The sequence below is a fragment of the Triticum aestivum genome, chromosome 2B (assembly GCF_018294505.1).
Source record: "Triticum aestivum cultivar Chinese Spring chromosome 2B, IWGSC CS RefSeq v2.1, whole genome shotgun sequence".
NCBI classification, from domain to species: Eukaryota; Viridiplantae; Streptophyta; class Magnoliopsida; order Poales; family Poaceae; genus Triticum; species Triticum aestivum.
The window spans coordinates 191,441,380-191,729,737 of record NC_057798.1 but is presented as its reverse complement, the minus strand read 5'-3'; the positions used below and the strand labels follow the sequence as shown (position 1 = coordinate 191,729,737).

The 288,358-nt window shown below is 43.7% G+C and overlaps 1 protein-coding gene and 1 non-coding gene across 2 annotated transcripts; one reads left to right on the top strand and one right to left on the bottom strand.

Annotated features, from left to right (window-relative positions):
* Positions 1–6,727: 6,727 nt before the first annotated feature.
* Positions 6,728–15,594, top strand: LOC123044286 (histone deacetylase 5). The gene is made up of 13 exons (XM_044466991.1): positions 6,728–7,061; positions 7,666–7,867; positions 7,980–8,126; positions 8,444–8,556; positions 9,910–10,121; positions 10,473–10,537; positions 10,865–11,035; positions 11,147–11,236; positions 11,874–12,203; positions 13,527–13,720; positions 13,832–13,988; positions 15,010–15,074; positions 15,194–15,594. The coding sequence occupies exons 1-13, from the start codon at positions 6,892–6,894 to the stop codon at positions 15,357–15,359; spliced, it is 2,082 nt and encodes a 693-aa protein (XP_044322926.1). The 5' UTR covers positions 6,728–6,891; the 3' UTR covers positions 15,360–15,594.
* A 2,124-nt stretch (positions 15,595–17,718) lies between these two features.
* TRNAN-GUU (transfer RNA asparagine (anticodon GUU)) lies at positions 17,719–17,792 on the bottom strand. The gene has a single exon. It is a non-coding gene; the product is annotated as a tRNA-Asn (tRNA).
* Positions 17,793–288,358: the final 270,566 nt, after the last annotated feature.

Genomic DNA, 288,358 nt, shown 5'->3' with positions numbered 1-288,358 from the left:
TGAAGAATCCGCTGCTGCGTGTGAAGAATCTGAACCTGCCAGGACAATTGAAACAGTTGTGCCTGAAGAAACTGTGCCTCTTTCATCTTCTCCCCCCTGCAAAATCCTCACAGATGAAAAGCACTCACCTTCCTTCTGCATCAGAAGCGAAGAAACCAAGGCTGCCGAAAGGGCAGGAGCTAAGAAGAGGAAAGCATCAGGCGCCTCAGAGTCTTCAGCTCCAAAGAAAGTGAAGACTTTGACGAGCTCTTTCGAGAATCCCATTGATGTTGTTCCACTAAATGTCATGCCATCAAAGGAAATTGTTCCTTTTGGTGAAGAATATGTCATCGCCGATGACATTGATGAAGAAGATCCATCTGCTGCTACGTCAGAGCAGTTGGATGAAGAAATTGAAGTGGATAATATCCCTTCACCGCTACAGGTATCATCGCCGCTGCCTTAGTTCACTGCTGAAGAGGCCGGTGTTGAAGAAGTTGAAGCTGAACAAGAGGATGTGGACACCGGGTCTACGACTCCAGTAATGAATGACGATTTTTGGAAAAGTCATCATCCCAATTCTCCTCTGTTCACTCCTTTGCAGCAAATTCCTCAGTCCCCTGTGCACACTGAAGTACTTCACTCGGGTTCTGATCAAGATCAAGCTTCACTTCACTCCATCCCCGAAGAAATTCTAGCCACTAGTGCTGATGAAATTGAAAAGAAGACAACAAAAGAAACTGCTCCTGAGATTCCTCAGCCTAAGACTCCAGAGGTTGTGCTTGAAATGGCTGTGGAGACTTCCACTGCAAATCTTCATCCCAAGCCATAGAATCCTCACTCCAAGAAGCAGAAGTTCAAGGCTGATGACTTCTTTGCTGAGCATCATTTCTTCTCATATTTCAATCCATATGACTCTGCTCGCCTTCGCCGCAAGCGCTTCTGGACTGCTTCTCAGATGAACTTTTATTCCTCGCTGTTGTTTGATAAGGACAAAGTGTTTGACCATGAGCATCTTCCTCATGTGGATATGGAGTCACTTCCGTGCTTTACCCCAATCCTCAGTGTTCTTCATGACGCTAGTCTGCTAAACTTCTGCATTGACATCTGCGATTGGAATGAAGAATTAATTCTTCAGTTCTATACCACTCTGCATCTGACAGGCAATGTTGATGATGTGAATTCATGGGTTTTGGACTAGATGACTGAAAATACTCATCACAAAGCTCCGGCCTCTGAATTGCTTCATGTCGTCCCAGTCAGTCCGCCCACTGAAGGAGCACTGAAGCTATATGAGGAACCTGAACTGTCAAATCATCTGACGCAAGTGCTAATGAAGCCTTTGAAGGTTGGCCAAGCTCCAAGGACAAATTTCCTCATTAAGGATTTGATGTATGTGCCAAGGACTATCTATCGCATTCTGGCCAAAACCCTCAGTCCCATTAAGGGCCACAACTCTAAAGAAGAAGAGGTTGTTGGCATCATTAAGAACTTGCTTTTCAACATCATGCATGGTATTCCAATCAACTATCATCAGGACTTTGGCCAATGCTGCTTTGTCACCTTTTGAGTTGGAGCCTTATGCTCCCTGGATCATGAAATTCATCAGATCAAGGACTTCAATTCACTACAAGGCTGACTTTCAGAACCGTCTCAGCTATTTGCCCCCGATTGAAGTCCTCAAACGCATTATTTCCTTAGTTGATGAGAAGGGCAAGGCTGCAGTTATTGATGAAGGCACTCGTCCTTTGGATGGACAATTTCGAAAGGCAGCATCCTACTCCACTAATGATGACTCTGTCACACATGACTCTGCTGCAAATGTTTTAAAGCAAAATCCTCATGCAACAGCTCTGCATGTGATGATTGATTGTGAGCTACTCCTAAGTCTTCATCAGAAGGTGGACAGAAATCACAAGTGGGTCAAGCGTCAGTTTGGTGCAATTCTTCACAACACGACAATCACTCAAAATGCTGTGAAGAAGAACCACTATTATCTGCATCAAGTCTTCGACCACACCTGTGCTATTCTCTCACATGTCTACACCGATGATGAACTCAAGAAGATGGACTTCCAACAGGACTTTGACTGGTCTCAGCCACCCTCGAAGAAATTCAAGAAGGTCAAAGTTCCTCTGTTGGTCGTCAGTTCATATTCTTCATCGCGCGAGATGGACGAAGCTGAAGATTTAGACGACACTACAGCAGGCCCTACTACAATGGACGACCCCAACAACACTGGCGCTCCTCCATCGACATCATGATGATATTCTTCAGGGGCGTTAGTCCTCACTTTTCGTCCCTTTTGGTCATTTGATGACAAAGGGGGGGAAATTTGAGTTAGTCTTCAAGCGGGTCTTTATATGGGCATTTTTTTGCTAAGTTTCAACTCTCGTTCTTCTAAAGTATTTGTTGGATCGAGTTGTAAACTTAAGTCCGATGGTGGCCTGATACTTTTGCTCTATTCTTTTGCATGTTATTTCCTTATATATGTTAATGCATGCATGCTGAATTACATCAGTCACCATATTTCATCATGTATTTCAAATTCTTCATTCGATATGTTAAATGCGTGTATGAATTACAAGATATAGGGGGAGATCTCCATGATATTACTCTACAATGTGCATTGCTTTTTGAAAGCGAATTCCTCACATATGCACATCTTCAGGGGGAGTTCTTCTATATCTTGCAATCAAATTCCTCAATTCTGAGCACTTTCAATTGATATGTTTATCCCCGTTGAAAACTTAACCTATTTGTCATCAATCACCAAAAAGGGGCAGATTGTAAGTGCATCTAGTGCCCCTTAGTGATTTTGGTGTATTGAAGACTTATAGGTTAAGGGACTAATATGTTTGTGAGTGTACACAGGCTCTATAAGTCGATGAGGAGTTTGATATTTATGATGAAAGTAAACCCCTAAAAATGTATGTCTTCAGCTAAAGACTTTGGTTCTCCTGAAGATTTTGAAAGTGAAGAAATTGGTGTGACCTTGAAGACTTCGATATTCATTTGAGGATTATGAAGCGTGAATACTTTTGTTTTCGTAGTTTCATTTTCTCTTTCTTGAGTCATAGGAAACACCATACTGTTAAAGGGGGTCGAGTTAATACTAAGGAAACTGATTTCCAAGTGATGCTCATCTCAAAATCCTACACCTACCCAATCCTTTCGAGTGAAGCCATTGGAAATCTCATATCAGTTCAGTCAATTTTTTCAGTGACAGAGACGAAGATCTTCTGGTCTCTAAGGAATTTGTTCTGACTGAGGAGTTAGGAATTCGCCATCGTGGATTGCCTACACAGTGAGGAACATGCTAGCCCTAAGGAATTTGAACCTAAAATATCCGACCATTGTTGTGCTATGCGCCAGCTCTCCCAAAATATCTACCCACCTAACGGTCATATCATTGAAGGGCATTTATGTCTTATCATGTCAGGTTGCTCCCTAGGCTATAAATAGCTGCCCACCCTACAACCACTAGCTGGTTGTCTGCTCCGCGAGAAACTGACACTTGTCATTGAGAGCATCCCATCCTCTGGGGACTTAGCGAAAATCATCAAGTGAGGAAAACCCAAAACCCAAACCCAAACACCTACAAACCCAAAGTGATTGAGCATCACTGAAGAGATTGTTCCTGTGTGGAACCGACGCTGTTAACTTTGAGGACTGTGTATCCTCCAGACGGTTAGGCGTCATGGTCTGAGTATCCAAGAGGAATTGTGGATCGCCGAGTGACCAAGTCTATGAAGGTTGGGAAGTCACCTGAAGACTTACCACGAGTGTTGGGTGAGGTCTGTGTGACTTTAGCTCGAGGAGAATACAGTGAGGACTGTGTGTCCTCGAGTTTAAATACTCAGTCGCTCCAACCAGACGTACAACTGTCGCAACAGTTGGAACTGGTCTACCAAATCATTGTCTTCACCAAGCCAACTGGTTCTATTTCCTCAACCCATTCATTTCCTCATCCATGTGTTGATGAACCTGATCATTACTGTTTGAAGACTTTGACTGAAGACTTTCTCTATTTCCTTAATCCAATTTCTTCAGTCACATAGTCTTCAACCTGCTTATCCTGTTTTCACGCTATCTGTACTCTGTGCTTGTTTTCATTTCATCATGATGACTATGTTGTTGCTCAAGAATTTGTAAAAATCACCTATTCACCCCCTCTAGTCGATATAACACACTTTCAATATCCCCAATAGTATGCGTGCGTGCGTACGTTTATGTATGGGTGTATGTATGAGCGTGTGTGCGCGGTTTCTTTTCTTCGAGGGGATGGGGAGCATAGAGGTAAGCGATTTCAATGGACCCGTGTACATGTAGGCGCATCTTAGCGAGGCACCTCAAACCCGCCTCAAACTCCTGGGTGAACGGCCCGGTCACTAACCGATCACAAAAATGCGATCCAGACGGGCTCCTTAAACGAGACTCAAATGCCTAGGTTGACCGGCACATCTCATATCCAGCCCAAATATGGGGCGGATATGGGGGCGCGCGGGCGCGTCTGCCACATCGGACCAGCAGTCCTACCCCACCATAATTTGCATCAAATCTACCAAACCTTCCTCCTCCTCCCGCCTTCCTCCTACCTTTCCCGCGTTAGAGCCCTCGCCGTCCACCACCCTTGCTCTCCATCCTCACCACCGGTCTTGATCCGTCGCCCTAGATGTCGTCCAACTCGTTTGCTACCGTAGCGACAAAGACTACGTCCGCCTCCTCCGTCAGCGTCCCGTCCTAGGCTTCGTCGTGCAAGGTGGAGAACATCGACCGAAGGATCCGGCGATGCTAGCAGCGAGAGAGGGAAGCAGACATGGACGAGCAACTTCCCCCCTGCTGCGCCCGAAACTCCGCATCCCATCCATCCGTCTGTAGACGTGGATTGCGCCGTAAGACCACTTTGGGACAGAGGAGGATCCCACGGACAGTTGGGGCATTCTAGAGAGCTTTCCGCCCACGCAGATGCTGATGGTGGACGTATGTCACTCGTCGCAACTCGTTCGGGCATGGACAAGCATGGGCGCCGGTGGCGCCTGGGCTGCCCACGACCTGTTCGACGGAATGACACAACAAGAGTCGTATGTTCTTGTTGCTCCTATCCGATCACTGCCTTGCATAGACCGCTAGTTCATTTTGGACATCATGATTGCTTGCAAACCATGATCGTTTTGGAGGTGTTCCCGTCGAACATGATCAATGACAATCAAGGTCCGATCTATATGGAGTACGAATTAGGGGATCCAACTTGCACTACATTTGAAGTTGGGACAACATTCGATCCCAAGTCGAGCAATAAGAAGTAGAAGGGAAAGACGACGAAGGCAAGAGGTCTCACAACTTATGAGGATATCTTGTTGGTCAAACTTGGTTGGCCACAACAATGGATCCAATATGCGGCACTGAGCAAAAGGGAAACAAGTATTGGGAGAATATTTGGAAGGAATATCACGAACAAAAGAAATATGTGGAGCCGCATCCTATCGTCACCAACTGCAATGTGGCATCTCTCCAACATCAATGGGGGGTCACTCAAGGGGAAGTAACAAGTACGTCATCTACTACTCACAAGTGACCAAACGCCCTCAAAGTGGGATGGGAGTGGCAACTCACGTAAGCTACTTCATCTTGTCATCATTTTCGTGGGCTTGTTTGTTTTGCATTCTCGTGCTTGTATAATGTTGTTTGCTAGATGGCGGTGGTGACCACTTTGTATCACGAAATGGAGAAGAAGCCATTTACTTTTAAACATTGTTGGATCATAATGAATGGCATGCCAAAGTGGACACAACTTGTGGCCGATCTCAAGGCCGACAAGAAGAGGAATGATGGCTCAAGCTACCACCAATCAATTGGTTTGGACGATGAAGAGGAAGATATTGTCATCGAGAATGGGAGATCCACCGTGCCAAAGGATAACCGACAAGTCATGGGAAACAAGTGGGAGAAGGCAAGGGCCTCCCGTAATGCCGCGGCTACAAAAATGTCCTCCACATGGATGAGCATTTTTCGGCGAGGGAGAGGAGAGGTACAAGCTCACGTTGGATGCGCAAAAGAAGAGGATGGATTGAAACTGAAAGAGGACGGAGAAGAAGCTGGAAATTGAGAGAGAGAAAATCGAGTTGGAGAAGTAAGATGCGGCGATCAAATGGGAGCTCGAGAAGGCAAGACATTTGGAGAGACTGCGCTTGAGAAGGAAAGGTTGCAACTCGCACGGGACGTGGAGGATGCGAAGATCATGTTGGCGGACGAAACCCTCTTGGATATGCATGCAAAGAAGTGGCTTGTAGAGAAAAATAAGGAGATCAACGACCATGGGGAGTACGAGGCAGCGAGGACGGCTGCGGCGGCAGCGGAGCATGCGGCCCGAATGGAAGCGGAGCAGGACACAAGGATGATGCTCGGCGAGTGATCCGGCCAGTTGTTGAGGCATCCATCACGCTCAAACATTGATTTCATTTTGGCATGTTCGGATTGTCGTTGAACTATGATTTACTTTGTTTTGTTTCGAACGGTTGAATTCGGACAATTTGTATCGTATGAGCGATATGTGACAACCCATATAAACGTACTTGGGCATTTGAGGGACGGTACGTGCCAATTCTGGCGGTAGATTTTTTTTTTTTGGCAAAAGTTCGGCGGAATCTTTTGCCGCTACGCGAATTCGAAGTCTCGCCCAGATCAAAACTCAGAAAGCCCGGAGCACCCACTTCCAGGTGGGGCCCAACGCCAGCACGCGCAGGCGCAGGCACGCACACAAGACAAGAGGCTCCACCAACCTGAGGGGCAACCAACCAGTCCAGTCCAGTCGTCTTCCCCATCTCCGCTCCACCCCAATTTTCGACCCGTCTCGCCCCTTTGCCCCCCCCCGTCTCTCCGCCGCCTGCGCTAGGCGATCGCCGGCGCAGGATGGCGGCGGCTGGTGCAGCGACGCCGGTGGGCGCAGCGCCCAGGGTGGGGCTGCTGTACGACGATAGGATGTGCGCGCACGCGACGCCTGACGGGGAGAAGCACCCGGAGAACCCCGAGCGGCTGCGCGCCATCCGGCGCAAGCTCGACGCCGAGGGCGTCGCGTCCAGGTACGCGCTACCCGCGACTCTGTAAGCGAGAACGCCGTAATTTCGTGTGAGGATCCGCGAGGAGGCGTTCGTGCCCCCCCTTTTTTTTTGCATAAAAATACCGTTCCGTCGAAACGCCGGGATGGGAGGTCCTCGCGCGCTTCCGCTGTGTTAATGTATTCCTGTTGCGATTTACGACTGTGGCCATGCCCATTTCGATCTACCAGAAACTGTATTTTTGGTCTCGTGAAAAACTAAATAATAAATGAATCAGTATCCATGATTATAACTGTATGCTTATGTTTTGATTAACATTTGAAGTGGCCCAAATGTTAAAGGGCCTGAGAAAGGGAGGAGAGTAGAGAGATTTTTCATACAACGGGTTCAAGCATGCATGCACTGTAGCTGCTGAAAGGAATTTAGTCCTGGTATTTGTGCAATTTCGGGTAATGGATAGTCAAGCCCTTGCTTGTGTACAGTAGTAACTTGGATGCTACTAGAGTTAAGTTTGAACATTAGCATTATATCGTCTGTCCTATCCACTGTTTGCATTGCTTTGATTAGCTTAACAACTGTATGACTTTGCAAGGTTCTGCGGCTGTAGTTTAACATAAGTTTCTTCCAGGTGTGTGGACATGAAGGCAAAGGAGGCCAAAGAAAAATATATAGCCTCTGTCCATACCCCAAATCATATAAAACTGATAAGGGATATCAGCTCGAAGGAGTATGATTACCGTCGAAACAAGACTGCTAGGAAATTCAATTCCATTTACTTCAATGAGGGCTCCTCAGAGTCTGCTTTCCTTGCAGCTGGTTCTGTCATCGAGGTAATTTAGCGTGTACTTTTCCTGCATTACATATGTACGGTCCATAGTCTTGTACAACAGTTTTTGTTCCATTGATCTTGAGTGCTGACACAACAATTCATTTGACAAGTAGGTTGCTGAGAAGGTTGCGGCAGGTGAGTTGAGTTCTGCTATCGCTCTTGTCAGGCCTCCAGGCCACCATGCTGAACATAATGAGCCAATGGGATTTTGTCTCTTCAACAACGTGGCTATTGCAGCAAATTATCTCTTAAATGAGAGGGTACATATTTGAAACTTCCCTTTGATTTTTCTAGTTAAGATCAACTTGTGCTACTTTTGTTCATCATTTTCTACGCGAAGTAAAAAAAAGCACTAGGCGCTGATTGTGCGTTTTGCCACCGCCTTGTGCTTTTCTGACCAAAGCGCATGCTTAAGCGCAGTTATGCACATATTCAGCGCTTGGCATTTTGCTATCGCCTAGAGCCTTGGCACGCCTTTTTAAACTATGTTTCTATGTAGGAACAATCATCACAATTTGTTATGATGTGATCTACTAAGAAGATGGATTATTTTCTGATCTTCTCTGTTCTGTTACAGCCTGACCTAGGTATCAACAAGATATTAATCGTCGATTGGGATGTTCATCATGGAAATGGCACACAGAAGATGTTTTATAGTGACTCTCGTGTATTGTTCTTTTCAGTGCACAGGTATGACACATCACCTTGGCATTGCTTTGCATGCTTTGTTTAGACTCCAGACATTTTTTCCCACAAACCAAACCACTGCATTTATATGCATTAGAGAGAAAGAAAAGTCTAAGATTAGACTTTAGACTAGCCATATAACCTTCACGATATGATATTCGTGAAGCCATGACAGATTTGTTGCTTACAGTTTCAAGGTTTACTGCTCTTTGAATGGATGTAGTTTGCTGAGCATGTTTCTGACAGTGCATCCTTGCAGTTGATAGAAATCTGGAAACTCCATTTCTTACTTACATGGCATTACAAACCCCATTTTCATATGAGTGAGCTGATCTGACTGCAGTACTGTTTGATATTGTACCTGTAACGATTGGGATGAAGTCTCCTTGTACCACCAATCCACCCTGATAATCTCATGCAATACACTCTTTAGAATATGAAGAAGTTATACAATATCTATTGCTACATTATGCATTGCATGTTGATTCAGTTGGGCTGTATAACACAATGTAAATGCTTGAGCCCAGTCTGCGAGTAATGTGCCAAGGGACCTATTAAGTATTAATCTGTTGTCAATGGAAGAATCTATAGCTGATAACTCTATGCTGTAGGTTTATTCCTTTTTTTGTTTCATCATGGTCATTTTATACTTTCTAGCTCGACACTACTAATATTGGATCGACCTGCATTATGTGTGCCAATCAACATTGTATGGTTACTTTATCAGTCATTTGAATTGTCAACTGCACACCCTTGATTCTGCTTATATATGATAGTAATTGATTAATTGCATTTACTTACTATTGCTAGCTAAGTTTCCCATGCAACTGCAGGGCTATATACTACAATTCATGTTTATATTAGAAAGAGTTGCTTGTAATGTAACTTCAGTGCTTATGATTGAAAACCGAGTAGTACTTGTTATACAACTCTTGCTCTATTATATTTGATTAATTTGCACCATCATAATCTGGACCAACCAAAATACATGATGTTGAAATCTATCTTTTTCCTCTGACAAATGTGAGAATGTCCAGTCTCCCAGCAACGCTGAAGCTTCTTCTAACAATAAGTATATTAGATGCCTGAAGAAACCTGCAGTTTCTAACTGCTTATTGTTTAAGTTTACAACTGTACATGTCTTAGCTTACAATGAATCAACGGATTGTAACTTGCCATGTGCGGTAAAGGCCTCTCCTAGAACTATCCAACCAATTCTGATATTGTGAAATCTCAAACTTACACAGCTGTTCCATTGCATTATTATAGAAGCCAAACTTTTCTGGCCTGTGTCATGTGGTATTCTGTTGATCCTTCAATAGTGTGTAAACTATTATTCCAATGTTTGCTTTGTAGATTTGATTACGGAAGCTTCTACCCTTGTGAAGGGGATGCATCTCACTGTTTCATTGGGGAAGGAGCTGGTGAAGGGTACAACATTAATGTGCCCTGGGAGCATGGTAAATGTAGTGATGCAGATTATGTTGCTGCATGGGACCATGTACTGCTTCCTATTGCAGAAGCATTTGATCCTGATATAATATTACTGTCTGCTGGGTTTGACGCAGGTAGGCAGTTGAAAAATTCTTAGAAACTATCTTATCCGTAAAAGTTAAACACGTCTAACCAAATCTAGGCATTTCTTACTTGTGAAGCCTGACTGTTGATATATACTGACATTGTAGTTTATTCTGTGGGCTAGAAGTGCCTGCTTTGAGTAGTACATCTCATATACCTGATTTCTTTCTTGCATAACCATTGAGATATTCACTGATGATATTTTGATAATCGCTGGGACTTCGTTGTATTGTATTGCTATTACATGGCAATGGAATCGGATCTTCTGTGTATGTCATGTAGTAATCATGCATGTTATTGTTACTCACTGGTTTTGAATATCTTCTCCCTTTTTTTGGTAGCAATGGGTGATCCTCTTGGTGGTTGCTGCATCACTCCAGATGGATATGCACTGCTACTAACAAAGGTATGCATTTGCAGGCTTGCATAAAAATGACCTTTTATTTAACTCACTGAACCATGCACTCTCCTGGCCTTAAAAACATTGATCATGACTCAGTGAACCATGCACTCTCCTGGTCTTAAGAAATATTGATCATGCTTGACCTTGGAGTTTAGATATGCCAGAATAATGTTTATCTGTTTGCCAGTCATTCCTTTTTGTTGTCATGCTTCGCTGTTACCTGTTAGAAATTTCCATTTGATCTCATCAATTTATTACTATCTTTTTTTTTCTTGTACTTTCTGCTCTGATTGGTGCTTATGCTTGCGCCTGTCTGCTTATTACCCGCAGCTGTTAGGTTTTGCAAAAGGAAGGATTGTGATGGCTCTTGAAGGAGGCTATAACCTTAAGTCCATAGCAAACTCAGTTTGTGCTTGCACAAAAGTTTTGTTGGGAGATAACTTCACATATAACTCTCCACGGATGCAACCATTTGAATCTACATGGAGAGTCATACAAATGGTAATGGTCTGCAATGTACTGTTTCTGTGCAATTTTAGCCTTGCTATAAATATCTGTAATTAAGTCCCCCCCCCCCCCCCCCCCCCCCCCCAAAAAAAAAACACTGATCAGGTACGCGATGAATTAAAGGCATACTGGCCTGTTTTGAGCAGCAAGCTTCCGGATAATGTACCTTTGAGGAGTGCACCGTCATATATCGAGGTAAATTTCATCTTTCTGATTTTTTTCTTGGTGACTTGAGTTGGGCCTTGCTTGGTTAACCTCCGACTAATGGATTGTGCATTTGTGCTATTCTGTACAAGATGTGGATCGCCTCATTCCAGATCTATTTGCTGGGAAATTTGACACCCTCTTCTCTTACTTTCTACAGACATGCCATATCAATACTTGCAGTTTTCAAACCACATTCTTAATGGATAATTTCTTTTTGTTCCAGGTTTTAAATGAATTACCAAATCTAGCCCAATTCCTTAGATGAATGCATGTTCATGAGTTGTGTGGAATGGTGCTCAGTTGATAGGCTATTTCCATATTATCCGCAGGCCACCCATACTTGATGAACTTTTTTTTTCTCGTTGTGATAAATGCTTCATGTATATGTTTTAAGGTGCCTATCAAGTCTTAACTATTGCAAAAGCACATACAGAGTTATACAGCTCAACTGTATCTAAACTGTGCATCTTTAATTATCTCGTGTCAATAGTTTGGTTTACCATTTATGTCTCTTGATGCTTGGAGGCTTACTGCATAGCTGGGACGAATAGTAGAGAGTATTAACCCAATGGTGGAGCCCTTGAATAATTCCTCTTTCTTGTTTTCCCCTTTGGGGAATGAACAGCCGTACGCATCCTCTGGTTCTGAGTCTGATGTTGAAGATGTTAGTGAGCTTCCTGATGCTATTTCATCTGTCAATGTTACTCAAGTTGTTGATGATGTTTTAAGTAAACACATCACAATGTTGAAACTTGACGAAGATAACCTCGTGACGAAGAACACCTCAAGTGATTCAGTTCAAGCACAAGACGACGTACCTGTTGTGGCGTCTACAAGAATATATGATCTACCATTTACTTGGAGATCAGCATTGTCAAAAGTTTATGTTTGGTATGCCAGCTTTGGTTCAAACATGTGGAAACCAAGGTTCTTGAGCTACATTGAAGGGGGGAAGGTAAAGTTGAAAACACATTGTCTTTTTATATTTTGCAAGGAACATTAGGTTCATGGGTTGGAGTTTTGTAGCCTGTTGCTGCATTCATCACATCGTTGATTTCTCGAGGAGATTTCATTTGGTACACGCCTTCAGAAAAATAGTTTATGGAACTCAAATCATTCACAGAGGGTACTTTTGTACCTCTCGCACAAATTGGGAAAACATATTTCTCGACTGCGTACATTAGTCTGCTATGGGTCAATGTATCAATTCAATTGGAGAAGTTGTTGCTGCCCAGAACGATGGCAGCTCACGCTTGCTCCGCAATGATCGAACAAACCTTCTCTATCCCATGGCTCTTCATCCCTTCGTCGCTGCTCCTCTTAGTTGGTTTGGTCTAGCAATGTGTGAATCACAGTCGTTGACCTGAGGATAGGTGTCTATGAATGGAAAGCTTCACGACCATTGGCTGTAGCAACGTTGGAAGAGATTGAACTGGCTGCAGCTCCTTTATCTTCACTCTGTCCTCTAGCGTACGAGGGAGATTTTGCGGGGAGCAAGCTGTGGTGGAAGGAGATGCAGATGGGGGGAGACTTGTGTGAGATCAATGAGACCGATTTTTTTGAAACAAATCTACATGTTCAAACATTCTCAAAAAAATTGTAGACACACATCAATGGTTGACGTTCAACCTCAAAAAATTTCAGCTCCTAATTCGACCTACATTAATAGAAATAAAAAAGACAAAATTGGACGTGAATAGTGTCAAAGTACTATTCACCCAAAGCTTCCACTATTCACATTCGAATTTGTCTTTTTTGAATCTACAATTGTACATTGAGTTTTGAGCTGATTTTTTCCGGAGTTGTAGACATATACCCCACATGGATGTTGTCAAATAATTTCAGTTTTTTTGGAAATTTCTAAATGTGAATTTTTGTGGTTGATCTCACGATCTCACCTAATGTGAGATCTCATACAAGTCTCCCCTGATGCAGATGGGATGAGATGGGGTTGGGCCTGGAGGTGGGCTGTGTGTGTTGGGCCATGCTGAATATCCAACCACGTGAAATAGGCTACAATACCCTTTATGACTTAGTGTCTTGTTCTAATCCTCACTATTGACTCACATGGAATTTATAAATTTTTCTAAAAAGGTCTATACCGAAGGAACTCTTTCCAGGGGTATGTTGACCTTCAGGAAGCATTTTTAGTGCTTTCTGCAAATGTAAAATGCATAAGTGCCTTCTTATTATGATCTTTAGAATTACTAATACAATATTCCCCTTCGTGAAAGATTGTTTTGCGTGAAAGATTGCTATTCATGTTGATCTCTGACAGGTTGATGGTATGAGTATATCATGCTTTGGTTCACATGACACAAGCCCACCAAGAGGTACCATGTGGAAGACTGTGCCTCATAGATTGTTTTTTGGGAGATCTTCTACCCCTTGCTGGGGTACCGGTGGTGTTGCTTTCCTCAACCCTGAGACAAACTACAATGATGAGTCATATGTCTGCATGTACAAAATAACGTACGTATATTCTAACCACATCTACATTGTATTGATCCTTGATTCAGGGCTGAGTGGAACCTGATCTTTTGTCAGCGCTCTGATATCATCATAAAATTCCCTTTTTTACAGGCTTGAGCAGTTCAATGATGTATTGTTTCAAGAGAACAGGTTAGTGAAGGATAACAGCGAAGATGGAAAACTTGAGTCTCCCAGCTCTCCTTTGATTGGCTTGTCCGAAATAGAGTCTGTCTCTTCAAACAAAGCTCTTCATCTTGAACCTATCAAGGTTTGATTTGCTACTTTCCATATCAAGCGTACACTTATCCTTCGCATACAGTTTTCCATATGCCTATAAATGAGAATAGTTAATATCGCATCATTGATAAAAAATGCTCTTAAGAGTGACTGCTCTTCCGGCAGCACTTTGATAAAGGACACAACCAACCTCTTTCATAGCCATCACTGGCAGAATCTCACTCTTACTAGATGAAGACTAATGCCTGCTGTTAAAAGGGTATCCTTTTGTAAGGAAATGCCATGCCCTGCCTCTTTGGTCTTTAAAGGTTCATCCGAACTTAGACTTTATAAGTGCCTGTATTACCTGGGACCTGATGTCCAGTCGAGCATTTTTTGACAAATCTGGCCCCTTTGAGCAACTTCAGACACGTCTGGCCCCAGGGCAAAACTATTTCGGAATCTGGCCCCGGGGGTCGGCGCCACACCACATGGCGCCGAACATGTACATCTCGGCGCCGAACTAAGTGGCGCCGAGGTGTACAGGTTCGTCCTCATGTGGTGTGGCGCCAAGCAAATCTGTCTCTAGGGTTTCTGTTGGGCTCACCAGTGGTCGGTGCTGAACATGTACATCTCGGCGCCACTTAGTTTGGCGCCGAGATGTACATATTCGGCGCCATGTTGTGCGGCGCCGACCCCAGGGGCCAGATTCCGAAATAGTTTTGCCTGGAGGCCAGATGTGCCTGAAGACGCTCAAAGGGGCCAGATTTGTCAAAAAATACTCCAGTCAAGGTTGCAGTTTGGAATGTTATCTTGGGTTTGAAGCTCTTTAAACATCATTATAGCAGTTAAATAAGGTCATCACATTACAAACTAAAAATGTTAAATTAACATCCCCCCTGTCATAATAATGGACACATTTCTAATGCCTTATCCATGGGCATATACTGACAATAATTTTGTAAATAAATCTGACATTACTGATGTTTTCGTTTCAGTCAATTATTTCTGCAACTTATTAGTTTCATAAATTCTGGAATATTGTTCATGTTCCATATACAAATTTGCTGCAGGATAGCTGGTACTCCAATGTACTTCACCTTGGAGAGGAGGACGGCCTTCCAATCTTAACTATGACGTAAGTTCCAGTCTTCACTTAGCAATTTCTTTTAGATAATATATTCGACACTCTACTTGAAGGGAAGCTCCCAATGAAATTGTCTTTCTTGGAGTGTGAAACTGTTTGTTTCCCTGCAGATGCCCCTCAACAGCTGTTGCGCAGCACAAATCTGGCGAGCTGCCATTAGCTCCTCCATCTGAGACCTACTCCGCCACTCTGATCAAGGGACTCGTGGAAGGGAAGCAGCTGGACGCCAACGAGGCCGCCAACTACATCTCCTCTGCTGCCGCAAGAAGCCTGTGAACTTGTGGAGGCTGCTTCGCCGTGTGTTGTGTACAGCCAGTGGGAAGGAAGGAATTAAGGGATTGTGCGTAGTAGGCATGTAAAAATGTAGTTTGATTCGGAACCAGGGGAGCCGTAGAGGCCTCATTTTGTGCCACCATTGGATCTGACTATGTTCATCAGTAGGATCGTTTGGAGTTTGCGCTGGATTGATGACTACTCAGAATATTAAATGGATGAACTAGTTTGAGTAGCACATAACCGAACTTGGGGTCTGTGACGCAGGAACTCACACGAACCTGGTTTATAGGAAAGTCTAGAGTGCATCTGCCCATATGCATGGTAGGTGCCCGCTGCCTGCCCTTTCCCAAAGATCATGTATATGCGTTGCGTACAGGTAAATAGGATTCTCCCATACTTTTTTCTTGACGGTACATGACGATACTCCCATGTTACTTTGGAATACATTTTACAGCCTCTGCCGCGCACAGCAGAGAGATGAGATGTGGTTCAAATCGCGTGGTCAGTTTGTTTGGTCAAAAGGGTGCCGAGGCCATCATTTTTAAAACAGAATAAAAGTACCGTGGCCATCTAACATGTAGTTTGGAAGTAGAATTAATTTAAAGAAAAGCGACCAGAGATGCTACAAATGGAAAGTAAGTACGAAAAGGAGGAAATAGCACCGATGAAAAATGAAATAAAAAAGAATCGCCACCATTGGATCTGACTATGTTCATCAGTAGGATCGTTTGGAGTTTGCGCTGGATTGATGACTACTCAGAATATTAAATGGATGAACTAGTTTGAGTAGCACATAACCGAACTTGGGGTCTGTGACGCAGGAACTCACACGAACCTGGTTTATAGAAAAGTCTAGAGTGCATCTGCCGATATGCATGGTAGGTGCCCGCTGCCTGCCCTTTCCCAAAGATCATGTATATGCGTTGCGTACAGGTAAATAGGATTCTCCCATACTTTTTTCTTGACGGTACATGACGATACTCCCATGTTACTTTGGAATACATTTTACAGCCTCTGCCGCGCACAGCAGAGAGATGAGATGTGGTTCAAATCGCGTGGTCAGTTTGTTTGGTCAAAAGGGTGCCGAGGCCATCATTTTTAAAACAGAATAAAAGTACCGTGGCCATCTAACATGTAGTTTGGAAGTAGAATTAATTTAAAGAAAAGCGACCAGAGATGCTACAAATGGAAAGTAAGTACGAAAAGGAGGAAATAGCACCGATGAAAAATGAAATAAAAAAGAATCGCCACCATTGGATCTGACTATGTTCATCAGTAGGATCGTTTGGAGTTTGCGCTGGATTGATGACTACTCAGAATATTAAATGGATGAACTAGTTTGAGTAGCACATAACCGAACTTGGGGTCTGTGACGCAGGAACTCACACGAACCTGGTTTATAGGAAAGTCTAGAGTGCATCTGCCCATATGCATGGTAGGTGCCCGCTGCCTGCCCTTTCCCAAAGATCATGTATATGCGTTGCGTACAGGTAAATAGGATTCTCCCATACTTTTTTCTTGACGGTACATGACGATACTCCCATGCTACTTTGGAATACATTTTACAGCCTCTGCCGCGCACAGCAGAGAGATGAGATGTGGTTCAAATCGCGTGGTCAGTTTGTTTGGTCAAAAGGGTGCCGAGGCCATCATTTTTAAAACAGAATAAAAGTACCGTGGCCATCTAACATGTAGTTTGGAAGTAGAATTAATTTAAAGAAAAGCGACCAGAGATGCTACAAATGGAAAGTAAGTACGAAAAGGAGGAAATAGCACCGATGAAAAATGAAATAAAAAAGAATCGCCACCATTGGATCTGACTATGTTCATCAGTAGGATTGTTTGGAGTTTGCGCTGGATTGATGACTACTCAGAATATTAAATGGATGAACTAGTTTGAGTAGCACATAACCGAACTTGGGGTCTGTGACGCAGGAACTCACACGAACCTGGTTTATAGGAAAGTCTAGAGTGCATCTGCCCATATGCATGGTAGGTGCCCGCTGCCTGCCCTTTCCCAAAGATCATGTATATGCGTTGTGTACAGGTAAATAGGATTCTCCCATACTTTTTTCTTGACGGTACATGACGATACTCCCATGCTACTTTGGAATACATTTTACAGCCTCTGCCGCGCACAGCAGAGAGATGAGATGTGGTTCAAATCGCGTGGTCAGTTTGTTTGGTCAAAAGGGTGCCGAGGCCATCATTTTTAAAACAGAATAAAAGTACCGTGGCCATCTAACATGTAGTTTGGAAGTAGAATTAATTTAAAGAAAAGCGACCAGAGATGCTACAAATGGAAAGTAAGTACGAAAAGGAGGAAATAGCACCGATGAAAAATGAAATAAAAAAGAATCGCTAGAAGGAGGGCTCGAACCTCCGACCTTGTGGTTAACAGCCACACGCTCTAGCCATCTGAGCTATTCCAGCTTGGTGCTCATGATGCTAAAGTTAGCTCTATGATTGTTTTGTCTGCTTACATCATGTCACATCCACTCAACCACCGCCGGGGCACCGGACCCACCTGAAAAGCCATCTAATGTGCTATTTAATTTAGTATATGCTAATACAACTCCATGCATGAATGTTTGTTAGAAGTTCCAAGAAAGGCTTGAAGAATAATCCTGCCTATCAAATTCATGTTCAACAACATTTTCATACATGACATGAAATTTAGATCCTAAAAACTAAACACTATACACATAGAATAAGTTCCTCACGAATAATATTATACTTTTATAAAGGATGCTGGAGTACCCGCCTTCTGGGGGCTTCGCGGGCGAGAGTGCTCTCCACGCAGTCCATTTCGCGGCGGCGCGACATGGAGGCCTCTCGGGGGCTCTCTTCACTGTCCGATATGCCAGGACGGCGCGCACCCGAGCGACCTGGTTTTGGTCGCCATCCTGCGCTTCCCGCGCACGATGGGGAGGCCAGATCCGTGTGTCGGCGTCGCTCGCCCTGCACCGCCTCCTAGTAGCCTCTGCGGGCGAGTAGGGCCTCTGTGCCGTCCGTTTCACATGCTCATAGTTCCGCTACCTCATGCAGGCTTTCCGCACCGTCTGATCTGCCCAGACGACACACAACCGGGCTGTTTGCCTTGGGGGTCCATGACTGGTGGACCAAGGTCTCTACTGAGGCCACTTTTCTGTGGTGGTTTTCGATGCGACCGTGTGCGAGGCCTCTTGCGCCGTCCCCGTGTGACAAGACAGCCGTACTAGCCTGTCAGCATCGCTCACCCCCCACCGGAATGGTTGGCTCCTGCGTGAGCGCATGCCTTGGTGTAGCGCATGCTGGGTGGTTGGAGAGGGCCATACATCCGACTATGGGTCGCAACATCAGGCGAGTGGGACGTCAACGTTCCGTGGGTACAACTGATGGCACACGTATTTTACTGACAAAATTCCGCATGCGACTGACGCCTGTGGGTCGTTTTATTGGAAGGACTTAATGTGTTTAGCTGATATCCACAGGGGAGTGACTGCCGGTGATTCGGTGTTGTTCTAGAAGGACTTATGGAGCGCTGTTCCACCTGCCGCTGTCCGTGGAGGCGAGGGAGTAAATGAGGGACTTGTAGAGAGTCGCTGCCCATTTTGATCTCTCATCTGAACTCAATGACACTTGGTTCTGTGTCTAGGGTGGGAAGGAGTTTAAGGCAAGTAAATTTTATGCTCACTACTTCAGTGAAAGGCAGGTAGACGAGGCCGGAAATCGAAATGCACCTCACAATGAAAATTATTCCTTTGGTTACTGCTGGCTGATAGGCTCAATACCAGAAATATGTTGAAACGAAGGCGGTATATAACTGAGATTAATGATTAGAGTTGTTTGCTCTATCAACACCCCTAGAGAGACACTATCACACCTTTTCTTCAAGTGTCCTTTTAATGTGGAATGTTGGAGAACCCTGGGCATCGAGTGGCCGGCCAAAGGTTGTAGGTTGAGATTAATCCATGATGGGAAGGCTAGTTGGAACAAACCTATGTTTGCGGAGGTCTTTACAATAGAGGCATGGGGGATATGAAGGAGCGCAACGAAAAATTGTTCAGGCGGATATCCCAACTCATGGCTCTTGGATGTCTAGGTTCAAGAGAGATTTTGCCTTGTTAGCTCATAGGGCTAACCAAACTCTAGAGCCTTTCATCTATGATTTTGTTCAAAACTTGTAGGCCTTTGTCCACTTTTTTCTTTTTAATTTTATAGAACTCCCCTTCTCTATGTAAATACATGTATTTGTAACCCTCCCTTTTATCTTTGAGTTCTTAATTTAAAGTCAGTGAGAGCCTTTTCTACTGTCAGCGAGGTTTAAAAAATATATCGGGCCAATTGGCCAGGGGTGGTGACCGCAAGAGGTCGGGTAGCCGGTGTTGTGCCGGGTTAGAGGGCGCGGGCGGGTCGGTGTTTGGTGTGTATGTCTGTTTTTTGTGGTATATAATGGGGGTGGCCTTCTTCTCCCTGCCTGCCCCTCACATTGTTCTCTTTTGGTTATCATAGGGATTCTTCCGGTTTCTTTGTGTTTGCTTTGCTTGCCATCGGTAGTGGCCAGGGATGCGTTGCCTTTTCATGCCTTCTTTTGATGTCAGTGATGTTCGAGGCGGGTTGCTCATTCGCTTTATTTTCGCCCTCCTTTTGGCATGTTTGTTGCGTTTGGTTTCTTTTGCATGTGTTCTCCTCGCCCGCTGACCTTTTTATTTCCTCGTCTATGTTGTGGCTCCTCTGGGTTGTTCTTCGTTCTTTGTTTGTGTCTGTTCTTAGGCCCTCGTGCTGTTGTTGGAGGTTGGATGCTTCTACACCCTGTTGATCCGATTATCATTTTCCTTCTCCCTTGGAGTTTTCTCCATTTACGGTTTTCGGCCGATTGTCCTTGCGTGCTTTTGATTTCTTGCATCCTTAACGATGGTTCTAGCTTCGTGCGCCATTTCAGGATCGGGTGCCTCTTTGTCCTCAAGGTCCTTCCTGGCTAAGTATGGTTTCAGCATCATCTTGTCTGCTCTTTGCGACGCAGAGGTGGTGGCTGAGTGCCAGCAACAGGAGCAAGAGCTTGGCATGATCCAGGGGTGGGTTTCCCTATATGGTAGGATGCTCGTACCGTCCACCATGATTGTGGCTGTGTGCTTACGGATATGTCTTTGCCATTGTTACTGATGTGCGTATGCGTTGATGTGTTTAGGGATATGTTTACTGATACGGTTATGCATCTGTTGTTCAGTGCATTTGTGCTTGTTCATGGTCATGTACGAAGCCGATTTTTTTCATGGGTCATTCATAAAACATATTGGTCATAAGTTGCTTAGATTCATGTGTAAGGCAAGCGATTCTGTGCATATTGCTCATAAGTTACTTGGGTTCGTGTATAAGGCAGGCCGTTGTGCGCTGCAAATTCCAAGACATGGTCCACAGAAAATACCAGGGCTTGGCTCAAAAGCTCATCTGCCAATTAGCATGACCAAGCAGTTCAAACCATATGGCCAAAGGTAGTGGCAATTCCACATTGGTGACCCATGGTACACACGTGGCCGTCCAGTCACCAGGGTCACGCACAAGTTTGACTATCGTTTCTAGCATCATGGTGTGCCTGACCCTACTGTACACACATGTTATCGACGACTACACACGGGCCTAGTGATCTGATTCAACATCACCGGAGAGCTATACAGGTGGTCGTCCAATCACCAGGGTCATACACAGGTTTCGCTATCATGCTCGGCACTGCGACATGCCAGCCCCAATTGCACGAGCATGCTATCAATGACTGCATATGGGCCTGGGGATGGCATGCCCGGAATCATTGACGTAGCCAATGCGTAGGACAAACCAAAAAATGTGGTTGGAAGTCTAGAGCTAGAAGGCTAAGACCCTCTACTAACCCGTCGACGCTGCAGAATAGGTGTCTGGCATAATCCAGCCTGACGCACGCCGCCAATAGCTAACGAATCCAATTTACGTGATGATTTTACTAGATATTTTGTTCCTACATGGTAGTCTTTGTAGAATTTTACCGCGTTCGCACATCTCTTTTTGTTGATAATCTCTCTAGTAATGACCAATTATGATAATATGGAGAAGACCCCAGAAATGGTAGTGAAATCACGTATTTAAAGTGACAATCACCTACCATAAAAGAATCAAGCAAGGAGGCCAAAGAAGGAATTGTCTGCGCTTCTAGTGCAAAAGACGACGTTTCATACGACCGCGCCCGCTCGTTGGGTGGTCGTATGGATTGCCAACACCACCACATGATTGACTACTTCCACATCGTGAAATCAGATCGGGGATCTGATGCCCAGAGAGACCAGAAACTTGTCCAGAAGGTAGAATCCTGGCCTTTGGAGATCATCCGGTGGAGGGATTGGCAAGGAGAAGAGGACCATCTCCCTCACCAAGCACAAGGGGGCTACAACATCATCACCACCGTCATTGTCTTCGTCATTAACATCATCATTGTCATCGTCATCATCATCCACATCCTTATCATTCTAACATCAGGAACCCTAGTGGATCTCTTGTGTGTTACACATATCATTCACTCATGTTTGTCATCATCCCCATCATGATGTTTGCTGTTCCCATGTGTGAGTAGACCCCTAGTTCTCGGGGATATATATGAACCTTGGTATGTGTAGGATCTGAATTGTTATTTTCGATATGAGATCCTCTGTTGAATGCATAGTTTAATAACTACATGAATGCCATGAAGGGGCCCCACTCAGCATTTGTGCCTTATGGCCACGAAATATATCATTGTCGTTGTAAAGGGCTATGATACGTCTTCGGCGTATCTATAATTTTTGATTGTTTCATGCTATTATATTATCAATTCTATATAGTTTATATGCAATTTTGGGAACTAACCTATTAAACCGGTGCCCAGTGCCAGTTGTTGTTTTCTGCTTGTTTTTGGTTTTACAAAAAGTCCCTATCAAACGGAGTCCAAATGCTACGAAACTTTTTGACGATTTTTTGGACCATGAGAGACTCTAGAAGCTTCGGGGGACGACCAGAATCCTGACGAGGAGATGACAAGGCAACAGGGTGCATCCAGGGGGGGTAGGGGCACCCTAATGTCTTCTGGGCCCCTCGTGGCCCCTTTTGACCTAATTCCAACCTTCCAGCGCTATAAATTCCCAAATATTCTAAAACCCTCAGAGCGAGATCCAAAACAATTCTTCCGCCGCTGCAAGCCTCTGTTCTTACGCGATCCCATTTGGAGGCCTTTTCCAGTAATCTGCCGGAGGGGGAATCGATCATGGAGGGATTCTACATCAACCTTGCTGCCCTTCCGATGATGCGTGAGTAGTTCCCACAGGACCTATGGGTCCATACAGTAGCTAAACAACTCCCTCTCTCTTTTTGATCTTAGAAACAATGTTCTCTTCAGAGATCGATTCGATGTAATATTTTCGCGGTGTCTTTGTTGGGATCCGATGAATTGTGGGTTTATGATCAGGTTATCATTGAAAGTAATTGGGTCTTTTCTAAACTTTATTATGTGTGATTGTTATAGTTTTGTATTTCTCTCCGATATATCTGTTTGGTTTGGCCAACTAGATTGATTTATCTTCAGCAAGAGAGGTGCTTTGTGGTAGGTTCAATCTTGCGGTGTCCTCACTCTGTGACAGGAGAGTAGCGAGGAACGTATTGTATTGTTGCTACTAAGGGTAAAATGATGGGTATAATCATATTGCTTGGTTTTCTTCTGTCTACATTATGTCAACATACTTCATGCATTACTCTGTTTGTCATGAACTTAATACGTAGAGAGGAAAGCATAGAAGAGTTCTTGAAGTGGAGTAATAGTAGTAGATGTAGATGTATGTCGGTCTACTTGTCACAGATGTAATGCCTATGTACTGATCATGCCATGAATAACGTCATAACTATGTGCTTTTCTATCAATTGCCCAACAATAATTTTTTACCCACCATACTCCATGTTCTTGAGAGAGATGCCTCTAGTGAAAGCTATGCCCCAGAGTCCATTCACTATATTTGCTAAAACCCTAAAACCTTGCTGCAATTTATGTTCTTTTATTTTCTTTTGCAATTTATATATCTTCTACTATCAGACTTAATCCTTGCAATTGACGAGTACAAGGGGATTGACAACCCTCTTGCCAGCGTTGGGTGCGAGTATTTTCTCTTGTGTGTGCAGGTACTGCTAAAGGTCGTTTGCGTGAATCTCCTATTGGTTCGACAACCCTGGTTCTCTACTGAGGGAAATACTATCCACTACTATATTGCTTCACCCTTCCTCTTCGGGGAAAATCCCAACGCAGCTCACGAGTAGCAAAAAGAAATTCTGATGCCATTGCCGGGGAGACTTCATCAAACAACTCAAGGTCCCTTCATACACATTATCATTTACTTGTTCTACTTTTTATTTGCTTTTACTTGCCTTCTCTTTTTAATCTCCATCCACTTATGTTGTGGTTTTGTCACGACATATGTCCTCATGAAAGGACTAAGTATCGAGGCCATCAAAACTGGGTGGTTGCTTGAACGGGGATGATCGGGAATGAAAGACACAGAGTTACCCAGGTTTGGCCCCCTCACGATAGAGGTAAAAGCCTGCTCCTGCTAATTATGATCTCGATTACAAGGATGTTGGAAATATGCCCTAGAGGCAATAATATTTGTATTTTATTATATTTCCATATTCATAATTAAAGTGTTTATATTCTATGCTATAACTGCTATGATCCTAGAATATGTGATTCAGTGCAGAACTCATATGCATGTGTGGAATGATAAACAGTAAAATAAAGGGTTCCTAGTCTCGCCTCTAAGACTAGCTCAAGTGTTGTTAGTGATCAAGTTTTTCGGATCTTAGGATATCATTAAGTGTAATGATGATTGATGGTAGCTGCAACTACGTCGGTATTTCCCCGGAGAGGGAGGGATGATGTAGCACAATGACGGTAAGTATTTCCCTCAGTTATGAAACCAAGGTATCGAACCAGTAGGAGAACCAAGCAACAAAATGTAAATAGCACCTGCACACAAACAACAACACCTCGCAACCCGACGATTTAAAGGGGTTGTCAATCCCTTCCGGGGTACGGCGCCTCAAGATAGGCAAGCGGACGTGAGTTAAATTGTAATAGATTGATAGATCAAACGCCAAATAAAATAAATAAAGACAAAACGCAACAAGGTATTTTTGTATTTTTTTGGTTTAATAGATCCGAATAAAAATGCAAAGGAAAAGTAGATCGCAAGGCAAATATATGAGAAAGAAGACCCGGGAGCCGTAGGTTTCACTAGTGGCTTCTCTCGAGAAAAATAACAAACGGTGGGTAAACAAATTACTGTTGGGAAATTTATAGAACTTCAAATAATTATGATGATATCCAGGCAATGATCATTACATAGGCATCACGTCCAAGATTAGTAGACCGACTCCTGCCTGCATCTACTACTATTACTCCACACATCGACCGCTATCCAGCATGCATCTAGTGTATTAAGTTCATGGGAAAACGGTGTAATGCAATAAGAACGATGACATGATGTAGACAAGATCCGTTTATCTATATGGCGGTAGATATAGATCTCGTATTTTTATCCTTAGTAGCAATGATACATACGTGTCGGTTCCCTTTCTGTCACTGGGATCGCGCACCACAAGATTGAACCCACTACCAGGCACCTCTTCCCATTGCAAGATAAATATATCAAGTTGGCCAAACAAAACCCAAATACTGTAGAAGAAATATGAGGCTATAAGAGATCATGCATATAAGAGATCAAAGAAACTCAAATAACTTTCATGGATATAAAAAGATATGACTGATCATAGACTCGAAGTTCATCGGATCCCAACAAACACACCGCAAAAAGAGTTACATCATATGGATCTCCAAGAGACCATTGTATTGAGAATTCAGCTAGAGAGAGAGAAAGCCATCTAGCTACTAACTACGGACCGAAGGTCTATAAAGAACTACTCACGCATCATCGGAGAGGCACCAATGGAAGTGGTGAACCCCTCCGTGATGGTGTCTAGATTGGATCTGGTGGTTCTGGACTCTGCGGCGGCTGGATGAATATTTCGTCGACGCTTCTAGGGTTCTGATATTTTTGGGGTATTTATAGAGCAAAGAGGCGGTCCGGGGGGCACCCGAGGTGGGCACAACCCACCAGGGCGCACTAGGGCCTCCTGGCGTGCCCTGGTGGGTTGTGCCCCCCTCGGGGCACCCCCCAGGCGCAGCCAGGGCCTGTTGTGTTCCTTCTGGCCCATAAAAATTCTCCATGGAGTTTTGTGGCATTTAGACTCCGTCTAATATTGATTTTCTGCAATGTAAAAAACATGGAAAAAACAACAACTAGCACTTGCCACTATGTCAATAGGTTAGTACCAAAAAATGATATAAAATGACTATAAAATGATTATAAAACATCCAAGATTGATAATAAAACAGCATGGAACAATCAAAAATTATAGATACGTTGGAGACGTATCAACATCCCCAAGCTTAACTCCTACTCGTCCTCGAGTTGGTAAGTGATAAAAACAGAATTTTTGATGTGGAGTGCTGTTCATTAAGTCATATCATATTCTTTTCTTTATAGCATGGACATTTGGACTTTTATGTGATTCAAAGCAATAGTCTAGTTTTGACATAATAATTTAGATACTCAAGCATATCAACAAGCAACCATGTCTTTCAAAATATTAATGCTAGAACAAGTTATCCCTAGCCCATCATGCTCAAACATTGATCCATTCATGAAACACACTCTAATATTAACTACACCCAATACTTGAGCACAATCATATTTCCTCCTAGTTGGTGCTTTTGTAAGAGAAGATGGAGACTCAAATTTCAAAAAAAATAAAAAATTGCATAAAGTAAAAGAAAGGCCCTTCGCAGAGGGAAGTAGGGATTTGTAGAGGTGCCAGAGCTCAAAGCGAAAAAATTAGAGGTAAAAACATTTTGGGAGGTGTATCCATCCCCCAACGAAAACGACTCACAATTCCGAATACTTTCCATGCTAGATATGCCATAGGCGGTTCCTAGACATAAAATAAAGTTTATTCCTTTTTCCACCATACTTTCACTTTCCATGGCTAGCCGTATTCATGGGTTCCCTCCATACCAACACTTTTCAAGGAATTTATTATTTGACAACATAAAATAAATACTTTTTTGCATTTCGGGACTGGGCATCCCTAAAACCTTTGTCTTACTCTCGTGCAATGACAAGTGAATAAACACTCATCGTGAGAATAACACATCTAGCATGGAAAATATTAGTCACCCATTACCGTTCCGTGAGCGAAACAAACACACAAAAGAGAAGTTTATTTTGAAAATTAGAGATGGCACATGCAAATTTGCTTAGAACGGCAAAATAATACCGCATATAGTGGACTCATGTGGCAAAACTAGTTTAAAGGATTTTGGATGCACAAGTAGGGGTCATACTTGGTGCAAAATGAAGGCTAACAAAAAGATTGAGAAGTGACCAACCAAGAAACGAATAATCTCATAAGCAAGCATTAAGCATAATTAACACCGAATAATGCACCACAAGTAGGATATAATTTTCATCGCATGATTATTGACTTTCGTGCATGCATAGGGAATCACAAACCTTAACACCAATATTCTTACTAGAGCATAATTACTCATCAACATAACTCACATATCACATCATCATATCTCAAAACTATTACTAAGAATCAAGTTTATTTTGTCCAATGATCTTCATGACATTTTCTTTTACTTTATCCTTCTTGGATATCTATCACTTTGGGACTAATTTTCATGTGTTGCTTTTCATAAGCTCAAACAAATATAAGTGAAGATCATGAGCATAACATATTTTCTTTCTCTCAAAATAATTTAAGTGAAGTAAGGGAGAATTTCTTAAAATTTTTGCTAACTCTCAAATAAATCTAAGTGAAGCAAGAGAGCATTTCTTCAAAAATACTAAGCACACCGTGCTCAAGAAGATATAAGTGAAGCACTAGAGCAAGTCCTAGCTCATAAAAGATTTAAGTGAAGCACAAAGAGCAATTCTAATAAATCATGATATAATTTTGGCTCTCTAAAATAGGTGTGTCCAGCAAGGATTGATGACTTAAAACACAAAATAAAACAAGCAAAAACACATATCATACAAGACGCTCCAAGCAAAACACATATCATGTGACGAATAAAAATATAGCCTCGAGTAAAATACCGATAGTTGTTGGAAGAAAGTGGGGATGCCACTCGGGGGCATCCCCAAGCTTAGTTGGTTGCTCATTCTTGGATAATAGCTTGGGATGCCGGGGCATCCCCAAGATTAGGCTCTTACATCCTTCCTTCATCCATCGTAAGATAACTCAAAACTTGAAAACTTCAATCACACAAAACTCAACAAAACCTTTGTGAGATCCGTTAGTGCAAGAAAGCAAACCACTACTATAAGTGCTGTATCAAACCAACTCATATTTTGTTTTTGTATTATATCTACTGTATTCCAACTTTTCTATGTCAAAAACTCATCAAAGAAAACCATAGAGCCATCAAAATAAGCACACAACACAAAGAAAACAGAATCTGTCAAAACAGAACAGTCTGTAGTACTCTGGAACTTTCGAATACTTATGGAACTCCAAAAATTCTACAAAATTAGGAATACCAGGGTAATTTGTATATTAATCTCATGAAATAATAATCAGTGCAAAAACTCTTTTCTGTGATTTATGAAAATTATTTTCGTGAGTGCAAAGTTTCTGTCTTTTTCAGCAAGATTAAACAACTATCACACAAGAAGATCCTAAAGGCTTTACTTGGAACAAACACTAACTAAAACACACACAATAATAACAGTATCATAATTGTGCTAACACTCAAAAACATAAAGCAAAAAGCAAAAATATATTTTATTCATTGGGTTGCCTCCCAACAAGCGCTATCGTTTTATGCCCCTAGCTAGGCATAATATTTTGTTGATGCTCACAAGAAAGATAATAATTGGAACACAAAGAGAGCATCATAAAACAAGTGACAAATAAATTTAAGTCTAACATACTGTTGGGGAACGTTGCAGAAAATTAAAATTTTTCCTACGGTTTCACCAAGATCCATCTATGAGTTCATCTAAGCAACGAGTCTAGGGAGAGAGTTTACATCTACATACCACTTGTAGATCGCGTGCGGAAGCTTGCAAGGTGATGATGTAGTCGTACTCGACGTGATCCAAATCACCGATGACCAGCGCCAAACGGACGGCACCTCCGCGTTCAACACACGTACGGAACAGCCACGTCTCCTCCTTCTTGATCCAGCAAGGAAGGGAGGAGAGGTTGAGGGAGATGGCACCAGCAGCAGCACGACGGCGTGGTGTTGATGGAGCTGCAGTACTCCGGCAGAGCTTCGCTAAGCACTATGGAGGTGGAGGAGGTGTTGGGGAGGGAGAAGGAGGCAACCAAAGGCCAGGGCGTTCAGGTATGAAGTCCCTCCTCTCCCCCCACTATATATAGGGGTGCCAAGGGGGGGTGGCCGGCCCTAGGAGATCAAATCTCCTAGGGGGTGCGGCGGCCAAGGGGGGTTCCCCCCCCCCAAGGCACCTAGGAGGTGCCTTACCCTCCTAGGACTCTTGCCCCCTTGAACCCTAGGCGCATGGGCCTATGTGGGGCTGGTGCCCTTGGCCCATTAGGCCAAGGCGCACCCCCTTACAGCCCATGTGGCCCCCCCGGGACAGGTGGACCCACCCGGTGGACCCCCGGGACCCTTCCGGTGGTCCCGGTACAATACCGATAACCCCGAAACTTGTCCCGATGCCCGAAACAGGACTTCCCATATATAAATCTTTACCTCCGGACCATTCCGGAACTCCTCGTGACGTCCGGGATCTCATCCGGGACTCCGAACAACATTCTGGTTACTGCATATACATATCCCTATAACCCTAGCGTAACTGAACCTGAAGTGTGTAGACCCTACGGGTTCGGGAGACATGCAGACATGACCGAGACTCTCTTAGTCAATAACCATCAGCGGGATCTGGATACCCATGATGGCTCCCACATGCTCCTCGATGTTGTCATCGGATGAACCACTATGTCGAGGATTCGATCAAACCCTGTATGCAATTCCCTTTGTCAATCGGTACGTTACTTGCCCAAGACTCGATCGTCGGTATCCCAATACCTTGTTCAGTCTCGTTACCGGCAAGTCACTTTACTCGTACCGTAATGCATGATCCCGTGTCCAACACCTTGGTCACATTGAGCTCAATATGATGATGCATTACCGAGTGGGCCCAGAGATACCTCTCCGTCATACGGAGTGACAAATCCCAGTCTCGATCCGTGTCAACCCAACAGCTACTTTCGGAGATACCTGTAATGTACCTTTATAGTCACCCAGTTACGTTGTGACGTTTGGTACACCCAAGGCATTCTTACGGTATCCGGGAGTTACACGATCTCATGGTCGAAGGAAGAGATACTTGACACTTGCAAAGCTCTAGCAAAACGAACTACACGATCTTTTATGCTATGCTTAGGATTGGGTCTTGTCCATCACATCATTCTCCTAATGATGTGATCCCGTTATCAACTACATCCAATGTCCATAGTCAGGAAACCATGACTATCTGTTGATCACAACGAGCTGGTCAACTAGAGGCTTACCAGGGACATAGTGTGGTCTAAGTATTCACACGTGTATTACGATTTCCGGATAATACAGTTATAGCATGAATACAAGACAATTATCATGAACAATGAAATATAATAATACTTTTATTATTGCCTCTAGGGCATATTTCCAATAGTCTCCCACTTGCACTAGAGTCACTAATCTAGTTACATTGTGATGAATCGAACACCCATAGAGTTCTGGTGTTGATCATGTTTTGCACGCGAGAGAGGTTTAGTCAGCGGATCTGCGACATTCAGATCCGTGTGTACTTTGCAAATCTCTATGTCTCCATCTTGAACATTTTCACGGATGGAGTTGAAACGACGCTTGATGTGCCTGGTCTTCTTGTGAAACCTGGGCTCCTTTGCGAGGGCAATAGCTCCAGTGTTGTCACAGAAGAGTTTGATCGGCCCCGACGCATTGGGTATGACTCCTAGGTCGGTGATGAACTCCTTCACCCAAATCGCTTCATGTGCTGCCTCCGAGGCTGCCATGTACTCCGCTTCACACGTAGATCCCGCCACGACGCTCTGCTTGCAGCTGCACCAGCTTACTGCTCCACCATTCAACATATACACGTATCCGGTTTGTGACTTAGAGTCATCCGGATCTGAGTCGAAGCTAGCGTCGACGTAACCCTTTACGACGAGCTCTTCGTCTCCTCCGTAAACGAGAAACATGTCCTTTGTCCTTTTCAGGTACTTCAAGATATTCTTGACCGCTGTCCAGTGTTCCTTGCCGGGATTACTTTGGTATCTTGCTACCAAACTTACGGCAAGGTTTACATCGGGTCTGGTACACAGCATGGCATACATAATAGATCCTATGGCTGAAGCATAGGGGATGACACTCATCTCTTCTTTATCTTTTGCCGTGGTCGGTGACTGAGCTGAGCTCAGTCTCATACCTTGTAACATAGGCAAGAACCCCTTCTTGGACTGATCCATTCTGAATCTCTTCAAAATCTTATCAAGGTATGTACTTTGTGAAAGACCTATGAGGCGTCTCGATCTATCTCTATAGATCTTGATGCCTAATATATAAGCAGCTTCTCCAAGGTCCTTCATTGAAAAACACTTATTCAAGTAGGCCTTAATGCTGTCCAGAAATTCTATATCATTTCCCATCAGGAGTATGTCATCTACATATAATATGAGAAATGCTACAGAGCTCCCACTCACTTTCTTGTAAACGCAGGCTTCTCCATAAGTCTGCATAAACCCAAACGCTTTGATCATCTCATCAAAGCGAATGTTCCAACTCCGAGATGCTTGCACCAGTCAATAAATGGATCGCTGGAGCTTGCATACTTTGTTAGCGTTCTGAGGATCGACAAAACCTTCCGGCTGCATCATATACAGTTCTTCCTTAAGATGCCCGTTAAGGAATGCTGTTTTGACGTCCATCTGCCATATCTCATAATCATAGTATGCGGCAATTGCTAACATGATTCGGACGGACTTTAGCTTCGCTACGGGAGAGAATGTCTCGTCGTAGTCAATCCCTTGAACCTGTCGATAACCCTTAGCGACAAGTCGAGCTTTATAGATGGTAACATTACCATCCGCGTCCGTCTTCTTCTTAAAGATCCATTTGTTTTCTATCGCTCGCCGATCATCGGGCAAGTCTGTCAAAGTCCATACTTTGTTTTCATACATGGATTCTATCTCGGATTTCATGGCTTCAAGCCATTTGTTGGAATTCGGGCCCGTCATTGCTTCTTCATAGTTCGAAGGTTCATTGTTGTCTAACAACATGATTTCCAGGACAGGGTTGCCGTACCACTCTGGTGCGGAACGTGTCCTTGTGGACCTATGAAGTTCAGCAGTAACTTGATCCGAAGTACTTTGGTCATTATCATGGTTTTCCTCTTCAGTTGGTGTGGGCATCACAGGAACGGTTTCCTGTGCTGCGTCACTATCCCGCTCAAGAGGTAGTACTTCATCGAGTTCTACTTTCCTCCCACTTACTTCTTTCGAGAGAAACTCTTTTTCCAGAAAGCATCCGTTCTTGGCAACAAAGATCTTGCCTTCGGATCTTAAGTAGAAGGTATACCCTATAGTTTCCTTAGGGTATCCTATGAATACGCATTTTTCCGACTTGGGTTCGAGCTTTTCAGGTTGAAGTTTCTTGACATAAGCTTCGCATCCCCAAACTTTTAGAAACGACAGCTTAGGTTTCTTTCCAAACCATAATTCATACGGTGTCGTCTCAACGGATTTAGACGGTGCCCTATTTAAAGTGAATGTAGCTGTCTCTAGAGCGTATCCCCAAAATGATAGCGGTAAATCGGTAAGAGACATCATAGACCGCACCATATCCAATAGAGTGCGATTACGACGTTCGGACACACCGTTTCACTGAGGTGTTCCAAGCGGCGTGAGCTGTGAAATGATTCCACATTTCTTTAAGTGTGTACCAAATTCGCGACTTAAGTATTCTCCTCCACGATCTGATCGTAAGAATTTTATCTTTCGGTCACGTTGATTCTCCACCTCATTCTGAAATTCCTTGAACTTTTCAAAGGTCTCAGACTTGTGTTTCATTAAGTAGACATACCCATATCTACTCAAGTCATCTGTGAGAGTGAGAACATAACGATATCCTCCGCGAGCCTCAACGCTCATTGGACCGCACACATCGGTATGTATGATTTCCAACAAGTTGGTTGCTCGCTCCATTGTTCCGGAGAACGGAGTCTTGGTCATTTTACCTAAGAGGCATGGTTCGCACATGTCAAACGATTCATAATCAAGAGACTCTAAAAGTCCATCGGCATGGAGCTTCTTCATGCGCTTGACACCAATGTGACCAAGGCGGCAGTGCCACAAGTATGTGGGACTATCGTTATCAACTTTAAATCTTTTGGCATCTACACTATGAACATGTGTAATATTACACTCGAGATTCATTAAGAATAAACCATTGACCATCGGAGCATGACCATAAAACATATCTCTCATATAAATCGAACAACCATTATTCTCAGACTTAAATGAGTAGCCATCTCGTATTAAACGAGATCCAGATACAATGTTCATGCTCAAACTTGGCACTAAATAACAATTATTAAGGTTCAAAACTAATCCCGTAGGTAAATGTAGAGGCAGCGTGCCGACGGCGATCACATCGACTCTGGAACCATTCCCGACGCGCATCGTCACCTCGTCCTTCGCCAGTCTCCGTTTATTCCGCAGCTCCTGCTGTGAGTTACAAATATGAGCAACGGCACCGGTATCAAATACCCAGGAGTTACTACGAGTACTGGTAAGGTACACATCAATCACATGTATATCAAATATACCTTTGGTGTTGTCGGCCTTCTTATCCACTAAGTATTTGGGGCAGTTCCGCTTCCAGTGACCCTTCCCCTTGCAATAAAAGCACTCAGTCTCAGGCTTGGGTCCATTCTTTGACTTCTTCCCGGTAACTGGCTTACCAGGCGCGGCAACATCTTTGCCGTCCTTCTTGAAGTTCTTCTTACCCTTGCCCTTCTTGAACTTAGTGGTCTTATTGACCATCAACACTTGATGTTCTTTCTTGATTTCAGCCTCTGCTGACTTTAGCATCGAGAACACTTCAGGAATGGTCTTTTCCATTCCCTGCATGTTGTAGTTCATCACAAAGCTCTTGTAGCTTGGTGGGAGCGACTGGAGGATTCTGTCAATGACCGCCTCATCTGGGAGGTTAATGTTCAGCTGGGTCATACGGTTGTGCAACCCAGACATCTTCAGGATGTGCTCACTGACAGAACTGTTCTCCTCCATCTTACAACTGTAGAACTTGTCGGAGACATCATATCTCTCGACCCGGGCATGAGCTTGAAAAACTAGTTTCAGCTCTTCGAACATCTCATATGCTCCGTGATGCTCAAAACGCTTTTGGAGCCCCGGTTCTAAGCTGTAAAGCATGCCGCACTGAACGAGGGAGTAATCATCAACGCGAGACTGCCAAGCATTCATAATGTCTTGGTTCTCTGGGACGAGAGCGTCACCTAGCGGTCCTTCTAGGACATATTGTTTCCTGGCAGCTATGAGGATGATCCTCAGGTTCCGGACCCAGTCCGTATAGTTGCTGCCATCATCTTTCAGCTTGGTTTTCTCTAGGAACGCGTTGAAGTTCATGTTGACATTAGCGTTGGCCATTGATCTACAAGACATATTTGCAAAGGTTTTAGACTAAGTTCATGATAATAAAGTTCTAATCAAATTATGAACTCCCACTTAGATTAGACATCCCTTTGGTCATCTAAGTGTTACACGATCCGAGTCGACTAGTCCGTGTCCGATCATCACGTGAGACGGACTAGTCATCGTCGGTGAACATTTTCATGTTGATCGTATCTTCCATACGACTCGTGTTCGACCTTTCGGTCTCCGTGTTCCGAGGCCATGTCTGCACATGCTAGGCTCGTCAAGTTAACCCTAAGTGTTTTCACTATGTAAAACTGTCTTACACCCGTTGTATGTGAACATAAGAATCCATCACACCCGATCATCACGTGGTGCTTAGAAGCGACGAACTGTAGCAACGGTGCACAGTTAGGGGAGAACACTTCTTGAGATTTTATAAGGGATCATCTTATTTACTACCGTCGTCCTAAGTAAACAAGATGCATAATACATAATAAACATCACATGCAATTATATAGTTGTGACATGATATGGCCAATATCATATAGCTCCATTGATCTTCATCTTCGGGGCTCCATGATCATCTCGTCACCGGCTTGACACCATGATCTCCATCATCATGATCTCCATCATCGTGTCTTCATGAAGTTGTCACGCCAACGACTACTTCTACTTCTATGACTAACGTTTAGCAATAAAGTAAAGTAGTTTACATGACGTTATTCAATGACACGCAGGTCATACAAAAAAAATAATGACAACTCCTATGGCTCCTGCCGGTTGTCATACTCATCGACATGCAAGTCGTGAATCCTATTACAAAGAACATGATCTCATACATCACAATTCATCATTCATCACAACTTCTGGCCATATCACATCACATGATCAATCGCTGCAAAAACAAGTTAGACGTCCTCTAATTGTTGTTGCATCTTTTACGTGGCTGCAATTGGGTTCTAGCAAGAATGTTTTCTTACCTACGAATCACCACAACATGATTTTGTCAACTTCTATTTACCCTTCATAAGGGCCCTGTTCATCGATTCCGCTCCAACTAAGGTGGGAGAGACAGACACCCGCCAGCCACCTTATGCAACTTGTGCATGTCAGTCGGTGGAACCGGTCTCACGTAAGTGTACGTGTAAGGTTGGTCCGGGCCGCTTCATCCCACAATACCGTTGAGCAAGAAAAGACTAGTAGAGGCAAGTAAGATGACAAAATCCACGCCCACAACAAAGTTGTGTTCTACTCGTGCAAAGAGAACTACGCATAGACCTAGCTCATGATGCCACTGTTGGGGAACGTTGCAGAAAATTAAAATTTTTCCTACAGTTTCACCAAGATCCATCTATGAGTTCATCTAAGCAACGAGTCTAGGGAGAGAGTTTGCATCTACATACCACTTGTAGATCGTGTGCGGAAGCTTGCAAGGTGATGATGTAGTCGTACTCGACGTGATCCAAATCACCGATGACCAGCGCCAAACGGACGACACCTCCGCGTTCAACACACGTACGGAACAGCCACGTCTCCTCCTTCTTGATCCAGCAAGGAAGGGAGGAGAGGTTGAGGGAGATGGCACCAGCAGCAGCACGACGGCGTGGTGTTGATGGAGCTGCAGTACTCCGGCAGAGCTTCGCTAAGCACTATGGAGGTGGAGGAGGTGTTGGGGAGGGAGAAGGAGGCAACCAAAGGCCAGGGCATTCAGGTATGAAGTCCCTCCTCTCCCCCCACTATATATAGGGGTGCCAAGGGGGGGTGGCCGGCCCTAGGAGATCAAATCTCCTAGGGGGTGCGGCGGCCAAGGGGGTTCCCCCCCAAGGCACCTAGGAGGTGCCTTACCCTCCTAGGACTCTTGCCCCCTTGAACCCTAGGCGCATGGGCCTATGTGGGGCTGGTGCCCTTGGCCCATTAGGCCAAGGCGCACCCCCTTACAGCCCATGTGGCCCCCCGGGACAGGTGGACCCACCCGGTGGACCCCCGGGACCCTTCCGGTGGTCCCGGTACAATACCGATAACCCCGAAACTTGTCCCGATGCCCGAAACAGGACTTCCCATATATAAATCTTTACCTCCGGACCATTCCGGAACTCCTCGTGACGTCCGGGATCTCATCCGGGACTCCGAACAACATTCGGGTTACTGCATATACATATCCCTATAACCCTAGCGCAACTGAACCTTAAGTGTGTAGACCCTACGGGTTCGGGAGACATGCAGACATGACCGAGACTCTCTTAGTCAATAACCATCAGCGGGATCTGGATACCCATGATGGCTCCCACATGCTCCTCGATGTTGTCATCGGATGAACCACTATGTCGAGGATTCGATCAAACCCTGTATGCAATTCCCTTTGTCAATCGGTACGTTACTTGCCCGAGACTCGATCGTCGGTATCCCAATACCTTGTTCAGTCTCGTTACCGGCAAGTCACTTTACTCGTACCGTAATGCATGATCCCGTGTCCAACACCTTGGTCACATTGATCTCAATATGATGATGCATTACCGAGTGGGCCCAGAGATACCTCTCCGTCATACGGAGTGACAAATCCCAGTCTCGATCCGTGTCAACCCAACAGCTACTTTCGGAGATACCTGTAATGTACCTTTATAGTCACCCAGTTACGTTGTGACGTTTGGTACACCCAAGGCATTCTTACGGTATCCGGGAGTTACACGATCTCATGGTCGAAGGAAGAGATACTTGACACTTGCAAAGCTCTAGCAAAACGAACTACACGATCTTTTATGCTATGCTTAGGATTGGGTCTTGTCCATCACATCATTCTCCTAATGATGTGATCCTGTTATCAACTACATCCAATGTCCATAGTCAGGAAACCATGACTATCTGTTGATCACAACGAGCTGGTCAACTAGAGGCTTACCAGGGACATAGTGTGGTCTAAGTATTCACACGTGTATTACGATTTCCGGATAATACAGTTATAGCATGAATACAAGACAATTATCATGAACAATGAAATATAATAATACTTTTATTATTGCCTCTAGGGCATATTTCCAACACATACTTCCTATGCATTGGAATCTTGTAGGAAAACAAATTTGCAAGACAAGCAAGATCTAGCATATGCAAGGAAGAAACAAACAAAAGCAATCTCAACATGAAGAGAGGTAATTTAGTGACATGAAAATTTCTACAACCATATTTTCCTCTCTCATAATAATTACATGTAGGATCATATTCAAATTCAACAATATAACTATCACATAAAATACTTTCAACATGATCCACATGCATGCAAAGTTGACACTCTTCCAAAATAGTGGGATTACTATCAACTAAAGTCATGACCTCTCCAAACCCACTTTTATCAAAGATTTCATAAGATTGAACACTCTCCAAATAAGTGGGATTATTTTTAGCTAAAGTTGACACTCTTCCAAACCCACTTTTAATATTATCGCACACATATTCATCATGAGGTTTAAATAAATTTCCAAGATCATAAGAATCATCATCACCCCAATCATGATCATTGCAGTAAGTAGCGGACATAACAAAACAAGCATCCCCAAGCTTGGGGTTTTGCATATCATAAACACAATTGACATTAATAGAATTTATAGCAAAATCATTGCAATCATGCTTTTCATTCAAGGTGCTATCATGAATCACTCCATAAATTTCTTCATCACAATTTTCAGATTCACAAATTTCAAGCAAAACTTCATAGAGATAATCAAGTGCACTCAAATCACTAACAATTGATTCAACATAATTAGATCTCTTAAAAAGATTAGCTAGTGGATGAGGATCCATATCAATAGATTTTTAGCAAGCGAAGATGCAAGCAAATAGAAGACACATGGTCACACAAGCAAACAAGAGATCTAACGAGAAAACAGCTAACACAAAAGAGGGCGAATAAAACGGCAAATTTTTGTGAAGTGGGGGAGAGGAAAACGAGAGGCAAATGACAAATAATGTAAATTGCAAGGAGATGAGATTTGTGATTAGGAACCTGGTTATGTAGAAGATCCTCCACGGGAACGACACGAGAAATTCTCCTTGATGGTAGCTGCAACTATGTCGGTATTTCCCCGAAGAGGGAGGGATGATGTAGCATAGCGACGGTAGGTATTTCCCTCGGTTATGAAACGAAGGTATCGAACCAGTAGGAGAATCAAGCAACACAACATAAACAACACCTGCACACAAACAAGAACACCTCGCAACTCGACGAGTTAAAGGGGTTGTCAATCCCTTCCGGGGTACGGCGCCTCAAGATAGGCAAGCGGACGTGAGGTAAATTGTAATAGATAGATAGATCAAACGCCAAAATATAAATATAAATATAAAACGCAACAAGGTATTTTTGTATTTTTTGGGTTTAATAGATCTGAATAAAAATGCAAAGGAAAAGTAGATCGCAAGGCAAATATATGAGAAAGAAGACCCGGGGGACGTAGGTTTCACTAGTGGCTTCTCTTGAGAAAAATAGCAAACGGTGGGTAAACAAATTACTGTTGGGCAATTGATAGAACTTCAAATAATTATGACAATATCCAGGCAATGATCATTACATAGGCATCACGTCCAAGATTAGTAGACCGACTCTTGCCTGCATCTACTACTATTACTCCACACATCGACCGCTATCCAGCATGCATCTAGTGTATTATGTTCATGGAAAAACAGAGTAATGCAATAAGAATGATGACATGATGTAGACAAGATCCGTTTATCTATATGGCGGTAGATATAGATCTCGTCTTTTTATCCTTAGTAGCAATGATACATACATGTCGGTTCCCTTTCTGTCACTGGGATCGAGCACCGCAAGATCGACCCCACTACCGGGCACCTCTTCCCATTGCAAGATAAATAGATCAAGTTGGCCAAACAAAACCCAAATACCGGAGAAGAAATACATGGCTATAAGAGATCATGCATATAAGAGATCAAAGAAACTCAAATAACTTTCATGGATATAAAAAGATATGATTGATCATAAACTCGAAGTTCATCAGATCCCAACAAAAACACCGCAAAAAGAGTTACATCATATGGATCTCCAAGAGACCATTGTATTGAGAATTCAGCGAGAGAGAGAGAAAGCCATCTAGCTACTAACTACGGACCCGAAGGTCTACAAAGAACTACTCACGCATCATCAGAGAGGCACCAATGGAAGTGGTGAACCCCTCTGTGATGGTGTCTAGATTGGATCTGGTGGTTCTGGACTCTGCGGCGGCTGGATGAATATTTCGTCGACGCTTCTAGGGTTCTGGTATTTTTGGGGTATTGATGGAACAAAGAGGCGGTCCGGGGGGCACCCGAGGTGGGCACAACCCACTAGGGCGCGCCAGGAGGCCCTGGAGCGCCCTGGTGGGTTGTGCCCCCCTCGGGGCACCCCCTAGACGCAGCCAGGACCGTTGTGTTACTTCTAGTCCATAAAAATTCTCCGTGAAGTTTCGTGGCATTTGGACTCCGTCTGATATTGATTTTCTGCAATGTAAAAAACATGGAAAAAACAACAACTGGCACTTGGCACTATGTCAATATGTTAGTACCAAAAATTGATATAAAATGACTATAAAATGATTATAAAACATCGAAGATTGATAATAAAACATCATGGAACAATCAACAATTATAGAACCATTGGAGACGTATCAATCATCCTAAAACAACAGTGAGATTATGCCATTGGAAGAATGATCATATTGAACCGACTCAATCTTGTTTGTTATGAATTGAGTTAATATCGTCCGCATTCAATTGTAATAACACAGAGTGTTAACATGTGAAATTGCTCCTTAGACCATGAGAGTATAGTGGCCACTTCTTACCGTACGGTGGGCTTTGGGGTTTCCCAAACGTCACCCGTAACATGGTGATCATAACGATAACTTACATGTTCGTCGAAAAATTTGACAAGTGACCGAATAGCTTGAGAGTGGGATTTTCTCCTCCGATGATGGAGAGATATTCTTAGGTCCCTATCGATGTTATGGCATCAATCATTGTCTGGCCAGATACACGTGACTTCGTCACGGGGATGCCGAAACACAGTAACGAGAAAGAAGAACAAAACCGGTAACGAGGATTTCGGTATAGCGAGCATAGTGATGACTCAGGAGGATACCGACGCATCCTAGGTTTTGTGGAGTATCTCGAAGAAAAGGGCACATCACATGATAACCAAAGGTTCACTCGAATATCATTCATGTACTCGTAGGGACCGATACATACGTCCACGGTCCTGCTGCCGGTCATTGAACAAACGGTTTCATTCATCTCTATGAGTTACCGAACCTATGGGGTCACAAGCTTAAGGAAATCACGATCTGTTGAGTGTTAGTAGGATGGGAGTCATGAGAATATATTTGTGGAATTTCATGAATATTCAGAATAGTTCCGAGAGGATCCAGAAGTGTTGCAAGTCACCGGAAGGGTTTCGAAGAGTATCGGGTAATACTGGGTATTACCGATAAATTGTGTATAGGTGGAAAATATTCATGATCATTGCCTTGGATATCGTCATAACTGTGCGCTTTTCTATCACTTGCTCAACAGTAATTTGTTTACCCATCGTATGTTTCTTTCAAGAGAGAAGCCTCTAGTGAAACCTATGCCCCCCGAGTCTATTTTCTATCATATTATTTTCAATCTATTAAACCAAAAACCCAAAAATACCTTGCTGCAATTTATTTGCCTTTACTTTGTTTTGCACTTTTACTTATCTTTTATACCTATCTCTATCAGATCTCACTCTTGCTAGCGATCGTGAAGGGATTGACAACCCCCTTTTTTGCGTTGTGTGCAAGTGTTTGTTAGTTTGTGCAGGTTCATCTATTGGGGACTTGTGTGTTCCTCCTACTGGATTGATAGCTTGGTTCTTAACTGAGGGAAATACCTATCTCTACTTTGCTGCATCACCCTTTCGTCTTCAAGGGAAAAATCAACGCAAGCTCAAGTAGTAGCAGGAGGAATTTCTGGCGCCGTTGCATGGGAAGATCTACATCATGCCTAAGAAGTACCTATCTTAAACTCTCATCTCTTGCACTTACATTATTCTCCATTCGCCTCTCGTTTTCATCTCCCCCACTTCTAAAACGTTTTTAGAAAAACACAAAATATTTGCCTTTTTATTCGCCTTCTTTCCTTTTGCTTTTTCGTTTGCCTTTTGTTTGCTTGTGTGCTAGATTGCTTGCTTTGTCATGATGTCTCAAGAAAATACCAAGCTGTGTGATTTTTCCAACACTAATAATAATGATTTTATTAGTACTCCGATTGCTCCCGCCACTAGTGTGGAATCTTATGAATTTAATGCCGCTTTGTTGAATCTTGTTATGAAAGAACAATTTTCTGGTAGTCCTAATAAAGATACTGCATCCTATCTAAATACTTTTGTTGAGTTGTGCGATATGCAAAAGAAGAAAGATGTGGATAATGATATTGTTAAATTGAAGCTATTTCCGTTCTCACTACGAGATCGTGCTAAAACTTGGTTTTCATCTTTGGCTAAAAATAGTATTGATTCATGGGATAAGTGTAAAGATGCTTTTATTTCCAAGTATTTTCCTCCCGCTAAGATCATCTCCCTTAGGAATGATATAATGAATTTTAAGGAAATTGATCATGAACATGTTGCGCAATCTTGAGAGAGGATGAAACCGATGATAAGAAATTGCCCTACGTATGGTTTAAGTTTATGGATGATCATACAATTTTTTTATGCCGGATTGAAATTTGCATCTAGAAATATTTTAGATTATGCCACGGGAGGTACTTTGATGGAAATCACATTAGGAGAAGCTACTAAACTCCTAGATAACATTATGGCAAATTACTCTCAATGGCATACCAAAAGATCTTATGGAAATTATAATAAGATACCCTCTGATCTTGAAAATAAAATTAAATATTTCATAAATTCCCAAAAGATTTTCAATGCTCTGGTAGAAGAAGAATTGCTCAAGATTGATGATTTGGCTAGAAACGTTGATAAGATTTCTCATGAAGTTGATTCTTTTAAGATTAGATCTATGCCACCCAAGCATGATATTAACAAGTCTTTAAAAGCTATTCGAATCTCTCTTAATGAAAGTAAAAAAAGAACCGCTAGGATGCGTGCTAAGAGAGATTGGCTAGAAAAAGCACGTTCTCTAGTTTTTGTGATAATAATGAGGAAGATCTTAAAGTGATTGGTGTGACTCCTATTGAATATTTGTTTGCTAATATAAAAATTGATCAAGATGAGATTGGAGATGAGTCAACATTATCTAGAAGGCGTCCCAATAATTTGGCGGGTAATGATCCTAATGAAAAAAACGATAAAAGTGGGATTGGAGAGGTCAAAAGTTTAGCTAGTGATGAGCCCACTCTTTTGGATTTCAAGGACTTTAATTATGATAATTGTTCTTTGATTTATTGTATTTCCTTGTTGCAATCCATGCTCAATTCACCTCATGCTTATAATCAAAACAAGGCTTTTACTAAACATATTATTGATGCTATGATGAAATCTTTTGAAGAAAAACTTGAGTTGGATGTTTCAATACTGATAGAGGCAAAGGTGTCCCGTCTTTTGATGAGATGATGGATATCGCTTTGGTGGAAGTCGACTTTGACGATCCGACTACGAACGTGCGAGGACGTCGCGCCTTAGCAATCGCTAAACCAACTCCGAGAGGTTATTGACCACGCCGGAGCACGATCAACCTGACCACGAGGGTCTGTTTCCTGCGAGCAAACGAAGAACAAGCAAGAAACTGAGATTGCAATCTGGATATTGTGAATATAAGATGAAAGCTTTATTGATCAAGGTGGGGTTCTGTGACGCCTTTGTCTGGTCGTTGAACACAAACGAAGTACGCGAAGTTGCAGCTATGGCGAACTTTAATCTAAACAAAACCCAAAGTCTAAACGGTGCCCTAAGGGCTGTATATATGGAGGAAGAGAGGGGGAATTTCGTGGCCCTTGGTGGAGGGATCCCAAATCAACCCTATCTCTTGTTTCCCCACACATACAGACTCTAAAAATAGCCTATACTTATGTATTTCGAAATTACATGGGCCTGGCCCAATAAAAAGGTGACGCAGCACCTATAATAGCCTCTGGACGAAATTTATGAAGTGACATCTTGTATATTTCGTCCAAGGCTTCATGCACTCGTTATGGTGGCTTCAAAGACCTGAAATCATCACTCGTAAACTCCGTTCTTGTTCCCCTTGCGCATGCCATCATTTCCATGCTTGTTCTTGTTCCAATGTTCATCCTTCTCCAAGCTAGGACCTTCATTCGTAAGCAAAACAAATGTATCCAATTTAGGCAGCATCATATTCTCATGAACATTAGAATCATTACCAAGAAACGAAAGTACCTTGTAATTTAGTTGGCATGCGCGAGCTCTAGTAATTCGTCCGGTATGTATAGCAGCAGGGGCTATGGGTGTAACAATGGTATTGATGTCCTCATCATCCTCCCCTTCTTGAAATGAAGTCATCCTCGACGGAAGCTCATCTTCCTCACCCAAATAAGGCTTCAAATTTGCAATGTTAAAAGTGGGACTAACCCCAAAATCTGCAGGCAGCTCAAGTTTATATGCATTATCATTTATTTTCTCTAACACCTTAAAGGGACCATCAACACGTGGCATGAGCTTTGATTTGCGCAAATCAGGAAATCTATCCTTACGCAAATGTAACCAAACAAGATCTCCAGGTGCAAACACAACATGTTTTCTACCCTTATCTCCAGCAAGTTTATAGTTGGCATTCATACGCTCAATGTTTTCCTTAGTTAACTCATGCATTTTTAAAATCAATTCAGCATGTTGTTTAGCATCAAAATTAACCTTCTCCGAAGATGGAAGAGGCAACAAATCAATAGGTGCACGAGGTAGGAAACCATACACAACTTCAAAAGGGCACATCTTAGTAGTAGAATGCAATGAACGATTATAAGCAAATTCAATATGAGGCAAGCATTCCTCCCACATTTTCTTATTACTCTTCAAAACATCCCTAAGCATATTAGACAATGTTCTATTGACTACTTCAGTTTGTCCATCAGTTTGGGGGTGACAAGTAGTACTAAAAAGCAGTTTAGTCCCCAACTTAGCCCATAAACATCTCCAAAAGTGGCTAAGAAATTTAGTATCACGATCTGAAACAATAGTATTTGGCACACCATGCAAGCGAATAATTTCACGAAAGAACAAATCAGCAACATTAACAACATCATCGCTTTTATGACATGGTATAAAGTGTGCCATTTTCGAGAATCTATCCACGACAACAAATATGCTATCCCTCCCCTTCTTTGTTCGAGGTAAACCTAAAACAAAGTCCATAGATATATCCTCCCAAGGAACACTAGGTACAGGCAAAGGCATATATAAACCATGAGGATTGAGTCGTGACTTAGCTTTTTGACATGTAGTGCAGCGAGCAATAAAACGCTCAACATCCCGTCTCATCTTTGGCCAAAAGAAATGTGTAGCAAGTACGTCCTCCGTCTTCTTCACGCCAAAGTGTCCCATTAATCCTCCTCCATGCGACTCCTGCAACAACAAAAGACGAACGGAGCTAGCTGGAATGCATAGCTTGTTAGCACGAAACACAAATCCATCGTTAACAACAAACTTGTTCCACATTCTTCCTTCTTTACAATTCTGCATTACATCTTTAAAATCAGCATCATGCACATATTGATCTTTGATGGTCTCCAAACCAAATATTTTGAAGTCAAGTTGTGAAAGCATAGTATAGCGACGAGACAATGCATCAGCAATAACATTTTCTTTTCCCTTCTTGTGTTTAATGACATAAGGGAAAGTCTCAATGAATTCAACCCATTTAGCATGTCTACGATTCAGTTTAGCTTGACTTTTAATATGTTTCAAAGATTCATGATCAGAATGTATAACAAATTCTTTGGGCCATAAATAATGTTGCCATGTTTCTAAAGTCCGAACAAGAGCATATAATTCTTTATCATAAGTAGAATAATTCAGACTAGGCCCACTCAATTTTTCAGAAAAGTATGCAACAGGTTTGCCATCTTGTAATAACACACCTCCTAATCCAATTCCACTAGCATCACATTCAAGCTCAAAAGTCTTATTAAAATCAGGAAGTTGGAGGAAAGGAGCATGTGTCAACTTATCTTTCAATATCGTGAAGGCTTCTTCCTGTGCGGTACCCCATAGAAAAGGCACACCTTTCTTTGTAAGCTCATTGAGAGGTGCAGCAATGGTGCTGAAATCTCTCACAAAACGCCTATAGAATCCAGCGAGGCCAAGAAAACTCCTCACTTGTGTGACCGTTTTGGGCTGCGGCCAACTCTCAATAGCTTCAATCTTGGCTTTATCAACTTCAATTCCCTATGGAGTAATAACATAGCCAAGAAAAGATACTCGGTCGGTGCAAAAGGTGCACTTCCCAAGGTTACCAAACAAATGTGCATCACGTAGAGCAATAAAAACAACACGTAAATGTTCCAAATGTTCTTCCAAAGATCTGCTATAAATCAATATGTCATCAAAGTAAACTACCACAAATCGTCCAATGAAAGCACGTAAAACTTCGTTCATTAATCTCATGAAAGTACTAGGTGCATTAGTTAACCCAAAAGGCATGACTAACCACTCATATAATCCAAACTTAGTTTTAAATGCTGTTTTCCATTCATCTCCCAATTTCATACGAATTTGATGGTATCCACTACGCAAATGAACTTTGGAGAATATTGTAGAGCCACTCAATTCATCAAGCATATCATCTAGCCTAGGAATATGATGACGATAACGAATAGTAATATTATTAATGCCTCTACAATCAACACACATACGTGATGTACCATCCTTTTTCGGCACTAGAATAATAGGAACAACACAAGGACTAAGGGATTCGCGTATATAACCTTTGTCGAGAAGCTCTTGTACTTGACGCATAATCTCCTTCGTCTCCTCTGGATTGGTACGGTATGGTGCACGGTTTGGCAGTGAAGCACCGGGAATTAAGTCAATCTGATGCTCAATCCCTCGAATAGGCGGTAATCCCAGTGGCACGTCTTGTGGAAAGACGTTAGCGAACTCCTGCAAAATGTTAGTGACAGCAGGAGGCAAAGAGGAAGGCACGTCCTCGAATGAAAATAATGCCTCTTTCCACACAAAAGCATAGCAAACAGATTTGCTGAAATCTAGCTCATCAATATCAGATTTGGTGGCAAATAAACATGCACTTTTCAATTTAATTTCAGAAGCAACACTAGATGGTTTATTATTAGGCTTCATTTGTTGCTCAAATTCTTTTGCCACAATCTGATTTTCACTCTTATTCTTCTCCTGTTTTGCTTTATTAGCTCTATTAATATCATCTTTCAGAATAGAATCAGGAGTCATAGGAAGCAAAGTAATATTTTTATCCTTATGAACAAGAGTATACTGATTGTTTCTACCATGATGTACAGAATTTTTATCAAATTTCCATGGTCTACCAAGTAATAAGGAACATGCTTGCATAGGTACCACATCACAATCAACATAATCAGCATATGTAGAGATACTAAAATGCACACGAACAATATGTGTTACCTTAACCTTGCCGCTGTTGTTGAACCATTGGATGTAGTAAGGATGTGGATGTGGTCTTGTGGTGAGAGAAAGCTTCTCCACCATCTCCATGCTAGCCAAGTTGTTGCAGCTCCCTCCGTCTATGATAACGCGCACAGAACGTTCCTTCACAACTCCCTTGGTATGGAACAAATTGTGCCTCTGATTTTGCTCAGCTTGTGTGACCTGCACACTCAAAACACGTTGAGCAACTAAACATTCATACCTGTCAGCGTCTTCAGGAGCCATGTATTGCGTCTCATGATCAGAATCATCTCCACCATGTTCTTCACGTGTAATAAGAGCCAAAGTCTCCTCATCATAGTCACTAGCGGACTCATACCCACCATCCTCAGTAGCAATCATCACACGCTGAGATTTGCATTGTCTCGCATAATGACCTCTTCCCTTAAAACGACGACAAATAATATCACTTGTGTGCCCTGTTGATGCCATGGAAGAAGAACTCTGTGGAGGCCCGGCAGGTTCGCTCTTGGCAAATAATGGTGGTTGTGCCTGCTTTCTTGTATCACGGCTGGAGGTGGCACCTGATGGAGGTGCTGGTGCAGTTGAAGTAGAAGATGCACGCGGTGTCCATGATGAAGGTCGACCTGCAGAAAAGTTAGTGCGCACCATTGCTTGTCGATCCTGCACTTCACGTTCAGCTTTACAAGCAAGATGGAATAAACGAGTGATATTAGTATACTCCTTATACTCTAGAATGGTCTGAATCTCTCTATTTAATCCACCCGTAAAACATGCAAGCATAGCTTCATTCTCCTCAACAATACCACATCTAATCATGCCAGTTTGTAATTCCTGATAATATTCTTCTACAGAATTTTTTCCTTGTCTTAAATGCTGCAATTTTTGAAGCAATTCACGTTGATAATATGGTGGAACCCAACGAGTACGCATAGCAGTTTTCAAAGCAGCCCAAGTAGCTGGGATATAATCTACAATGTTCAGACCACCATACACATGCAAAACTAGTGAAAGCACAAACAGCAGCAGCAACCCGTCTCTCCTCGGGATATTGTAAACATGTAAAATGTTGTTCAGTTTCTAACTCCCAAGTAAGATATATATCAGGAACATATCTACCCTCAAATGGTGGAATATTCAATTTCAGTTTAGGAATATGGACATCATCTCGTACCTGAGGTGGTGGTGCAGGCCTACCATTACGAATATATACCTGAGGTCGACCTGCTAGTGGTGGTGCTGGTGGCTGCACGTAGTTTTGATTTTGATCAACCTCATCCTCATAATCGCCCGCATACTCATCATCCTCCTGGGTACCAGCAGCAGCAGTAGAAGGAGCCAAGGAAGCATCAACAACAGGAACAGCAGCACCAGAAGTTTGGCCATCCACAATAGGCACACGCTTCGCTCGTCCATACTGATTTGGAAGGAGGCGTTGTTGTTGTTGTTGCAGAGGTGCGATAGGTGCAGCTGGCGGTGGTTGTGGAAAACGCGCGAGCAATTCATTAAAGTTGCTATCAAGCTTTGTTTCGAACATCTTCTCAATGCCATCTATCTTCTCCATGGCCTCGTCAAATCTGTTTAGCACATCTTGCACCTGCCCACTCATCATTTGCTGAAATTTATCATGTAGCTGTTTGTTCGTCAGGTTCTCCCAATCAGTCTCATCGGCTTGTGATCCTACCATGGTTAGCAGCAAATAGAAACACACAAGGATATGATCCTACAGACTACTAAGAAGTGGTGGTGGTGTATCACAAACCCGTCAAGCAAATCTCAAATTCTTACCAGTTCTTACCCAGCAGCAGGTGGTGATCGGCAACCGTTGTAGTCAAAACTCTCAAAGCTTGGATAGAGCGATTACCAGGGAGAGTCAAACGCACGACGTAGATGTATGTGGAACTGGGAAGGCTTATAATATGGTAGCAAAAAGGGTCAGCAATAATCAATTCAGAGATGCAAAGTTGAATAAATGCTCAACGACGATACTGTGCTGGTCCTAGGCTAGACTGTGCTAGAGACGCGAGCCTAGAACACTAACAAAATCACGGCGCTGCACGTAAACAAGGGAGGAGCACACTCTGCATTTTTTTCTCTCTTTTTTTTGCACTTTTTTTCTCTTTTTTTTGCTCCGCAACAATTTTTTTTCGAAAAAGTCTACAAATGGTCTAGAAACTGCCTAGCCAGAATTTTCTAGACTTAGTTTTTTTTGAAACTGGAGCTATTTTTCTACTGCGGGTAACACGAAAGTTCGGGAGTCCTTCTCTATCACGACTCAGAGTATGGCATGATCTGGAAGTCGAAAACAAAACAACAAATACTGGACTCGGACTAGGACTGGTGGCAGAGATGAATCTGCTGGAACTCGGACTGGTGGCGGAGATGAATCTGGTGGAACTCAGACTGGTGGCAGATATATGTTGCAGGTGGACTCGGATTGGCGTGATGGAGGTGGATATGTGGTATATGGTTGCGGTGATGTCAATGGTGGTATATGGCAGCGGTGATGACGATGGTGGTATATGGCAGCGGTGATGATGATGATGCGGCGGCGGCGTGACAACTTGTGAACAGAACTTGAAACTCTAAAGGACTAGACACTAAGACCAGCAACTAGACACGACGATGCAACCGCAAATTCAACAACGCAAATACAGAAAAGATTATGCAATGGCTCAGACTGGTTCGGATATGATGAACTAACCCTAATTTTTTTGTGGCTTTTTCGTGGACTATAGGTATGAAGAAAAGACTCGATCTAAACTACGAAAAACTGTAAAATATCACCGAGCAACCTGGAACTCTGATACCACTTGATAGAGGCAAAGGTGTCCCGTCTTTCGATGAGATGATGGATATCGCTTTGGTGGAAGTCGACTTTGATGATCCGACTACGAACGTGCGAGGACGTCGCGCCTTAGCAATCGCTAAACCAACTCCGAGAGGTTATTGACCACGCCGGAGCACGATCAACCTGACCACGAGGGTCTGTTTCCTGCGAGCAAACGAAGAACAAACAAGAAACTGAGATTGCAATCTGGATATTGTGAATATAAGATGAAAGCTTTATTGATCAAGGTGGGGTTCTGTGACGCCTTTGTCTGGTCGTTGAACACAAACGAAGTACGCGAAGTTGCAGCTATGGCGAACTTTAATCTAAAAAAAACCCAAAGTCTAAACGGTGCCCTAAGGGCTGTATATATGGAGGAAGAGAGGGGGAATTTCGTGGCCCTTGGTGGAGGGGTCCGAAATCAACCCTATCTCTTGTTTCCCCACACATACGGACTCTAAAAATAGCCTATACTTATGTATTTCGAAATTACATGGGCCTGGTCCAATAAAAAGGTGACGCAACACCTATAATAGCCTCTGGACGAAATTTATGAAGTGACATCTTGTATATTTCGTCCAAGGCTTCATGCACTCGTTATGGTGGCTTCAAAGACCTGAAATCATCACTTGTAAACTCCATTCTTGTTCCCCTTGCGCATGCCATCATCTCCATGCTTGTTCTTGCTCCAATGTTCATCCTTCTCCAAGCTAGGCCCTTCATTTGTAAGCAAAACAAATGTATCCAATTTAGGCAGCATCATATTCTCATGAACATTAGAATCATTACCAAGAAACGAAAGTACCTGGTAATTTAGTTGGCGTGCGCGAGCTCTAGTAATTCGTCCAGTATGTATAGCAGCAGGGGTTGTGGGTGTAACAATGGTATTGATGTCCTCATCAAATACCTAGAAAGCTTTGTGATGAATGGAAACCTACTACTAAGATTAAGATTAAAGATTATGAGTGCTATGCTTTATGTGATTTGGGTGGTAGCGTTTCAACTATTCTAAAAACTTGATGTGATGTGCTAGGTTTCCATAAACTTGATGATTGTTCTTTGAATTTGCACCTAGAGGATTCTTCCATTAAGAAACCTATGGGAAGGATTAATGATGTTCTTATTGTAGCAAATAGGAATTATGTGCCCATAGATTTTATTGTGTTTGATATAGATTACAATCCTACATGCCCTATTATTCTTGGTAGACCTTTTCTTAGAATGATTGGTGCAATTATTGATATGAAAGAAGGAAACATTAGATTTCAATTTCCATTAAGGAAGGGCATGGAACACTTTCCAAGAAATAATATTAAGTTTCCATATGAATCTATTATGAGCGCTACTTACAGATTGAATACCAAAGATGACAATACCTAGATCTATGCAATATGCCTAGCTAGGGGTGTTAAACAATAACGCTTGTTGGGAGGCAACCCAATTTTATTTTGTGTTTTTTGTTTTTGCTTCTATTTTTTTTAATAAATATGAAATATTACTTCCATAATAACTGTGTTTTAGTGTTTTAACTAGTGTTTGTGCCAAGTAAGACATTTGGGATGATCTATGGTGATAGTTGATTTGATTTTGCTGAAAAATAGAAACTTTTGTATCCATTAGCAGAATTGTTAAAGTTCACATGAACGTGTTCTGGTTCTGAAATTTTTTTACACAAGATTTATATACAAAGTTCCTACGTTTTTCGAATTTTTGGAGTTACATAAGTATGAGTAATATTCAGGTCTTCACAGACTGTTCTGTTTTTGACAGATTCTGTTTTCTATGCGTTGTTTGCTTATTTTGATGAATCTATGGGTAGTATCGGGGGGTATGAACCATGGAGAAGTTAGAATACATTAGATATAACACCAATATAAATTTATAATGAGTCCACAACAGTACCTAAGTGGTGATTTGCTTTTATTATACTAACGGAGCTCACGAGTTTTTTTGTTGAGTTTTGTGTTGTAAAGTTTTTGAGTTTTGAGTGAAGTTTTGATGGACTAAGGAATAAGGAGTGGCAAGAGCCTAAGATTGGGGATGCCCAAGGCACCCCAAGCAAATATTCAAGGAGAACCAATCATCTAAGCTTAGGGATGCCCCGGATGGCATCCCCTCTTTTGTCTACAATCCATCGGTAAAATTACTTGAGGCTATATTTTTATTCACTACATGATATGTGTTTTGCCTGGAGTGTCTTGTGATAAATTAGTCTTTGCTTTATTTGATTTTAACACACATTAATTGTGAATTTATTAGAATACTCTATGTGCTTCACTTATATCTTTTGAGCTAGGCAGTTGCTCTAGTGCTTCACTTATATCTTTTTAGAGCACAGCTGTGGTTTTATTTTGAAGAAATTGATGAACTCTCATGCTTCACTTATATTATTTTGACAGTCTTAAAATAGTATGGCAGTTTCCTTAGGTTCTGAATTTGGTAATAATATGATGGGTATTCAAGAAGGATATAATAAAAACTTTCATGAAGATCATTGAATATATGAGAAGTTTGATTCATTGCATTTGTTCTGAGATATAATGATGGTGATATTAGAGTCATGCTAGTGAGTAATTGTGGATTAGTAAGAATACTTATGTCAAGGTTTGTGATTCCCGAAGCATGCACGTATGGTCTCTCATTATGCAATGAAATTGGAGCATGATTTATTATTGATTGTCTTCCTTATGAGTGGCGGTTGGGGACGAGCGATGGTCTTTTCCTACCAATCTATCCCTCTAGGAGCATGCGTATTAGTACTTTGTTTCAAGGGCTAATAAACTTTTGCAGCAAGTATTATGACTAGTGCTGAGTCCTTGGATTATACGCACTCTCACCTTCCACCATTGCTAGCCTCTTCGGTATCGTGCATTGCCCTTTCTCACCTCAAGAGTTGGTGCAAACTTCGCTAGTGCGTTCAAACCCCGTGATATGATAAGCTCTTTCACACATAAGCCACCTTATATCTTCCTCAAATCAGCCACCATACCTACCTATGTTGGCATTTCCATAGCCATTCGGAGATATATTGCCATGCAAATTCCACCATTCCATTTTATTATGACACACACCATCATTGTCATATTGCTTTTCATGATCATGCATGAGGCATTCATATAGAGTTATATACTAGTTCTAGTATTGAGTTGTAATTCTTGTATAGTAAATAAAAGTGTGATGATCATCATTACTAGAGCATTGTCCCATGTGAGGAAAGGATGATGGAGACCATGATTCTCCCACAAGTCAGGATGAGAATCCAGACTTAAAATAAAGAGGCTAAAGAGCCCAAAATAAAAATAAAAATAATAAAGAGGCCAAAGAGACCAAAACAAAAAATGAGAGAAAAATGAGAGAGAAAAAGAGAAGGGACAATGTTAGTATCCTTCTCCACGCTTGTGCTTCAAAGTAGCACCATGTTCTTCATGATACAAAGTCTCCTATGTTGTCACTTTCATATATTACTAGTGGGAATTTTTCATTATAGAACTTGACTTGTATATTCCAATGATGGGCTTCTCAAATTTCCCTAGGTCTTCATAAGCAAGCAAGTTGGATGCACACCCACTTAGTTTTGTTTTTGAGCTTTCACACACTTATACCTCTAGTGCATCCGTTGCATGGCAATCCCTACTCCTTGCATTGACATCAATTGATGGGCATCTCCATAGCCCATTATTTAGCCTCGTTGATGTGAGAATTTCTCCTTCTTTGTCTTCTCCACACAACCTCCACCATTATATTCTATTCCACCCATAGTGCTATATCCATGGCTCACGCTCATGTATTGCATGAAGGTTGAAAAAGCTTTAGAACGTTAAAAGTATGAAACAATTGCTTGGCTTGTCACCAGGGTTGTGCATGATAAATACTTTGTGTGATGAAGATGGAGCATGACAAGACTATATGATTTTGTAGGGATAACTTTCTTTAGCCATGATATTTTGAAAGACATGATTGCTTTATTAGTATGCTTGAAGTATTATTGTTTTTATGTCAATATTAAAAAAAATTCTTGAATCTTATGGATCTGAATATTCATGCCACATAAAAGAAAGATTACCTGATAAAAATGTTAGGTAGCATTCAACATCAAAAATTCTGTTTTTATCATTTACCTACTCGAGAACGAGTATGAATTAAGCTTGGGGATGCTTGATACGTCTCCAACTTATCTATAATTTTTGATTGTTCCACGCTATTATATTATCCATCTTGGATGTTTTATATGCATTATGGTGCTATTTTATATCATTTTTAGGACTAACCTATTAACCTAGTGCCAAGTGCCAGTTGCTGTTTTTTTCCTTGTTTTTGTCTTTTACAGAAAATTAATACCAAACAGAATGAAACTTTTTGACGATTTTTCTTGGACAAGAAGACACCCATGAAGCTTCAGGAGGAGGCCAGAAGAGCCACGAGAGGGCCACAAGCCCTGGAGGCGCGCCCTAGGGGGGCGCCCCCAGGCTTGTGGGCCCCTCGGGACTCTCCTAATCCTAATTCATGCTCCATAAATATCCAAATATTCACCGTATGTCAAAGGGCACACCAAAAATATTTTTCCGCTGCCGCAAGCTTCTGTTATCATGAGATCCCATCTTGGGGCCTTTTCTGGCACTCTGCCATATGGGGATTCAATCACGGAGGGCCTCTACACCAACCTTGCTACCCTTCGATGATGTGTGAGTAGTTTACCACGGACCTACGGGTCCATAGCTAGTAGCTAGATGGCTTCTTCTTCTCTCTCTCTTTATCTCTCTCTCTCTATTATCTTCAATACAATGTTCTCCTTGATGTTCCTGGAGTTCTATTCGATGTAATCTTCTTTTGCGGTACGTTTGTTGAGATCCGATGAATTGTGGGTTTATGATCAGATTATCCATGAATATTATTTGGGTCTTCTCTGAACTCTTTTATGCATGATTAAGATAGCTTTGTATTTCTCTTCGATCTATTGATTTGGTTTGGCAACTAGATTGATTTTTTCTTGCAATGGGAGAGGTGCTTTGTGATGGGTTCCATCTTGCGGTGTCCTCACCTAGTGACAGAAGGGGTAGCGAGGCATGTATTTGTATTGTTTCCATTAAGGATAAAAAGATGGGCTTTTACCATATTGCTTGGATCTATCCCTCTACATCATGTCATCTTGCTTAAGGCGTTACTCCGTTCTTGTTAACTTAATACACTAGATGCATGCTGGATGGCGGTCGATGTGTGGAGTAATAGTAGTAGATGCGGGCAGGAGTCGGTCTACTTGTCACAGACATGATGCCTATATTCATGATCATTGCCTTGGATATCATCATAACTACATGCTTTTCTATCAATTGCTCAGTAATTTGTTTACCCACCGTATGTTTCTTTCAAGAGAGAAGCCTCTAGTGAAACCTATGGCCCCCGGGTCTATTTTCTATCATATTATTTTCAGATCTATTAAATCAAAAACCCAAAAAATACCTTGCTACAATTTATTTACCTTTACTTTATTTTACACTTTTACTTATCTTATACCTATCTCTATCATATCTCACTCTTGCTAGTGACTGTGAAGGGATTGGCAACCCCTTTTTTGCGTTGTGTGCAAGTGTTTGTTAGTTTGTGCAAGTGCATCTATTGGGGACTTGTGTGTTCCTACTACTGGATTGATACCTTGGTTCTTAACTAAGGGAAATACTTATCTCTACTTTGCCACATCACCCTTTCCTCTTCAAGGGAAAAATCAACGCAAGCTCAAGAAGTAGCAGCTGTAGATCTAGCTTATCCATGAACTACTATCCGTGAGATGTTTGGTTGCCTTCTTAACTTAGTCAATCACTCCTTAGGCTCCCCCATCGCATTTAGTGATCTCCACAACTGTTTTAGATCTAGATGCTCCACCAACTTTAGGGTTTTTCTTTTTCTTTTCAAACGTTTTCCAGATCTTTAAGTATAATCAAATCTAAACAGTAGTTGTTTATAGCTGCCTTTGACCCGAAATTTTGCTTTACAACTTTTGCCGGCCTATACTTCAGATATAGCTGTGTCGGCTCTCAGACTCCTAGCCGGCTCCTACCTGTGTCATTTCTTTACTGGCTCTAGGTTTCATAGTAGTCCCTCCGCCGGCTTATACTATTAAGTTATCAATTGTCTTTGAGTCATAAAATCTTCATGCTTGAAGTCTGGCTTATACTTCCTTGTTTTTCATTTTGTGTTTAAAGCTCCATTGTGAACCAAACTCATGGCTCCTAAAGTCGGTAAAGCCGCCAACTGGACATGTCATGCATGACAGAGCTTATGCTCGATGACTTGGTGAACACCGGGTTGCTTCCAGCTAAGGACCAGATTGAACGGCGAGCACCTGAAGAAGAGACCCCGCCAGCTCCGAGTTCACTTGGACAAAGGCTTTCACCCTCCGAGTTCCAAATTTTTCCATGAAGTTCTTCACTATTTTGGCATCAGGCCACAAGTCCTTGCTACAGTTCCAATCATAAGTGCATAGAATCCAAGTACGGAAAGTATGTTAGCTCATGCCTCTCCCTCATATAAAATTGCAATAATGATTACCGGTCTAGTTATCGATTGCCTAGGGACAAATAACTTTCTTATGTGACAAAAGCTTTCTACTAAACAACTAACTTTTATTATACTACAAATTACTCGTAGTTTTATTCTCGCTAAGTACAACTAGTTTTATTCTTGCAATCCTATCATATCACCTACAAAATAGTTTCATACGTGTTCTAGGTAAAGCGAACATCAAGTGTGTGTAGAGTTGTATCGATGGTTGGTAGAACTTGAAGGGAATATTGATTCTACCTTTAGCTCCTCGTTGGGTTTGACACTCTTATTTATCGAGAAAGGCTACAACCGATCCCCTATAACTGTGGGTTATCAAATATCCTTAACAACTTCTCTAAAAAATCAAAAATATCTTGCGTGCTTTATTTGCTTGTTGCTATGGCCAGTTGTTCGCTTCTTGCTTGTACCCCTGAAAATGAAGTGCTTTATTTTAAACAAAGGGGAGGAGAAAGTTTAAATGATGCTTGCTATAGGATTTGTGATGCTCAAAATAGATCAAATCGTTAGCAATCCACTATGGTTCTTCTTTGCAATTTTTATGTGGCACTACTGCAGGATGCTACTAACGCGACACTACGATCAGAGACCCTTCGAGAAACTGTGTGCGATGCAATAATCGCAAACGGTGTTGTATGAAAACCGTCAGAAATGCATAAAACATTTGCGATGACGGATGAATCAAACACGGTTTAGATTTTAGTTGCGTGTGCGATGAAGGGCATACAGTTCAGTTCAATTAACTGTTTGTGATGAGGAGGAACAAAAGAAATGGGCAGCCAGATGAAGGTGTGTGCGATACACAGCATACAGTTCACTCGGATGAACTGTTTGTGATTAGGCAACACAAAAGAAACGGTCAGCCAGATCAAGGTGTGTGTGATTGAGAGCATATGCTTCAGAAGGATTAACTATTTGCAATTAGGCAACATAACAGAAATGGGCCAGCCAGATCAAAGTGTCTACGATTGATGACATACACTTCACATGGATGAACTGTTTGCGATTCGCCACAACAAACTGAAACAGTTAGATAGATCAACGTGTGTGCGCTACACGGGCACACACATTCTAATTAAAAGAACCATGCATGATGGTGCTGACATTGCCTATTGCAGTGCACCCTATGGTGCAAACGCCACGTACACGGCCGAGAAGGCGTACGTGCCCACGTTACGCCTTCCGGGAATAGTGCCGCACTTATAACCGTTAGTAAATTTTGAGCATGCGTCCCGTCATAATTTTTTTTAGAAGAACGGGGAGGCCGTGTCCCGTCACATTCCAAATTGCAAACCTATTCACACTGATCAAAACCTAAACAGTTTCCCACTTAGGAGCATATTACTACTCGGTTATAAATACTACTACTCCAAGATGACTGCACATTCCCTCAACTCCTCATCCACAAAAACAAACAAGTCATTCATCATCGTTCCCTTGCGTCTGCCATGGCCAGCGTGAGTTCTGGGTCGAGAGATTGCCACCAGGGAGAGGCGAGCCTGGAAGCGGAAGCACGAGAGATGTCCTGCCTCGCCGCAAAAGCAGCCAACATGTCCCTCTGTGCAACCGTAGCAGCAAAGAGGTCCCGCCGCGCCGTCGAAGCATCATGGAGGTCCCGCAGCACCGTCGATGCAGCAGACTAGTCCGGCCGCGCCGCGGAAGTAGAAGAGATGTCCCACGCACCGCGAATGCAGCAGAGATGTCCTCCCGCGCCACGACGGCCTGGGAAATTTTCTTGCAGGCAGGCGAGGACTCTTACAGGCGCATGCGTGCCCTCGTCCTTAGGCAGATGGATCAGATCTCCAGGTGGGCGAGGTTGCAGGATGACCTGAAAGCCTCGTTTGAACAGTCTACTGGCGTCATCCGACAACTAAATGAGAGCAATGCGAAGCTCCAGGCCGAGCGTGACCTGCTGAGGGCGAAGATCGTCGGAAGTGCGGGGCAGCAGGAGCAGACCACTTCCTTGTTGGAGAGGACCGGCGTCATCATCGAGAAACTTATGGACGAGAATGCCATGCTGCACATCGAGCGTAGAAGGCTGGTGGAGCAATCCGTGGATGCTCTCAAGCAGCATCTTGAGGACAAGAAAGAGCTCATCGCCGCTCACTGCAGAGACTAGTTCCCGTGGCCTGCAGCAACGCATCAACAAAGTAGAGATCAGCGAGCCAGATCGTTGTCTTCCTTCTTGTTTTGCCCTTGTGTATTTCGGGCGTTGCCGCATGTGGCCTTTTTAAATTATGTTCCTAAATATGTAAGACAATTATTATCCACTGTCATCGTCCTTATATTCTTCATGCTTGATATAAGTCGCAGTCGATGCTATATAGGTCCGTCGGATCTTACATCAAGATATGTGCAGAACTTTCTTTTCAGATTTTCATTTTTCTTTCTTAAATCTCAGTCCAGTGAGACATATAGCCATGTCGTAGAACAGGTGCTCGGGCGCCATTAATGGGGACGTTGGGAGGGAGGTGCGCGGCGTGTAGCGGTGAAAGGGCTCTCCTCCTGATTTGCATGCGTAGGGGTCTGATCGCACGCCTCCCGTCCTCAAATAGCTACCCCGCACGACACCTCCTAGCCAATAAAAAAAGGGGAGGCATGGCGGCACGTAATTGGTAAGTAGAACGCCCACAGTTTCAATAATACTTGTGTTTCCGATTTGTAACATGACAACACTTGTTCCAAAATGACTTTGTTGATTGTTAATGTGTGCGCATTGGCAAATCAGACAGAAAAATTACCACAACATGTTGGTGCCATGTCATGACACAATGCCAAGTTTCATGATTTTCAGGCGTGTTTTGGATTTATAGGAATTAAAAAACCAAGTTTGTCAATCTTTCCGGCCGAGCCACGACACCCATATGTTTGAGTTTCATTCCCATCTCTTTCATAGGACCTATAAATTCACCCAAGGACACACATGTGGTTTTTTAAACAACATTCGTGCATTGGAGCCCATGCTTATAGTTCAAATTTGAATTATGCACATTAAATGCACATTAACTCAATTAATGCATAAAAATGCCAAACAAACCCGGAATAATTCCAAAATTTAGCACGATACTTATATTTGGTCTAATCTGCCTGTGTAAAAAAATTAAGGCGAGAGAAGGCAGTGCACGTATGTGTTTCGCACACAGAGGTGGCACGTTCCCTCTCGGAACCACGAGCCTTCTTGACGGAAGCTCCGGTTTGCAAGAAGCTTACACCAAAGCTTGTCCCAATTCGGCCAAAGCATGTTGGTGCCATGTCATGACACCATGCCAAGTTTCATGATTTTCAGGCGTGTTTTGGATTTACAGGAATTAAAAAACCAAGTTTCTCAATCTTTCCGAGCAAGCCACGACGCCCAGATGTTTGAATTTCATTCCCATCTCTTGCATGGGACCTAGAAATTCACCCAAGGACACACATGTGGTTTTTCAAACACTTTGGTGCACTGGAGCATGTGCTTGTAGTTCAAATTTGAAGTATGCACATTAAATGTGCATAAACTCAATTAATGCATAAAAATGCCAAACGAACCCGGAATAATTCCAAAATTTAGCACGATACTTCTATTTGGTCTAATCTGCCGGTGTAAAAAATTAAGGCGGGAGAAGGCAGTGTACGTATGTCGTTTCGCACATGGAGGTGGCACGTTCCCTCTCGGAACCACGAGCCTTCTTGACGGAAGCTCCGGTTTGCAAGAAGCTTACACCAAAGCTTGTCCCAATTCGGCCAAAAAAATTACCGCAGCATGTTGGTGCCATGTCATGATACCATGCCAAGTTTCATGATTTTCAGGCGTGTTTTGGATTTACAAGAATTAAAAAACCAAGTTTGTCAATCTTTCCGGGCGATCCACGACGCCCAGATGTTTGAATTTCATTCCCATCTATTGCATGAGACCTAGAAATTCACCCAAGGACACACATGTGGTTTATCAAACAACTTTGGTGCACTAGAGCCTGTGCTTGTAGTTCAAATTTTAATTATGCACAATAAATGCACATAAACTCAATTAATGCATAAAAATGCCAAATGAACCTTGAATAATTCCAAAAATTATCATGATACTTCTATTTGGTCTAATCTGCATGTGTAAAAAAATTAAGGCGGGAGAAGGTAGTGTATGTACGTTGTTTCTCACACCGAGGTGGCACGTTCCCTCTCGGAACCACGAGCCTTCTTGGTGGAAGCTCCGATTTGCAAGAAGCTTACACCAAAGCTTGTCCCAATTCAGCCAAAAAAATTACCGCTGCATGTTGGTGCCATGTCATGACACCATGCCAAGTTTCATGATTTTCAGGCGTGTTTTGGATTTACAGGAATTAAAAAGCTATGTTTCTCAATCTTTTCGGCCGAGCCACGATGACCAGATGTTTGTATTTCATTCACATCTCTTGCATGGGACCTAGAAATTTACCCAAGGACACACATGTGGTTTTTCAAACAACTTTGGTGCACTGGAGCATGTGCTTGTAGTTCAAATTTGAATTATGCACATTAAATGCCCAGAAACTCAACTAATGCATAAAAATGCCAAACAGACCCGGAATAATTCCAAATTTAGCACGATACTTCTATTTGGTCTAATCTGCCTGTGTAAAAAAACTAAGGTGGGAGAAGGCAGTATACGTGGCCAAAAAATTTAACGCAACATGTTGGTGCCATGTCATGAAACCATGCCATGTTTCATGATTTTCTGGCGTGTTTTGGATTTACAGGAATTAAAAAACCAAGTTTCTCAATCTTTCCGGGCGAGCCACGACGCCCAGATGTTTGAATTTCATTCCCATGTCTTGCATGGGACCTATAAATTCACCCAAGGACACACATGTGATTTTTCAAACAACTTTGGTGCACTGGAGCATGTGCTTGTAGTTCAAATTTGAATTATGCACATTAAACGCCCAGAAATTCAATTAATGCATAAAAATGCCAAACGAACCCGGAATAATTCCAAAATTTAGCACAATACTTCTATTTGGTCTAATCTGCCAGTCTAAAAAAATAAGGCGGGAGAAGGCAGTGTACGTATGTCATTTCGCACACGGAGGTGGCACGTTCCCTCTCGGAACCACGAGCCTTCTTGACGGAAGCTCCGGTTTGCAAGAAGCTTACACCAAAGCTTGTCCCAATTCGGCCAAAAAAATTACTCAAACATGTTGGTGCCATGTCATGACACCATGCCAAGTTCATGATTTTCAGCCATGTTTTGGATTTATAGGAATTAAAAAACCAAGTTTCTCAATCATTCCTGCCGAGCAACGACGCCCGAATGTTTGAATTTCATTCCCATTTCTTGCATGGGACCTATAAATTCACCCAAATATACACATGTCAATTTTCAACAAACTTTTTTGCATTGGAGCATGTGCTTGTAGTTCAAATTTGAATTATGCACATTAAATGCCCAGAAAATCAATTAATGCATAAAAATGCCAAACGAACCCGGAATAATTCCAAATTTAGACACGACACTCATGTACTAGTTGCATGTTCACTGTATGTAAATGTTCTAGCAATTCAAACACCATCCTTTCCCTTCGTAACACCATTTTGTCTTAAAAAACATAATGAAAAAAATCAGGTATACCACAAACAGTTTACTAGAAAGAATCGTGTGGGATGCGATATAAAATATCTTGGCGCACCGTCTTGTCTAGCTTACCCAGGAAGCTTCGTCGTCTATAGTCCACCGCCCCCGCTTGAACCACACTTGCGCACCAGTTTCTCGCGGCACCGAACAATTTTTTTTTGCTACCGAGGAAATATCTATCTCCCCGCCCCCGACCTCCTACCAAAAGTCACATTTCCACTATTCCTCCTTGCTTTCCAAGTTCAAACCTTCATTGCTGCTTACTGGCAGCTCAGCCTCCTCATCGGCGACCCTTCTTCTTGAAGCGCCGCCTCCTCGCGGGCTACCCTTCTTATTGCAGCGCCACCTCCTCACCGGCTACCCTTCGTCTTGCAGCGCCGCCTCCTCGCTGGCGACCCTTCTTCTTGCAGCGCCGCCTCCTCGCCGGCGACCCTTCTTCTTGCTGCGCAGCCTCGTCGATATGGTCAGGTAATCCACACCCCGCCCACACTATCCTTCCCCTTTCCCGTCCCACATGCCCCGACCAACGGAGCGAAACCTTCCATCGAAATCACTTCCCCCTACTCCAATTAAGCGCCGCCCACAACCATTTTGCACACAGTATAACGTGTAGCTCAGTAGCATGCGATCGCATGCATGAACGAGGTCTCTATGGCTGACATGCATGTTGACCGCTAGATCTTGGAGGAGCACCTCGTCTTCATGGCCACCGCCGACACCGCCACGCGGTTGTCTACTTTAAAATATAGTTCGTGATGTTTTCTCGAGGCCAACGCCAGTGCCTTCTAGTGATTTGTCCTTTGTAATGTTAATATGCAATCTGATGTTCAGTTAACAGTTTCGTCCGCTGAAATGTAATGTTCAGTTAACACTTTGGTCCAACAATTGCTACATTTCGTAATACTATTCTCAAGCATTCTTTGTTTTGCTAACTCTCTTATCTTCTCATACATGTTTCTACTCTGCAATGTCGTGCTCAGTTAACTATTTTGGTTCATTTGGTCTCCTGTCAATTTAACTGTTTGGTTCAGTTCTGCAATTTGGCTGTACTCAATACATATTCTACTGATAGTATGGCAACTCTCAGTTAACCTGATCAAGATCTTCCTTATGTGTGTTGCAGGGAAACAATGGAGACACCGCGGTTTACCATCGAGGTTTGTTCAAGCAGGGTCCTTTGTCTAATAGCACATTATTGTGCAGTTGCGGGAACCATTCTAATATTTAGGTTTCTTACAATTTGGTCTTGCACATGTAGGTCCTACTGTCAGAGGCTTAGACCCACTGTTCGACCCATTTTGCATATGGGGAAATGAGATGTCCATGAATATCAGTCAAGTCAAGAAACTCAAAAAGATTGTTAGGATGAAGAAACTTGTGACGAATAACAACAAGATCTTTGTTTGCACAATGAAGAAGACATAAGTCAACTATAGGATGGTACCAACTCTTTTACCTTGTTTTTACCACTTGCGCCATTTCAAAATTTACAACAGCAATTTATGCATAGGTTTGTTTTCAGTATTTTCCAAAGCAGTTCACCGATGATTACCTCTCAATCCACCTGCATGGTCAAGAGGCGAGGAAGGTATTCATTCAACACCCACGGTACAATATTGAAGTCTTGCTAAAGAGGACGAATGTTGGGCGGGCAATTATCCATAGCCACTGGCCTAAAGTTGCAAGGACATTCAATATCACTGAAGGCTCAATACTTGCCTTCCGCTTCTGCAGTTTCCCAGATGAGATTCATCTATCTATTTACCATGTATGATGCTACTTTCCAAAGGTTTTTGATGCTGCATGCGAAACTTGGTGCTGTTGTGTAATGGCGTAACCGAGTGCCGAAGCTATCTGATGTAATTTGATTATGAAATTCTGGTTGCTTTTATATGGATATGAAATATCTGGCGTGTTTTATAAGAAATATCAGTTTGATTAGTACATGGATTATCAATAATAGGCTAATTACCCTGCTTATTAGGGTTTTCTATTGCAAACGGTTACTCAGACAGCACCATGGGCGATGAACTCAAACAACCCGCACGGTTTCTAGAAAGTAGGCGTGTTCGATCAACTAACAATCACACACGGCTTCCGGCAGCGAACTGTTTGTGTTAGGCCACCTTGCACAAATATTTCCACACAGAGAACTGTGTGGGATGTACATACCTATGGAAATGATTTCTGGGATTCACCGTGTGGGATGTACATACCTACGGAAATGATTTCTGGGATTCACCGTGTGGGATGTACATACCTACGGAAATGATTTCTGGTATTCACCGTGTGGGATGTACATACCTACAGAAATGATTTATGGGATTCACCGTGTGGGATGTACATACCTACGAAAATGATTTCTGGGATTCACCGTGTGGGATGTACATACCTACAAAAATGATTGGGCTTCGATGCCTCGCTCGATCGCACATGACCCCAACCTGGGTCCTAGGAGGGCCTATCCCCGACGATTTCTGGGTCGTGTGGGAAGGACTCCCCCTATCGCCCACACTCACTTGGTGACGGTTCCAAGTGTCGTCGCGGAAAGGGGTTAAAAACCGTTTGTTTAGCACGTCGTTGTACCAGTGTGGGTGTTACTACTTGGTACAAATTTGTGTTTGATACTATTACTGGAGGGAATTTTCTAAGTAGTCACCCTATAGACGCTTTCAATGCTATGGGGAATTCAATAGGATTGCCACCTATTACTATAAATGAAACATCATTGACTCTGGAACAAGTTATGCGAATGCTAGAAATTATTGAGAATAAAATGCCAACTGTTAAACACATTGAAAATTTAGACAAGAGTTCATGTATTCACTATGTGTTAATGATTACGGTTCTCTATTAAAAGGAGTGCCTTAATTACCCTTAGATTTTCATTAGGACCCCGCTGCCACGGGAGGGTAGGACAAAAGATGTTATGCAAGTTCTTATTATCAGCACACGCGACTAAATACGGAATGCATGCCTACATATGATTAATGAATTAGAGCTATTGTGTATCGCTCTAGGTTGTGACTATTATATGATGAATAATATCCAAATATCCATCGCTACTCCATGCCTATGCTTTTCTCATAATATTTTCTTACTTAAATCATTGTTGATACTGCCGTTCCAATTACTGCAAAACTTGTACTGTTACTATTGCTACTGTTACCACTGCTATCAGAAGTATCATACTATGTGCTACTAATACTTTGCTGCAGAGAAACAACTTCTCAGGTGTGGTTGAATTGACAACTCAACTGCTAAGGCTTATAGATATTCTTTTGATCCCCTTGTGCCGAATTAATAAATTTGGGTGAAATACTCCCCTCGAAGACTATTGCGATCACCTATTAACTTAGTGCCCAATGCAAGTTCCTGTTTGTTTGATTTTTTTTTGTTTTGCAGAAAACCATACCTACTAAAGTCCAACCATGTTGAAACTTTATAGTGATTTTTTTGGAACACAAGAGACTCTAGAAGCATTGGGGAGAGACTAGAAAACACATGAGGGGGCCACAAGCCTAGGTGGCACACCCTGGGGGTAGGGCGCGCCATGCAAGCTTGTGGTCCCCCTGATGCTTCGTTGCCATAATATCTAGCCTATAAATTCCCATATATTCCACAACCCTCAGAGAGAGATGTGAAACTATTCTTCTGCCGCCGCACGCCTCTGTTCCAAAATGATCCCATGTGGAGGCTTTTTTGGGTACTCTGCCCGAGGGGGAAAACAATTGGATAGGCAATCTTCGTCAACCTTGACGCCTCCGTGATGATGTGTGAGTAGTTCCTTCAGGACCTGTAGGTCCATAGTAGTAGCTAGAAGGCCTTTCTCTCTCTCTTTTGATCTTTAATACAATGATCTCATCTGAGATCAATCCGATGTAATCTTTGCAGTGTGTTTGTTGGGACCCGATGAATTGTGGGTTGATGATCAAATTATTCATTGATATTATTTGAGTCTCTTGAGATTTATTTGTTGCGTAATTTTATATTTATATTTCTCTCTGATCTATCCATCTTCTTTGGCCAAGTAGATTGATTTATCTTCAGTGGGAGAGGTGCTTTGTGGTAGGTTCAATCTTGCAGTTAGTCTTGCCCTGGGACTGGAGGGGCGCAGGAACGTATTTGTATTGTTGCTACTAAGGATAAAACGACGGGGTTCGGTCATATTGCTTGGTCTTAATTTGTATACATTTTTGTCATCTTACTTAATGAGTTACTCTGTTTGCATGAACTCAATACCGTGAGATGCATGCTGGATAGTGGTCTTGGGGTGGAGTAATAGTAGTAGATGCATTGGATAACTGTCTACTTGCCATAAACGTAACATCTATGTATTGATTATGCCTTGGATGATCATCATAACTATGCGCTATACTGTCAATTGCCCACCAGTAATTTGTTTACCCACTGATATTATGCTTATGAGAGAGATGCCTCTAGTGAACCAAAGGACATGGGCCCATTCTCAATTATTATCAAGAAATCCTAAAGTACCTTACCTTTTTTTTGCCTATAACCACAAGATTTAATACTTGCAACTGGCAAGAACAAGGGGAGTGATGACCCCCTTACCTCTGTTAGGTGCAAGCATTTGCTTTATGTGTGTGTGTGCAGGTGTCGTTCATGTTGTTTGTGTGTCGTCTCCTTCTGGTTCGATAACCTTGGTTCTTTACCGCGGGAAATACTATCTTCTACTATAATGCTTCACCCTTCCTCTTCGGGGAATCAAACAACTTCGTCATGAGTATCAGTATTACATAGTGTGGTTCAGATCCTATTTATGATCATCCAGTAAATGAGATGATCAATCTCTGGGTCGCCAACAAATGCTCTACTATGAATGATCGACAAAAGGACATAATCAAATGCAACCAAGAAGAATATTAGAATGACGTGACCGGGTAGATCCTTCGAGCGCAAGGAAGTCAATATACGTCCATTGGATTAGGCATCTCACTTTCAAACTCGGTAGAATGGACTTCACCTTCACAATTATGTTTGTACTGTGTTGGTATTTACCTTCACGATGATCATTCCCATAGCTTTCTTTGTCGACACATACATCGTTTGCTTGAGCATGTGAATGTACTCTGAGATTATTTTGATGCGTTGGCCTTCCCTCACACTACAAAATGGCGGCTATTTTGTGATGTTTCACTTGTGTCACATAAAACCGCTTTTCGTCCCCAAATATGGTCTCGTGACGTTTTCTGGCCATCACCCGCAGAGTCACTGAAGCGCCGTCACATGAAATAAAATCTTGATGGTACGACTTTTTCCATCACGCAAGATCGTGTCTTCGTTGACGAACCTAAATTTGTGACTAACCGTTGTTTCTGGTGATGGAACAAACGGTCACCTATGATGGGTCGATTGGTCATCTAAGGTGGTTTTGTTGGGAAACGTAGTAGAAAAACAAATTTGCGCCTATGCACACCCAAGAACAATATGAAGATGCATACCGGGTTGTGATCACGACCGTTACCGTCACCGAGTTGCAATGAAAGAGGAACGTATCGGTGTAGGTCGTACTTGGAGTCCCTTGAACCGTCAATGAACGATCCCGCGAACCGCCCATGAATAGTCCTTCAAACCAAAGACCGAACGCACGGCCTCTCTACTTGGTTGCAAGCATGCAGCCTTCACGATCTAGCAGCTTCGCCATCTAGAGCAAATCATCGCCAGAGAATTAGAGGGAGGAGATTCGAACCATGCAGGTATTCTAATTATGAGTACAAGAGGATTAGCCTAGCTCTAATTAGTCAATTCTTCAGACAATTTTAGGTCGTTGATATTTAATTAAATATGAAATTGTTTTAAATGCTTTCAGACAATTTTATATATAATTTAACATCCCTGGAAACATTTTTCACCTATATATATTTATCGGTCATACCCGGTATTACCCGATATTCACCTAAACCCTTCCGGTGGCCCCGAAACGCATCCGGATCCTCTTAGAACTATTCTGAATATTAATGAAACAATTCCACAAATATATCTCATCACTCCCTTCCTACTAACACTTAACATATTGTCATTGCCTTAAGCTTTAACATATCGTTATTGCCTTAAGCTTTTGATCCCGTAGGTTCGGTAATTCATAGTCATGAACGAAACCGTTCATTCAATGACCAACATCGGAACCGTGGACGTCCATATCGATCATATGAGCACACAAATGATATTTGAATAAACCTTTCATTATCATGTGATGTTCCCTTTGCTTCACAATACTTTACAAAACCTGGGACGCATCAATATCCTCATAAGTCAACACATGCTTACTATACCGAAATCCTCGTTGCCGGTTTTGTTCTTCTTTCTTGTTATTGTGTTACGGCATCGTCGTGACATAGTCTCCTATGTTTGGACTGACGATGATGGATTCTGTCACACTGAGAGGGCCCTAAGAATATCTCTCCATTGTCGGAGGAGCAAATCCCACTCTCGAGCTATCTAGTCCCTTGTCAAACTTTCCAATGAACCTATAAGTTGTCGTTATGATCACCGTGTTACAGGTGACGTTTGAGCAACCCGAAGTCCACTTTACGGTAAGAAGTGACTATGATACACTCATGGTCTAAGGAGTAAAATCACATGTTAACACTCTGTGTTATTACTATTGATTATAGACGACATTATCTCAATTCATAACAAACAAGTTTGGGTCGATTTAATATGATCATTCTTCCAATGTCATAATCTCAATGTTGTTTTAGGACTATCGTTACACTTAGCGATATCCTAAGATGCGGAAAACTTGATCACCAACAACACTTGAGCTAATCTTAGAGGCGGTAGGAACTTTTATTTTATCATTTATCATTTCAGATGTGCATATGAGTTTTCCACTAAATCACATATTACAAGATGATAGCAGCTATTTCATGAAATATAAACACTTAATTACGAATATGGAAATATAACAATACAATATTATTGCCTCTAGGGAATATTTCCAACATGTTTTTGGTGACAATAATCCATCACGAGTAATCGGTTTGTACCTTTGACCGGTCAATAAATTCTTCTCACTAAGAGGAAAATAAAATCCAACTAGAGATAATTAATGGACATTTGAACTTGAATTCTCATGATAATGACATACGACATAGAGACTAGATAATCTTGTAATACCAATACTAAGTAGTATTCCTCATGTACACACATATTTAGGATTCTGAGGTGCCGAAAGCATATCACTCCCTAGAAATGGGAGTCTATTAATCTCTCAAAAACTAAGATATAAAAAAGATGCAATCAGGGCTCAAGACAAACTCATACATATATGTGTGTGTAAGTGCATGTAGTGCCCCTTAGTGATTTTGGTGTATTGAAGACTTATAGGTTAAAAGACTGATGCGTTTGTGAGTGTACACATGTCTATAAGTCTATTAGGAGTTTGATATTTACAGAGAAAGTCGACCCCTAAAAATGAAGTTCTTCAATTGAAGACTTTGGATTTCCGAAGACTTTCTGAAGACTTTGAAAGTGAAGAAATTGGTGTGACCTTGAAGACTTGGCACATTCGAGGAACATGAAGTGTGAAGACTTTTTTTCGTAGTTTCATTTTCTCTTTCTTGAGTCATAGGAAACACCATACCGTTAAAGGGGGTCGAGGAAATACTAAGGAAAAATTTCCATGTGATGCTCAACTCAAAATCCTACACCTACCAATCCCTTCGAGTGAAGCCATTGGAAATCTCATAAAGTTCAGTCAATTCTTCAGTGACAGAGACGAAGTTCTTCTGGTCGCTGAGGAATTTGCTCTGACTGAGGAGTTAGGAATTCGCCAGTGTGGATTGCCTACACACTGAGGAACATGATAGCCCTAAGGAATTTGAGAGTCAAAATTCCGACCGTTGTTGTGCTATGCGCCAACTGTCCCAAAATATCTACCCACCTAACGTTCATATCATTGAAGGGCATTTATGTCTTATCATATCGGGCTGCTCCCTAGGATATAAATAGCTGCCCCCTACAACCACTAGCTGGTTGGCTGCTCCGAGAGAAACTGACACTTGTCATTTGAGAGCATCCCATCCTCCGAGGACTTTGAGCGAAAATCATCAAGTGAGGAAAACCCAAACCCAACAAACCTACAACCCAAAGTGATTGAGCATCACTAAAGAGATTGATCCTGCGTGGATCCGATGCTTGTTACCTTTGAAGACTGTGCTTCTTCTAGACGGTTAGGCGTCATGGTCTAGAGCATCCAAGAGGAATTGTGGATCATCGAGTGACCTAGTCTGTGAAGGTTTGGAAGTCACCTGAAGACTTACCACGAGTGATTGGGCGAGGTCTGTGTGATCTTAGCTCAAGGAGAATACGGTGAGGATTGTGTGTCCTCAGGTTTAAATACCTAGCCGCTCCAACTAGACGTACAACTGAGACAACAGTTGGAACTGGTCTACCAAATCATTGTCTTCACCAAGCTTACTGGTTCTATTTCCTCAACTCTTTCATTTCCTCATTTCAGTTGTTGTGTTCTTGTTCATATCTGTTTGAAGACTTTGACTAAAGACTTTCTCAATTTCCTCAGTTCAATTTCTTCAGTCTGTCCGTCTTCATCCTGTGTTATCCTGTGCTTACGCTTTTTGTACTCTGTGCTTGTCTTCATTTCATCATGGTGACTATGCTTGTGTTATGCTATGTTTACTATTGAGTACTAATTCCGCTACAAGTAGTTCTTCATTTAGGAATTTCCTCATCCGCAAATGCCTCAGTGAAGAATTCACAAAAATCGCCTATTCACCCCCCTCTAGTCGATATAACGCACTTTCAATTGGTATCAGAGCAAGGTACTCCCTTGTTCTGTGTGATTTTGGTTTAACGGCCTAGAGTTTTAGTTATGTCGACCGCAGGTATGATCAAGGTCTCTGCTGGGTGTCCTACCTTCGATGGAACGGATTACCCCTACTAGGGGAATAAGATGCGAATGCATCTTGAGGAAATTGATAACGATCTCTGGTATCTTGTGGAAAATGGTGTTCCCTCAGTCACACCTTCTCTGAACGCTACTGATGTGAAGAGATTCAAGCAACTCGATTCTCAAGCAAAGAATATCATATGTGGCCATCTGAGCAAAGGACAATATGGAAGAGTGAGTGCTTTGGAAACTGCTAAGCTTATCTGGGATAGGCTGTTCAAAGTGAATGAAGGAGTCTCAACTCAACGTGACTCTCGTGTTGACGTTCTTCGTAATCTCTTCAACTGCTTCAAAAGACTCGACAATGAAAATGTTCAGCAAACCTTCGATTGCCTCACTGACATCTCAAATGAGCTTCAAGCGCTTGGCGCCACTGACATCACCGACCATGAGGTGGTGAAGAAATTGCTGAGACCGCTCGATTCTTCATTTGATACTCTGGCACTGATGATTCAAGAACGTGCTGATTACAAGTCACTTGATCCTGCTGATATCCTCGAGAGGCTAAATACTCCTGAGTTCCAGCTTGCTGAGAAGAGAGATCTCTATGGTTCGAGCTATGGCAGATCACGTGCTTTGAAGGCCAAGGAAGTCTCTGAGTCTGAAGATGAAGACTCTGCTAGCAGCCTTGGTGATCCTGAAGAACTGATCCAGGAACTAACACTGCTCGTGAAGAAATTTCAGAAGTTCTCAAGACGTGGCCGCTTTGGAAAATCCTCAAGGAGCAATGATTCCTCATCCAGTGACTACAAGAAGAGGCTATGTCACAAATGCAAGAAACCTGGTCACTACATTCAAGATTGTCCTTAGTGGGATAAGGAATCAAAGAAGAAGAAATATAAGGACTACGGTTCTGATGATGCAAAGAAGAAGAAGAAATCTTCAAAGTCTTCATCATCAAAATCCTCAAGGTCTTCATCTCACAAGAAGAGCAGCTCCAAGAAGGCTCGAGCATTCATTGGCAAGGAAATGGACTCTGAGGCTGAATCTGAGGAACATGAGGACGAGGAGGCATCTGAGGAGTCCGAGTCTGGTATGGCGAGCCTAGATCTCGCTACTGCATTCGTCAGCAAGTCTATCTTCAACTCTGAAGAAAATGGCATCACCAACAAGGCTGATGAAGACAATGATGACTACGCTCCCACCTATTGCTTCATGGCAAAGGGTGCAAAGGTAACTAAATACGCCTCCTCTGAATCCAGTGAGGATGAATCTGATGAAAACCTCAAGCTCAACTACTCTAAACTTGCTAAGATTGCTGTGAAACAACAAAAGGCTATTGAAAAGGTTCAAAACATGCTAGACAAAAGTGATGATATGTTGGGTGAAGAAATGGATCGCACTAAAACCTTGACTAAAAATCTTCAGAGAATTCAGTCCAAGTTTGACAACCTTCAAGGTCATCATAACACTATCTTGTCTGATCATAAGAAGCTTTCTTATGAATTTCTTCAAATAAAGCAAGATCTTGAGAAGCTAAGAGTGAGTTATGAAGATCTTCAGAAGGAGCGTGATTCATTACTTGCTCAACAAATCAGCGCTACTAAGGAAGAATGTGTTCCTCCATGTTTGAAGTGCATTGAACGTGAAACTGCTAGTTCTTCACCTGAATGTTCAAATTCTTCTAATGCTATGAATTCTTCATCTATCTCTGCTATCACTAGTTCCTCATCTGAGGACATTGCTAGTATCACTGATGATGCAGGGCTGAAGGAATTGTACATAACAGGCATGTACAAAAGCCTCAAAGGGCATCAGACTCTTTGTGATGTGCTTAAAAAGCAGATCCTAAACAGGAACCCTAGGAAAGAGGGTATTGCCTTTGAGAGGAAACTCAATGCTAATGGAACATATTGGAAGCCTGAGCAGTACCCCAAAACCTCATGGGTTGCTGCAAAGGGACCTCCAGTTGATCCATCCAATTATCTAGCTTTTCATGTGAATCTCCTCATTCTTCTGATGAGTCATTTGACTCCAACTATAAACTGTTCAAAAAATCAGAATGGTGAAGTATTTGCTAGATATGTTGGCACTAACTGCAGGAACGGTCCCCTATGAAGAAAATCTGGGTTCCCAAAAGTTGCCTTGAAAGTCTTCAGGTGAATGTCCTCATGACACCACCTATGAAGAATAGGAACTCCAGATCAAATTCTTCATATGGACCAAATTCTTCATATGGATCCAAGTCCTCATACGGACCAAATTCCTCACATGGATCAAATTCTTCAAAAGGATCAAAGTCCTCATATGATCATCATCGTGCTAACCCCTCTGTCTCGCAGGGTAGAGCTAAGGGCTATGAATATGAGCATTATTCTTCTAATCATTATGTTCATAAGTCCTCGAAGAATTTCTTTGCTTATTCATATGCTTATCCTAACCCCTCTTATGTGAAATGAAGTGGACTGGCTTCTATGCCACCTTTCTCATATGGTGCTCACAGAGTGATGAATTCTTTGCCACCCCTTCAGATGTGGGTGGTGAAGAAAAAGAACTAATCTCTTATGCAGGGCCAGGTCTCCAAACGTGCTTGAAACGTCTGAAGAATTTGCTGGAGACCTGAAATTGCCTGAAAGGACGTAGGCTAATCATGAAGAAATGAACCTTCATTTCTCACGTCCTCATACTGTTCTATCTGTTCTATTGCTTGACGAAATTGATCTGATGATATTGATGTCATATTCTTCACTGATGAAGTATATGAGTTCGTAAGTTGCACTAATTCATCTGCAGGATGATCAACCCAAAGCCAATGAGTGGGTCCTCAATAGTGGATGTACGAATCACATGACTGGTGACAAGAATCTATTGATGGATGCTCCTTTATCACCGTCGCATCTGAAGCATATCATCTTCGCTAACAAAGGCAAAAGTCAGGTATTGGGTCTAGGTAAGGTTGCGATCTCAAAGGATCGACACATGGACAAAGTCATGCTTGTCGAGTCCTTAGGATACAACCTCATGTCTGTGTCGATGCTTTGTGATCTAGATATGGTTGTTGTCTTTGGCAAATATCATTGTGTTGTGATCATGGAAGCTGACAATTCCAAAGTCTTCGAAGGCTTTAGGAGAGGAGACTTGTACATTGTTGATTTCTCTACAGGACCACAACCGGCCGTATGCCTACTTGCAAAAGATTCAGAAGACTGGCTATGGCATCGACGACTTGGTCATGCTGGCATGAGAAATTTGCACACGCTTGCAAAGAAGAAGCATATTATTGGCATTGAGAATGTCAAATTCCTCAAGGATCACTTATGCGGAGCCTGTGAAGTTGGAAAGATGACAAAGGCCAAGCATCCAGCGAAGACTATCATGACTACCACTCGACCATTTGAATTGCTTCACATGGATCTCTTTGGTCCTAATCATTATTCTGCTGTTACAAATGATGCATCTCTATATGACTTTGTTATTGTTGATGATTATTCTCGTTATACATGGTTGCACATTGTCACTTACAAACATGAGGTGCAGGAAGTCTTCAAACGATTTTCCTCGAGGGCTTCAACCAACTTTGGTATGAAGATCAAGCACATCAGAAGTGACAATGGGACCGAGTTCAAGAATTCTGGTCTTGATGACTATCTTGATGAACTTGGTATTACTCATGACTTATCTGCTCCTTATACCCCTCAGCAGAATGGCGTCATGGAGCGCAAGAACAGAACTCCTGTTGAGATGGCTCGCACTATGCTTGATGAATACAAGACGCCTCGTCGTTTCTGGATTGAGGCAATTGATACTGCATGCCACATCATCAACAGAGTATATCTTCACAAATTCTTCAAGAAGACTGCTTATGAACTCCTCACTGACAAAAAACCCAATGTGAGTTACTTCAAGGGATAATTGATTTTATGCCCCTAGTTGGGTCACACTCGGCATTTTTGCCCCTAATTTCCAAAAACCCTCGGTCTTGCCCAAGTGTGTTTGGTTCTCTTATGCTTTTGCCCTTCCATCTCAATTCCGTCCAGTCAATGGCATTTGACCGTTAGAGAGATATTTCTCTGGACAATTTTGCCCCTCCTTACAACTCCAGTAAAAATATAAAGAGGGAAAACATCACACTTACAAGTGGGTCCAAACCATATAGAAAAGAAAAAAGGCAATAGAATAATCAGTCTCTCTCTCCTCTCCCCTCTCTCACTCTCTCTGCCACTGGGCAAACAACCACAACAACGGCGAGCAATTGCCATCGGAAAGTCAGGGCAGGCCAGCGAGTTGGCGAGCTGGGCCGGAGGGCGCGAGGTGGCGTCAGGCGAGGTCAACTACAAGGGGCGGCGGTGGATGCAGGGGAGGCCCAAATCGACACGGGGCATGCAGGTGCGGTGGAGAGATGGGCGGATCCGGCCACGGTGGCGACCGGCAGCGAGGAAGATCGGCAGTTGTTTTTGTCCTGGGGGTCAGGGCGCCATGGCCATGGTGGGCTGAACCTGCGAGAGAATGGCGGCGCACTCAGATGGGAAGAAACAGAGGGAGGAAAGGGAGGAGAAGGGTGGCGGGGTTCTGGTACTCATCGCTGGTGATGGTCCAGCGGTGCGGTGACCTGGGTGGGCGCCGGATCTGCCGGCGCGATGCGAGTCCTCTCGTGGCGGCGGCGCAGGCGAGCCTGTTGCCACGGACGCCGAGGAAGGGTGCCAGAGGCTAGTCCCGAGGCGCGGTGCTGCAACTTTGCGGCGGTGGACGCGAAGCCCTTCCGAACTTGGCGGCAATGAGGGCTCGGGCGTCCTGCAGCTCCGGCACGGCGAGGAGGCCGCGGGCGTCTGGCAGCTCCGGCAAGTAGCCACACCAGGTGGCCGCGTAGACGAGCCCTACCGCCGCTCCCAGATGACCTGCTCGCGGCAGAGTTGCACGAGGTCTCGGTGGCCCAGTTGGAGCAGCTGCTCCACGTCCCCGACGTTGCTCTCTGGAGCACTTCGCCATGTCCCTGTACACACACTGCCAGCGACGACGTCAGCTAGCATGAGGTGGGATCCCGATCTGGATCGGGTAGGGAAGGGATTGGGAGGAAGGTTTATTTTTCATGACATGTGGGCCATACGTGGTAGTGAGGCAACTAGAAAAAAACATTCACTCTATGATAGGTGGACCCATTGATCTAGTTGCCCTATTTGACCGGTCATTGCCAATACATAAGAAGGGGCAAAATGGTCCAAAGTAATGTCTGACTAATGGTCAAACGCCTTTGACCGAACGGAATTGGAACGGAAGGGAAAAAGCAAAAGAGGACCAAACGCACTTGGGCAAGACCAAGGGTTTTTGAAATTAGGAGCAAAACTGCCGAGTGGGACACAACTAAGGGCACCAAATTAATTATCCCTTACTTCAAAGTCTTTGGTGCTAAATGTTGGATTAGAGATCCTCATCACAATTCTAAATTCGCACCGAAAGCACATGAGGGTTTTATGCTTGGTTACGGAAAGGACTCGCACACCTACAGAGTCTTCAACAACATTCTTCACAAAGTTGTTGAAACTGTAGATGTGCGGTTCGATGAAACTAATGGCTCACCAAGAGAGCACCTACCTTCTGTGTTAGATGAACCAGCACCTGAGGAATCTATCAAGTTCAAGGCTACTGAGGATGTCATTCCTACCGAAGAATCTGCTGAAGAATTCATTCCAGAACGTGAAGAACGTTGAGCTAGGGCACCTGAAGAAAATGGTGCTAAGAAAAATGCTCCTGAAGAAAATGCGGATCAAATTCCTCTAAGACAACCCGCTCATCCTCGCATTGCAAATGAAGTGCAAGTCGAGAAGATCATCGATGACATTGAAGCACCAGGTCTTCTCACACACTCAAAAGCTTCACATTTGTCTAACTTTTGTGGGCACTTTACTTTTGTCTCTATCACAGAGCCCACTAAGGCAGATGAAGCATTTTTGGAGCCTGAGTGGATTCAAGCTATGCAAGAAGAATTACATCAGTTCGAGCTCAACCACGTCTAGGAACTGGTCAAACGTCCAGATCCTCGCAAGCACAACATCATTGGCACAAAGTGGATCTACCGCAACAAGCAAGATGAAAATGGCCTTGTGGTGAGGAATAAGGCACGGCTTGTAGCTCAAGGCTACACACAGGTTGAAGGAATTGATTTTGATGAAACTTTTGCACCTGTTGCTAGACTTGAGGCTATTCGCATATTACTTGCTTATGCTAACCATAATGATATTATATTACAACAAATGGATGTGAAAAGTGCATTCCTCAATGGTAAGCTTGAGGAAGAAGTATATGTTGCTCAACCCCCAGGTTTTGAAGATCCAAAGCATCCTGACAAAGTCTTCAGACTCAATAAGGCCCTATATGGCCTCAAGCAGGCCCCTCGGGCGTGGTATGATACTTTGAAGGAATTCCTCATGAAGAAAGGCTTCAAACCCGGTTCACTCGACCCAACTCTTTTCACTAAGTATTATGATGGTGAATTGTTTGTGTGCCAAATTTATGTTGATGATATCATTTTTGGCTGTACTGACCAACATTACAGTGATGAATTTGCCTATATGATGAGTAAAGAATATCAAATGTCTATGATGGGAGAATTGAAATTATTTTTAGGTCTTCAAATTCATTAACAACACAATGGCATATTCATATCTCAGGAGAAATACCTCAAAGGTGTATTGAGGAAATTCGGCATGCAAGATTGCAAAGGGGTCAAATTTCCAATGCCCACAAATGGCCATCTATGCACTGATGAAAATGGTAAAGACTTCGATCAAAAGGTATACCGCTCCATGATTGGCTCTTTATTGTACCTATGTGCATCTATGCCAGATATTATGCTTAGTGTTTGCATGTGTGCCCGATTTCAAGCTACACCGAAGGAATCACACCATAAGGCTGTGAAGCATATTCTTTGATATCTAGCTCACACACCAACACTTGTATTATGGTATACCAATGTCTCTTCTTTTGATCTCATTGGATATTCAGACTTGACTATGCTGGTGATCGTGTGGACCGCAAGTCAACATCTGGCACATGCCATTTCCTCGGACGATCTTTGGTCTGTTGGTCCTCGAAGAAACAGAACTGCGTTTCACTCTCCACTGCAGAAGCTCAGTACATTGCTGTTGGATCATGTTGTGCTCAATTACTATGGATGAAACAAACACTCAAGGACTATGGCATCAATGTGAAGAATGTGCCTCTCTACTGCGACAATTTGAGCGCTATCAAGATTGCTCATAACCCAGTTCAGCACTCGAAGACCAAGTACATCCAGATTCGTCATCATTTTCTTCGTGATAATGTGTTGACGGGCGACATCTCCATTGACCATGCAAGCCCTGAAGATCAGCTGAACGATATCTTCACTAAGCCCTTGGATGAGAAGAGATTTAGCAAGTTGCGGTGTGAGCTAAATATCCTAGAATCTTCGCATGTTCTCTGAAAAGGACACACATCCTAACACTTATGCTGACTTAATGACTTAGATGTGCAACACACAAAGTAATGTTTTTCTTCAATCAACGAAGACTAACCCTCTAAGTGTGAAGAAATTAATGAAGAAATTGGTTCTCAAAGCCCTACGACAATTGTACGCGGTGTCTGAAATCAGCTTTCTTATACGGTGGGTTACGCCACCAACCAAAGTTGAAAATCTTCAATTTGAGTTTTTCTTCATTTTTGAAATTCCTCTGTTTTTCAAATTCTTCAACTTTGCATTGTCTTCACTCTTTCCGGCGTTGTTCTTCATTTACTTATTGCATTTTCTTCTACATCATTCACTTATTGCTCATTCTTCAAGTTGTTTTTTCTGCTAAGTGAATGTAATCGGACCCTTCCCCCTCTATGCTAAACTCAACCTAGTCTGTTCACAAATTCTTCATGTGCGTTTTATTTGAAACTCGTTCAAAATCTTCACTGTGTCCTTGTTAGCTGAAGAAATTGCGAATGGAACTTTTAACTTATCTTATCTAAATTTTCGGCTTTGCCGCTCAAACCGTTCCACATCCCACAACAATACTTATCTATTCACCCACGATCTTACACGATCGCCACCTCTCAGTACGTGGGTGACACATGTCAAGCGAATGAGAAGGGTCAGGGGCACGTTCGTCCAATTTCTTCGGGCGTATAGTTATTTCACTCCGATTATAAATACCCCCTCCCCTTCCTCACTTCGTTTTTACTCCGCTCGTTCTCACTCCCGCTCGAGATTCTCAAACCCTAGCGCCACCGCTACTTCATCGTCACCGGTGAGGAAGAGCTTCACTGCCTCGACCTCGTCACCGTCGTATTCACGCTGGTTGCGGATTTCTTCACTCCGCCGCCGCCGTAGCTGTCTTCCTCTACCGAGTTAGGGCGTGGAAGATCTGAACTGACAAACTTCACATCTACACTTCCCAGTTCATCATGTTCTTCATCAAGGGAAATTAAAAGTTACTTTTACTGCCCTCTTTGATTCAAATGTTCTCTTGAAAATCTGCAAAGGTGTTTATTCTTCAAATCTTCACACATTGAACACCTCACATGTCATCTGCTCTTGATTCATTTCTCTAAGCAATGATTTTCTTCAAGATTCCTCAATTGTGTGGATTTTCGGTCTATACAACTCTGGAACCTAAGACAAAGCACGCTTAGTGAAATTCCTCAAGACTCATCTGGTCAAATCCCTCAAACTTATCCTTTTTGCAAAACCTTCTGAGAACGCATATGACCTCTCCAAATTCCTCCCAACTATACTCTGTTCACAGGCACACATGTCCGCTGCTGAATCACTAGGTTCTCATCAACTTAACTCATTTGCAACATTCCTCGAAGAAAAGTTGCACACCTCTTCAGAAACTTTAGTTGTTCTTATTCCTCAGCTGAAGAAAATGGCTGACGGTAAAAAGCCATAGAAGGGTGGAAAGAGGCGTGAGGTCAACACAACATTTGTGATCCCTGATGATATTTATGCTGGATATTGCACACCCCCTGAGGAAGATAAAAATCAACGCAAGGTGCGCATTCAAAAGATTGAGAGGAGATGGGCACGGGATTGGAGGGACTACATATATGTCACTCCCAAGTATATGAAGAAATTCGCACTCAACCCTCCATGCCCAAGACCTCCATTGGCACCTGGCCAATTGGCAGATCCCACCAGCCTCAAGCGCGGTGAGGATTATCCTGATGAATGGGCAAAGCGCCAGGCCAAACTGACCAAACAAGCAAAGGAAGCAGTGAGGAAATTTAATGAAGACTCTGCTGCTGCTGCTACCGCTGATGAGGCCTCTGTTAGCAAGCCGAAGAAGGCCATGGCCAAGAAGCCTGCTCACAGGCCAAGTGCTTCACCCTCAATGCCCTCACAGCCAAGTTCCTTAGCAATCCCCTCACGGCCAGATTCTTCAAAGCCCTCACGGCCAATTCCTCAAACTGCTCCTCCTCCTTCAAAGTCATCAGCTCCTCCGACAAAGTCCTCAGCTGATCCCACTAAATACTCTGCACCTATGCATCTTGCCACGTGCCAAAGGACTACAGGCATCTCAATTGCCTTAGGAGCTTCTGCGAGTTCCTCAACTGCACCAAATTCCTCAACTGGCCCCTCTCTGCTGAAGAAAAAGGCCACTGCTGGACGAGGCTCTCGACCAAGTCCTCATAAGAAGCAGGTCGCTTTTCAAGTGTCGTCTGATGATGAGGCTGATGATGAAGAACTTGCCGAAATCATCAGAGACAGGCAGGCCAGGGCCGCTAGAGCCAAAGGCAGCAAAGTGCCAGTGTTATTGGATCCAAAGTTGATCCTAGATTTCATTGATCTATGGCACAAGGACCTAAACACGCCTTTGCCGGATATGAACCTCACTCCTGGTCAAAGTCATGTTTTGACTGCCTTCATTAAAGAAGAGAAGTGGAAATTTGAAGAAGGAAGAAGAGTGAAGAAAGCGCAGTATAAGAAGCAGTGCTACTTGAAAGTGCGTTATATCGACTAGAGGGGGGTGAATAGGCGATTTTTATGAATTCTTCACTGAGGAATTTGCCGGCGAGGAAATTCCTTAGCAAAGAACTACTTGCAGCGGAATAAGTATTCAGAAGTAAGCATAACAGGATACAGACATAGTCATCATGATGAAATGAAGACAAGCTCAGAGTACAGAAAGTGTAAGCACAGGATAACACAAGATGAAGACAAACAGACTGAAGAAATTGAACTGAGGAAATTGAGAAAGTCTTCAGTCAAGGTCTTCAAATACAGATATGAACAATCACACAACACAATAATGAGGAAATGAAAGAGTTGAGGAAATAGAACCAGTTAGGTTGGTGAAGACAATGATTTGGTAGACCAGTTCCAACTGCTGTCTCAGTTGTACGTTTGGTTGGAGCGGCTGAGTATTTAAACTCGAGGACACATAGTCCCGGACACCCAGACGCTGAGCACGCAGCTCAGGACACCAAGTCCTCACCGTATTCTCCTTGAACTAAGGTCACACAGACCTCGTCCAATCACTCATGGTAAGTCTTCAGGCGACTTCCAAACCTTCACAGACTTCGATCACTCGGCGATCCATAATTCCTCTTGGATGCTCTAGACCATGACGCCTAACCGTCTGGAAGAAGCACAGTCTTCAAAGGTAACAAGCGTCGGATCCATGCAGGATCAATCTCTTCAGTGATGCTCAATCACTTTGGGTTTGTAGGTGTTTGGGTTTGGGTTTTTCCTCACTCGATGATTTTCGCTCAAAGTTCTCGGAGGATGGGTTGCTCTCAAATGACAAGTGTCAAGTTCTCTCGGAGCAGCCAACCAGCTAGTGGTTGTAGGGGGCGGCTATTTATAGCCTAGGGAGCAGCCCGACATGATAAGACATAAATGCCCTTGTCTGATATGACCGTTAGGTGGATAAGATATTTTGGGACAGCTGGCGCGCAGCACAACAACGGTCGGAAATTTGACTCTCAAATTCCTTAGGGCTATCGTGTTCCTCACTGTGTAGGCAATCCGCACTAGCGAATTCCTAACTCCTCAGTCAGAACAAATTCCTCAGTGACCAGAAGAACTTTGTCTCTGTCACTGAAGAAATTGACTGAACTGCATGAGATTTCCAAAGGCTTCACTCGAAGGGATTGGTAGGTATAGGATTTTTAGTTGAGCATCACATGGAAAATTTTCCTTAGTATTTCCTCGACCCCCTTTAACAGTACGATGTTTCCTATGACTCAAGAAAGAGAAAAACAAAACTATGAAAACGAAAGGCTTCAAGCTTCATATTCCTTGCATGAATATCAAGTCTTCACGGACACACCAATTTCTTCACTTTCAAAGTCTTCATGAAAGTCTTCAGGAATACCAAAATCTTCAGTCGAAGATATTCATTTTTAGGGGTTGACATTCTCTGTAAATATCAAACTTCTCATAGACTTATAGACCTGTGTACACTCACAAATGCATTAGTCCCTTAACCTATAAGTCTTCAATACACCAAAATCACTAAGGGGCACTAGATGCACTTACAATCTCCCCCTTTTTGGTGATTGATGACAATATAGGTTAAGTTTTCAACGGGTATAAACATATGAAGTGTAAGTACTGATATTGAGGAATTTGATTGCAAGATATAGAACTCCCCCTGAAGATGTGCATAGTGAGGAATTTGCTTTTGAAGCAATGCACACTTGAAGAGTTAAATCATGGAGATCTCCCCCTATATCTTGTAATTCATACACGCATTTGACATATAATATGAAGAATTTGAAATGCATGATGAGATATGGTGCCTGATGAAATTCAGCATGCGTGCAATAATATTAAATAGGAACAAGCATGCAGAATAACGCGTCAAGAGTATCAGAGCACAGTGCATCAAAAGTATCAGAGCACCATCGGGTTTAACTTTACAACTCGATCCAATAAAATTTCAGAAGAACGAGAGTTATAACTTAGCAAAAACACCCATATAATAGACCCGATTGAAGACTAACTCAAATTTCTCCCCCTTTGTCATCGAATGACCAAAAGGATCGAAACTGAGGACTAACGCCCCTGAAGAACATCAAGTTGATGGAGGAGCGTCAGCGTTGTTGGGGTCGGTTGTCATAGTAGGGCCTGCCGCAGTGTCATCCAAGTCTTCGTTTTCATCAGTGTCGCGCGATGAAGAATAGGAGCTAGCCACCAAGGAAGGAACCTTGACCTTCTTGAATTTCTTCGGTGGAGGTGCAGACCAGTCAAATTCTTCCTTGAGACCCATATTCTTCATATCTGCAGCGCTGTAGACATGAGATAGAACAGCCCAGGTACGGTTGAAGGTTTCATGGAGGTAGTATTGGTTTTTCTTCACTGCATTGTGTGTAGATGTCATGTTGTGAAGAATTGAACCAAACTGCCGCTTGACCCGTTTATGATTGCGATCAACCTTCTGATGAAGACTGAGGAGTAACTCACGATCAGTCATCACCCTGGATGTTGTGGCTTGAGGATTTTGCTTAGCGGCAGAATCATGTGTGGCAGAGTCATCATTGGTGGAGTAGGATGCAGCCTTGCGGAATTGACCATCCAATGGACGAATGCCTTCATCTATCACAGCAGTTGCCTTGCCTTTGTCATTAGCTGAGGAATATGTCCGTTTGAGGACTTTAATTGGAGGCAAGTAGCTGCCATGGTTCAGAGTATCAGCCTTGTAATTGAGTGAAGACCTTGTCCTGATGAATTTCATAATCCATGGTGCATAAGGCTTCAGCTCAAATGGTGACATAGCAATATTCGCCAGAGTCCTCATGAAGAAATCATGGAAGTTGACGGGAACGCCATGAATGATATTGAAAAGCATATTCTTCATGATGCCAACGACTTCTTCATCATTTGAGTCGTGGCCTTTGATAGGACTCATTGTCTTCGTTAGAATGCGATAGACAGTCCGAGGCACATAGAGTAATTCCTTGATGAGGAATTTGATTCGAGGAGTCTGTCCTGGCTTCAAAGGCTTCATCAGCACTTGCATGTAATGATTTGAAAGCTCAGGTTCACTGTAGACGCAACATGCACCGTCAAGGGGAGGACTAAGTGGTAAGACACGAAGCAATTCAATAGCTGGTGCCTTGTAGTGAGTATTTTCAGACATCCAGTCCAACACCCATGAATTGACATCTTCAGAATTTCCTGTAATGTGCAGCGTCACAAAGAATTGAAGAATGAGTTATTCATTCCAATCACAGATGTCAGTGCAGCATCCAACATCGTGAAGAACACTGAGGACTAGCTCGAAGCACGGCAGAGATTCCATGTCCACATGAGGAATATGTTCATGATCGAAGACTTTGTCTTTGTTGAACAGTACTGAGGAATAGAAATTTGCTTGACTAGCAGTCCAGAAACGCCTCTTCCTTATGCGAGCAGAATCATAGGGGTTGTAATCTATGGAGAACACATGTTCGCTGAAGAAATCTTCAGCCTTGAACTTTTGCTTCTTTGAGAATGGATCCTTTGGCTTGGGCACTGGTGTGTCAATGAGTTGCATCACAACCTCAGGAATCGCAATCTCAGGTTCTTCAGGCTGAGGAATTTCTGGTTCCTCTCCAGTGGCAGTCTGCGTGTTCAAAGGATCAGCAACAACAGTTTCTTCAGCACTACCGGCTGGAATGTCTTCATGCACAGAGGAGGTGGGATGAGTCTCTTCAGAGCCCATTTGAACAGTTGGTGCAGGGGACTGAGGTATTTGTTGAATCAGAGTGAAGAGTGGGGAATTGGGGTGCTGACTTTCCCAAAAGTCATCATTCATCATGACCGTTGTACAGCCAATGTCCACGTCTTCATCTTCATTTTCTTCAACGCCAGCCTCTTCAGCTGTGAACTGAGGCAGTGGCGAGGAAGAAACACTCGTTGAAGGGATTGCATCCACTTCAATTTCTTCATCAATCTGCTTTGACGAAGCAGCAGAATGATTTTCTTCATCAGATCCACTGGGGATCACATATTCTTCACCAAAAGGAACAAGGTCCTTTGATAGCATGGTGGAAATCGGAACAACATCAATTGGATTTTCATGTGAGCTGGTCATAGGCTTCATCTTCTTTGGAGCTGAAGATTCTGAAGCACTTGATGCTTTCCTTTTCTTCACTGCAGCTTGCTCTGTAGCCTTGGTCTTCCTCACATCTAATGCAGATGGAAGGGTAGGAGTTGGTGTAGGCGTAGGAGGAGCTGTGGAGTCTTGTTGAATTTCCTCAGGCGCAACTGATGCAGTTGCCCTGACTTCTTCAGTTGCTTCAGGCGCACCACTAGTGGATGCCCTGGCAATGTCTTCAGCGGCTGGAATGGAATCATCAGCCCTGGAACTAGCATTTTCATCAGCAGCCTGAAAGTCATCAGCGGTGCTGGCATGTTCTTCAGTTGGCTGAGCAAATGCTTCAGCTTGAGGAATATCTTGTTGCGATGGGGCTGCAACATGGGTGAACTTCTCAGTCAGTTTCACAAACCTGACTTTGGCTCCTTGCCAATCAGCATAGTAAGCATTGAAATCATCGTTGAGGGCTTTGATTTCAGCTTGGATCTTGAGGAGTTCATCAGTTGTCATATTGACAACGTATTTCTTCAGGAACTTCTCTTTTCTGAACTGAGCCTTCTTGATCTGCCTGGCCTTCTCAAATTTCCATTTCTCTTTAGTGATGAAATGGGTCAGCATGTGACTTTGACCAGGAGTCAGATTGAAATCAGGCATAGGAGTATTTGGATCCTTGTGCCAGAGATCGATATAATCAAGGATCGCCCGTGCATCCAAAAGCAGTGGCACATTTGTGCCTTTGGCTCTAGCGGCCCTTTTTTGTCGGTCTCTGATGATTTCTGCAAGTTCATCATCATCAGCTTCATCGTCAGATGACACTTGGAAGGCAACCTGTTTCTTCTTTGGACTTGGCCGAGGACCTCGACCAGCCATTGCCTTTGTCTTCAGCAGAGTGGGGCCTGATGAAGATTTTGGTGCAGCTGAGGAACTTGTTGAGGCACCAGAGGCAATAGAGATGCATGTTGTCCTTTGGCACGTGGCCAGATGTACAGGTGTTGAGGACCTTGCAGGAGCAGCTGAGGACTTTGGAGGAGCAGGAGCAGCATGAGGGACTGGCCGTGAGGGCTTTGAAGATTCTGGCTGTGAGGGCATTGCTGAGGAACTTGGTCATGAGGGCATAGTTGGTGAAGCACTTGGCTTGTGAGCGGGCTTCTTTGCCATTGATTTTCTAGGCTTGACAGAGGCCTCAGTGGCAGTAGCAGCAGCAGAGTCTTCATTGAATTTCCTCACTGCTCCTTTGGCATGTCTTGCCAACTTGGCTTGGCGTTTGGCCCATTCTTCAGGAAAATCCTCACCACGCTTGATGCTGGTGGGGTCAGCAACTTGGCCAGGTGCCAATGGAGCTCTTGGGCATGGAAGATTAAGTGCGAGTTTCTTCATATACTTTGGAGTTACATATCTGTACTCCCTCCATTCTCTTGCCCATCTCCTTTCAATCTTCTGTATGCGCACCTTGCGCTGATTTTTATTTTCGTTTCCGAACTTAGCTTCATCAGGTGTGCAATAGTCAGCATAGATGGCCTCAGGTATTTCAAAAGCAGTCATGACCTCAGGCTTCTTTCCTCCTTTTTGTGGCTTCTTACCGTCAGCCATATTCTTCAGATGAGGAATTTGAACAATCGAATTTTCTGAAGAAGTGTGCAACTTTTCTTCGAGGAACGCTGCAAATGAGTTAAGTTGATGAGAACCTAGTGATTCAGCAGCGGACATGAGTACCTGTGAACAGAGTATAGTTGCGAGGAATTTGGAGAGGTCATATGCGTTCTCAGAAGGTTTTTCAAAAAGAACAAGTTTGAGGAATTTGACCAGATGAGCCTTGAAGAATTTCACTAAGCGTTCTTTGTCTTAGGTTCCAGAGTTGTATAGATCGAGGATCCACACAATTGAGGAATCTTGAAGAAAAATGATGCTTAGAGAAACGAATCAAGAACAGTTGACTAGTGAGGTGTTTTGTGTGTGAGGATTTGAAGAATAAAACACCTTTGAAGATTTTGTTGTGAAATTTCGAATCAAAAGAGGGTAGTAAAAGTAACTTTTAATTACCCTGAATGAAGAACACGATGAACTGTGAAGTAGAACAGTGAAGTTCGTCGGTGTAGATCTTCCACGCCCTAACTCGGCGGAGGAAGACAGCTACGGCGGTGGCGGAGTGAAGATTTCCGCGGTCGGCGCGAGTACGATGGCGACGAGGTCGAGGCAGTGAAGCTCTTCCTCACCGGCGATGATGGAGTAGCGGCGGCGCTAGGGTTTGAGAAGCTCGAGCGAGAGAGAGAGAGAGGTCGAGCGGAGTAAAGGAAGTGAGGAAGGGGTGAGGGGGTATTTATAGTCGCAGTGAAAAACTATTTGCCCGAAGATTTAGGACGAACGTGCCCCTGACCCTTCTCGTTCGCTTGACATGTGTCACTCACGTACTGAGAAGTGGAGATCGTGTTAGATCGTGGGTGAATAGATAAGTTTATCGTGGGATACGAGACGGTTTGAGCGGTAAAACCGAAATTTTGGATACGATAAGTTTTAAGTTCCGTTCGCAATTTCTTCAGCTAACAAGGACACAATGAAGATTTTGAACGAGTTTCAAATAGAACGCACATGAATAATTTGTGAATAGATTGGGTTGAGTATAGCATAGAGAGGGAAGGGTCCGATAACATTCACTTAGCAGAAAAAGCAACTTGAAGAAATAGCCATAAGTGAATGTTGTAGAGGACATAAACTCATATATATATATATATATATAGCCAATGAAGAAAAACGACGGAAATAGTGAAGATTTTGCAAAGTTGAAGAATTTGAAAAACTAAAGAATTTCAAAACTGAGGAATTTCAAAAATGAAGATTTTCAACTTTGGTGGTGGCGTGACCCACCGTACAAGAATGATGATTTCAGACACCGCGTACAATTGTCGTAGGGTTCTGAGAATCAAAAATCTTCATTAATTTCTTCACACTTAGAGTGTTATTCTTCATTTATTGAAGAAAAACGTTTCTTCATGTGTTGCACATCTAAGTCATCAATTTTGCATAGGTGTTAGGATGTGTGTCCTTTTCAAAGAACATTCGAAGATTTTAAGATATTTAGCTCACACCGCAACTTGCTAAATCTCTTCTCATCCAAGGGCTTTGTGGAGATATCAGCCAGCTGTTCTTCAGTCTTCACGTGCTCGATGGAGATGTCGCCCTTCAACACATGATCACGAAGAAAATGATGACGAATCTGAATGTGCTTTGTCTTCGAGTGCTGAACTGGGTTGTGAGCAATCTTGATGGCACTCTCATTGTCACAGAGGAGAGGCACATTCTTCACGTTGACGCCATAGTCCTTGAGCGTTTGCTTCATCCATAGCAGTTGAGCACAGCAAGTACCAACAGCAATGTATTTAGCTTCAACAGTAGACAGTGATACACAGTTCTATTTCTTCGAGGACCAACATACCAAAGATCGTCCAAGGAAATGACAAGTACCAGATGTTGACTTGCAGTCCACACGATCACCAGCATAGTCAGAGTCAGAATATCCAATGAGATCAAAAGTAGAGCCCTAGGGGTACCATAATCCTAGTGTTGGTGTGTGAGCTAGATATCGAAGAATATGCTTCACAGCCTTATGGTGTGATTCCTTCGGTGCATCTTGAAATCGGGCACACATGCAAACACTAAGCATTATATCTGGCCTAGATGCACATAAGTACAATAAAGAACCAATCATGGAGCGGTATACCTTGTGATCGAAGTCAATACCATTTTCATCAGTGCATAGATGGCCATTTGTGGGCATAGGAATTTTGACGCCTTTACAATCTTGCATGCCGAATTTTCTCAGAACATCCTTGAGGTATTTCTCCTGAGATATGAATATGGCATTGTGTTGTTGACGAATTTGAAGACCTAAGAAGAATTTCAACTCTCCCATCATAGACATTTGATATTCTTCACTCATCATATAGGCAAATTAATCACTATAACATTGGTTAGTACAGCCAAAGATAATATCATCAACGTATATTTGGTACACAAACAGTTCACCATCATAAGATTTAGTAAAGAGAGTAGGGTCGAGTGAACCGGGTGTGAAGCCATTCTTCATGAAGAATTCCTTCAAAGTGTCATACCACCCCCGAGGGGCTTGCTTGAGGCCATATAGGGCCTTGTTGAGTTTGAAGACTTTGTCAAGATTCTTTGGATCTTCAAAACCTGGGGGTTGAGCAACATATACTTCTTCCTCAAGCTTACAATTGAGGAATGCACTTTTCACATCCATTTGTTGTAAGATAATATTATGATGGTTATCATAAGCAAGTAATATGCGAATAGCCTCAAGTCTAGCAACATGTGCAAAAGTTTCATCAAAATCAATTCCTTCAACCTGTGTGTAGCCTTGAGCTACAAGTCGTGCCTTATTCCTCACCACAAGGCCATTTTCATCTTGCTTGTTGCGGTAGATCCACTTTGTGCCAATGATATTATGCTTGCGAGGATCTGGACGTTTGACCAGTTCCCAGACATTGTTGAGCTCGAACTGATGTAATTCTTCTTGCATGGCCTGAATCCACTCAGGCTCCAGAAATGCTTCATCTACCTTAGTGGGCTCTGTGATAGAGACAGAAGATAGTGCCCACAAAAGTTAGATAAATGTGAAGCTTTTGAGCGTGTGAGAGGACCTGGCGCTTGAATGTCATCGATGATCTTTTTGACTTGCACTTCTTTTGCAATGCGAGGATGAGCTGGTTGACATTGAGGAATTTGATCAGCATTTTCTTCAGCACCATTTTCTTCAGCATTTTCATCAGGTGCACCAGCTCGATTTCCTTCATGTTCTAGAATGAATTCTTCAGTAGATTCTTCGGTAGGAATAACATCCTCAGTAGCCTTGAACTTGATAGAATCCTTAGGTGCCGGTTCATCTATCACAGAAGGTAGGTGCTCTCTTTGCGAGCCATTAGTTTCACCGAACTGCACATCTATAGTTTCAACAACCTTGTGAAGAACGTTGTTGAAGACTCTGTAGGTGTGCGAGTCCTTTCCGTAACCAAGCATAAAACCTTCATGTGCTTTCGGTGCAAATTTAGAATTGTGATGAGGATCTCTAATCCAACATTTAGCACCGAAGACTTTGAAATAACTCACATTGGGTTTCTTGTCAGTGAGGAGTTCATAGGCAGTCTTCTTGAAGAATTTGTGAAGATATACCCGATTGATGACATGGCACGCAGTATCAATTGCCTCAATCCAGAAACGACGAGGCGTCTTGTATTCATCAAGCATAGTGCGAGCCATTTCAGCAAGGTTTCTGTTCTTGCGCTCCACGACGCCATTCTGCTGAGGAGTGTAAGGAGCAGATAACTCATGAGTAATACCAAGTTCATCAAGATAGCCATGAAGACCGGTATTCTTGAACTCAGTCCCATTGTCAGTTCTGATGTGCTTGATCTTCACACCAAAGTTGGTTGAAGCCCTCGAGGAAAATTGTTTGAAGATTTCTTGCACTTCATGTTTGTAAGTAACAATGTGTACCCATGTGTAACGAGAATAGTCATCAACAATAACAAAGCCATATAGGGATGCATCATTTGAAATAGCAGAATAATGATTAGGTCCAAAGAGATCCATGTGAAGCAATTCAAATGGACGAGTAGTGGTCATGATAGTCTTCGCTGGATGCTTGGCCTTTGTCATCTTTCTAGCTTCACAAGCTCCGCATAAGTGATCCTTGAGGAATTTGACATTCTCAATGCCCATGACATGCTTCTTCTTCGCAAGCGTGTTCAGATTCCTCATGCCAGCGTGACCAAGTCATCGATGCCATAGCCAGCCTTCTGAAGCTTTTGCCAGTAAGCACATGGCTGGTTGTGGTCCTGTAGAGAAATCAACAATATACAGATCTCCTCTCCTAAAGCCTTCGAAGACTTTGGAATGGTCAGCTTCCATGATCACAACACATCGATATCTTCAAAAGACAACAACCATATCGAGATCACAAAGCATTGAGACAGACATGAGGTTGTATCCTAAGGACTCGACAAGCATGACTTTGTCCATGTGTCGATCCTTTGAGATCGCAACCTTACCTAGACCCAATACCTGACTTTTGCCTTTGTCAGCGAAGATTATGTGCTTCAGATGTGGTGGTGTTAAGGGAGCATCCATCAATAGGTTCTTGTCACCAGTCATGTGATTTGTACATCCACTATCGAGGACTCACTCGTTTGCTTTGGGTTGATCATCCTGCAGATGAATTAGTGCATCTTACGAACTCATATACTTCATCAGTGAAGAATATGACATCAAATTCATCAGTTCAATTTCATCAAGCAATAGCACAGATAAGCAGTGTGAGGACGTGTGAAATGAAAGTTCATTTCATCATGATTCGCATGCGTCCTTTCAGGCAATTTTGTTAGGCCCCCAGCAAATTCATCAGACGTTAAAGCACGTCTGGAGACCTGACCCTGTGGAAGAAGTTAGTTCTTTTTCTTCACCACCCACATCTGAAGGGGTGGCAAAGAGTTCATCACTCTGCGAGCACCATATGAGAATGGTGGCATAGAAGCCAATCCATTTCGTTTCACATAAGAGGGGTTAGGGTAAGCATATGAATAAGCAGAGAAATTCTTCGAGGACTTATGAACATAATGATTTGAAGAATAATGCGCATATTCATAGCCCTTAGCTCTACCCTGTGAAATAGAAGGGTTAGCACAATGATGTTCATATGAGGACTTTGATCCACTTGAGGAATTTGATCCATGTGAAGAATTAGGTCCATATGAAGAATTGGATCTGGGGTTCCTGTTCTTCACTGGTGGTGTCATGAGGACATTCACCTGAAGACTTTCAACATAACTTTTGGGGACCCAGATTTTCTTCATAGGGGAACCGTTCCTGCAGTTAGTGCCAAAATATCTAGCAAATACTTCACCATTCTAATTTTTGAACAGTTTATAGTTGGAGTCAAATGACTCATCAGAAGAATGAGGAGATTCACATGTAAAGTCAGATAAGTTAGATGGATCAACTGGAGGTCCCTTTGCAGCAACCCATGAGGTTTTGGGGTACTGATCAGGCTTCCAATATGTTCCATCAGCATTGAGTTTCCTCTCAAAGGCAATACCCTCTTTCCTAGGGTTTCTGTTGAGGATCTGCTTTTTGAGCACATCACAAAGAATCTGATGCCCTTTGAGGCTTTTGTACATGCCTGTCATGTACAATTCCTTCAGCCCTGCATCGTCAGTAGTACTAGCAATGTCCTCAGATGAGGAATTAGTGATAGTAGAGGCAGATGAAGAATTTGTAACATATGAAGCATTTGAACATTCAGGTGAAGAATTAGCAGATTCACGTTCAATGCACTTTAAGCATGGAGGAACAAATTCCTCTTGAGTAGCGCTGATTTGTTGAGCAAGTAATGAATCGTGATCCTTCTGAAGATCTTTATAACTCACTCTTAGCTTCTCAAGATCTTGCTTTCTTTGAAGAAATTCATAAGAAAGCTTCTTGTGATCAGATAAGAGAGTGTTATGATGACTTTGAAGGTTGTCAAACTTAGACTGAAGTCTCTGAAGATTTTTAGTTAAGTCTTTAGTGCAGTCCATTTCATCACCCAACATATCATCACTTTTGTCTATCATGTTTTGAAGCTTTTCAATAGCCTTTTGTTGTTTCACAGCAATCTTAGCAAGTTTAGAGTAGCTAGGCTTAAGATTTTCATCAGATTCATCCTCACTAGATTTAGAGGAAGGGTATTTAGTTACCTTGGCACCTTTTGCCATGAAGCAATAGGTGGGAGCGTAGTCATCATTATCTTCATCAGCGTTGTTGGTGTTACCATTTTCTTCAGAGTTGAAGATAGACTTGCTGACAAATGCGGTAGCAAGAGCTAGACTTGCCACACCTGACTCAGATTCCTCGGATGCCTCCTCTTCCTCATGTTCCTCAGATTCAGCTTTAGAGTCCATTTCCTTGCCAATGAATGCCCGAGCCTTCTTGGAGCTGCTCTTCTTGTGAGATGAAAACTTTGAGGATTTTGATGATGAAGACTTTGAAGATTTCTTCTTCTTCTTGGCATCATCAGAACTGTAATCCTTGTATTTCTTCTTCTTTAATTCCTTGTCCCACTAAGGACAATCTTGAATGTAGTGACTAGGCTTCTTGCATTTGTGGCATAGCCTTCTCTTATAGTCACTTGATGAGGAGTCACTGCTCCTTGAGAAATTTCCAAAGCGACCACGTCTTGAGAACTTCTGGAACTTCTTCATGAGCAGTGCTAGCTCCTGGCTCAATTCTTCAGGATCACCAAGGCTACTACCAGAGTCTTCACATTCAGATTCAGACACAGCCTTGGCCTTTAGGGCACGTGGTTTGCCATAGCTTGAACCATAGAGATCTCTCTTTTCAGCAAGCTGGAACTCATGAGTATTTAGCGTCTCGAGGATATCAGCGGGATCTAGTGACTTGTAATCAGCACGCTCTTGAATCATCAGTGCTAGAGTGTCAAATGAGGAGTCGAGTGATCTTAGCAATTTCTTCACCACCTCATGGTCAGTGATGTCAGTGGCACCGAGCGCTTGAAGCTCATTTGAGATATCAGTGAGGCGATCGAAGGTGTGCTGAACATTTTCATTGTCGAGTCTTTTGAAGCGGTTGAAGAGATTGCGAAGAACGTCAACACGAGAGTCACGTTGAGTTGAGACTCCTTCGTTTACTTTGGAGAGCCTATCCCAGATAAGTTTAGCAGTTTCCAAAGCACTCACTCTACCATACTGCCCTTTACTCAGATGACCACATATGATATTCTTTGCTTGAGAATCGAGTTGCTTGAATCTCTTCACATCAGCAGCATTCAGGGAAGGTGTGACTGAGGGAACACCATTTTCCACAATGTACCAGAGATCGTTGTCAATTGCTTCAAGATGCATTCGCATCTTATTCTTCCAGTAGGGGTAGTCCGTGCCATCGAAGGTAGGACACCCAGCAGAGACCTTGATCATACCTGCGGTCGACATAACTAGAACTCCAGGTGGTTAAACCAAAATCACATAGAACAAGGGAGTACCTTGCTCTGATACCAATTGAAAGTGCGCTATATCGACTAGAGGGGGGTGAATAGGCGATTTTTATGAATTCTTCACTGAGGAATTTGCCAGTGAGGAAATTCCTTAGCGAAGAACTACTTGTAGCGGAATAAGTACTCAGAAGTAAGCATAACAGGATACAGACATAGTCATCATGATGAAATGAAGACAAGCTCAGAGTACAGAAAGCGTAAGCACGGGATAACACAAGATGAAGACAAACAGACTGAAGAAATTGAACTGAGGAAATTGAGAAAGTCTTCAGTCAAGGTCTTCAAACACAGATATGAACAATCACACAACACAATAATGAGGAAATGAAAGAGTTGAGGAAATAGAACCAGTTAGGTTGGTGAAGACAATGATTTGGTAGACCAGTTCCAACTGCTGTCTCAGTTGTATGTCTGGTTGGAGAGGCTGAGTATTTAAACTCGAGGACACACAGTCCTGGACACCCAGTCGCTGAGCATGCAGCTCAGGACACCAAGTCCTCACCGTATTCTCCTTGAACTAAGGTCACACAGACCTCGTCCAATCACTCGTGGTAAGTCTTCAGGCGACTTCCAAACCTTCACAGACTTCGGTCACTTGGCGATCCACAATTCCTCTTGGATGCTCTAGACCATGACGCCTAACCGTCTGGAAGAAGCACAGTCTTCAAAGGTAACAAGCGTCGGATCCATGCAGGATCAATCTCTTCAGTGATGCTCAATCACTTTGGGTTTGTAGGTGTTTGGGTTTGGGTTTTTCCTCACTCGATGATTTTCGCTCAAAGTCCTCGGAGGATGGGTTGCTCTCAAATGACAAGTGTCAAGTTCTCTCGGAGCAGCCAACCAGCTAGTGGTTGTAGGGGGCGGCTATTTATAGCCTAGGGAGCAGCCCGACATGATAAGACATAAATGCCCTTGTCTGATATGACCGTTAGGTGGATAAGATATTTTGGGACAGCTGGCGCGCATTACAGCAATGGTCGGAAATTTGACTCTCAAATTCCTTAGGGCTATCATATTCCTCACTGTGTAGGCAATCCGCACTAGTGAATTCCTAACTCCTCAGTCAGAACAAATTCCTCAGCGACCAGAAGAACTTCGTCTCTGTCACTGAAGAAATTGACTGAACTGCATGAGATTTCCAAAGGCTTCACTCGAAGGGATTGGTAGGTATAGGATTTTGAGTTGAGCATCACATGGAAATTTTTCCTTAGTATTTCCTCGACCCCCTTTAACAGTACGGTGTTTCCTATGACTCAAGAAAGAGAAAAACAAAACTATGAAAACGAAAATCTTCAAGCTTCATATTCCTCGAATGAATATCAAGTCTTCACGGACACACCAATTTCTTCACTTTCAAAGTCTTCATGAAAGTCTTTAGGAATACCAAAATCTTAAGTTGAAGATATTCATTTTTAGGGGTCGACATTCTCTATAAATATCAAACTCCTCATAGACTTATAGACCTATGTACACTCACAAACGCATTAGTCCCTTAACCTATAAGTCTTCAATACACCAAAATCACTAAGGGGCACTAGATGCACTTACACTACCTAAAGGACAATGTCCTCACTCTTACCCCTGAACAACTCATTGCCTTGCAAGCTGAGATCAAGCAACTGAGTGATGAATTTGATCGCTACTATGCTGACTGGCTTGGAGCCAAAGTCAGATTTGTGAAGATTACTGACAAACTCACTTCAAATGTTGCAGCCCCAACGCAACAAAAAATTCCGTAGGCTGAAGCATCTGCTCATCCTACTGAAGAACATGCCCACACCGCTGATGACAATCAGGCTGCTGAAGAAAATGAAAGTACCAGGGCTGATGACTGCATTCCAGCCGCTGAAGAAATTGCCAAGGCATCCACATGTCATCCAGATGCTGATGATATCAACACTTGGGTGTTGTATAGGATGACCGAAAACACTCATTACAAGGCACCGGCCTCTGAATTACTTCATGCCCTGCCAATCAGTCCTCCACCTGAAGGTGCTCGTTGTCTGTACCAAGAGCCTGAACTCACTGTTCATTACATGCAAGTGCTCATGAAGCCTCTGAAGCCTGGTCAAGCCCAAGGACCAAATTCCTCGTGAAGGAATTGTTGTATGTGCCAAGAACCGTCTATCGCATTCTGACAAAGACTATGAGTCCTATCAAAGGCCACGACTTATCTGATGAGGAAATCGTTGGCATCATGAAGAATATGCTATTCAACATCATGCGTGGCATCCCTGTCAACTATCATGATTTCTTCATGAGGACTCTAGCAAATGTTGCACTTTCTCTGTTTGAGCTGAAGCCTTATGCTCCTTGGATCATGAGAATCCTCAGAACAAGGTCTTCACTCAACTACAAAGCTGACTTTTAGAATCACCTCCGCTACTTGCCACCGATTGAAGTCCTGAAGCGGACATATTCCTCAGCTGATGAGAAGGGCAAGACACCAGCTGTTATCGATGAAGGTATTCGTCCATTGGATGGTCAGTTCCGCAAAGCTACATCTTATTCCACCAATGATGACTCTGCCACTCATGATTCTGCTGCCAATGCATCCAAGCCAAATCCTCAAGCCACTGCTCCTCGTGTGATGAATGACAGTGAGCTGCTTCTTAGTGTTCACCAAAAGGTGGATCGAAACCACAAATGGGTTAAGCATCAGTTTGGCTCTATTCTTCACAACATGACTGCTACACATAATGCAGTGAAGAAAAACCATTACTACCTCCATGAAGTCTTTGATCGCACCTGGGATATTCTGTCACATCTCTATGGTGAAGAAGATCGGAAGCAAATGGGTTTCAAGGAAGATTTTGACTGGTCTACTCCTCCACCGAAGAAATACAAGAAGGTCAAGGTTCCTTCCTTGGTCGCCAGTTCATATTCTTCATCACGCGACACGGACGAGTATGAAGACTTGGACGACACTACGGCAGGCCCTACAATGACACAAGACCCAAACAACGCTGGCGCTCCTCCATCATCATGATATTCTTCAGGGGCGTTAGTCCTCATTTTCAACCCTTTTGGTCATTCGATGACAAAGGGGGAGAAATTTGAGTTAGTCTTCAAGCGGGTCTATCTTATATGGGTGTTTTTTTGCTAAGTTACAACTCTCGTTCTTTTGATGACTTTCCTGGATCGAGTTGTAATCTTAAACTCTATGGTGGCCTGATACTTTTGCTGAGTTCTTCTGCATGCTTATTCATCATTAATGTCAATGCACGCATGTTGAATTACATCAGTCACCATATTTCATCATGCATTTCAAATTCCTCATATTATATGTCAAATGCGTGTATGAATTACAAGATATAGGGGGAGATCTCCATGATTATACTCTTCAAGTGTGCATTGCTTTAAAAGCAAATTCCTCACTATGCACATCTTCAGGGGGAGTTCTTCTATATCTTGCAATAAAATTCCTCAATATCAGTATTTACACTTCATATGTTTATCCCCGTTGAAAACTTAACCTATATTGTCATCAATCACCAAAAAGGGGGAGATTGTAAGTGCATCTAGTGCTCCTTAGTGATTTTGGTGTATTGAAGACTTATAGGTTAAGAGACTGATGCGTTTGTGAGTGTACACATGTCTATAAGTCTATGAGGAGTTTGATATTTACAAAGAAAGTCGACCCCTAAAAATGAAGTTCTTCAACTGAAGACTTTGGATTTCTGAAGACTTTCTGAAGAGTTTGAAAGTGAAGAAATTGGTGTGACCTTGAAGACTTGGCAATCATTCGAGGAACATGAAGAGTGAAGACTTTTGTTCTCGTAGTTTCATTTTCTCTTTCTTGAGTCATAGGAAACACCGTACTGTTAAAGGGGGTCTAGGAAATACTAAGGAAACATTTCCATGTGATGCTCAACTCAAAATCCTACAACTACCAATCCCTTCGAGTGAAGCCATTGGAAATCTCATAAAGTTCAGTCAATTCTTCAGTGACAGAGACGAAGTTCTTATGGTCGCTGAGGAATTTGCTCTGACTGAGGAGTTAGGAATTCGCCAGTGTGGATTGCCTACACACTAAGGAACATGATAGCCCTAAGGAATTTGAGAGTCAAAATTCCGACCGTTGTTGTGCTATGCGCCAACTGTCCCAAAATATCTACCCACCTAACGTTCATATCATTGAAGGGCATTTATGTCTTATCATATCGGGCTGCTCCCTAGGATATAAATAGCCGCCCCCTACAACCACTAGCTGGTTGGCTGCTCCGAGAGAAACTGACACTTGTCATTTGAGAGCATCCCATCCTCCGAGGACTTTGAGCGAAAATCATCAAGTGAGGAAAACCCAAACCCAACACACCTACAACCCAAAGTGATTGAGCATCACTGAAGAGATTGATCCTGCATGGATCCGACGCTTGTTACCTTTGAAGACTGTGCTTCTTCCAGACGATTAGGCATCATGGTCTAGAGCATCCAAGAGGAATTGTGGATCGCTGAGTGACCTAGTCTGTGAAGGTTTGGAAGTCACCTGAAGACTTACCACGAGTGATTGGGAGAGGTCTGTGTGACCTTAGCTCAAGGAGAATATAGTGAGGACTGTGTGTCCGGGACTGTGTGTCCTTAGGTTTAAAGACCTAACCGCTCCAACCAGACGTACAATTGAGACAGTAGTTGGAACTGGTCTACCAAATCATTGTCTTCACCAAGCTTACTGGTTCTATTTGCTCAACTCTTTCATTTACTCATTTCAGTTGTTGTGTGCTTATTCATATCTATTTGAAGACTTTGACTGAAGACTTTCCCAATTTCCTCAGTTCAATTTCTTCAGTCTGTCCGTCTTCATCCTGTGTTATCCTGTGCTTACGCTTTCTGTACTCTGTGTTTGTCTTCATTTCATCATGATGACTATGCTTGTGTTCTGTTATGTTTACTTTTGAGTACTAATTCCGCTGCAAGTAGTTCTTCATTTAGGAATTTCCTCATCCGCAAATTCCTCGGTGAAGAATTCACAAAAATTGCCTATTCACCCCCCCCCCCCCTCTAGTCGATATAACGCACTTTCAGTGTGCTCACCAAAATACACAACTTAATTCCTCAAGATAAGTAGGTAGCGAGCACAACATATAAAGACACATGGAAGATACAAAACCAACACATGCAAAGGGCCAAGAAAATTTCAATGTATCAATAATTTTAAATACAAGCTACCGCAAGGAGGCTGATACGTCTCTAATGTATCTATAATTTTTTATTGTTCCATGCTATTATAGTACCAATCTTGGATGTTTTGTATGCAATTATATATAATTTTTTAGGACTAACATGTTGATGACCCACAAGTTAGGGGATCTGTCGTGGTCCTTTCGATAAGTAAGAGTGTCGAACCCAACGAGGATCATAAGGAAATGACAAGTGGTTTTCAACTTGGTATTCTCTGCAAGCACTAAAATTATTGGTAACAGATAGTTTTGTGACAAGATAATTCATAACAGGTAACAAGTAACAAAAGTAACTAAGGTGCAGCTAGGTGGCCCAATCCTTTTTGTAGCACAAGACAAGCCTGGACGAACTCTTATATAAAGCAAAGCGCTCCCGAGGACACATGTGAATTACTGTCACGGTAGTTTTCATCATGCTCATATGATTCATGTTTGTTACTTTGATAACTTGATATGTGGGTGAACCGGTGCTTGGTTGATGTCCTTCCTTGGACAAGCCTCCCACTTATGATTAACCCCTCTCGCAAGCATCCACAGCTACGAAAGAAGAATTAAGATAAATCTAACCATAGCAATAAACATATGGATCCAAATCAGCCCCTTACGAAGCAACGCATAAACTAGGGTTTAAGCTTCTGTCACTCTAGCAACCCATCATCTACTTATTACTTCCCAATGCCTTCCCCTAGGCCTAAATCATGGTGAAGTGTCATGTAGTCGACGTTCACATAACAACACTAGAGGAATGACAACATACATCTCATCAAAAATTTGAACGAATACCAAATTCACATGATTACTTGTAATAAGACTTCTCCCATGTCCTCAGGAACAAACGTAACTACTCACAAAGCATATTCATGTTCATAATCAGAGGAGTATTAATTATCATTAAGGATCTGAACATATGATCTTCCACCGAATAAACCAACTAGCATCAACTACAAAGAGTAATAAACACTACTAGCAATCCACAGGTACCAATCTGAGGTTTTGAGACAAAGATCGAATACAAGAGATGAACTAGGGTTTGAGAGGAGATGGTGCTGGTGAAGATGTTGATGGATATTGGCCCCCTCTTGATGAGAGGATCGTTGGTGATGACAATGGCTTCGATTTCCCCCTCTCGGAGGGAAGTTTCCCCGGCAGAACAGCTCCGTCGGAGCCCTAGATTGCTTCTGCCCAGGTTCCGCCTCGAGACGGCGGCGCTTCGTCTCGAAAGCTTCCTTCTAATTTTTTCCAGGTCAAAACACACCATATAGCAGAAGATGGGCATCGGGGCCCTTCTAGGTGGCCCACAAGGTAGGGGGCGCGCCGGGGGTAGGGCGCGCCCTCCACCCTTCTGGATGGCAGGTGCCCCCTCTCTGGTGCTTTCTTCGCCCAATATTTTTATTTATTCCAAAATGACTCTCCGAGAAGTTTCAGGACTTTTGGAGTTGTTCAAAATAGGTGTGTAATATTTTCTCCTTTGCCAGTACAGAATTCCAGCTGCCGGCATTCTCCCTCTTCATGTAAACCTTGTAAAATAAGAGAGAAAGGGCATAAGTATTGTGCTATAATGTGTAATAACAGCCCATAATGCAATTAATATCGATATAAAATCATGATACAAAATGGACGTATCAACTCCCCCAAGCTTAGACCTCGCTTGTCCTCAAGAGAAAGCCGACATCGAAAAATATGTCCACATGTTTAGAGATAGAGGCGTCGATAAAATAAAATATAGACATGAGGGCATCATGATTATCTTTAGAACAACAACATATATTGTCATATAATTTCTTATGCCAAAGTAACAATTCATTCACAAGGTAAAGTATGAATCAAAACTTCACTAAAAACTAACAAAATATGATCTCAGCCATTGAAGCAATTGCAATTTTCATAACATCGTAAAGAGTCAATTAAAGAGCTTTTCAGCAAGTCCACATACTCAACTATCATTTAGTCGTTCATAATTGCTAACACACACACGATACTTATGGGTTCAAAGCTTCAATCGGACACAGAGAAAGATAGGGGCTTATATTTTCGCCTCCCAACCTTTTACCTCAAGGGTAATGTCAACAATAATACTCTATCGGGATCTTTCCAACACATAGTGCTTGCCAAAGGATAAAGTGTAAAAAGGAAAGGTGAAGATCACAATGACTCTTGTATAAGGGTAGAAGATAAAAGAAAAATATAGACCCTTCGCGGAGGGAAGCAGAGGTTGTCTTGCGCTTTTATGGTTGGATGCACAAAATCTTAGTGCAAAAGAACGTCACTTTATATTGCCGCTTGTGATAAATACCTTTATTATGCAGTTTGTCGCTTTTATTTCTTCCATATCACAAGTTCGTATAAAGCTTATTTTCTTCACACTAATACATCATACATATTTAGAGAGCAATTTTTATTGCATGCACCAATGACAACTTACTTGGTGGATCTTGCTCAATCCATAGGTAGGTGTGGTGGACTCTCATGGAAAAACTGGTTTAAGGGATGTTTGGAAGCACAAGTAGTATCTCTACTTGATGCAAGGAATTTGGCTAACATGAGAGGGAAAGGCAAGCTCAACATGTTGGAGGATCCATGACAATATAACTTCTATTCACATATAATAAAACATAACCCATTATGTTGTCTTCCTTGTCCAACATCAACCTTTTAGCATGTCATATTTTAATGAGTGCTCACAATTACAAAAGATGTCCAAGATAGTATATTTATATGTGAAGCCTCTCTTTCTTTATTACTTCCTATTAATTGCAACAATGACCAAAACTATGTTTGTCAACTCTAAAAAAATTATTCATCATACTCTTTATATGTGAAGTCATTACTCTCCATAGGATCAATATATGATCTATTTATTTCTTTTTATTCTTTTATTTAATTCCCTCAAGATCATAGCAAGAAAGCAAAGCCCTGAACTCAAAACTACTCTTTATTATATATAACTCACGGGCTCGATTACAAGATAGAGATAAAAAAACTCAAAGCTAGATCATAATAAAACTTTATTCTACTAGATCAAGATATAACCAAAAGGATCGAACTAAGAAAAACGATAAAGGTAAGGGTGTGATGGTGATACGATACCGGGGCACCTCCCCCAAGCTTGGCAGTTGCAAGGGGAGTGCCCATACCCATGTATTTATGTCTCTTTCTTCGGAGGTGGTGATGTGATATTCTTGGTGATGATGCCCCTTAGGATGCGATTCTCCTCCTCGAGACTATTAATTTGCTGCTTAAGATCCATTACCTCCTTGCGGAGTTTACCCGTGATGGCTAGAGCTCCATTCACCCATGGATGTTTCATAGCTGCGGGGGAAAAAGCAACACTCTTTTTCATATTTTCATAAGAGAGAAATTTAGCATTGGGAGGGATGACCGAATTTGGTATTTCTGAGCTCTGAAGTTCCTCCAGCATGAATCTAGTTTGAAGACAAGAGGTAAATTCTTGATCCTCCTCCATGGCATCCACCCTTTTCAAGTCGGCCTCCATCTCTTCCTCCGTTTATGGCCCAAAGTGGTCAGCTTCGTTGTTTGCTCTTGGGCCCGACATTGGATGAGAGACACGACTCTCCCTGATTGACTCTTGCAAAGACATCTTGCTCCAAATCTGCTGCAGAAACAACTCAAAACAAAAAGAGGGAATTTTGCCATGGTATGGTGGTCAAAACCTTCAGGAGATTATATAATGAATTTTTACCGACCAAAAGAAGTATTGTGCAAGAAAACGGAGTCCACAGGGCACACGAGGAGGCCACAAGGCAGGGGGCGTGCCCTCCACCCTTGTGGTCTCCTCTTGTCTCTTTCGGACTACTAAAAATTTTCCAAATTTTTAAATATTCCAAAATGGAGAAAAATTGCCATCAGAACAGTTTTGGAGTCGGTTTACTTACCGTACCACATACCTATTCCTTTTGGGAGTCTGAAATGTTCTGGAAAGTATCCCTTATGTACTCCTCTGGTGTTATATTAAAACTATATTGGTCTTAACATTTATGGGAGTACCTGAGATATAATGTTTGATTCTTTGACCGTTTACCACCTTCGGATTTGTGCCTTCGGCGTTGTTGATCTTGATGGCACCGGAACGATAGACCTCCTCGATAATGTAAGGACCTTCCCATTTAGAGAGAAGCTTTCCTGCAAAAAAAATCTTAAACAAGAGTTGTATAGCAAAACATGATCACCTACATTAAACTCACGCTTTTCTATCCTTTTGTCATGCCATCTTTTAACTTTTTCTTTAAACAACTTGGCATTCTCATAGGCTTGGGTTCTCCATTCATCAAGCGAGCTTATGTCAAATAACCTCTTCTCACCAGCAAGTTTGAAATCATAGTTGAGCTCTTTGATTGCCCAATAAGCTTTATTTTCTAGTTCGAGAGGTAAGTGACATGCTTTTCCATAAACTGTTTTATACGGAGACATGCCCATAGGATTCTTATAAGCAGTTCTATAAGCCCATAATGCATCATCAAGTTTCTTAGACCAATTCTTTCTAGATCTATTAACAGTCTTTTGCAAAATCAATTTAATCTCTCTATTCACTACTACAGGATGGTCCAAACGCGACACTACGATCAGAGACCCTTAGACAAAACTGCGTGCGATGCCATAATCGCAAATGATGGTGCAAAAAATCGTCAAAAAAGGTGCAAAACATTTGCGATGACAGATGCATCAAACACAGTTCAGAATTTAGTTGCGTGTGCGATGTAGGGCATACGGTTCAGCTCAATTAACTATTTGGAATGAGGAGGAACAAAAGAAACGGGCAGCCAGATGAAGGCGTGTGCGCATACAATTCACTCGGATGAACTGTGTGTGATTAGGCAACACAATGGAAACGGTTCAACTGAACAAGATGTGTGTGATACGCGGTAAACAGGTCCGTAATCAGAAATATGTGTGAAGACCAATAATAACACAAACGATTGCTGCTAATAAGCCATGTGAATTGCTCTATATAGTAGAATAACATGTATATATATAAAACTGAAATAAATATCTAATTACATAAGTGACTATACAGATCATTCGCACACACCTCAATAAACAGTTGCATGCATTCTAAAGTAGGAGAAACGATCGTCTAGTCATCTACTTATTGTGACGCTCCCGCCACTGCTATGTGGCTCGATCCCTCGTCTGGGTCAGGAAGAAGACAGTTCCTCATGTTAACGATCCGCCCGTACATCTCGTAGCTTGTGTACGCGTCCATGGCTGCGTACTTGACATGTTGTTCATCCAGTCTCTCATGCCACACACTGTGACAGGCGTTCTTGTCCTTATTGCTCTCTTCCTTCATCTTCGCATAGTAGGGGTCGATGATGGCCGAGGCGAGGTCAACCAGGGAGTTCAGTTTGTTTTTGTCGCTGCCCCAGACCTTGTAGTGGTGCTGGATGTTGACAAGATTCGGGCATTTCAAGTCTGAAACCTTGAGTGCTTTTAGATCGTTGGTGGTGTCCACCGTAGCGAAACTGTAGTCGGAGCTGTTGATAAACCTGGAGAAACGCTCGCAAGGCCTTGTGGCAAGGTGGTAGTGGTAGACAAGGACGTCATGTCGCACACACAACTGGGCGACGACAACCTTCTGATCGTGCCCGGCACGACCGATGGTGTACTCGAGGTCGAAGCCGACCACTCGGTACTTGTCCTCAGCAAGGAACTACTCCATAGTTTGGATGGAGCTCTCCATCGAGACCAGATCATTTGTCTACACCACCGAGAGGGCCTTCCCCCTCACGTGGGTGTCCACTATGTGATGCCTGGTGAACTATCCGCCATTGTCGTCGTCGGCCGCTGGGAGCGCCATTGGAGTCACGGGGAGCGCCATTGGAACCGCTGGATGTCCTCTCTGTATGTGTCCTTGTGGGTGTGCTTATTGTGTCGTGTGAGATGAGAGATGAAGGTAAATGGCCGCAGGAATAAAAGGGGGTCGGGTGGCGTGGATTCTCGGCGCGTCCGCATGGCAGTTTTTGAAGTGGGTAACCGCCCGGCGCAACCGCTTGCACACGAACGTGCGTGATCGTGCGCCGGCCCCAAACACTGGCAGCGCGCATGGAGGGACATAGACAGAGCACCGGAGGGACACAGAGCAGAGCGCGCACTGCGGGACGCGAGCAGAGCACGCCACGGCCTCCTGAACCGCAAGTAACCACACACATAGAGGAGTTGAACACGCAGGAAATGGTTGCCAACAAGCCGTCCGACAGTTGCATCACTGCATAGAGAGCGGTCGTGTGCTACCACCTCCGTCTACTCTATATTCTCCTTTATATTCTGTGCCATACTTTGCCCTCAAATTTAACCAACAAAATGTCAATGCATTTTTTAAAAAATTATATAATTGGAAACTATGTTCAAATACAAATCCAACTATATAATCTTTGGAGACATGCATTCGTATTTAATTAGTTAAATCATACTTATAAACCAGGACGATGGTATAATAGGTAATTAAATCGCAAACATTTTTTATTGACAAATCTTACCAAATTGTTTGTACGTGGTTGCACACGGATCATCCAAAACAACCGTTTGCGTTGAAGGGATGCACAAATCCTTCGCTACTCTCACTTTGCATACGGGTGTTCTATCTAAACGTTTGCGATCAAAAGCTGCAGAAATCCTGCTCGACACATTTTCTCTTGGCTTCCTGGGGAAGCTGTCGATTTGCATACCGGTGTTCTAACTAAAACATTTGCGATGAGTGTTTTATATTTAAAAAGCAAATTAAACTGCGGCTTGGGCGCCATTAATGGATAGGATGCGAGCAAGGCGGGCGGCCATGGAAGTCAAAGGGCTCGCTTCCTAGTGAGCCTGCGCAGCGTATAGCTCGCACGCTTCTCGGTGAGCCTGCACATTCGAGGACAGCTTGCACGCCTCTCGTTTAGCCTGCGCATCGGACGTCGCACGCACGCCTCCCGTTCAATCAAGGTCAAGAAGCTATCCGCACGACACCTCCTACAGCCATTAAAACCAAGACACATGGCGTCACGTGAATGGTTAACAGAACGCACACAGTTTGAATTCTACAAACATTTGAGATATTAAAGTGGCAACTCTTTTTTCAAAATGCCTTTGTTGGTTGTCATTATTCGAGTGCGCCTTCTCTCAAAATGGACACGAAAAATACCACAACATGGCAGGTGCCATTCCGTGATAGAATGCCAAGTTTCATGAATTTCAGACGACTTTTGGATTTACTAGACTTTCAAAATAAAGTACTCAACATTTTGCTGGCAATCAATGGTGCGCTGGTGTTTGAAATTCATTCTCATTTCTTGCATGGGACCTAAGCATGCACCCAAGGACACAGATTTGATTTTTCAACCAATTTATATGCACTGGAGCATGTGCATGTAGTTCAAATTTGAATTACGCACATAAATGCATTGAAAACTCAGTTAATGCATAAAAATGTCCAAACGAACCCCGAAAAATCACAAAAAAATCACACAACACTCCTCTTGTTCTATGTTGACACGAGAAAAAAAATTGAAAGCAATAAGAGGCAATGGATATCGTTTCGTCCCCAAAGGTGGGACGTTCCCTACTGAAACCATCATGTTTGTTGTGAGAAGCTCTGATTTGTAAAAAGCATATACCCAAACCTGCCCCAAATGGGACAAAAATTTTACCACGGCATGTTGATGCCGCTCCATGATAGCATGTCAAGTTTCATGAACTTCAGACGAGTTTTACATTTACTAGAATTTAAAAACCAGGCATCTCAATGTTTTGCCGGCAATCAATAGTGCCCTGGTGTTTGAAATTCATTCCCATTTCTTGCGTGGGACCTAAGCATGCACCCAAGGACACAGATTTGATTTTTCAACCAATTCATATGCAATAGAGCATTTGCATGTAGTTCAAATTTGAATTATGCACATAAATGCATTGAAAACTTAGTTAATGCATAAAAATGTCCAAACGAACCCTGAAAAATCACAAAAATTCACACAACACTCCTGTTGTTCTATGTTGACATGAGAAAAAATTTGAAAGCAATAAGTGGCAATGGATATTGTTTCGTCCCCAAAGGTGGGACATTCCCTACTTAAAACCATCATGCTTGTTGTGAGAAACTCTGGTTTGTGAGAAGCATATACCCAAACCTGCCCCAAATGGGACAAAATTTGTATTACGACATGTTGATGCTGCTCCATGATAGCATGCCAAGTTTCATGAATTTCAGACGAGTTTTGGATTTACTAAAAATTAAAACCAGGCATCTCAATGTTTTGCCAGCCATCAATGGTGCCCTGGTGTTTGAAATTCATTCCCATTTCTTGCATGGGACCTAAGCATGCACCCAAGGACACAAGTTTGATTTTTCAACCAATTTATATGCACTGGAGCATGTCCATGTAGTTCAAATTTGAATTATGCACATAAATGCATTGAAAACTCAGTTAATGCATAAAAATGTCCAAACGAACCTCAAAAAATCACAAAAATTCGCACAACACTCCTGTTGTTCTATGTTGACACGAGAAAATTTTTGAAAGCAATAAGAGGCAATGGATATCGTTTTGTCCCCAAAGGTGGGACGTTCCCTACCGAAAACCATCATGCTTGTTGTGAGAAGCATATACCCAAACCTGCCCAAAATGGGACAAAATTTGTACCACGACATGTTGATGCCGCTCCATGATAGCATGCCAAGTTTCATGAATTTTAGACGAGCTTTGGGTTTACTAGAATTTAAAAACCAGGCATCTCAATGTTTTGCCGGCAATCAATGGTACCCTGGTGTTTGAATCCATTCCCATTTCTTCCATGGGACCTAAGCATGCACCCAAGGACACAAATTTGATTTTTCAACCAATTTATATGCACTTGAGCATGTGCATGTACTTTAATTTTGAATTGTGCACCAGAAATGGCTAGAAAACCAATTTAATGTATAAAATGTTCAAATAAACCCCAAGAATCACAAAAATTGCACACAACACTCATGTTGTTCTATGTTGATACGAGAAAAAATTTGAAAGCAATAAGAGGCAATGGATATCGTTTCATCCCCAAAGGTGGGATGTTCGCTACCGAAAACCATCATGCTTGTTGTGAGAAGCTCCGGTTTGTGAGAAGCATATACCCAAACCTGCCCCAAATGGGACAAAATTTCTACCACGGCATGTTGATGCCGCTCCATGATAGCATGCCAAGTTTCATGAATTTCAGATGAGTTTTGGATTTACTTGAATTTAAAAACCAGGCATCTCAATGTTTTCCGGCAATCAACGGTGCCCTGGTGTTTGAAATTCATTCCCATTTCTTGCATGGGACCTAAGCATGCACCCAAGGACACATATTTGATTTTTCAACCAATTTATATGCACTTGAGCATGTGCATGTAGTTTAATTTTGAATTGTGCACCTGAAATGGCTAGAGAACCAATTTAATGTATAAAATCATCAAATGAATCCCGAAAAATCACAAAAATTCACACAACACTCCTGTTGTTCTACGTTGATACGAGAAAAAAATTTAAAAGCAATAAGAGGCAATGGATATCGTTTCGTCCCCAAAGGTGGGATGTTCCCTACCGAAAACCATCATGCTTGTTGTGAGAAGCTCCGGTTTGTGAGAAGCATATACCCAAACCTGCCCCAAATGGGATAAAATTTGTACCACGGCATGTTGATGCCGCTCCATGATAGCATGCCAAGTTTCATGAATTTCGGACGAGTTTTGGATTTACTAGAATGTAAAAACCAGGATACTCAATGTTTTGCCAGCAATCAACGGTGCCCTGGTTTTTGATATTCATTCCCATTTCTTGCATGGGACCTAAGCATGCACCCAAGGACACATATTTGTTTTTTCAACCAATTTATATGCACTGGAGCATGTGCATGTAGTTCAAATTTGAATTGTGCACATAAATGCATTGAAAACTCAATTAATGCATAAAAATGTCAAAAAGAACCCCGAAAAATCACAAAAATTCACACAACACTCCTATTGTTCTATCTTGACACAAGAAAAAAATTGAAAGCAATAAGAGGCAATGTATATCGTTTCGTCCCCAAAGGTGGGATGTTCCCTACCGAAAACCATCATGCTTGTTGTGAGAAGCTCCGGTTTGTGAGAAGCATATACCCAAACCTGCCCCAAATGGGACAAAATTTGTACCACGGCATGTTGATGCCGCTCCATGATAGCATGCCAAGTTTCATGAATTTCAGATGAGTTTTGGATTTACTAGAATTTAATAACCAGGCATCTCAATGTTTTGCCGGCAATCAACGGTGCCATGGCGTTTGATATTCATTCCCATTTCTTGCATGGGTCCTAAGCATGCACCCGAGGACACATATTTGATTTTTCAACAAATTTATATGCACTGTAGCATGTGCATGTAGTTCAAATTTGAATTGTGCACATAAATGCATTGAAAACGTAGTTAATGCATAAGAATGTCCAAGCGAACCCCAAAAAATCACAAATATTCACACAACACTCCTATTGTTCTATGTTGACACGAGAAAAAAATTGAAAGCATTAAGAGGCAATGGATATCGTTTTGTCCCCAAAGGTAGGATGTTCCCTACAGAAAACCATCATGCTTGTTGTGAGAAGCTCCGATTTGTGAGAAGCATATACCCAAACCTGCCCCAAATGGGACAAAATTTGTACCACGACATGTTGATGCCGCTCCATGATAGCATGCCAAGTTTCATGAATTTCAGACGAGTTTTGGATTTACTAGAATTTAAAAACTAGGCATCTCAATGTTTTGCCGGCAATCAACGGTGCCCTGGTGTTTGAAATTCATTCCCATTTCTTGCATGGGACCTAAGCATGCACCCAAGGACACAGATTTGAATTTTCAACCAATTTATATGCACTGGAGCATGTGCATGCAGTTTATTTTTGAATTGTGCACCTGAAATGGCTAGAAAACCAATTTAATGTATAAAATGTTCAAACAAACCCTGAATAATTCCACTTTTACGACACACATGTAGTTGCATTTTCACTCCAGATAAAAGGTCTAGCAAGTCAAACACCGTCCATTGCTGTTGTGACCCCATTATGCAATTCAAATCAAGATGAAAAATCAAGTGGATCGCACACAGTTTATTATCAGCAACCATGTGAGATGCAACACAAAATATCCTGGAGCACCGTCGGTGTATAGTACGCCCATGGCTTACGCGAGAAGGTGTGTCGGCTACAGTCCACAGCCGGCGTCTCAAGCACACTAGCTCACTCCCCAAATATCATTTCACTGTTCAATCATCGCTGGTGAAAGATGGGCACGTGGACCCGCGTCGTGAGGGCAACTTTGGTGGCCCACTCCAGCGAGAGCGCAGCCGCAGCCGCCATGCGCGTGCTAACAAGGTGCATGAGCGCGGCCACAATCTGCGACCGGGTGGCAAAGGCAACCCAAACGGCCGTTGTTGCTTCTCAGGTGGCGGCAGCAACATCTGCCTCGGGATAGCAACTGGCAAGAGCGGCACAGCAGTTGTCCGTTCTGTAGTGGCGGCCGTAGCCCTGATGGAGGCCGCCCACGCCCAACTCTTGGCGGTCACCGCACAAATCGAATGAAGCTTCTCCGACAATGGTCGGCAAACCACGACCGAAGAGCTGGTAATCACCGAGAGCGTTCGAGCAGTCGTTCGTTCCTCTGCCGCATACCTTGCAACGACGGAGCCCGTCCAAGCCCAGATCACGTCCACCCACGCCCAGCTCGTGGCGGCCTTTTCCAAAGAGATGGTGGATGCGGATGGCGAGATGCTTGTCGAGTATGGTGTGGTGGATGTCATGGAGCCCCTTCCCCAGGAGACCGTCGGGCCCGAGCTGGACATGGAGACGGCGGCGGAGATCGATGAGCACCAGCCGTATTAGTACTCTTTGTTTTGTTTAATTAAGAGTGCCAGTCTTTAATTTTTAGAGTAATGTTTAGGTCATCTAGCTCTATTTAATTGCTGAACTTGCTCGATTAAGAAGTGTGGGTGTGCTGTAGTCTCCTTTGTGTACCCAAATTATGCAATGACGTGGATGACCACTGTAACCATGGAAATTCGAACAAAAACTTTTGACGTTCAAACTCATCACACACGGGTTAAGCTATCTGAATCGTTTGTGATGTCCACATATCATACACAGTTCTGAATAAGGGACCGTCTCTGATGACACTTTGCGCGCCAGTTTTTTGGCTGAAGCGATTCCAAATTTTCGGCTTCTGTGGAAATATCTACCTCCCCTCCCCTCCCCCTTACCAAAAGCCACATTTCCCCCCTCTTTCCGCCTTCCTTTCCAAGTTGAAACCTTCACTCCTTGCTTGTAGCGCCACCTCCTCGTCGGCGACCCTCCTTCACGCTGCTCGGCCTCGTCTATCCAGGCAGGTAATCCACACCCGACCCCCATCCTCCTCCTCCTTCCACATCCCACATGCCCCAACCGCCGGCGCGAGCGCGACACTGTCCACCCAAATCACCGACCCCTCCACCAAATAAGCATCGGCCTAAGCCATGGTGCATGCAGTATAGCTAGGATCTCAAGGTGCATTTGGCAGCGGAGAAGCAAATCGCGGCCGCACACGCGGATGAGGTCGCGATGGCTGCCATTCGTGCCGACCCCCAGATATTGGAGGAGCACCTTGCCATTTGCTAGCTACGCCGGTTAAGCATGCTCGGTTTACCAGTTGTGTGTGCTACTCCTGCCTTTCCTTCACAAATTCTAGTGAATTGTGCTATCTAATTTTACCATGCAATCTGTTGCTCTAGTGTATATGTTCTATATGTCGTGCAGTGTGGTGCTCACTTATTAACTATTTTGTTAATTAGTTGTCATCTTCAGTTTACTGTTTGGTTCAATTCTGCAAATGTGATGTTCAATTCTTTAGGCTGCAATTTTGTGTTGTCTTCCATGTGAGAAATAAATCGAATTTATCTTTACAAAATACATGAGAACCGAATACAATTGCTATATTTCCAAGTTGTCAAGCATGCTTGGTTTGGTTATACATTGTGCAATGTGGTGCTCAGTTAACGTTTGGTTCATTTGTGTTGTGGTGTTTAGTTAACTGTTTGGTTCAATTCTGCAATGCGATGTTCAATAGTTGTGGGTGCATTCTGTTATTGTATACCATGTGAGGAATAAATTGAATTTGGCTGTAGTAAATACATGAGAAACAAATACAATTGCTACAATTGGCTATAGTTAACTGTTTGGTTAAGTGTCTCATCTTCTTTAGGAGTATGTTATATTGTGCAATGTGGTGCTCAGTTAATGTTTGGTTCATTTGTTGTGGTGTTTAGTTAACTGCTTGGTTCAAATCTGCAATGCGATGTCCAATTGTCATGGGTAGAATTTTGTATTGTTGTGCATGTGAGGAATAAATCGAATTTGGCTGCACTTAATACATGAGAAACATATACAAGTGCTATATTTCCTAGTTCTTAATCATGCTTGGTTTGGGTAAATGGGTTTTTTGTGTGGCTTGAATTAATCTGATGAATCTGCAATATGCTTATTTTTCATCAACATATTTTACTAATAGCATGTGAACCCTTACTTAACCTGATGACTAACTACCTTATATGTGTTGCAGGGAAACAATGGGAAGCACTGAGGTTTACAATCAAGGTTAGCACGTGCATGGTCCATTCTCTAATAGCACATTATTGTGCAATTGCAGGAACCATTCTAATATTTTGGTTTTCAACAATTTGCTCTTGCACATGTAGGTCATGCTGTCAGAGGTTTTGACCCACTGTTCGACCCTTTTTGCATATGGGGAAATGAGTTGTCCATGAATATCAATCGAATCAAGAAACTCAGAAAGATTGTTAGGATAAAGAAATGAGCGACAAAAAACGACAAGATCTTTGTCTGCACAATGAAGAAGACATCAGTTCACTACAAGATGGTACTAACTATTATACCTTGCCTTTTTTTATTCCTTTGCCGCATTTCCAATATAGAGAAGATATTTATGCACATCCTTGTTTTCAGGCCTTTCCAAAGCAATCCACTGATGATTATCTCTCAAACCACCTCTACGGTCAGCAGGCGAGGAAGGTTTTCATACAACACCCACGGTTCAATATTAAAGTGTTCCTAAAGAGGGCGAAGGACGGACGGTCAATCATCCACAGGCACTGGCCTAAAGTTGCAAAGACCTTCAACATGAATGAAGGCTCAATATTCGCCTTCCGCTTCAGCAGTTTTCCAGATGAGATGCATCTGTCTATATACCGTCTATGATGCTAATTTTGAAAGGTTCTACATGTTGCATGTGGAACTTGCTGCTGGTGCAGTTGTGTAATGGGGTAGCTGAGTGCTGAAGCTATATCATGTTGTACTCTGATGTATTTCAATTATGAAATTCTGCTTCCTTAATATGGTGAAATATGTTGTGTGCTTAATATGAAATGTCAATTAGATTAATAAATGGATTATTAATAATCGGATAATTAGCCTGCTAATGGCGAATTAGCCTGCTAATTGGGTTTTGCTATTGCAAACAATTGTTGAAAAAATACTGTGGGCGATGACCTCAGGCAATGCACACAGTTTCTAGGAATAAACCATGTTGGATCAATGAACAATCACACATGACTTTCTCTTGAAAACTGTTTGCGTTAGGCCATCTCGCGCAAACGTTTACCACATAAAAAATGTGTGTGATGGACAACCTTTGCCACACAGTTTCTTCTATGGACCGTGTGTGATACATTCAATAACACAAACGATTTAACGGGAAAAATTGTGTGTGATGTACCTGTGAACGGAAACATTTTCCTTGGACCGACTGTGTGGGATGTACATATGAACGGAAACGCTTAGCGGGGACTGACTGTATGGGATGTACTTGTGACCTAAAACAATTTCACCGTATAATTGTATTTTTTTAGCTCCACTGTACGTATTTCCATATTTGAGCGCTCGTCGGTCGCACACGACCTCATTTTGCCGAGCGTGTGTGCCAGGAGGGCATATCCCCGATAGTTTCTGGGTCGTGTGGGAAGGACCCCCCTATCGCCCACACTCACTTGGCGACGGTTCCAAATGCCATCGCGGAAAGGGGTTAAAACCGTTTGTTTAGGACCGATGTGTACCACTGATTGCTCAATTCTACTTGACCACTAGATTGAGGATGATATGGAGATGCAATTCTATGGTTAGCATCATATTTAGCAAGCAATTTATGGAAAGCACCATGAATAAAATGTGAACCACCATCAGTTATTAAATATCTAGGGACTCCAAACCTCGGAAAAATAACTTCTTTAAGCATCTTAATAGAAGTGTTATGATCAGCAGTACTAGTTGGAATAGCTTCTACCCACTTAGTAACGTAATCAATAACAACTAAAATATGTGTATACCCATTGGAGGAAGGAAAACCTCCCATATAATCAGAACCCCAAACATCAAATGGTTCAATAACAAGTGAATAATTCATAGGCATTTACTGACGTCTACTAATATTACCAATTCTTTGACATTTTCACAAGACAAGACAAACTTACGGGCATCCTTGAAGAGAGTAGGCCAACAAAAACCAGATTGCAATAACTTGTGTGCAGTTCTATCTCTAGCATGGTGTCCTCCGTAAGACTCGGAGTGGCACTTGCGTAGGATCTGTTCCTGTTCATGCACAGGTACACAACGTCTAATAACACCATCTACTCCTTCCTTATAAAGGTGTGGGTCATCCCAAAAGTAATGTCTTAAATCATAGAAAAACTTTATGTTTTGCTGGTATGTGAAACTAGGTGTTATAAATTTAGTAATAATGTAATTAGCATAATCAGCATACCATGTAGTATCATGAGAAGCATTTATTATAGCTAATTGCTCATCAGGAAAGCTATCATCAATAGGCAGTGGGTCATCAAGAACATTCTCTAACCTAGACAAGTTGTCTGCAACGGGGTTCTCAACTCCCTTTCTATCAATAATATAAATCAAATTCTTGCAGCAAGAGAACCCATCTATTAAGTCTAGGTTTAGCATCTTTCTTTTCCATAAGATATTTAATAGCAGCATGATCAGTGTGAACAGTTACTTTGGAATCAACAATATAAGATCTGAACTTATCACAAGCAAGCACAACTGCTAAAAATTCTTTTTAGTAGTAGCCTAATTTCTCTGGGCACTGTCTAGAGTTTTACTATCATAATGAATAACAATCAATTTCTTATCAACTCTTTGTCCTAGAATAGCACCAACAGCATAATCACTAGCATCGCACATAATTTCAAAGGGTAAATCCCAATCAGGTGGTTGAACAATAGGTGCAGAAATCAAGGCTTTCTTAAGTATCTCAAATGCTTTTACACAATCATCATCAAAAACAAAAAGAACATCTTTTTGCAAGAGATTAGTGAGAGGCCCAGAAATTTTAGAGAAGTCTTTAATAAACCTCCTATAGAAACCAGCATGACCAATGGAACTTCTTATACCTTTGATATCTTTATGACACGACATCTTTTCAATAGCATCTACTATAGCTTTATCAACTTCAATACCTCTTTCAGAAATTTTAAGCCCAAAGACAATACCTTCATTAACCATAAAGTGTCACTTCTCCCAATTCAAGACGAGATTAGTTTCTTCATATCTCTGCAAAACTCGATCAAGGTTGCTTAAGCAATCATCAAAAGAAGTTCCGTAAACGGAGAAATCATCCATGAAAACCTCAAAAATCTTTTCACAAAAGTCAGAGAATATAGCAGTCATACATCTTTGAAAGGTAGCAGGTGCATTACATAAACTAAAAGGCATACGTCTATAAGCAAAAGTACCAAAAGGGCAAGTAAAAGTGGTCTTTTCCTGATCATCTTTTGACACAGGTATTTGAAAGAAACCAGAATAACCATCTAGAAAGCAAAATGTGTATGTTTGGATAGTCTTTCTAGCATTTGATCAATAAAAGGTAGAGGGTAATGATCTTTTCTAGTAGCTTTGTTTAATTCGCGAAAATCAATTACCATTCTATAGCCTGTAACAATCCTTTGTGGAATCAATTCATTTTTATCATTAGGAACAACAGTAATACCTCCCTTCTTAGGGACACAATGAACAGGACTTACCCATCTACTATCAGCAATAGGATAAATTATACCTGCCTCCAAAAGCTTTAGTATTTCATTTCTTACCACTTCTTTCATCTTAGGATTTAACCATCGCCGATGATCAACAACTGGTTTAGCATCATGCTCCAAATTAATTTCATGCTGGCATAGAGTGGGACTAATGCCCTTAACATCATCAAGAGTATACCCAATAGCGGCACGATGCTTCTTCAGAGTTTTCAATAATTTCTTTTCTTCATGCTCTGAAAGGTTAGCACTAATACTAACAAGATATATCTTCTTTTCATCAAGATAAGCATATTTCAAAGTATTAGGTAATTGTTTAAGCTCAAACACGGGATCACCCTTGGGTGGAGGAGGATCCCCAAGGATTTCTACAGGCAAATTAAGTTTCAAAACAGGCCCTTGATTAAAGAATATTTCATCTATTTCCCTTCTTTCATTCATAAACATATCATTTTCATGGTCTAGCAAATATTGTTCTAAAGGATCAGTAGGAGGCACGACAATAAAAGCAAGACCTATAATTTCATCCTCACTAGGCAATTCTTTATCGTGGGGTTGTCTACGAAATTTAGAGAAATTAAAATCATGAGACATATCCCCTAAACCAACAGTAACAATATCTTTCTCACAGTCTATCTTAGCATTAACAGTATTCAAGAAAGGTCTACCAAATATAGTGGGACAAAAATCATCTTGTGGGGAACCAACAACAAGAAAATCAGCAGGGTATTTAATTTTCCCACACAAGACTTCAACATCTCTAACAATCCCAATTGGCGAAATAGTATCTCTATTGGCAAGCTTAATAGTAACATCAATATCTTCTATCTTAGCAGGTGCAATATCATTCATAATTTCTTGGTATAAGGTATAAGGTATTGCACTCACACTAGCACCCACATCACATAAGCCATGATAACAATGATCTCCTATTTTAATAGAAATAACAGGCATGCCAACAACAGGTCTATGTTTATCTTTAGTACCAGGTTTAGCAATCCTAGCAGCTTCATCATAGAAATAAATAACATGCCCATCAATATTATCGACCAAGAGATCTTTAACCATAGCAATACTAGGTTCAACTTTAATTTGTTCAGGGGGTGTAGGTGTTCTAGTATAACTCTTACGAACCACAGTTGAAGCTTTAGCATGATCCTCTATTCTAACAGGAAAAGGTGGTTTCTCAATATAAGCAGTAGGAACAATAGGATCAACATTATAAGTAATAGTTTCTTCTTCAACTTTAATAGGTTCTACTACTTTAACTTCAATGGGAGGATGATATTTAAACCACTTCTCCTTAGGGAGATCAACATGAGTAGCAAAAGATTCATAGAAAGAAGCTACTATCTTAGAGTCAAGTCCATATTTAGTGCTAAAATCACGAAAAGCATCGGTATCCATAAAAGATTTAACACAGTCAAACTTAAAGTTTATACCTGACTCCTTACATTCATCGAGTTCCCAATCTTTAGAGTTGTGTTTAATTCTTTCCAATAAATCCCATTTGAATTCAATATCCTTCTTCATAAAAGAACTAGTACAAGAAGTATCGAGCATGGATCGATCATTATGAGAAAGACGAGCATACATTTTTTGAATAATAATTTCTCTTGAAAACTCATGATTGGGGCATGAATATAACATTGACTTAAGCCTCCCCCAAGCTTGAGAAATACTTTCTCCTTCACGAGGCCAAACATTATATATATATATATATATATATATATATATATATATAAATTTTGATCACGATGAACCAGATGCATAGGATAAAACTTCTGATGAAATTCCAATTTTAATCGGTTGTTGTTCCATGATCCAATATCATCACATAGCCCATGTCAATGCCTTTCCCTTCAAAGATAAAGGGAAGACCTTCTTCTTGACAACATCCTCGGGAAAACCTGCAAGCTTAAATAATCCACAAACTTCATCCACATAGATTAGGTGCATATCAGGATGTAATGTTCCATCTCCTTTATAGGGATTAGCCAATAGTTTCTCTATCGTACCCGAAGGAATTTCATAATAAATATTTTCAGTAGGTGCACTAGGTTGACGAGCAACTCTTTTCTCTTCCAATCGAGGTGAAGATACCCCGGACAAGCCCCTCAAAGGATTATTTTCCATAGTAACAAGTGACAGTAAATTTCAGCACACTATATAAATGTTTCCTTACCAAATTCCACTTACCAAAGGCGCTTCACTCCTCGGCAACGGTGCCAGAAAAGAGTCTTGATGACCCACAAGTATAGGGGATCTATCGTAGTCCTTTCGATAAGTAAGAGTGTCGAACCCAACGAGGAGCAGAAGGAAATGACAAGCGGTTTTCAGCAAGGTATTCTCTACAAGCACTGAAATTATCGGTAACAGATAGTTTTGTGATAAGATAATTCATAATGGGTAACAAGTAACAAAATTAACTAAGGTGCAGACAGGTGGCCCAATCCTTTTTATAGCAAAGGACAAGCCTGGACAAAGTCTTATATAAAGCAAAGCGCTCCCGAGGACACATGGGAATTACTGTCAAGCTAGTTTTCATCATGCTCATATGATTCGCGTTCGTTACTTTGATAATTTGATATGTGGGTGGACCGGTGCTTGGGTGCTGTCCTTCCTTGGACAAACCTCCCACTTATGATTAACCCCTCTCGCAAGCATCCGCACCTATGAAAGAAGAATTAAGATAAATCTAACCATAGCATGAAACATATGGATCCAAATCAGCCCCTTACAAAGAAACACATAAACTAGGGTTTAAGCTTTTGTCACTCTAGCAACCCATCATCTACTTATTACTTCCCAATGCCTTCCCCTAGGCCCAAATCATGGTCAAGTGTCATGTAGTCGACGTTCACATAACACCACTAGAGGAAAGACAACATACATCTCATCAAAATATCGAACGAATACCAAATTCACACGATTACTTGTAACAAGACTTCTCCCATGTCCTGAGGAACAAACGTAACTACTCACAAAGCATATTCATGTTCATAATCAAAGGAATATTAATTATCATTAAGGATCTGAACATATGATCTTCCACTGAAAAAACCAACTAGCATCAATTACAAGGAGTAATAAACACTACTAGCAACCCACATGTACCAATATGAGGTTTTGAGACAAAGATCGGATACAAAAGATGAACTAGGGTTTGAGAGGAGATGGTGCTAGTGAAGATGTCGATGGAGATTGACCCCCTCTTGATGAGAGGATCGTTGGTTATGATGATGGCTTCGATTTCCCCCTCCCGGAGGGAAGTTTCCCCGGCATAACAGCTCCGCCGGAGCTCTAGATTGGTTCTGCCCAGGTTCCGCCTCGAGACGGCGGCGCTTCGTCCCGAAAGCTTCCTTCTGATTTTTTTCCAGGTCAAAACACACCATATAGCAGAAGATGGGCATCGGGGGGCTGCCAGGTGGCCCACAAGGCAGGGGGCGCGCCCTCCACCCTTATGGATGGCAGGTGCCCCCCCCTCTGGTGCTTTCTTCACCCAATATTTTTTATGGGATAATTGCATTTTTACCCCTAGTTGGTTCCTACCCACGGGTTTTGCCCTTAATTTTCGAGCTTGCTCAGTTTTGCCCTTACTTTTTTCATCGAGGTCCCTCGAATAACCTTTGACTGTTTGACCAAAACTTTAAAAATTCATAACTAAATCATACGAACTCAGAAAAATGCAAATAAGATATGAAAATGTTCAGATAAACATTACCTTTATGGAATATCATTTGCATTCAGGACAAAAGCATCGTTTAAACTACCCGAGGTAATTAATGTTATTAACATTATTAAAAATAAATAGGTATAAACAATATTTTTTTCATGAATAAAAATTACATGCAAATGTAGGTGATATTTTCTAAACATCCTGATAACTTATTTGCATTTTTCTGAGTTTATATCAACTTGTTATGAATGTTCTAACGACTTTGACCATTATTTGGAAACTTCATAACAAGTTGATACGAACTCAGGAAAATGCAAATAAGGTATCAGGATGCTCAGAAAACATCACCTACATTTGCATATAATTTTTATTCACAAAAAAAATATTGTTTATACCTATTTATTTTTAATAATGTTAATAACATTAATTACCTCGTGTAGTTTAAACGATACTTTTATCCTGAATGCAAATGATATGCCCAGAAAGGTAATGTTTATCTGAACATTTTTATATCTTATTTGCATTTTTCTGAGTTCATATGAATTAGTTATGAATTTTCAAAGTTTTGGTCAAACGGTCAAAGGGCATTCGAGGGACCTCGATGGAAAAAGTAAGGGCAAAACTGAGCAAGCTCGAAAAGTAAGGGCAAAACCCGTGGGTAGGAACCAACTAGGGGTAAAAATGTAATTCTCCCATTTTTTATTTATTTCAAAATGACTCTTCGTGAAGTTTCAGGACTTTTGGAGTTGTGCAGAATAGGTCTCTAATATTTGCTCCTTTTCCAGTCCAGAATTCTAGCTGTCGGCATTCTCCCTCTTCATGTAAACCTTGTAAAATAAGAAACGACATAAGTATTATGCTATAATGTGTAATAACATCCCATAATGCAATAAATATTGATATAAAAGCATGATGCAAAATGGACGTATCACCTATTAACCCAGTGGCAAGTGCTAGTGTTGTTTTTTTTCGTGTTTTTAGTTTTCTAGGAAATCAGTACCAAACGGAGTCCAAACGCTACGAAACTTTTTGGTGATTTTTTCTGGACAAGAGAGACCCTAGAAGCTTCGGGAGGAGACCAGAAGGCAAACAAGGAGACGACAAGGCAATTGGGCGCGCCCAGGGGGTAGGCATGCCCTGATGCCTTGTGGGCCCCTCATGGCTTCGTCTGACCTAATTCCACTTTCGTCTGACCCAAAACATGTTTTCTGCCGCCGCAAGTTTCTGTTCTTCCGCGGTCCCATTTGGAGGCATTTTCCAGTACTCTAACACGGAGGGCTTCTACATCAACCCTACTACCCTTCCGATGATGCGTGAGTAGTTCACCACAAACCTATGGGTCCATAACTAGTAGCTAGATGGATTCTTCTCTCTCTTTGATCTTTAATACCATGTTCTCCTCGATCTTCTTGGAGTTCTTGTAATTCTTTTTGCGGTTTGTTTGCTGAGATCCGATGAATTGTGGGTTTATGACCAGATTATTCATGATTCTTTTCTGAACTTATTTATGCATGATTATCATAGCTTTGTATTTCTCTTCGTCTATCCATTTAGTTTGGCCAACTAGATTGATTTATCTTGTAATGGGAGAGGTGCTTTATAATGGTTCAATCTTGCGGTGCTCTACATCCCCGTGACAAAGTAGGGGACAAGACACGTATTTGTATTGTTGCCACTAAGGGGAAAACGACAAGGTTTATTAATATTGGTTGGATTTACTTTGTATGCATGGACTATCAACACAAGCATGTAACACATTTATGGTGCTAGATGTGTTTAAGTCAATAGATGGAGCATTCCAATGATATAGAGATGAAAGTTCATCAACAATAAGTTCAATATCATCATAACAACACTTATCACTACTTACCATTGCCTTACCTTGTGGCTTGCGACATGTTGGTGAAGTAGATGAAGTTGAGAACTCATCACATCTGAAGGTGGACAGAGAACAATCATCTTCAATAATATTGGACACACCATATTTTTCTTGATGCTTTGTCCACAACTCATGAGCATTCCGAAGAGGCATGATTGACTCGATACTACAATGCTCACATATTTGAAAAACACATTATTAGCTTGAGCATGGAGATATAAGTTTTCTCATCCTCTAAAGACCAATTTAGGTTATCCTTTGGAGGAGAAAACCCCATATCAACAATTCTCTCTATATTTTGGTCCAAGACCCGGAAGTGATTAAGCATGCAAATTTTCCATACATCATAATTTGTGCCATCAAATATAAAAGAGTGTTCATGCACTCTCTATAGGCGGTGAAGCCTTATAAAGAGAGACCTTGCTCTGATACCAATTGAAAGGACACTAATGCCGCCTAGGGGGTGAATATGCGGTTTAAAGTAATTGCGGTTAGGGCTCAAATAAATGCGAAATAAAATTAGCACTTATTTTATCAAGTCGAAACCTAAAGAAACCAGGTTCACCTATGTGCACCAACAACTTATGTTAAACAAGTTAAGCAACTATGTGATAGCAAGATATATAACTTCAAGCTCGATGGCTATCACAAAGTAAATTGCATAAGTAAGGAGCTCGGGTATAGAAATAACCGAGGCACTTGGAGACGATGATTTATCCTGAGGTTCACTTCCAATGGAAGCTAGTCTCCGTTGGAGCACTGCGGAGTCACAAAGTGATCCCCGAATAGCCATCAATGGCACACCATATCTCATTCGTGCCCCCACCAATGTGGAGTGCCACGAGCCACTATATGTTGCCCTTGAGGTCAGCAACCAAACCTTTACAAGGTTGAGGCACATTCCAGAACTTAATTGGAGGCTCCCAAAAAATCCCGCGAGCTCCCCAAGCTTCGAGAATTGCAAGGTTGAGGCACACTCCACAACTTAATTGGGGGATCCCAACAAATCCCAGTGGCTCCCTAAGCCACGAGGACAACAACAACAACCATCTAGGGCACTCCAAGTACCCAAGAGGAACAAGCTCTAGGGGTTGATGACATGATCCATGACCAAGGGTTGGACTTTCAGGGCGAGTTGATTGGTCCAGAGGATGGACCGGCAACGTTTCAAGAGTTCCTCCACATCATGAAATCGATGATCGGGCAACTCACATTCAGCTTCAAAATGATTGGTTGAGCATGAGTAGCAAACTAGCAGTTCTATCTTTCCAATTTCTTTTAATTTATCTGCTTGTGTGAACTATTTTAAATTTATTATGTAGCCAACTTTCATTCGTTTGACCGTGTGAAATATTTTATTTGTTGCAATATTTGATTGTGTGAACAATATATCATTTGATTGAATAGAATGGCCGAAAATCACAAAATGATGATATTGACAAAAGAAGGGACAACCGAACCAAATAAGTCGCCACGTTGGGGTGCCATGGCAAGAAAAGGGCAGACAAGGCGGACGCATGCCCGTCCCACCAACAAAACGAAACGAAAGAACAGGTTCCGGGTCGGCTCGTTGAAGTTGAACATATAAAGACTGCTACACTACCCGCATAACTGGAGCGTTTGAGTCGGGCCTTCGATCTGGTTCGCCCGTTGTGCATCGCTGTAAAGTTTTCGGTACTTTTCAACTCGCTGTCAAACATCCGGACGTCAGTTTTAACTCACTCCATGGCTTTGCAGTTTGGTGGATGACATCTGGGCCATCCTTCCTCGCGGGACCACTGTTCGTGCGTGGGTTTGGCCGTTCAGGTGAAAAGAGGGGTGTGCTGCAGTAAAAAGGTGGGTGGACTCAGCGAGCGTGAAAGCGACCAATCGTTTCCATCTTCGAGACGCCAATCGCCTCTCGAGCCCCGAGTTAATTGCATAGAAGTACCACAATTCAGGCATCACATGCAGATTGGTACCACGATTGCTAATTTTTGCGTGTCAGTACCAACATTGGTCCAAATTTTTGCAAATTGGACTAAAACGCGTATTTATACGTATTGACGCCCGATCCGATAGGTCGGGCCCACCCGTCAGGTGCCACGCTGGCCAATCGGCGCGTGCCCGCGTGCTGACTAGGACGAGCCGGTGCGTTGCTGTCCTAACCGGCCCGGTCACACCAGCTCCAGCCCGGCCGCACCATTGTGTGATGGGATAAAAGATAAGCAGATGGTGAGGTGGCACATGAAGAGAGAGAGTGTAAAGGAAGCAAGATGGGAGATAACACCTCATTACAGTGAGAAGCTAGAGATTGAGAAGGAGAGGGCCAGATACTGCAAGCCAATACAGGCAGGGGTCAACTTATGGCAAGTTACAAGTGGGCAGCAAACACATGCTGTCAACCTGGAACTTGAGACTTGTGGATGCAGGAAGTGGGACCTTAGTGGCATACCTTGCAACCATGCCACCTCTGCAATAAACAAGGCTAAAAGGAAATCAGAGGATTATGTCAGCAAATTCTCCAAGAAAGATTTTTATGCTGCAGCTTATGAACCAATGATCTTTCCTGTGCCTGGTGAGCATGATTGGACAAGGACCCCTGGTCCAGACATAGAACCACCTGCATTCAAAATCAAGAGAGGAAGAAGGAAAGAAAAGAGGATCAAGGGCAAATTTGAAGTACCAAAGACAAAAGAAACTTCAAGAATGGGGACCATAACATGTGGCAATTGTGGTCTCCAAAGGCATAGGTACACAAACTGTCTTAAACAGTTGAAGCCTGAGCTAGCTTTGGGGAAGAATAAGCATGTGGTAATAATTTTTCACCTTCAAATATACTAATGTTTTCTTTCTTGTACATTTCTTTCTAGCATTATTAACTGTTTCCTTTTCTTTGCAAGGCTAATGCTCCTACACCACCATCATCTGGAAGACAACCAAGACCTGCTGCTTCTGCTCCTACACCACCATCATCTGGAAGACAACCAAGACCTGCTGCTTCTGCTCCTACACCACCATCATCTGGAAGAAGAGGAGGTGGTGCTACTTCTACTACAACACCACCATCTGGCAGAGGAAGAGGAGCTGGCAGAGGAAGAGGAGCTGCTACTTCTACTACAACACCACCATCTGGAAGAGGAAGAGGAGCTGGCAGAGGAAGAGGGGCTGCTACTTCTACTACACCACCACCATCTGGAAGAGCTGGAAGAGGCAGAGGAAGAGCTGGAAGAGGTGCTCCAATGCCATTCATTGCCCCAAGGCAATATGCTGACATTCCTACTGATGGCACACACACTGGATGGATGTCCTACTTTACTGCTAGCATGGGAGATGGAGGAGCCATGTAATGTGAAATATTGTGGTGTTATTTTGGCCAAATTTCACAATGTGTTGTTTCTTTTCACTATATTTGTGCTTGGCTTAGTTGCAGGCAAGATATTAAGTTAGTTAGTTGCTTCAGTTGTAGCCAAGTTGTAATGGATCAAGTTGTAATGGATCAGTGAAGTTATCTTCTGATGCAATGAGATTTAGTGAGTCTTGTTCCTCTTTTATTGCAATGTACTGTCTGGTTTGCTGCAACATTGTCATAATGTACAATCTACATAATCAGCATAACCATAGCAATACATAACCATACATAATAAGAAACTGATCCATACATAGCAATACATAACCATTGTTGACAATACATAGAGGAGTTCCACTTCAAATGCATAGTTCATCCTTTTCTCACAAAAGGATGAATAGCATAACTACTACATACATACACAGCCATAGTTCACCATTAGTACAAGCATACAGTACACAACATTAGTTCCTAGATACTAGGTCATTACACAACCATCATTCCCAAAAGGTCATCAATGCCACTAATCTCATTTCATCTTCTTCACTTCTCCAAGATGGCTTGAATCCCCCTGAACTTCTCCTTCAACTTTTCATTCTGAAACTCTAACTGCCACTTCTCTTCAATATGCTTTTTATTTCCCTTAAGCAGATCAGCAACCTGAAGCTTCAACTCTAGCTTCTCTTGGGTGAGCTTCTCCTGACACTTAGTTAGCTCTGCATTCTTCAGCTCCAAATTCATACTAGCTTCAGTAAGCACTTGCTTCTCTTTCATTTTGTTCAACTTCAAGTTCTGAATGACTGTTGCTTGAGCTCTTGTCAGGTTGAGCAACACCTCATACTTCTGAGTAAGTTGCTGGGTCTCTGCATCTTTCTTTGCCATCTCAGTTGCCATCTTTGCCTTCATATCATCAGTCAGTTCTTTTCTTACCTCCTGCTGATATGTAATGGCAGACTGCAGATGCCTGAAATCCACCACCTTATCTTCCTGGAAGTTCATCAGCTCATGCACATCTTGGACTAGCTTGTCATAGTTGGCCTCCAGCTTGTTCTTCTCTTCTGTCAGATGGTGGATAGTGAAAGAATTCTCAAGATTGTCATTCACCCTAGCACTTTTGGCATCTTCAACCATTGCCCATAGCTTCAACAATGCATTCTGCATTTGTTGGGGGCCACTGGTGATCAACCCATTCAACAAAGCCACAATTGCTACCTTCCTGCAAAAACAATAACAACAACAAAACAGTTCATACAGCAAGTAATTACACAAAATCACTGCAGTTGCCAAAAAGAATGTCTAAATTTAGCATCAGACCACTAAATTTAACAAGAGGAGCAACCACTTGAGTAGCTGACTGACTAGGTTCAGCCATTGTTCTAATGCAAAATATACTCATGCTTGACCTAAATAAGCTACTCTAACCACTATGAATCAAAATGTTGACACCAAGCAGAGTACTCCAGCAAACAGAGTTCAATATGGCACTGACCAAGTAAGAAAAAAAATCAGTATGCCTACAATCCTACAATACATACCGGCTGTGCACATGCTAAAAACCTCCTGCCTGTGTCTGTTCCTTCAAAGGCAACAAGCCTCTCAGATGCCATGCCGTGCTTCTCACATGGAGACATCACATCCAGCTCAAGCCCCTTGTAATCTGGATCTTCAATGGTGAAAGGAACCTGCAGAAGCTCGCACAAAGACAATGGCCAAATCAAAACCTAGCGAAATCAACCAAATCAAGAAATCCCAAATATGAAACCCTAACCCTAACCCTGTACTGACCTCGTTGAGACCGTCTGTGGAGGAAGAATGCATGTACGGGGGGCTAGAATGGTCGTCGCTGCTTTCGTCCTCCAAAACCATGGCGACGGCGGGGCGGTGCGGCGGCCGGCCGGCTGTCGGGACGCGGTCGGCGGCGATGGAGGAAACGAGCGAGGAGGAGGAGGGGGAGGGGAATGGTGCGGCCGGGCTGGAGCTGGTGCGACCGGGCCGGTTAGGACAGCAGCGCACCGGCTCGTCCTAGTCAGCACGCGGGCACGCGCCGATTGGCCAGCGTGGCACCTGACGGGTGGGCTCGACCTGTCGGATCGGGCGTCAATACGTATAAATACGCGTTTTAGTCCAATTTACAAAAATTTGGATCAATGTTGGTACTAACACGCAAAAATTAGCAATGTGCATGTGATGCCTGAATTGTGGTACTTCTGTGCAATTAACTCAAAACCCCTCGTCCCCTCCTTCTCTCCACCACGGGCTCCAGCACCACCACTGCGCCGCAGCCTCCTCCCCTTCACTTCTCTCCTCCTCTGCCCCCAGCGCATGGTCGCCGTCGCTCGTCTCTTCCTCTCCCGCGTCCGCTCGGCGGCGGTGGCGGTGACTTGCAGGCAAAGGGCAACGGCGGCGGCGCTTGTTTCGTTGCAGCGCCATGGACCAGCCCCTATAGGAGAGAGGGAGAGAGAGAAGGAAGGAGAGGAGGGAGAAAGAGAGGAAATAGGAGTTTGAGGTGCGTCGGCTGCCGGGAGGGGGTCATCCGCCGGCGTGCTCCTGTGCCGGCGAGGTCGGGTGAGACCTGGTGGTGGGCGGCGGCTCGATCCGTCGGCTGCCGGGAGGGGGTCATCCGCCGGCGTCCGCCTGTTCCGGCGAGGTCGGGCGAGACCTGGCGGTTGGCGGCGGCTCGATCCGCTCCTGGATCAGGAGCTGCGAGGAGGTTGGGGCTCAGGCATGCTGCTTGGGAGGATGCGCTCTGCCTCTTCCTCGCAAAGCAAAAGGAACATGTGCAGTGCGGCGGACGGCTGCTGGGCAACGATACCTGCACCTGGTCCTGGTGCTCTACCCAGCATGGACCGTCAAGTTGCTGGGATTGGTGGTGGGTGTGTCTCCATCTGCTAATACATTGGTCATACCTTGGTATATATGCTTGGCACTATTTGGAGTCAAAATTACGAACGTCCACTGCCGATCTATTTGGTATTTTGGTGCATGTCTTCCCCCGGCCCAGGTAAGAAGGTACTCCAATTTTGATGGTGCAATTTTCTTTGTCTATGACTTTTGGATGCTCCCCATTTATCAGTAATTATAATCAGGGAGTCCCATCATAGATCCACTCTGCAATACCATGAAATATCTTTTATGGACCTTACAGTTGTGTTGGTAAACTAAATTGGGAACTCCCTACAAGTCAGAAGCTAATCTTGTGTTATGTGTTGTCAATGTTCAGTTTCTGTACTGGTTCTACAGTAATTAGTCATCTTAACTCAGGTGCATTGCAAAGTGTTACGCTTAATATGACGATTTCATTAGTTTTCCATTTTAAATCGCTAAAATGTGCTATTTTATTTTCATCCTTCAAATGTACAAGATAGCAGAATTGCGATAAACCTCTTACTAGGCTCTATTAAGATGCAGCAACTACATCAGTTTGTATTTAATACACAAACATGGGTTTTGAGCTTTTGCCCCTACTGTGGCTGCCCTTTCCTTCTTGTACTGCCATGTAGCAGCAACATCACATTTTATGTCAAGCAGCCTACAAAATGATGCAACCATTGGGCTATAAAATGAAGGAATTGTAAATGCATTTTTTTCCCGTACAGCCGAAAGAAAAACGATCCCAGCATCAAATGCATTTTTTTTCCAGAACAAATGCCTGAAACATTCTTTCCTGCTTAGGCCTAGCTGGCTCTGACCTGATTAGTGGCTGGCCATACCCTATTCTGTTCACTCAGTCCCAAGTATGTCGAAGCAGAGCAGTGGCAGTCTGTGTTCAGTGCTCATGTTCAGAAGAAAACGATTAATTGAAAAAATTAAAGAGGATGGTTTTCAGTTCCCAGTCTATTCCTCTCCCTCATTAATCAGTTTTACTTCTCTGTCAACACTGGGGGTTTTGATTCACATAAATATGTGTCTTGAAGTGTTGAATGTGGCTTGTGACTTTTGGGTTCTCCATACAGCCATACTATTTATCTGTGACGTGTGCGCTAGCACTGCTGACAACACCCCTTTGGATCCGTGGCAACTGGCATCCTTGCAAACCTCCTGGTAATCTCCTTCTTTAGTCTCATCTGCTACTACACTCTAGATATTGCTGCTCTTCCTTATCTTCTTAGACTAGAAGAAATAACACTAGAACTTCAGAATATTTCAAGCCCGTGAGGAAAGCATCTTGGTGGCGGCTACAACGATTTCTCCATCATGTCATCCCTCTCTCTATGTGCTTCTCTCCATGGACAGCATCGCCATGGCCAGATCGATCATTAAAGCCCTAGGTGAAATATCTTTCTCTCTTTAATCTTTATTACTCTTTTGTGACAAGCACACTCTTCCTTGATTCAATTTTCTTCAGGATGAGATTATTTACTGTTTTTCTCTCGATGCAGTATTTTCCCTTGATTAAGTTCAGAAGATGCCATACGGCGGCAGTAGTTTGCCAAATTAGTAAGTCAATTTAATTCACATGCTTTGGAAATTTTTGTGCTCATAGATCATGTTGTATGTGTATTTGTGCTCATATATCATGTTGCATGCGCATATCTAATTATTTTCAGTCATTACCATTGATAATCCATTCATTGTAATTTGTAGCCTGATGGATCGATTCATGATTAAAACCATGAAAAAGCGCAGTGTAGTCAGCACACAATGGTGCCATCATCAAGTACTGTTGGTATTTTTTTTGAAAAAACATGTTCCTGCTGTTCTATGCCTCCCTTCTTAATTTGTTCCTTACTGGGAGTTTCAGCTAGGAATGAAGCACAACAAAGACGATGATAATATGTGTGAGCATCTCCAGAATTTTTTGTGTACCAAGTTATTGAAAAATTGTCATTCTTTAAACCTTGTTGTCGCCTCTTCCTCTGTCCCTGATCTACCTGTCTTGTGCTGTTTTGGCTTTGCAGCGTTCCTGGCAAGTACATAGGTCTGGATTTGGTGGCTTCGGCTCACACATATGAAGCAGGATGGGGTGACAAAGTAGGGTGGGGTGAAGATTCCTGTCCGGCGACTTTCGCGTGTTGTGGCTGGCAGCGCTCCACTTCTTTCTCCCCCTGGTGAGCACATGGATGTCCTATTCCTCTTCGGGAGTTATCGACATGAGCAAGGCATGTGGATGCCATCAATCCTTGGCTTCCTCCATGTTTCCTTCCAAGTTTAGACTTTAGAGCTTTCACTAAACTTTAGCCAGGTTTGTAATTTCAGATTGCCGACTACCTTTAATTGGTGTATATGCAAGCTACCGAGGTTTGTTGATCATTCTGGTTATAGCTTTATTCTCTTATTTCATTGCCACATTGTTTTAGTAATCAAAAAGGTAAACTGGCCATGTGAAAATAATGTAGCTTCTTTTGGGGAGATATTTTGTGATACTTTATGTTTTTGGTACAGCACAAGCATGTTGCTGCTATGTAAATAACATTTTGTGTCCAGCATATTACTTTAGCTGATGGTGAGCTACTTTGGTAGTGGGATTAGTTTTCTCATTAAAATATTTAAATTTGTAGCTTAGTACCTAACTCTGTAGGTCTATTAAATCTTCTGTAGAACCACATATTTGATATTACCTGGAAAATAAGGAGGTTACCTTTTCCTTTAAATACCTGGAACCAAATTGTTCGATACCAATTTTATCTCGGCGCAGTTTCATACTGATCCGTCTCAAAATAAGTGACTCAACTTTGTACTAACTTTGAACTAAAGTTAGTACAAAGTTGACTCACTTATTTTGGGACGGAGGGAGTACAAGATAAGTTGAGTCACTTATTTTGGGATGGAGTCGACGATAAGTTGAGTCACTTATTTTGGGACGGAGGGAGTACAAGATACAACTTAGTAGCAACAAAATTTGGCCTCTGTCTTATTTCCCTATACATCTGATTCGTATTTGTTCCAAATTTACATCGAGAAGCCTCTAGGCATTTGTATTTTGAGAGTCATTCAGAAAATGTGGTTCAGAGCAGAGAGTATTTAATAAGGATGATTCTGTTTCTGAATCTTGCTCTAATCCCTAAAAGGTGAAATTGGGCATGATTTTGATATTGTTTTTACAAGATATAACATCAATTTTCTGGTTTGGGCATACTTATAACTGTTTTCTTCTAACTGGATCTTAGCCTGCACTTTTGTAGACTATTCTTGACTAGAATATGTATATGAATGTGAGCAACAGAGTTCTTTACTCCTAGAAAATGCACGCGCCAATGAAATTCAGGTATCCCTTGATAAGTCTCTTAGCATTTTGCTTTCATTCGTAGGATTAAAATTTGCCATCAAACAAACAAATAGTTGTGTTGCTAAGTTTATTCTGTAATTTGCATGCTTTGCATAGGCTTGGTTTGTTCTGACAGTATTATATTTTTGGAGTTAAATATGTTGTGTTTCTAACTGGTTAACACTTTGAGTAGGACACAGAGGAAATACTTATAGTTAAATTTACCCTTCCTGTTATTCACTTCTGTATTGGCCATGATTTTGAATTACTTGTGAAACTGCCATCTCAAAGTGATTTTTTTTGCTTCACATGTCTGAGGGAAAAAATCCCATAAAAAGCACAAGATTTAAATTACTATATTTACTACTTGGACCGTTCTCATCTTCACTCTACATAATGACGCGATAGTTGGAAAATAGTTCAAGTGTTTTCTACTTCACCTCCCATGTTTTCCTCTCCAAAATCTGGTGTGGGTTTAGGGTTATATGATTTGGGTAGCATATAAAATCCTGTAGAATTAGTTGTTTTACTGACTAGGCGATGATCATTTCAAACACTGCAAAGTTATGCAGTGAAACGTCCATATCAGTCCAGCCGGTTCCACAATTCTAAGCCTGAGGCAGTTGCAGCTGCATCAGGTTGTTGTGCTGGTTGTTCTGTACGTATTGTAATGATGTAGAACTTGTGACTATGTTCGCCGAGCTGGGTGCTTTGGTGTCTGGTTGCATCAGCTTCCCCACCCACGCCCACGACAGCACGCGACCGTCCCTCCTCCTCCTCGACCTCCCTCCTAGCTGCTGCCGCCGCCTCCCCCCTTCCCCCTCTCTTTTTCCCATGCCGCCGCCTCTCCTCCTCCTCCTCCCCACGCTAGACCCTCCACCTTCCATCCCTAGCTCCCCTTCCCCCGATCCCCATGGTGCTAGAGAGAAAAAGGCAGGCAATGCGGGCAGCGGCAGCGACAGAAAAAGAGGAGCGAGACCGTGTCTTCTCCACGCACGTGCTTTGTAATAGATTTCGTAGCTTCTGGCATTCTCTGTGACAAGAGAGTGCCACAAAAGCTAAAGGGCAAGTTCTACAGGACGGCGGTTCGACCCGCAATGTTGTATGGCGCGGAGTGTTGGCCGACTAAAAGGTGACATGTTCAACAGTTAGGTGTGGCGGAGATGCGTATGTTGAGATGGATGTGTGTAGCGGACGGCTAAAGCGTGCGGAGAATGTCAAGAGAGGGCGGGGTCGACCGATTTTGACATGGGAGGAGTCCGTTAAGAGAGACCTGAAGGATTGGAGTATCGACAAAGAGCTAGCTATGGACAGGGGTGCGTGGAAGCTTGCTATCCATGTGCCAGAGCCATGAGTTGGTTGCGAGATCTTATGGGTTTCACCTCTAGCCTACCCAAGGCTTTGTTGTTGTTGTTGTTGTTGTTGTTGCTCTGTACCAAGAAATACCTGCAGGTTTTAATATTCCTATGTGCATTAACCTCAGTCACATATTGCACATGGATGTTAGTGATTTCCTTTCTCGGCAGTTATCATTTTGACATTATGTCCTTCATAGCTTGATTAAAGGTCTAGAGAAGCAAGGTTTATTTCTACACTATATTATGCTTGTTGTGTATTGAGAAAGAACGCATTGTTTGTGACATTTATTTCGGATGCTTTCTATACAACGCTCTTGATTCTTTATGATCAGTGTCCTTGATAATTTTTTTCCTTCTTGTTTCTTTCCGACATGTACAAGGGGCTCATTGGTCGCTTGGCCTGCTTTTGGTATATCAATGAGGATATCCCTGACATAAATTCGTTTAGTGACAGGTAATTCCGCACATCAATTGTTCTGCGTGTCTGCTACTGTTTGCTTGGCTTGGTAATAGTCTTCATGCCTTTGGCTCTTTTCAACAGTCTTGGAGAGAAATTTACTATTGTCGATGCATACACTCATCCGGGGTAGAATCTGATCTCGAGTAAGCATTGTGCTCCACCAGAAGAAAAAACTATGGAGCATCTGGATGTCTTAATCCTAACATTCGGTAGGTTGTTGAGTGTTTGCTTGCTTATTTCTTTATTTTGCATTGCTATTGACGTGTGTCCATAGGCGCTGGTTGTTTCTCGATTTCACATTTCATAGGGAGTGCACTTTGTTTGATGCCTTGAAAGAGCAGTATATTGGGCATCATGAGATAGTCATCCAGAGTTTGGTCAGATTTGAACTGATTTGGCTTACAATTTGTAATTTTGCAATCAGCTTTCCTACAAGGTACTTTCAGATCTTCATTCGAGTTATTATACATGATCGTTAAAAATCCCTCGAAAATGAACTCCATTGCTGTAATTGAAAATTTAAAAGCACAAGATTTAATGGCTTGTGTGGTCATACATATTGATGCTTATTTATTTTTAGTAGACCCTTTAAAGGAATAAGATCATCGTTTAGTATGCAAGCAGCTATATTTCCTTACCATTTGTTCATGTTTTGCTTTCTAGAAGGCAAATTTTATACACAAGGCGTTGGTTATACTGAGGTCTGCGTCTAATCATTAGGCAGCAATGTCTCGACTACTTTCCACCAAATAGTGATAAGTTGGCTGCTCTTTTGTGTCTATTTGCGCAACTGTGTGATGGTGCCAATGGAGTCAAATGTATATAATGCTCAGCGGTGGCAGACACTAGCCCGGCTTGGGCAAGGGCGCAACTGCTGATGACCGTGGGTGGGTGGACAATGGAGGCTGTTGACCATCAGCAGCTACGAGTTCAAGTTGTCATCATAGGCTCCTCAATTTTTACTCTCCTGCTTGTGCTAAGGATAACTCGATTTCTTGATTCTATCTCAGGAAAACAACCCCAACCTTAAAATTATAATGGCATCCCACACTGTACTTTCCTGAATCATGTCGTATGCAAGGACTCCCTTAAATATTACTCCCTCTGAATTACATGCGCAGACCTTCTGGATGGTTGGCTTGGTTGTCCGGATCAGCTTTATATGGGGAAACCATATTCCAACAGTAAAATTGATAAAATTGAAGTAGCAAGGTATTTCTTTGCTTATTTGGTTGCTTCTCTTTCTACAACTTTCTTACTGAAGGAACAGAACAGAAGGCCTTACTGTTACGGCAATGGTATTTGATTAAGTATATCACCATCATCATCATCATGCTGCTAAATTCATAGTCTTGAACTTTGATTGTTTGTTATACGGTATAGAATAGTGAAGTCAAACAGTTAATTCAGCACTGCTCCTCCACGTTAGAATTAACCGTTGGGGCTTTTGATAGAGGTGATTTTGTTTAGATAATTAGTCTAGGGAGTAACCTTTTGATCGATAAGGCACATGTTTATTTGCTTTTTCATTCAGCGATACACTAAAGTAACCATCACCATCAGCTAAAAGTAGGCATACAAAACATGAAAATTTTGCCTTGGATGTATGCCTCACTTAGCTGTCGCTCATTTATTTCAAGGAAGTTATTCGTCGAGCTTTCTTATGCTTCCAGTTTCTAAATATGAAATTTAATACAATATATTAATATCTGAGGAGGTGAGAGAAGAAGAAAAGAGGGGCTGTCAGGTCGGATTTATGTGCTATATTCATTTTAATTTGTTGAGCAATATTCCACCGGCATTTCTTAAGAGCTAAAACTGAACCAGAATTCCAAGTTTAGGGGTGCAACAATTCAGTTTAAACATCCAATATCCGGCTGTTTTACATAGCTAGCTGCAGCCAATGCGAAGCCTTTACCTTTGGGAACTACTTCTTACTGCGTGCCCTGACTAAACTGAACTAGATCACTTGTATATCTCTGAACTAAAATACACCCAAGTTCCTATTTCTGCTAGAACTGAATATATATGGTTGCGTTGTGACTTTCTTCTTTTATGTTGTGTGCAATCTCCAATCAATATCTTTTTTGCATTTCACAACGATATCTCTTCTGCTCAATTTTTATGCTACATTTCGCCTCTATAGTCAACCTGAACAGACCTGATCCAAAGGAATTGTACTACATACAAGGTGTGTCTGAACATCGTTTTAAAGATAGTGTTGCCTTGTGAAAGCAACATTCTTTTTGTTTCATGGTTCAATAGAGGTCTCATAGTGAACTACAACACTAGGTTGCAGTATAATGTCAGCTGATTGCAACATCCTGAGTTACTTTAGAAGTTTTCATCTGGAAACTTGATTTTCTTTTGACATTCATTGCACATGTAGTCTGATTTGTGCACAAGGAAGCTCACAAATTTGTCTCCATCTTTTTCGTAGTAATCATATGGCTTGCATATTTTATCAGACTGATCATAGTCACGAAGATCAGACTAATAATATTTGGTAGAGAAGATCAGAAGAAACATTTATATCATATTTTTGTATGCTTTTTCTGTAGAAAAGGTACCATGGATTGATTGTGTTGGATCCCATTACTATATGATGTATTTGACTGCTATTCCTAAAGACTACTCCTGGACAGAGTGTTCTATGTTGACATGTCTTACATTCTATTGTGTCGCCTATCTGTATAGTTACTCGGATCTTACATTTTTGTATTTTTGTCGATGCAGGTGTGTTCTTCCTACTATAAAGCAACATGGATTTATTTAAATTAAATTGTGCATATTTTGGAAAATAAATCTTGTGTGTCTATAGTCATGTTCATGTATGTTCTGAACCGAGACAAATATTCTTCATTGTCTATGCTTTTTCCTTCTGTTAATGATGATAGTGAAGCTCTCCATCTTATTACTTCCTTACCCATTCACTTGAAATATTGCCTAAATATTATTATTTTTGTAGTTGGTTTAGCAGCCTGACTTAGATCTTCTACATTGCCCATAGAGAATCTTCAAAAGTGTAGTGATATATGTCACTTGATAAATTCCAGGACATATCTATACTGCTCCTATGCGTTTCAGTTGTCACCAATCCATGGTGAAATAAATAGGAGAATACATGCTTGCAGAAATTGTCAAGAGGCTTCATTTAACCATCAAAGACCATGAGACCTACCAATCCAGTGATAGAGATGGACACAATCTCTCCGTGTGGAAGAACAATGTATCAATTGCCAACAAAACTAAACATTTCATCCTATCTTACCATGTAGTACTAACTTAACTGCAATGTATCACTTGTGTCAAAAACTATTTGAATCGCGTATTTGGCTATCTATGATATCAAACCTTCGTGTTCTTTCAAATATCATATAGACTTGAAAGCAAGGCCATTATATGATAAAAACCCACGTGCACTCCTAAGTTCATCAAAATAGTTGCCTTCAGTTCATAGTTTAAATTGGGCTTTCGCCTTTCCTACACAACAAACAATCCAAAATATTTCTATATTGATTCATAGCACTTGATAAACAAGTATACATCAAAATCGTATGCTAAAAAAAGGCAAAGGGATCTCTTTTAGTTCTTGGTTCAAGTTTGTCTTGCGTGCCAAATGGCGCAAGTCATCTAGTTGCCCTAACAACTGCTGAGGTTGCCACACCGACAGCTGATTGACTACAGAAGAAAGGGGGGAAATCAAGTAGTAAAAACACTTAAAAACACTCCTATATTATGAGACGGAGGGAGTACGTATTAGAATGGCTGAATCATGCTATGAGTGCGAGCGTGTCATACTCTACGTTGTGCCTTGCATAACCACAAAGCATCAGTATCATCATCGGGGCATTACAACCATCAAACAATGTAGCGGAAGCAAACAAGTGGCAAAATCCATGTGCTATTACGGCACACAGTGCAGCCCAAGTCGCACTAGGTATTGTGACAAATTAAGAAGTCAACTATTACAAGACTAGAGAATGGATAAAATCCATGTGGCAAAATAACAAGTCGCACTGGATATTGTGACAAATTAACAAGTCAAACAAACAAGTGGCAAAATCCATGTACTATTACAGCACACAGTACACCATTTTTAATGTTACAGGTCAACTCAAACAGGTTCATGAACTAAGATAGGACGGCTTCTACACGTACAGTGATAGTCAACTTCATTCAGATTCAGAATCAGATTCAGATATACAGTCATAAGGTAGATAGCGGGGGACTATTGATAAAGCTTCACGCTCGACCTTTTCCAGAACGTCAGGATCATACCAACGTGGGCTCGGTACAAACCAGCTGTGATTCAGTAATTTCCCCACAATGTAATGTGATCCACAAATTAATGCTAAATATTTGAGTTGATATTAATGAGATGTATCAGGATACCTATTACAGGAAACACTGTTATCTCCTTCCTTGGTCCAGTCAGGCCTATCGGATGGAGTACCATAATCACCACCTTCAGCGACAGGCCTATGACAGACAACAAATAATATATCTAATCGAGGTTTACGCATGACTGGACCTGCATGCTTAAGATAAGACTTAAGACACGTACACTGAAACCTAAATACAACACACGACAGGCACTTGAATACCCAAAATGAAATCTAGACCATACCCTTTTGTCTCAAAATATTCCAGGAGAGGGACAATCTCCCGCCATGACAGGTACGGTGTGTGACCTACGTACTTGTCGTAGAAGTTCATGCCGACAAATTTCCCATCAAGATCAACAAGGGGACCTCCAATCCCAGCCTAACCAGGAGACATGGAGAAAATTTTGTCCGTCATTGCTAACGCCAAACATATATGGTAGCTTAACTCGTATATCTGATGGAACTATTTAGTTCAACCGCGTAGAAGTAGGTAAGAAAAATAACAGCCATACCTTGGTGATTTTGCAAGTAGAGTATCCAAGATATTTGCAATCAAATTGGACATTCGGCCTGCCATACTTTTGCCCTCTTGCAGCCATCGGTCTGCCGGAACTGAAGCAGCACCCGGCAGCTAGTACTTTACCAGAATCAGGCCACCGATGTTCAACTTTCACTGCTGGTTGGCTAGCACAAAAATCCTTGACGCTGACCAGAGCGACATTGTAATGTAAACTAACATGTTGTAATTTCCCTTCCACGCGACCTTTGTTTGGAAGCAACACTTCAATCTGCAAATGGCACAGTTGTCGCTTAAACGCCGCGCAAAAAATAACAGGGGTTGCTGAATAGTAAGAAGCACCAACCCTCAAGTTTTTAACAATCTTCTGATCTTTACAACCAGATTCTCTAAGCAAGCTCGCTGAAGTCAAGATTGTTGTAAACCCCTTCCATTCAATAAAAAGACCCGTGCATGCAAAAAATCTCTTGCCTCCTGCATGTCATAGTTTTCATCATCAGTTATGATCCAATACAAATATGAAACAGCAGTAAACATCACAGTACTGTAGAATCACCACAGAATGAAGCAAGTGCTACAATATTTCTCTTTAATATGTCACAAGTTGTTTCACTTAGTTCACTCCAAACACCTTCACCACATTCATCGCCGAAAGGCTCTTCAAAAGTGTTAACCAAGATCATGCCATCTGGTTGAAGATACAAGGTCAACAGTTTTGTTAGTTGTACAGAAGAATCGTATAAGAGCGCAACCCATAACCTGTCGCAATATTTACAGGCCACTCACCATTTAAAGGCTTGGGATAACCCAAGGATTCTAGATCCCCAAACTGATCCTTGTCGAGACCATCTCTATGGATGAATGCCAACATGAGTACTAACCAAAAGTACAATGGATCGAACCAGCGCTTAATTAGTATGTAACATCTACATGAATGTATTGTAGGAAAAGAGCAATATAGAGACAAGAGGACCTAAAGAAGTATGGATTCAAGTGTTAGATGTGTATAGTCTCTTTTCGGTATATCCTCATTATATAAGGGGTTTCCTACACTTTACCACACATGTATATGTAATGGTCTTTGGCCCTCAGTAAAGATCAGTTGCTCACTTATCCAACATGGTATCAGATGCTAGGCTAGCCTCGCTCTCCCGCACGACGCAACTCCGTGCTCCTCGCTCCTAGCCTGTCTCGTCTCCGGCCGTTCTGGCTGCCTCAGCCCGCCTCCGGTTGTCTCCGCTTGTCCCCGGCCTTCTTCTTCCTGGCCCCGACCAGACCCTGCTGCCCTGCTCTCTGTCCGTTCGCCAGCCACCTCCGACTTGTCTGGCTGCCGCCGGCCACCTCCGACTTGTCTGGCTGCCGCCGCCCTGTCCCTTTCGGCTAGCTGGCTGGTTCTGGCTGCTTTGGGCGCCACCTCCTCCCTCATCCCGCCCGGTTCTGGGAGCCGCCGCTGCCCCTGGCTAGTCCGGCTGGCTAGCTGCTCCCGCGCCGGCTCGTGAGGCGCCCCTACCCGAGTCAGGCAGCGTGCCTCTGCTCGATCCAGCTTCAGATCGAGCGAGTCCCCTTCAGATCGAGCGTGTTCCCTGCCTCCTGCCTCGAGCGCCCCTCTGTTGCTTGAGATCGAGCAGGTCCCCTGCCTGTCCTGAGCGCCCCTCTGCCCGATCCACAATCCAGATCGGGTGCTCCTCCTGGGTTGACTCCAAAAAAAAGAAAAAAAAGGAGGAGACTGAACAGAGAAAGCAAAAGAAGACCTTGTTATGTCTTCTTCGGGCTATGTCGCTGTTCCTAGGCGTTCGGTGATCTTTGATGGCACCAACTATGCTGAGTTTGTGGGCTTCATGCGCATTCATATGCGTGGTCTTCTGTGGGGTGTTCTTTCTGGCAAGGTCCCCTGTCCGCCATGCCCTGTTGCGCCAGTGGCTCCAATCCCACCGGTGCCACCGGTACTTGCTGCTGATGCTTCTCAGGCTGACCAGGATGCAGCCAAGGCTCTCGATGATGCTGCCGTCGATGCTTATGACCAGCAAGTATCAGCTTATTCAGGTGCTCTCTCTGTGTACCGCGACGATCTGTCTGCTTACACTCAGTGGTGCAATGATGATGCTCGTGCTGCTGTTGTTCTCACTGCAAGCGTCCTCCCTCGGTTTGCTTCGGAGTTCATGGGACTTGGCACAGTTGCAGCAATGTGGTCTTATCTCTGTCAGCGCTATCAACCCTCTGGTGATGCTCTCTACCTATCTGTGGTGCGTCAGGAGCACGCACTCCAGCAAGGTGATTCCTCTGTTGATGAGTTCTATTCACAGTGCCCTGCCATCTGGCATCAGCTTGACTCTCTTCGGACAGTTGTTTGCGGAACTTGTCGTTGCTGTCAGATTACACGGTCCAATTTGGAGTTTCAGCGGGTTCATGAGTTCTTATCTCGACTTTGCTCTGAGTTCGAGCCTTGACGTGCCCACCTGCTTGCTCGTGGTCGTGTTCCTATCTCGGAGGTGCTTGCTGAATTTCGTGCTGAGGAGACCCATCTTCGCTCTGCTGGGTTACTTGTGGTCCCATCAGTGTTGGCTGCACGAGCTCCTGTGTCATCTGCTCGTCTCAACGCTCCACCGCTCCTGCCTACTCCTTTAGGGAGGGTGAGTCGCCCTCCTTATGCTGAGAAGGGTACGTCGCGCCGTGACACCTTCTGTGGTTACTACTCCCGGTCAGGCCACCTAGAGTCATATTGTCGCCAGAAGAAGCGAGACCAGAGGCGCTCCACTTCTAGCGGGACTCTAGGGTCTTCCTCGACTCCGTCACTCACTGACCAGGATATTGTACGCCTCAAGCGTCTACTTGCTTCCTCTGGCTCCTTGTCGACTGGTTCCGCTGCTGCTGTGACCGCATCCACTTCTCCACCACCGCATGCATCTACACAGTCAGGTACATCTTCGTGGGTTCTGGATTCTAGAGCCTCCTTTCATATGTCTTCTGATTCTTCTGTGCTGTCTTCTCTCCGACCTCTTGATTCGCCTGTTAATGTTCTTACCGCCGATGGCACACCTCTTCCTGTTGCTAGTCGTGGTATTCTTTCCACTCCATCTTTTTCTGTTCCTAGTGTTTCACATGTTCCTCGCCTTACCATGAATCTTTTTTCCGCTGCCCAACTTACTGATTCTGGTTGTCGTGACATTCTTGATACCGACTCTTGCTCCATTCAGGATCGTTGCACCAAGGCTTTGGTTGGTGCTGGCCCCCGGCGCTGTGAGTCAGAGGGCCTTTGGGAGGTTGACTGGCTTTGTGTTCCTTCCGCTGCCACCACTTCTGTCAGCTCTCATGCTCTTGCCGCCTCTTCGTCAGCGTCCTTCCAGCAGTGGCATCATCGCCTTGGTCACATCTGTGGCTCTCGCTTGTCTTCTTTAGTTTGTCAGGGCCTCTTAGGGTCTGTATCTGGAGATGTTTCTTTACATTGTAATGGTTGCAGACTTGGCAAACAAACCCAGTTACCTTATCCTACCAGTGAGTCGGTATCTCAGTGTCCTTTTGACTTAGTTCATTCCGATGTCTGGGGTCTTGCTCCCTTTGATTCGAAAGGTGGCCATATCTACTATGTTTTGTTTATTGATGATTTCTCTCGCTACACTTGGCTCTACTTCATGAAATCTCGTAGCGAGGTTCTCTATATATACAAACGTTTTGCTACCATGGTTCATACCCTGTTTTCCACGCCTATTCGTACTTTTTGTGCTGACTCCGCTTGAGAGTTTATCTCTCAGCTGTTGCGTGGTTTTCTCGTGGAACAGGGTACTCTGGCCCAGTTCTCTTGTCCTGGTGCTCATGCTCAGAATGGCGTTGCGGAACGTAAGCATCGTCATTTGCTTGAGACGGCTCATGCATTGATGATTGCTGCTTCCCTTCCCCCACACTTTTGGGCCGAGGCTGTTTCTGCATCCACCTATCTCATCAACATTCAGCCATCGACTGCCCTGCAGGGTGGTATTCCTATGGAGTGTCTCACTGGTCGTTCTCCTGACTACTCAGCCCTTCATATGTTTGGATGTGTGTGCTATGTCCTTCTTGCCCCGCGAGAACGCATCAAACTGACTGCTCAGTCGGTTGAGTGTGTTTTTCTTGGCTACAGTGATGAGCACAAGGGCTATCGCTGTTGGGATCCTGTTGGTCATCGCTTGCGCATCTTGCGTGATGTGACCTTTGACGAGTCTTGCTCTTACTACCCACGTCCTTCTTCCTCGAGCTTCTCTGTGGACGATATTTCTTTTCTTCTTCTCCCCGATACACCTTGCTACGTGCCTCATGTCTCACCTCTTCCTCCTGCCCCTCCCATTCCTTCTCATTCACCACCGACACCATCTTCCCCATCCTCCTCCTCCACCTCTCCACCATCATTTTCAGTCCGTCGCCCTCTCTCACCGTTTCCTCTCCACTATACTCGTTGCCCTTGTTCTGAGGATGCTTCTCTTGACACGCCTTCCACCTCTGGTGCACCTCCCCTCATGCCTCCCCCGGTTCATAACCTCCGTGCTCGGCCTCGCCCCCCGCCTGATCGGTACGGTCTCTCTGTTATTGCTGAACTGTGACGTGAATCGTACACTAATCATGCACACAAATGTGTACGATCAAGATCAGGGACTCACGGGAAGATATCACAACACAACTCTAAAACATAAATAAGTCATACAAGCATCATAATACAAGCCAGGGGCCTCGAGGGCTCGAATACAAGTGCTCGATCATAGACGAGTCAGCGGAAGCAACAATATCTGAGTACAGACATAAGTTAAACAAGTTTGCCTTAAGAAGGCTAGCACAAACTGGGATACAGATCGAAAGAGGCGCAGGCCTCCTACCTGGGATCCTCCTAAACTACTCCTGGTCGTCGTCAACGGCCTGCACGTAGTAGTAGGCACCTCCAGTGTAGTAGGAGTCATCGTCGATGGTGACGTCTGGCTCCTGGGCTCCAGCATCTGGTTGCGACCACTAGGTAGAATGGAAAGGGGGAAAATAGGGAGAGAAGCAACCGTGAGTACTCATCCAAAGTACTCGCAAACAAGGATCTACACTACATATGCATGGGTATATGTGTAAAGAGGCAATATCGGTGGACTGAACTGCAGAATGCCAGAATAAGAGGGGGATAGCTAGTCCTATCAAAGACTACGCTTCTGGCAGCCTCCGTCTTGCAGCATGTAGAAGAGAGTAGACCGAAGTCCTCCAAGTAGCATCGCATAGCATAATCCTACCCGGCGATCCTCCCCTCGTCGCCCTGTGGAAAAGCGATCACCGGATTGTCTGTGGAACTTGTCTGGGTGTGTTTTATTAAGTATCCGGTTCTAGTTGTCATAAGGTCAAGGTACAACTCCGGGTCGTCCTTTTACCGAGGGACACGGCTATTCGAATAGATAAACTTCCCTGCAGGGGTGCACCACATAACCCAACACGCTTGATCCCATTTGGCCGGACACACTTTCCTGGGTCATGCCCGGCCTCGGAAAATCAACACGTCGCAGCCCCACCTAGGCACAACAGAGAGGTCAACACGCCAGTCTAAATCCTATGCGCGCAGGGGTCTGGGCCCATCGCCCATTGCACACCTGCATGTTGCGAGGGCGGCCGGAAGCAGACCTAGCCTCCCTTATACAAGAGTAGGCGTTCCAGTCCAATCCGGCACGCACCGCTCCGTCGCTGACGTCAAGAAGGCTTCGGCTGATACCACGACGTCGAGTGCCCATAACTGTTCCCGCGTAGTTGGTCAGTGCGTATAGGCCAGTGGCCAGACTCAGATCAAATACCAAGATCTCGTTAAGCGTGTTATTATGAAATAACCGCGGACGTCGACCAGGGCCAGGCCCACCTCTCGCCTAGGTGGTCTCAACCTGCCCTGTCGCTCCGCTACATAGTAACAGTCGGGGGCCGTCGGGAACCCAGGCCCACCTCTACCGGGATGAAGCCACCTGTCCTTCCAGCCCCCACATCGAAATCACTTGCGGGTACTCAACGAGCTGACCCGACTTTAGTCATCATCTGCATAGTATGTATATATGAATAGTACTAGCACACATGCCCGTGCGTTGCAACGGAAGGAAAAAGACATCACAACTCCCCACCCCTTCCGTAAACACAACCCCCCCCCCCACACACACAGTCCATGACACCACCTATGTTTGTGCTCCTTCCCACCGCCTGGCCGTTCATGTGGCCATGGCGCTTTGAAAGTGATTAACCCAAGGCGACGAGCTCGGCCATCACATTATCTTTGAACCGTGCCAACAAAGCAATGTTTCTACCTTGCAAAGAAAGAACACAACATCTATAACTTCAAAAAACTAATCTTGTCAAGGTAGATGTGAGCACCGTCCTCTGCGAGCTACTCACTTATGCATGTGGGTTGCTATAAAATAAAAATTCTCGCACAACCAAGATGTGTCAATTCAGTAAAATTCTTACTACATCAACCTCAAATGTAGTAGTAAATGAAAAAAAGGGAGATCATACATAATTATTTGTAACATAAACCAAAATTGTTAACAAATCACCCTATAAATCTTGGCGAAATAGATGTGAGGGCCACCTGCCGCAAGCTACTCCTGTGGGTTGCTACAAAATAAAAATTCTCTCACAACCAAGATTTGTTAATTAAGTAAAATTCATACTACATCAACCTTAAATGTACTCTCGGAAAAATTAAAATGAAAGGGATGATACATAATTATTCGCAACATAACTCTAAATTGATAATTTTCTCGGCGTGATTATTTCCAGATTGTTGCCTAATAAGCTTTTTTTACTCTTGTGTTGCCTATAGTAAGCTCATCTCACCAAGCCCGGCCCGTTTACTGCCTCATGCATATCCTACTGCCTGATGTACGCACGGCATCGAAATCCAGCGGCCCGGCCGGATTTTAAGCATCGTCTATATATAAGTCGTCCGATTTTCGTCACAGCACTGTTGGAATTAGACACCGATCTCACACCAACCTGTGCTTTATATTGGAGAGCCAAATGCAGCACATCCCACGAGTCTATCTTTATTTAACCAGCGCAGATAAATGCATGCCGTGCATGTATCGCTCTCCTTCCTTTATTGGCCCGTCTTCTTATTATATCTTTTTGATCCGACTGGATGATTCTCATAAACTCACGGTCATATGTAAATTGGTAAAATTTACTCTAAAGAAGCGAGGTGGGACTATGTAATAGTCAGCAAACCCACAAACATAGCACAAGACAATTCTAGCTTAGTTGGTTATTGCCGTGGTGAGTTATGAGACGTCACGAGTTCGAATCCCAGCCCCAACATTTTTCTTTGGCTATTTTATGTAGCCCTAGAGTAGGCCCAACAAGATTAGTATAACCAATGGAAATCGGAGGTGGCCCATTCAAAAAAAAAAGTAGGCTTATTAGGGAGAGATATACTCGTGATCACGGCCCAATAGTATAGCAAGGCAGACTGACAAGAATGTAGGGCCAATGATGATAAACTAGCATCCTATACTAAACATTTAGGATTGCGGGTAAGGTATCAATGATTGTAGCAACAATGACAGGCTATGCAACAGAATAGGAGTAACCGAACAGTAACATGCTACACTACTCTAATGCAAGCAGTATAGAGAAGAATAGGCGATATCTGGTGATCAAGGGGGGGGGGGGCTTGCCTGGTTGCTCTGGCAAGAAGGACGAGTCGTCAACACCGTAGTCGAACTGGGGGTCGCCGGCAGTCTCAGGGTCTATCGGAAAGAAGTAACGGAGAGGGAACACAATAAATAACAGAGCAATCAAAGCATCACAAAGCGCAACAAAGGCAATACGTGGTGTCCGGTGTGCCCTAGCGCGATAGTAGGTGATACCGGCGAAAGGGGGAAACATCCGGGAAAGTCTCCCCGGTGTTTCGCGTTTTCGGACAGGTGAACCGGAGAGGGAAAGTTGCAGGTTCACCATGCTAGGGACGCGTGGCGGACGAACGGGCTGTGTATCTGGATTCGTCTCGTCGTTATGAGCAACTTTCATGTACAAAGTATTTTCATCCAAGCTACGGTTTATTTTATATTAATTTTTAAAGATTTAATTCAATTTATAAATTGTTATTATCAATTTAATTCAAAAAATGGCATTACTGGATCAGTATGGCATCAGCATGATATCATTAGTCAACAGAGGTGTTGGCTGGGTCAAGCTGACGCGTAGGTCCCATATGTCATTGACTGTTTAGTTAATTAACAGTGTTAATTAGGTTAATTAGTTAATTAGGTAATTTTATCAGACTTAATTATATTAATTAATTATTTAACTAATCAATCAATTAATTAACTACTTATTTTTAAATTCTCTTTTTTTATATAAAATCATTCTGGGGATGGGCCCCACATGTCATTGGCCCCAGGGCCAAACAGGCACGGGCGAACGGGTTACGGGCGTGTGGGCGCCAGCCCATTTGGGCGCCGACCAGGCCAGTGGAGGCGCCGACGAGCGGTCGGCGGCGATGGCTGCAAGATGTGGGCGTGGCCTACGCGGGGGCCGCGGTGAGCGCGGTGGTTGGTCGAGACGGCAGGGGCGAGCGGGGCGCCGGTCCAGGCACGACGAGCGCAAGCACTGGGCCGGCCGGAGGCGCGACAACGAGCGCGGGGAACGGGTGCGACGGTGTGCACGTGCGCGCGAGGGAGTAGCGAACGGTGGCCGCACGGGAGGAGGGGAGGGAAGATATGAGGGGGGTTCCTCACAAGGGGAGCTGCAGGGGAAAGGCAGTGTGCTCGGGGAGGTGTCGGGGTCGGCGCGACGAGGCGGAGCAGCTCCGTTCGTGGAGGAGGAAGACGGGGTCGGGGAGGCGACGGGAAGCGCGAGGCGTCAGCTGCACCGACCGGATCCACGCGGGGCAGAGGGTTGAGGAGGCGGACGTTGGCGACGACGGGGCGGCGGCGACGAGCGACGCCGACGACGGTGCAGCGCCGGGGCGGCGGCGTACGATGATGGGAGTCGGGGCTGCGAGCGCTGGGGCGCGTCGGGGAGGAGGCGAGGCGGTGAGGCGGCGCCAACGGGGATCAGGTCGGCGACGGCGATGGGGAGCACCGGCGGGGTCGGGCGGCGGCGACGGCGGGTCGCGCGGTGGGCGAGGCTGAGGCGCGATTCCTCCCGATCCAGATCGGGGAAGGCAGAGGAAGGGCGAGGGGTGCGTGGGGGGGGGGGACGAGTGGGGTAGTGGGGGGGGGGGGGGTTGATCCGCTAGGGTTCGGTCGCCCAGGGGATAAGGTGGGGCGATGGGGTGGTTGGGCCGGCCTGGCGGCCTAGAGGCCAGCTGGGTCACGGCCCGGCTGGGGGGGGGGGACGTTACCTTTTTATGTAAGTTTTGTTTTCTGTTTTATTCTTTTCCTTTTTCTTTATTTTCTTTTCTATTTTTGCTAATTGTTTGGGCACCAAATGAGTTTGGTAAAATATAAGAGCTGGACCACAAATCGCAACACAATATATCCTACCACCAAAAACTAGTTTGGGGTAAATATCATTTCATATTTATTTTGTATTAATAAAAAGGTTATTAAATAATGTTTTCAGCCACTGTTTGAGGTTGTTTAAGTCACTTATCAAATTTTAATAATGTTGTTTACAATTTTATCATAGCCTCTGACTTATCTAATATTTATTGAACATTTTAGTTTTAATATTTGAAAACTTTTAATGTTTGCTTGATCTTGAATTTGTATTTGAATCGGTTTCGAACTAACGCGAGGTTAGCAACAGTAACGGAGGTGACGTGGCATCGTTAACGTGGGATTGCTGTAGCTTAATTATCCGGGTGTCACATGAGCCCACTTCCTATCGGACTGCCATGACTCAGCCTGAATGGCAGCTTGCGATGGCCGAACAGCTTGCTGCCCTTGAGCGCTCTGGCGCATGGGATCTGGTTCCCCTCCCTTCCGGTGTTCGTCCCATCACGTGCAAGTGGGTTTACAAGATTAAGACTCGCTCTGATGGTTCTCTTGAGCGCTACAAAGCGCGTTTTGTGGCCCGTGGTTTTCAGCAGGAGCAGGGGCGCGATTATGATGAGACATTCGCTCCTGTGGCCCACACGACCACTGTCCGCACTCTTCTTGTTGTGGCTTCTGTTCGTCGTTGGTCTATCTCTCAACTTGATGTTCAGAACGCCTTTCTCAATGGCGAGTTGCGTGAGGAGGTTTATATGCAGCCACCACCGGCGTACTATGCTCCTGATGGTATGGTCTGTAGACTTCGCCGCTCCCTCTATGGTCTTAAACAGGCCCCTCGCGCTTGGTTTGAGCGCTTCGCCTCTGTTGTGACTGCCGCTGGTTTCTTGCCCAGTGATCATGATCCCGCGTTGTTTGTTCACACGTCTCCTCATGGTCGGACTCTTCTCCTTCTCTATGTTGATGACATGATCATCACTGGTGACAACTCTGACTACATTGCCTTTGTTAAGGCTCGCCTTCGCGACCAGTTCCTCATGACTGATCTTGGTCCACTTCGCTATTTTATTGGGATTGAGATCTCCTCGACCTCTTATGGCTTCTACATCTCTTAAGAAAAATATATTCAGGATCTTCTTGCTCGCGCTGCTCTCAGTGATGAGCGCAGAGTTGTGACTCCTATGGAGCTCAACGTTCAGCTTCGTGCCTCTGATGGTGACCCTCTTCCTAATCCCACTCGCTATCGTCACCTTGTTGGCAGTTTTGTCTATCTTGCTGTTGCGCGTCCTGACATCTCCTATCATGTCCACATCCTGAGTCAGTTTAGTTTCGGCCCCCACCTCTGTCCACTATAGTTATCTCCTCCGTGTTCTACGATATCTTCGTGGCACGATCTCTCAGCGCCTTTTCTTTCCTCGCTCCAGCTCTCTTGAGCTCCAGGCCTACTCTGATGCTACCTGGGCTAGTGATCCGTCTGATCGACGCTCGCTGTCTGCTTATTGTGTCTTTCTTGGTGGCTCTCTGATTGCCTGAAGGACAAAGAAACAGACTGCAATTTCTCGCTCGAGTACAGAGGCTGAGTTGCGAGCCATGGCTATGTTGACGGCTGAGGTGATCTGGTTACGGTGGTTACTTGAGGATTTTGGTGTGTCTGCTACTACCTCGACTCCCTTACCTGTCAGACAGTACTGGTGCTATCAGTATTGCGCGTGACCCGGTGAAGCATGAGCTCACCAAGCACATCGGTGTGGATGCCCACTTTGTGCGTGCTGCTATGCAGGATCAGACTCTCGCTCTTCACTATGTGCCCTCTGAGTTACAGTTGGCTGACTTCTTCACGAAGGCACAGACTCGAGCGCGGCATGGCTTTTGCTCTCCAAACTCAGTGTTGTTGATCCACCATGAGTTTGAGGGGGGGGTGTTAGATGTGTATAGTCTCTTTTCGGTATATCCCCAGTGTATAAGGGGTTTCCTGCACTTTACCACACATGTATATGTAATGGTCTTTGGCCCTCAGTAAACATCAGTTGCTCACTTATCCAACATCAAATATTTCAAGAAAACAATAGATTGAGCAAATATAATTAAACCCACAGTGAGGAGACATCATAAACCATTCTAGTGTGCACATTAAATCTGGACAAAAATATCCTTCTTTACTTAAACTAGATAGATACATTGGCTTCAACATTGAAACAAGAAAATATGACTAAACAAGATAAATACTAGTAAAGAAAATATCTTGGTACAGGAACATTAAACATTGAAACTCTGAGAAAGAAACAACTCCAAAAGATCGAGATTATTGCAAAATCCATAAGCATCGTAAGTTGTTCGGCATACAGAACAGCTAAACTTATTAAATCGCACACAGGAGGGGATAGGTCTCCCATTCAAAATGTATGACATACCTGACTGCTGCCTTTGAAGAATTTGATGGTGAGGGAAATTTAATATTTTCCAGGGGTCCACAACGCATGCACCATGGAAGAACTATGATCCTTGGCAGGAAAAGGGTTGTTTCCATACCCAAACAAAGGTTTATGCCAATAAAGTTCCCATCAAAATCAAAAAGTGGCCCACCTTCGCAGACCTAACACCCAAAAAAGTTATAGGCAATAAAGGGAAATCAAAAAAGAGATGCATAGCAAAAACATCATTTTATTTCCTCCAAGGTATGCTTTACTGCATGTAGTTACAGAAACAGATTAAAATACTTGTATGCAATGCAAGTGTACCTCAGAGATTTTACAAGTAGACGACAATAACCAAGATCCGCATGAATTGTCGTCAGTCAGCATCCCTCCTGTGGATACTAAGTTGCCATCGATGTCACAGCCTACAGCTACTACTGCACTATGGGGCAGAAATTTCACATGTTGACTGGGAAGTACGGTGTGAAGATCAGACATGTCCATGACGTTGACAGCAGCAATGTTGAGATATGAATCATATTTATCCAAAAACCCAGTGACGACTTTGTCTTCATGGCGCACTAACACCTGTAGCGACAAAGAAGGAAAAAGTAAACAATGGTCACGATTATCTTATGTAAAATGAAAAAAATAAAGGATAATTAGCAGCACCACCTTCAGATCATCATGGTCTTTCTTTTTATCGTTGAAAGCTTTAGCCAATCTTGCTGAAGTCACAAACCTTGTAACATTCCCCAGACATTCTACAGGTATGCCTGAGCATGCAAATAACACTGTTTGTCCTATACACAAAATCGTAATAGAATCGTTTAAATTAGCAATGCTTAGATATATATTTGAAAAAGTAAGAAGAGTATAACTGCACATATAATCACCATCTAACAGAGCAACTGAAACAATTCTTTTTGACAAATTTGATGCAACTTGTTCGCTGAGCTCAACCGGGACACCTTGATTTGCGTTCTGGTGCAAGTCACCTAGTTAAAATAATGTGATACAGCACAACCATGAGTGCTCAGATAAAGCTATAAGAAACATGTGAGGAAAAGAGAAAGGACCAGCAGACCTGAAATCAACAACTCAGTTGGCTCTCCTTCATTGCAAATCCTATTTTTCTTCGCCGAGCTTCTTGTGGAATAAGTTGGTTCTAATATTCTTTGAGTCCCTTGTGACATCATTGGTTCTTTCATTCCTCCTCGAGCTTCTAGCGAGATCAGCACCACGCTTATTACTTCTCAGTATCTTTGCAACACTAAAGCAGCTGTTCTTTTACCAAAAAAAGTACGCAAAATGTGGGTCGCAGCTCCTAAAAACTAACACATGTCTACTAAAACAAAGGTCACAAATACAGGTTTCCTGTCAAGTGGCTTATGACAATTTACAAGGGGTAGATCTATCAGGTATGCACAAACACCAAATTCGCCAACTTTGATAATTTTAGTAGGGATCCCCAAAGTAGGTGGGCAGGGCATGTAAGCTCATTTCTCAGCTCAACTATGACATGGATGACTAGCCTGAAATACCAGCCAACTGTTTCATCTGATCTATTGAATTTTGCAGCCAATGCCCCATGCCTTAGGTTGCATCCAGCTGTATCCTGGAACTTCAGCTCTATTATTCCGCATCTGTGTTGTGTGCCACAGAGAAATGAACATTCCCTCAAATTTTGATACAACTAAAGAAATGAGCGAGGACCGTGCTGCCCATTCCTCTCTCGCCTCCCGGGTCGCTCTCGCGACTCCGGAGGCCCCCGCCGCCGCCAACAACAGGGAGCGACCGTGCTGCCCATTCCCTTCTCGCCGTCTCCGGAGGAAGCCTAAGGGCAAAGCCCAGCGGCTGACGGCGGCGGCGAGGACGCACGCAGCCCGCGGCCGCGACCACCCTCCCCGGTCCATCTTCACTTGCCGGATCCAGATCCATCTCGTCCTCAGCTCTCCGGGGCCGTCGGCGTCCTCTTCCGGCCAGTTCCGGCCGGTGCTCGCGCCCTCGACCTGCGCCGCCATCCTCCGCGTCGACCCTCCTCTGCTGGCGCTAGGTGGGCGGGCGGCCTGGCCCCTGGCGCCGGCGGCGCCCGCGGCTGCGTTTCGGCCTCCTGGCCGTCCGTTCTCGGCTGGCCGGCGACGGATCCGGAGGTTCCGGGCGCGGATCCGGCTCTCCCTCGGCTCGCAGCTCCCATTGCTCCCCTCGCCACCCCCATCCTCTCCGGCGGATGATGCACCCCGCTCCACCTCGCCTCGATCCCCACCCCGTACTGCGCCTCCACCCCACTCGCCCTTCCCGTCCCCGCGGCTGCGTTTCCACTCTGGTGCCCCCGCCCTCTGTCCACCTTCGACGCCGCCCCACCTCGTCTCCACCCTCCTCACCGGCGGCCTGCTCCACTCGTCCTTCCTCGGTTCACCATCCACCTCATATGTCCGTCTCGGTCCTGTCCTCTGTCGCCCTTCGACTCCACTTGGATGGCGGCCCACCATTGACAGATGTGCTATGGGAGAAATCCCCGCTGACTTTGTCAGCTGACCACGGCGACGCTACTCCAGCGTCGCTTACCCTCTTGGGGGCGTGGCTCATGTGCCACTCCTGTCTCTCGGTCCGGATTCGTAGCTCTAGGCTCTGCCCTCTGGGAATTTAACCGGTTATGCTCCAGGCGAAAGCTCTGTGACGGCGTCATCCTCGGATGTCGTCCACCTTCTTGAAGGCGTCACTAGGGAGCTCCTTGCCGCCATTCATCCTCCGTTGCCCTTGGGGGTTGGTCATCCTCTGCTATGCTAGCTCAAGACCCTCTCATGCCTGTCGTCCGTTTTGGTGAGCTTCGTGCTCTTCGTGCTATCTCGGTTCATCTTTGCTCAACAACGACGCAACGATGCCTCCCCACCTTGCTAATCGTGTCGGCCTGCTGTGGCGGAGTTTCCAGTTAAGGTTCGTGATGGGTCACTCGTTGATTGGTGCTACTCCTCTGTTGTGCCAAGGGGTTGGTACGCACGCAGGTGTGGTGCGTTAGGATAGTTGTTTAGTGTTGGTATTGTGTTTCCTCCATGACACACCAATTCCACTCGACTTTTATGGTGGTGGTCTCTTGACTTGCTGGCTAGGTAGTGCCTTCTTCGGGGCGTCCATATGCTCTCACCCTATGTAATCTTTCCCCCCTATGTGGTTTTTCGGCCCGGTTTCCCTTATAAACGGGGTCAACCTGTTAAGGTTTTCGATCCGGTTTTCCTTATAAACTGGATCAAACACTTGGCATTTTGGCCACTTTGAGCAATATATTCAGGTGGGGAATCTCTCCCCCCCGGTGACCGTTCAAAAAAAAAACTAAAGAAATGAGCTGACTTAAACCCATAAGTCTTTGTTCAAGAAGAAGCGCTTTAATTCAATTCTACTCCCTCCGTTTCAAAATAGATGACTCAACTTTGTACTAACTTTAGTACAAAGTTAGTATAAAGTTGAGTCATCTATTTTGAAACGGAGGGAGTATTATCCACATAATCAATTCTAGACTTGTACCATTCCATCATTGGATCATATGGAATACATTTCCCCCTATTACTTCGCAAAATATGCCGCGTTCAGCACTAACGAGCGACAGCTTTATACTTCTCCAGTTGCTCTTTCCCACAGACGATTACTCAAGCCATTGCAAATATGTATGGAAGTATTGATACAAAAAATAAATGGAGTGTTCAGCATTGTATCTGTGAGTTGGGAAGTTCCAGATCCTAGTCGTAAACAAGGTGAATGCAGTTAATTTTGCTGCAACCAGAACAAGTTCAATATAATAAATTACAAAAAGGAATAGTATGGAACTCCGCATAATCTGAAACTCCACTATGATACCTCAGTGCTACTACTACCTGTACTTTCTCGATACTAACTAACAACAGACATCATGCCAGAATCCTTAAGCGGATTTCTAACTGAATGCACCATAGCAATCACATTATGGCCGTGTTTCTTTGGGCTTCGGCTTGCACAGAATTAGCTGTGGTGGCAAAGCTGATTCGCTGAGGAATCAGCTGCAGTGAAGGTTAGCCGTTTGGCAAAGTAGCGGTGGATTCGGCTTTGATCTAGTGAAAAGGCTGAAATGCCCCTAAAGTCCCGAGAGATGTGTGTAACTTGTTGATTCTGTGTTAATAGATTGTTTAAATGACTATTTTTACCAATAGTGAATGATTTGTTCTCTAATAATGTATATAATATTTCATAATAATATTTCTCTCACTTTCTTGCGCATAGATAAATAAAATAATAGTAGAACGCAAAGTAATGCGTACTATAGACCCAAAGTGGTCGGACCCTTCCCTGGACCCTGCGCAAGCGGGAGCTACATGCACCAGGTTGCCCTGCCCTAGAACGCAAAGTAATTATGTTGTCATGCCACTAGTCCAATGTAACACCCCACCTATGGGCTGCCACCAGGGGGTTTGTTACCTGGGCTTTGATGGGCCGTGGACCATCATTGTGTGGATTCGGTAGTAGTGGTATATGTACAGGGCTTGTAATCCTGAGGGAGGCATCGATCAGAAAATGAAACAAGGCAGTAGCCTTCTCCTTCCTTCAGTTCGTCTCCTTCCTCATCTCATGCTTTGCTGATCCCCATCCCATACTCCGATTTCTCTGATTTCTCACCCATTTGCTGTTGTATCCGAGTGGACCATCATGCTCTCAACCCAATCATAGGTTGGGACGTGACAATTTGGTATTCAGAGCCAACAAAAAAATCACCACCCACTTCCTGCCTACCATATGTTCGAGAAATGTCGAGCCAACTAGAGGTGTTCACCGGCGGCGTTCTCCGCATCACCGTGCACCATGTGTACTACCTGATCACTGAGGAGACACTACAGCAGGTGTTTGTTGCGTATGGTGTGGTGAAGGTCTCCGTGTTCCAGAAAATCCACCATGTGGAGGCAGTGGTTCAGCTTCGATCAAGAATCGGGGCGGCGCGGGCTCTTGCCTTGCATGGCCGGTGTGTCTACGAGCATGCCTGCCTCCTCGACATCCAGGACGTGTCACCGGAGTATAACCTGCACTTGTGCTCGCTGCTGGAGCTCAAGCAGACCGCAACCGTGGCCGAGTACACGACGACATTCTGGGAACGAGTACATCGTGTGCTGGATCTCAACTCCACCATAAGCATCAAGTGCTTTGTCCACCAGTACGTCGAGGGCTTGCGCATGGATATTCAAGCATCCGTGCAGTCGCAATCGCCGTCCAGCATCACCAGAGCGTCATCCCTTGCTCGGATAAAGGAGGAGGAAATTTTGAAGGATGCGGCTAGGGCTGTTGAGGAGCTTGACGACTGCGTCAGCCATGGAGTTCAGGGCGTCACGCCTAAGGAGGCCCTCACCGATGTCTCCCCCGAGCTCGCTTCCCCTATGGTGTGTGGTGCAGACCATGGAGTCATCGCCATCGACACCAACAACCTTGCTGCTCTGACGCTAACCACATGCTCGACGGAGTGCCCGAGTCGCGACGCCACCGTCAACATCTTCCCCGAGCTTGCTGCCTCTGATGTGTGCGACGAGGCCATCGACACCGACGCCGACACCGTCAGTGTCATGGCACCAACGCCCGCCACCTGTTCGTCGGGTCTGATTCATGGCGTCAACAATCCCATGGCGGTGCAGATGCTCAGGCCATCGCCATGGCCTTCGTTTGTCACTGACCACACAAGTACAACTTGCAGCAACATTGTCGAGCCACCACTGAGCATCGCCACTGTGTCGTGCCGGGAAATGTTTCCAAACCGTGGGGAAATCGCTCTTGATACAATCGAATCAAAGGTGTTGTGAGTAATGTATTTCCTGCAGCGTTGCAATCATTTGAACTATGAATATAGCCTACACTGTTTATTGGGTGGAATTCTCATGGAGGCTGCAAGTCATCGCAAGGATGGAGTTGTCTGGTTGCCTCTCAATTTTGATCAAGAGGGGCAGGTCCTTGCTACTGGTACCATTGTTGTTCAGCCTATGAGATTGTGTTTGGTTGAAACTGAGAGCTTATGTTCCTCATGCAGTACTCTGCATGACACACACGAACAATTGGTAAGGACTTTGTTGGTTGGTTTTGTTCGCGAACTCAGTCCAACAAATCTTAGTACAACTCCAGGAGGCATACAAGTTACAGGGGACCCTCACATGTCCAGAGAGAGTCGACATTGCAGGACAAGGGAATCATCTAGGGGTGTTTCCAGGGCGAATTTAATGAGCTGGCTGCTTCTTATGGAGAACACCTGGAGCTATGTGAGGCCACTGCACCTGCTTGAATTTGAACATCTACAAGAGCACAAAAAGGGAAATTCCAATTTGATTGAGGGGGCTGCAGTGATTGGCTGTTTTGGTGCTCTGACTTACAAGTATAAGAGGGCATATTTTTCTGGAAGGCAGTGTGGCCCTGGTATTCTGCAGTTTATCCTTGGAACTTGGGTATCAGCTATTGGGAACATATTACTTATGAGCAAGCCCAAGTTATCTGCAGTTTATTGCGGACTAGACCTTCATATCCATCTTGGTTATTGGGGACACATGATAGCTATGCTACCCTCAATTACTGGTTATCCACTCTTGGGTGCTCCTTATGTGGTTCAGCACATGCGTGAGTTAATGCTTGCTTTCGGAAAAGGTCGGACGTGTTTACACTTCCAGGAGTCAAATACCAGATGGTTATCACATGTTACAACAGTTCTACATCGTGTTGACAAAGAAATTCAGCAAAGCGCAATGCATTCAATTGTTGGAGCCACACCACTGGATGCAAAAGGAAATGAATTGTTTACTGGAGGACCTCAGCCCATTATTCACTTCCACTTGCCATGGAAGATAATTCTTATGGTGCCTATACTCACCAACTTGTCTGGCTTCCTTGATGGCATTCAGTGCAACACAAAGAAATTATTGATTGCTTCCCTACATTATTCTACACCATTCCAATGGGTAATTGCAGGACCATTCTCTAATTGCTTCAATGTCATCCTGGGAAACTTCTATGTGCATTACCTCAGAACGCTGAAACTGCATTTAAGCGAGTGGGTGTCATGTTTATCATTTTCTGCAGTGAGATGCCCTTTTAGTTATGGATCAGATTTTACTATCGCGGGAACTATGTCCACTAAATTGACAGTTGAAAAGAAACAACCATTGAACTGCTTTTGCCAATTCTTGTGTGGGCTAAGGTTGTGGGATCCTGGCATTTCCCCAATGACGGAAAATAGCCACCTCGTAGTGCAGTTCAGGTTTGCAATGGGAATAGTCAATGGGTGTTTGGGAAGCTCAGCCACAGTATATTGCTTATGCTGGACATGTCAGTCGTCTAAGGGATGTTATGTTGACACGTTTTGTGATCTGGGTTATGTATTTCCGAAGGAGCAGAACATGTTATGCACTGTGTGGACTTCTTTTACGGCGAACCTGCTGTCCCGGGCAACACACGACAAGGACCATGGGCCACTGATACTTCTAACTACCGGAACACATCATCGACCAACCCGAGATGATGTGCTCTGGACATGGGACCCTGGTGGTTTCACATTGCTCGGCTTGGGAACAGGTCAACATGTTCCTCCTGGAGGTATAATACAAAATATTCAGAAATTTCACATTGAGTTGGGCAGATTGAACGCTACCAAGCACATTTATGGGGAGGATTGCAAATTCTTTCACCAGCTTGGGATTAGCAGTACAATCATCTCCATGCACATACTACCACTACCACTACTACCATATGATCAAGGTGGATTAGCTCTTCGGCTAGACGAGTGTGGCGACATTCCTAATTCAAGGATGTTCATCATCGACTTGAGGGCAAGCCAAATTTCAAGGGAGGGAGAGTGTAACACCCTACCTATGGGCTGCCACCAGGGGGTTTGTTACCTGGGCTTTGATGGGCCGTGGACCATCATTGTGTGGATTCGGTAGGAGTAGTGGTATATGTACAGGGCTTGTAATCCTGAGGGAGGCATCGATCAGAAAATGAAACAAGGCAGTAGCCTTCTCCTTCCTTCAGTTCGTCTCCTTCCTCATCTCATGCTTTGCTGATCCCCATCCCATACTCCGATTCCTCTGATTTCTCACCCATTTGCTGTTGTATCCGAGTGGACCATCATGCTCTCAACCCAATCATAGGTTGGGACGTGACATCCAAGCAAGCAACATTTTTTTCTTTTCTTTGAAAAGATAGGCGGCACGCTCCGGGAGGTAGAGAGGCCGGCGTGCTCACCCCAACCGACGCCATTGATGCACGGGAAGGTAGGCGACACGCTCCGGGAGGTAGGGAGGCCGGCGTGCTCTGGCGTTGGGGAGGTATCCTGCTACTCGAGGTCTGAGAGGTCGGCGCTGGGTCGAGGCTGCAGAGGACAGAGGGGAGGCGGCAGACGACCGGAGTTGGGCCGAGGTGACAGGCGACCGGCGTCAGTGCAAGGCGGCGAACGACTGAGATCCGGCGAGGTGATCCGCGTTGGGACGGCGGCGGCGAACGACTGAGATCCGGCGAGGTGATCCGCGTTGGGACGGCGGCGGCGCCCGATGTGGCTAGAAAACCTAGCCTCGATCTCTTTCAGGAGGGGAAATCGAACGAGACTCGGACAACGTATCCTGTGCACCGAATGCACCAGTAGTTTCTGGGCCATTGGATCCGAAATAGATGGAACGGATTTATCACAAGATGGGTTGCTGGTGCATTTAGCATTTGGACCTTGCCGAATTGTAGAAATGCCTGAATAGTCCTCAACATAGCTGTCATCTTATTTCCCTCTCCTGTTTCTCTCTCCATGGGATCCCCTTTCTCTTTGTACTGTATCACGCCATCGAGCTACGATCCATGGCGCTGCGACCTGCGAGCTCTCTTCCGCACAACTCCCATCTTGGTGGCAGTCATCATATATCCCTCCAATGTGAGCCATCATATATCCGTCCACACAAAAATGCTCGTTAGGGCTTGGTGCAGCATGCTTCTGATTTGGCATGGTCGCCGGCACCGCTATTGCACACTCCGATTCGGCCGAGGTGCTTCGCTATTCAATTCGTCAGTAGTAGATTTTATTCCGTTGGGCAGTGAAAAAGGAAAGGCTCAAAATATTCCTACTCTTCCTGATTACAGTGGAATTGGTTATTTTTCCCCTACGAGCCTTCCGGCCTTCCCATATTGATTCTTTCTGTATTTGCTATGGCATGAATAGTTGAGCAATACTAGTTTTTAATCTGTAGAAATGGGCTAGTACTACATGTGAACTATAATTGTAATTGTGCAGTCGATCTAATTAGATGATTCTTCAATTAAATTGATCCATAACAACTTAGGTTAGTTATACGCTGCTTCTTTTAATTTTTTTTTGTAGCATAACAGCTTGTAGAAATGAAGAAAAAATATTAAGATGAAGAAAAGCTCGAACAAATGGTAGCAAGTAAGGACAATTTCTTTTGCAATCAACACTCACTAATGATTTTAGGAGTGATAGCCATGTTTTCATATGTACGAATCTTAAACAATATCTTTTTAGGGATCTTAACTAGTATCATTGAAACTCTATTCAGCATAAGGTTTATTCTTGTCCAACCAGATCATTTTGTTGACCTTTTCATTTTGGATGTGCATATGGAAAAAGATGTTCCTTTTTTCATGTATGATCTGCATGTTCAGCTCCAAGTTCCTCTCTAGAAAAAAATGCTTGTTGTGACAAGCTAGTGTTCTAGTTGCATCTGAATTGTCTCTTTGAGCAAGCCAATATGTCTTGTTCATATGAAGAGGGGAGCTGAATGGTGCTCAATCTATTGCCATACATAAGCATACCTTGATTTATGTTGTTCGTGGATGATGCCCTTATGGAGTGATGTGGGGCTATGGACACCTTCCCCGAAGTTTAAAACATGTAGTTTCTTTTTAGATTTTGTATGGTGCTGGAACGTTTGGAACTTCAATTTTGTACTCTATTTTTGCTTTCTCGGAACTGCCATAGGCAGATGTCAATGAACAGATTTGTAACTGGCTATGATGTGGTTTCATTTTAATTAAATGAAGCCAGGGTTCCACCCTGTTTTGGGAACAAACATCACCTTTCCAACAGAATATATGAATTTCATTTTGCAAATTAGCCAAACCGCAGCTTTTGTCGGTCCACGGTAAGCAAAAGAGTCCCTTGCCAAAAGTAAAAAGAAGGTAGTAGACTTGCAGAACCCGTGGCCACTCTTTGTGTTCGCCTAAGAAGTCAGGCGATTATTCCCGGACTTGATTAGACCACCAAGCAATTGTTAAGATTGATCACCATGTACATAGGCACAATTCGATTAACCTCCCACTGCACAACATTAGAGAAATAAAGCTATAGTGAAGAGAGAGAAACAATCTTTACTTAAACCAGCTACCGGGTTGTTCCTAAAGCAGAAAATAAATTTTTGCAGAGCACAGACTTATCAAATTTATCCGTTACAAGAGCACACCCTGTCAATACTCTCGGGTACTATACACATTCTATTACATTATCCAGAGAAATGCAAGCATGGGTCATGTCAAAATATTCATCACTGTTGTTGCTCCACGACACCCATCCCGCGACAAATATTGCTGGAAATAAGACAAGTAGTATTATCAATCATACTTTATACAACAAATATGAAAACAGAATAGGTGGTAAAACCCAAAAATGGTGATCTTTGGCAAATTTATAAATTACATAATGACAAGATTTACCCAAATATGACGAGTTGTCATTTCACAGAGCTATTACCTTTTTCAGGTTTGTAGTGTCTCAGATACATACAATACACACTTATAATAGACATAGAACAATTATATATAGTTGGCTAAACCAAACATGTGTGTATTAACTGGATCAACCAAACATATGCGTATGCACGCATCATCATGACACTTGCAAATGTGAGCACTCAAACATACCACGAATCAAGAACCTCATATGCTAAAAATATCACTACCATTTTCCAGCAAGATGGTAGCCAACTGAGCAATGCCATCACTACAAAAAAAAGACACATCCGTGACATTTTGGGCCAAACAAAAATTTTTCTGTCATACATATGACACTTCTATGACGATAATTGTGATAAAACCCGGTATCATCATAGATGTGGTGGGCTCCTACTTCTATGACAAAAAATCATGACAGAAAATGGGCTTTTCGTTCTGGGCGGGCCAGAGACGCAGCTGCATGACATTCTTTGGGCCGTCCATGACGGAAAAAACCGTGGTAGAAGCGAGGGGGAGGAAAATTTTGGGGAGTTGCCGGTTACGGTGGGAGGTCGGGGCCCGAGTGATGCGCGTTTCTCTCGTACACGTGTGAGGCATTGGCTCTAACTGAACCCGAGCGAGGCGTTGGGCTCTAACTGAACCCCAGCGATTGCACTGCAGGCTACGCGTTACTGAACCCGAGCGATCGATCGATGACTGTTAACAGAACCCGATGGAGCGATTCCTTCGCTACTGCTGCTAACTGAAGCCGATCGATTGGATGAACATGAGCGTTGCGGGAGGGGGGGGGGATGAACAGTGAGGGGTGACATTGCCTCTGGATGAACAGGACCCCGTGGTGTGGAGGGTTGGATGAACAGTAGACGGTGGAGGGGTGACCGTGGAGGAGTGGTTGAATAGGACCCCGTGGTGTGGAGGGCTGGATGAACAATAGACGATGAAGGGCTGGATGAATAGTAGACGGTGAAGGGGTGGTTGAACAGTAGTCGGTGGAGTAGCGCTTGGTGGAGGCTGGATGAACAGGAGCCCGTGGAGGCTGGAGGAGGTCGACGGTAGCCCGTGGAGGCTGGAGGAGGTCGACGGTGGAGATGAACAGTATCCCGTGGAGTCCCTTTTGCGGTACGCCACACCCCTCCCGATGAACAGGACCCCCGTTTCGACCGTAGCGCTCCAACACAAGTCTGTTTCGTCCGTTTTGTGGTACGCCACACCCCTCCCGATCAATAGGACCCCCGTTTCGACCGTAGGAGGTCCGTTTCCTCCGTTTTGCGGTACGCCACACCCCTCCCGATCAACGGGACCCCCGTTTCGACCGTAGGAGGTCCGTTTCCTCCGTTTTGCGGTATGCCACACCCCTCCCGATCAACAGGACCCCGTTCCGAACGTAGGAGGTCCGTTTTCTCCGTTGTGCGGTACGCCAGGCCTCGTTTCCATCGCCTGTTCCGTCCAAGCCCTCCCGATGAACATGACCACGCATTCCGTTCTGACCCAGCCGGTTGGCTCCCCATGAACACAACGACGACGCTGTTTCTCCGTTCCGACCCAGCCATGTACACGAGCCCTCGCCGTACGTATACGCGAGTAGGCGTTCGAGACCCCGCCCGTATGTACACATGCGTGGCCGTATTTTCTTTCTTGCACCCTGGCCGCTGTACGTACGTGTACATGCTACGTGTGCGCCTCTACTACGACACGTGCGCGCCTCTACAACGACCAGTATGTACGTACATGTTCGCGACCAGAATGACAACGCTACGTACGCTTTGACCAGGTGGGTCCCGACTGTCAGGCACTTCCTTGAGTGCGAAAATGTAGCTGGTGGGTCCCAGCAGTCAGAGGGGCGAATCATTTTTTTTGCCCGGACGCACTTCCTTGCGTGCGAAGATGTAGCTGGTGGGTCCCAGCAGTCAGGGGGGCGAATTGTTTTTTTTGCCCGGACGCACTTCCTTGCGTGCGAAGATGTAGCTGGTGGGTCCCAGCAGTCAGGGGGGCGAATCGTTTTTTTGCCCGGACGCACTTCCTTGCATGCGAAGGTGCAGCTGGTGGGTCCCAGCAGTCAGGGGGAAAACGCTTTTTTTCGCAAAATACGGTGGCCCGTCCAGTGGGTCCCCGCTGTCAGGTGGAGGAATAATTATTTTCCGCGTAATAAGGAGGCACTTCCTTGCTGCGACTGTGGACCCAGCTGTCAGCCTCTGCACATACAGTCCACGTCCGATGGAAGTCGTTCCTTGACCACGTTGACCACGCCGCGCCGAGAGCACAAGGGCAGTGGAAGACGGCGAGGCCTAGGAAGGGGACGACGGGGAGCCGGGGAAGACGCGGCAGTGGAAGCCCGCGCGGAGAGGAGTACGAGGGTTTACTGGTTTGGCTGCGGTGTGAGGCTGTCGTCGCCGCAGGGCCTGGCTAGCGGTGGGAATAGTAGGGGGCGGTGAGGCCTCCGCGGCAGCACATCCGGTCACGGGAAGCAGGAGCATGCAGCAGGACCGGCGCTGCTTTGGGCGGCTGGAGCAAGAAGACCAGAGGTTAAAGAAGCACTACGGCCGTTGGATGGACATCGTACAGTCACTGGAGCTTTATATTGATTAAGTTGACAAAGCCCTCCGTCCCCGTCAACTTACTAGGCCCACAAGTCAGCCTCCCACAAAGGTGGGTCCCAGCTAGCAGGGGGGTATTCATTTTTTTGTGCGTAACAAGGAGGCACTTCCGGTGGGTCCGAGCTGACAGCGGGGGGAACGTTTTTTTCGCGAAATACGGTGGCCCGTCGGGTGGGTCCCAGCAGTCAGGGGCAAACGTTTTTTCATGAAATACTGGTGGCCCGTCCGGTGGGTCCCTGCTGTCAGGTGGAGGAATAATTATTTTCCGCGTAATAAGGAGGTACTTCCTTGCGGCTGCCGTGGACCCAGCTGTCAGCCTCTTCACGTACAGTATTCTTCCCATGGAATTCGGTCATTGACCACATTGACCACGCCGCGCCGAGAGCACCACGGCAGTGGAAGATGGCGAGGCCTAGGAAGGGGACGACGCGGAGCCGGGGAAGACGCGGTAGTGGATGCCCACGCTGAGAGGAGTACGAGGGTTCACTGGTTCGGCTGCGCTGCCGTCGCCGAAGAATAACAGGGGGTGTGGGTGAGTGGAGTGGAGAGATGGCCTGGCCAGCGGTGGGAGTAGTATGGAGGCGGTGAGGCCTCCGCGGCAGCACAGCCGGCCACGGGAAGCAGGAGCAGGCGGCACGACCGGCGCTGCTTTGGGCGGCTGGAGCAAGAAGACCAGAGGTTGAAGAAGCACTACGGCCGTTGGATGGACATCGTATGGTCAGTCGAGCTAGAATCGTGTATATTGACTAAGTTGACAAAGCCCTTCGTCCCCGTCAACTTAGTAGGCCCCGTCAACTTAGTGGACATCATATGGGCAGTATTCTTTTTTTGGGCGTAATAAGGAGGCACTTCCTTGCGTGCGAAGATATAGCTGGTGGGTCTGAGCTGTCAGCGGCGGTAATGTTTTTTCCGCGAAATATAGAGGCCCTTTCGGTGGGTCCCAGATGTCAGGTGGAGGAATCATTATTTTGCGCGTAATAAGGAGGCATTTCCTTGCGTGCGACCGTGGACCCAGCTGTCAGCCTCTCCACGTACAGTCCACTTCAGATGCATGTCGGTCGTTGACCACGTTGACCACGCCACGCCGAGAGCACCAGGGCAGTGGACGACGGCGAGGCCTAGGAAGGGAACGACACGGAGGTAGTGAAGACTCGACAGTTGTTTCCCACGCGGAGGGGAGTACGACTGTACGAGGGTTTATTGGTTCGTCTGCCATCGCCGGAGAATAACAACAAGTGTGGGACTGTGGGTGAGTAGAGGGATGGCTAGGCCCAGGATGGGAGTACGATGGGGCGGTGAGGCCTGCGCGGCAGCACAGCCGGCCGCAAGGAGGAGGGAGCAGGCAGTCCCGCCAGCGCTTATTTGAGCGGCTGCAGCAGGAAGAGTAGAGATTGAAGAAGCACGACGACCGTTGATTGGACATCCAACAGTATACATGCCATCTGTGGAAAGCCTCAAATCTATGGAAAACAGCATACAACCCATCTGTCATTATTTTAAATAGTTTACAGCCCATTTGCTAATTCTTACGGTTTTTTTTGGAGCCCATATTCTTTTTGTTAGCATTACAGCCATATTGTGGACACGGTTAAAAAATTATACGAAATTTTGCACATGTCGGTGCGGTCTGAACTGTTTTTAATCCCGAAATTTCGAGTCACATTCAGACTAATTTTAAAAATAAATGTATATCAATATAAAATCCAATAAATTGTCCACGCATAAAAATCAATGCAATTTAAAATCTCGAAATGAAAAAAAGATATTTGAAACTAATTGCCGGTTTGATGTGTTTTAAAAATGTACAACCCATTTATCATTACTGATAGGCCATTTTCTCGGCCAGCCGAATGAAGCTCTCCTCGTCTTGAAAGATTTGCAGCCCAACAGCCTGATAAAGCGACTTACTTGACAAGTCACAAAAAACTGGGCTAGCCATTTTCAGAAAAAAAAACTACTGGGCTGGTCTGTGGTAAACATAAAAGAAAAGGCTGTCTAGACAGGCCAGAGTGTGCCGCACAGCCCAGTTGACACCCTGCTTCCGTCTCAAAAACAAATTAGATAAATGCCACTCCAATTATGGCGATTCATAAAAATGCCACTGCAATTTCCAAACTTTGAAAAATGCCACTTCAATTTTTGCAAACTTTGAAAAACGCCACTACAGTTTGCAAACTTTGAAAAACGCCACTCGAGACTTTGAAAAATGCCACTAGAAATGGCATTTTTCAAAGTTTGGAAATTGCAGTGGCATTTCTCAGAGGCATTTATCAAATTAACCCAAAACAAAAATAAATGGGCGAGCTGCTGGGTCCCTGGTGTCAGCCGCTCGTTGTGCAATTCTCTCGTTTATTGACTACGTTGACAATGGCATGGGACCCAGATGTCAGAAATCCGCTAGGAGGAGCTATTTTTTTATTGGCTTGAAATAAGGAGGCACTTGCTTGCGTACTGCCATGACCCTTGCGGGTCCCTGCTGTCATCCTCTCCATGTACAATCATCTCTTGATTGTGTACGCGTCAACTTGCTAGGCCCACAAGTCAGCCTCTAAACCCGTGGAGGACAAATACAACCCATTTAAAAAATAACAGCCCATTCCATACGTTCAAACGGAAAGTTCAACATTCAGAGCAAAGTAACAGGTCTGATCCACATATAGAGTACTGAACTTCCACGTTGACAACCATCATAGCCAAGTTAACTATCTACTCCCACTAGACAAGTACTAACTTACTCTTAGCTAACTAGACGATGCTGGCCGCCATCTGTGGTACACGCTAAACGCCGACACCGGCGTCCTGCGCCTCGCCTCGGACTTGCCAGAGGTGCGATAGGGCGCGTTGCTCGCGCGCGTTAGCCCTTTCCATGCCGGCGTGGTCCATCGAAGCTTCGGCTTCCAAGCGGGAAACCCACTTGACGAGCTGGTAGTAAAAATCAGCGTCGCGAACGCGTGCGTGCCCGACAGCCTCCAGGGCTATTTGCCGCGCGCCGGCCTCCACGTAGTCGGCCCAGTTGCGGGCGCTCTTCTCGCGACTCAGAGCGTCGGTGCGCTGCTGCTCCATGTCCCGCTGGCGGCGCAAATCGGCGATATGCTGCTCCTCCACCAGGCGGTCGCGCTCCAACAACTCCTGCTCCTCCGCCATGCGGTCACGCTCCAACAACTCCTCAATCTGCGCATTTCCATCTAAAGACAGATAGAATGCCTCCTCCCTCTGTCTGCCTTCCGGTGAAAAACCGAACACTAGTTCCGGCGGTGACCGCCTCCGGCGTTGCCTACCGCGGACGGGCGGGGGCATGGCGGACGTGGCGAGCGACGTCGGGCCGGTGGGGTCTTATGAGGATATGGCGAGTTGGGTCATGGTGGCACCGGAGAAGGCCGGGAAACAGTACTTATAGGGGAAAGGTAGCGCGACGGTCATCGGAATTCAATGCATAATGGCTTAGCGCGCCAGCTTGCCGTGGAAAACTAGGGAAACTGAAATTATGACTGTGCCGTCCCGTCCCGTCTGGGTCGCACGCCGGCATGGTGGTCAAACGAGTGCACTCGAATCATCTCCCTCCTTGTCAATAATGATTTCACGGATTTAAAAAGCCCGCAACAATTAAAGCGTATCTTTTTTCACATCAGTTAGCTGCCTTAATTACGGCCGACTGCATGCAGGCACTCAGAATCGCTCGCAGGCAGTACACGAAGCAGCATGCAACAAGTCGCAACCGAGGGCACGCATGCAGCCACTTAAATCACTGGAATTAATTAGGCTTAAACTTCTGCATGCCGTTAATTATTGACATGCCTTGGTCTTGCTTCTTTGCTCACGAGACTAATAAACCCGGACGGAGGGAGTACCTTGGTTGGTGAGAGGTTTGAATTAAGCTCTGCAAACCGGAAAGGAGGTACTAGTACGTGTGTGATCCGCTATTTATTCGTGTAGGATCGAGTAGGTCGTTTCTTGAATTGAGCCTTGCAAACCGGAAAGGAGGTAGTACATGCGTGATCCGCTATTTATCTGTGTAGGATCGATAATGTAGCTTGTCAGTTTCTTCAGAGGTAGGCATTTTTATCCGTGTAGGATCGATAGTGTTAGCTTGTCAGTTTCTTCAGAGGTAGGCATTTTTATTCAAAAAACTGCCACTTCGCATCTTGCTCGCAAATAAAACTGCCAAGAGCGCATTTGTAGGCTAGCTAGTGATCGATCAGTAACTTGTAAATACTGAGCGAACAGAAATAAGTAACTATTAATGCATCTCAATGATTCACAGATCATATACAAATATGTAGCTCCAAAAGCAAAGATCAGCCACTTCGGATCTTGCGTCGCAACTAAAACTAACTAGTATGATTCCCATACATAAGATCAACATGTTAATGCATCTCAATGATTCACAGATCATATACAAATATGTAGCTCCAAAAGCAAAGATCTAGAAAAAACAACTGTTCTTCCTACTAACATGGATGCTTCTCTTGGCCAACATTCAGTACAGACTGAAAGACAAATTTGTTTGTGAAGTCTACAATTCCTCTTGCAAACGTAAGTGGTTTCACCAACAGCTGGAACCATGAGAATGAACCACACATGATGGAGGAACATCCACTGCAATATGATTTGGTCTTCTCTCGATCACACGGCGAGACTATTTTCAGAATACAAACTTTAACTTAGGCAAAATGATGCCCATTGTATAATCAGACCAAAGCAATGAAGCACCAACTATTGGCCAGTAAATAGTACAGTACTACTTTTCTGCAGTCCATGAAGTGACTATCCAATCTTTGTGTCTATTTTCAAATGGCACTGCATGCAGTGACTATACTATTCTCTTGTGCAGGTCAACCAAAATTGCGGACACTTTGTTTGTTTGCCAAATAGCAACGGGCAGACATCTCTGTCTGCACAAATATCAAGCAGCTAGTAAACATATCAAGCAGCTAGTAAACCACTAGTATTACTATCTAATGACAGTACAAAGAGAGTAGCAAGACAGTAGCAAACCATGTACCTTCGTAATGAACAGCTCATAGTGCCATCAATTGGATATAAAGGTTTGGAAAAAAACATCCTCCTAATGTTGAACCAGTTGACTTTTTGTGCAGCTCCACTAAAATCGAGCATCCCTGTTTGCATAGATATTGAAAGTGTGATTACTATAAAAGTGGCACTAGTTGAAGCATAGACTCACAAATATAAGCATTCCAATTTCTTAATGGGAAAAGGTAGCAAGACTGTTTCTAACAACCTGTTTGAAGGAATAAATAAAGCAACATCAGCTGATGTCAGGAAGGCATACATAGTTTTTTCTGAAAAACTGAGTCATTCCTGACCTTTCCTCTTCTTTTAAGCAAATTTTGTGCAGTTCTACTAAAAGAAAATGCCATCACCGCCTTGACAAGTCAGTGACACTGTATAAAAGGAAATGACTTAACATTACATCATGATGTCAGGTATGTAGTCGACAGGCATTAGAGACAAACATACAGACCTCCTCCGATAACATAATGAACATTAATTTTAACAAAGGTGTGACTAGCTTTACCAGGATAATTTGAGTGAACTCTACACCCTCTGTTCCTTAATATAAGATGTTTTCACGGTTCAATTTAAAGTACCCAAACGTCTAGTATTTAGAAAAACATGTAGTAGTTTTCTTGAGCAAATATCTGGGAAAGCTTGCCACACTTTATTTATGTCCATACGCTAATGCAACACCATTCGAATACTACAAATATACACTAATCTAGTGGCTAGTGCAACAGTAGAGTAGTTAGTTTATTGCAGGCTATGCAACAACATTAGAATGCCTTAGCTGAAAAATCTTTAATACATCCACAATCAATAGCTAACCCTGAAATAATCCAGTGACATTAAATGGCATTGCTTAAATTTATCGGTGGCATTAGACTGAGAGCGACATTAGTTAAATGTGGCATCACTTTAGCAGTAGCATTTCTTGACTTGACTGCTGGCGTTATACTAACAACAAAAAAGTGGCAATAAGAGCATGGGAGGCCCATTCGGACAGTGGGTGCACCGGTACGATGTACTTCCACGGACGCAGAGTGGTGAGGGAGGTATGGTTGCCCAGAGCAACAAATATCCAGGCAGCATATGTGGATTACGTCCCATTTTTTTTTCTCTTTAGCCACCTTTTTCCTATGTGTGGACAACAAACTGATCGACCTGGTCATTCTCTATTGCGTTGTCATGCCTTTCTACCCTTCTTCAACCAAGAGACACGAGACTCGTTCCTTAGCTACTGATTTTCCCCTTTTCAACCTAGATGCGGGTTCGATGCCTACTCTCTTGGATAGTACAATCTCCCTTCCTTTCCTTATTCAACCCAGACATGGATTAGTCTGCATGAAGTAGGGTTTCCTTTAATAGTGCAAATTATGGTTTTCGTCTGCGTGGCGAGCAGAGCAGAGGATAGCAAATTGGGAAGATGGTGGAGTGGAAAAAGATCCACATGCAACGACGTGCCAGATGGGGCAATAGAACAAGGGTATGGTTCGAAAAGAGGTAGCATACCTGAGGGTCGACGGGAAGTGGCTTCGCTCGTGGTCGTCGTCCTCCGCACACACTACGGCGGCGAGCTTGGGGACGGAGGCCATCCAGCGCGGGCGCTAGGTCTGAGAGGACGGCCTTGTCGTCAGTGCGTGACCTCGCTCGCCGACGACGAGTGCGTCAACGTTGCACGTCCTTTTCTTCCCCGGCGGATCTGTGACCACCGGTGAGGAGGGAGAGAGGGGCCGTCTTTTTTAGATCTGGAGAGAGGGTGGTAGTGTGAGAAGCAAGTGGGCAGCCCTTGGCAAGAAAGCGCTGAAGCTCCAGCCTATATTTCTTTTTATACTACTAGTACTGGAGGTGGAGTAGTGGTAGAGTAGTTTATATTTTCTCTGTGTACAGTACCAGTTAGTCGTGCTTCAAAACTGAACGGCACGCCATTAAAAAAATAAAGGTCGATAACTAATGCGGCACCTCGGGCCAACGCGGCTAGATCGCATTTTGCACGAGAAATTACACACCATGTTTCGTTGACATGTGGTCTCGTTCCAACATATCAGTGAGACGACGGTTAGTAGGAGTATTTCCAAACCAACGTGTAGGCCGGGGCGCCCCTTCGTGAACCGTCACAAACTGGCAACCGTCCACCGACTCTTTGCCTTTCCCTCTCGATTTGGAACTGCTATCACACGCTCTTCCTCTCCCTCCTCCATTTTCCTTCAACCCTTCACCCTTTCTTCTGCCATTGTTCGATCGTCTTCTCCATGGAGGGAACAGGACGGAAACGACCCCGTTATTCTTGCCCCGATCTGAAAGATGACGTGGTGGAGGAACTCATTGATCGGTGCGACATCATCACCTCGGCTAGCATGGCAGGTTCATTCAAGTCCATTCTTGACTCAACTAATAACATCATTACAAGGAACCCAAGAGTCAAGGAGCGGTTTGATCTCCCCTATCTTCTTCGCCATGACCCTGATAACTGGCGCCGTCACGACGGAGGCCTCGCCCTGTGCAAGTTGATGCCGCTTGATAATGATACGTATGATGTTAAGATGCCATCGCTTGAGGGCAAGGCTTGGGCAGGCGCAAATGGAGATTGGGTTGTTTACATTGGGTCCAACTGCGAGTGGGAACTTGTGAATGTGTACACTCGTGACCCGGTTCCACTTCCAAAAATCTCAGCAGACTGCCCAGAGGTTGAGCACACCGGTATTGTACGCACGTTCAAATACAATCATGGTGACTGTCTTCTATGGAAGATAGCAATTTCTCGAGTTCCCAACCGCTCTTGGAATTACAACAACTATGAAGTTGTTGCTATCTTCGACAAGCTTGTTGCCGTCCTTGCTGGTTTGACTCGATGGATATTGCTCAAAAATCAGTTTCTGTACACGGATGAGTACTGTGATGCAATTGAATACGAGGGCCTTGTGTTTGCTGCCACCACTCGTGGCACTGTTTTTGCATGGAATCGTTGTTTCGGTACGTTTGTCTTCCACCGTAATTATAATTGTTTCATCCACATGCATGCGGGTTAGCAAGTTTCCCTTTACTAATTAACCTTCTTCTTGTGTTTCCAAGGTCCTGCGAACATTCCACCACCTATACTTGAAGATTTTTATAACCAAGGGGGAGATGACGATGGTGATGATCACGAGCATGAGGACGAGCAGCGCCCATATACTATTTGGCGCCTGGCAACTAATTCCGATGGATCACCTCTTCTCGTGTGTATACAGCCCACTGATGATGTTACTGCTAAGGAAGCAGGTGTAGTCTCCCATGGTCGCACTCTCCGGACCTATTCCAACACCCGTTGCATGGTATTCGGGATGGATACTAGTGTGCTAGCGCCAACTCCTTCTCCCTGGTACAGAATTGATAGTCTTGGAGAAAACTCGCTCTTCCTTGGACAAAACTATCCAATGATGGTGAAAGGCGATCCAACTGCTGTTGACACAACGTTACTACCATTTATGAGAAGCAACTGTGTCTATACCTCGGACATTTGGGTGGTTCCCTACCCTGGTACTGATATAGTAGGCCGCTTCAGCCTGGATGATCAGTCCTGCGTTGGTCTCCAGATCGACAATGGATGGCCCGTCCCAGAGAATCACTTGTGGTTCAAAGCAAGCGTTTCCAACGCCGAGGAATGGTTGAGTTGAAGTTCATTTCATTGCTTGTTATTTGTTGTGTGGTGAAAACTTTAGTATTTATAATGTATCCTCGTTGTCGATGTGGGTTGATAACCTGTTGTATGTAATAAAATGATATGCATGTGATAAACTTACTAAATTTATGAATGGCTTTTGAGTCGCTTCTGTGAGTGAGTGGTGCGACGAGGCAAAAAAATATTTTCCGAATACATAATTGTACGTGCATTGCAATAGGTTATCGGATGAGGCCAATCAACAATAGTAGTACACTATTTGTACTAGCTTCACATGCTTCGCGCGTTGTGCAGGTGTTTTTACTGTAGCCATATTGTACTACGTAACCAGCACCTCGAATCCTCGATACTAGTAGTACTTTATAGTAAGTAGTAGGACTAGTAGGGTTGCATGGGCTAGAACAAGCATTCACGTCCAGGAGTACGACACACGCCACAAGCACGACTTCCATCTGACACCATATTTCTTGGAGTCCATGCTAGAGCAATCTCTTCAACCTCATCGTTTCTCTAACTCAGCCATCGCACGACGGGTGAGGTGGGGGTTTGCCGATAGTCGGTTTCCTTAACTGCGGTCCCACTTGTAAGGCCAACTGCAACGCACGACCCCAAACTGACCTCCGTTTTGCACGAACTCCAATGATAATTTTGACTAGAAAAGCAAGACCAAAGAAAATAAGAACCACAAGAATACATTTTACTACTCCTGTAAGTTGGATTAGTGCCTTCTCAATGCATTCATTGTTGATCTGCGGAGGCTCGATCTTGCGTGCTTCTTTCTTCTTCGAGTGTAAAGAAGTAGACGTTGCTTCCTCGCATCTAGTCTCATGTCTAGCCTCTATTCTAGTACTCCCTCCGGTCCGTTTTTCTCTGCGTCTAAGCAGCAACACGCATACCAAGTAGGAGTATCAACAAGTGCACTAATCTCATCTATAGCCTCTATGCTAGCTAAAGTGATAGAACATCTACTAAATTGCGCTCTATCAATATATGGATGTACTCTTCTTCCCAATACAAAAACTTGCATCCATTCTACTCCCTCCGTTGCACAATACATGCCTTCTATTTTTCAAAATATATATGTATCTAGACATGTTTTAGTATATAGGTACATCCATTTTTGGACAAATGGAAGTCAAGTATTTTGGAATGGAGGGAGTACACAATAATTTTTTTAAGTTAGCACAACTAGTCTAATCCGAGAGCACAACCGAAGATTTGGTCGGGTTCTTCCTCCTTTTGCCGACACGTGGGACATCCAGCATCCACGTTGTGTCATGAAAGAAAATAGAGTGGTAGTTGAAGCCACGAGATATGCATCTTGGGTTAAACTGTAAATAGAATCTTACTACTCTTGAGTAACTCCAAAAGCGGCCACCGAAGATCTTTCTTGGATTTGTTTTTCATCACCAGCACGTCGAGGTGAAAGATGTGCAGGTTCAGTGGGTTCGCTTGCGTTTTCACTGACATGTGGGACCGCATGTGAGCAAACAGACGATGGGATCTGCGCATCCGCTGGCTGGCTGAGAAGAGAGATAGAGGAGGGCTGAGCACGGACTGCAGGAAATTTGTTCTACGTACCTCGATATAGGCTCGATATAGTGGGCTGGCATGGGCCATAACTAGCATTCATGTCTAGCAGTACGGCACACACCACCAACACGAGTCCCATCCGACACCAATTTTCTTGGAGTCCATGCTACAGCCATCTCTTCTCCCTCCTGTTTTCTCAGCCATCGCACGGTGGGCGGGGTGGGGGTTTGCCGATAGTCAGTTTGCTCAACTGCGGTCCCACTTGTAAGTGAAAATGCAACGCCGCACGCATTCCCGCTTGAGCGGCGTGCCGGACCAACCATGTGGGGGTGTGACTCAAACACGGCAGGCTTTTCCTTTTGAACTCGTAACTTGTAAAATTTGGTTCTGCTCCATGGCGCGATTGATAGATAGAAAATAACGATTTTGCCTAGAGTAATGAGAAGTTTGGTTCTGGCGCCGTTCATGCATGGAGTATGTACGAAAATTATGAAGTTGATGTGAAAGGTAAGATAATTACTGTAGTATCATATACTACTACATGGATTTTACGGAAAGATAAAAATACATACGGATCCATCAATGGCATCCTCACGCCCTAGTGCGCCGGGTCACCAACCGACGTGTGAGGAGCAGCGGTGTTGGCGGCGAGCTCAACGTGCTTCTGAACAGTGCCGTCCAAGGTTGCCCTGCGGTCCAAGAAGGCCAGCGTCCTATCATCCTCCTATTGCATGTAGTAGTCCTTGTGGATGATTTGCGCGTAGACGTGGGTGATTATGTCGATGGTGTCTTGCTGCGCCAGGTGCTGCGCGGCGAGCGCGACCTCGAGGTGGACATTCTCTGGCGCGACGGTGGGTAGTCGCAGGGCCACCAGTGCGTCGAAGAGGTTGTCACCATAGTGGCCGTTGAGGGTGGCGGGCATCGCAGAGCCTTGGCGCGTCGGCTAGAGGCTTACGTCAAAGTCGTTCTTGAGCTTCTTGACGATGGTGAACTTGTCGAGGAAACCGACGAGGACCTCGTCGAACAAGGAGACGAAGCTGTCGTCCAAGTGGCCCCTCGCCCTGGCGGCCTCAAGCAATACTACCTAGAGACGTTTCTCGTTGCCGTGCCGCAGGCTGGCGTCGTGGACCATCTGGCACAGCCGGCTGATGCTCGCGCTCATTGCCTCCATGGGTCAACTGATCTTGCGATTCGAGTGATCACTCTTGCCCTTGGTTAGTGTGCGTAGGTGCGTAGGATTTCGTACTACTCCTCGGCCCTCTACTGCACCTGCCTTTGGTTGTATCATAGGTGGGCCAACCACCCCCTGTGCCCACGTGTCATTCACCCAAAGGCAGTTGCCGTAAGTCAATGAAGTTGCGTCCCCCTCCGTGCCAGTGCAGTATAGTCATCTCACCGGACCTCTAGTTTGGGCCAAACGAGAGAAGTTTGATGTTTACTTGTTTATTGGTCCCCTTTGCATTTTGCGCCAAGTTTTGACCTTTGATTTAACTAATAAAATGTTAATGCATGTAAACAAAAATGTTGTGTAAGTCACATTACGAAAACCAAATAATCCCAAAACACTTAGCCTAGTCATTGTGGAGAGTAACTTAGACTAGTAACATGCGTATGTTACTAGTCTATGTTACTATCTTTATAGTGCATAGTGTCCTAGATTAGTATCATAAGTGGTCTCATTTATTGCCATGCATGACACATAGTAGCATCGCATTTATTATGTTCCGGTATCTACCTATGTTACTATAACCATCTCTCTCTTCTTTAATTGCCTGCCACATAAGCATGTTTGCGAGTCCCAAGTGCATGATACTACTTATGTTACCCCCACTATGGCTAGCCTTAGGCACGGTGCATTAACTCCCTCCTTGTTTCTTATTTCGTGACATATCAACCAATGAGAGATGTGGGCCGTGCATGCTTTCAATGACTTGAGACTACCAAACATGACATGCAGTGTTTAGTTCATTGCATGTAATCCTATTAGTAGTTAGCAAAAAAACATTACGTTCTCTCGCCGATAGGAATAAAACACCATGTATTTATTTACAGAGGGAGTAGTACATTTTTTGTGGCATGCATTACTACTAGATATTGCTAGTCAGATACTAAAATCTAGATGGACGTGGTAGTACTCCTAAATCCAGACGGTGGTGCAACTAGTACTAGCACTGTACTACCCGTTGGTCAAATTGTTACGTGTTGCTCCTCACAGTGAAGTGACAAGACCCTGCACCGGAGATGACACCTGAGTATAGGCGCCGTGTTTGGCATACCATAGTCAGCCTCACCGTCTGCAGTCACTATCATCATGGCTGTAGAGCTAGCCTTCTTACAACTAGCCCTGTTCGACATAATTTCCCGTGCGTAGATGCCCGTGCATTGCACGGAACACCAAGATTGGGGGTGGACGGCTCCGGCAGCGGCCATCGCGCCAGATTTTTCCACCACCTTTTAGATGTGGTGGGGAGGAGATAAGGCTGTTTGTGAGACACACGGAGTTGTTTGTAAATAGGGAACAAGTACGAGCATCTTTTTGCAAAAATGGAGAAGCTTGATTTGTATGCGTCAGATCTAGATCCGACGGCTATTGGTGAAAGATGGGAGGCACAACGTCATTACCAACTCAGGACCTGTTTGATTCGCAGGATTTTGAAAACGCAGGAATAGGACACGGCAATATTACAAGTTTCAAACTGATATTACAAATGTTAGGAGTAATGCTGCACCTAGGAAGAGGGAACTACTAGGAAGTTTACGTAAGAACTTTCGTTACTTTAGGTGGATGCAGCATTATCAGACAAACTAGAATCCACCGCCCTGACAAGTTACTAATGGGCAAATAAGTTTTCGAGTCTCTGGCCACTTGATGTTTCAAAAACAAATTCAGCTTCTGCGAAGACTTTGTCATTTAGGCTTAGACGCTTGCGATGATCAGCACACCATTCATTGTTGCACCAGAGAATGCCAAACCTCATTACCTTGAGCACACTTGCCTCCAGAAAAAAGAACCTGGCCAATTTAATCTCAGATGTGCTGCCTCGGTAGTCGATCAAATCAATTTCTGTAAGATGGAGATCAAGGCATTCGATGAGATTGTTATAGTGCAACACATTTTTCACTTTCAGGTCTTTTTTTATCTGCAAAAGAAGAGAACATATTAAAGCAGCTGGCTGCATAAGATTGCCGTGTCATCAAGAGGTACCAATATCATTCGCTCATAAGATAGGGTTGGCTGGCTAGTGATATTTTTTCACTCTCTCTCTCTCTCTCTCTCTCTCTCTCTCTTTCTGTTTCCTCTCATTTAACTAGGAGCATGTGAAGAGCTTGGGCATTTGTTGCCTTCCACTATGTGGCCGATGCCATATTTCGCAAAAGTATGCCACATAATACGCATCGATGTCAAATCAAAAGATTTTGGCACCGCTCTCGCGATGTGAGAGAGTTGGCACCACTGTGCACACAGACCCACGTGTATAAACAAATCAATCAAACCAACTACACCAGCCTCTCACTCTCCCAAACAAGCGTTTTTTTATTGCCTCAGTCCTCTCTCTCTCTCCCCGATAGTGTTTTTTCATTGCGTGAGTTAATTTGGCACCGGAGCAAAGTAGGTGATCCAGATTGGGGCACCAGGTGAGCAATGGAGGGGGCATCGATGCCAAATGCATCACAAGTGAATTTGGCACATGTTTTGGCCTACATAGCCCACTTTTGTACTCCCTCCGTCCCAAAATTCTTGTCTTAAATTTGTCTAAATACGGATGTGTCTAGTTACATTTTAGTGTTAGATACATCCATATCTAAACAAATATAAGACAAGAATTTTGGGACGGAGGGAATACTACCTCGTATTTAGTATAAAATTTTGACCATAGATTTACCTAAGAAAATGCCAATGCATGCCACTAAAAATTACACCATTTGAAATTATGTTCAAATACGAATCCAACGATATAGTTCTTAGTGACATGCATTAACATTTTTTCAGTTAAATCTATGGTCAAATTTTGATACTACAAAATTGGAAGAGTAAACCAGGACAGAGTTAGTACTTGCTCTTAGGGTAACCATAGATTTACTAGAGTAGTCTAAGTTACTTTCCACTATGACTAGCCTAGGCTACTATAGTAGTAGTACAGCATAAAAACGATGCAGGTGATCATGTGAGAAAAAAATACTAAAAACATTTCTTTCGGTGCAGTGCGTAGATGCAGTTTTGAACACTACACTTGTCATCGTAATTGGGAAAATTACGAAAAAATTGAGCTACGTTGTGATTACCGTTTACTTATAGGAAATAAGTTTCACCTTGATGAGTAGCTTCTCCGTGCACGGAAAGCATGTAAGGAATCCAACAACTTGATCCAGATTGGGACCGATAGATTTTAGTGCTAAGATCTTCACTGTGCGCATGGACTGGGTCAAGCTTGTGGGAATCATTTTCTGGAAGACGGTCGTAAATACATCAAGAAGAAATTTAAAAATGTGAATTTCAAGAAGACGGAGAAGAAGATGAGTGATGTACCTGAACGATTACGGATCCAATAAAGAGTTCGGAGAATTTGGCAGACGAGTACACCAACTCTGTCAATTTCGGCGCGTCAATGACCCTGATTTTTGTTGGACCTTCTAGATCCAATACAAGCAATCTCTCAAGGAAAGGCGCATTCTCAATGACCATAATGTGGAACAGCTGGAATGATCTCTTCCCAATTGATATCTTGTTGCAGGGCCAGCAAGACACATAAATCCATCAGAGATTCATCGAGGCGATGTGGAGGCTAATGAACCCGTGGATCTGCTCAAGACGAAGGTACTCGAGCGCAGTACAGCTGTGGAGCAGGTGCTCCATAGCCTTCTTCGAGATGACAATGTCGAAGAGGTCGAGCTGCTTGAGTTGAGGGAGAAGAAGGACGGGCACGGCATTAATCTGAGGAAGATAGCAGGAGCTGAAGCTGGCGCGGCACAACGTTGGCGTGAGGCGGAGCGCGGACAGCGGCAGAGAGCGACATCGTCCAGCTTCAAAGCTGAGCTCCTCGAGCTGATCTAGGGCGGGGGATAAGAACCACTCATCGAACTTGGGTTGGACCTTGCAGTTGGTACTGAACATGCGGATGTCAAGGCATCTGGCTGGCCCAGGGTGCGATGAAAGGATCTTGGAGACTGCGGCCATGCGTTTGCAATCACCGCCGCAGAGGCAGCTGTCGACGATGAGGTTGAAGCGGACGCAGTGCTAGAGGGGACGCCACCACCGGGAGAGCAGTGATAACCGACAAGTATAGGGGATCGCAACAACTTTCGAGGGTAAAGTATTCAACCCAAATTTATTGATTCGACACAAGGGGAGCCAAAGAATATTCTTGAGTATTAGCAGTTGAGTTGTCAATTCAACCACACCTGGATAACTTAGTATCTGCAGCAAAGTATTTAGTAGCAAAAGTGGTATGATAATAATAGTAACGGTAGCAAAAGTAAAGATAAATGTTTTTGGGTTTTTGTAGTAGTTGCAACAGTAGCAACGGAAAAGTAAATAAGCGAAGAACAATATGCGTAAAGCTCGTAGGCAATGGATCAGTGATGGATAATTATGCCGGATGTGATTCCTCATGCAATAGTTATAACATAGGGTGATATAGAACTAGCTCCAATTCATCAATGTAATGTAGGCATGTATTCCGTAAATAGTCATACGTGCTTATGGAAAAGAACTTGCATGCCATCTTTTGTCCTACCCTCCCGTTGCAGTGGGGTCCTAGTGGAACCTAAGGGATATTAAGGCCTCCTTTTAATAGAGAACCGGACCAAAGCACTAACACATAGTGAATACATGAACTCCTCAAACTACGGTCATCACCGAGAAGTGTCCCGATTATAGTCACTTCGGGGTTGTCGGATCATAACACATAATAGGTGACTATAGACTTGCAAGATAGAATCAAGAACACACATATATTCATGAAAACATAATAGGTTCAGATCTGAAATCATGGCACTCGGGCCCTAGTGACAAGCATTAAGCATAGCAAAATCATAGCAACATCAATCTCAGAACATAGTGGATACTAGGGATCAAACCCTAACAAAACTAACTTGATTACATGGTAAATCTCATCCAACCCATCACCGTCCAGCAAGCCTACGATGGAATTACTCACGCACGGCGGTGAGCATCATGAAATTGGTGATGAAGGATGGTTGATGATGACAACGGCGATGAATCCCCCTCTCCGGAGCCCCGAACGGACTCCAGATCAGCCCTCCCGAGAGAGATTAGGCTTGGCGGCGGCTCCGTGTCGTAAAACGCGATGAAACTTTCTCCTTGATTTTTTTCTTCCCGAACGTGAATATATGGAGTTGGAGTTGACGTCGATGGAGGTCCAGGGGGCCCACGAGATAGGAGGCCGCGCCCTGGGGGGCGCCCCCTGTCTCGTGGACAGGCTGTGGGCCCCCTGGCATTAATTCTTTCGCCAAAAATTCTTATTAATTCCAAAAAGTGCCTCCGTGGATTTCCAGGACATCCCAAGAACTTTTATTTTTTACACATAAAACAACATCATGGTAGTTCTGCTGAAAACAGCGTCAGTCCGGGTTAGTTTCATTCAAATCATGCAAGTTAGAGTCCAAAACAAGGGCAAAAGTGTTTGGAAAAGTGGATACGTTGGAGACGTATCAACTCCCCCAAGCTTAAACCTTTGGTTGTCCTCAAGCAATTCAGTTGATAAACTGAAAGTGATAAAGAAAAACTTTTACAAACACTGTTTGCTCTTGTTGTTGTAACATGAAAAGCCAGCATTCAAGTTTCAGCAAATATTATGAACTAACCAGACTCACAATAACACATAGGTCTCACAATTACTCATATCAATAACATAATCAGCTAGCGAGCCACAATAATAAAACTCGGATGACAACACTTTCTCAAAATAATCATAACATGCTATAACAAAATGGCATCTCGCTAGCCCTTTCTGAGACAACAAAACATAAATGCAGAGCACCTTTAAAGATCAAGGACTAACTAAACATTGTAATTCATGGTAAAAGAGATCCAGTCAAGTTATACCCAATATAAACCAATAATAATGAATGCAAATGACAATGTGCTCTCCAGCGGGTGCTTTTTAATAAGAAGGATGATGACTCAACATAAAAGTAAATAGATAGGCCCTTCGCAGAGGGAAGCATGGATTTGTAGAGGTGCGAGAGCTTGATTTTAAAATAGAGATTGAATAACATTTTGAGCGGCATACTTTCACTGTCAATGCAACATCTATGAGATGGATGTATCTTCCATACTAAATGCATTATAGGCAGTTCCCAAACAGAATGGTAAAGGTTTATACTCCCCCAACCACCAACAAGCATCAATCCACATAACGAGTGCCTCCAACATACAACAGCCCTGGGGGACTTTGTTTAATTATTTTGATTTGCTTTGATCTTTTTGGATCATGGGACTGGGCATCCCGGTTACCGGCCCTTTCTCGTGAATGAGGAGCGGAGTCCACTCCTCGTGAGAATAACCCACCTAGCATGGAAGATATAGGCAGCCCTAGTTGTAACATGAGCTGCTCGAGCATACAAAACAGAATTTCATTTGAAGGTTTGGAGTTTGGCACATACAAATTTACTTGGAACGATAGGTAAATACCGCATATAGGTAGGTATAGTGGACTCATATGGAACAACTTTGGGGTTTAAGGAGTTTGGATGCACAAGCAGTATTCCCGCTTAGTACAGGTGAAGGCTAGCAAAAGACTGGGAAGCGACCAACTGAGAGAGCGACAACAGTCGTAAGCATGCATTAAAATTAATTCACACCGAGTACAAGCATGAGTAGGATATAATCCACCATGAACATAAATATCATGAAGGCCATGTTGATTTGATTCAACTACATGCGTGAACATGTGCCAAGTCGAGTCACTTAATACATACAAAGGAGGATACCATCCCATCATACCACATCATAATCATTCTAATAGCATGTTGGCACGCAAGGTAAACCATTATAACTCATAGCTAATCAAGCACGGCACAAGCAACTATAATCTCTAAATGTCATTGCAAATATGTTTACTTCACAATAGCTGACTCAGGAACGATGAATCATCATATTTACAAAAACAAGAGAGGTCGAGTTCATACCAGCCTTTCTCATCCCAATAAGTCCATCATATATCGTCATTATTGCCTTTCACTTGCATGACCGAACGATGTGTATAATAATAAGAGTGCACGTGCATTGGACTAAGCTGGAATCTGCAAGCATTCAATTCAAGAGAGAAGACAAGTAATATGGGCTCTAAGTTAAATAAACAATCATGCATATAAGAGCCACTAAGCATTTTCAATATGGTCTTCTCGACCCCCAAAGGAAAGAAAAGAAAATAAAACTATTTACACGGGAAAGCTCCCAACAAGTAAGAAGAAGAACTAGAAATCTTTTTGGGTTTTCATTTTAATTCTACTACAAGCATATAATTTAAACTAACTAATTTTTTTGGTTTTTCTCAAGGTTTATCAAACACACAAGAAGAAAACTAGAAAGAGAAATTTAAACTAGCATGGATAATACAATGAAAGAGTATGAGCACCGACGACTAGTGTGTGAACATGAATGTAAAGTCGATGAGAAATACGTACTCCCCCAAGCTTAGGCTTTTGGCCTAAGTTGGTCTAGTACCAAGGACCGCCTGGCTGATATCCATAAGTGAAACTGGGGTAGTACTGAGATGCAGAGGCGACCACCTCCTGAGCAGCAGCATGTTGGCGAACCGCCTCCATTCCCCTCTCATATTCAGTTGCTTCTTCCCTGGTGACAACATATCTTCCTTTTGCCTGATAATCAAAAAGGTAGGGAGCAGGAAGAGTAACAGGGACGACATTGCGTCTGTCATAGATTAGTCGATAATGGAGGAATTGTTCATTCCTCTCAAGAAAATGATGATCAAACATAGGTTCTTTATCCAAATAAACAGGAGGTACAATCATATCCCCCTCTTGTGGAGCTATATTAAGAAAATTAGCCACACGGGTTGCATAAATTCCTCCAAAGAAATCTCCCCTTCTACTATCATTCTGCAACCAACGTGCAACTATTGCCCCCAAGTTATAACCTTTAAAACCTGACACTGCACTCTTGAGGACACAAAGATCAGGGACACACATGTGACATGCCTCGTCCTTGCCGTTAATGCATCTACCAATAAAGAGAGCAAAATAATGTATAGCAGGAAAATGAATGCTCCCTATGGTAGCTTGTGTTATGTACCTAGATTCTCCCACAGTAATACTAGAAAGAAAATCTCTAAATTCAAATTTGCGAGGATCATTGATATTACCCCACTGAGGGAGTTTGCAAGCAGTTGTGAAATCCTCTAAATCCATGGTATAAGATGTATCATAAATATCAAACATGACACTAGGAGAATTACACGCAGAAATATATTCGAACCTCCGCACAAAGGAATCGGTCAATTGATAATATTGAGGACACTTATCTTGTAAGAAGTCCTCCAGCTCGGCATTATGCACATACGCGTCAAATTCCTCCTTGAAGCCTGCTTCGACCATAAAATCATCGGATGGCCACTCACAAGCCCGTACATTTGCGCCCCTTGGCAAATTAACATCTTGTTCACGTATAGCAATTCTTGGCCCTTTCTTTGCTGAGGAACCACCTTGGTACATTCTTCTAAGCATATTTCTTTTTCTGAAAATTTCTGAAATTTTAGTAACTTCAAAATAAAAGTGGATAAAACTAAACAAGATTGATAGCAACTACCCCTACAAGTGCATAGAGCCTATATCATGCATTGGAATTGCTTGGGACCTCAAAAATTTAACATGCAAGCTCAAGAACATGGTCACCTAAGCAGCAAGAATTCACAATGAATAAAGCACTAGAACAAAAACTAATTGGACCAATGGAGGAGTCACATACCAAGCAACAATCTCCCAAAGCAGTTTTGTGAATGGAGCTTTGAGCTAAGAGATCAAAAATTGCAGCAAAACGAGCTAGAACTCGTGCTTGAGCTGGATGGGGATTTTTTTGGGTAGAAGATGAAGTGTGTGGGTGATGGCACAAGTGGAGGGGAGCCACCAGGGGCCCACGAGACAGGGGGCGCGCCCTACAGGGGGGGCGCCCTCCTCTCTCGTGGCCTGGTGCTTGCCCCTCCTGTAGTGTTTTCAGTGCCTAAAATCCTCAAATATTCCAGAAAAAATCATACTAAATTTGCAGGGCATTTGGAGCACTTTTATTTTCGGACTATTTTTAATGCACACATAATTCAGAAAACAGACAGATAATACTATTTTTGCTTTATTTATTCTAAATAACAGAAAGTAAAAAGAGGGTATAGAAGGTTGTGCCTTCTAGTTTCATCCATCTCGTGATCATCAAAATGAACCCGCTAACAAGGTTGATCAAGTCTTGTTAACAAACTCATTCTGAATAACACGGAACTGGAGAAATTTCAAATAACACTAAGTTACCTCAACGGGGATATGAAAATCCCCAACAATAAGAATATCATACTTTTTCTTGACAGTAGGAAGAGGAAATTCAAAACCTCCAAAAATGATAGTTGGAACTTTTTCAATAGAATTGATGCTATGAACTTGAGATTGTTTCCTCGGAAAGTGTACGTATGCTCATTACCATTAACATGAAAAGTGACATTGCCTTTGTTGCAATCAATAACAGCCACTGCAGTATTAAGAGAAGGTCTACCAAGGATAATAGACATGCTATCGTCCTCGGGAATATCAAGAATAACAAAGTCCGTTAAGATAGTGACATTTGCAACCACAACAGGCACATCCTCACAAACACCGACAGGTATAGCAGTTGATTTATCAGCCATTTGCAAAGATATTTCAGTAGGTGTCAACTTATTAAATTCAAGTCTACGATATAAAGAGAGAGGCATAACACTAACACCGGCTCCAAGATCACATAAAGCAGTTCTAACATAATTTCTTTTAATAGAGCAAGGTATAGTTGGAACACCCAGATCTCCGAGTTTCTTTGGTATTCCACCCTTAAAAGTGTAATTAGCAAGCATGGTGGAAATTTCAGCTTCCGGTATCTTTCTTTTATTTGTAATGATATCCTTCATATACTTAGCATAAGGATTTACTTTCAACATATCAGTTAAGCGCATACGTAAGAAAATAGGTCTAATCATTTCAGCAAAGCGCTCAAAATCCTCATCATCCTTTGACTTGGATGGTTTAGGAGGAAAGGGCATGGGTTTCTGAACCCATGGCTCTCTTTCTTTACCATGCTTCCTAGCAATAAATCTCTTTTATCATAACGTTGATTCTTTGATTGTGGGTTATCAAGATCAACAACAGGTTCAATCTCTACATCATTGTTTTTGCTAGGTTGAGCATCAACATGAACATTATCATTAAAATTATCACTAGGTTCATGTTCATCACCTGATTGTGTTTCAGCATCAGAAATAGAAATATCATTGGGATTCTCAGGTGTGTCTATAGTAGGTTCACTAGAAGCATGCAAAGTCCTATCGTCTTTCTTTTTCTTCTTCTTAGAAGAACTAGGTGCCTCTAAATTATTTCTCTGAGAATCTTGCTCGATTCTCTTAGGGTGGCCTTCAGGATACAAAGGTTCCTGAGTCATTCTACCAGTTCTAGTAGCCACTCTAACAACAAAGTCATTTTTATTATTTAATTCATCAAACAGATCATTTTGAGCTTTGAGTACTTGCTCACCTTGAGTAGCAACCATAGAAGCATATTTGCTAACACGGTGAAGTTCATCTTTAACTCTAGCCAGATTATCGCCTACACGTCCTATCTCGAAAGCATTATTCTTTAACTCTCTACCAACATAAGCATTAAAACTTTCTTGTCTAGCCATAAAGTCATCAAATTCATCTAAGCATGGGCTATGAAATTTAGTAGAGGGTATTTCAACTTTATCATATCTATAGAGAGAATTTACCTTTACTACCTGTGTCGGGTTATCAAGACAATGTGGTTCTTCAGGCGGTAAATTAAGACCATGTATTTCTTCAATAGGTGGTAAAATTTTAACATCTTCAGCTTTAATACCTTTTTATTTCATTGATTTCTTTGCCTCTTGCATATCTTCAGGACTGAGAAATAAAACACCTCTCTTCTTCGAAGTGGGTTTAGGAATAGGCTCAGGAGTTGGCTCAATTGGTTCAGGAATTACTTCAGGAACTGGCTCGGGGTGAGTCCAATTATTTTCATTAGTCAACATATTATTCAATAGTATTTCAGCTTCGTCGACTGTTCTTTCCCTGAAAACACAACCAGCACAACTATCCAAGTAGTCCATGGAAGCATCGGTTAGTCCATTATAAAAGATATGAAGTATTTAATTTTTCTTAAGAGGATGATCAGGCAAAGCATTAAGTAACTAGAGAAGCCTCCCCCAAGCTTGTGGGAGACTCTCTTCTTTGATTTGCACAAAATTATATATTTCCCGCAAGGCAACTTGTCTCTTATGAGCAGGGAAATATTTAGCAGAGAAGTAATAAATCATATCCTGGGGACTACGCACACAACTAGGAGCAAGAGAAGTATACCAAGTCTTAGCAGCACCCTTTAATGAGAACAGAAATATCTTAAGGATATATAAATAGCGAGACTTCTCATCATGAGTAAACAGGGTGGCTATATCATTCAACTTGGTAAGATGTGCCACAACAGTTTCAGATTCAAGGCCATAAAAAGGATCGGATTCAACTAAAGTAATAATCTCAGGATCAACAGAGAATTCATAATCCTTATCAGTAACATAGATAGGTGAAGTAGCAAAAGCAGGATCGGGTTTCATTCTAGCATTAAGAGACTACTGCTTCCATTTAGCTAATAATTTCTTAAGATCATTTCTATCATTACAAGCAAGAATTACCATAGCAGCTGCTTCATTCATAACATAACCCTTAGGAACAATAGGTAATACATAATCATTGGGGGAACGTTCATCATCATTATCATCAATAATAGGTTCTTCAATATTTTCATTCCCCCTAACTCTAGCAATTTGTTCATCAAGAAATTCACCTAATGGCAAAGTAGTATCACACACAAAAGTAGTTTCATCATGCATAGCAGAAGTGGCATCATCAATAACATGCGACATATCAGAATTCATAGCAGTAGCAGGTTTAGGTGTCGCAAGCCTACTAATAACGGAAGGAGAATCTAGTGCAGAGCTAGATGGCATTTCCTTACCTCCCCTCGTAGTTGAGGGCAAAATCTTGGTCTTAGCGTCTTTCAAGTTCTTCATAGTGATCAACAGATATAAATCCCAAGTGACTCAGAGAATAGAGCTATGCTCCCCGGCAACGGCGCCAGAAATTAGTCTTGATAACCCACAAGTATAGGGGATCGCAACGGCTTTCGAGGGTAAAGTATTCAACCCAAATTTATTGATTCGACACAAGGGGAGCCAAAGAATATTCTTGAGTATTAGCAGTTGAGTTGTCAATTCAACCACACCTGGATAACTTAGTATCTACAGCAAAGTATTTAGTAGCAAAAGTGGTATGATAATAATAGTAACGGTAGCAAAAGTAAAGATAAATGTTTTGGGGTTTTTGTAGTAGTTGTAACAGTAGCAACGGAAAAGTAAATAAACGAAGAACAATATGTGAAAAGCTCATAGGCAATGGATCAGTGATGGATAATTATGCCGGATGTGATTCTTCATGCAATAGTTATAACATAAGGTGATATAGAACTAGCTCTAATTCATCAATGTAATGTAGGCATGTATTACGTAAATAGTCATACGTGCTTATGGAAAAGAACTTGCATGACATCTTTTGTCCTACCCTCCCGTTGCAGCGGGGTCCTAGTGGAACCTAAGGGATATTAAGGCCTCCTTTTAATAGAGAACCGGACCAAAGCATTAACACATAGTGAATATGTGAACTCCTCAAACTACGGTCATCACCGAGAAGTGTCCCGATTATTGTCACTTCGGGGTTGTCGGATCATAACACATAATAGGTGACTATAGACTTGCAAGATAGAATCAAGAACACACATATATTCATGAAAATATAATAGGTTCAGATCTGAAATCATGGCACTCGGGCCCTAGTGACAAGCATTAAGCATAGAAAAGTCATAGCAACATCAATCTCAGAACATAGTGGATACTAGGGATCAAACCCTAACAAAACTAACTTGATTACATGGTAAATCTCATCCAACCCATCACCGTCCAGCAAGCCTACAATGGAATTACTCACGCACGGCGGTGAGCATCATGAAATTGGTGATGGAGGATGGTTGATGATGACAACGGCGACGAATCCCCCTCTCCGGAGCCCCGAACGGACTCCAGATCAGCCCTCCCGAGAGAGATTAGGCTTGGCGGCGGCTCTGTGTCGTAAAACGCGATGAAACTTTCTCCTTGATTTTTTCTCCCCGAACGTGAATATATGGAGTTGGAGTTGACGTCGGTGGAGGTCCAGGGGGCCCACGAGATAGGAGGCCGCGCCCTGGGGGGGGGGGGGTGCCCCCCTGTCTCGTGGACACGCTGTGGGCCCCCTGGCATTAATTCTTTCACCAAAAATTCTTATTAATTTCAAAAAGTGCCTCCGTGGATTTCCAGGACATTTCGAGAACTTTTCTTTTCTACACATAAAACAACATCATGGTAGTTCTGCTGAAAACAACGTCAGTCCGGGTTAGTTTCATTCAAATCATGCAAGTTAGAGTCCAAAACAAGGGCAAAAGTGTTTGGAAAAGTAGAACGTTGGAGACATATCAAGAAGGGCGGTCCACACGGCAGATTTGGTGGGGAGGAGGCCGATGATGATGAGCAGCATGTCGTTGGGGAGGCTGATGATGAAGTCCAGGCTCGCCGGATGCGGTTTTGGCTCGAGCCGCCTCCGCTGGTTGGCTGCCTCATTGTCCTTCTCAACCGGCGGCGACACCGGTGTACACGTGTGCTGGTGTGTGTTGTGTGCTGGGTGTGCGTGAGTGCGTCCTTCTGTGCATGCCGCCGCGAGTGGTGAATTATGCGCGAGTGCGTCCTTCGCGCGCAAGAAGTTTATCCTTAATGCACCCTCAATTTACTAGCGTGCGGGGTGCTACCCCGAGTGGTTTCAACTTTGTTTACTTCACTGCATGTCAGATGGGCCTCTAGTTTACTTATTTTCACCCACTGCCACATGGGCCAGCACACCAAGATACAGAACATGAGATGACAACGCAGCATATGGATTGGTTGACCGGTCAACTAAACAATATATGGAGCTATACACTGACACAGTGAGCGTATAATCCGTCGATATAGAGAGTTTGAGTGAGAGGGGAGGCCCGTGAGAGATAGCAGAGAGAGAGAGAGAAAGTGCTACTCCCTCCGTTTGATAATGTAGTTACAACATTTTTTTTAAGTCAAACTTTTGAAACTTTGACCAAGTTTATAAAGAAATTACTTATATCTACAATACCAAAGATAAATGATAGTATGAAGTAAGTACATGTTGTGATGAATCTAATGATCGTTCCAGATGTAAATGTTTTTCTCCACATATACCTGGTCAAACTTTTCTGAGGTTTGACTTTTCAAAACATCCATATGCTTATGGACGTGACAGAGTCCCTAAAGAGAGAGAGAGAGAGAGAGAGAGAGAGAGAGTGAAAAAAGTGTGTGTGCGTGTGTGAAAGAGACATGGACAACACACGATAAAAGTAGAGAAAAAGCGTGTGTGTCTTATGCAAACATATCACACATGCATCTTTGACAACGGATGCAAGGTGAGGAGATTGTGTGTGGTTGTTTGGAACCAAGAGAGGAAGACCCCTAGCACGTGGCCAAGAGGGGTCTGACAAACAAGGGAGAGAGGTCGAGAGAGACGTACGGAGAAAATGCAGACATGGGGAGGAGAGAGTGTATGTTTGTCATAGAGAGATCTCCTGGAGATCGTGATGGGATTACATGGGTGGGAGATCGAGTGACAAGGTGTGTGCGCGATAGAAGATGCCCCGAGGGATATCGAGATAGACGTATGGATGGAAGGAGAAATACGTGTGTTCCTGATGGCTAGTAAGAGATAATCATACTTAGGAGGGGGGGGGGGGGAGTGCTTGCGCCTATGGCCCTGTTTGGATACTCTAACTCAGTTGGAGGTTAGAGTTAGATTCATACCCTGAACTAACCCTGAACTAACTCTAAGTAAAGAGGTGTTTGGATGGCAGGGTTAGATGGAGCGCGGATATGGCGAGGCACCTTCACGGGCGGTGCGAGAGGGAGGGAGGGAGAGGACGAGAAGCTTCGAGGAAGTGGGGAGGGATCTGCTGCGGGGAGAGCGAGAGAAAAAAGTGTTTATTAGTGGTCCCGAGAAGAACTAACCCAAATAAGCACCTCTTGGATGGGTTAGTTTTTTTGGATGGGTTAGTTTTTTTGGATGGGTTAGATGCATCTAACCTAAACTAACCCTCCTGTTTGGATCTTTTTGGGTTAGTTGACGCCAAACTAACCCAAACTAACTCTAACCCATGGATCCAAACAGAGCCTATGATGGAGTGAGGGATTATGGTACTTAGGGGGTGCATGTCACATGGAGAGAGAACAAGGGCGGAGAGTGTTGGATGGGTCTATATGTATAGCGCGAGCGAGACATGTGTATGTGTGAACCAGGGAGATATAAGGCCAGTTTGGCTTGCGTCGTCAGCATCTTTTGCATGGCCTGGGGTTGTGGCTGGATTTCATGCACGCTTGTTTGGTTGCTACCCTGTGAAAAAGAAAGCCCGCCTGGGCTAGGTTCCCTTGCACTTTAATTAGCCTGGCTGAACTCCAGACACTGCAAGTAGCCTGGCCCAAGCGACCGATTTCAAACGCCTGGCCGTGCCTGGTCATGCGGCCACGAGGCTAACAGCAACATGGATGGATATTAGCATTAAATAATTGATGCATGGATTGATTGATGGGACGTTGGTGCTTTGCCTGGCCCAGGCATGAACCAAACGCTTCAGCACCACACAAGCCTGGCCAGGCAGAAATATTTTACATCTCACGCCCACACCATGCAGTACCAGCCATCAAGGCATGATGGTCAGGTCACAAACCAAACTGACCAATAAAGTTTGAGAAAGAATGAGGAGCCCCGATAAGGCTGAGTGGTGCGTCAGATAGCTGAGAGGGGGAAAGAGATATTCCATCCGCTCGATAATGCAGTGCATGTAAATTTTTTAGAAGTCAAACTTTGGAAACTTTGATCAGGTTTACGCAAATGTTATTTATATCTACAATACCAAAGATACATCATACAAAACTACATCTCATGGTGAATCTAATGGTATATGTTTGCCGTACTAGATGTAATTGTTTTTCTCCACATACATGGTCAAACTTTGTGATGTTTGACTTTTCAATAAATCTATATGCTATGGACGGAGGAGAGTGCCTCAGTCGAGACAGATCAAGTGCGTGTGAAGGAGAATGAGTAAGTGTGCAAAAAGAGTATGTGTGTGAAAGAGAAAGTGACAACAAACGATAAATTAGAGAGAGTGTGTTTTTTCGTTTCTTATGCGAACATATCACGCATGCATCTCTGAGATGGAAAAGCGAGGCGAGGACATACGCGAAGATAGCTAGTGTGTGATTGTTTGCAACGGAGAGAGACACCCCTGTAGCACATGTCCAATAGAGGTATGGCCAACAAGGAAAAAAGGTCGAGAGGGTCACATGGATGGCATGGACGCATGGGGAGGGAGAGGGGGTGTGTTTGTGATAGAGAGATCCCCTCGAGATCGTGAGGGGACTATATGGATGGGAGATCGAGGGAGTGCGTGCGCGATAGAAAGATGCCCCGAGAGAAATCAAGATAGACCATGCACATGTTCGTGATGGAGACTAAGATTAGCTAGTCATATACATATAGGGGGGACTGCGTGTGCCTACAATTGAGTGAGAGACCATCATACTTGGCTAGCTGGGCATGAGATTGTGTGTGTGTGTGTGCGTGAGATGGAGAGAGAACGAGGGAGAGAGATAGAGTTTTAGATGGGCCTATCGAGTGCAAGTGAGATATGCATGTGTATGTGTGACTCAGGTGGATGGAGAGTTTGAGAGGGGGGGGGGAGGGCTCCGAGACGACATAGTGGTGCGTGAGAGAGTTACGGGCAAAGAGCCAAGGAATTTGTGTGTGTACGATGAGTGCACCCAAGATATCTAGCTTGGACTAGCTAGAGTATCATACATAGTGTGCGAGAGAGACCTATAGATGGTGTATATATGAATGTGAACTAGAAAGACCCCCCCCCACACACACAAAGAGAGAGAGAGAGAGAGAGAGAGAGAGAGAGAGAGATGGAGAGAAAGGGAGAGGGACCAACAAGGTTTTTGTGTCGGATGCGTGCGACAGAATTGAAGATTGTCGGCGAGAGAGTGAGTGAGTGAGAGAGAGAGAGAGAGAGAGAGAGAGAGAGAACAGGAGTCCGGGAGAGGGGGAGGTCGCGTTTTATGCATCATAGACTGATATAAACCATGTTTCGATATAAACTTGCATTCAAATATCTAAATTGGAGAACATGTTGTCTGCAATCCACACATGAACGGATATATGCATATATCAAACAAGTTCATTAATTTGACTTTCAACATGTTCATGGAGTACTATAATACTGTACAACATGCTACTCGATTGAGGTGTTCAATTTTGGATTTAGTTCACTATTTTGACCTACTGAACGAGCTAGTTCATTGAATCGAGATATTTCATTTTGGGTTTGATTCACGTTTTTGAGTGGGTCAACTATTTGTCATATAGTAAATCGCTAGCAACGAGCATGTAAAAACACATTACTCCCGAGCATCATCTCTCCATCTAAAAAAGAAGTGGCAAGCTAATATTTCAAAATTTGATTTGAATCGACTTGGTAAGGTAGACGTGGATGCTCGTTCTCCCAAAATTTGAACGAACCGTTAAACATCCTCTCTGCTCGGTGGAATTCGCCCGAGCAAATAAATGGGAGACGCGAAATTACCGTCCTATGTGGGACATGCATCAATTGGCCCATTGTACATCGAGGGTAGGTTTGTAACTTCATCCAAGCACGCCTTCTCCTCGGCCGAAATGACATGTGCCGAATAATTCGTAAACCATGGTCGGCAAAACATGCTCTCCTCGCCCGAAATAGCTCGCGCCCACTATTTCAAAAACGTCTCCTCGCCCGAAATCGCTCGCGCCCACTATAGTTCAAAACACGCCCTCCTCGCCCGAAACCGCTCCCGCCCACTATTTGGGGAGAAGCAAAGTTACTCTACTATCCCCGACCCTTAGTACACAGACCAAAGCCGAGAAGCCTATAGGCAAGGGTAGAACTGTAACTCCCCCTCACATTTTAGACAAATGCGTCCGTAAGACATGGTTCCACTCCCCTCCCAATTCCCCCCGCCCGCCCCCATTCATACCTCGTGGGCGCCAAATCACCTCCTCCCCGGGAAGCTCCCTTCTCCCGAGCCGCGAAACCTCAGACCCACCTCCATGGCGCCCCCCACCGCACCAATTTCACAGCCGCCCTCCTCCCTAATGCTGGAGACGCTGTCCAATTGCCGTCGTGCACTGGGCCGTGTGCCTCTTACTTCGTGCTGCTGGTGCTACCTCGACGATGGCCGCGTGAACCATACCGGAGGCGACTCACCACGGCGCCAGATCGGCTCCAACTTCGGATCTATCCAGAGTCCTGGTGCTGCTTCCGCGTAGCCGTCGACCATCGCGACATCGCTCTTTCCCTGCCACCGGTCGCCACCGCAACCGCGCCGGCCTCACCGACTCGGCAGCTGGACCTGCCTACTTCACCATACCGCCAGATAGGTCGCACCCTCATCTCAAATCACTTTATTTAGGCGTCAGTTGTCTGAATTTTTATTCTGGGCCAATCGATTCCCAATGGGAAGAAGCACCCCTCGAGGCGGCGTAGCTCCTAGGCTACCAGTTGGCTGGTGTCTAACGTAAGGGTGCGGGGCCGCAAGTTCGCCGCGGAAGCAGCGCTTAGATGGCTATCTTTTAGAGTTGCGTGGGTTGAAGGTACTGCCGCCGCCAGATTTGGATGACGGGGAGTCTTTGTGGATTGGCCTGGGGGCGGTGCAACCACGGCAGTGCGGTGGGGCGGGGAGCGGGGTTTTGGCCGGGGCCACAGATGGCGGAGGCAGGCTGCTCTGCCGTTGGTCGCTGGCTCTTCGGGGAAGATTCCGAACAATGTCAGCCGGGAGGCACAAGACGACCATCAAGCCATCCGACGTAGATCGGACAGTACCAAAATAAAATAAAATCGTGTGACCCTAATTTAGTCTTCAGTCAACAGACGTGTTACCACTCTCGTACCTTGCTGTTGATCTCTTAGTGTATTTCTTCAGATCAAAGAGATATGTCGTTCTTAACATTATGCGTTATCTGCATCTTCAGACACACCGTCTTCCGACTCACCGCAGCTGCTCCAACAAGGGAAGCATACACCAGAAGGGAGCTACAGTCCCCACTCAACAGTTCCCTGCATCGAATGCGCGTGCCCGACATGGACAACTACAACAACTGCAGGGCCATCGACAAGTCAACACATGATGCTCACTCCTATGGATGGCAGCCAGATAGGTTGTACCCTCATCTTACTTGTGTGCAACATTTATGGCTTTATTATTCATCTAAGCACGGAAAATAGATCATCACATTTCACTGTATATTCATGCTGATCTCTTACGGGTCTTGTTCAGGAGTTCACGCTGTTCCATAGTTCAGCTAAGATACTTGTTCTTTAGGTAACGCTATTCCATAGTTATCATCCATCAGCCAATGCTATCCCACAGGCTGGTGATTATAGTATTATACCACTTCTAGTATTACCTATGTTGTTCTTTAATACTTTTGTGTGCCATCTAGTTAATCTCGAGTACAAACGATACATATTCTGTAGCTTTCATCTGTGTTCTCCCTTTAGTTTATGAGACCTGTTGCTGCTAGTTAACCCCAGTCCTACTATTTATGTCGTCTCCTATAGGCACTCATTTACATAAATCTAACTACTAGTTGTCTTCCATGCATGTCAGATATAATTGCACACACTGATATATCCACAAGAACCTCACGGAGCAATGTAAAGGCCAATAAACTTGATGTCAATGATACCCAACATGATGGAACATGTAAAGGCAGTTGTTTAGAAGACTTGCAGAAAGATGATGAATCGTCTTCACCCCACAAGGTCCTTGCTCTAACTTGGCCTGTGATATGGGTACAACAGGCATATAATGTCCTGGAGTGTATCTACTCTGTTGCAATGCCATGTGCTTAGCATGCTGATCATGCATGTAAATATGTCATGCCTTCCTGTTTTTCAGTACCTATTCCATTCATGATAACATGTTTTCAAATTCAAGTACTGTCATTCTACTCTATCGCAATGTCATCTGCTTAATTTGGACATCATGCTTCTGAATATCTTATGCATTGTTATTCATCAGTATGTACTTCATCTGTCTGCCATACCATGTTTTTTACATTAAAGTGTTGTTCTAGTGCTCTGTTGCAATGCCATCTTATTTTCCCAATCATACACGTGTATGTTGCCTTAGTTATTTCTGCACGTATTCCGCTAGCATATAGTTTTACATTCAACTAGTGTTTTTTTGCTGTGTTGTCCTGTCGTATCCCTAGCTCTTACACCATACTCCCTCCGTCCGGATTACATGTTGCCGAAATGGATAAAAAAGGATGTATCTAGAACTGAAATACGCCTAGACCCATCCATTTTTTCGGATGAAGGGAATACATGTCAATATGTCATGCCTTTCTATTCTTTAGTACCTATTCCATCTCTCTACTGTCGCATGTTTTATAATTAAAGTACCATTCGTCTATACAAGGCATGCAAGGGGAAGACGAGTATGTTAGAATTTGAAGGGTTACAAACAAGGCCTTTGCAAAAGATTCAAATGCCAGGAGATAATAAACCAACTCCAGTTTTTATAGATACTGCTCCAGCACAGAGAAACCCAACTCCTACTGATAATAAGCAGATTCCAGTGGCCAAAGAACTAGTCCGCTCCAGTCCAGCAAAAATATGTCAACTCAATTCTAAGAAGCGTGTGCGTATCCTTGCATCATGAAATTTTATAGCATGCTGATCATATTTTCTACATGTTTCGTACCCATCTCTCTTTTAGAAAATAAGTAACAGATAGAAGAATTTCTGCAATGGTATCGTTTATGAGGAAAGATTCTTGCAAGAATTCTCTGTGCTCCAATGTATATGTAAGTACCTGTTGTATATCACTATATTTTTACATCAGCATGTATTTTGTTAATCGGCGTGAATCCAACCTTTATCTGATCTAAATTTAGTTGTAGCAAAATGTATGATTAAAGGCCACAATGTTGATTTTTGTAAGGAAAACTGCCTGGTACTTTTGCATCCTGAGCTGCATGAGTGTACTATCTCATATCAGTGGGTTTGAATACTTTGGTTTTGCAGTGGGTTTTTCAATATTTTTTTACTGTGTTGTCCTGTCGTATCCCTAGCTCTTACATCATACTCCCTCTGTCCAGATTAAATGTCGCAGAAATGGATAAAACTGGATGTATCTAGAACTGAAATACGCCTAGACCCGTCCATTGATTTCTGGATGGAGGGAATACATGTCAATATGTCATGCCTTTCTATTCTTCAGTACCTATTCCATCTCTTCTATAGCATGTTTTATAACTAAATCACCATTCTTCTATATAAGGCATGCAAGGGGAAGACGGCTATGTTAGAATCTGAAGGGTTACATACCAGGTCTTTGCAAAAGATCCAAACGCCAGGAGATAATAAACCAACTCCATTTTTCATAGATACTGCTCCAGCACAGAGAAACCCAACTCCCACTGATAATAAGCAAATTCTAGTGGCCAAAGAACTAGTCCGCTCCAGTCCAGCAAAAGAATGTCAACTCCATTCTAAGAAGCGTGTGCGTATCCTCGCATCATGAAATTTTATAGCATTCTGATCATATTTTCTACATGTTCCTTACCCATCTCTCTTTTAGAAAATAAGGTTAAACGATAGAAGACTTCCTCCACTGGGATCGTATTCGAGGAAAATATCTTGTGGGAATTCTCTGTGCTCCAATGCTGATGTAAGTACCTGTTGTATATCACTATATTTTTACATCAGCATGTATTTTGTTAATCGGCGTGAATCCAACCTTTATCTGATCTAAATTTAGTTGTAGCAAAATGTATGATTAAAGGCCACAATGTTGATTTTTGTAAGGAAAACTGCCTGGTAGTTTTGCATCCTGAGCTGCATGAGTGTACTATCTCATATCAGTGGGTTTGAATACTTTGGTTCTGCAGTGGGTTTTTCAATGTTTTTTTTTACTATGTTGTCCTGTTGTATCCCTAGCTCTTACATCATACTCCCTCTGTCCAGATTAAATGTCACAGAAATGGATAAAACTGGATGTATCTAGAACTGAAATACGCCTAGACCCGTCCATTTATTTCCGGATGGAGGGAATACATGTCAATATGTCATGCCTTTCTATTCTTGAGTACCTATTCCATCTCTGCTATAGCATGTTTTATAACTAAATCACCATTCTTCTATATAAGGCATGCAAGGGGAAGACGGCTATGTTAGAATCTGAAGGGTTACAAACCAGGTCTTTGCAAAAGATCCAAACGCCAGGAGATAATAAACCAACTCCATTTTTCATAGATACTGCTCCAGCACAGAGGAACCCAACTCCCACTGATAATAAGCAAATTCTAGTGGCCAAAGAACTAGTCCGCTCCAGTCCAGCAAAAGAATGTCAACTCCATTCTAAGAAGCGTGTGCGTATCCTCGCATCATGAAATTTTATAGCATTCTGATCATATTTTCTACATGTTTCTTACCCATCTCTCTTTTAGAAAATAAGGTTAAACGATAGAAGACTTCCTCCATTGGGATCGTATTCGAGGAAAATATCTTGCGGGAATTCTCTGTGCTCCAATGCTGATGTAAGTACCTGTTGTATATCACTATATTTTTACATCAACATGTATTTCGTTAGTTGGCGTGAATCTAACCTTTACCTGATCTAAAATTAGTTGTAGCAAAATGTTAAAGGCACCAATGGTTATTTTTGTAAGGAAAACTGCCTGGTAGTTTTGCATACTGAGCTGCATGAATGTACTATCTCATATCACGCACATTACTGAGTTGTAGTGCTTTTCTGGTTGCCCATTCATTCATTGTGTCAATGTTGCTTTCGTGCTACCTTACCTGGCTGATGATAGCTGTGCCATATTGTGTTAATTTGGTGTAGGCTAGTTGCCCAAACGTTCGTTGTGTCAATGTTGCTTTCCTATTATCTGACTTGGCCAATGATAGCAATGCTAGTGTGTTAATTTTGTGCAGGCTGCTGAAGATAATAAGACAAACTCTAAAAATAGCAAGGCAACCCCATTGTTTCTTTCCAGTAAATCTAGGCCAGGTAATATGGCAATAACTCATGATTAATCTGTTTGGTTCCCGTCCTAATTTATGTTATGATGCAGTGGTCGAGACACTCTCCACTATCAATAATACAAGCCTGCCAAAATCGCCATCTGAATCTGTTCAGTATCCTCTGTCTCGAATGCAACGGAATAAATGTATGTTTGTGAACCAATTAACGGTTGAAGCAATGATGGAAATGGTGGATGAATCAGAGGTGCAGAGTCGTGCGACACAACAACTGATCAATGTTTTCAGAGACAGTGTAGCAAAGCAGAAAGAACTTGCCCACATGCTTATGGGCGTCATCTGTGCTGAGGTTGCAGATTGTGACGTTGTAGATGGTTAGGTTCTGCTCATTTATTTGCACTGGCATCAATCTTTGATTGCCCAGTGGATGTAATTTCCTGTAATATATGCTGGATGTGCAACGTTATTCCCTGTATGCCGTACCTTTGCTTGATCGGTTTTGGTCCTGTGCATAATTGCTTGTCGTAATGGGCTCAAATTATCTAATTTGGCCTAAAGACATGTACGAACTTTAGTGGGCCCATTAAGTTAATGGGCCGTTACTAGGCCGAAAGTTAATGGTCGGCCCTCTTACCTCCCGAGTCGTTAACAGGCCGACATCGAAGCGGGTAAAAGGTGGCCCCAATTTATTTCACGGGCCGTTAAGAGACCGTTACTAAGTTTGGGATACATATGGCCCAACTATACAGTAGGCCTTTAGCAGGCCGAAAGAGACAGCGGGCTTGTACTGGACCATGAAGACCATGGGCCGCTAAGAGGCTGAAAGTCAGGTCGTATTGTAAATGGCCCAACTGTGTTGTGGGCCTTTAGCAGGCCGAAAGAGAAACCGGGCTGGTATTGGACCATGAAGGGCATGGGCCGTTAAAAGGCCAAAACTAAGGTCCGACTACAAATGGCCCAACTCATTATGGTCCGTTAATAGGCCGAAAGGCACACGGGGCCGGGAATTGGCCCAACACTTAAATGGGTCGCTAAAAGGCCAAAACTCAGGCCCGACTACAAATGGCCCAACTGATTTATGGGCCGTCAACAGGCTGAAAGTGACACCGGGCTAGAAATTGGCCCAACACTTAAATGGGCCGCTAAAAGGCCGAAACTCAGGTCCGACAACAAATGGCCCATCAGATTTATGGGCCGTCAACAGGCTGAAAGACACACCGGGCCAGAAATTAGCCCAACATTTAAATGGGTCGCTAAAAGGCCGAAAGATGTACATCCTGAAAATTGGCCCATCCATTAAATGGGCTGTTAACAGGCCAAAATCTCATCGGGCCGATATTGAGCCCAAATATATAGTGGGCTGTTAACGGGCTCGAACTGACGATGGGCTGCAATGGTGTCAAATCTTTAACGGGCCGTTGACGGGCCGAATTGGCACATCTCGTATGGGCCGTGGGCTTAAATGGACCTGACACAAGTAGGCCTTATATGGGCTGGCCTGCTAATTTTTACTGGGCCGGCCTTTTCACAGGAATGGGCCTCTATTTGGCCGTGCCACGTGTCGACGTATCATAGGCGCCTTCTGTCCAATGAGTGGATGACATCTGTCCCAACGATGAGCCGACACGTGTTTCCTCCAGCCAATGATGATTTTACACGTGGAAAATCCCCATTGGTCGGGGCTGTTAATGGGTTATCGGATTCAAAACCTGACCTGATAGGTTAACGGCGTTCCGTTACGGTGGATGCCACGTGTTGGTCACCCTTGACGAAAGCACTTCTGTGACGTGTGATTTATCGTCATGGAAGTGGACACTTCCGTGATGATAATTTTGGTAATGTCATGGAACACTTCTACGACAACACAGGTATGACTATCTTGATTCTGTCATAAATTTGTCATGGATGTACATGCATGACAAAAAACACGACCTACTATGACAAACACGTATCATCACGGAAGTGTTTTTTTTGTAGTGCATCATCCATCACACTTCATTGATCGATCGTCCCAAGTTTACACAAAATGACTTAGAGTAATTATTGAAACATCATATCAGTGAAACCAACAACTTATCTGCGACCTTTTGGATGCTAACAACAAAAGAACATTAATACAAGTTACAAAGGACATTGACATTTTTTGAAGGTTGCTTAGTTTACCTCTTTTTCTTTTGGTTCACGATCTGCTCAAAACCCCCTTTCAATCTCTTGCCACTCCCTTTTGTGTTCGCTACATCTGGTGGATGAATACTGACCACACTTGGGAATGATGTTCCCAATGAAGGACTCAAATTCTTGAACTTTACTTTGCTCCTAACTAGACCATCTCTCCAAGTGTGTGAAGGCATCACCAACAACTTTGTGAAAATATCTCATTTTCTCCTCACAGTGCTTCGCTGCATGAAGTGCCAAACTGAAATTTCAACATGTTTTCGAGTACAACTTCCTTATGGTAGGTGAAAGGTATGTAGATGGCCCTTCTAGCTCATGTCCGTTGGCGTCATAGGATAGCTGACGTGCAGCCATTTTAGTCCACCTGTGTAGCACATATTGACTAGGAATTTCCTTAAACCCCTCATTCTTTAGGATAACAATGATGTGATGGCAGATGATACCTAGTGATTCAAACATCCTACAAGAACAATGTGCTGCCTTAGTACTCGTGTTGAAACTAACTACTCTAACCTTGCCACTCTTGCTGATAATACCAATGATCCGAACCTCACCAACCTACACGATTGATTTAACATGACAATAATCCCTTGCAGCCACCACATGATGTTGAAATTCAACAAAAATCTCATGAGTATACACATCTCGACCATGACTCTTGATACTCCAACAAGTCTCAAGCATAGGCACTGTATGAAGATTGACATTGTCTTCTTGCAATTCTTTTTATCGTTGTTCCTCTAGAGCTGTTTGAAACCTGACCCAAAACTCAACCAAAGCAAGATTTCGGTTGGCGAAGTGTCTGGAGAATGCAGTCTCACTCTTAGATCTTGATGTAGTACGCAAGATTCCGCCAAGGTGGGTCTCCAAAAAATATGCCGGAATCCATGAGTTGCCTGACTTGTACTTTTCCTGCAACCATGTATTATCTGCTAGCCCAAAGTCGAATATTATCGAAGACCATTGTGACTCAAACTCACTTGGTGTCTCTGATGCCCAAACCCATGTCATAAACCATTCATGTAAATCTAGATTATTTTTCATGGTGGCACCAACTTCTTCAGTAAGCTTCATGAGGATGTGCCACATACAAAGCCTATGTATAGTGTTTCGAATTGGTGATATGTCTCCAATCTATAATTTATTAAATATTCATGCCATGTTTACAATAATTTTATATGGTTTTGGTGCACTTCTATATCATTTTTATGGATTAACACATTGACTTAGTGCCCAGTGCTAGTTGTTGTTTTTTGCTTGTTTTTGGTTTTCTAGAAAATCTATACCAAACTAAGTCCAAATGCGATGAAACTTTTTGATGATTTTTATAATGAAAGAGACCCGGGAAGCTTGGAGGGAGTACCAGAAGACCCACAGGGGCCCCACAAGGCAAGGGGGCACGCCCACTCCCTCTACATGTGCCCTGTTGTCTTCTAGCCCCTCTGTGGCACTTCTTGGCGTGATTCCAACACTGAAAAATTCTATATATTCACAAACCCCCAAAAGTTAACCTAGATGAGGAGGCATCACCGGAGGCCATCTTCATCATCCCCTCTGCCACCATGACGAGGAGGGAGTAGTTGAAGGAAATATGCCCTAGAGGCAATAATAAAGTTATTATTTATTTCCTTATTTCATGATAAATGTTTATTATTCATGCTAGAATTGTATTAACTGGAAACTTAGTACATGTGTGAATACATAGACAAAACATAGTGTCCCTAACATGCCTCTAGTTGACTAGCTCGTTAATCAAAGATGGTTATGTTTCCTAACCATAGACATGTGTTGTCATTTGATGAACGAGATCACATCATTAGGAGAATGATGTGATGGACAAGACCCATCCGTTAGCTTAGCATCATGATCGTTACAGTTTCATTGCTACTGCTTTCATCATGACTTATACATGTTCCTCAGACTATGATATTATGCAACTCCTGAATACCGGAGGAACACTTTGTGTGCTACCAAACATCACAACGTAAAAGGGTGATTATAAAGGTGCTCTACAGGTGTCTCCGAAGGTGTTTGTTGGGTTGGCATAGATCAAGATTAGGATTTGTCACTCCGTGTTTTGGAGAGGTATCTCTGGGCCCTCTCGGTAATGCTCATCACTATAAGCCTTGCAAGAATTGTAACTAATGAGTTATTTGCGGGATGAAGTATTATGGAACGAGTAAAGAGACTTGCTGGTAACGAGATTGAACTAGGTATGATGATACCGACGATCGAATCTCGGGCAAGTAACATACCGATGACAAAGGGAACAACGTATGTTGTTATGTGGTTTGACCGATAAAGATCTTCATAGAATATGTAGGAACCAATATGAGCATCCAGGTTCCGCTATTGGTTGTTGACCGGAGACGTGTCTCGGTCATGTCTACATAGTTCTCGAACCCGTAGGGTCCGCATGCTTAACATTCGATGACGATTGATATTATGATTTTATGTGATATGATGTACCGAATATTGTTCAGAGTCCCAGATGTGATCATGGACATGACTAGGAGTCTCGAAATGGTCGAGACATAAAGATTGATATATTGGACGACTATATTCGGACACCGAAAGTGTTCCGGATAAGTTTCGGATAAAACCGGAGTGCCGGGAGGTTACCAAACCCCCCCGGGGGAGTGTATGGGCCATATTGGGCTTTATTGGGAGAGAGGAGGAGGCGTCCAGGTGGAGGGCGCGCCCCCCAAGCCCAATCCGAATTGGGTGGGGGCGGCCCCCTTTCCTTCCCTCTCTCTCCCCCTTCCTTCTTCTCCTACTCCAACTAGGGAAGGGGGAATCCTACTCCCACCGGGAGTAGGACTCCTCCCTTGGGTGCGCCATGAGACGGCCGGCCCTCCCCCTCATCCACTCCTTTTATATACGGTGGATGGGGGCACCCCATAGACACACAAGTTGATTGTTTATCCGTGTGCGGTGCGCCCCTCCATAGATTTCCACCTCGGTCGTATCATCGTAGTGCTTAGGTGAAGCCCTGCGCCGGTAACTTCATCATCACCGTCACCACGCCGTCATGCTGACGAAACTCTCCCTCGACCTCAGCTGGATCTAGAGTTCGTGGGTTGTCACCGAGCTAAACGTGTGCAGATCGCGGAGGTGTCGTATCTTCGGTGCTAGGATCGGTTGGATCATGAAGACGTATGACTAGATCAACCGTGTTAACTAAATGCTTCCGCTTTCGGTCTGTGAGGGTACGTGGACACACTCTTCCCTCTCGTTGCTATGCATCACATAGATAGATCTTGCGTGATCGTAGGATCTTTTTTGAAATTACCACGTTCCCCAACAGTGGTATCAGAGCCAGGTTTATGCGTAGATGTTATATGCATGAGTAGAACACAAAGAGTTGTGGGTGCTGCTTACCAACATGTCATACCTTGATTCGGCGGTATTGTTGGATGAAGTGGCTCAGACCGACATTTCGTGTACGCTTACGCGAGACTGGTTCTACCGATGTGCTTCACACATAGGTGGCTGGTGAGTGTCTGTTTCTCCAACTTTAGTTGAATCAAGTGTGGCTACGCCCGGTGATATGTCAACAACGTATCTATAATTTTTGATTGTTCCATGCTATTATATTATCCATCTAGGATGTTTTATATGCATTTATGTGTTATTTTATATGATTTTTGGGACTATCCTATTAACCTAGAGCCCAGTGCCAGTTTCTGTTTTCTCCTTGTTTTTGAGTTTTACAGAAAAGGAATATCAAACGGAGTCCAATTGACGTGCCAATTTTTGATGATTTTTTATGGACCAAAAGAAGCCCTTGGAGTGAAATAGTTGGGCAAAAAGAGTCCCGGGCTGGCCATGAGGGTGGGGGCGCACCCACCCCCCTGGGCGCGCCCCCCTACCTCGTGGATAGCCCGGAGACCTCCGTGACTTGTTCCCGATGCCAAAAATTCCTATAAATACCAAAACCTCCAGAACATAACCTATATCGGGAGTTCCGCCGCCGCAAGCCTCTGTAGCCACCAAAAACCAATCAGGAACCTGTTCCGGCACCCTGTCGGAGGGGGATCCATCATCGGTGGCCATATTCATCATCCCGGCGCTCTCCATGACAAAGAGGGAGTAGTTCACCCTCGGGGCTGAGGGTATGTACCAGTAGCTATGTGTTTGATCTCTCTTTCTCGTGTTCTTGATTCGGCATGATCTTGATTTATCGCGAGCTTTGCTATTATAGTTGGATCTTATGATGTTTCTCCCCCTCTACTCTCTTATAATGGATTGAGTTTTCCCTTCGAAGTTATCTTATCGGATTGAGTCTTTAAGGATTTGAGAGCACTTGATGTATATCTTGCATGTGCTTATCTGTGGTGACAATGGGATATCACGTGATTCACTTGATGTATGTTTTGGTGATCAACTTGCGGGTTCCGTGACCTTATGAACTTATGCATAGGGGTTGGCACACGTTTTCATCTTGACTCTCCGGTAGAAACTTTGGGGCACTCTTTGAAGTACTTTGTGTTGGTTGAATAGATGAATCTGAGATTGTGTGATGCATATCGTATAATCATACCCACGGATACTTGAGGTGACATTGGAGTATCTAGATGACATTAGGGTTTTGATTGACTTGTGTCTTGAGGTGTTATTCTAGTACGAACTCTATGATAGATCGAACGGAAAGAATAGCTTCGTGTTATTTTACTACAGACTCTTGAATAGATCGATCAGAAAGAATAACTTTGAGGTGGTTTCGTACCCTACAATAATCTCTTCGTTTGTTCTCCGCTATTAGTGACTTTGGAGTGACACTTTGTTGCATGTTGAGGGATAGTTATATGATCCAATTATGTTATTATTGTTGAGAGAACTTGCACTAGCGAAAGTATGAACCCTGTGCCTTGTTTCCTAGCATTGCAATACCATTTACGCTCACTTTTACCACTTGTTACCTTGCTGTTTTTATATTTTCAGATTACAAATACCCATATCTACCATCCATATTGCACCTGTATCACCATCTCTTCGCCGAACTAGTGCACCTATACAATTTACCATTGTATTGGGTGTGTTGGGGACACAAGAGACTCTTTGTTATTTAGTTGCAGGGTTGTTTGAGAGAGACCATCTTCATCCTACGCCTCCCATGGATTGACAAACCTTAGGTCATCCACTTGAGGGAAATTTGCTACTGTCCTACAAACCACTGCACTTGGAGGCCCAACAACGTCTACAAGAAGAAGGTTGCATAGTAGACATCACTCGATCCTTGTTGAAGGTTAAAACAACACACTTGAGGAAAAATCATTGTGGTTTTGATGCGTAGGTAAGAACGGTTCTTGCTAAACGCCCGTAGCAGCCACGTAAAACATGCAACAACAAAGTAGAGGACGTCTAACTTGTTTTTGCAGGGCTTGCTATGATGTGATATGGTCAAGGGATGATGTGATATAAATTGTTGTATGAGGTGATCATGTTTTGTAACAAAGTTATCGGCAACTGGCAGGAGCCATATGGTTGTCATTTTATTATATGCAATGCAATCTCCATGTAATTGTTTTACTTTATCACTAAGCGGTAGCGATAGTCGTTGTAACAATAGCTGGCGAGACGACAATGATGCTATGATGGAGATCAGGGTGTTGCGCCGGTGACGTTGGAGATCATGACGATGCTTCGGTGATGGAGATCATGAGCACAAGATGATGATGGCCATATCATGTCACATATTTTGCTTGCATGTGATGGTTATCGTTTATGCATCTTATCTTGCTTAGAACGTCGGTAGCATTATAAGATGATCCCTTACTAAATTTCAAGGTATAAGTGTTCTCCCTGAGTATGCACCATTGCTACAGTTCATCATGCCGAGACACCACGTGATGATCGGGTGTGATAAGCTCTACGTTCACATACAATGGGTGCAAGCCAGTTTTGCACACGCAGAATACTCGGGTTAAACTTAACGAGCCTAGCATATGCAGATATGGCCTCGGAACAGTGGAGACCGAAAGGTCGAGCATGAATCATATAGTAGATATGATCAACATAGTGATGTTCACCATTGAAAACTACTCCATCTCACGTGATGATCGGACATGGTTTAGTTGATTTGGATCACGTGATCATTTAGATCGATGACTAGAGGGATGTCTATCTAAGTGGGAGTTCTTAAGTAATATGATTAATTGAACTTTAATTTATCATGAACTTAGTCCTGATAGTATTTTGCAAATTATGTTGTAGATCAATAGCTCACATTATAGCTTCCCTATGTTTTTTTATATGTTCCTAGAGAAAACTAAGTTGAAAGATGATAGTACCAATGATCCGGACTAGGTCCGTGATCTGAGGTTTATCCTCATTGCTGCACAGAAGTATTATGTCATTGATGCACCGCTAGGTGACAGACCTATTGTAGGAGTAGATGCAGACGTTATGAAAGTTTGGCTAGCTCAATATGATGACTACTTGATAGTTTAGTGCACCATGCTTTACGGCTTAGAACCGGGACTTCAAAAACGTTTTTGAAACATCACAGAGCATATGAGATGTTTCAAGAGCTGAAATTGGTATTTCAGACTCATGCCCGTGTCAAGAGGTATGAGACCTCTGACAAGTACTTTGCCTAAAAGATGGAGGAGAATTGCTCAACTAGTGAGCATATGCTCAGAATGTCTGGGTACTACAATCACTTGAATCAAGTGGGACTTAATCTTCCAAATAAGATAGTGATGACAGAGTTCTCTAGTCACCATCACCAAGTTACTGGAACTTCGTGATGAACTATAGTATGCAAGGGATGACGAAAATGATTCCCAAGCTCTTCGTGATGCTGAAATCGACGAAGGTAGAAATCAATAAAGAGCATCAAGTGTTGATGATTGACAAGACCACTAATTTCAAGAAAATGGCAAAGGGAAAGAAAGGGAACTTCAAGTAGAATGGCAAGAAAGTTGTCACTCCCGTGAAGAAGCCCAAAGCTGGACCAAAGCCTGAAACTGGCTGCTTCTACTGCAAAGGAAATGGTCACTGGAAGCGGAAATGCCCTGAATATTTGGTGGATAAGAAGGATGGCAAAGTGAAGAAGGTTATATTTGATGTACAGATTATTGATGTGTACCTTACTAGTGTTTATAATAGCCCCTGGGTATTTGATACTCGTTCGGTTGCTAAGATTAGTAACTCGAAACATGAGTTACAGAATAAACAGAGACTAGTTGAGGGTGAAGTGGTTCCAAGATTGATATGGTCATCATCGCACACTCCCGATACTTTCAAGATTAGTGTTGAACCTAAATAAATGTTATTTGGTGTTTGCATTCAGCATAAATATGATTAGATCATGTTTATTGCGATACAATTATTCATCTAAGATAGAGAATAAATTGTTATTCTATTTACATGAATAAAACCTTCTATGGTCATACACCCAATGTTGATGGTTTATTGAATCTTGGTCGTGATGATACACATATTCATAATATTGATGCAAATAGATGCAAAGTTGATAATGATAGTGCACCATATTTGTGGTACTGTTGTTTGGGTCATATCGGTGTAAAGCGCATGAAGAAACTCCATAAAAATGGACTTTTGGAATCACTTGATTATGAATTATTTGATACTCGCGAACCGTGCCTTACGGGCAAGATGACTAAAACTCCGTTCTCTGGAACAATGGAATGAGCTAGTGACTTATTGGAAATAATACATACCGATGTATGGGGTCCAATAAGTGTTGATGCTCGTGGCGAGTATCGTTATTTTCTTACCTTCACAAATGATTTGAGCATATATGGTTATACCTACTTAATGAAACATAAGTCTGAAACATTTGAAAAGTTCAAAGAATTTCAGAGTGAAGTGGAAAATCATCGTAACAAGAAAATAAAGTTTCTACGATCTGATCGTAGAGGAGAATATTTGAGTTACGAGTTTGGCCTTCATTTAAAACAATGTGGAATAGTTTCACAACTCACGCCACCTGGAACACCACAGCGTAATGGTGTGTCCGAACGTCGTAACCGCACTTTATTGGATATGGTGCGATCTATGATGTCTCTTACCAATTTACCACTATCATTTTGGGGTTATGCATTAGAGACAACTGCATTCACTTTAAACAGGGCACCATCAAAATCCATTGAGATGACACCTTATGAAATATGGTTTGGCAAGAAACCAAAGTTGTCGTTTCTTAAAATTTGAGGTTGCGATGCTTATGTGAAAAAACCTCAACCTGATAAGCTCGAACCCAAATCGGAGAAATGCGTCTTCATGGGATACCCAAAGGAAATTCTTGGGTACACCTTCTATCACAGATCCGAAGGCAAAATCTTTGTTGCTAAAAATGCATCCTTTCTAGAGAAGGAGTTTCTCTCGAAAGAAGTGAGTGGGAGGAAAGTAGAACTTGATGAGGTAATTGTACCTTCTCCTGAATTGGAAAGTAGTTCATCACAGAAATCAGTTCCGGTGATTCCTACACCAATTAGTGAGGAAGCTAATGATGATGATCATGAAACTTCAGATCAAGTTAATACCAAACCTCGTAGGTCAACTAGAGTACGATCCGCACCAGAGTGGTACGATAATCCTATTCTAGAAGTCATGTTACTAGATCATGATAAAACTACGAACTATAAGGAAGCGATGATGAGCCCAGATTCCGCAAAATGGCTTGAGGCCATGATATCTGAGATGGGATCCATGTATAAGAACAAAGTGTGGACTTTTGTGGACTTGAACGATGATCGGTAAGCAATAGAATATAAATGGATCTTCAAGAGGAAGACGGACGCTGATAGTAGTGTTACTATCTACAAAGCTCGACTTGTCACAAAAGGTTTTCGACAAGTTCAAGATGTTGACTACAATGAGATTTTCTCAACTGTAGCGATGCTTAAATCCATCCGAATCATGTTAGCAATTGTCATATTTTATGAAATCTGGCAAATGGATATAAAAACTGCATTCCTTAAATGGATATTTCTTAAAGAAGAGTTGTATATGATGCAACCAGAAGGTTTTGTCGATCCAAAGGGTGCTAACAAAGTGTGCAAGCTCCAGCGATGCATTTATGGACTGGTGCAAGCCTCTCAGAGTTGGAATAAACGCTTTGATAGTGTGATCAAAGCATATGGTTTTATATAGACTTTTGAAGAAGCCTGTATTTACAAGAAAGTGAGTGGGAGATCTATAGCATTTCTAATATTATGTGGATGACATATTGTTGATTGGAAATGATATAGAATTTTTGGATAGCATAAAGGGATACTTGAATAAGAGTTTTTCATTGAAAGACCTCGGTGAAGCTGCTTACAAATTGGGCATGAAGATCCATAGAGATAGATCAAGACGCTTGATAATATTTTTCAATGAGTAAATACCTTGACAAAGTTGTTTTGAAAGAGTTCAAAATGGATCAGTCAAAGAAGGAATTCTTGTATTACAAGGTGTAAAGTTCAGTAAGACTCAAAGCCCGACCACGGCAGAAGATAGAAAGAGAATGAAAGTCATTCCCTATGCCACAGTCATAGGTTCTATAAAGTATGTTGTGTTGTGTACCAGACCTATTATGCACCTTGCCATGTGTTTGGCAAGGGGGTACAATAGTGATCTATGAGTAGATCACTGGACAGCGGTCAAAATTATCCTTAGTGAGGACTAAGGAAATATTTCTCGATTATGGAGGTGATAAAGAGTTCGTCGTAAAGAGTTACGTCGACGCAAGCTTTTACACCAATCCAGATGACTCTAAGTCTCAATCTGGATACATATTGAAAGTGGGAGAAATTAGCTAGAGTAGCTCCATGCAGAGCATTGTAGACATAGAATATTTGCAAAATACATACGGCTCTGATTGTGACAGACCCGTTGACTAAACTTCTCTCACGAGCAAAACATGATCACACCTTAGTACTCTTTGGGTGCTAATCACATAGTGATGTGAACTAGATTATTGACTCTAGTAAACCCTTTGAGTGTTGATCACATACAGATGTGAACTATTGGTATTAAATCACATGGCGATGTGACCTAGATTATCGACTCTAGTAAACCCTTTGGGTGTTGATCACATACATATGTGAACTATTGGTATTAAATCACATGGGGATGTGAAATAGATTATTGACTCTAGTGCAAGTGGGAGACTGAAGGAAATATGCCCTAAAGGCAATAATAAAGTTATTATTTATTTCCTTATTTCATGATAAATGTTTATTATTCATGCTACAATTGTATTAACTGGAAACTTAGTACATGTGTGAATACATAGACAAAACATAGTGTCCCTAGCATGCCTCTACTTGACTAGCTCGTTAATCAAAGATGGTTATGTTTCCTAACCATATACATGTGTTTTCATTTGATCAACGAGATCACTGTTGACACCAGATTTTGGCACGGTCAATAACTTATTTAAGATGACCTCAAATGGAGAAGTGATCTTCATGAAAGAGTTACGTATTGTCGATATGAACATCTCTGAAGTTTGGGTCATCGCAGTCCGATTTCATCTCGAAGGCCGAAACTATGCTCAAAGTACTAAGATCTTATATTCAGAGTACAGTTTGACTGATTAACCCACCAATACGACCTCAATTGGAAAAACAGTCTACATGGATTGTCTTCGTCTCGTCGAAACGATCGATTTTTATATAAAAATCGTTCCAATCCGAGTTCGTATGCAAAAGTTAGAGCCATCGGAATACAACCCTGTCAGGAGGCAAAAAACTGGCGCGCCCCACCAGACACCCTGTCTGATGGGTAGCGTGAGGATAGCCTGTTTTGCGCGACCGATTTGACCCCCAAGATGACTTCTGATCAAAAAACGTTCAACATAAAAGTTGTTCGTCTCGTCGAAACGGTCAAGATTGCTTTTGGGCTTGTTTCCATCCGAGATCGTTTACCACCATAAAAAAGATCCACAAGGTGCAGCCAGTTTAAAGCGAACAGTTTTGGAAAGTTCGGACAAAACCAATCCGAATTTGACTAGGGTTTTGGACGTGAATCTAAGCCTTTTCTTTGCACGAGAAGTCCAGCCGCCTCTTATATACCTAAGGGGTGATGGCCGATTGAACAACACACAATTGATCAAATCATCTACCACTTTTTATCTTTTATCTTTTCTCCTTAACCCTAGTTCTTCTTCTTCCTCGTTCTTCGTCTGTTCTTCTTGTTGCAGGGCGGCAAACCTCGAGGCCCTAGGGGCGATCAGGTCGACCTAGGGCAGCCCATAGCCGCCGCACACCCAGACGGGGTCCCTCCTGAGCGTGTGGGGTTTCGGGTCCTCAAAAGCACCCGCCGGATTGCCTGCGTACCGCGCTTCCGGTCGGGTCTCCTTCAACGTGAGATGCGGTGCATCACCCTCGGCGTTGGAGGTACACGGTGACGTGTTCGTGTGCGAACACACTTTTTGGCGACTCCGCTGGGGACGAAGCTTTGAACGGTCTCCGGCCTGTTCTTGCTACGAAGAGATCGTCATCTAGGGTTTGCAATCTACAAAGGTAATATGAATACTCGATTCACTTATGTAGACGCAAATAATGCATATGTTGTTGCTAGATCATCTAATGAACATAATGTATCGGCTATCCCTAGTTTTATCAATCATGTATCTAATTATGTGCAACAGCCGATTCAGAATAATCTTCATGCTTCAACTTTATATAATTTTAGCAACATGCAACATATGTATCCCAACTCCCATGCATCGGCAACCCCACAAATCTATATGCCGATGAACAACATGATGAGTTCGGTTAATCAAGTTGAAACACCCAATGTAGGAACTTCCAATGGCATGCAACATAGTGTTTCATCTTTTTATTCATCGGCAACTAATTTGCAACATGTTAATCCAAACATGCCGGTGGATAGGGGAATTGGCCATGCTACTACTAGTTATTCGGCCAATTACCCTCAAACATCGTATGCTACACCTTATGCTACTAGTTTTTTGGCACCATACGCGACTGTTGATGTCCATAATTCGGCTCCGCATCTTAATGGTCATGGCCGAATAAGTGAAACTTCTACAGGAGCACAAATGCCTTCACCTACTACCGTGGCATATCATGTTCCCCATACACAATTACAGAATTCCGGCAACATCTCATTGCCGAAAGAGTCTAAGAGCATTGGGGGGCAACCATATCCAGACTGGGTAGTTGAGGAGAACCTTACATTCTCTTGGGATTTGTGCAACTCCATTCGAAAGGAACTAATAGAAGGCGGGAAGCCTCATGATTTTGCTGCAGTAAACGCTAGAGTTGTGCAAATGATGCAGTTGCCCAGTCTTGCACCATCCAGTGCACCCCGTAAACAATTGCAAAGTTTTGGCACCTCATTGCCGGGAAAGTCTGAAAGTATTGGGGGCAATCTCACAAGGAGTGGATGGAAATTGAGATGAAAAAGTTTAAAGCTCGCCAAGCTGAGATGTGGGCTAAAATTAGACGAGAGCGAGAAGCCTTGCAAATTCAAAAAGATAAAGTTATTGATTCAGGTAACAAAGAAAATTCGGTTATTAGAAAAGCCGAATCAAGTAGTATATATTCTGAGTCAATCAAATCCAAAGAGGCAAGCATTATTGAGAAAGGGCATGGAAAGCATAGCAAAACAGCCATATTTGATTTTTCTGAAGTCAATGGAACCTACTTCCTGCCCTATGAGTTCCGTGCCATAGAAATTGACAAGCTTCAAGGACAAGAACAAGTAGCCGAACAAAGTTCGACCGACAAAAATCTTCAAAGCAGTGATGCACAGATTCAAGAAAAAGATGATGACAAGGTGTTGGGGAGCCATCCAAAGACGGAGCAAGATGTTCTTCAAATGGCACCACCATCATGCTATCCCAACATATTTGAAGAGGTATGCATAGCGAGTAATTTACCTATTTTCAGATTTGGTCGCAACTTCATTATTGATGCATCTATAAGAAATATTCTCATAAGTAATTTTGAAAGACCAATGAAGAAGGGTAATTTACTTGTTAGCAATAAAATTGTTATGAAACATATCGGTCAAACCATTGCGCCATTTATAAAGACCGATAATGACTTATTGTTACAGCCAAAGCTTTCCCCATTGCTTTGTCTAAAGTTCATATCTAGTTGGGTAGCTTTGCTTATTTCGTACTTGGCTTACGCATGGTCTCAATTGAGACGTGTATGTTCTAACTACTTTGATTTCAGAAATTTAAAGCCAAGGTTAAAATCTTTTGGGAAAACCGATGCTAGTATAGTTTCTTATTTAAGGACATCGGAAAAAGTATGCGAAAGAGAATTCATAGCCGAATGGGAAGATGTCAAATCTGAACCATTCGTTTGCTTAATTCCAAAGCCGTTCTCACAACAAGATCGGCTAGAAAACAAAAGGTATACCTTCGATTCAAACATGTGTGATCAAATCTTTGATTTGTTGTTGAAAAATAATTACATTAGAATTCTTGATCACCATGTCAAGCCATCTGTCCAAGGACGAATGTATTGTAAGTTGCATGATTCGTCCAAGCATAATTTTGAGGACTGCCACATGTTTCGTCAAATAGTTCAATCGGCCATTGATAAATGATGATTGAAATTTGTTGAGACACCAAGAGATGACCAATCTATTTCGATTGGTCCCGATGGCAGAAAGTTTTTGCATCGGCTGCTTCAAGCCGATCCATTTAAAGAGAAGGTAAAAACTACAGGTGATGGGATCAAGCTTTCAAGTAAAGAAGATGTTAAAGAGCATAATGAACATAATCTTGAGGGTGAAAATTCCATCGAAGCTACAATGGAGACGCCAAGGACTGGGGGGCAGCAAGCAAATCCATCAATGACAGCAAACCGAAAGAAAACAAAGGCCGAAATAAGCGCAAGTGTAAGAGATCAAAAATCACCTTCACCGAACTATTGGATAAATATCGAAAGAAGAGTGAAGAGAAGAATGCTTATCGGCCAAATCATGCAAAGAAACCAAGATCACCCCCAAGGCGCAAATATGAGGATTGGTATTGGCAAAGTGATAATTTTAATGCAACATATTCATATCCTTATTTTGGGCCGCCAATGCCAATGTCGTGGATGCCTCCCTATGCTCATATAGATACATATTCATCATGGGACAGGTATGGTACAAGGGCACATTCTCCATCTTATTCTAGACCATCTCGCCAATACTATGCAGCTCCAAGAAAATCAACATTTGAACAATCACACGTCAAAGACTGTTTCAATCATAAGGAATCGGTCCAGAGCTCAAGGGAGAAGAAAGAGATGGTAAAGCAAGTTTACCGCGTGAAAAGAGATGGTCATAAGTGTGCCACTTCAGATCTGATCTCAAATAACAAAGAGCCAATTAAAGTGTTGACATTGGCTACAAAAGGCAAAGAAGTGAAGCAATCAATTGATAAAAATCAGAGTGCCAAATCTGAAGAAAAGAAGTTGAGGGTGCACAAGGCCCAAAAGGAGTTGCCATTGGTTGAAACAAAATCACAGTCGAGGTGCTCACTCGGCTTATCGAACTGGAAAAAGAAGGAATTACAAAAACTTAGTGCACAAGAACTTGAAGAAAGGAACCTGACATGGGTTCCCAAAGGAAGTGCTCAAAATAAGAATTATGTGCAAGCTTCCATTACAAGAAGTGCGGCAAAGGTGAAGAAGGAAAAGAGTGAAAACTACGAAGGACCAAGCCGAAGGTTTCAACATCTTCGGTCTACACATTATCCATATTCTTCAACTATGCCATTGACGCCTATGCCATGGAATTCATCCCTAGGTATGATTAATTACCCTCCATGGATTTATTTTGATCCATGGATGCAACATAATTTTCTATATCATGAGAAGGTATTACCAAACCACTATACATTTGGTTAGTTACATTTTTGTTGCTAATACAAGGGGCCGAAATATTTTATTGCTATTTTATTTGTTTGTTTCGGCTATACATAGTTTGGTGGGTGAATTCTACGTGGACCTCATGGTAATGGCTGATACTTAACTATCATCCTAAGAAACTATCTTATCATGGCCGGTGTGAAATTCTAACATCGTCCTTAGTTCAATTGGAGACCGAGACAAGGTACATGTTAAGTGATATTAGCCTTGTCTCTCTAGTACTATGGAGATTATATTTTAATGGTTCAATTTGTAGCAATGGCCAAAGTGTTGGTGTTGTTTATTTATCTCCATATGGAGCTAGTTTGTGAAGCCTCATGCCGCTTAAGATATTTTTGCACAATGATCAAAGCCAAATATGCATTGTCATTCGGATTGGAGCTTTGCCTTCATATAGGTGCTATACATATTGAGGCTCCGGTGATTCGTTATTAGTAGTGCAACAAATATCCAAGGGTTATCAATGTTTTGACGGATTACTTATAGTTTATCTTTTGGTATGTCTAGATGCAAGATTTACCTTGGGTTGCTTTGAAAATGTTCATATATCTAGGCATGACAATTCGAAAGAGTTGGCACAGCAAGCGTCCGGCTACTATGTTAACCATGGTGTATTGCATTTCTATCAATAGCCGATGCTAAGTCTTGTCAACATAGGTAAGGCTGAATCGAAGCCCACCGCTTCGGCCACTAATGAAACTTTTATGCAGGCAAAGTAAGGATTGGAGGAAGTTCATTCTTGATTATCTGCAAAATTCTAGCAAAAGGGTGAACAATATGGTTCGGAGGATGGTTTTGATCTATGGAACCTTATCACCGGATTGTTATAGAAGCTGAGAAGTTTTCACCCAAGTTTGCATCAAGAGGTTCAAACAAGCAATGGCCGATATATACTTGTCGTCCTAAGAACATGCAAAATGGACGATGGAGTGTTGACATCGTCCTTAGGACAAGCTACGCGGAAGTTATTTTTCGGCACACAAACTTTGCCGAAAAACAGGGGGGCATGTGTTGACACCAGATTTTGGCACGGTCAATAACTTATTTAAGATGACCTCAAATGGAGAAGTGATCTTCATGAAAGAGTTCCGTATTGTCAATATGAACATCTTTGAAGTTTGGGTCATTGCAGTCCGATTTCATCTCGAAGGCCGAAACTATGCTCAAAGTACTAAGATCTTATATTCAGAGTACAGTTTGATTGATTAACCCCCCGATACGACCTCAAATGGAAAAACAATCTACATGGATTGTCTTCATCTCGTCGAAACGATCGATTTTGCTATAAAAATCGTTCCAATCCGAGTTCGTATGCAAAAGTTAGAGCCATCGGAATACAGCCCTGTCAGGAGGCAAAAAACTGGCGCGCCCCACTAGACACCCTGTCTGATGGGTAGCGCGAGGATAGCCTGTTTTGCGCGACCGATTTGACCCTCAAGATGACTTCTGATCAAAAAACGTTCAACATAAAAGTTGTTCGTCTCATCGAAATGGTCAAGATTGCTTTTGGGCTCGTTTCCATCCGAGATCGTTTACCACCATAAAAAAGACCCGCAAGGTGCAGCCAGTTTAAACCGAACAGTTTTGGAAAGTTCGGACAAAACCAATCCGAATTTGACTAGGGTTTTAGACGTGAATCCAAGACTTTTCCTTGCACGAGAAGTCCAGCCGCCTCTTATATATCTAAGGGGTGACGGCCTATTGAACAACACACAATCGATCAAATCATCTACCACTTTTTATCTTTTATCTTCTCTCCTTAACCCTAGTTCTTCTTCTTCCTTGTTCTTCGTCTGTTCTTCTTGTTGCAGGGTGGCGAACCTCGAGGCCCTAGGGGTGATCAGGTCGACCTAGGGCAGCCCATAGCCGCCGCACACCCAGACGAGGTCCCTCCCGGGCGTGTGGGGTTTCGGATCCTCAAAAGCACCCGCCGGATTGCCTGCGTACCGCGCTTCCGGCCGGGTCTCCTTGAACGTGAGCTGCGGTGCATCACTCTCGGCGTTGGAGATACACGGTGACGTCTTCATGTGCGAACAATCACATCATTAGGAGAATGATGTGATGGACAAGACCCATCCGTTAGCTTAGCATCATGATCGTTACAGTTTCATTGCTACTGCTTTCTTTATGACTTATACATGTTCCTTAGACTACGAGATTATGCAACTCCTGAATACTAGAGGAACCCTTTGTGTGCTACCAAACGTCACAACATAAAAGGGTGATTATAAAGGTGCTCTACAGGTGTCTCCGAAGGTGTTTGTTGGGTTGGCATAGATCAAGATTAGGATTTGTCACTCCGTGTTTCAGAGAGGTATCTCTGGGCCCTCTCGATAATGCTCATCACTATAAGCCTTGCAAACATTGTAACTAATGAGTTAGTTGCGGGATGAAGTATTACGAAACGAGTAAAGAGACTTGCCGGTAACAATATTGAACTACATATGATGATACCGACGATTGAATCTCGGGCAAGTAACATACCGATGACAAAGGGAACAACGTATGTTGTTATGTGGTTTGACCGAAAAAGATCTTTGTAGAATATGTAGGAACCAATATGAGCATCTAGGTTCCGCTATTGGTTATTGACCGGAGACGTGTCTCGGTCCTGTCTACATAGTTCTCGAACCCGTAGGGTCCGCACGCTTAATGTTCAATGACGATTGGTATTATGAGTTTATGTGATATGATGTACTGAAGATTGTTCGGAGTCCTGGATGGGATCACAGACATGACGAGGGGTCTTAAAATGGTCAAGACATAAAGATTTATATATTGGATGACTATATTCGGACACCAGAAGTGTTCCGGATAAGTTTCGGATAAAACTGGAGTGCCAGGAGGTTACCGGAACCCCCCGGGGAGTGTATGGGCCTTATTGGGCTTTAGTGGGAGACAGGAGGAGGCGGCCAGGTGGAGGGCGCACCCCCCCAAGCCCAATCCAAATTGGGTGGGGGAGGGCCCTTTCCTTCGCTCTCTCTTTCCCCCTTCCTTCTTCTCCTACTCCAACTAGGGAAGGGGGAACCTACTCCCACCGAGAGTAGGACTCCCCCCTTGGGTGCGCCATGAGAGGGACGTCCCTCCCCCTCCTCCACTCCTTTGTATACAGGGGAGGGGGGCACCCCATAGACACACAAGTTAATTGTTTATCTGTGTGCGGTGCCCCCCTCCATAGATTTCCACCTCGGTCATATCGTTGTAGTGCTTAGGCAAAGCCCTGCACTGGTAACTTCATCATCACCGTCACCACACCGTCGTGCTGACGGAGCTCTCCCTCAACCTCAGTTGGATCTAGAGTTTGTGGGATGTCACCGAGCTGAACGTGTGCAGATCGTGGAGGTGCCATATCTTTGGTGCTAGGATCGGTCAGATCGTGAAGACGTACGACTACATCAACCGCGTTAACTAAACGCTTCCGCTTTCGGTCTACGAGGGTACGTGGACACACTCTTCCCTCTCGTTGCTATGCATCACATAGATAGATCTTGCGTGATCATAGGAATTTTTTTGAAATTACCATGTTCCCCAACATAGTTCACCCCCGGTGCTGAGGGTATGTACCAGTAGCTATGTGTTTAATCTCTCATTCTCTCGTGATCTTGCTAGTATATGATCTTGATGTGCGATGAGCTTTGTTAATATACGGGAGTGATATGGTGTTCTTCCCTCTCTATCTTTGTTGTGATGAACTGAGTATTGCTCCTTGAGGTTTCATTGTTATCAGATTTAATATTCTGGATTTGAGACCACATGATGTATGTCTTGCATGTGGATACCTGTGGTGACAACGTGGTGTTCTATTGAGTCACTTGATATTGATACGTCTCCAACGTATCTATAATTTATGAAGTATTCATGCCATGTTTACAAAAAATTTATATGTTTTTGGTATGATTTGATTAGAAATAACCTGGACTAACGCTGTTTTCAGCAGAACTACCGTGGTGTCGACTTTTGTGCAGAAATAAAAAGATCTCGGAATGGGCTGAAAATTTAAGGTGATTTTTTATGGACCAAAAGAGACCCCCGAAGCACCGGAGCTGGGCTAGGAAGTGGATGAGGCAGCCAGAAGCCTGGGGGCGCCCACCCCCCTACGGCGCATCCACCGAGCTTGTGGGCCCCTATGGCACCCCCTTGATGTGAGACCGACGCCCAAAATTCCTATAAATACCCAAATCCCTAGAAAGAACCCTAGATGAGAAGTTCCGCCGCTAAAAGCATCTGTAGCCACGAAAAACCAATCGGGACCCTGTTCCGGCACCCTGCCGGAGGGGGAAATCATCACCGGAGGCCATCTTCATCATCCTGGTGGCCACTATGATGAGGAGGGAGTAGTTCACCCTCGGGGCTGAGGGTATGTACTAGTATCTATGTGTTTCATCTCTCTCTCATTTTCTTGATTTGGCACGATCTTGATGTACCGCGAGCTTTGTTAATATATTTGGATCTTATGGTGTTCTTCCCTCTCTACCTTCTTGTGATGGATTGAGTCTTTCTCTTTGAGGTTTCGTTATGTTGGATTGAATATTGGATTTGAGAAAACTTGATGTATGTCTTGCATACAAATATGCATGGTGAAAACGGGGTATTATATTGATTCACTTGATGTATGTTTTGGCACTCAACTCGTGGATTCCCGAGGTGACATTGGGGTAATCTATGCATAGGGGTTGATGCATGTTTTTGTCCTACGTTCTCCAATAGAAACTTTTGAGTGATTCTTTGTTCCACATTGATTGATTGTTATATGATCCAATTATTTTATCATTGTTGAGAGATTTTGCACTAGTGAAAGTATGAACCCTAGGCCTTGTTTTCAAGAATTGCAATACCATTTTTTGCCCATTTTTAATTCTTGTTACCTTGCTCTTTTTATATTTTTAGATTACAAAAACCTATATCTATTATCCATATTACACTTGTATCACCATCTCTTCACCGAACTTGTGCACCCAGGCAATTTACCATTGTATTGGGTGTGTTGGGGACACAAGAGACTCTTTGTTATTTGGTTGCAAGGTTGTTTGAGAGAGACCATCTTCATCCTATGCCTCCCACGGATTGATAAACCTTAGGTCATCCACTTGAAAGAAATGGCTACTATCCTACAAAACTCTACACTTGGAGGCCCAACACGAGTCTACAAGAAGAAGGTTGCATAGTAGACATCAAGCTTCTTTTCTAGCGCTATTGCCGGGGAGGTGAATTCTTGAAGGTATATCTTTAGATCTTGCAATTGAATCTTTTAGTTTCTTGTTGTATCACTAGTTTGGTTTTATAAAAGAAAACTACAAAAAAATGGAATTAAGGTTGCCTCATATTATTCATCTTTATAATATCTTTCTTGAAAATGATGGATCGGAAAATTATGCCAAAGTGTTAGAAGAAGAAGTCAATAAAATGTTGGGCACAAAATCTTTAAATTATGAGCATGATTGCAATGTTGTTAGTATGAATTATTTGAATATTCATGATGCTAATTATAGGAAAGCCATAAGCTTGGGGATGTTATGTTTGATGAAGATGATATGTTTAGTCCTTCAAGCTTTGATGAGAGAGTTTATTATGATATTAGCATGCCTCCTATTTATGATGATTACAATGGTGAATGTGGATTAGGAGAGGGCATGACTTTATTTAGTGAGGAATTCACTATTTTGGAAGAGGTTTCAAATGATTATTATGAGAACAAAGTTGTTATCTATGATGATTATTGTGATGAAATGTATGATATAAATAATAATGATAACCATGAAACTTGTCATCATGATTTTAATGTTCAATTTTATTATGTCAATCAAATATCACATGGTAGTTATTTTGTTGAGTTTGCTCCCGCCACTATTGATGAGAATAAATTTGCTTATGTGGAGAGTAATAAAATTTCTATGCTTATGAATGATGAAAATAATGTTTTATGTGATAGTTATTTTGTTTAATTCATTCATGATGCTGCTAAAAATTATTACGAGAGAGGAACATATGCTTCTACATATTGCAATAATATCGAGTTTCCTCTATATGTGTTGAAAATCTTGAAGTTATGCTTGTTTTGCCTTCCTATGCTAGTCGATTATTGCTCCCATAAATTGTTTGCTCACAAAATCCCTATGCATAGGAAGTGGGTTAGACTTAAATGTGCTAGTCATATGCTTCATGATGCTCCCATTATGTTTCAATTCTTATCTTTTATGTGGGCATCATTGAAATCATCATGCCTAGCTAAAAAGGCATTAAAGAAAAGAACTTGTTGGGAGATGATACGTCCATTTTGCATCATGCTTTTATATCAATATTTATTGCATTATGGGATGTTATTTCACGTTATGTCACAATACTTATGGCTATTCTCTCTTATTTTACAAGGTTTACATGAAGAGGGAGAATGCAGGCAGCCGGAATTCTGGGCTCGAAAAGGAGCAAATATTGGAGACCTATTCTGTGCAACTCCAAAAGTCCTGAAACTCCACGGAATATCTTAAAATAAATAAATAAAATGTCGCCAAAGATGAAGGCCAGGGGGCCCACACCCTGCTCACGAGGGTGGGGGGCGCCCCCCTGGGGCACGCGCCCCTACCTTGTGGGCCCCCTGGTGGCTCTCCAACGCCCATCTTCTCCTATATGAAGTCTTTCGAAAAGAAAAAAATAGAAGGCAACCTTTCGGGATGAGACTCCGCCGCCATGAGGCGGAACCTTGGCGGAACCAATCTAGGGCTCCGGAAGAGCTGTTCTGCCGGGGACACTTCCCTCCGGGAGGGGGAAATCATCACCATCGTCATCACCAATGCTCCTCTCATCGGGAGAGGGCAATCTCCATCAACATCTTCACCAGCACCATCTCATCTCCAAACCCTAGTTCATCTCTTGTATCCAATTCTTGTCTCCAAGTCCGGGATCGGTGCTAGTAGGTTGCTAGTAGTGTTGATTACTCCTTGTAGTTGATGCTAGTTGGTTTATTTGGTGGAAGATCATATGTTCAGATCCTTTATGCATATTATTACCCCTCTGATTATGAACATGAATATGCTTTGTGAGTAGTTACGTTTGTTCCTGAGGACAAGGGAGAAGTCTTGCTATTAGTAGTCATGTGAATTTGGTATTCGTTCGATATTTTGATAAGATGTATGTTGTCTAGCCTCTAGTGGTGTTATGTGAACGTCGACTACATAACACTTCACCATTATTTGGGCCTAGAGGAAGGCATTGGGAAGTAATAAGTAGATGATGGGTTGCTAGAGTGACAGAAGCTTAAACCCTAGTTTATGCGTTGCTTCGTAAGGGGCTGATTTGGATCCATATGTTTCATGCTATGGTTAGGTTTACCTTAATACTTTTGTTGTAGTTGCGGATGCTTGCAATAGAGGTTAATCATAAGTGGGATGCTTGTTCAAGTAAGAACAGCACCCAAGCACCGGTCCACCCACATATCAAATTATCAAAGTACCGAACGCGAATCATATGAGCGTGATGAAAACTAGCTTGACGATATTCCCATGTGTCCTCGGGAGCGCTTTTCCTATTATAAGAGTTTGTCCAGGCTTGTCCTTTGCTACAAAAAGGATTGGGCCACCTTGCTGCACTTTATTTACTTTTGTTACTTGTTGCTCGTTACAATTTATCTTATCACAAAACTATCTGTTACCACTTATTTCAGTACTTGCAGAGAATACCTTGCTGAAAACCGCTTATCATTTCCTTCTGCTCCTCGTTGGGTTCGACACTCTTACTTATCGAAAGGACTACGATAGATCCCCTATACTTGTGGGTCATCAAGACTCTTTTCTGGCGCCGTTGCCGGGGAGTGTAGCGCCTTTGGTAGGTGGAATTTGGTAAGGAAAATTTATATAGTGTGCTGAAATTTTCTGTCACTTGTTACTATGGAAAGTAATTCTCTGAGGGGCTTGTTCGGGGTATCTTCACCCCGTCCAGTAGAGCAAAGAGTTGCTCCTCAACCTACTGAACCTATTGAAAATGAAACTCCTTTTGAAATTCCTTCGGGTATGATGGAAAAACTGCTAGCTAACACTTTTACAGGAGATGGAACAAAGCATCCTGATGAACATCTACTCTATGTGGATGAAGTTTGTGGACTATTTAAGCTTGCAGGTATACCCGATGATGTTGTTAAGAAGAAGGCCTTCCCTTTATCTTTGAAGGGAGACGCATTGACATGGTACAGGCTATGTGATGATATGAGATCATGGAACTATAAAAGATTGAAATTGGAATTTCATCAAAAGTATTACCCTATGCATCTTGTTCATCGTGATCGCAATTATATATATAATTTTTGGCCTCGCGAAGGAGAAAGCATCGCTCAAGCTTGGGGGAGGCTTAAATCAATGTTATATTCATGCCCCAATCATGAGCTCCCAAGAGAAGTAATTATGCAAAGTTTTTATGCTCGGCTTTCTGATAACAATCGCACCATGCTCGATACTTCTTGTGCTGGCTCTTTTATGATGAAGACTATTGAATTTAAATGGAATTTATTGGATAGAATTAAACGCAACTCTGAAGATTGGGACCTCGACGAAGGTAAGGAGTCAGGTATGACACCTAAGTTTGATTGTGTTAAATCTTTTATGGATACCGATATTTTCCGTAAGTTTAGCACTAAATATGGACTTGACTCTGAGATAGTAGCTTCTTTCTGTGAATCTTTTGCTACCTATGTTGATCTCCCCAAGGAGAAGTGGTTTAAATATCATCCTCCCATAGAAGTAAAAGTAGCTGCACCTATTAAAGTTGAAGAAAAGACTGTCACTTATAATGATCCTATTGTTCCCACTTCTTATGTTGAGAAACCACCTTTCCCTGTTAGAATGAAGGATCATGCTAAAGCTTCAACTGTTGTTCGTAAAAGCAATATTAGAACTTATACACCTCCTGAGCAAGTCAAAGTAGAACCTAATATTGCTATTGTTAAAGATCTCTTGTCTGATAATATTGATGGGCATGTTATTCAATTCTGTGGTGAAACTGCTAGAATTGCTAAACCTTGTGCTAGAGATAAACATAGACCTGTGGTAGGCGTGCCTGTTATTTCTGTTAAAATAGGAGATCATTGTTATCATGGCTTATGTGATATGGGTGCTAGTGCTAGTGTAATACCCATTGACTTATACAAAGAAATTATGCATGATATTGCACCTGCTGAGTTAGAAGATATTGATGTTACAATTAAACTTGCCAATAGAGATACTATATCTGCAATGGGAATTGTTAGAGATGTTGAAGTCTTGTGTGGAAAAACCAAATATCCCGCTGATTTTCTTGTTCTTGGTTCTCCACAAGATAGCTTTTGTCCCATTATATTTGGTAGACCCTTCTTGAATACTGTTAATGCTAAGATAGACTGCGAAAAGAATGTTGTTACTATTGGCTTGGATGATATGGTTCATGAGTTTAATTTCTCTAAATTTAGTAAACAACATCGTGAGGAAGAATTGCCTAGTAAAGATGAAATTATTGGTCTTGCTTCTATTGCCGTACCTCCTAGTGATCCTTTAGAACACTATTTGCTAGACCATGAAAATGATATGTTCATGAATGAAAGAAGGGAAATAGATGAAGTATTCTTTAAACAGGAACCTATTCTGCAACACAATTTGCCTGTTGAAATTCTAGGGGATCCTCCTCCACCCAAGGGTGATCCCGTGTTTGAGCTTAAACCGTTGCCTGATAATCTTAAATATGCTTATCTTTATGAAAAGAAAATATATCCTGTCATTATTAGTGCTAATCTTTCAGAGCATGAAGAAGAAGGATTATTGAAAACTCTGAAGAAGCACCGTGCCGCTATTGGATATACTCTGGATGATCTTAAGGGCATCAGTCCCACTCTATGTCAACATAAAATAAATTTGGAAGCGGATGCCAAACCAGTTCGTGATCCTCAACAATGCTTGAATCCTAAAATGAAAGAAGTGGTAAGAAAAGAAATACTCAAACTTCTGGAGTCAGGTATAATGTATCTCGTTGCTGATAGTCAGTGGGTAAGTCCTGTCCATTGTGTCCCTAAGAAGGGAGGTATTCCTGTTGTCCCTAATGATAAAGATGAATTGATTCCGCAAAGAATTATCACACTTTATAGGATGGTAATTGATTTCCACAAATTAAATAAGGCTACTAAGAAAGATCATTACCCCTTACCTTTTATTGATCAAATGCTAGAAAGATTATGCAAACATACACATTATTGCTTTCTAGATGGTTATTCTGGTTTCTCTCAAATACCTGTGTCGGCTAGAGATCAATCAAAGGCTACTTTTACATGCCCTTTTGGTACTTTTGCTTATAGACGTATGCCTTTCGGTTTATGTAATGCACCTGCTACCTTTCAAAGATGCATGATGGCTATATTCTCTGATTTTTGTGAAAAAATTTGTGAGGTTTTCATGGACGATTTTTCCGTCTATGGTTCCTCTTTTGATGATTGCTTGAGCAATCTTGCTCGAGTTTTGCAGAGATGTGAAGAAACTAATCTTGTCTTGAATTGGGAAAAGTGCCACTTTATGGTTAATGAAGGTATTGTCTTGGGGCACAAAGTTTCTGAAAGAGGTATTGAAGTTGATAAAGCCAAGGTTGATGCTATTGAAAAGATGCCATGTCCCAAGGACATCAAAGGTATAAGAAGTTTCCTTGGTCACGCCGGATTTTATAGGAGGTTCATTAAGGACTTCTCAAAAATTTCTCGGCCTCTGACTAATTTACTACAAAAAGATGTACCATTTGTCTTTGATGATGATTGTGTAGAAGCATTTGAAATACTTAAGAAAGCATTAGTCTCTGCACCTGTTGTTCAGCCACCTGATTGGAATCTACCCTTTGAAATTATGTGTGATGCTAGTGATTATGCTGTAGGTGCTGTTCTAGGGCAAAGAGTTGATAAGAAATTAAATGTTATCCATTATGCTAGTAAGACTCTAGACAATGCTCAAAGAAATTATGCTACTACCGAAAAGGAACTTTTAGCAGTTGTATTTGCTTGTGATAAATTCAGACCCTATATTGTTGATTCTAAAGTAACTATTCACACTGATCATGCTGCTATTAAATATCTTATGGAAAAGAAAGATGCAAAACCTAGACTCATTAGATGGGTTCTCTTGCTACAAGAATTTGATTTGCATATTGTTGATAGAAAAGGAGCTGAGAACCCCGTTGCAGACAACTTATCTAGGCTAGAGAATGTTCTTGATGACCCACTACCTATTGATGATAGCTTTCCTGATGAACAATTAAATGTCATAAGCACTTCTCGTAGCACTCCATGGTATGCTGATTATGCTAATTATATTGTTGCTAAATTTATACCACCTAGCTTCACATACCAACAAAAGAAAAAGTTTTTCTATGATTTGCGACATTACTTTTGGGATGACCCACATCTTTATAAAGAAGGAGTAGATGGTGTTATTAGACGTTGTGTACCTGAGCATGAACAGGAACAGATCATACGCAAGTGTCACTCCGAAGCTTATGGAGGACACCACGCTGGAGATAGAACTGCACATAAGGTATTGCAATCCGGTTTTTATTGGCCCACTCTCTTCAAGGATGCCCATAAGTTTGTTTTGTCTTGCGATGAATGTCAAAGAATTGGTAATATTAGTAGACGTCAAGAAATGCCTATGAATTATTCACTTGTTATTGAACCATTTGATGTTTGGGGCTTTGATTATATGGGACCTTTTCCTGCCTCTAATGGATATACACATATTTTAGTTGCTTTTGATTACGTTACTAAGTGGGTAGAAGCTATTCCAACTAGTAGTGCTGATCATAACACCTCTATTAAAATGCTTAAGGAAGTTAATTTTCCGAGGTTTGGAGTCCCTAGATATCTTATGACTGATGGTAGTTCACATTTTATTCATGGCGCTTTCCGTAAAATGCTTGCTAAATATGACGTTAATCATAGAATTGCATCTCCATATCACCCACAGTCTAGTGGTCAAGTAGAATTGAGCAATAGAGAGCTCAAATTAATTTTGCAAAAGACTGTTAATAGGTCTAGAAAGAATTGGTCCAAGAAACTTGATGATGCATTATGGGCCTATAGAACTGCATATAAGAATCCTATGGGTATGTCCCCGTATAAAATGGTTTATGGAAAAGCATGTCACTTACCCCTCGAACTAGAACATAAGGCATATTGGGCTATTAAAGAGCTCAACTATGATTTCAAACTTGCCGGTGAGAAAAGGTTATTTGATATTAGCTCACTTGATGAATGGAGAACCCACGCTTATGAAAATGCCAAGTTGTTTAAAGAAAAATTTAAAAGATGGCATGACAAAAGTATACAAAAGCGTGAGTTTAATGTAGGTGATTATGTATTGCTATAAAACTCTCGTTTAAGATTTTTTGCAGGAAAACTTCTCTCTAAATGGGAAGGTCCCTACGTTATCGAGGAGGTCTATCGTTCCGGTTCCATAAAAATCAACCGAAGGCACAAATCCGAAGGTGGTAAACCGTCAAAGGATCAAACACTATATCTCAGGTAATCCTATAAATGTTGAAACCAATATTATTGGAACCGTAACCCCGAAGGAATACATAAGGGACACTTTCCAGCCCGTTTCAGACTCTGAAAATGAATAGGTATGTGGTACGGTAAGTAAACCGACTCCAAAACATTTTTAAGGCAATATTTCTCCGTTTTGGAATATTTAGAAAAATAGAAAAATAAGTGGAAGTCCGGGAAGGACACGAGGCCTCCACGAGGGTGGAGGGCACGCCCTACCCCCTGGGCGCGCCCCCCTACCTCGTGAGCACCTCGTGCGCCCTCCGGACTCCGTTTTCTTGCACGATACGTATTTTTGTCGGTGAAAATTCATTATATATTCTCCCGAAGGTTTTGACTCTCGTATCACGCAAATCTCCCCTGTTCTTGTTTCGAGCTATTTTTCTGACAGGTCTAGATCATCATGACGACCCAAGTGCTTCCAAGGACAAGTTCTTAGAGAGGGTGATCAACCCTTACCTTGCGGAGGTGCTGCGACACCCTCAAACCATTGAGATGCGTGATGGGTTGCTTCACATCCGCGATGTTGAGGGACCAAAGGGAACCGGAAGCGTGGAGTTGAGGCTCGAAGCAATGGAGCAACAAGTTTTCAAGTGCCAGGGGATGGTGGAGCGTGGAATCAACGCTAGCCACAAGATTCTCATGGAGTTCACCAACAACTACGAGCCGGAGGCCAAGAACACCGAGGAGGCCATCTTCAAGCTACATGAGAAGATCGAGCACCTCCCAGCCCAAATCTATGATCTGCAAAATCAAAACTGTGAGTATGAATATAGATTCAAAAGGATGAGTTTGGCTGCAGATTTGAGGATTCCGGAGACTCGATCATCCTTCTATGATGGTGAGCCTATGCCATGGAAGGGGGACGACAAGCTTGCATCATCAACAACACCTCCACCGTCAACAACAAAGAAGGAGACATAATCACATGCGTATGGGCACTCCCCTGGTGACTGCCAAGCTTGGGGATGTGCCCTGGTATCGTATCACCATCACAACTCCTATCTTTACCTTTTTTCTTAGTTCGATCCTATTAGTAGTATCTTGATTTAGTAGAATAAAGTCATGGCATGATCTAGTTTTGAGTTTTGCTTTATGATCCTTCTTTGTAATCGAGTCCGTGAGTTATATAATAAAGATTAGTGTTGAGTCAAGGGCTTGATTATTTTGCCATGATCTTGGGTAAATAGAAAGAATAAAAAGAATAAAAAGAATCAAAGAGTTCATATTGGTCTTATTGAAAGTATTGACTTCACATAGAAAGAGTATGATGACTAAAAGTTGTTGAGAGTTGGAAAATATAGTTTTGGTCATCATTGCAATTAATAGGAAGTAATAAGGAAAGAGAGGTTTCACATATAGATATATTATCATTGACATCTTTTATGATTGGGAGCACTCATTAAAATATGACATGCTAAAGAGTTGAGGTTGGACAAGGAAGACAACATAATGAGTTATGTTTTCTTACATCTGAGATAAAGTATGTTGTCATGGATCCTCCAACGTGTTGAGTTTGCCTTTCGCCCTCATGCTAGCCAAATTCTCAGGACCAAGTAGAAATACTACTTGTGCTTCCAAATACCCTTAAACTAGTTTAGTCATGAGAGTCCACCATATCTACCTATGGATTGAGTAAGATCCTTCAAGTAAGTTGTCATCAGTGCAAGCAATAAAAATTGCTCTCTAAATATGCATGACTTATTAGTGCAGAGAAAATAAGCTTTGTACGAACTTGTTGTGGACGTAATAAAAGCGAAGGACTGCATAATAAAGGTCCACATACAAGGGGCAATATAAAGTGACATTCTTTTGCATTAAGATTTTGTGCATCAACCCTAAACGTGCATGACAACCTCTGCTTCCCTCTGCGAAGGGCCTATCTTTTATTATTATCCTCTACCTTATGCAAGAGTCACGGTGATCTTCACCTTTCCTTTTTCATTTTGTATGTAGGGGAGCATGAATTATTATTGTTGACATTACCCTTGTGGTAAAAGGTTGTGGGGCAAAACTATAAGCCTCTATCTTTCTCCGTGTCTGATTAAAACTCCGTAACCACAAGTATTGCGTGAGTGTTAGCAATTATGAAGGACTAAGTGATAGTTGAGTATGTGGATTTGCTTTTAAGCTCTGACATAGACTCTTTCCAATGTTATGATAAATTGCAATCGCTTCAATGACTGAGGTTATAATTTGTTGGTGCTCAATAAGGTTTCTGATTCATACTTTATCTTTGTGAACAGATTATCACTTGAACATAAGTAATCATATGACAAAATCTATATATGTTGCTGTTATGGAAATAATCATGATGCCTTCATGTCCGTATTTTATTTTTATTGATGCCTCTACCTCTAAACATGAGGACATATTTATTGTTATCGGCTTTTCGCTTGAGGACAAGCGAGGTCTAAGCTTGGGGGAGTTGATACGTCCATTTTGCATCATGCTTTTATATCAATATTTATTGCATTATGGGCTGTTATTTCACGTTATGTCACAATACTTATGGCCATTCTCTCTTATTTTACAAGGTTTACATGAAGAGGGAGAATGCCGGCAGCTGGAATTCTGGGCTCGAAAAGGAGCAAATATTGGAGACCTATTCTGTGCAACTCCAAAAGTCCTGAAACTCCACGGAATATCTAAAAATAAATAAAGAAAAATCGTTGCCAAAGATGAAGGCCAGGGGGCCCACACCCTGCTCACGAGGGTGGGGGGCGCGCCCCCTACCTCGTGGGCCCCCTGGTGGCTCTCCAACACCCATCTTCTCCTATATGAAGTCTTTCGATGAGAAAAAAAAATAGAAGGCAACCTTTCGGGACAAGACTCCGCCGCCACGAGGCGGAACCTTGGCGGAACCAATCTAGGGCTCCGGCAGAGCTGTTCTGCCGGGGACACTTCCCTCCGGGAGGGGGAAATCATCACCATCGTCATCACCAACGCTCCTCTCATCGGGAGAGGGCAATCTCCATCAACATCTTCACCAGCACCATCTCATCTCCAAACCCTAGTTCATCTCTTGTATCCAATTCTTGTCTCCAAGTCCGGGATTGGTGCTAGTAGGTTGCTAGTAGTGTTGATTACTCCTTGTAGTTGATGCTAGTTGGTTTATTTGGTGGAAGATCATATGTTCAGATCCTTTATGCATATTATTACCCCTCTGATTATGAACATGAATATGCTTTGTGAGTAGTTATGTTTGTTCCTGAGGACAAGGGAGAAGTCTTGCTATTAGTAGTCATGTGAATTTGGTATTCGTTCGATATTTTGATAAGATGTATGTTGTCTAGCCTCTAGTGGTGTTATGTGAATGTCGACTACATAACACTTCACCATTATTTGGGCCTAGAGGAAGGCATTAGGAAGTAATTAGTAGATGATGGGTTGCTAGAATGACAGAAGCTTAAACCCTAGTTTATGTGTTGGTTCATAAGGGGCTGATTTGGATCCATATGTTTCATGCCATGGTTAGGTTTACCTTAATACTTTTGTTGTAGTTGCGGATGCTTGCAATAGAGGTTAATCATAAGTGGGATGCTTGTTCAAGTAAGAACATCACCCAAGCATCGGTCCACCCACATATCAAATTATCAAAGTACCGAACGTGAATCATATGAGCGTGATGAAAACTAGCTTGACGATATTCCCATGTGTCCTCGGGAGCACTTTTCCTATTATAAGAGTTTGTCCAGGCTTGTCCTTTACTACAAAAAGGATTGGACCACCTTGCTGCACTTTATTTACTTTTGTTACTTGTTGCTTGTTACAATTTATCTTATCACAAAACTATCTATTACCACTTATTTCAGTACTTGCAGAGAATACCTTGCTGAAAACCGCTTATTATTTCCTTCTGCTCCTCGTTGGGTTCGACACTCTTACTTATCGAAAGGACTACGATAGATCCCCTATACTTGTGGGTCATTAGGAGACAACCCAATATTTACCCCTACTATTTTTGTGTGTTCACATGATTAGGCTAATGTATTAATCATGTTTTATAGCTTTTGTTTAAATAAAGTGCCAAGTAAAGCCTTTAGGATAGTGTGGATGATAGTTGACTTGATTCTTTGAAAACACAGAAATTTTTGCGCCCACTTCTAGAATTTTTTTAAATTCATAGAAACTTTCTTTTGCTTTGAATGTTTTACACATGGTTGATATACAAATTCCCTATGTTGTCCTAATTTTTCAGAATTTTTGGATCTAAAGAAGTATGGTCGTTCTTCATATCATTACAGACTATTCTACTTTTGATAGATTCTATTTTCAATGCATAGTTTGCTTGTTATCTTGTTTCCATAGATTATATTAAGTGATATAAATTGTGGAAATTATGGACTAAAGTAGGAATTATGTGAAAACAATTATGAACTTGTCTTTGACAGTACCCAAGTGAATGATTTGTTCTACTATACTAACCCATCTCATGAAGTTCCGTTAAGTTTTGTGAGATTGAAGTTTTCAAGTTTTGGGTGAGATATTGACATGAGGAGAATAAGAAGTGGCAAGACCCTAAGCTTGAGGATTCCAAAGGCACCCCAAGGTAATATTCAAGTAATACCCAAGCAACTAAGCTTGGGGATGCCCTAGAAGGCATCCCCTCTTTCATCTCCAACATTATCGGTAACCTCACTTGGAGCTATATTTTTATTCGTCACATTATATGTGTTTTGCTTGAGCGTCATTTTGTTTTGATTAGATTTGCTTGATTTTAATTTTAATAATGTTTTGCATATTTCATTTCAATAAAAATGTCAAGTATAGCCTTTACCATGCTTATTTTGCAAGTCTACATGTTGCTGTTTGAAAATAGAAAGTTTTCTATCATTGTGTGAATTCTTCTGGAAAGTTAGAAATTGATAAAATCTTGAAACTTTTAAACAATAATATACAACAAATTTTCTATAGTGTGGTAATTTTCATAATTTTTGGAGTTATAGAAGTATGAATCTTCTTGCGTTCTAGATTGTCCTGTTTAGACAGATTGCCGTTATGTTTGCATTGTTTTGCATATGTTTGCTTGTTTAATGATTCTATTTGATGATAGGAGTATTAAATATGCAGAGGAATTTAGTATGCAATGTCAAATTATAATTTTAGTGATCTTTTACATTAGCGAAATGATAAGGTTTTGCATTGATTTATACTAACTTATCTCACGAGTTCTTATCGAGTTTTGTGTGGATGAAGTTTTTAAGATTTCGAGAAACGTGGTATGAGAAGAGTTAAGGAGACACAAGTGCTCAAGATTGGGGATGCACAAGGCATCCCTAGTTAATATTTCAAGAAGTCTCAAGCATCTAAGCTTGGGGATGCCCCAGTTGGCATCCCACCTTTCTTCTTCAACAATGATCAGTCAGTTTTGGTTGAGCCTAAGTTTTTGCTTCTTCACATGAGATGTGCTATTCTTGGAATGTCATTTTATTTTGTTTTGCTTGATGTTTTAATAAAGTAATTAGATGTGAAATTTAAATAAGAGAGAGCCTTCACATAGCTACTTAATTATTTGACAACTCATTGATCTTCACTTATATCTTTTTGGAGTAGTTTGTCATTTACTCTCGTGCTTCACTTATATCCAATGAGTAAATGGTTGAATGAACTAAATATCATAAATCTTAAATATATCTGTTTCATATGCTTATCCCATGGGGAGTAATGACTTCACATATAAGAAGTATAGGTGGTAAAATTTATTTGAAAGTTAGCAAACACAACATTGGTCACTTGAACAATTCATGAAAGAATATTGAAGGAAGAGAGATTTCACATATAAATATACTATCTTGGACATCTTCTATGATTGTGAGCCCCATTAATTATTTTCAAACTTGAGCAAATTAGTTGAACTTGGACAAGGAATACAACGTAATGAGTCATGTTTGAGTATATTTGTATAGAAGTTATATTGTTATGGATCCTCCAACATGTGGTGCTTGCTTACGATCTTTTGCTAGCCATCACCTATACTAAGTGGGAATACTGCTTGTGCATCCACTTCCTTAAACCCGAAGTTATTCCATGTGAGTCCACCATATCTACCTATATGCGGTATTTACCTGTCGCTCCAAGTAAATTTGCATGTGCCAAACTCTGAATCTTCAAATAATAATCTGTTTTGTATGCCCAAATCACTCATGAAGCAATAGGGGGCGGTCAGTATCTTCCATGCTAGGTGGGTTATTCTCGCGATGAGTGATTATTCGCTTGTCATTCACGAGAAAGTGGCTGATAATTGGGATGCCCAGTCCTATGATCAAAATCAAAATCAAAATATAATAATGAAACAAAACTCCCCCGGATTGTTGTTGGTATGGAGGGAAACCGAGGATTCGGCTAGCCATGGCTTGTGTTGTTGGTGGAGCGGGGGTAAAAACTTTACCTTTCTATTTAGGAACTGCCTATAATGTGTCTAGCATGGAGATATTGGAAACTCTCAGTCGTTACATTGACAATGAAAGCATACCTCTCAAAATTATATTCATCTTTATTTTAAAAGCTTAGAGCTCTGGCACCTCTGCAAATCCCGCTTCCCTCTGTGAAGGGCCTATCTTTTACTTTTATGCAAGAGTCAGTAGTATTCCTCTCATTTCAACCCCAATTATTCTCTAGTTGGCAAGCATCATGTGGTGGGGAAAGATCCAAGCATATATGGACACTCAAATATATTTGATCATGAGTTATTATTGTTGAAAATTATTTCTATGACAAATAAGCTCGGAGGCGAAACGTTAAGCCCCTATGTTTCTTTGTGTTCGATGGATGCTATTTGTTCTAAAAACTAGATAATACCCCGCACGTTGCTGCGACATTCATAGTGCAAGCAATTTGGATTCAAAAAATATAATTCAAATATATATCAATAATAGATGTACATGTATATATACATTAGCTAATCATATAAGTTCACAATTAGAAGAAAAGGGTATAGAAGTAGAAATGTTCGTACTCAATAAAATGATAAACTCTTGGTTATGTTACGTTTAATATGGAGACTACATATGGATATTTAATCAATGTGTCAAACGCCTTGAGATGATCATCCGAGCATAACAAAAAAGAGAAATACATGATAGTATATATATAAGCTGACGAACATAATTCCATGTATAGATATATCTAGCAATCAAGTGCCTTCATGATAACCCACAAGTGTAGGGGATCACAACAGCTTTCGAGGGTAAAGTATTCAACCCAAATTTATTGATTCGACACAAAGGGAGCCAAAGAATATTATTGAGTATTAGAAGTTGAGTTGTCAATTCAACCACACCTGGATAACTTAGTATCTGCAACAAAGTATTTAGTAGCAAAATAGTATGATAATAAAGGTGACGGTAGCAAAAGTAATATTTTTGGGTTTTGTAGTGATTGTAACAATAGCAACGGAAAAGTAAATAAGCGAAACACAAGATGTGAAAAGCTCGTAGGCATTGGATCAGTGATGGATAATTATGTCGGATGCGATTCCTCATGTAATATCTATAACATAGGGTGACACAGAACTAGCTCCAGTTCATCAATGTAATGTAGGCATGTATTCCGAATATAGTCATACGTGCTTATGGAAAAAAACTTGCATGACATCTTTTGTCCTACCCTCCCGTGGCAGCGGGTGAGGGATTCCTGGATAAGGGGGTATCCGGACAGCCGGATTATGTACTTTGGCCGGACTGTTGGACTATGAAGATACAAGATTGAAGACTTCGTCCCGTGTCCGGATGGGACTCTCCTTTGCGTGGAAGGCAAGCTTGGCAATTCGGATGTAGATCTCCTTCTCTATAACCGACTCTGTGTAACCCTAGCCCCCTCCGGTGTCTATATAAACTGAAGGGTTTAGTCCGTAGGACGACAACAATCATACCATAGGCTAGCTTCTAGGGTTTAGCCTCTACGATCTCGTGGTAGATCAACTCTTGTAACACTCATATCATCAAGATCAATCAAGCAGGAAGTAGGGTATAACCTCCATCGAGAGGGCCCGAACCTGGGTAAAACATCATGTCCCCAGTCTCCTGTTACCATTAGCCTTAGACGCACAGTTTGGGACCCCCTACCCAGATCCGCCGGTTTTGACACCGACATTGGTGCTTTCATTGAGAGTTCCTCTGTGTCGTTGCTATAAGGCTTGATGGCTCGTCTCATTGTCAAGCACAACATCACCACTGGGGGAGCCCTGGCCCAAGGCCAGACTCTCCGGCTGGGCGGCTTCGTCATGACCGCCCGATCGGCTGTCGCACCAACGATGACTTCTCAGGTCATTAAAAACAGCCTCCACGTCGATCCGGAGTTCGCCGAACAGATTGACCCGATGGAGCTCTCCTCCCTTAGTGAACTCTTGGATCACATCGCGCCATGGGCATCGCTACGGACTATGACCGGATCGGGCTCAAACCCGACCAAAGGGAGATTTACTCTCCGCCAGTCACCCATGAGATAGCGGTAGTGGAAGAGCGTCATATGAATTCTCCCTCTATTTTGAGGACGAACAATGTTCGGATTTCCGAGCTCTCCGAGTCGGACACCCGCTCGCGGGAGGACATGGCCCAAACCCCGAATTCAGAGTCAAGCGATGGGCCGAAGAAATTGGGCAACATCCCGGAGCCCGAGCTGTTAAACTCGGAAGCTTCCTGGCCCCTGGGTCTTGGATTGGGTCAGGATTAGAATTCAAAGCCACCCACCCACCCAGAATTATTCAATCTTTCGCATATCAGACAAGAGCCCCAAGAGACAGTACATCATTACTGGGCCAGATTCCTCATGATAAACAGGGTCAAGGACTGTTGCGAGGAAGACACAATCTCCCTCTTTTGCAAAAATTGCACGGACAAAGGGATCCTCAACGCTATAAGTCACCGTGACATAGTACACTTCGCTGACTTAGCGGCCATAGTGCAGAAATACTGCGCAATGGAAAGCGCTTGGAAAACCCAAACAAACTTCTGGGACAATTCGGCTCTCACTAAACCCTTCGTCCGAACAAAAAGGGCAAACTTTCGTAAGTCACCCGATTCAATTACCAAAAAACCAAAGCCCGATACAAGGCGTGGAACCATATTGGAGGAATGGCTCAATGGGCCTTGCAAACTTCACAACACACTGGACACCACGCCAACTCATAGCCTTAGAGCATGTTGGATACTCTGGCAGGTAGCGAAGAGCGGCGAGGATCTCCTCATAAACCATATAGCAGAACAACATCCCGCTAGAAATAACAATACGGTATTGACAGCCTTTGAGACTTTTGCCTCAAATAATAGGCGCAAGCCAGCTCAACGCAGTCTCGCCGAAGTTTGCCACACGGCAACAATAAATCCATGGAACGACACGACTATAACTTATATTGCCAGTGACGAACCTCAATTCCGAACAGTCCGGGCACCAGCCGCTTTGGTCCTTAGTCCAATCGTGGACGACTTCCGGCTCACTAAAGTGCTCATGGACGGCGGAAGCGGACTAAACCTCATCTACGAGGAAACCCTCAACTAGATGGAAATTGACAAGAACCGCATTGAGCGAAGTAGCACAACCTTCAGGGGAATCATCCCTAGTCGGGAGGCGCGATGTGAAGGAAAAATCACACTGGATGTGGTATTCGGCACGCCGGAGAATTACTGGTCCGAAGAAATCACATTCCAAGTGGCCCCATTCAGCAGCACATACCACGCCCTTCTAGGGCGGGACGCATTCACGAGCTTCCAAGCTATATCCCAGTACAGATACATGAAGCTCAAAATGCCCGGGCCCAATGGAATCATCACTCTAGCTAGTGATCCGGACATCGCACTCCGCGCTGAAAATAAAACTGCCGCACTAGCCCTGGAGGCATTATCAGAATCCCTCGCAGCCGAAAAACTAAAAACGCTGCGAGCCATAGTGGACAGAGACGACGTGATACTCGACAAGTGACCCAAGTCCACCTCTTTCAAGCCCGCAGACGAGATAGTCAAATTCCAGGTCCACCCAACGGACCCTACAAAGACAGCTTCCATTGGGACGCAGTTGAACCCCACAATAGACGCCGCACTGCGAAATTTCCTGCGGGAGAATTGGGATATTTTCGCCTGGCATCCTTTAGACATGCCGGGAATCCCACGTAGGCTGGTCGAACACAGGCTCAACATTCTAAAAGGATACAAGCTAGTCAAGCAGACTCTTAGCGCTTCTCAGAGCCCAAGCGGCAGGCCATGCGAGAAGAGCTAGCCAAGCTACTCGAGGCCGGATTCATCAGAGACAGAAAACATCCGGATTGGCTAGTGAACCTGGTAATGGTACCAAAGAAGGACAAATCCTAGCGCCTATGTGTCGATTTCAAGGACCTCAATAAGGCTTGCCCCAAGGATCCCTTCCCCCTCCCCCGCATTGATCAAATCATCGACGCCACTGCAGGACACGACTCATTGTGTTTCCTCAATGCATACTCCGGATACCATCAGATCAAGAAGGCAGAGTCTGACCAAGCTGCAACGGCCTTCATTACGCCATACGGCCCCTTATGTTTCAATAGCATGCCTTTCGGGCTCATAAACGCCAGTGCAACCTATCAACGCATGATTCAGACATGCCTGGAAAAACAAATCGGCAAAACAGTAGAGGCTTACGTAGACGACGTGGTCATTAAAACAAGACACGTTGAAACTTTAATAGATGACTTGAGGCTCACGTTCGACAACCTCCGAACGTACGACATCAAGCTCAACCCGGAGAAATGTTTCTTTAGTGTACCCTCCGGGAAATTGCTCGGCTTCATCATCTCCAATAGAGGAATCGAAGCAAATCCGGCAAAAATCCAAGCTCTGTCACAGTTGGCTATCCCAACGGACCTCAAGCAGATCCAGAAACTAACTGGATGTGTGGCTGCCTTAAGCCGCTTTATCTCCCGATTAGGAGAAAAGGCACTACCTCTTTATCGCCTTCTTCGATGCAACGAACACTTCGAGTGGACGGATGCGGCCATGGCAGGACTGGAAGAAATAAAGGCCCTCTTGGCCACCAATCCAGTCCTGGCCGTGCCAAATACTGGCGAACCCATGCTATTATACATAGCGGTAACACACCAAGTTGTAAGCGCAGTGCTCGTCGTCGAGCGAGAAGCAGACAAACACAAGTCCCCGCTCCAAAAGCCGGTATATTACGTGTCCACTGTCCTCACTCCATGCAAATCTCGGTACCCACACTACTAAAAGATAGCGTACGCAGTCTTCATGGCATCCCGGAAGCTACGACACTACTTTCAAGAGTGTTCGATTACGGTGGCCTCCGAAGTACCACTCAATGATATAATAAACAACCGCGATGCAACGGACCGAATTGCTAAATGGGCTATTGAGCTCCTTCCGTTCGACATAACATACAAACCAAGGTGGGCCATTAAGTCGCAAGTTCTGGCTGACTTTGTCGCTGAATGGACAGAAGCCGAACTCCCTAAAGAGTACAGCGCATACTCCAATTGGATCATGCACTTCGATGACCCTAAAATGATGGCCGGATTGGGAGCAGGTGTTGTCCTGACATCCCCCACCAGAGACACAGTTCAATATGTACTCCAAATACTATACACAGACTCCAACAATGCAGCCGAATACGAGGCTCTGTTGCATGGTCTTCGGATGGCAGTCTCCATGGGCATCCAACGGCTCGAAGTGTGCGGGGACTCGAACCTCGCAATATCTCAGATAAATGGAGACTTCAATGCCAAAGATCTGAAAATGGTGGCTTATCGCAACACCGTCCTCAAGATGTCAGCTCGGTTCGAGGGGCTCTAATTCCACCATGTGGTCAGAGAAAATAATCAAGCGGCGGACGTGCTCGCCCGCATCGGTGCTAAACGCGACCCCATCCCACCTAATATATTCTTGGAAAGGCTTCTCAAGCCATCCATGGTATGGGAAGGGGAGTCCAGCAATATTAGTCTGGCTCCGCATACAATCCCCGATTCCGAACCATCTGACATAATCGGAGGCTCTGCCACCGAAATAACACCTTCGGCCCACGAAATCATGGCTGTCATCGCCGCATGGACCAAACCCTTCTTAGCCTACCTAAATAGGCAAGAGCTCCCTGAGGACCAAAATGAGGCAGGTTGTATTGTGCGATGCTCTAAGGCTTACAAAGTCCATGAAGGAGATCTCTACAAGAAAAGTACTACCGGAGTGCTCCAAAGATGCATCTCCGAAGAGGAAGGGCGGCAACTCTTATCCGAAATCCATTCCTAACTCGGCGGGCACCACGATGCAGCTCGGGCACTTGTAAGCAAGGCCTTCCGTATAGGCTTTTACTAGCCAATAGCTCGAGCAGATGCACAGGACCTCGTCCAACATTGCGTTGGTTGCCAACTCTTCACCAATCAGAACCATATGCCCCCCACCGCTCTCCAAACAATCCCCATAACTTGGCCCTTCGCGGTCTGGGGGCTGGATATGGTCGGACCTCTCAAAGTGGGAAGCCATAAGAAAAAAATACTTATTGGTCATGGTGGACAAGTTCACCAAATGGATAGAAGCCAAACCAGTTAAAACGGCCGAATCCGGACCAGTGATAGACTTCATATCAGGGGTCGTACACCATTACAGTGTCCCCCACAGCATCATCACTGACAATGGCTCAAATTTCACAGCCGATGAGGTGAAAACTTGGTGCGGCAACATGGGCATTAAGCTTGATTACGCCTCTGTCTATCACCCCCAAAAAAACGGTTAGGTCGAACGTGCAAATGGTCTCATCATGAGCGGCATCAAACCCAAACTAGTGCGATCCTTAAAAGAATCAGACACGTATTGGGTCGAGGAGCTCGACTCCATATTCTGGGGGCTGCGGACCACGCCGAATCATACTACCGGATACACACCATTTTTATGGTGTACAGCGTAGAAGCAGTGCTACCCTGCGACATAATCCATGACTCACCTCGCGTGCGCATGTATGAAGAGAAGGAAGCCGAGCTAGATCGGCAGGACAACTTAGATGCTCTGGAGGAGGAGCGTGACATAGCGAAAGCGGGTTCCGCATTCTATCAGCAACAGGCTCAAAGGTATCAAAGCAGAGAAGTACAGGCCAAAACTTATAACATTGGCGAACTAGTTCTACGCCTCCCCGAGAAGAAGAAGGACAAGCTCAAACCCAAGTGGGAGGGTCCCTTCATCATTGATAAAGTTCTCACTGGAGGAGCGTATCCTTTGTGCAGTGCATCTGATAACAGACTCGAGTCGAACCCATGGAATGCGGCCAGACTCCGAAGATTCTACGCCTAATGCCGAACTCAGGGTTCGTCTCCTTACCTCTGCCTCTTAAATTATGTTCTATTCCTTCCTTTCTCTCCTACTTTTCCTTTCCACACACAGCCTTACAAAACTATACGGATGCTTCGATCGCTCCGGCCGCACTATGCGTGCACACTATACCTGGGGGCTTCCTATACGGAAGCTAAATATAACCACTTTAATGGCTCCCTGCCAGACACATATGCATTTTCTTTCCATATGTGCCCTTTTTTTCACCATTATATGCATCGATATGACTTAAGATTTGGCCATGCTGGGTTGCCTGGCTCTTGTGTTTATGCCCTACATTCCCGTTAATTCGGCTAGGGCATAAGGGGAGCACCTCAGCGATTGTTACTGCCGGTTTAGTCAGATGTGTACCTGAGACTAGGTGAAGCCGAAAGCTAGCGTTCTTAAGGGAATATTCGGTCGGTGAACAAAAGATGTTTTCATTTATTACAACGTGAATCCCCAGATGTTTTGTTTCCCACGCTTCTGTTCGCAGTTCGGACATGCACATCGATGCATGCGCACCCAGAGAAAGGAACCCCTAACAGAACTATTCTCTCTAGAAGATGTTTCTTACTATCCGTGTAATATAACATAACTAGTTGGGTACTTGTCTGTTCAAGCACTTATGACCCCTACGCCTGGTTTCCATGCATACCCCGGTTTTTCATAACCGTGCAGGTATTCGGATACACTCCGGACTATCGGGTCCGGGGGCTGAAGCGAAAAGGTCTGCCATGACAAATGATTTTCAATCCGGCTATGGACTACATAGGTCCATTTAAATTACATAGTCACTTAGAATGGCTATATTCTTCCTCTATACCATCCAACAGGCTGTCTAGCTTACAATCCCATTGGGAATACTTTGCTGCTAATGCTACTTGGTCATATACCAGACTTACAGGTATCTCTTGCCCATCTTCCCCCACCGGTCCGACTTCGGCCATGTGGTTCGGGTCAGCCTTGGCGTATCACGTCTTCACCATGGCCCAGGCTTCCCTTGCACCTTGTCGGCAGGCTGATATCTTCCATAATCGGAAGCGCTGCCGTGCTCCTTTGAGCATCTCCACAAGTTCGCTCATGCCTCCTGGCAGGGAAGCGGATGGCCACAAGGCATGGGAAATACCCTGCATCACCTGCCGCGCTCGTTCGTACAGTTGTGAAAGATCTTGCAGCATATCGCCTGCGGATGCTGGCATCTCCTCTTCAGGACGGCCCGTCAGCATATCTACAGACATAACTCAGTCAATACGCTTCCTCGCCGAACTATACTACAGTTCATTTAAAGCACTTACTATAAATGCCGCGACGAAGCCTCTTGTTCTCCTTCACGGAGTCAGCAAGCTGCGCCCGAACATCTTTTAATTCGACGCTCAGCCGGATATTAGCATCTTGGAGATTATTTCTCTCTTGAATAGCCTTCGTCAGCACACGCTCACCCACCTTCAGTTGACTTCGCAGATGTGGCTCATTATCTTCCACAACCTTCGGATTCTCCCCGGGATTGTCTGTAGCATCTCTTGTTAGATTTATAAACCATGCCGAATAAATAACTCGTACAAGGTTAGTCTTACCAGAAGAGCCCCTTTTTGATTCCTCTTGTTCGGCAACAGTGGCCTTCAGCCGAGTCTTACATTCCTCCAGTTCTTGAGATAAATGGGTATTCTTCTCTATAAGAACCTATGCCTACAATGATCCTTAAATCAGTTGTGCCAACTGTTTCAAGTCTCAAGGGCTACTACTACACATACTTATCAGGTTTTCTTACCCGTATATCCTTCACATACTGGTCCATTGCTCCGGCAAGTCCATCTTGAGCAGCGCAAATATATGCGTCTCCAGAGTTGAAGGCATCGAAAGCCTCCTCGGAGAAAATACCATTACGGAGTACAGCCCGTCTGCGCCGGTGATTCATGGCACTCCTCACTTCAGAGTTTGAAGCGGAAAGCATGTCCGCATCCTCTGGGGGAGGGCAATTTGGCGTTGCCCCCACATTAGCCTCCATCCGTGAGTCCGCTTCAGGAATCCGGCTGCTTGAGGCGTGGCCGGCAGGGGACCCGGATGTAGTCCGACGGATGTTTTTCCTGCTAGGACGCAATGCAAGCTGTCACATTTTGGCAAATATAATCACAGAGCAAGTCCAAATTTGTACCTCTGCCCCGGTGTCTCAGTTCTAACCGCCTTCCTCTTACGCCTGCCCACACCGGATGCCCTTTGCTGATGACCTCCCATGGGCTCGGCACAGCGTCCTGATGGCCGTTTCTGCAAAAATAAAACATGTGCGCTTAAGGCACGGCATAAATCAGAATTTAGGGCTCTAACTTTACTTACGTTCGACACCGGGAGCAGCCCGGGATAATCAGCAAGGATGGCCACTAAAATGCCGTCGCGGCTTGCTTGATAAAATGTCCCGTCTACAAGCTCCACGGATATATCTGGATCTTCTTCAAGACCGGGGTCGAGAGCCCGGCCAGGATCCTCTGGCTGCGGAGGTGGGCTGTTGAACCCCTCCACAGCCCTTCTCAGTTCCTGCTTTGAAAATGGCAAGATAAATGATTGGTGACAAAGGACACAGGTATGAATAGAGTCGAGTAAGGAATGATAGCTTACCTAGCTTAGGGGGTTGTACATGGAAAATCCATCCCTTGGCTTAATGCGGAGGAACTCCTCTTCTTCCCCTTTGTACAAATCGGAAAATATTTTCGCCAGTGCGGTGGCGGAGTCTGGACCTTTACGACCGCAGCGGGTGGCATCATCTTCTCCACTGAAGTGCCACATGGGTTTCCCCCGATATTGAAGTGGCTGCACCCCCCGCATGATGCATATTGACATAACCTCTATCATTGTCAATCCTGATTTGGCCAGAATCTTTATCCTGCCCATCAGATAGAGGACCTCTCTGTCGTCTTCCTCCTGGGGGCTCCGCGGGCGCCAGTTTTGGCGTTTCTTCAGCGGGGCGTTGGTGAACTCGGGAAGGCCCGTCCGGACTGGGTCCGAAAGGGGAACACCATCTACATAAAACCACTCCGAGGGCCAGTCTTCGGTGCCTTCTTCGGAGTGCCGGACAGGTATCCGGCCTGAGCGATGCGCCATATTTTGGCTCCGCCCACTTGATATATAGATCCCTCATGATTGCGAGGGACGAGGCAGAATAGCCTCTTCCATAACTCGAAATGAGCTTCACAGCCCAGGAAGAGCTCGCAGAAGGCAACATACCCTGCGATGTGCAGTATGGAGGCAGGAGTGAAGTTGTGCAGCTGGAGGCCGTAGAACTCCAGGAGCCCGCGGAGGAAGGGGTGGATTGGAAACCCAAGCCCTCTCAGCAAATACGGGACAAGGCATATACGCTCCCCTCTAGATGGGTTCAGAAAGTTCTCCGCCTGCTCCCCGCCATTATAGGTGGCTAGTCCAGCTCCGACGGGGACCATGTATGCACGCAGGAGGAACCCCTGGGTCTGCAACTTCACTAATCGGCTATGAGGGACAGAACACTTTTCCCAATCACCTGGCTTAGAGCTAAGGGTGCAAGAGGAGGAGCTTCGGCGGCCAGCCATGATGGAGTAGTTTTTCCCGGGCACGCTCTGTTATGCTTGCTGGGAGGAAGATGGTGTGATTTGGATCTGAGGATACCCGTCTCTTCAAATAGATGGTTGGCTTACGGGGTCAGGGTGGCAAATGTAAAAATGCCCCGACTTCTCATATTTACTTGACACATGGAGATAGCCATTATTGAAGCACAGAAGCCGAGGAGTACGACATTAATGGGAGGCCGGACACTGTTCGCCACGACAGGTACTTTGGGTTTGGAGAATAACCTGCCTTGCAATGCCGAAGACAATCGGCGCGTCGGACTCATCGTCATTGAAGCCTGGTTCGGGGGCTATTGAGGGATTCCTGGATAAGGGGGTATCCGGACAGCCGGACTATGTACTTTGGCCGGACTATTGGACTATGAAGATACAAGATTGAAGACTTTGTCCCGTGTCCGGATTGGACTCTCCTTTGCGTGGAAGGCAAGCTTGGCGATTCAGATGTAGATCTCCTTCTCTGTAACCGACTCTGTGTAATCCTAGCCCCCTCCGGTGTCTATATAAACCGGAGGGTTTAGTCCGTAGGATGACAACAATCATACCATAGGCTAGCTTCTTGGGTTTAGCCTCTACGATCTCATGGTAGATCAACTCTTGTAACACTCATATCATCAAGATCAATCAAGCAGGAAGTAGGGTATTACCTCCATTGAGAGGGCCCGAACCTGGGTAAAACATCGTGTCCCCAGTCTCCTGTTACCATTAGCCTTAGACGCACAGTTCGGGAACCCCTACCGGAGATCCGCCGGTTTTGACACCGACAGCGGGGTCCTAGCAGAAACTAAGGGATATTAAGGCCTCCTTTTAATAGAGAACCGGAAAAAAGCATTAACACATAGTGAATACATGAACTCCTCAAACTACGGTCATCATCGAGAAGTATCTCGATTATTGTCACTTCGGGGTTGTCGGATCATAACACATAATAGGTGACTATAGACTTGCAAGATAGGATCAAGAACACACATATATTCATGAAAACATAATAGGTTCAGATCTGAAATCATGGCACTCGGGCCCTAGTGACAAGCATTAAGCATAGCAACATCAATCTCAGAACATAGTGGATACTAGGGATCAAACCCTAACAAAACTAACTTGATTACATGGTAAATCTCATCCAACCCATCACCGTCTAGCAAGCCTACGATGGAATTACTCACACACGGCAGTGAGCATCATGAAATTGGTGATGGAGGATGGTTGATGATGATGACGGTGATGAATCCCCCTCTCCGGAGCCCCGAACGAACTCCAGATCAGCCCTCCCGAGAGAGATTAGGGCTTGGCGGCGGCTCCGTATCGTAAAACGTGATGAAACTTTCTCTCTAATTTTTTTCTCTGGGAGACGGAATATATGGAGTTGGAGTTGAGGTCGGCGGAGCTCCAGGGGGGGCATGAGATAGGGGGGCGCGCCCAGGGGGGTGGGCGTGCCCCCCACCCTCGTGGACAGGGTGTGTCCCCCCTGGTCTTGATTCTTTCACCAGTATTTTTTATATTTTCCAAAAAGTGCCTCCGTCGATTTTCAGGACATTCCGAGAACTTTTGTTTTCTACACATAAAACAACATCATGGCAGTTCTGCTGAAAACAGCGTCAGTCCGGGTTAGTTTCATTCAAATCATGCAAGTTAGAGTCCAAAACAAGGGCAAAAGTGTTTGGAAAAGTAGATACGTTGGAGACGTATCAACTCCCCCAAGCTTAAACCTTTGCTTGTCCTCAAGCAATTCAGTTGATAAACTGAAAGTGATAAAGAAAAACTTTTACAAACTCTGTTTGTTCTTGTTGTTGTAAACATGCAAAGCCAGCATTCAGGTTATAGCAAATATTATGATCTAACCATACTACAATAACACCTAGGTCTCACAATTACTCATATCAATGGCATAATCATCTAGCGAGCCATAATAATAAAACTCCGATGACAACACTTTCTCAAAACAATCATAACATGATATAACAAAATGGTATCTCGCTAGCCCTTTTTGAGACCACAAAACATAAATGCAGAGAACCTTTAAAGATCAAGGACTGGCTAAAAATTGTAATTCATGGTAAAAGAGATGAAGTCGAGTCATACCCAATATAAACCAACAATAATGAATGCAAATGACAGTGTGCTCTCCAGCGGGTGCTTTTTAATAAGAGGGTGATGACTCAACATAAAAGTAAATAGATAGGCCCTTCGCAGAGGGAAGCAGGGATTTATAGAGGTGCCAGAGCTTGATTTAAAATAGAGATTGAATAACATTTTGAGCGGCATACTTTTGCTATCAACGCAATAACTATGAGATGCTTGTATCTTCCATACTACATGCATTATAGGCAGTTCCCAATCAGAATGGTAAAGGTTTATACTCCCCCAACCACCAACAAGCATCGATCCATGGCTTGCTCGAAACAACGTGTGCCTCCAACTAACAACAACCCTGGGGGGAGTTTTGTTTAATTATTTTGATTTGCTGTGATCCTTTTGGATCATGGGACTGGGCATCCTGGTTACCGACCCTTTCTCATGAATGAGGAGCGGAGTCCAGTCCTCTTGAGAATAACCCACCTAGCATGGAAGATATAGGCAGCCCTAGTTGAAACATGAGCTGCTCGAGCATACAAAACAGAATTTCATTTGAAGGTTTTGAGTTTTGCACATACAAATTTACTTGGAACGGCAGGTAGATACCGCATATAGGAACGTATGGTGGACTCATATGGAACAACTTTGGGGTTTAAGGAGTTTGGATGCACAAGCAGTATTCCCGCTTAGTACAGGTGAAGGCTAGCAAAAGACTGGGAAGCGACCAACTGAGAAAGCGACAATAGTCATAAACATGCATTAAAATTAATTCACACCGAGTACAAGCATGAGTAGGATATAATCTACCATGAACATAAATATCATGAAGGCTATGTTGATTTGTTTCAACTACATGCGTGAACACGTGCCAAGTCGAGCCACTCAATTCATTCAAAGGAGGATACCATCCCATCATACCACATCATAATCATTATAATAACATGTTGGCACGCAAGGTAAACCACTATAACTCATAGCTAATCAAGCATGGCACAAGCAACTATAATCTCTAAATGTCATTGCAAATATGTTTACTTCATAATAAGCTGAATCAGGAACGATGAACTCATCATATTCACAAAAAGAAGAGAGGTCGAGTTCATACCAGCTTTTCTTATCCCAGTAAGTCCATCATATATCGTCATTATTGCCTTTCACTTGCACGACCGAACGATGTGTATAATAATAATAGTGCATGTGCATTGGACTAAGCTGGAATTCGCAAGCATTCAACTCAAGAGAGAAGATAAAGCAATATGGGCTCTAAGTTAAATAAACAATCATGCATATGAGAGCCACTAAACATTCTCAATATGGTCTTCTACTCTCGCCCCCCAAAGAAAAGAAAAGAAAATAAAACTATTTACACGGGAAAGCTCCCAACAAGTAAAAGAAGAACGAGAAATCTTTTTGGGTTTTAATTTTAATTCTACTACAAGCATGGAAATTAAACTAACTAATTTTTTTAGTTTTTCTTAAGGTTTATCAAACACACAAGAAGAAAGCGAGAAAAAGAGAATTTAAACTAGCATGGATAATACCATGAAAGAGTATGAGCACCGACAACTAGAATAGTGTGTGAACATGAATGTAAAGTCGGTGAGAAATATGTACTCCCCCAAGCTTAGGCTTTTGGCCTAAGTTGGTCTAGTGCCAAGGACTGCTGCTACTCTCCCCGGTGTACTCGAAGGTGTAACCGGGATACCACTGGCTAGCCATCTCCGGGTCCCACTGGTAAGATGATGCACGATAAGGGTCCAGTGAAGGTTCCAGCTCAGGCTCAGGATCTCGAGTGGATGCTTGGCCTCGATAAGCGTACACCGCTTCCGGTGTGACAAGAAAATTATCTGCAATCAAATCAAACAACAGAGGCGCAGGCAAAATAATAGTCTCATTGTGTTTCTTATTAAATCTCAGGTTATACAAGAGCATCATATCTTTGTTGTCAACAATGAACTCATGTGCTACCATGCTTTTGTAATCTAGAATGTAAGGAGGCAATTTTGTCTCCTCTTTCTCATGGTGCCTAATGGGTATCTCAAAATGTCTAGCAAGACGTGAAGCATAGATACCTCCAAATATGGGGCCTTTTGTACGATTCAGGCTTAGCCGTTTAGCAATGAAGACACTCATACTAAAACTGTTATCTCCAAACAAGGCATGGTGAAGAATGATAATATTAGGAAGATTGAAGTTTCCACTATTTCCACGACCAATCAAGCATCTACTAGCAAATATGGCAAAGTAACGTAAAACAGGAAAGTGTATGCTAGAGATTCTCGCATCGGAGCCCTTCTTTGGGTCCCCTACAGTGATAGTGTTAACAAAACTATCCACATCTTTACGATGCGGTTCATCTAATTTCCCCTCAAAGGGTATCCTACATACCACGCAAAAATTACGTAAAGACATTTCCCTGAATTCATCATATAAATGAAATGATACTGAAGGTGGTGACTTCTTAGGATAATAATAAAAGTTTTGCACGAAAGTATTGGTGAGTAAGAGATACTGATCGATCCGGTCATGGAGGAAATCGTTGAGGCCTGCATTCTCGACCAAAGAATAAAAATCTTCATAAATTCCAGCTTCTCTCAAGAAATTATCGCAGGGCCATTCACATGGCCGTACTTCCGCTATGCGAGGAAGATTATACTTGGCCTTTTCCTTCTCTTTAGCTTGTTTTTCCTGGGAGCCTTGGCTAGAAGAGCCCCTCAAAAGTCTCCTTAACATTTTCTGAAAATTTCTGAAATTTTAGTAACTTCAAAATATAAGTGAATAAAACTAAACAAGATTGATAGCAACTACTCCTACAAGTGCCTAGAGCCTATATCATGCATTAGAATTACTTGGGACCTCATAAATTTAACACGCAAGCTCAAGAACATGGTCACCTATGCAGCAAAAATTTGCAGTGAATAAAGCACTAGAACAAAAACTAATTGGACAAATGGAGGAGTCACATACCAAGCAACAACCTCCCAAAGCAGTTTTGTGAATGGAGCTTTGAGCAAGGAGATCGAAAATCGCAGCAAAATGAGCTAGAACTCATGCTTGAGCTGGATGGGGATTTTTTTGGGAAGAAGATGGAGTGTGTGGGTGCTGGCATAAGTGGAGGGGGGCCACCAGGGGCCCACGAGACAGGGGGTGCGCCCAGGGAAGGTGGGCGCGCCCTCCACTCTCGTGGCCTGGTGCTTGCCCCTCCTGCAGTGATTTCAGTGCCTAAAATCCTCAAATATTCCATAAAAAATCATACTAAATTTGCAGGGCATTTGGAGCACTTTTATTTTCGGGATATTTTTTATTGCACGAATGATTCAGAAAACAGACGGATAATACTATTTTTGCTTTATTTATTCTAAATAACAGAAAGTAAAAAGAGGGTACAGAAGGTTGTGCCTTCTAGTTTCATCCATCTCATGATCATCAAAATGAATTCACTAACAAGGTTGATCAAGTCTTGTTAACAAACTCATTCCGAATAACACGGAACCAGAGAAATTTTGAATAACACTAAGTTACCTCAATGGGTATATGAACATCCCCAATAATACAGTAGGAAGAGGAAATTCAAAACCTCCAATAATGATAGTTGGGACTTTTCCAGTAGAATTGATGCTATGAACTTGAGATTGTTTCCTCGGAAAGTGTACCGTATGCTCATTACCATTAACATGAAAAGTGACATTGCCTTTGTTGCAATCAATAACAGCCCCTGTAGTATTCAAAAAGGGTCTACCAAGGATAATCGACATACTATCGTCCTCGGGAATATCAAGAATAACAAAGTTCGTTAAGATAGTGACATTTGCAACCACAACAGGCACATCCTCACAAATACCGATAGGTATAGCAGTTGATTTATCAGCCATTTGCAAGGATATTTTAGTAGGTGTCAAATTATTCAATTCAAGTATACGATATAAAGAGAGAGGCATAACACTAACACCGGCTCCAAGATCACATAAAGCAGTTCTAACATAATTTCTTTTAATGGAGCATGGTATAGTTGGTACCCCGGGGTCTCCAAGTTTCTTTTATATTCCACCCTTAAAAGTGTAATTAGCAAGCATGGTGGAAATTTCAGCTTCCGGTATCTTTCTTTTATTTGTAATGATATCCTTCATATATTTAGCATAAGGATTTACTTTAAGCATATCAGTTAAGCCCATACGTAAGAAGATAGGTCTAATCATTTCAGCAAAGCGCTCAAAATCCTCATCATCCTTTCTCTTGGATGGTTTAGTAGGAACGGGCATGGGTTTCTGAACCCATGGTTCTCTTTCTCTACCGTGCTTCCTAGCAATAAAATCTCTCTTATCATAACATTGATTCTTTGATTGTGGGTTATCAAGATCAACAGCAGGTTCAATCTCTACTTCTTTATTTCTGCTAGGTTGAGCATCAACATGAACATTATCATTAACATTATCACTAGGTTCATGTTCATCACCTGATTGTGTTTTAGCATCAGAGATAGAAATATCAGTAGGATTCTCAGGTGTATCTATAATAGGTTCACTAGAAGCATGCAAAGTCCTATCGTTTTTCTTTTTCTTCCTTTTAGAAGAACTAGGTGCCTCTAAATTGTTTATCTGAGAATCTTGCTCGATTCTCTTAGGGTGGACTTCAGGATACAAAGGTTCCTGAGTCATTCTACCAGTTCTAGTAGCCACTCTAACAGCAAAGTAATTTTTATTATTTAATTCATTAAGCAAGTCATTTTGAGCTTTAAGTACTTGCTCAGCTTGAGTGGCAACCATAGAAGCATATTTGCTAATGAGTTTAAGTTCACCTTTAACTCTAGCCATATGATCGCTCACACGTCCTATCTCGAAAGCATTATTCTTTAACTCTGTACCAACATAAGCATTACAACTTTCTTGTCTAGCCATAAAGTCATCAAATTCATCTAAGCATGGGCTATGAAATTTAGTAGAGGGAATTTCAACTTTATCATATCTATAGAGAGAATTTACCTTTACTACCTGTGCCGGGTTATCAAGACAATGTGGTTCTTCAACAGGAGGTATATTAAGACCATGTATTTCTTCAATAGGTGGTAAATTCTTAACATCTTCAGATTTTATACCTTTTTCTTTCATTGATTTCTTTGCCTCTTGCATATCTTGAGGATTGAGAAATAAAACACCTCTCTTCTTCAGAGTGGGTTTAGGAATAGGCTCAGGAGTTGGCTCAATTGGTTCAGGAATTGCCTCAGGAATTGGCTCAGGAAGAGTCCAATTATTTTCATTAGTCAACATATTATTCAATAGTAGTTTAGCTTCGTCGACTGTTCTTTCCCTAAAAACACAACCAGCACAACTATCCAAGTAGTCCTTGGAAGCATCGGTTAGTCCATTATAAAAGATATAAAGTATTTCATTTTTTCTTAAGAGGATGGTCAGGCAAAGCATTAAGTAATCGGAGAAGCCTCCCCCAAGCTTGTGGGAGACTCTCTTCTTCGATTTGCACAAAATTGTATATTTCCCGCAAGGCAGCTTGTTTCTTATGAGTAGGGAAATATTTAGCAGAGAAGTAATAAATCATATCCCGGGGACTACACACACAACCAGGAGCAAGAGAATTATACCAAGTCTTAGCATCACCCTTTAATGAAAACGGAAATATCTTAAGGATGTAATAATAGCGAGATTTATCATCATTAGTAAACAGGGTGGCTATATCATTCAACTTGGTAAGATGTGCCACAACAGTTTCAGATTCAAGGCCATAAAAAGGATCAGATTCAACCAAAGTAATAATCCCAGGATCAACAGAGAATTCATAATCCTTATTAGTAACACAGATAGGTGAAGTAGCAAAAGCAGGGTCAGGTTTCATTCTAGCGTTAAGAGACTGCTGTTTTCATTTAGCAAATAACTTTTTAAGATCATATCTATCTTTACAAGCAAAGATAGCTCTAGCAGCTTCCTCTTCCATAACATAACCCACAGGAACAACAGGGAATTCATAATCATTGGGAGAACTTTCATCATCACTATCATCAATAATAGCATCTTCAATAATTTCATTCTCTCTACCCCAAGCAAGTTGTTCGTCAAGAAATTCACCTAATGGCAAAGTAGTATCACGCATAGAAGTAGTTTCATCATAAGTATCATGCATAGCAGAAGTGGCATCATCAATAACATGCGACATATCAGAATTCATAGGAGTAGCAGGTTTAGGTGTCGCAAGCCTACTCAAAACAGAAGGAGAATCTAGTGCAGAGCTAGATGGCAGTTCCTTACCTCCCCTCGTAGTTGAGGAAAAAAATCTTAGTTCTTTCGTCTTTCAAGTTCCTCATAGTGATCAACAAATATAAATCCCAAGTGACTCAGAGAATAGAGCTATGCTCCCCGGCAATGGCGCCAGAAAGTAGTCTTGATAACCCACAAGTGTAGGGGACCGCAACAGCTTTTGAGGGTAAAGTATTCAACCCAAATTTATTGATTCGACACAAGGGGAGCCAAAGAATTTTATTGAGTATTAGCAGTTGAGTTGTCAATTCAACCACACCTGGATAACTTAGTATCTAAAGCAAAGTATTTAGTAGCAAAGTAGTATGATAATAAAGGTGACGGTAGCAAAAGTAATATTTTTGGGTTTTGTAGTGATTGTAACAATAGCAACGGAAAAGTAAATAAGCGAAACACAAGATGTGAAAAGCTCGTAGGCATTGGATCAGTGATGGATAATTATGTCGGATGCGATTCCTCATGTAATAACTATAACATAGGGTGACACGAAACTAGCTCCAACTCATCAATGTAATGTAGGCATGTGTTTCGAATATAGTCATACGTGCTTATGGAAAAGAACTTGCATGACATCTTTTGTCCTGCCCTCTTGTGGCAGCGGGGTCCTAGCGGAAACTAAGGTATATTAAGGCCTCCTTTTAATAGAGAACCAGAACAAAGCATTAACACATAGTGAATACATGAACTCCTCAAACTACGGTCATCACCGAGAAGTATCCCGATTATTGTCACTTCGGGGTTGTCGGATCATAACACATAATAGGTGACTATAGACTAGCAAGATAGGATCAAGAACACACATATATTCATGAAAACATAATAAGTTCAGATCTGAAATCATGGCACTCGGGCCCTAGTGACAAGCATTAAGCATAGCAAAGTCATAGCAACATCAATCTCAGAACATAGTGGATACTAGGGATCAAACCCTAACAAAACTAACTTGATTACATGGTAAATCTCATCCAACCCATCACCGTCCAGAAAGCCTACGATGGAATTACTCATGCACGGCGGTGAGCATCATGAAATTGGTGATGGAGGATGGTTGATGATGACGACCGCGACGAATCCCCCTCTCCGGAGCCCCGAACGAACTCCAGATCAGCCCTCCTGAGAGAGATTAGGGCTTGGCGGCGGCTCCGTATCGTAAAACGCAATGAAACTTTCTCTCTGATTTTTTTCTCTGCGAGACGGAATGTATGGAGTTGGAGTTGAGGTCGGCGGAGCTCCAGGGGGGCCACGAGACAGGGAGCGCGCCCAGGGGGTGGGCGCGCCCCCACCCTCATGGATAGGGTGTGGGCCCCCTGGTCTTGATTCTTTCGCCAATATTTTTTATATTTTCCAAAAAGTGCCTCCGTGGATTTCCAGGACATTCCGAGAACTTTTGTTTTCTACACATAGAACAACATCATGGTAGTTCTGGTGAAAACAGCGTCAGTCCAGGTTAGTTTCATTCAAATCATGCAAGTTAGAGTCCAAAACAAGGGCAAAAGTGTTTGGAAAAGTAGATACGTTGGAGACGTATCACTTCCGTCTGCAAACTTCGATGAAATGCTATAGTATTTACCATTAACAGACACCCATGTGCAAGAAAATAGCCACCTCAAGTCTAAGTTAGGTCTGCATGAACAAAAACAGCCATCAAGTCAAAATGGGAACTGCAAGAATTTTACAATTTGCATGTGTTGACCCAATCTATTTAGGATTCAAAATGGCAGGTGCATGTGTTAGTGTAATTGAAAAAAAAAATCCAACCTTTTTAGGCGGGGGATCTGATCTGAACTAACCTGATACACGAGAGAGTTCTAGATTCGTCCCATCTAGCTTCATTCGCTAACAACATGCTAGCTGTGAGGTTGGATGACCTGCCAGCATGTTGACTTCCATATGGCGGAACTTAAAATCAAAAACTGAACTCAGCTTGGAGACAGGTGTCATAGAGAAGCTGGAGAAGACCAAAGGGATGGCTCACCATGCTTATTGTGATTAAGATTAGAGCACATGCGAGGCCACCCAGCTACAGTGGAGAAAATGAACATGGAATACCTCCGCTGATTAATGCTGAGAGAAGCTCGCCTCTTGTAGTTGCTTTTGCCTGCAGAATACAAAAAGGCAGAAGGAAGACCACCGTTTCTTTGTCACCGTAGCCTGAAGCAGGGTGCAAAACCCATCGCCGAGGCCAAGCCAGGTCCAGACTCTAATCTCCAAGCGACTGGTCCAATTCCGGTGGAATCGAGCGAAACCAACCTCACCAGCGGCGCCGGAGCTATCTTGGCCAGAAGAGATAGCAATGAAAGGGACAACCAGGCACCGCGACCGCCTGCTCTACGCGTCATACCAGCAACTCGAATGCAACCCGATAGAATACCAATGAGCCGTGGCCGTGGAGGCCAGCCAGACCGGCGGTCGTGCCAGAGAAGATCGCCAGCCATCCGCTGCCGCACCGGGCCCTGCTATAGACATAGAAAAGATTGGTATTTGAGGGAGTGTGGGGCGTCATTTAATGATCCCGTGATTTACGGCTAGAAACGGATGAAGGTGAATGGATCGTCATAGTGTTCACTCCCTTCCAGAGGAATAAGTGGTTTACGGTTTACGGCTGGAAAAGCTAGATGTTACTGCCGTGTTGGAGTCAACCGTGAGGCGCGGTTGCAAAATTACTTGGGTTGCTGATTAAACTGTGCACGCGTGCGATGGATGAGTGTGGGATGGCAGCGGTCCTCGGTCAGTTATGTACGTTGGTAATGGCAGGATGACATGGCATCATGCATGTTAAGAATTAGACTCATCTGAAAGCTGAGGTGGCATGAAGCTGATGTGGATAGTGTGCATGTTGAGATAATTGATAGTAGTGGGGATCAACTTCTTAAGAATGTAAGATATGCTTTGAGTGTCAGCAATCATGGAAGACTATATGGTGAGTATATGGAATTTGCTAAATCAAAGCTCTTGCATAGACCCTTCCTAAAAATAACATGAATTGCAATTTCTTGATGACTGATAACATAGTTTGTTAGTTTTCAAGAAAGTTTATGGTCTATGCTTTAACATGTAAATAGCTTGCTACTTGGTCATGAGAAGTTTTATGAGATGAGCTACTATTTATGATATATAATGATGATAGATAAAGTGATTGGAATATCATTGATCAAACTTGTGCACTTGCTAGCATTCACACTTCATAAATTATTTATTTTATCATTCCTACTCAAGGACGAGCAGGAATTAAGCTTGGGGATGCTGGTACGTCTCCAACGTATCTATAATTTATGAAGTATTCATGCCATGTTTACAGCAATTTTATATGGTTTTGGTATGATTTTGTTAGAACTAACCTGGATTGACGTTGTTTTCAGCAGAACTACCATGGTGTCGTTTTTTGTGCAAAAATAAATTTCTCGGAATGGGATGAAAATTTATGGTGATTTTTTATGGACCAGAAGAGACCCCCGAAGCACCGGAGTTGGGCCAGGAAGTGGACGAGGGAGCCACAAGCCTGGGGGGCGCGCCCTAGCCCCCTCAGGCACCCCCTTGACATGAGACCGATGCGAAAAAATTCCTACAAATACCCAAAACCCCACAAAGAACCCTAGATGAGAATTCCCGCCGCCGCAAGCCTCTCTTGCCATGAAAAACCAATCGGGACCCATTCCGGCATGCTGCCGGAGGGGGAAATCACCACCGGAGGCCATCTTCATCATCCCGACAGCCACTATGATGTGGATGGAGTTGTTCACCCTCGGTGCTAAGGGTATGTACTAGTAGCTATGTGTTTGATCTCTCTCTCTCTCTCTCTCTCTCTCTCTCTCTCTCTCTCGTGTTCTTGATTTGGCACGATCTTGATGTACCACGAGCTTTGTTAATATATTTGGATCTTATGGTGTTCTTCCCTCTCTACCTTCTTGTGACGAATTGGGTCTTGCTCTTTGAGATTTCGTTATGTTGGATTGCATATTGGATTTGAGAACACTTGATGCATGTCTTGCATATGGATACTCATGGTGACGATGGGGTATTATATTGATTCACTTGATGTATGTTTTGGCACTCAACTCGTGGATTCCTAAGGTGACATTGGGGTAATCTATGCATAGGAGTTGATGCATGTTTTCGTCTACGTTCTCTGATAGAAACGTTGGACTGATTCTTTGTTGCATGTTGAGGGATTGCTATATGATCCAATTATGTTATCATTGTTGAGAGATTTTGCACTAGTGAAAGTATGAACCCTAGGCCTTGTTTTCAATAATTGCAATACCATTTTGCTCACTTTTACTACTTGTTACCTTGCTGTTTTTATATTTCCAAATTACAAAAACCTATATCTATTATCCATATTACACTTGTATCACCATCTCTTCACTGAACTAGTGCACCTATACAATTTACCATTGTACTGGGTGTGTTGGGGACACAAGAGACTACTTGTTATTTGGTTTGCAGGGTTGTTTGAGAGAGACCATCTTCATCCTATGCCTCCCATGAATTGATAAACCTCAGGTCATCCACTTGAGGGAAAATTGCTACTGTCCTACAAAACTCTGCGCTTGGATGCCCAACATGAGTCTACAAGAAGAAGGTTGCATAGTAGACATCAGATATATGTATTGGTAATCAACTTGCGGATTCCCGTGGTGACATTGGGGTAATATAAGCATAGAGGTTGATACACGTTTTCATACTACTTTCTCTGATCGGAACTTTGGAGTGATTCTTTGTCGCATGTTGAGGGGTTGTTATATGATTTAGTTATGTTAGCACTGTTGAGAGATTGCACTACTGAAACTATAAACCCTGTGCCTTATTTCTAAGCATTGCAATACCGTCTGTGCTCACTTTTGTTACTTGCTACCTTGCTGTTTTTATTTATTCATATTATAAAACCTATTTCTACTATCCATATATACCATCACTACAAAAAAAGACACATCCGTGACATTTTGGGGCGAACGAAATTTTTTCTGTCATACTTATGACACTTCTATGACGATAATTGTGACAAAACCCGGTATCATCATAGATCTGTTGGGCTCCTACTTCTATGACAAAATATCATGACAGAAAATGGGCTTTTCATCCTGGGCGGGCCGGAGACGCAGCTGCATGACTTTCTTTGGGCCGTCCATGACGGAAAAAACCGTGGTAGAAGCGAGGGCGAGGAAAATTTAGGCGAGTTCCCGGTTACGATGGGTGGGTCGGGGGCCGAGCGATGCGCGTTCCTCTCGTACATGTACACGCGTGTGTGCAAGGCGTTGGTTGTAACTGAACCCGAGTGAGGCGTTGGGATCTAACTGAACCCAAGCGATTGCACTGCAAGCTACGCGTTACTAAACCCGAGCGATCGATCGATGGCTGTTAACTGAACCCGATCGAGCGATTCCTTCGCTACTGCTCCTAACTGAAGCCGATTCATGCTGCCTCTCGATGCATAGTGAGCATTGGGGGGGGGGGGGTTGGATGCACAGTGAGCGGTGGGGGTGGATGAATAGGACCCTGTGGCGTTGCCTCTGGATGAACAGGACCCCGATCGATCGATCCGGTTGGGGCTAGATGAACAGGACCCCATGGAGGGCTAGATGAACAGGACGACCTCGTGGAGGGCTGGATGAACAGTCGACGGTGGAGGGGTGGATGAACAGTAGCCCATGGAGGGGTCGTTGAACAGTAGCCGGTGGAGTAGCGCACGATGGAGGCTGGATGAACAGGAGCCCGTGGATGAACAGTCGCAGGTGGAGGCTGGAGGAGATCGACGGTGGATGAACAATAGCCCGTGGAGGCTAGAGGAGGTCGACAGTGGAGATGAATAGTATCTCGTGGAGTCCCGTTTTGCGGTACACCACACCCCTCCCGATGAACAGGACCCCCGTTTCGACCGTAGCGCTCCAACACAAGTCCGTTTCGTCCGTTTTGCGGTACGCCACACCCCTCCCGATCAACAGGACCTCGTTTCGACCATAGGAGGTCCAACACAAGTCCGTTTCCTCCGTTTTGTGGTACACCAGACCCCTCCCGATGAACAGGATCCCATTTCGAATGTGGCTGGTCAAACACAAGGTCGTTTCCTCCGTTCCGCGGTACGCGAGGCCTCGTTTCCATTGCCTGTTCCGTCCAAGTCGGTTGGCTCCCACGCGTTCTGTTCCCTCCAGATGAACACAACGCATTCCGTTGCCTCCCGATGAACACGATGCATTCTGTTTCCTCCCCATGAACACGACACGACGCAGTTTCTCCATTCTGACCCAGCCATGTACATGAGCCCTGGCCGTACGTATGCGCGAGTAGGCGTTCGAGACCCTGCCCATATGTACGTATGTGGCTGTCTTTTCTTTCTTGCACACTGGCCGCTGGACTTACGTGTACATGCTACATGCGCGCCTCTACTACGACACGTATGCGCCTCTACATCCACCAATATGTACGTACACGTTCGCGACCAGAATGACAACGCTACATACGCTTCGACCAGGTGGGTCCCTACTGTCAGGCACTTGCGTGCGAAGATGTAGATGGTGGGTCCCAGTAGTCAGGGGGCGAATCATTTTTTTGCCCGGACGCACTTCCTTGCGTGCGAAGATGTAGCTGGTGGGTCCCAGCAGTCAGGGGGCAAATCTTTTTTTGCCCGTAATATGGACGCACTTCCTTGCATGCGAAGATGTAGCTGGTAGGTCCCAGCAATCAGGGGGAAACGTTTTTTTCGCTCAATATGGTGGCTTGTCCGGTGGGTCCCTGCTGTCAGGTGGAGGTATCATTATTTTCCGCGTAATAAGGAGGCACTTCCTTGCTGCGGCCGTGGACCCAGCTGTCAGCCTCTCCACGTACAGTCCACGTCCGATGGAAGTCATTCCTTGACCATGTTGACCATGCCGCGCCGAGAACACCACGGTGGTGGACGACAGCGAGGCCTAGGAAGGGGACGACATGGAGCCGGGGAAGACGCGGCAGTGGATGCCCACACGGAGAGGAGTACGATGTTTCACTGGTTTGGCTACGGTGTGAGGCTGCCGTCGCAGCAGAATAACAGGGGGTGTGGGTGAGTAGAGGGATGGCCTGGCCAGCAGTGGGAGTAGTATGGGGGCAGTGAGGCCTCCGCGGCAGCACAGCCGGCCACGTGAGGCAGGAGCATGCGTCACGACCGGCGCTGCTTTGGGCAACTGGAGCAAGAAGACCAGAGGTTGAAGAAGTACTACGGCCGTTGGATGGACATCGTACGGTCACTGGAGCTAGAATCGTTCATATTGACTAAGTTGACAAAGCCCTCCGTCCCCGTCAACTTAGTAGGCCCACAAGTCAGCCTCCCACCAAGGAGGTCCCAGTTAGGAGGGGGAGTATTCATTTTTTTTGTGCGTAAGAAGGAGGCGCTTTCGGTGGGTCCGAGCTGACGGAGGGGGGAACGTTTTTTTTCGCGAAATATGGTGGCCCGTCCAATGGGTCCCAGCAGTCAAGGGGGAACGTTTTTTTCGCGAAATACGGTGGCCCGTCTAGTGGGTCCCAGCAGTCAGGGGGGAAACATTTTTTCGCAAAATATGATGGCCCGTCCGGTGGGTCCCTGCTATCAGGTGGAGGAATAATTATTTTGCTCTTAATAAGGAGGCACTTCCTTGCGGCTGCCGTGGACCCAGCTGTCAGCCTCTCCACGTATAGTACTCTTCTGATGGAAGTCGGTCATTGACCACATTGACCACACCGCGTCGAGAGCACCACAGCAGTGGACGACGGCTAGGTCTAGGTAGGGGACAACGCGGAGCCGGGGAAGACACGACAGTGGATGCCCACACGGAGAGGAGTACGAGGGTTCACTGGTTCGGCTGCGGTGTGAGGGTGCCGTCGCTGCAGAATAACAGGGGGTGTGGGTGAGTGGAGCGATGGCCTGGCCAGCGTTGGGAGTAGTATGGGGGTGGTGAGGCCTCCGCAGCAGCACAGCCGGCCACGAGAGGCAGGAGCAGGCGGCACGGCCAGCGCTTCTTTGGGTGGCTGAAGCAAGAAGACCAAAGGTTGAAGAAGCTCTACGGCCGTTGGATGGACATCGTACGGTCATTGAAGCTAGAATCGTTTATACAGACTATGTTGACAAAGCCCTTGGTACGCGCCAACCTAGTAGGCCCACAGGTCAGCCTCTAAAATGGTGCGCCCCAGATGTCAGGGGGAGGAATCATTTTTTGGGCGGCCGAAGCTAAGAATATCTGAGACTGAAGAAGAAGCACGACATCCGTTGGATACACATCCAACGGCCACTGCTGCTAGAACCGTGTGTTGACTATAATAAGTTGACAAAGCCTTGCATGCACGTCAACTTATTTTTTTAGGGGACGCGTCAACTTAGTAGGCCCACAAGTGTGTGGCAGAGAACTTATAGCCCATTTGCGATTTGTAAGAATCTACAGCCCATTTTTGAGTTCTAATGGAATTTACTACAGCCCATTTACAGTTTGTTAAAGGTACAGCCCATTTTCTAGCTCGGACAACGATTAATAATTTCAACCAACCGTTCAAGACAGAATTCAATAAAATTTCCCACATTTTGATGGGATCCGAAATATTTTTATCCCGAAATTTCTAGTCAGATTAAATATAAATTTGTATTACATAAAAATCCAACGAAACATTGCGCGTGCAACGATGAAAAATTAAGATTTTCAAAATCCATAAATAATATTTTATAAACTAATTTCATGTTTGGTGCATTTTTTTGTAGTTACTGCCCAGTTTTTATAATTACATCCCATTTACTATTTTTAAAGCCCATTTTCCTGTTAAGCCTAATGCATCCCTCCTAGGAAAGATTTGCAGCCCAGCGGGGCGGAGAATAACAAGTTGACCTTGCCTGGGTATTCCTAAAAAAACGTATAGCTGGGCTAGCCATTTTCATCTTGAAAAAATTAATATCTGGGCTGGATATCTGGTCTCGGCTAGACGGGCCACAACCCGCCCAGTTAATACCATGCTCTCCTCTAAACAACAACAAAATCATCGCCAAGAAAAACTCTGCAGTGCTCATGCCTCAAAAACACAAATACTGCTCTAGCTACTTGGTCCCAGCTATCGGCCGCACCTTGTGCAATACTCTTGTTTATATTGACTACATAGGTTGACAATGGTGTGGGACCATGATGTCAGGAAACCAGGAGGAAGCAAAAAAAATATAGTTGTACATAATAAGGAGGCACTTGCGTACTACGGCTATGGCCCTAGTGGGTCCCTACTGTCATCCAGTCAAAATAAAGTCATCTCCAGAATCCTCATGTTCGTTGACGATTTTAGCAATGCTCGGAGCCACGGAGAGCGCAACCACTCGAAGGACGACACAGAGGGCCTCACGGGCCCTACGGATGGTCTGATACAGCGTCCGCTGCTCATTCAGGAAGCCAGGATCAATGGACACCTATGAGCACCTTTGATAAACTGAGATGACATGAAACGGTAAGGCCGCGCTTGGGAGCTCTGGCTTATTTCACACATGTATTAACATACAAGTGGAATTTACTCGTCATCGGAAACAACGCATAAAATACAAGTGTAATGAAACCGAGGGCCTGAGTTCTGTAAGTAAAACCAACGGGTTACGCGTGTAATTTGAGAGACCAGTGTATATTTTACTAGTCGAAATCAAGCAACCAAGCGCTTCGCCCGAGACCATCTGCTTTTATTTACAAGCATCAGTTTTACAAGCGGTTTTGGTTGGAAAACAACGATCCAATCATGGCCTAAGATGATGAGTTGGTCGGAAGATCACATGGTTTCACGTCTAACCTACCCAACTTGTCGTATAGGCTATGAATGAAACATAAGATGATGAACTTCTTAAGCACGGAAACAACAGAAGAGGATGATCTTCTTAACAAGCAAATCACTGGCATTAGATCGACATGCAAAACGATACGAAGCATTATTCTCAGGAGGCACGATGAACAACTCATGATGCCACATGCCACAACATTCCAAGCTCAACTTTGCAATCAAACACAAGGACTGACATTACATAGACAATATTCAAAACAAACTCTTAACATAGGAATATCTCAGCAGAGTAACTATTTACTTCTAAACTGAACACAGGAATAGGAAAAAACAATCGCCGCTGCTCACAGAAAAGGGCGTCCCACTCAAAAATATCAAATGCATGTCTTCTGGCTAACATCAATGAGCAAATTTTGACAAGGTTTTCCAATTCCAATATATTAAACTAACGTCTTCTTGCTAACATCAATGATTAAACTTTGACATGCTTTTCCCATACAAAATATTTAATGCCTATGATCGTGGAGTCCTGTCATGGCTTCTTGTACTTGTTTGGGCACTTTTTGACCGTGCACTCCACATGTTGTAGAGTTGCCAATGCTCTCTGCAGACTAGTCATGTCACCAGCGTCTAATAATACTCTGTAAAGCTTCTCGGTCATTCCTTCTATAATGTAGCGCAAACAGTGACTGCTTCTTTCTGCCAAGTGGAACGACCAACTGGACCTAGTAATGCAGCAGTTTGCCTTGGACACATTGGCTCCTTTTGTGCAGTTCAACTAAAATTGAAGTCGGAATAAAACCGAGCTTTAATTTTGATATCCCTGTAAGCAACAATAGGTATAAGGGAAACAATTACTGAGAAATAACGGTTGATGACTTGTACTCCCAGAAGAAAAGCATCTACTGATCTACCTTATCTTAATGGGAAACAAAGTAGGAGAGTAGCAATTCTCCATCACTGTGATTCATTCATGTTGACTGAGACATTATCTTAACAATGCCTCATTTTAACATGTATAAAGAACGACAAAGCAGAAAAGTACCATTCCTAAAACAATGCAACTGATTCATTTTAACAGAGACATTATCTTAACAATACCTTGGTTAAACATGTAGAAAGAACTACAAAGCAGGATAGTACCATTCCTAACAAGTGTTGCAGTTTTGAACTAAGATTCAGTAGTTAATTAATTCTGAGAGTGGCATTGCTTAATTTTACCAGCAACATTAGATTAACAAAAAGCATAAACAGTTCCAGGGGAGAGTGGGCGCAACAACAACATGTGCTTCCATCTACTTATAAAGGGGGTGATGCAGAGTTTTGTTGTAACAAAGAAACAAGCATCATGTCTCGATTGGAACAATTTTTGCTCACTTAATGGTAAAAGACAATAGTTCAATAGCTTCAATTCAACATTTATCCAAAACAGTACCAATAAAAGTAGCAGAACATCTCAAGGCACACTGCACCATCATGTGGATGAAAGTCGGTACTGACCTTTCTTGACCAAGATTTGAAACAGCTCGGGAGGTGGATTTGAATGAAATCCCAACACGTATATGAAAATCCAAACTCCTTTTGTGCAGTTCCACCAAAATTAAGCAAAGTCGCCAGTGTGACATTCAAGTTGAACTGCAGAAAACACTCTTAAAACAAAAGTGTTTTGCGTAGCAAAGCAAAATACCGCAATAGCAACACGTTGAATAGATATCCCTGTTTAAATAGAGGCAAAAAAGGAATCAATTACTGGCTAATATAGGAGGATGAAACATGCGGCCACAAAAATCGTAATCCCGCCAATCCCTAACAAGTGTTGCAGTTTTGAATTAAGATTCAGTAGTTAATTCTGAGAGTGGCATTGCTTAATTTTACCAGCGGCATTAGATTAACAAAAAGCATAAACAGTTCCAGGGGAGAGTGGGCGCAACAACACCATGTGCTTCCATCTACTTATAAAGGGGGTGATGCAGAGTTTGTTGTAAATATCAACAAGCATCATGTCTGGGTTGGTACCATTTTTGTTCACTACTTAATGGGAAAAGAGAGCAATACAATAGCTTCAATTCAACATTTATTTAAAACAGTACCAATACAAGTAGCACAACATCTCAAAACACACTACACGATCATGTGGATGAACGCAAGTACCAACCTGTCATGACGCACACAAGATCACGTACGAATCTGCCAACACGAATAGGAAGTCCAATCTCGCACTACAAAAAAAAGACACATCCGTGACATTTTGGGATGAATGAATTTTTTTCTGTCATACTTATGACACTTCTATGACGATAACTGTGACAAAACCCAGTATCATCATAGATGTGGTGGGCTCCTACTTCTATGACAAAAAATCATGACAGAAAATGGGCTTTTCGTCCTAGGCCGGCCGGAGACCCAGCTGCATGACATTCTTTGGGCCGTCCATGACGGAAAAAACCGTGGTAGAAGCAAGGGTGAGAAAAATATCAGGGTGTTCCCGGTTACGGTGGGTGGTCCGGGCCGAGCGATGCATGTTTCTCTCATACACGTACGCGCGTGTGTGCGAGGCGTTCGGCTCTAACTGAACCCGAGCGAGGCGTTGGGCTCTAAGTGAACCCGAGTGATTGCACTGCAGGCTACGCATTACTGAACCTGAGCGCTCGATCGATGGCTGTTAACTGAACCCGATCGAGCGATTCCTTCGCTACTGCTGCTAACTGAAGCCGATCGATGCTGCCTCTGGATGAACAGTGAGTGTTGCAGGGGGTTAGATGAACAGTGAGCGGTGGGGATGGATGAATAGGATCGACCCGTGGCGTTGCCTCTGGTATAACAGGATCCCGATCGATCGAGCCGGTTGGCGCTGAATGAACAGGACCCTGTGGAGGGCTGGATGAACAGGACGACCCCGTGGAGGGCTGGATGAACAGGACGACCCCGTGGAGGGCTGGATGAACACTGGCCCATGGAGGGGTGGTTGAATAGGAGTCTGTGGAGAGAGGTGGTTGAATAGTAGCCGGTGGAGTAGCACGTGGTGGAGGCTGGATGAACAGGAGCCCGTGGATGAACAGTCGCAGGTGGAGGCTGGAGGAGGTTGACGGTGGATGAATAGTAGCCCGTAGAGGCTAGAGGAGGTCGACGGTGGAGATGAACAGTATCCCGTGGAGTCTCATTTTGCGGTACGCCACACCGCTCCCGATGAACAGGACCCCTGTTTCGACCTTAGAGCTCGAACACAAGTCTGTTTCCTCCGTTTTGCGGTACGCCACACCCCTCCCGATCAACAGGACCCCGTTTCGACCGTAGGAGGTCCAACACAAGTCTGTTTCCTCTGTTTTGCGGTACGCCAGACCCCTCCAGATGAACAAGATCCCGTTTCGAACGTTGCCGGTCAAACACAAGGCCGTTTCCTTCGTTGTGCGGTATGCCAGGCCTCGTTTCCATCGCCTGTTCCGTCCAAGCCCTCCCGATGAACACGACGACACATTCCGTTCCGACACAGCCGGGTGGCTCCCCATGAACAAGACGACGACGCTATTTCTCCGTTCTGACCCAACCATGTACACGAGCCCTGGCCGTACGTATACGCGAGTAGGCGTTCGAGACCCCGCCCGTATGTACGTATGTGGCCGTATTTTCTTTCTTGCACACTGGTCGCTGTATGTAGGTATACATGCCACGTGCGCGCCTCTACTACGACATGTGCGTGCCTCTACTAAGACATGTGCGCGCCTCAACATCGACCAGTATGTACATACATGTTCGCGACCAGAATGACAACACTAGATACGCTTCGACCAGGTGGGTACCGATTGTCAGGCACTTCCTTGCATGCAAAGATGTAGCTGGTGGGTCCCAGCAGTCAGGGGGGCGAATCGTTTTTTTCAGACGCACTTCCTTGCGTGCGAAGATGTAGCTGGTGGGTCCCAGAAGTCAGAGGGGAAACGCTTTTTTCATGAAATAAGGTGGCCCGTCCGGTGGGTCCCAGCTATCAGGTAGAGGAATAATTATTTTGCGCGTAATAAGTAGGCACTTCCTTGCGGCCGCCGTGGACCCAGCTGTCAGCCTCTCCACGTACAGTACTCTTCCGATGGAAGTCGTTCTTTGACCACGTTGACCACGCCGCGCCGAGAGCACCAAGGCGGTGGACGACGGCAAGGCCTAGGAAGGGGACGACGCGGAGCCGGGGAAGACGCGGCAGTGGATGCCCATGCATAGAGGAGTATGAGGGTTCACTCGTTCGGCTGTGGTGTGAGGCTGCTGTCGCCGCAGAATAACAGGGGGTGTGGGTGAGTAGAGGGATGGCCTGGACAGCGGCAGGAGTAGTAGGGGGCGGTGAGGCCTCCGCGGCATCACAGCTGGCCACGGGAGGCAGAAGTACGCGAGACGACCGGCGCTGCTTTGGGCGGCTGGAGCAAGAAGACCAGAGGTTGAAGAAGCACTACAGCCGTCGGATGGACATCGTACAGTCACTAGAGATAGAATCGTTCATATTGAGTAAGTTGACAAAGCCCTCCGTCCCCGTCAACTTAGTAGGACGACAAGTCAGCCTCCCACCAAGGTGTGTCCCAGCTAGCAGGGGGAGTCTTCATTTTTTCTGCTTAACAATGAGGCACTTCCGGTGGGTCCGAGCTGACAGCGGGGGGAACGTTTTTTCACGAAATACGGTGGCCCGTCAGGTGGGTCCCAGCAGTCAGGGGGGAAACGTTTTTTCACAAAATACGGTGGCTTGTCCAATGGGTCCCTGCTGTCAGGTGGAGGAATCATTATTTTCCGCGTAATAAGGAGGCACTTCCTTGCTGCGGCCGTGGACCCAGCTGTCAGCCTCTCCACGTACAGTACACTTCCGATGGAAGTCGTTCCTTGACCACGTTGACCACACCGCTTTCCGTTGCATGCATGCGTCCATGGGCGTGGTGCGTCCCCACTGTCAGCCTCTCACGTACAGCATCTTCCGATGACTCTCGGTTGTTGACCATGTTGACCACACCGTGCCGAGCGCACCAAGGCCGGTGGATGATGGCGAGGCCCCAGACTGGAACGAACCGGAGATGGGGAAGACTGGGTAGTGGAGTTGCGGATGGAAGGAGTGGGAAACTTGACTGGTTCGGGTGCACAGCAGCACAGCCGCGGTGCCGCCCACGGGAGAAAGGAGCAAGAACAGAGGTTGAAGAAGGAGCACATCTGTTGGATTAACATCCAATGGTCCAGCTGCTAGAATCATTTATTGATTAAGTTGACAAAGCCCTGCGTACATGTCCGCTTAGTACGCCCACAAGTCAGCCACCAAATCTGACGGGTCCCAGCTGTCAATGGGATGAATATTTTTTTCACAAAACAAGGAGGCACTTCCTTCCGTGCGAAGATACAGCCGGTGGTTCCCAGCTGTCAGGTGGAGGAAACATTTTTTCAGCTTAATAAGGAGGAACTTCCTTGCGTGCGACCATGGACCTCGTGGGTCCCAGCCGTCAGGCTCTCCACGTACAGTCCTCTTCCAATGACTCTCGTTTGTTGACCACACCGCACCGAGCGCAGCGAGGCGGTGGACGACGGCGAGGCCCCAGACAGGAACGACTCGGAGATGGGAAGACGCGACAGTGGAGTCGCAGATTGAGAGGAGGAGAAGGGTTACAACTGGTTCTGGTGCGGCGTGGGGCTGCAGTCGGTGGAGAATAACAGGAGGTGTGGAGGGGTGGAGGGATAGCCTGGCCGACGTTGGGGTAGCGCTTCATAGCGATGCATGCTAAGCAGAGCCGCTAGCCGTCGGAGGCCGGACCAGGTGGTCCCGCGATGCTGGAGGAAGAAGTCAAGAGATTGAAGGTGCATGCCGGCCATTGGATATAAATCCAATGGCTGTGGATGTCACAATCATTTGTTGACCAAGTTGACAACGCCCTGCGTAGGCTTCGACCTATTGGCCCACATGTCAGCCTACAAAAATGTGGCATATATTTAACCCATGTTTTCTAGAATGTACAATCCATTTTCTGGGCTGGGTGAACAAATAATTTCGCGTCAATCAGGCCCATTTATATTTTCTAAGAAATCCCAGCCCATTTGCACTTCCTTGAAATACACGAATTAGCTGGGCTTGTTATATATATAATGTTATGTTAGAAGGAGCAATTAATATCAAAGAATAAACCAGAGAGGCACATTATATATATATATATATATAATTAACAAATTAGCGAGTTATTGCTCAAAATAAAAATGAGTGTGTTATTATTAAATTGGTCCTTAAAATATTCGCAAGCTTTTGTACGCAATCAGCAGGATTTTCCTTGCCAGTGAGACAAAACCAACCAGGATTTTCCTTGCCAACTTCTGTTAAACATTTACTTTTATAAGTTAATAACACGTGGGATGTTTTTATAATGTATATATAAGTCTCTATAAAATATACGATAATAATAATAATATAAATATATATAATGTGGTTAGAAGGGAAAACATAAATTGAACACATCATTATTATTCTTATATATAGATAAATAGAAAAGAGACCTGTGTTTTATTAAAAAAATACATTGGGCTACTGATCTTTAAGAAGAAGCCCATAGGCCGGTATGGACCTCAAAAAAAGTTGAAACCACTGTCTCCGTATGTCGTGGGCTACGCATGTTAAAATACAAAACCTAGGCCTAACTGATACTTGTTCGCCCTCTAGAAAAAAATGATACCAGATCCCCGAGCGAACTGGATTAAAGAGGTGGCCGGCAGCACGACTGAAGAAGCACATCAGGAGCAATTTTTTTCTTCAGCGGATGGCTCTCGATAGCATTTTTTACTTGCCTCTGCACCATACAACTTGTATTTTTAGCCTCCCAGACCATCATGGTGGACCAACAGCCCATTTGCTGGGTGGGCCAACCTACAGAAACCAGCACTCGATTTTTCATCAAGCCCCAAAAACAACGCAGTACTATGTTTGTTTTGAGGCCGAAAACACAACGACAGGGGTTGAGCGGGGGAGAGGGGAAGACAGAGTAATAAAAAGATTAAAAAGAGCTGATGTGCCGTTGCTACCCTAACAAAGCAGGTGCAATTCTTCTCGGGAAGAAGGTGTGCCGTTGACACCCACACGTCACATACCCCACAGTAGGCATACTAATAAGTTCACACACAAATACAACAGAAAAGGTAAACATTCGTATCAAACTCAGGATCGTAGGACATGTTCATATTCATAGCCAACATTCACTATCAAAAACTCAAAAGATTCATATATACACAAGCTCAGCATATCTATGCATCCAAATGATTGATAGATCACACGACAATATTCATACATAATTCACAAAAAGATTCAGATATACACATGTTCAGTATGTTTATGCATCCAAATGATTGAGATCATAGCCAATATGATCCATGGACGAACTTTAATTACCTAGGGTACAGACTGGTAAATGGTGTTCAGTCGGAGGTACTTCTTGCTAAAATTAATTCTTGTACGAGTAAACTTTCGAGTACATAAGAGGCAGCACAGACAATCTGAACTTTGCTTGTAGGTTTATCCTCAAATAGTGGCCTCATGCCGAGCGAGGTTTGAGCAACTTGGCCACTACTTTCATCCAACTAGTTTACTGGCTCATCTTGGTCATGTAGCTCGCCAAAATTCTACATTGCAGACAAGAAAGGAGGCGGTTGAGAAAATGAACCACCCAAATTTTTTGTGCAGTTCAACTGAAATGGAGCATCCCTGGCGTGCAAACTGATTAAGTCCCAGATGAATATACACGTCAACCAACTTGTCTGGAATCTTTAGACTCCATGCCATACAGTTTGCTACAATATCTGCCGATAACCAAAAGGCACAAGTTGGGACCAAATACTGGACTGTGTTCTTCTGGGCTATGCGCCAAGCAATATTTTTGGCGTTCACTCTCCTAATACTTGGGAGTTTGACAACTGGTTGACGCTGGTTGATAATCGAGTGAATATAGGCACTTGTTGTTAACATCGATGCTTGTCTGAGTGAACTTTGGAGTACATAGCAGCAGCATAAGTATCTGTCCATCTGATCATTTTGTGCAGTTCTACTGAAATCACCCAATGCAATGATTTGCCTGCGAGTTCAGGCTCCAAGTTACTCCTTTATAAAATCAGCAAATAGTAGCACAATACCAAATTACCAATACATGACAAACACAATAATCAGGATAAAGACCAGTACCAACCTGTGTGAGGTAGCATATCAATTACTATTTCCTTTGACTGGAAGCCGAGATAAGCAAAGCGACTGACAGCGAAGGAAGAAAGCAAGCCGAGATTAGCGACTGACAGGAAAGGACGGAAGCTGTCGAGGCAATGAAGCACCCAAAGTTTTTTGTGCAGTTCCACCAAAATCGAGCATCCCTGTTGGCACATATATTGAGAGAGTGAGATTACTGTAATAGTGGGACTAGTTGATGAAACATACACTAACAAATAGAAGCACCCTCATTATCTTAATGGGTAAAGTTAGCAACATAGTAGTCTTGCTTAAAGAGAGGTATTAGTTTATTTAATCAGTGCCAATTAGCTCAACACTCAAAGCATTGCCATTTATCATAGGTTGCAAAACTTTAACGTGCAAAGATAAAGAAGTTTCTCATGACAGTAGCATGATACAAATAGAGATGACAACAAACTAATATGGATGAAGGCCTTAGGCTCATACCAACCTGAGAAAAAAAAGATCATTCATGTAGTCCCATAAGAGATGATAAAGCATGCACTGGAATCACTCAATAGTATATATTTTTGTGCACTTCAAATGTATGGTTGAAATCACTCTTGTTTACCAGTGCTGAGATTATATCGAAAGATTATCAAGAACTTCCAGCAGAGTTAAAGCACTGGCTGGGATACAGTTCATTGTATTGTCTTGTGTAGTTCCACTAAAATGTATGATTGGCACAACATGATCTCTGTTTGCACAAGTAGGAACAAGGTGAAACCTTCATTAGCTTAGTGAGAAAGGATAGGAAGACATTAGCATATTACTCTAACAGTAGCATCAAATTCATGATGGACAATACACAAAAGATTGCCTCATTGAACCAATGGCAATAAATTGACATGCAAAACAATAGCACTATTATGTCATGACACTAATAATATTCCCTCCCTGCTCCACCAGATGATTCACCTCCATAGACAAACATACACACGTATATGACTCAACATAGGGTCCTACTAAAGATTTGTTTAACTCCGAGAGGAAAATTAGGCAGCAATAAATTAGTGGTACTTAAGTACTCCTAATTAATTAAGTGAGACAGCAGAAGTGGAAGGGCTCCCTGGAGGATCGTCTCACATGTAAGGTAGTTGTTGCTGGAGCCCATGAATGGCCTCGACTGAGGCCTCTGGCTTCAGCAAGATCGCCTTGGCACTGTTTCTTCTTCTTCTTCCTCTTCATGCTCTCTTTCTCTTTCTCCTCACCAGTTGGTGAAACCAAGTACATGATTGGTCTTCTATTTTAGAATTGGTTTTGTTAGTGAGGGAGTACAAGTGTACTAGTAAAAAATAGCATTATTTTCTCATGGCAGTCGGAAAATAGATATGAACACATGCATTAAATATCATTCTTACCTAAAGGAAGGTTATGGCGCCAATATGGATGATGAGGATTGGAACACAGATCTCCCTTTGTGCAGTTCCACCAAAATGAACCAACTGTTCCATTCTAAGATTCTAGTTAAACAGCACAAAAGTCACTTCTTTTAAGAAGAGTTTTGTGCAGTGCACCAAAAGGTCACAACAGCAACCAGGTGAATTGGATATCCCTGTTTGCACAAAAAGGTACAGAGGAAACAGTTAGAGTCTCAAACAATTAGAGGCAAAAACATTTGGCTAAACTTGTCATGGCTTATAACAATGGCATCGCTTCGGTAAATACAACATATAGCAATTTGATTCCAGTGATTCCATAAAGAGGGATGATGGCGACTCCCTCCTCCCCACCACCCCATGGCGACTCCAATGGCGATTTCGTCCTTCGGCCCTAATTGCACCTCCCGGCTCCCCCAATGGACGGCCTTCTCCATTGGGATTTCTCCCCCGGCCTTAGGGTCAAGGATCAGGTGCGTAAACGTTTTGGATCTACGGTCCACTTCGTTCCAAACCCTAACTTCAAGGAGTTCTACCTTGAAGTTTCTTTCTCCTCGGCCTCTTTTCCTCTCTTGGTGGAGTCTGTGGGATTGGCTCTACAATCATGTATTGGAGGGCTCAGTGATGGTTTCAAGGTTCTACGTCTGGAGGATCGCCGTTTTCGGTTCTCAGTGGCCTCAAACCATGTGGGACATTTTATTTTTGGTCTACGAGATCGCATCTGGCCGGACTTCATATATCATTTTCATCTGCATCGTGGTACCAAATCTAGGCCTCCGAGTGTTGGTTGGCATGCGGATACTGAGTTAAGTGGATTGGCATCTTTGCCTGGTCCGGCTATTAAATCTAAGTAGCCTTCTTCTAATATTGGTATTGATTCAGCCTCTATCAAGGTTTTTCATTCTTTGGGGTTGTTATCCTCGCCGACGGCGACTCATTCCGGCGAGGCCACCCCGCCGGAGATTTCTCGTGGTGGTTCATCTGGTCCAGCTTCTCAGGAACCGATTATTCGCTTCCGTATTGGAGGTTTCAATTTTCCACATCTGGCGGATTCTAATTCCACTCTTCCTTCCTTCCGTGGTCATCGTTTTTTCCAGGGTTTATGGGATGATATTCCGGATGAAACTCTTTTCCATATCCTGGATGGTTGGCAAGCAGGGTATGATGATGATTCTGTCAAGATAATGGTGAATGTACCATCCATACCCACTAAGGATTATATCTATGTTCGGTTGAAACATTGTTCTCATTGTGATAGATTTGGTCATTCACCCCTAACTTGCTCTGGTGTTTTCTGCCAAAGTTGTGGGGATGAGTCTGGTAATTGTCCATGTTATTCCTCGGTGTCGACACGGCCTGCCGCTCCGATCAGTTCACGTCATGAGCCATGCATAATGGGCCGCCAGACTCCTTCATTTACTTGCTTTGCTTGCCTCTCTGCTGGTCACAGGACAACTAAATGTCCTGGGCTTTTGCGTTGCTCGTTTTGTCAACACCTTGGGCATAGAGCCCATCAGCCCAATATCTGCAGCTGGCTGCCCAAAGTAAGATGGACGCATACTAGCTTGCATTCTCCGAATCCTGATGAGATCCTACGTAGGAAATCCGTGTTATCTTCTACGGCAGATAATCCTACGGAGGTTGGTATGGCCCGTACTAATCGGGATACACAGGTACGCAAGGTTTGGATTCGGAAACAGAAAATCTCCAGCCCATTGAACATGGCAGCATCCCATTGCTTGCCGATACGACTCCCTCCACCTCGTCTAGTCAATTCCACCTGCCAAAAACACCAATCATCAACCGAGCAGTCTCCCTCGAGCACGCCACCCTTGTCACCTCCACCAAAAACCACCATCGACTCCTCGCCGCCGGGGGTTCCAGCGCCTAATGGCGAACTTTCTGGTGCGCCCGTTCGAGTTCGCTCCAGCTGGATCGACCTTTGATAGAGGTCCAGGACACCGCATTCAGCGCCAGGTCATGGTGGTGGATGATCCTCCGCTGAATCATGATAGGTACGCAATAGTCTCTGTTGACCCCCCTGTCCCGGATCACCTGAAGGAGTACTAGCTTGCTGAGGTCTGCCGCATCATTCTTGGTGATTTGGAGTATGAGCTTCTTGATGATTTCATCTATCCGCTCGGTATTGGGTGTGTGGTTTTCGCGGATATGGAGAGCAGAGATGCTGCGATTAGAGAGGGGCCGCATGCTCTTACTGACGACTCCACATTCTCTTTGGTTCCCCATGACGAGGGGCTTAATATGCGCATGCTTGCCTTTGAATATGAAGTTTGGATAATGTTTCTTGCTTTCCCCATGGATTACCAGACGGAGCATTACATCCACAAAGTTGTTTCTTTGTTTGGCAAGTTGCTGGTTTGGCCGCGCCCTGGGCAGAACAAAGCGCGCGTTCTTGTCAAGTGCCACATCAAAGATGTCGCTGAAGTGCCGCATAGCCTGTTAATCACTTGTGTTGGTATGCTACCAGGCCTGGGTCATTCATGGTCTGTTCCTGTATATGTACTCAATGGAAGAAACACAATCCCTGGTCTGGTTGGCACAGAAGCAGCTCCTCCTCTTCTCAATGCTTCACCGCATCCGTACCAGCTCCCGTACTACACGCTCATGCAGCAGGCCAGGATTGATGAGATGGCTGCAAAGGAAGCGCTGAATGAGGCTGCTTGGAACCCACCGGCCCAGGAACCTGAGCTTCAGGGGAATGGGTGGCATGCCTGGCCTGTCATTCCCCCGCCATACCGTGGTTTCAGTTTCAGAAACTTCTTCCAGTACAGTGGACCATCTCTAATGGATGGGGTCGACCCTAAGCATAATATCCAGGACACGTTGTCTGATGTTTGGGTCTCAGATGAGGAAATTGAGCAGGTGGAGGCATTGGCAAATAATTTTGCTCGAGGCAACCCTTTGGCGCGCACTGCTTTCTTTAGGGCTGGTGGCACTGAAGTTAATGTGTTCATTGCCCTTGATCAAGAGTTTCTTTGCTGGTTTGGTGGAATGCTCAAATGCATCTACACTCGGGCTCTTCCTGGTTTGCAGTCTGACTCAGTGATGCTCCCTCTTAACCCTTTCAAACAGATGCAGAAAGCCTTGGACTCAGTCATTGCTGTATGGATCTCTAAGCTGTTGCCTGAACCGGATTTTCAATCCATTTACTTTGGTGCCACCTTTCAGCTCGGTGCTTCCATCATTCCTCCCAGTCAAGTGCAGGAGATAGCATCTGAGAAGGCTGATATGTCTGATGTGGAGTGGATTAGAGCTGATCAATCTCCAGGGCTTAAGGCCATAACTGTGGGTCTGCTTACTGACATGGATCATCCATCTTTGGATATCCCCACCTGTGGTACGGCCCTTCAAGCGCTTGCCTCGTCTTCCCTCTTTGTGACCACCAACCCACGCAAGGCTAATGTGCCGCTGGAAACCACTGCTGTCAGGAGGAGCACCAGATCGAACAGGTATGATGGCTTCAAGGTGAATCAGACTTCAGACATCAAACAAGCTAAATCAAAAGTGCGAGCTCGCGCTGTGCCTTCTGTTATGGCAGTTTCTACTGCTGCTAATCCTGTTCAGGCCGTTCCTCCTACAACCCCACCGCCTACTTCAATTGAACAAATTCAACTGGTGGGTAGCCGCTGCGGAATTGCTTCTAAGGATCTCTCGGTGGAGAAACTGCTTGATGGACAGCAGTTGGCGCCTTCGTCTGAAGACTGAGCTCCACTGGTCGCCATGAATAAATCCTGGAATGTGTTGTCTTGGAATGTTAGAGGAACTCTGACATCAAACTTTTGGCTCTTCGTAATGCGATAGACTCTAGTGGTTGTTCGGTGTTATGCATTCAAGAAACTAAGCGTGAATCTTTTGATCTTGCTTTTATTAAAACTTTTTGTCCTAAGAGATTTTATAAATTTGTGTTTGCCCCATCGGTGGGTGCCTCCGGTGGTATTCTCACAGTTTGGAATAGCTCCCTCTTTGTAGGCACACATTGGTTGATTGAGTCCTTTGCTGTGGGTGTCTCTTTTATTTCCACCCAATCGAATGAGGCCTGGAATTTGGTTAATGTTTATGGCCCTTGTTCTGGTCAGCGCCGGGTTGATTTCAGCTCGTGGTTATTCGATCTCAACATACCTAATGATGAGAACTGGTTGATTCTGGGGGACTTTAATTTCATTCGCTCACCGACTAATAGAAATAAACCGGGTGGAGATGCTGCTGATATGCTATTGTTCAATGAATTCATTCGTGCACAATCACTTATGGAGCTACCTGTTAAGGGACGATCGTTCACTTGGAGTAACATGCAAGATGATCCACTGCTTGAGCAGCTCGACTGGTTCTTCTCTTTGTCAAATTGGACCACTGTTTTTCCTAACACGATGGTCCTTCCACTTGGTAAGCCAGTCTCTGATCACGTACCATGTGTTGTAGCCATTGAATCAAAAATCCCCAAATCCAGGCTGTTTCGGTTTGAAAACTACTGGGTTCAACATGATGGTTTCTCTGATGTGGTGGCCAGTTCCTGGTCTAAACCCTGTCATGCCCCAAATGCAGCTGCACTTATATGCAGAAAATTGAAAAACCTCCGTTATGAGCTTAAGAAATGGAGTCGCGGCATCTCCAAACTCAGAGTCATGATCCAGAACAGCAATGAGGCTCTTGTGTATTTGGACAGTATAGAGGATAAAAGAGCACTTTTCATACAGGAAAAAAATTTCAGATGCATACTGAAGCTACATCTTAACAGGCTGCTGAAGTATCAGAATGAATATTGGCGGAAACGGTGCACGGTTAGATATTTCAGATTCACTGATGAAAACACCAAGCTTTTTCAGTCCCTGGTGACTGAGAGGTTTAGGCATAATTCAATCGCCAACCTACGGGAGGGTGATGCCGTGGTTAGTGACCACGTTGGCAAAGAAGGCATCTTGTACAAAACGTATAAGGAGAGACTAGGATCCTCCAAACCTACTACCATGCGTTTTGATCTCCCCCGGATCATCAGACGAATCCCTGGGCTGGATGTGCTCTCCGAGCCTTTCTCTACTGCGGAGATTGACGCAGTTGTGAAAGAAATGCCCATAGACCGTGCCCCAGGTCCCGATGGTTTTAATGGTTGTTTCCTCAAAAGCTGTTGGCTAATCATTAAAGAGGATTTTTACAAAATGTGTCAGGATTTCTATGATGGCAACCTGGATATTGGATGCATCAGTGATGGGTTCATTACTTTGATTCGGAAATCTTCTTCTCCTGAAACTGCCAATGACTATCGTCCAATAACACTACTGAACTGTTGCCTAAAAATCATCACCAAGATCCTAGACAATCGTTTGCAGAAAGTAATTCTGACGATCGTTCACAAAAACCAGTACGGCTTCATTAAGGGGAGAACCATACAAGACTGCCTTGCCTAGTCGTTTGAGTACATTCATCAGTGTCAGAGATCGTCTCGCGAGATAATGCTGCTCAAACTGGACTTTGCCAAAGCTTTTGACACCATTGAAATATGCCCTGATGATGGAGATTATGAAACATATGGGCTTTGATGACAGATGGCTGGGGTGGATGCACTCGATCTTTGGCTCTGGTGTGTCCTCTGTCTTACTCAATGGGGTTCCGGGGAGGAAATTCCAATGCAAATGTGGGGTGCATCAGGGCGACCCCCTTTCTCCTCTGATCTTTGTTTTTGCTGCAGACCTTCTTCAGGCTGCTATTAATGATGCTTTTGCCCATGGTTTGCTCAATCTACCCATCCCTTGCAATAGGGGAGGTGACTATCCGGTGGTGCAGTACGCAGATGACACCATTTTGGTGATGCCCGCGTGCCCTGTCCAAGCTACTCGTATGAAATCTATCCTGGAAGATTATGCTGCCTCTGTGGGCCTGAAAATCAACTTTCATAAGTCCATGCTTGTTCCCATCAACATTGATCAGCATCGAGCGGTTGACTTGGCTAACATCTTCGGATGCTCTGTTGGATCTATGCCTTTCACTTACCTTGGCCTCCCTATGGGGACGACAAGGCCGACGCTGCTCGAGCTAATGCCGTTGGTACACGGGGTGGAAAGGAAAATGTCAACGGCGCTTGCGTTGATGTCTTCGGGGGCCAAATTAACTCTGGTCAACTCTGCTGTCACTTCCATGCTGATTTATGCCATGTGCATGATCAAACTGCATCCCAGGGTTGTGGAACACCTCGATAAGCTGCGCAGGTACTGCCTTTGGGCGAAAATTTTTGAGGATGGTGTCAAGAACAATTCCCTTGCTGCTTGGGAGTTAGTCTGCAGGCCAAAAAGTAAAGGGAGGCTCGGTGTCATTGACATCAAGACCCAAAACGCGGGCCTCCTTCTACAACACTTGTTCAAATTCTATAACCACCATGATGTCCCCTGGGTGACCTTGATCTGGGACACGTACTACTCTGACAGGGTTCCGCATGCAGTGGATCAGTTGGGTTCTTTCTGGTGGCGAGATGTGATGCAGTTCAGTGATGTTTTCCATGGGATCACCAAGGTTGTTGTGGGCAATGGTTCTTCCTCCCTGTTCTGGAAAGATGCGTGGTTTGATGATCGTGACACCCCTCTTATGGAGCTCTACCCCCGAGCCTTCTCTTTTTGCAAGATTGAAGATGAAACTGTGGCTAATATCCTGTCTGCCTCTGACCCCAGCCTGATCTTCCACCTGCCTCTCTCATCGCGAGCCAGACAGGAAGTCAGAGACATTCAGCAGGGATCCATGCATGTTGTGCTTGACAGGGACTGCTATGATTCTTGGGTTTGCAACCTTGGCGGATCTTTCTCCTCCAAGAGATACTATGATCACTGTTCCAGGGACATGGTTGCTGACAAGGCTTTTGGGTGGTTGTGGAAGGCCAAGAGTCCAATCAAATTCAAAATGTTTGGCTGGTTATTGATGGTTGATAGACTGAACACTAGAAATATGCTGAAACGTCGTCATTTTAATGTGGCTGGGAACATATATATGTGCATGCTCTGCCCAAGCCCCCCTGAGGAAACTGTCGAGCATCTGTTCTTCAATTGCCCGTTCAGCCAACATTGCTGGGACAAAGTTGGCATACTTTGGCCAAGCTCTGGTGATAGACTAACCCTCATACACGCTGGCAAAGAGGGCTGGCACCGGCCGTTGTTCATGGACATCTTCCTGCTGGCGGCTTGGAGTTTATGGAAGGAGAGGAACAACCTTTTATTCAGGGGGATCCCACATTCCTTTCAGGCGTGGCTAGCTAGATTTAAAGAGCTATTGGCTTTACTGGTGCACAATTGTAAGGAGGCCCTGCGTCCCTCCCTAGAGAACTACATACAAAGCTTGTAGGTACTGACTTGATAGTTTCATAAATCACATGGCCGGGGGGCCTCACACCCCACCATTGTAACAATGCTGTAATTGATCCCTTGTGAGTAATACAAAAGTGAGTGGTTGCCTCTCCCACTGTCATGCAGTTTCAAAAAAACAATGGCATCGCTTCATTTTTACCAGGGACATTAGATTAAGAACATCTAAATATTTGGTATAAGGGCATGGGACAGTGGGTGCACCAGCAGTCCAGCACCATGTACTTAAACATGGGCATAAAGTGGTGATTCATAGTTTGTTGCCCCGAGAAACAAACATCCAAGAAACATATTTGGGTTGGTCCCATTTTTGTTCACTCTAGCCACCTACTCCTATGTGTGGATAGCAAATCTAGTCCTGGTCATACCACTGTGTACAACGTTACCCCTATATTTCCCTTTTCAACCAAGAGACCGGTTGGATAACCAGTCTATACTACTTTCACCCCCTTTCCTTCCTGTTTGTACCAAGTCCGATGTACATACTAAATTCCCCCACCCCCACTTTATTTCTTGTTTGAACCAAGTACTCCCTCCGTCTGGAATTACTTGTCATCAAAATGGATGTGTCTAGAACTAAAATACATCTAGATACATCCATTTCAATGACAAGTATTTCCGGACGGAGGGAGTATAAGATTTGACCCCATGAAGTAGCTTTACCTCTAACAATAGAAGAAAAAAATAGGTGACATTGGACCATCTGATCGAGAGGGGCTGAGAGGTAGAAAATGATGCACATGGAGCGACCTAGCGAGCTGGGGAAGTAGAGCTAAGGCGGTTTCGAACGAAGATATACCTGAAGGTCGTCGGGATGTGGATAGGTGGGCGGCGGGAGGCCGGATCCGCCCACAGGCAACGACGAAGGGATCGGAGGACCTCCCGCACTGGCGCTCGGCTAGAGATAACGGTGCGGCCGGCAGTGGGTTTACTCCCTCGCTGTCGATGACGGCCTAAATGCTGCCCCTACTCCCCTTCACCGGCGGAGGGGGATATGTCCGGATCTGTAACCAGCGGTGAGGATAGAAAGACATTGTTTTTTGAAGGGAGAAAGACAGTGTTACCACTCCTATCTTGTTTAGATCTGGAGAGGATGAGAGTGTGTGAATAGAGCAACCCTAGCAAGCAAGTGCGGATGCTCTGGGCTATATATATGTAGTGGGGTAGTTTTCCTTTTTCACTCCATCAAAACAATCGTTTAAAATTGTGTACTACATGCGAGGTCGCGGTTTTTTAGTTGTTGATTGTTTTTTGAGATAGCTACCCGCTTGTTCCAAGTGGTGTTACGGTGTGCCAGGTCGCACTTTTTTTTGTTCAAGTCTTGTACTACAAGTCCATCCATTAAATGAATAACCACCCCCTCGTAAAAATTGTGAACAAGCCCACAGCTAAAATTAGCGGAAACATGGGTTGCCCCAACATGCATTATTATTTATATTTTCTACTCCCTCCGTTCCTAAATATAAGTATTTTTTATTAGCCACACCTAAGACAAGAATTTTTTATTAGCAGTGAACCCCACATGTCATAGACACAAAAATTGTGGCAAGATTCCCTTAGGCAATACAAAGTGTGTCTAACAATTTGAGCAACTCAAGTTAGGCAAGTGTGGCAAGTGTGGGAAAAATAATGTGGCAACATAAGACAAACATAGTCACAATCCAAACAGCCCCGTAATTTTTTGTGACATGCATGAAAATTTGGTTAGTTAAATTTATAGTCAAAATTTGGCAAGGTGCATCAAATGAACACATGCAAGTATCAAAAGGAAAGTCACGACATGCATGCATGCGTTGTACTCCCTTCGTTTCCAAATATAAGTCTTTTTAGAGATTGCAATAAGTGACTACATACGAAGCAGAATATGTCTACATACATCCGTATGTTGTAGTCCATTTGAAATGTGTAAAAAGACTTATATCGAGTGCAGTGCTTTGATGTGTCGTGTCAACTCATACAAGACCGAGAAGTTTGATTACTACAACACCCTCTCCCTCGCGGACTGAGCTCCGGTGCCTTAACTGCACCTTCCTTTGGCTGCATGACAGGAGGGCCAACCATCTGTTGGGCCCACCTGTCATAGACGCAAAGGCAGGAGCAGTAAGTAGAAGCTTTTGCTACACGCTATCCCTCCCGCATGAGGTGAATGGACATGCAGCAGTGGATTCGATACTGTAGAAGTAGGAGTAACATCATTGTTCGTCTTCTCGAAGAGGCAAAGAGCCAAGCGCAACCCGGACGTGGCAGTTGCGAATGCTCGCGTGGTGCGGTGCCTTGGAGCACGCATATAGTAGCCAGGCTCTTGCATAAGACAAAATTGCTATTTGAGCCAACTATTGTAGTAGTACTAGTACTTGCTACTCCCTCCATCTAGGTGAGTAAGTCATTGAATTTGTAGCTAAGCTTCCCTCATTGAATTGTTTAACAATTAAACTCCATCATCCATTGGTTGATACTCATTCTGCATAGATCCACGCACTTAGCACTGTTTCCTCCTGGGGTCACCAATGTTTATTTGCTAATTAATAGCATTGCATGCAATGAACTAGCCACTGCATGTCGTGTTTGGTAGTCTTAAGTCATTAAAAGCATGCACACCTCTCATCTCTTATTGGTTGATATGTCAAGAAACAAGAAACAAGGTAGAAGTTAATGCACCACGCCTAAGTGTTTTGGGACTATTTGGTTTTCATAAGATGACTTACACACCTAGACGGAGGGAGTAGTATAGCCATGTAAACCGGAAAGAAGTACTTGCCTTTCTAGAGATTTCAACAAGTGACTAGACTACACGGTGTGCAGTACCCCCTCCCTTCTGGTTTATAGGGCTCAAATCTCAAATCTCATGAACCAAGGCATTTTGCGGTTGGAGGAATGTATCTCGTACTTTAAAAAACTACCCTAATCAAACTCATGCATTAATTACATAGTTCTCTTGTTTTCCTCTCCGCCTTGGTCGCGGTGCACAATATTGAGCACTCATATATGACTAGCCGCTCTATCTACATGCGGGACATCAAAGCATCCGGGCCCGCGTGCCATCCACCAAATCACAGCAAGGTGCTATAGTCGAGACTCACCTGTCACCTCGGTGTGGCCATCATGACCTGTCATATCACAAAACCCACACCTTTACTAGAAGTGGTAAGGTGGCCTCCAAGTTGAACTGGACGAAGCAACCATCATTTCACTGGAATGCTCGTTGAAGCCCTTTCTTCCCTTTCTTGAAGAAAACCTCACTCCAGGCTACTCACTTCTGCCATTTTTCTTCTGTACCGACGAAGGAAAGGTGGGCGAATCAGTTATGCTGCTATATTTTCATTCCAAGAATCTTCTTTTTGCGAAGCACTGACCGATTCTCACAGCCTATTCTTTTCCCATTTTCATTGCGATTGTCAGTTCATTGATGGATCCTGGAGCACTAGGCAAAGAGTTGCCGGCAAACAACCCACTGGAGACAGCGATCTCTAGGAAGCGAGCACCGACCAACAAGTTGACCATTTTGGTGGGCCAACCCATGGATACGAAGAACTCCAAGAAACAAGCACTGGCCAAAGAGTTGACGATGTTGGCGGACGAACTCCTCAAAGAAAGTTGGAAGAACAACAAGGGCCCCACCGTGCCTACCCCAGAAACTCTGATGGCCATCTATGCGAGGCTCAAGGCCGAGTTTGAGGAGATAGTCACTGTTGAGAAGCAGTATTCCCCTGGCAAGGTGATGGCCCCCATCGAGGACGAGGAGATGGCCCCCGGAGGGATGAGATCCCCCGGTGAGTTGCACAAGGTAAAAAATAATGGCTTATTACCATAGTTGTAGTTTTTGATTATTTGCAATATGCTTGCTAATATGTTAGGGTTGTGTAGGTGCTAGTGGACGTCCTTGATGATTCCGATGTCGTGGCCCGTCCTGTGGACAACGCCCCAGAGATCGTTTTTGATGTCGTGGTCCGTCCTGTTGGCATCACCCCAGAGATCGATTTCGATGCCGCTGTCCATTCTGTGGACATCGCCCCAGAGACCGATTCCGATGTCGCGGTCAGTCTTGTGGGCATCACCCCAGAGATCGATTCCCATGCCGCTTTCTGTGTTGTGGTCATTGCCCGAGAGATCGATGACAAGAAATAGTTGGTCGCGCTAATCCTTCAGGGTAGTTTGCATTGCCCTATGTTTAATTACCAGAACGATGCGTGTTATCAAACCATCTTAGGGCTAGTGCACTGTCTTGTGTGGGTGGTACTTGCTACTTTAGTTTGATAATGAATCATGCGAACCCTCTCCGAGTTATGGAAACAGATGTATCCTCACCAGCTTTTGATGCAATATATGGCATGCTTAGATGTAAGTTTGAACTATTTATCATGTCAGCAGGGCTTGTTTGATTATTCTTAGTGTTAGTAGGCTAGCTACTGTGCGAGCTATAGTACTTGCAAATCACTCACCAAAGAGAAATGTTGGGGCTGATGAGCTCGTGGTACGCTTATACTTATCCTTCGTCGATCGACCAATAGCCCTAGCTCCTAAAATTGTAGGCTTAGCGATCGATCAGACAATAGTCGACACGGATACGTTAAGGCCTCATTTGGTTCATAGGGTAGGAAAATCGTAGCAAAAGTACAGAGACGTACAACACAAAATCATAGCAGTGCAGAGACGTACTCTGGACCTAGGCGGGTTAGTTTGGCCTAGTGGGTTTCAGTGATATGACGTGGTACAGTGCCGTTCAGTCTCACGTGTGGTAGCAGTATTGCGGGTATAGTAAATTTTCTTGAAGAAGTGGAATTCAACGAAGTCATGATGGTTCCTTCGTCCGAACAACTTACAGTGGGAAAGGTTGGGCCTGCGATACGACCGGGGTAGACCAAGATAATTTTGTGCATGGCAGGTGGACCAGGATGGTTGACGTCCCACATGTCAGCGAATGAAAGTATTCTTTCCGATATAGAGGATGAGCAACGAGTATTCATTGTTTATTTTTGATGAAAGCTATTGTCTCCACTGTTACAACGAAGGAGTGTGAAACACGGTAGGCCAGTGAACTTGGCATGTGCGCCACTCCCTCCTTCCTCATGTAATGCTACCATACTGTTGACTATAAGGTTGGCTATAAGGTTACAACTTTTTCTCACTTTCTCTCTATCTATTTCCTCTCAAATGTTTTTTACCTTTCTTTTTTTGGACACAATTGTTTTTTTATGCCTCTTTTTTTTAGAATTACTTTTTATACCTAGGAGCATGTGTAGAGACAGGCTCTTGCAGAGCCCACTCCTTGACTTTGTCAATGCCTCTCTCTCCTCCACATAAGCAGGCTTATAGCCCAGTTTTTTAGTACTTGCTATGCATGCATGTGGTGGGCAGCTGGCGTCTTGAGGGGCCAGGGCAGTCAGAGCGGGCTCTGGAAGCGGCTCAGACTCCAGCATGGCCCACCTCACATTATCACCATATATTTCTTGGAGTTCATGCACGGCGGGCGGGCGATCTCTTCTCCTCTCCCATTTCTCTCTTCTCAGCCGACGCCCGCCGAGCGATTAGATTTCGGCTATCGACGGTTTATTCAATTGCAGTCCCACATGTCAGTGAAATTGCAAGACAACGCGTGTCCCCTCTGGTGAGCGGCGTGCGAGCCGGACTGTCGGGGGTGTGACGTGTACGAGTCATAAGTGTGCCGCCTTTTCCTTTAGAACTTGTGAAGTGTAACATTTTCGCGCGATCGATCGATAGAAATCCAGAACAAAATGACGAGGGTGGTGCTTTCCCGCTCGTTAGGCAGGCTAGTTTGAGTGATATGATGTGCTACAGTGCCGTCCACTTGCTCCATTTTTACGTAAGCAAGAGTTTACACTCTTACGCGGGAGGAGTGCGAAACACCGTGGATCTGATTTTGATCGAGGGATAACTGTTCCCTGCCAAATAATGGAGCACTGTTAATGATTATAGCATGATAGTTAGGGCATCTCCAGCACTGGCCCACAAATTTACACCAGCATCTATCCGAGGACACTGATGGATGCCATCTGATGCTGCCCGCATACCTTTCGATAACTATATGAGCTAACCGGACAAAATTCGTGCAAACAAAGCAAATTTCAAATTAACCGGATGAAATTCATTACATTTCAAAAACTTTTCCTACAACTGGACGAAATTCATTATATATTTCGCACAAACCGTACTAAAACCTACTGTAAACCTAATCTAAACGATCGCCGGCGCCCGACCACCATGTCCGGCCATGAACCCGAGAAAGCCGACCATTGCCTTTGCCTCCTCCTCATTCGCCTCGATAACCTCCTCCTCTGGAGCACAAGGTTCTGAAGATTTCCGCCTCCACGTCGCCGTCAAGCGGCTAATCGGTCGCCGATGTTTACCCCACCAAGCTTGGCATCGACTGAGTGGAGTAGTGGTGGCCTTCCTGGGACCAGAGCGGCGGGGACCTACCATGTACCACTCTTCCTCGCTGCCGGTTGCGCCCGCGCACGCGCGCCGGCTTCGTGGTCGTGGTGGCGGAGGGCGGCCCGGGGGTGCCGGTGATCTCCTTCATTTGCTCCTGCGACAGTACGTCGAAGAGAGCTTTGGAGCATGCCCGGAGCGGAGCTGCCGATGTCCCTCGTCTGCTCCTGCGACAGTACGTCCAAGAGAGCTTCGGAGCGCCAAGAGGCCATGGTTGGAGTGGTGCCGACAGAAGGAAGGGACCGGAGGAGAATAAGTGTGGGTCTTTGGCTATGGCTGGGAGCTGAGGCTCAAGTTAATATAGCGGGCGAATGGCAATGAGCCGCGGCAGACGGATGGACAACTGGCGCCGGAGTAGGTTCATCGGGCGTGAATGCGGACAGTGCTTCAGTGACTTAACTGCAGATGCGTTGGTTTACTGACATGTGGGCCCAATGGGCATCTGGCCTGCATGTCAGTGACACACCAATTGCACCTGCAGTTAAGTCCGGTGAATGCGGCATTGACGTTCTGGAGAGACGATGACCGTTTCAGGTGGGAAGCGCGCGCTAGCGATGGAAGGGGTTTCGGTAGGCCAGGGGGGTCAGACGCTGGCGTGGTGGTAAAGTGTGAACTCATGGATGACGAGCCTTTGAAGCATATGCGACACGTATTGACAACCGCTCTTGTCGCCAGCTAGCCTTCGACGACCACCATTAGACACCACACAACCATGCATAACTTACGAATCGATCAGACACACACTCGTGTGTAGTGGCACTAAGATCGGTCGCTCACGATAGTACATACTCCGTACCATAGTACCCTATCTAGCTAGGCTGTTCTATAAATTGCCGTTGTGATGGATGATATACATGAGCAAGGCGCTCCGAGTATGACCGTTGGTGTTGAGCCGGGTGAATACATGCTCGGCGTTCGCGTAGGCCTCCATCAAACGTCTAAGTAGTAATGTCAGGCACCGCCAGGGCGCGCAGGTGATGGGCTCGCCGTTTGTGTTGCGCCATGAGCAGGACTTTGATTTAGAGGGCGATGTGCATGCATTAGCATGCTTTGACAGCGTGAGCGTGAGTGTCTGACGCGAAGTATTTCATTTTCATTTGGCTGACGAGGGTGCATTGCAGCGATGAGTCTGTGGTTTGATTCCCCACATACACATAATTTTGGTTTTTACAGTATTTCTTTCTCCATCGACAGGTAGGCCCGCGTAGATAGATAAAGAACACGAGCTGATGCGGCGCATGCAGACTATTTGACTGGTCAACCAGACAAATACGGAGCTATACGCTGAGCCAGTGACCATATAATCACCATATCTCGTATACAATGATCAAAGTGAGCTATCAAGACAAGTTCGATGACCGTCAATGCATTTTACTCGGTAATAAATGACCAGGATTGAAGGGGAACTCAAATTTCCTTCATCTTCTGTCCTTGAGCTCTTGACAAAGCAATGCACTATACGTTTGTCCGGCCACTCCACCCCAGAGCTCTCACCAAGCATCGTTCATGCCACCGCGCCGCACATTAACCGGTAAGGCAGCGATGGCATCCGCCGCGCCGAGTTCCTCGCCGCCCACGACCTCACACAAAATGGTAAGGAAGCGATGGCATCCCGCCGTGCCAAGTTCATAGCCGCTCGCGACCTCACACCTATGTGGGAGGAATTTGAAGATGCCAAGGCCGAATGGGTGGTAGAGCAAGACGCGGCCAAAGCCGCACAAAGGGAGCAGAAAAGTCAAAAAGCACTCAAGAAAAGAGAGGCCCGCCACTGCAAGAAAGAAGAGGACGCACGCGCTACTGCGGAGAGGTCGGCGGAGATCCAAGCACGGAGGGGTGTCGCCGACAAAGCCGAGAAGGAGAACGGCGGCGTCTGACCAGCATGTGAGAAGTAGTAGTACTAGTAGTTAGTGTGTGTGTCTGTGTCTGAGTACGAGCATGTACCAGTACTACTAGTTACTATTGTAGTTTTTAGAGCAAATTACCAGTACATTAGCCTAGACTAAATGGAAAAATTCCTATCCTATGCATCAAATGGTATCTCTTTCTCTATAGGAATTGAGATGCATGTCATCTCACTTCCTATGATTTTCATATTCCTATAAAAATTTCCTATCCTATGAACGAAAGGAGGCCTCTGTTGGAGTAACTACTGTAGCTAGCAGTACTACTGGTACAGTAGTTTTCTTCAAGAAGTGGAATTCAATGAAGTCATGATGGTTCCTTCGTCCGAGCAACTTCAAAGTGGGAAGTGGGCTTGTGATTTGACGGCTCATTAGTCATTGTTACTGCAGCGCGACGACCGGGGTGACTCTCCCTTGGAGTTCTGCGTGCATGGCAAGTGGAACAGGATGGTCGACGTCCCACATGTTGGCGAATGTAAGTATTCTTTCCGATATCGAGGAGCAAGGAAACCGCGTGGTATAGTATCACTGCTTATTGATTCTCAAAGAAAATAGTATCACTGCCGATTTATAATTATTTTTCATTTCTGATGAATGCTAGCATTTCAACTCTTATGATGAAGAGTGCCAAACATGGCACGTGCTGGATGTCCCACACATGAGCGAAAGGAGTGGGACATGAACAGCGTGGTAGAGCCCAGCGCACAAAAAACAGTGTGGTAGAGCATCTCCACTTCTTCCACTTCTGGGTCAGAGACCACACATAGTAGTACTTAGTGGTATGAACGATACGAAGTGCGACCTGGAGAGAAAGACATGTCTAGTTGGAAGGTCTCGGGGCATACACGTAAACAAATATAAAAGTTAATATGTGCCTCCAACTAATATAGTAGTAGTAGAGTACTTAGGCACGTACTCCATAACATCACCGTGCATTGCACGTACAACATTTAGTGGTAGTACGTAGTAAGAGACAAATGCCGCCTAAGAGTTCCCTTCTCGACCCACTTTTGGGTGTTTGG

Bases quoted from the DNA above. Each gene is read 5' to 3' on its own strand.
- LOC123044286 (XM_044466991.1), top strand. From the start codon at position 6,892: ATGGCGGCGGCTGGTGCAGCGACGCCGGTGGGCGCAGCGCCCAGGGTG. The intron at 11,036-11,146 runs GTAATGGTCTGC...AACACTGATCAG, and splicing joins CATGGAGAGTCATACAAATG to GTACGCGATGAATTAAAGGC. The intron at 13,989-15,009 runs GTTTGATTTGCT...AATTTGCTGCAG, and splicing joins TTCATCTTGAACCTATCAAG to GATAGCTGGTACTCCAATGT.